Consider the following 288,358-nt stretch of genomic DNA (forward strand, 5'->3'; position numbering starts at 1 on the left):
CAACCTTCAACTAAATACCATCTTCTAAGTTTCTGTCACCTCCTAATAGCCTGTCAAATCTTAACCCTTTAAAGGATTAACACCAGATGAGATAAGAGACATTGCAATCAACCAGTTCCCACAATCCTCCTCATCTTTGACTGCTGCTATGCTGGAGACACATGAACCTTTGGGGAGGATATTTTACTTTCAAAAGATAAGAACCACTAAAAATAAAAACAAAAATTCCTGAGAAGGAGAGAGTAGAAACTTTTCCTTAAAAAATATAGTTATAAAAATTGCATATGTTTTATCTATTAAAACATCGGTAATGGTGTCATTATTTGGAAATAATTAAAAAGTAACAAAGGATTAAACTTTTTGAGACCATTTCCTAAAGAAATTAAATAATAGCATGATACGACACCCTTCAACGCTCAGCTATAAAGATGATTATTTCTGTGAAAATCCTTGAGATTTCAATTTTCCCATAGGCCTCCCTGTACCCTTTGATATTCATATCATCAAATTATCCTCTTTTGAAGCTCATGGTGTCATCATCCTCACTGATTTTTCTCTTCTTCAATTATTCATCAGTCTAACACTGTCAGAGCCTCATTTGTCAATTACTTTGCGTGTGATTAGAAAGGTTCTCCATCACCTCTTTCATCTTGGCGAAATGCTGCATCTTTTGCGAGATGTGCACACTTTTCTCTTGCAATCAAATCACAATGTATTCGAACTGTGCTGTCAGGTGTTTGAGAGTGAGCCAGCAAATAGCCATCGTGGATACAGAGAAGTACATTAAGTGGCATGTCTTGGGATAGGGATAAATTTTAAGAGCATTCAGGGGCTGGGGAGAACGCTTACCTGGTGAAGTTCTTGACACACAAATATGAAGGCCTGAGATCAGATCCCCAGCACCCATGCTTCCCAAAACTGAGCCAGGCATGGTGGCACACTCATAACCCCAGGACTGGTGGGGCAGAGATAGGAGGATGTGTAGGCAGTATAGCCAAAGAGGCAAGCCCTGGGTTCAATGAGAGACCCAGGTTAGCCTTGAACTGATAGCACTCCTGTCTCAGCTTTATAGATACCTTGATTACAGCTATTTATACACTCTTGATCATTATTTCTGTGAATTTGGCCCCACAAAGCTCAGACACCAACCTAGATCTAGATAGAATGTTTTCTGAACCTTCAGGGCAGCAGATAAATGAGGAAAAAAGATTTCCTTTGACCCTGTTCTGTCCTTAAAAGAAATATAACAGCAAGTTGTAGTTCATAACATGTTTTCATAGTTCTTATCTCCATGAAAACTTCTCCCCCAAATACAACTACATACAAATGATCACAACCATTTTTCAGATTTACAAGTTGAGGTGTGGCAAGATAAAGTGACCTGACAAATATACACCCAATGAGTCGATGGTCCCTATAGGACACCATATGCTATGTAACTGAGTTACTCTTACCTGGCACTGCATGTGGCAGGCAATGTACACAGACAAATGTTGCTTTGCTGGACTCCTTCAGGAAGCAGGGAGGTCTTTCAGGTCCATTTGTATCTAGAAGGGTTGTAAGCAAGGAGGTAGCAAAGGCTGGAGTCCAGCCTCCTTCCATTTCCCAGGCCTGCTTCTTTCTTGTTCTCCCCCTACTCCTTAATAATTAGAGCCCAAATGGCAGAGAATCTCTTGTCTTGATATATGATGCAGCCAAACTATATAGACTGGCTTGTCATCTGTAGGTTCTGTGCTCAAAGGTATGCCTTTATTTCTGCTCCTGGCAGATTTCAGAACTGCTTCTTCCATTCTGATGTTGGTGCCCATCTGAGGACAGTCTTCCACAGACTCTCAGGTTCCATGTTCTGCTGTATGGTACCCTATTGCCAGTTCTGCTCTTTTCTATCAATACTTTGCCCTCCCTCTATCAGTATTTTTCTGTAGTATCCTTTTGGGGACATTGATGAAAATGATGATCATCATTAAATCTAGATCTACTCTTTCTCAAACTCAATTTTAAGATAGGTTTTCAGTGTCTTTAAAATCCTAGAACTATCATTGCAACCCATGTCTATAATTTTCCCCACACAAATAATTTTAAACTAACATAAAGTAAAGTGATATCCACTTTATAAGTTTTGATGCATGTATAGAATTGTACAACCACTATTGTAATCAATAAACATTTCAAACATTTCGTTCCTATCTCTGTATAGTCACACCTTTCCCACCTCTAATACCTGAGAGCCAGGGATCTATTCCCCACCACTACAGCTTCATGTTTTGTACAAGGTCTTATCTATGGAATCATCATATTCTATTTCTAACTCTGGCATCTTGTACTCAAGCCAATTCTTTCAAGATGCATCTATTGGTCTTAGTCATTCTTTGTGCTGCTGAGTATATCCCATTGTACCAGTGCTCTAGAGTTTGTTTATCCATCCATCTGCTGAAAGACATTTAGTAGTTTCCATATGTGGTGATGATGAGTAGGGCAACTGGAGGTATTCCCACAAGGATTTGCATATAACCACACACTGTCATCCCCCGTATCTAGAAAGGTTTTAGTAGGACATATGGAGAGTAAAAATTTAATTCCAAAAGAAAATGTCAAACTATTTTCCCTGGAATAGCAGCTAGTTCATTTTCTGGGGCTCCTGTTTTCTACTTGTTCTTTCTGATTTAGACCTTGGGTTTGGGGAAACTGATAGCCTAGGGTCATATCAACAGGCTCCCTGTCCTGGGGATTCTGACTGGGTTTGACTGAGAAGAGCTAGTGTCTAAGATCTAAGAGGGGAAGGGAGTGGAGAAAGGCTATTCCCCTGCTCCCCCAGAACAGAGGGCCAAAACTGCTAATCTCTGAAGCATCCAGTCTGCTGCTTCCAACAGGCAGTCCCTGTATCTGCTTGTGTTATCCTTGTTCTTCATGTCTGTACCTGCTGACCATGAGCAACTACACTCACCTTGATTACTGACACACTGAGTATCTTAGTCACTCTTTCCAAAAGGGCTGAGCCAGGAAGATGAAGGACATCCTGTGGCACCAAATGACTTCCTTAGGGTCAAGTGGCCAGAAGTATTAAAGTCAAGCTAGACGAAAACAACATCCCTTAACTCTTGAATCTGTGGTCTTACCAATAAGCCTGGAGCTGGGCTCGTTTGTATCAATGTTTTCATGACAGAGTTTTACAAATAATTCAATGTATAATCTACAAATATTAGAATAAAAACCGGAAGTTGGACCTTGATTTTCTGGATGGAGGGAAGCTTCTAATTTCCTATTTTCTCTATAAAAAGTTTTAGTGCTTTTAATATATGGGACAATCTAGCAATAGACAAGCAAGAAAAATACAAATCTATAATGTATTGAAAATAGGGAGTCAGACACAAAACATGAGGCCTACCAGTTCACAATTAAAAAGGATTTTGAACTACAGAAAGAAACAGTGTGGACTTGAAGTAGGCAGGTGGTGATGAAGTTGAGACAAGGGGAGGGGAGGAAAGAGCAGTGAATATAGTTGTCTTATCTCACAGACTACATTTCCCAGGTTAAAGCCACGAGGAAACCACCCATGATCCCCTCTGTCTCACCCACGTGTTAAGGTCCTAACCCCTTCGTATTATGTGAATGTCTATTCTGGGCAGATGGGTGAATCTACTTGAAAAGCTTCTGCCTGCATCTCTTGTTTACAGATATAGAATAATGTCTTTTTTTTTTAAACTAAAGAACAGCTTTCAGAGTTGATCCTATGTCTGGAAAGGCCCACAATTTTTCTAAATAATTGACTAAAATGTGCCGAAGAAATAAACTTTGGATGGGATAGTTTACTCTTCCACATGAACAGGTTACATGAATAAACATGGCTTCTTTTCTATCTATTTCATTTTTTCAATTCCTAATATGAGTATTTTTTTGTGTTTTAAATGTAAAACATCTCCTATTAGCTCAGGCTTTGTATACTTGGTCCCCAGTAGATGGCATTGTTTGTAGAGGTGGGACAGCCTTTTTGGATGAAGTATACTGCAGGGGGGACGGGGGGGGGGGGGGGAGGCTTGAAAGTCACCTTTGGTTATAGTGTTTTAATGAAGCAACAGAAAAGTAACTACTCTACAGAGGTTCCCAGGAATCCACAAAGATGACTCCACCATAGACTAATGGCAATGGTCGAGAGGGTGCCTGATCTGACCTACTCTGGTGATCTGATGGCTGAATACCCTGTCATCGTAGAACCCTCATCCAGTGACTGATTGTAGCTAGAGTTTTTCTGGCTTGCCCACAGTCAGGACAAATCTTTGTCACCTGCCAGTCCCACATCTGCTCAGACCCAACCAAGTAAACACAGAGACATATATTGCTTACAAACTGTATGGCCATGGCAGGCTTCTTGCTAACTGTTCTTATAGCTTAAATTAATCCATTTCCATAAATCTATACCCTTGCCACGTGGCTCATGGCTTACTGGCATCTTCTCATGCTGCTTGTCATGGCATCAGCTGGCAGTGATTCCTTCCGCCTTCCTGTTCTTTCTTTTCTCCTCTCTGTTAGTCCCGCCTATACTTCTTGCCTAGCCATTGGCCAATCAGTGTTTTATTTATTGACCAATCAGAGTAATTTGACATACAGCCTATCCCACAGCAGACTGATGGAAGCAGATGCAGAGATCCACAGCTGAGTCCCAGGCGGAGCTCCAGGAGTCCAATCGATGAGGGAGAGGAGGGATTCTATGAACAAGAGATATTGAGACCATGATTGGAAAAAATACAGAGACAACTAGCCAAACTAGTGGAAACACATGAACTGTGGACCAATAGCTGAGGAGCTCCCATGGTACTGGGCTAGGCCCTCTGGATAAGCAAGACAGTTGTTTAGCTTAAACTGTTTAGGGGGCCCCAAGGCAGTGGGAATGGGACCCATCCCTAGCACGTGAGCAGGCTTTTTGGAGCCTAGTGCTTATGGTGGGACACTTTGCAGCATTGGTGCAGGGAGAAGGGCCTTGGACCTGCCTCAACTGAGTGTACCAGGCTCTGCTGACTACCAATGGAAGACCTTGCCTTGGAGGAGGTGGGAATGAGGGAGGGTTGGAGGGGAGGGCTAGAGAATGGGAGGAGGGAGGACAGGGGAATCTGTGGTTGGTATGTAAAATGAATAGAAAATTTCTTAATAAAAAAGGGGGAAAAGAAATACAAAAAAAAAGGAAAAGTAACTACTACAAATGTCTTTAATAGCAAATGTAATTTTAATAAAATACAATCACCATTTCTGAATAAGAAGACATGAGAAGGACAGTGAGACAGCTGAGTGAGTAACAGCAGCTGTCACTAAGTCCCACAACCTGAGTTTCATCCCCAGGAGCTTAATGGGAGAAAGAGAAAACACTCCCACATGCTGTCCTCTGACCTCCATACACACACACACACACACACACACACACACACACACACACACACACACTGAATAAATAAAAATATGGTTTTAAATAAACTTTTAAAATAGTAAAATTAGTTTATTCTTAAATAAAATGAATATTGCATAATGCTCATATGTTCTTGCATTCATTATTTGAGTGAATTCTTAATTTTTTTCAACTGTAAGTATTTTAAATAGACTCCTACTAACATAATTATCAATAGTGGTACCAAAAATAATTTTCCTTAACAAAGCAGCCAAGGACACCCTTGTTCTGTGACACACAGGGAGAAAGAAGCATGAGTGTGGGGGACATTGGCACCCTACACACTTTGTCTGCTCATCCTCCTGCAAATACTCCTGAGCTTATTGAAACCATTACCCAGGGGTAGTGCACATGGGAGCTAGTTCTTTTGACATTCACATCAGGAATTGGTTTCTTGCTTACCTTACATGGAATTAGCAAGTCACTAGGGTCCACACATGCCCTCTCAAAGGCCTGCTAAGTGGCTGGATTATTTACTTTCCTTGGTCTTGTGACAAAATTCCAGATAAAAACAACATTATGGGAGAAGGATTGATTTGGGCTGACAGTTTAAGGGTCCAGTCCCTCATGGCAGGGAAGGAAGCAGGACAGGAGTGTGCGGTGCTGCTTACATCATATCTACAGTCAAGAAGCAGAGAAAGTGAGTGTTGGTGTCCACCTCTGATCTCCTTTTTACTATTCCAGGGTTGCCACTCAGGGAAGTGTGCTGCCTGCATTTAGGTGGGTCTTTCTACTTCAGTTAATCTAGACTCTCCCTTACAAGCATACACAGAGCCTTGTCTAGCCGGTGACCCTAAGGACTGTCATGTTGACAATGTTAACCATCACAGTGGCTATAATGTAGGATGACCAACTGTTTCAACTTCCCCATCACTGAGGGATTTCCAGAAATGTGGTATTTTCATGAACAGTGACCACGGGGTAGGGGAAGGTGCTAGACATGAAAAGGAGCTGTCTCTAACTTCCCCACCTTGTATATAAATCACAATGTGACACCGTGCCCTAGACATTTATACAATTTTAAAATGTTATTTTAAATCAGGAGGAGTCTGGAAGGGATGAAAAATCATTCATGCATTGCTTTTCACAATGTTTCCTACATAAACCTTTTTTTTTTTTTTAACCTCTTTGGGTCTCAACATATCTTTCTGTAAAATACCACCAAAGACGCTGAAGATCACTTAGCACATAGACACAGAGCTTTCCTATTTTACATACTTTAAATTAAAATTGAAAAGTATAAAGGATACATGAATTATTTAAAATAACAGCCCATTACATGTTAACATACACAACAAATTTATATGAAAACAGGAGAAAAGAAAGGAAAAGTCCTTAAGCATTAGGAAGCTGCCACACTGAGGTTGGAAGATTCAAGTTCTTCCAGATTTCTGAGTGTGTCTGAATGGAGGCTCTCATTTGTCATCTACAAAGGCTGTCTATTGTTTCCCTAGGAGTAACAAACTTGCCTCATTCATTTTCCAGAAAACATCTGCCAAATTCCACCGTCTGAACCACTGTGCGGTGTCTGCCTATTGTTCTCTCAGGTGAAAACAGCACTTACTGAACAAAAGGGCTACACTGCTGCCAGCTCAAGCAAGTGTCAGCATGCTGCCCTTTGAGTCAAGTCCCATGTTTGCCGTGTCTCCTTCTGTCTGTATAAGGGATGATATGAGGTCGGATATTATAAATGATCAACTTTATAATTGTAGATTGTACAGCTTGTTAGTATAATATGCGGTATGAGAACGTAATAAGATTCATTCATCTACCATGTCTTCATCAGAGACGTTCCTAAGAGAAAATGATTTTTCTGTTGTGAATTTGGTGCCCTTCCATGAACTGGTACTACAACGCCAACAGCTTTATGTCTTTACTTTTTGTATCATTTAAAAAGTGTCAATAAAATTAAGCATGTCAGGACTTGTGGCCCCATCCTGCAATCCTATCTACTCCAGAGAATGAAGCAGAAAGAATTCAAAGCCGACCTGGGCTATATAGCATGAGTTCAAATCCAGCCTTAGGTAACTTAGTGAGATTCTGCATCAAAATCTCAAAATTAAGAATTGAAAAGGCCTAGGGATATAGCACAGTGGTATATGTCTGACATATCATGTATGAGGCCCTAGGTTCAATCACAAGTACTATGACAGAGAGGGAGGAGAAAGAGGAAGAGCAGAGGGAGGAAAGGAGAGAGAGAGGAGAGAGAGAGAGAGAGAGAGAGAGAGAGAGAGAGAGAGAGAGAGAGAGAGAAAGAGAGAGAGAATTATTTAGAAAATAATAAGTTCTAGCCTCTCAAAATCCCAGTGGAAGGGAATTTTGGACCACCAAGGCAAGGGACTATCAATCAGATTTCAATAACACCTGTCATAAAGTCTTTCCTTTTTAACCTTCTTACTTCTCTTTACCCTTGAACAAAGTGAGGATAAGTTTGGAGTCACACATGAATGGACAGGGGTAGATAAGAGACTGTCTCTCATAGCTAGCCATCCCTAGAGATATGGCCCTCTCTCTTCCCCTCCTGCTGTATGTATTCTCTCTGTCTCTAGCAACTAGAGTCCTAACAGTCACACTGTTGGGTTATATAGTTCAATGCTATGGATTTTTTATTCTATACTTCATCTATCATCTAAATCTATAATAGACTATCGTTGATTACTTAATTGATATTCAGATACTCATTTCTTCTCCTTATTTTCTTATGAATATTCTGCAATATGTTCTGAAAATATTGGGATAGAACCATATGAAATTGCTGTTTGGAGTAAGTAAGAAATGATTAAACATTGGGATGGAAAGACTGGTCAGTGGGTAAAGGGCTTTCAGCACAAGCATGAGAACCTGAGTTTAGGTCCTCAGCAACCATATAAAAGCCAAGCACGGTGGCGTGAGTCTGTCACCCCAGAGCTGGGAGCAGAGGCAGCTGAATCCTGGGTGTTCAATGGCCAGCTGGTCTAGCTGAAATGGTAATACCTAGGTACACTGGGACTCAGATTAAAAGACTAAAAAGCAATTGAGGAAGACAAACCCAGTATCATTATCTGGCCTCCACATGGGTCTGTAGAGGCAAATGTAATTGCATATACAGGGGCACAAATGCATATAGGACATGTGTATGCCTGAACATACACACACACACACACACACACACACACACACACACACACACACACCACACCACATCACATCACATCACAACAATAATAACATTAATAACAAAACAAAGCAAAAATGACTAAATGTCATCAGTTGCACTTGGCTCTACTTGATCACAATCAAAGCATTGTTTTCTGTTGCCAGAAGAAAGAACCATACTGTATCAGTTGAAAGAAAACAAACCATTGTTGTTTACTTAATTGATATTTGTATACTCATTCTCTTTCTTTTTTAATAAACATTCAGCAATGTGTTCTGAAAATATTTATTAGATTAGAGCCATATGAATTTGCTGTTTAGAGTAGACATTTTAAAATGAATAAATAGCAGGCTGGAAAGAGAGCACAATGCTGAAAATTCACTGCTAATTTGATAAGATTGCTATAAATGCTTAATGGTGTCTAATACTTTAAAGTGGACATGAGGGCAATCTAGCTCTGATGTCTGTCATCCCACCCTATTGGTTGTCAAAACTGATTCAGCTGGCTGGCTGGCTAGGCTAGTGATCTTTTCCTCCCTCACTGTCCTGTACATGTCCCTCCTAAAGATTCACTCTATGTCAGAGAGGAAAAACCTTCTATGTAGAGAAAGAAGCTGACCATGCTTTGGTCAAGATGAATAGCCGAGGTCTACTAGAACCTCCTAAAAAAAATCTCAAATAAGTTAAAGCAAGAAAAGAATTTGTTTCTAGCCTTTAATAATCTGATAGGGTGGGAACAGTGATTTATAACTACAAAGTGTTTTAGCCATAACATTTCTCACTGCTTGAATATTTAAGACAGTGTAGGATGCTGTGAAAATCATGGGCTTTGAATCAGAGCAGACCAAGATCTCATCTCTGATCACTCCACTTTGTAACTGAAGATTGAGGATAGTCACACTTAAGAGGAATTACACTTGTCAAAGCTGTTTCATATGATTTGGGATTTTTCCTCATTTTTATTAGTTCTTTGATATTTTTTTACAATATATTTCAATCACATTAACTCCATTCCCCAATTCCTCTCAGGTGGTATTACTGTAATGGGACAACAGTGTTATTATTAGACAATACAGACTAACAAATAAAAAACTCAAAGCTAAGAATATGTCATGCACTTGGAGTTGTTTGACAGTGAGGTCCCATGGACCTCAAAATATTACAGCAACGGGAATACCATTGCTTATGGCTATCTTCTAGAACTCAATGGTAGGACCTTGTTGTTGGATAACATAGAACATGGAGAAATCAAGTGAGTACTCACCTGGAAGCTTCATCCCTATTGGCTAGCTTCAGTAGTGCTGGCAGGTGCTATGCACACTACCAGAGGAGAGAAAGAATCTCCACTTGTATTCAGCTGTGAGCCCTGCAAGCTACAACAATTCCTGGCCCAGTGAGGCAGACCTACTTGCGCAATATTGGCACCAAAGTTATGGGAATAAGCAACAACTTAAGACCCACTCTACAAGTTAAAAGCCATAGCTGATAGCGTTATTAGAGCCAAAACCCTGTGATGATACAAATCCTGGGCCCTAGGAGAAAACCAACTACTATTAATAAAGGACCCACCAAAATAATAATAAAAAAAGTCAAGTAAACTGATATCAAAGTTCTAGGAAGCCAGCTATTTGAGAATTGCAAAAGAAAAGCAGCTGACTCAGACCAGACACCCAGGGCTTACAAAAAGAGACAACAGAACCTGCAGTTTCAAAAAGGTTTATCTAAGGGAACAGCTAAGTTCTCCACTCGGCCCCAAGGAACTCCCTTACCCCTTCTGTATCTTTAGCTACAAAAACCCCAGCATGAAACATTTTTAAATTAATTTTTATTATTAAGAATTTTTCTACTCATTTTACATGCCAACTTCAGATCCCCCTCCCCTCTCTCCTCCCACTCCCCCATTCTCACCTCCTGCAAGGCAAGCCCTTCTATGGGGAGTCAGCCGAGCCTGACACACTCAGTTGAAGCAGGTCCAAGCCCCTCTCCCTGCACCAAGGCTGTGTAAGGTGTCCCACCATAGGCAGAATTAGCATTCTTATTAACTTTGATCATTAAGGGGCCCGCCCTGTGCCCTGCTTATGGCGTGGCCAAAATTCAACATGCTACCCCTCTGGCATTAAATAAAGCCTGCACTGGATGTTTAAGGTCATCTAAATTCTCATCTTTTATTTCTTCCTACAAATTTAATTCTTACTTATCTTCGTAACTACTCAGCTAAAGGGTTTGGTTTCTATTGAGATGAGATGATATATACCACATATCAGAAAACAGAAATTCCTTTGGCAGATATTTTAATCAAGTATGTGCAGCATGCCAAGTATTGTTGTACTGATGAGCCCTGACCTCCTACAGGTTACAGTCCAGTGCTAGAAGTAGATGCTAAAATGAACACAAATAACTGAGCTATAGTCCAGTGATAGTAAGTATTTGCAGGAAGGATATGTAGAGTGTGGTAAAACATGAGATGTTCCTTGTAGTTGGGTTCATGGGTGGCTTCTCTGGAGAAGGGACACAGGGGCTGAGAAGGGATACATCATGAGCAGACCGGGGAAGAAAATTCTAGCTTAAAAAAAAATGAATGAGAAACACAAAGGCAGAATAAGACAGAGTGTGTAAAGATGAGGCAAAGGGACTAGAACCTGGAAGAGAGGGAAAGACAGCATAAGACACTGGGAAAGGAAGCCTGGAATGTTCAGAAAGAAAATCCAAAGTGCTGTCCACAAGGTAGGAGGACATTAGGGTAATTTGGGCCTTGACAACTATAGGAAGGAGGTTAGACTTGTAGGGAAGCGAGTGGGAAACTGGGGAGGCTTTGAAGCTGGAGCATGATCAGATTCCTGTTTGAAAATGCTAATTAAGTCATTGGGGAGTCAAGTGAGAATTTGTTCCTTCTGGAAACTCAGACATGGACAGGTCGGGGCGGAGGGCAGAGAGGATGTCAGACGGGTCTGTTTCCAGATCATTACCTTCACAGTCTCCCGTCTGGAGACCAAACAGGGACATCTGCATCCTGCCTGATCTCTGTGGGGTGAGATCGCTACTTTTGTGACCTATTTCACAGTATCTGCCTTTTTTGTTCTTGGTACAATCAAGCTTCCCTGGGGCCTAGGATGATGATGTCAATATTTTCCCCAGTGGGGAAATAAAATTAACCCTGGAGCTTTATTGATGAGTTTTGAAGATCTGCTTCTCAGAGATAAAAAGCCTTCCCACACATTAGACAACCGGCATTTTCAACTCTTGAAGAGTCATTGGAGTCTACTGACCATGGGTGTCAAATAGGGACATGCTACAAATTCATCTTGGCCTTCTGTGTGTAACTGCTTTGTAAACAGATTGGATGGAAAAAACATCCCAGAAATGGCAAGAGTCTTGTGTACCAACTTCAAGGCTGTTCAGGCACAGAAAGAGGAAGAGGCTGCCTGATTGGTCAGCTCATCAGCAGGGGTAGTCCTCAGCAATTGGATGAGAGATGCTGAGGGAAGATCACCTACACAGAACCGTTGTAAGTGGGGCCAAGGCTGGAAAGCTTGCTAATAGGGCTCATCCTAGCATGCACAATGCCATGGCTTCTATCACTAGTGCTACAATTAGAAGAAAAGAAACATCATAAGCTTAAGCTGAAGTGGGAATTGAAGATAATGGTGACCTTGAGTTTATGAAAATGAGTTTGGCACGGGAGGCAGAGCCAGGCGGATCTCTGTGAGTTCAAGGCCAGCCTGGTCTCCAAAGTGAGTTCCAGGAAAGGCGCAAAGCTACACAGAGAAACCCTGTCTCGAAAATCAAAAACAAAAACAAACAAACAAACAAAAAGAAACAAAGAAAGAAAAGAAAATGAGTTTGGCAATGTCACAACGTCATGAGGCTCTGTGGTCAGGACACATACAATCTGTTAACATTTGACCCTCTAGAATATTCAGTATGCCAGATTTTTATTTCTTCTGGGATTCATGGGACTGAAATTATCTTGGCTGGTGAATATTACACAGGTAAAGATCATCCACCAACTCTCTTCCAATGTCATTCACAGAATAACTGGAGTGCTTTTTACCCTGGCTAGATTCTCCTGAGAGATATTTGCCTAAAACTTTAGGTATATAGCATATTTGCAAGGATGAGCTCAGAATCTAATTCTTCAGAAGCTAAATATTTGCAAACACTCATTCACTCGACAAATATTCACTGAGTAGCTGTAGTGCACAAGGCATTATGCTAGAGATGGGTAAATACATCTGAACAAACCAGACACAGCCTACATTCTCATGAGAATGTACAGACACAGAGACACAGACATGTAGAGTATTTAGTATTAGGTGTCATGAACAGCAGTTTAGTCTCTCATCTTTATGTAGATGAGGAAACTGAAGCCAAGGGGTGGCCTTCCCAACAGTCCACAGGTCACAGACAGAAGACGTGAGTTATGCATAATTTACAAACATATGAAAATCAGTCCAAGGGCTTTGGAGATAGCTTAGTGAGTAAGGCACTTTACCTTGTAAGCAAGAAGAGCAGACTTGGATCCGCATCCCCATTAAAATGCTGGATGAGTTGGCAGCCCACCTGTCATTCCAGGACTCTGATGACATAGGCAGGGCATCCCTTAACAAGCAAGTTAGTTAGATAAGCTTCAGTTTCAACTAAAAAAAATCTGTTACAATAGATAAGGTGGGGGACAATCAAGGAAGACTCATTTTCTATTGTGAGTCACATATGCAAAGCCATAGCCACATGCACACACATGTGCCTACATGTATGTAAATATGCATGCATGCATGCATGCATCCATGAACACCACACACACAGATACATGCCAAGTATAATAAAATAAAAGCCATATGGATATGTACTTGTCAGTTCACTTTACTGGCTTCCTTTAGTCTAAAGACCAGCGGTGTGCTATCAAAGGTGCTGAGTGGTTGGTCAGAGTCTCAGAAGTAATGGTTAAGCCCATGTGCCACCTCAAATACAAAGAAGAAAGAGGAGAAATGACAGATGAATAAAGGGACACCCAGTACCCCATGTATAATTTCCCTCAGTGAAAAACATGTCCTGTGAGACCACATGTTCAAAGAGCTGCCAAGTCAGGAACAGAGAGACAAAAGGACATGCTGGTGATAGCTGCTCATGGCTGTGACCCTTCATTCATGCCCTCATGTTGGGAACAAAATGTGTGTATTCGCAGAGTGGCTTGGTAAGGAGGTTTGGAGATTTGGAAGAACAAGTCACTAGCCCAAACCTAATAAAGTTCAGAAAGCCCTGACCCAACTCCTCTCATGACCAGTGTCTGTCTCTTGTTTGACGTGAGTCACATTCCTTTTGCCACACAGTCTCCTACCCTTCTGAAGACCAAAGTGCTGTAACCTATTGGTAATACAATTTAACTTGATCTGAATACATTGACAGTGCCATATGACCAAAACTGACTTTCATTTTATCACATTCTTATATCTTGGTGTGTAGAGATGGATATTTTGCTGCAAAACAAACAAACAAACAAATAAACAAACAAAAAACGCTTGATCACAGGACACTGCCATGACAGGCTGCAGGGGATTTATATGAGGAGCAGTGCGTTCATCATTTAATCTTTCAACTCTGGAAGTCAGAAACACATCTGGCCCCAGAGTACAATGAGGTACAGTGGATCTGACAATTGGCTTACTGACTCATCTCTTTCTCTTCTTCCCCCTCTTCTTCCTCCTCCTCTTTCCCTTCCTCTTCCTCTACCTCCTTTTCCTTTTCTCCCTCTCTTTTTTCTTGTGATGGTACCAGGGATTGAATCTAGGGCCTCTAGTCACTCCACCTTTAGCTGCTGATACCCATTTTAATGGGTAGTCCAGTCCCATCCTTGCTTCCACCTGTATGCACTGAGAGTTCCTTCAATGCACCAGATATCTTTGAGTTTCCTAGTAACTGAAATGAGTTTGAAGGCCATTAGCACTCTACTAAGCTGCTTCTTAAAGTCAGCAAAAGGCCATCCTCACAGAGTCCCTTCTCAGTGGACTGACATTCAAGCAAGGAAGTTTTACACCCTGTCTCTGATACTCATTTGAGGAAATCATTGTAATAATGTAAATCTTGCGTTCCCCTCCTTAGTCACATGCAGTGTCATCTCTTTGTTCACAGAAAAGAGTGAAGTCTCAGAACAATTATGCAAGCTTCTGCTTGCAGTCCCACATGATTCAAGCATGGTAATATTGCAAGGATTCATAGGAGGCCTTGGGACAGGAAACGAAACCTGCTATTTTCTATTAAGAATAATCCTCATTGTTTGTCATATAAAAATTAAAATTTAGATGCAATGTTTTAGCAAAAGCTGAAGAATTTCAGGATGGTAAAACAGAATCTTAACCCAAGTGCAGAGTCCTGCACAACCGCACCATTCCAGAAGCCCTTCAAGCTGGCACTGTCTGTCAATGCAAACTGAGAAATAGTAATAGCCAGAAAGTTATTTTAAGCAACTAGATCCCCAAAATATCACTGAGGCAGCTTCATGATATTCCCTTATATTTGTAAGATACAGCTTACAGATGGTGTATATGTGTGTTGTATATGTATTTGTGCATGAGTAGATATGAACACATGTACACATGTGTGTATATATGCCTGAATACACACATGCCAGATATCAAATGTCTTTCTTGGTTACTCTCCATGTTGTTTTCTGAGACAGGGTCTCTCCTTGAACCTGGAAATTTGTCTAGACTAGCCAGCAAACAAGCTACAAGGGTGTATCTCTCCCTCCCTCCCCCTCTCTCCTCTCGTCACCAAAGACCCATAACGGTATTATAGACACATAGTACCATCTTCAGGTTCTAGGTGTATAGTAGTGATCCATGTTCAGACTCACATGTTAGTAAAGCAAGAATTCTATCCACTGAGTAATATCTCCAGCTTCAAACTGTTTTATGATGGGTTGAATGTACATTTCCATAACAGATACATCACTAATTCATTATAGCACTGTGAATAGCTTATCTGTGCTCAAAGTCATACATTCATCTCAATTTTCACCTCCTTCTCTATGCACCATTTGGAGACCTCCTCAAGAAGAATATAAACCAGTCCTTTCTCAACACCTTATGTTCATTTCTCATGGATTGGATAGTATGTCTCTTTGTCATGGTATAGTGAAACAATTACCTAAATTTTTCCAGAATAATAAAAACTGAGGAGTCAGAAATTGAGATAAAGACCTGATAAATGTAAGAAACAGCAGAGAGCCTATTGGCTAATCATCTCTCCACATTTTTCCCAATCCACCAGCACTGGAAATTCTCTCCAGAATCCCTTTTCTCTCTTCCTCTCTTTCTCTAGTAGACCTCCACAATCCTCCAAAAACTCTATGGCTGATTCTAGACAACCAATCACTGGCTCCATCCTTTGATTTAAGATGGCTTTATTGGCACAGTGGAATAGCTGTATGAACAATTCTCCCACAACACTGAGGTCTCATTCCTCATCAATCACCATGCAATTCATTCAAGCCCTGCCAACTCATGTCATGACAAGCAAGTTCACCAGCTGCTAAGGCCACTGTCTGTACAATCATGCCTAATTGGTAGGAAACATTGGTCTCATTATAGCCCAGCCATTGATGTTCAATTATCTGTACAAATGAAAGAGAAAGTATATAAAATTCAAAACAATGTATAATTTAAAAACCATATTGGCGACTGCAGAATTTTCTTCATTCATATTACATTCCTATCAACCATGGTATGAGTATGATGTGACAAGTCCCTTTGTGTAAGATACAGATGCAGAAAACTAAGCCAAAAGAACTAGAGACTCCCTAGACAAGAACATGTCCACATTTACAGAGCTTGCAGATAGCAATTCTGTCTTCCTCCTGCTATAAAGCAGGGTGAGGGAGGTACAAAGTTCAAGAGCTGCTGCCTCCTACAGTTCTGTTCAGACAGGGGACAGGAACAGGAGATTTCCTCCTGAAACTAGGGGAGGCTGAGGGCCAGTCTTCACTTTGCAGGTCTAGATTCTGTATTAAAAGCACATCTGAAATGTTAAGGAAATTGTTGAAAGCATAGATTGTATTTCATGAATTTGCTCCAATGCATACATTTTCATTGTATGTTTATGGGTTGATAAGTGTACATACCCATCTCCTCTCTCTCTCTCTCTCTCTCTCTCTCTCTCTCTCTCTCTCTCTCTCTCTCTCTCTCTCTCTCTCTCTCTCTCTCTCTGTGTGTGTGTGTGTGTGTGTGTGTGTGCATGTGTGTGTTTGTACAGGATTATAGAAACCAAAGGTTCATGACAGGTGTCTTCCTCAATGGCTTGCCATTGTATTTTATGAGACAAGTTCCTCACTGAATCTGTAGGTTGCTGATTTAGTTAGGCTTGCTGGACAGCGAACCCCTGGGATCCTCCTGTCTCCCTCAACTTGGTGCTGGGATTAGGCATGCACTATCCTGCCCAGCTTTTCCTTGAGCACTAAGGATTGAAATCAGGTCCTCATGTTTGCATGGCAAGGACTTCACTAACCAAGTTATCTTCCCAGTGTGACTTTTGATGTGCAAGCAAATCAAGTTCATAAGAGTGAACTGCTGTTTGTAAGTTTGAGCTATGCACTGCATCAGTAAGTACAACTTAGCAGCAGCATGGTGCTCTGCCAGTCACTGAGAGAGTTAACAACTCTCTCATACACAAAAAAATAAATAAATAAAAATAAAAATAAAGAATGTAGCAGTCATCTCCCTTTTCAGAAGCGCAAACAGCCAATTTGGGAGATAAAAGTCAGTTCCCCCATGCCCTGAACTCCTCTGGGGCATGTACAGTCTGTTTGCCTTTTATCTCTCTGCAACCAGAGTTATCTTTCTGAAATAAAATATCTTCATGCTTTTTCCATGCTGTTAGAGGAAGTGCCAGATCCTTAAGGTTGCTCATGAAGCATAGAAGGGACTAGATTAAGGATCAGAAAACTTTTGTGCAAAGACCCAGAGAGTAAACATTTCTGCCTTTGCATGCTGTGCAATCTCTGGGACAATTTCCCTGCTCTGTGCCTACAGTGCTAGGGTATCTAGTCAGTGAACAGGCCCAACTGTAACCCAGTGACATTTGACACACAAGCAGCAGGAAGGCAGGGTGGCAGCAAAGCTTCCTCATTCTTGGTACACACATCACAAACTTTGTGCCTCCTCATGACCTAAGATCTTATTACATTTTTAATCACAAAAATATACTGTATGCATAGCTATATAGTTACTTATACAAATTGTGCACAGATAAGCAGTCATTCACATAAAATAAAAATAAATCTTAAAAAAAGTAGAAAGTACAGAGACACATGAAAACAGATCCCTGAATCGGACTTCAGGTAGATTAGGTTGATAAGTACACTTAAAAATCTCTCCCAATTTAAATCTGTTGGCTATGGCCTCCTGGAGAGCTGGTTTGGCTCTACAAGATAGACTTCAATGACTAATAGGTGGTGCTTGCTATTCAAAAAGAAGAGGACAAGTACCATGTACTTTCTGTGTCTGCTCTGATACCTCATTGACCCTGAGGAGGCCCTGTCTCTTTGTCATCATTTCCTATCTCCTTGGATTAGTTTCCTGTCAATCCACAGAGCTTCCGTAACAGAATAATACAGACTGCATAGTTTATAAATACCTGAAATTCGTTTCTCAAATAAGACAAAAGAAAAGAATCTATTTCTTGTGGTTTTGGAGGCTGGAAGGTCCCTGGGTTCTAGAAGATCCCATAACTAGTAAGGACTCATTTGGTAGTTCATAAACATTCTTTATGTGTCCTGTCCTCACACAGAGGCAATAGGGACAAAGGGAAATTCTGAGGACTCATTTATGATGCCACCAATTTCATCAGCCTAATTGCCTCCTGGAGGATTCTGGTCCTAAACATCATCATCATGGGCTTTAGGATTTCAATGCCTGAATTTGAAGGGAGTCACATTCATTCTATAGCATTTTCCACTCACACACTTTACTACTCCCTCTTCAAGGCTTGATAAGACCATAGGAATATTAAGTTGCATTAGATATATATTTTTGTTTGTGCTGCTGTTGTTTTGAGACAGTGCCTCATGTACATCAGATTGGCCTCAAACTTACTATGTAGTGCTAGACAGCCTTAAGCAGTTGAGACTCTTGCCTCTACTTCCTAAGTTCTGAGATTAGAAGCATAGGCCACCATACCCAGTTAGGGAGGATTAGAGTTCAAATCCAGGACTTCCTATGTGCTAGGCAAGCACTCTACCAGCTGAATTTTATTCCCACTCTGATATATGCTAATTAATAAATACAGAATCGGGCTCCATTTTAAATACCAGGCAAGACAGGAAACAAAACTCATGTTCCCTCCCCTTAGTATACCCCACTCCCAGTTCCTTTCTTTCTTCCCTCTGTCCCTTTTCTTCTTCCTTTTCCCCCACAAAACTCTGTAAAAGCAGCTTCCAGGAGCAAGCAAAGATCTGTGAAGAGAATCTAGCCACATAATTTAGGTTTCAAGTGCACCATGGGAATTTATACTTCCACACTGGCAGCAGCTGTGGGGCTGCTCTTCTCTGATGACATATGCACCATAAGGCAGAATTTTTTGTTGTCAGAATCACTGAGCTAAAAGATCAGGGGGGTATTTGCCTAAACTCAGAGAACTTGTCATATCAACTGCCACTGAGCAGGCACTGCAGATGAGATTCTAACCTGCCTCTTGGAGGGTGATCTGTCAGACCTGTTGAAAGAACTGGAATAGTCAATAACTCTAAAATGAAATAAGCTACATTCTCAGAAATGCCTTGCTTTATGCTATGGGCAGTCAGGGAAATATAGACAAGTGATGGACGCCTCCTGCATCCACACAGCCCCAACCGATCATGCCCTCCTTTGTCACAAGCAGCATGTGGCAAGAGTGAAGACAAGGCACAGTCCAAGACTCTTTGTGGAAGGCTCAGATGCATGTGGAACTTGATAGGTAATGACAGCAGAAAACATACACATGGGCCTTAAAAGGCCAAACAAGATACGGTCATCAGGACAAGGAGGTGAATTGGCTTCAACTGACTGGCACTAGGAAGGACTTTTTGAGAAGCTACATTTTTATTTATTTATTTTATAACCGGACTGCAGTTTTCCCTTCCTCCTCTCCTCCCATTCCTTCATGCTCATCTCCCCTCATCCCCTTCCCAATCCAGTCCTCCTCTTTTCTGTTCAGAAAGGGGCAGGCCTTCCATGGGTATCAGCAAAGCATGGCATATCAAGTTTTCATAGGACTAATCACCTCCCCTTGTGTTAAGGTTGGTCAACACAATCCAAAATTAAAAATAGGGCTCCCAAAGCCAGCCAAAGTGCTAGGAACAGCCCCTGCTCCCACTATTAGGAGTTCCACAAGTCGACTAAGCTACAGAACTGTGACATATATGTAGAGAACTAGGTGGGTCCCATGCAGGCTCCCTGGTTGTTGGTTCAGACTATGTGAGCTCCTATGAGTCCAAGATAGTTGTTTCTGTGGGTTTTCTTGTGGTGTCCTTGATCCCTCTGGCTCCTCCAATCCTTCCTCCTTCTCTTCAGCAGGATTCCCTGAGCTCAGCCTAATGTGTAGCTGTGGTTCTCTATATTGTTTCCATCCGTTGTGGATGGAAAGGCTGGATAAAGACTAATGACAACTGGGGTAGTCACAGTCTATGAGTATAGAGAATATCATTAGGCATCAATATGGCCTAACATTTTTTCTCCAATTGTGTTCGTTTCTATCCTAGATGTACCCTACATCTATCCTGGGCTATATTTGATGTAAGTTTTAAAATCTAAGTGGGATCTGGCAATGGGAGATAGGTCAGTGGATAAAGCATTTAGTGGGGAAGCAGAAGGGTCAAGTGTTTGGATTCCCACATAATAGTCAAGCACATCCGGCTGTCTCTTACAATTCTAGGGGGCAGATAGGGAATTGCCAGAGCTATCTAGATTATTAAGAGATCCGCAACCTGGTAAACAAAGTGGAGAGCTATTGAGGAATACACAAGTTAATTTTGGATCTCCACAAGTTTATGCACAAATGTACACACACACACACACACACACCTGTACACACATATTTGTACACAAGTAAGCATTTATATGAACATCCATGAACACCACATATACATGCACACAAAAAAATTGTAAAAAACAAGTATTATCTTAAAAAGACCTTAATTCGAAAGCCACAGACTTAAGATTCAGATTAGATTATTTTAGTCTTTGGTCATGAGAAGAGCAGGCAGCCAACAATATGAAGCAATGCTCTGAAACCGAGGATTATAGCAATATAGGATTCAATGGTAGGAGCAAGTAGTTGAAGGCAGTGGGACCAAGTGAGCAACCATCAGATCATCTGTCCTTGGTGAAGGCAAGAAAAAGGGGGAAATGGGTGGGTTAGACATTTCAGGAAAGAATAGGTATCATAGGACATGGTGTGAAAAAGGCAAGATTCAGGATGGGTGATCAGGCTGAAATTGTAGCAATAAACAAGGCACTGAATGCTGAAAGACAAACAAGCTTACCTTTGGGGGACAGGGAGGGAAGAGATCTAATGAGTTCTACTTTGAACATACTGAACTGAGGTACCTACAAAATGCCCAGACTTCCCTATTGAACTGTAAGGGAGGGGGGCGTCTGGGTGTTATCCTCTAGTCTAAGATGAAATTTCCTAGTTGGTGCAAAGTCCTACTTCTCAGAACATCACCAAGGACATGGAGCCAACAAAGAGCTGAGAAACTGCCAGGAAAATGTCAGGCACAGATAGCATGAGAGGAAATTGCTCTTATAGTGGAGGGAGGAAGCAAAGACAACAGAAGATAAAAGAAAACACGAGAACAGAACCCTCCCCCAAAATATTCTGAATTTCCTTTTCTGGACACACTTCCAAGCAGAGAAGAATGACCTCCTTGACATTATTTTTCTTTAAATTTTTATTTCATTTATTTTCAGTATATATCCACAGCAAGCATGTGCAGGACAAAGAACAACGTTCAAGCATTTGTTTTTTTCTTCTAACATGTGGCTCCTGAGAATTAAACCCAGGTTGTCAGACTTGGTAGCAATCGCCTTTACATGCTGAAGCATCTGGATGGTCCTTCACTGTCTTTGTTAAAGCCCTAATTTGTAAAGGGGTAAAAGGGAAGTGAAACAGCACAATTAGATAGTCTAGCCTGTTTACAGACTATGTATATTAGTTATGAGACGATAGCTACCTAAGGAATCTGACTTCAATTGTCAAATGGGATAATGATAATGCTGGTGATGTGATGGTGATGGTGACAGGGATGATGATGATGGTGATGGTGATAGTGATGTGGAATAATGAGAATAATAGTGGTGATGGTGATAATAGGGATGGTGGTGATGGTAATGATGGAGATGATAGTGGTGATGGTGATAATGCTGGCATGATGATGGGAAAGAGAATGATGATGATGTTGGTTGGAGGGAATGATAGTAATGATAATGATGATAGATATGATGATGGGAATTATGATGGTGGTGATAATGATTAATGTATATTCAGTGTTGGGGAGGCTTGCTAAATAAAAGTTTATATAGCCTTGAATCACTCAAATATTTACATTCAAATGCCACAATACTGTGTGAACCCCATCCAAAGAACTTAAATTTTACAAAGAGCTACAGCTACAGATGGGGAGGGTCAGAAAACAAGAGTGGTAGATGATAAACTAATCAAGCAGATGAATCACTTTAAATGCCTAGGAAGCCTCATTAGCCCGAGAGGGAAAGAAACCTGAAGCTAAGAGATTAAAATTTATTACAATGAAGAAGGACATTAAAGAAGATTTATAACAGTGTCCCAAAGCCGATTATTAAATTTGGCAAAGCAACTTGGCTATAGAAATTGGAAGATAAAGAAACAACATGGCAGTCACTGTTATGGAGAAGTTGCCCTTTGCTCTCAAGACTTAGAGAAGAATATTTCAATTCTGAAAATGAACACACATACATTACCCTTAGTGATCAATGAACAGAATTTACTTTTGAAAGAAAAAGCTATTAAAATAGGGTCTAATAGGATGTTCAGTGGCTAGAATGGCTGTTTTGCAAGCATGGGAAACAGTTCAAATCCTTATACTCACATGTAAGCCAGGAATATCAGGGCATGCCTGAAACCACTAGTGCTAGCTGCGGAGCAGGTGGAAAGGAGGGAATTTGAAGTGTATTAGCTACCCAGCCTGGCTGTGTTGATGATCTCTCCATGCACTGAGAGGTCCCACCTCAAAAAGTAAGGTGGGGAGTAATTGATAGCTGCAAGTTGACCTCTGACCTCCATGCACTCATGCACACACAAAAATAAGTATGTATACTATACACACATGAGTTCTCATGTGCACATGCGCACGCGTGCGCGCGCACACACACACACACACACACACACACACACACACACACACACACACACACACTAAAAGAGAAAAACATATCAAAAGAATTAAGAAAGCCCCAAACTCCAATTAAATATTTAGTAAGATAGAAATCAGTAGAAATTGTTACCTGAAAAGGAACCTTGGGAAGTAGAGGAGTAGAGCACTTACCAAAATGTTCTGTGAATAAAAACTTCTAAAGGGGCCTGTGCCTTCCATTGGCCCTTCTGCAAGTCTAATCAACAGATTTCAACTCTGATGATTATGGAAAGATTGGTATGCTGGAAGTCCAGAGCTGAATTTTGTTGTGGCATGTTTAGCTGCTGTAGTAGCCTTTTATTGTTCTTATTGGTATCTGACCTGACAACTAAGGGACTGCTTGGTAAATCATCTGGAATGTACAAGCAGAACACTAGTTTCCCACCAAAGAGCTAAGAATGCTGTCAGCTAGCATCAGATGCCTCTAACATGTGCCACAGCTCTGCTTTAACCCTCCTACCTAATGTTTCTACCAACATATTTGAAAAGTGCCTTAATTTAGGCTTTTATTTTTCTATTCCTATAAAAACTTCTTGAAACTGCCTCCACATTGGAACACAGAATTTAAGGTGAACTAAATCTGTGTTCTCTAGCCATAGTCACTTATATTTGGCTCCAGAATAAATTCACTTATCCCCTTTGACATGAGAAATGTGTTTTTTGTATCCATTGTTACAAGATATTGAGTTCAGTACTCAACACTGAAGCAAAGCAAACAATAAGAGCCAAAGAGAAGAAAAGGGGACCTTGGAATGCAAGTTCATCCAAATCAAAAGAGTCATGCCAATGGAATTTTCCCCTCCAAATGTGGGTCCCACTGACACTTATTCTTTGCATGCTTGGATCAATTAAAAGTCTTGATTTGCCAGCAATGGAAAACAGAATAGTTCATGAGGAATTCATAAATGTCTTACAGTCTAAACTAGGAAGCTCTAGGGTAACAGTATATTTAAATTCCACATCAAACAGTGGCACAGTGACCTCCAAACAAAATTCTCTATTCCCTTTGTCTCCAAACTCAGATCTGCTTTCTTCTTTATATTTCTTTTTTACATACTCTCCTCCTGCTCATCTTAAAGTAGTTGCCACAGGTTTAGACCTTACCACCCAGCCTCCCACAGTGGTCAAAGGTAAGCCTTGGATTTGATGCTCAGAGGGTTGATTTGGGTCATCTGTTTATTGAAAGATCATTATTATGATTCAGGGAACAGGGCATGATAGTTGGCATTAGTCAATATGAGCCCAGTGGGCATTAAATTGTATGAGTTAAGAGTGGTGAGAAGTGGTTCCCCACTAAAATATGGAGGATGATGTTCACCCTCCAAAGCAGAAAATAGTGTTTTTATTTGTTTTTATTTTCATTTTTCAGGGGGTTGGGCATTGTTTTGAGAGAGAGAGAGAGAGAGAGAGAGAGAGAGAGAGAGAGAGAGAGAGAGAGAGAGAGAGAGAGAGAGAGAAATTGAGTGTGTAGGGAGATAAGGGGAATCTGGGAGGTGATGGGGTAGAAATATATTAATAAATGTAATGCATTAAAAAAATTAAAAGAAGACAGGCCTTCCCTAAAGTAACAACCTTAATTCTGAAAACTCTACCTTTTATTTTACTCAAGTCTCTTGTTACTAACATTTTCATTAATTGCACTTGGCTTTGATCAGTGAAAATTTTAAATACATATTATCCAGTCCTCCCCATCCTGAAAGTCTCAGTTACAGTGGAGAAAAGTCATTGGATAATTTCTAATCATTCTCTGTCCAGTTGGCAGTAATTTCATTTTTTTTGTAGACAAACTGTTCTTAAGAAGACAGTAACGTAACCCATATTTAGGACTGTAAATGTTCTGTCCATGCAGCCTTGTAAAGGGAGTCTTCTCTGTCCCGTCCCATCCTGTAGCCACTACTAAGTAATCGCTCAGAGGCTTAATATTAAATAAAAAATATTTGGCCTATTAGGTCAAGCTTATTACTAACTTGCTCTTACATTTAAATTAACCCATTTATATTAATCTGTGTACTGCTCTGAGGCTCATAGCCTTTACTTCTATCCCATTTTGTATGTCTCACTTGTTCTCCGTCTGGCTCACAACTCTCTGAACTCCACTCTTCTTTTCCCTGTATCTCCATTTGGCTTTATTCTGCCTTGTCATAGGCAAAATCAGCTTTTATTATCAACCAATGAGAGCAACACACATTCACAGCATACAGAAGGATCCTCCCACAACATGGCCTATGAGCTTCTGTGAGGACTAGTACATAAGGAGCTGTCTGTGAGTTGCTCTGGTCACTGCCTAAGCCTCTATACTGCCTGCATTTACAACACTTGGAATTCAGGAGGCAAGGTCTGCATGCCCATCACAACCTACTAAATCTATGTGCAATTGATACTGTTCAGAACATTAAGTCACTCAACACAACCCAGGAGAAATGGCTATGAGCACTGTGACAGTTCTTCCGGGCACTTGGTAAAGCAAAGTACATTCTGTCATGAAAGATGATAGAGTGTGAGTTCCAGAAAGAAGAAAGGTGTGTGCAGTTCACCTGCCAAGGCGTCTCTACACACTGACACATGCTGCCTTTCTTTGCAATCTATGAAGAAAAGTTGCATGTTGTTTCTGTACTGTATTTTCACAGTGTCTAACTGCAAGTGGGAATCCAGATGGAAGGGAAGGCTAACTTTCAGTGCAGATGGGTGAAGCCACTCATCTTAACAGGGGTCTAGGAGGAAATGCATTGTGTCATCCTTCAAGCTGGGTCACCTTTCTTCAGAGAGAGTGCAGAGAGATTCTACACATGAGGCTTGGTCCCTAACCAGGAAGGTAAACACCAGGAAGGGACATGTGTTCTTTGTTTGATACCATGTTTCCACCTTCCTTCTTCCTGTACTGCTCTTTGCCCTGTGGAAGAAAACCTCTACACAAAATAACTAAGAAAGAAGATATTGGTAGAAACTCCCATTCCTTCAAAGAATCCTGGGTCTGATTTATTAGAAGCTGGTTTAAAATATGAAAATGTTAACAGAAATGTAAATCAAAACAAAGACCAACCAAAGCCAGACATGGTGGAACATGTCAGTAATCCTAGCTTGGCTATTCTGTAATTTGCTCTGTAGACCAGGCTGGCCTCAAATTCAAAGCATTCCAGCCTCTGCCTTCTCAGTGCTGGCATTAATGGTGTGCACCACCACACTTGGCTCTAAGTGTTTCTTTAATTCATTTCCACAAGTTGGAAACTTAGCTGGGTATGATCTTGTCCCAAGGGCACCACTCTCTTTATTCAATTTCTTAATCTGTTTGTCTCCTTACTCAGCTTGCTCCTTTTCATTATAAATCTTCATTAGAGTTACCACTAATAACCACATGACAGAGTCTATACTAGGCTGTTTTGATATTTCCTCTGCCAATGGAATTAATCCAAAACTCTTTACTTTAGCCTCAGGCAGACTCTTCAGACGAGGGCAAAAAGCAGCCACATTCTTCACCAAATTATTACAAGAATGATCTCTAGGCCACATACTAATATTCTTTTCCTCTGTAACCTCTTGAGCAAAGCCCTCACAGTTCATCAAATCACACACAACACCTCAACACCACTGTCTTCCATGCTCCTACTAATATGGCCAATTAAGCAGCACTTAAAGCGTTCAACTGCTTTTCTAATCCACAGTCCTAAGGTCCATATACCTTCAAACAAAAGTATGGTCCAGCCTATCACAGCAATACCCCAGTCCCTGGTACCAACTTCTGTCTTAGTTAGGGTTTCTATTGCTGTGAAGAAACACCATGGCCACAGCAATTCTTATAAAAGAAAACATTTAAAGGAGGTGATGGCTTACAGTTTCAGAGGTTCAGTCCATTGTCATGGTGGGGAGCATAGTGACATGCCGGCAGACCTGGTGCTGGAGAAGGAGCTACTATATGTCAACATGCACTGGACTTGGATTGATCATATAGGAGACCTCAAATCTTGCCTCCACAGAGACACATTTCCTCCAACAAGAATACTCCTACTCCAACAAAGCCACACCTCTTAGTAGTGCCACTCCCTTGGAAACCACCAGAGAGCCCCCAGCCATATGCCTGCCTCTTCCATAGGAATCACAAGGAGTGCCCAACCACAGCCACTCACTTATTAGCTAAAGTTCCATTGATGCCTGCCACTTGTCAGACACTCACTGTCTATCAGTCTTCAAATACTGCTTTTTTTTTTCAATCTCTGCTTTATTCTAGTTGACTGACAGTGAACTGGAGCTCAAAGAGATTAAATAACTTGTTTTTGTTCAACAACATTGGCAGAGGTGGCCTTGTGCAATTTTCCCCTTTTTTGCATCTTGTTTGTGTCAAACCTGTGTTGTTTGCTTCATCTCAATATCTCAACGATAGGAAAGAAGCACCCCAAAGTCACAGGGAAGCGCAAGGACCTGTTCTCACCACAGCCTGGTCACAAAGATGACACTCACCTCTGCTGTTTGTTCAAGAGTCATATGATACTTTACAAGATGCTTTATCTTTCTTACTTTTTGACTCACAGAATCTGGAGGTCACTGGTTCAGCTGGCTGGCCAGTGAACCCAAGGAGGCATCTGCTTTTGCCTCTCAATACTGGGGTTACCAGAGCCCCTGTGCCAGTTTTTGATGTGGGTTTGGGAATCGAAACTCAGGTCCTCACACTTGTGCAGCAAGCAGTTTCTTGACTAATGATTCTTCCCAGCCCTTGGGACTAACTTTTAACAAAGAAAACATCTAAGGTCACTGTGTGACTTCAGAAACCAAGTGCTCAAAAGCCATGCTTTCTGTTCCATGACTCTCACTCTTGAGTTAGTTGTTCTGGGTTAGTTCCAGACATGCTCTAAAGATCCCATGGTTCCTGACAGCAGACACACTACAAACAAGACAGGATGGGGGTCTGCCCTTCCCAGACAGGCTCTACTCTTGACTGTGGTCTCAGAGGGCCATGGGTAGGACCAAATGAAGAAACTTCTCCACATGGCACAACCCAAACATCACTCAAGCTGGGAAATGCCTGCTTACCTAAAGGGATAGATCTGAGTATGACCTAAGATACCTTCATGTTCAGATATGAGAAAAGAACAGCTTTGGGGAGCAAAGAGAAGTCATATGCTTCTAGGGGCTTTGTTGATTCTTTCAGTACCAACTCCAGAACTAATGTAGATGGAAAAGAACACAGTAGGATCCTCACTAGGAAACGGGTAAGTAAAGCCTTGGAAAGGTGATTCAAGGAAACCATTTTTTTTCATGGTGTAGTTATTACATGTTAACTGGGTTAAAGGCCTTCCAAATGCACAATGAAGAATGGCAGGAGAGTACTCATACAAGTTCTAAAGAAAAATGTATATGAGGGAGGATCACCATGGATGACCAGCTATTGGAAAATTACATTAAATAACCATAAAATCACTATACAAAGATGGACTGTGGTCTGTCTCTTGAAGATGGTAAGCAGAGAAAATAAGAGGTAGTTCTTTCTATGAAGGATATGGGAGACTGGTTGTAGGGTTGAGAACCACAGATAGACCATATCCATTTGGAGACTCACATGAAATCAAATACAGATCAAAATGATAAGATATTAGGGGCTAGAGAGATTGCCCAGTGACTAAGAACACTTGCTGCTCATCCAGAGGACCCAAGTTCAGTTCTTAGCACCCGCACAGTGGCTAACAACTATCCATAACAGCAGTCCTAGGGGATACAATGTTGGGACCAGGGATGCACATGGTACAAATGCATACCTGCAAGCATAGCACTTGTGCACATAAGATAGATAGATGATAGATGATAGATAGATAGATAGATAGATAGATAGATAGATAGATAGATAGATAGGAGATAGATGATAGATAGATAGATAGATAGATAGATAGATAGATAGATAGATAGATAGGAGATAGATAATGTTAGATAAATAAAACAAAATAGCATGAGACCACCTGTAATAGGAGATGAGCAAGATATATGTATAGAAGTCCATGGATATTCAGTCAAGTCCGTGTGCCTGAGATAGCTGATGGTACCTGGATAAAAAAGAGGAGGCGAAGATACAACTCCACAAAGGCATGGGGCCTCTGTTCAGAGATCATAGGTAACCATGTGAATGACATAGCCCCTCCCCATCCTTTCTACAATTGACTCGGCTTATGCAATCCCATGAACCTTGGTTGATAAGTCACTGAGACTATATTCTTATTGATGCTTGATGCTGGCTTGTGTTAATTGAGGTACAGCAGAAGTTCTGACACCCACTGCTTGTTTAAAGATAAGAGCAAGCTAGAGAGATGGCTCCATGGTTTAAAAGCGCTTGTTGCTCTTTCAGAAGACATGATTTGGGTTCCCAGGCCCCACATTGTGTGACTCACAACTACCTATAACTCTGGTTTCAGAGCATCTGATGCCTTCTGTGGACACCTTAACACATGTTGTGCACATGTGAACACACACACTCATATAAATGAAAATAAATCTTAAAGATAAGAGCTAATTTTGAAGATTGAGAAGAACCACTCTGTATATAACATAAGATCAGTGGCAGTGTATTTAGTGTAAGGATGAGATAAGTAAACAGCAATGTGTAGAGAAATCAGGAATGCCTGATGAACATCTAAAAGAAAGAGGAGCTCTTAGTATGTAAAGTGAGGGTCATTCTCAGGAAGAAATAGGTGAGATTCCGAAATATAAAAGCTCAGAGAAAAAGAGACGCTATCTACAGAAGGTGGATACAGGTAGGTGAGAGATGAACAAAGTGTGAGGAAATGATATGGATGCTACCACATGGAGGAAACGATTCTATAGACAAGACACGGGAAACCATCTTCTCTGCATGATTATCTTTGATATGGCCTCATCCACATCAGAATGACTTCAGAGTTTTAAAAACTTAGTGTTTCTGTTGCTTGAGGAAGTTACTCTGCAGAGCAGGAACATGCAACAATATGAATGCTTGGATGTTTAAGAACTCCAAGAGAAGTACAGCAGCTGGGATGTGTGCAGAAGAATAATCTGTTATGTGTGGAAATGAGCACCATACGTTTGCAGTGATGGGGGGACTCTCAGGAAGCTTCATTGCAGCACCATGAAAAATTGGAGCAGAGACACTTTTCCAGCCAAAAGGGAGAAACGTGATGGATTCTTTTAATTTTCTTGAAGCTCAAATGTTCCCTCGCATATGCCAGTGTCACAGGAGGGAAACAAAAGCGGATGGGTATTGGCCTCATGCTCTTTGGAAAACCTAAATGAAGCCACTTATTGTGTCAGAAAAGTAATCTAATCATTTATTAATGGCTGTATTATATATGGGTGTGTGATTTCAGGCCTGATATATATAATAGAGTCTTCACTGAGGCATGAGAATGTGTACCCATGGGAGAACACTTATCTGTTGAGGAAGACACGCTAAGTTTGACAAGGGTGTTCTGTATGCGCCATGGACACCACCCTCACATGGTCTCTACAGTACTGACTTATGCAATGGACAGCTGAGAAACTAAAGTGTAAAGACAGAGTAAATGACTTGCCCCAAGGCATCCATCTGACTAGATTTCCTTTTATTATAAATCCATGTCCAAGGTTATTTCTAATACATCAAGATAACTTCTGAGGCAGTTCATCTTCATTGTCAACTTGATAGGATTTAGAATAGCAGGGCTTGTCTGTAAGGGAGGGTTCAGAGATATTGAACTGAGCTGGGAAGATCCACCTCAAATGTAGGCAGCAGCATCCCATGGACCAGGGTTCTAGACCAAAAAAAAAAAAAAAGAAAAGAAAAGAAAAGAAAAGAAAAGAAAAGAAAGAAAGTGAGTCAAATACCAGAAGGCATCTCTTTCTGCCTCTTGGCTGTAGGTAGAGTGGGACCATCTGCCTCATGCTCCAGCAACAACCCTTCCCCAGACATAATAGACTGCACCTTAAACCACAAGGCAAAATCAAAACCAACCCTCTCTTTCTTAACTCTCTTTGATCAATTACTTAGTCACAGCAAGAAGAGTAACTAATAAAATTAGTTACCCAAAAAAGCCACCCTCTGTCCAAGCAAGATGGCTCAGTGAGTAAAGAGCTTGTGTCTAAGTCAGATGACCTGAGTTCAATCCTCAGAACCCATGTGATGAAACAATCAAACTTACAAGTTGTTCTCTAACCTCCATATGTACAACATGGTATGCACATGCACCAGCCCACATTCATATTCTCCCACAATCATAAATGAATAAATGAATACCTAATTAAAAGTCCATTCCACTCCTGGCCTTGGTTAATGGCCTCCAATGGATGAGGCCATGAGATAACGTCCATGAGATAAAGACGCAGCATTCTTCACAGAGCACACACATATACATAGGCCCCCGTGCACCATTCTCACCTCGGTCTCTACCTTCAACGTCTTCATCACATCCTTATCCCCACCATGTTTGCAGGGCCCTATCCTCAAAGGATACTTGTTCAGGAATGCGAGAAACAGGAAGAACACCTCCAACCCCAAATTTAGAACTACAAAGTGCTCCTAATTCTGGAGCATTGTGAAAGTCATTCTGACGTCATAAATGGAAAGCCCTACCCTTGACCTTGAGTTGTGGCTGCTGAGAAAATGCAGGTGCACTAACAACTTTCTGCTAAGCTGTCTTTGGACTATATGCATAAGGTGTATGTAAAACAAACATAGAGATAACCTACAGCTCAAATTTATCTGCCAAGCAGTGTTCTCCCCTCTTACATTATAGCCTATAAGTGCTCAAGATGGTAGCCATATCTTCCCTGTCTCTACAGTCTGAATCCCAGCTCAACTGAACCATAGACTATATGTTTAGTTAATCTAGATTTAAATACATTATATTATTAATATGTTTATATGGACCCTCACAGCTATCTATCTCAACTGAACTGTGAGATTTTTAAAAGCACTGGTTCACATCCCTATGTCCTTATTCTGACTCAGGTAACTTACTGTTTCCTATCCTCCACACTGTTGGCTCTATCATTGCTCACTGTGTGTACAATGTTCTGGTTACAGCTCCATCGATGGCCTCTACTCATCATGCCATAGCAATCGTCCTCCTCATTTGTGACCATTGAAAATATGTTTAGACTTTGCTAAATTTCCCTGGAGAACAAAATGAGTTTCCCTGTCTGACACCTATACTCAACCATTCTTATCCAAGTCATTTATCATTTTCCAAATGATACAAATATACTGTCTTATTGATGCTTCTGATAGTTTTCAACGTGTTTTCATGTTCACTTTATATTTGAGATTCAAACCGAGGTACTCAAAATCTAGGGCCAGAACTCTTGATCTAAGTATATAATTTGGAAAAGTTACTAAATTTCTCTAGTGTTGTTTTCCTCAGTTATAAAGTGGATATGGGATAGGATTAAATGAGATAATTATAGTATAAAAATGGCTCAGGAAAATGGATGCACTTCCATGTTCTAATCAAGTACATTTGGAGGGACAGGTTGAATATTTCATTAAGTCTTGAAAGTTAAATATTACAGGAAATCATTTGTTTAACCCTTTTTTTCTGAAATGATTATTGGGTAAACATATCCCCATTTAAATGATGAATTACATGACTCCTTAATTTAATCAGAACTTGTTAAAGAAAAGACTAATTTTTCTAGGTCTTTTGATGGTATTCCGGAAAGGCGATGTCATCTTTAATGTTACAAGCATCTTTCTGGGTGCTAGGCAGTCAGACATTATCTTGAGACATCAACATAGGGGCAGATTGGAGGTTAAAGGGGAGATTCAATGGGTAAATAATATCATTTATGTTGTTCAGAATACAAATTTTAACATGCCCACATATGCACACATGCATGTACACACACACACACACACACACACACACACATACACACACACACACACACCAAGATTGCAATACCTCCCATTCAAGAAAAAGACCAAAATAGAAATGTAACAATATTGCCATAAACATTATGACCCAATGAACCTGCCAACTCAAGCTATGAGAGTATTTTTTTGTCCCATCCATGGAATCTCAAGCACAGTTTAGTTTTATGGTCATGGCTCAGATGTATTGGTTGCAAGCTACAGAGTTCAGCAAGAGCACAGCTGGGCTGAAGATTACAATCAGAGTTAGTCAAAAGTGACAGAGAAAAAAATTCATCTTCACACCACCAAATCTATTCAGCCAGCAGGTAAATTGCAGACTAGGAAGTCTTCTGAAAACATGTTTCTCTTTCAGAGTCTAATTCTTTTTTCCCCAGTGGTGTTGTGGAATATTTGTTTATACTGTGTGAAGATGTGTCACTGTGATTGGTTTAATAAAGAACTGAATGGCCAATAGCTAGGCAGGAGAGAATAGGCAGGAATTCTGGGCAAAAAGAGGAACTTGGGGTGAATCTAGGCTGGTATACAGGAGCTTCCAGCAAGATGCAGAGTAAGTCAGACATAAAGAATGGAAGAGAGATAAAAAAGCCACGTGGCAGAATATAGATTAATAGAAACAAGTTAATTTGAGTTATAAGAGCTAGTTGGGAAAAAAACCTAAGCTAAAGACCAAGCTTTCATAAATAATATAAGTCTCTGTGTCATTATTGGCAGGGTGACAGTCCAAGAAAGTCCATTGAGAAAGCTTACTACACAATGAATTATCTATGGTATCCATAATGATTCTTGATTCCACTGCCCTAAATTCCAAGTCCTCTCTTTCTAAAAGTTACTTTTGATTTTTTAGCTTGCAAGAAAAGTAAATCTTGTCAGGCAGATATTATGGATGTGGTTTAGAATATTAAGATAATGTAGTATGAAACCACCTTAAGGAAAACATACTAGAACATGGAGAGTAAGATTATTCTTTAAATGTAATAAGTCTGTATCTCTGGTCACCTCCCCCACAGAAAAATTTGTAGCTAGAGTTTTCCTGTGTCCCAGCCTGCCAGTGGCCAGGACAAATCTCTCTCACCCACCAGTCCCACAGCTGCTTGGACCCAGGTAAACACACAGAGGCTTATATTATTTATGAACTGTATGGCCATTAGCTCAAACTAACTATTGACTAGCTCTTCCACTTAAATTAACCCATAATTCTTATTTATGTTTAGCCATGTGGCTTGGTATGTTTTCCCAGTTCTGCCTTCATATCTTACTTCTCATGGAAGAGGTGGCTGTCAGTGTCTCCTGACTTAGCCCTCCTGTTCCCAGAATTCTCCTCTCTCTTTGTCCAGCTATACTATCCCTCCTGCCTGCCAACTGTCCAATCAGTGTTTTATTTATCAATCAATCAGAGCAACACATTCACTGCATACAGAAAGACATCCCCAGCAGAGAAGAATGTGGCACTACAGTCAAGAATGTGCATTTTCCACAACTTGTTTTGTATCTGTAGTTGGATTTAATTTGATAGAACTAGAATGTGAATGTGTTTACCTTTATTGGGGAATGGGTTAAAATTATGGTAATGGGAAAGTTGAGGAATGTGTTCCAAATCGTGACCTTCAGGAGTAGAGCAGGGACTCAGATCTAAGACATTTAATCTAAATCCCATGCACCCTCCACCACATCTTTTAGGTTCAGAGCAGTAATTCAGAGTTGGGAGCTGAGAGGATTTCAAAGATCTATGAGAAATGAGAGGCAGGTAATACAAGCACAGAGATGTAAACTTCAAGGGTCAAAGAAATATACAAGAATGAAAAAAAAAGAAAAGCTCTCCATACCTTTGTTGTCTTCATCTACAGGCTGGACATACCCCACAATTTTCAACTGGTCAACAGAAATGTGTAGAGAAAATATAATTAAAAAAGAAAACATGGCCAAATATCCAGGAATACTGGGAACATTTTGAATAGTGTCATAGAACTATAATTAAAAGGCAAAGAAGAAATTCCTGAGACAGTCATGGTCAAGAATTGTCCCAAGTTAGCAACTGACCAGAAAAACACGATCAACAAACACCTAGCAACATCAACACCAGAAAATGTCCACCAAGACTTAGTCAATAGAAACTCTTGTATTATATATATCAAAGCCAGCAGTTCCACCTCATCTCCCTTTGAAATGTCTTTGAAATGTCTAGAAATCAAATCTGTAGTTCATGCAATTGCTGCCCACTCACTGGACATTTATTCTAATCATTGTCTGCCTGACTTTGCTCTTTGTCTTATTCACACTGATTTTATTCAATTAATAATTAATAAGATGAAGACACAAAGTGCCACAACACACATGGGAGCCAGTAGGTACACAAGAATATCTCAGAAGCATAACTGCAATAAGCACCATCAAAAATCAGATGAAGAAATAGATTCCTGTATAAGTGGGTTAACAATATGGGTGAACAGAGACAGGAAGAAGTCAGGGAACCAAGTGGATGGTAACTCAGGAAGAGCTAAAAGTAGGTTTCTAAAAAGCTTTAAGAGGATTTTTTGAGTGGACAGAACATAATTGGTGGTCTAAACATCACCTTGACCAAACTCTACAAGTTTTCAGACATCAGAGGGATGAACTATGATAATCAAACACAAGAAATTAAAGTCCATAGTCTCCAACCAGTTGACTAATGCCCAGTGTTCTAACACCACAATGACTAGTCCCTATCTAGGATCCCTTCCTTCTCAGTGAATAAGTCTAAGATACCAAAGAGTTACCATGCTTCGGTCTGAAAGCTACATCTCAAAGTGGAGAGCCTGGTGAACCAGGTGGTGGCAATTTTACATGCCAGAAATGGCAACTCGATATGGCCCAGAAATCATGAAAATTATCCTGGTTCTAGTGCAAGGGAATGCTGGAGAGATGGTTCGATGAAAACAAGAAATCACAGATGTTTCTTCTTAACACAGATTTTCTTTTCTTTCACCCATCCTAAAACATTAGAGAGACTTGTTCTCAGAAGATCTGGATTTTTCTGCTGCCCTAAACTCATTAGTATCTGGTTTTATCACCATTTACTTTTATTCATGAAATTGGAGAGGATGTGCATGGACTTCTGAATAGGTAAGCATCTAATGGTTATTGGGAATGTCACTTTTAGCAACAATAACTCTGGACCAAAGAATCTGCTGGCCTCATCAGGGCCAGAATGACAAATCATATGTCACCCCCTCCTCTGAGAACTAGGAACCCCCACTTCTTCAGCGATTCTGAAGACTGTACAAGGAACCAGCTGATAGATATGTACGACCCTCAAACAAAATCAACATAGGCTAGTCTCTTACTTGTGAAGCTATAGAAAGTTGGGCTCTATTCCTACTGATTGGTAGTTAAATAAGGGACCTTGGGGTCAATAACAAACCTTTTCTTAGGTGGTTGGATAGCCATCTTTGCTGTTGACAATGCCAGTAAAAAAAGAGACTCCATATATACTAGAAAAGAGGTAATTGGCCCAGATCTCTCAGTAGTAAAGGTATGGATGGAACTACTGGGACAATTTATATCAGAGCAAAAGGGAAGGAATCTGTGTGAAGATATTCATTAAAACCATCACAAAAACTTATAGATACTTCAAAAGTATTATCCATACACTGCATATCCATCATTTGGTCTTATATCCCACTTTTAGAATAATCATTCCCTCCCTCTTTCCATCTTTTAAAACTGATACACAGTTAATTGTGGTTCATTCTATTTTTTATTTAATTTTTTTCCTCTCCTTTTACATACCATCTGAGTGACTGGTGGAAGCAGATGAAGAGACCTACAGTTAAGCATTTGGCCAAGATCCTGGAGTTCAGTTGAAGAGAGGGAGAAAGGATTATAAAAGCAAGGGGGGATCAGAATCGTGATGGGAAAAACCACAGAGAGAGCTGACCCAAGCTAGTGGGAGTTCAGAGACTCTGGACTGATTGGGGAGGCTGCATGGGACCGAACCGGGCCCTCTGAATGTACATGAAAGTTGCATGTCTTGATGTGTTTGTGGGTCTCCTGGCAATGGAACCAGGGCTTATCCTGGATATACAAACTGGCTTTTTAGAACCCATTCCCTATGGTTGATGCCTTATTCAGCCTTGATGCAAGAAGGAGGGGCTAGGTCTAGCCCCAACTTGAAACAGGGGTTCATTTTATTTTATACAATTTGTTTTAGTTAGTTTCTCTGTTTCTATGATAAAACATTGACCAAAACCAGCTTGTGGAGTTAAGGGTTTATTCTAGCTGACAACTCTCGGGTCACACTCCATCACTGAGGCAAGTCAGGGCAGGAGCTCAAGGTACGAATCTAGAGCCAGGAACTGAAGCAGAAGCCATGGAGGAAGAATGTTTACTGGCTGGCTTTCTTTCCATGGCTTGCTCATCCCACTTTTTCATACAACCCAGACCCAGCTACCCAGGGGTAGGACCATCCACAGTGGACTGGTTCTCACACATCAACCCACCATTGACCAAGGAAATGCCCCACTGGCTTGCCTACAAGTCAGTCTATTGAAGGCATTTTCTCAACTGAGGTTCCCCCTTCCTGTTGATCCTAGCTTGTATCAGGTTGACAAAAAATTAACCAGCACACGGTTGTTCCATTTGTGCCCTGAGAAACACAGATGACCACAACGAGCTTTTCCTAGCCTTCCTGGTCTCCTGTAAACCAAGTCTGAGTCAGCCTCCTCTGATGGATAATCTCACCCAGCATGCATACATCTTATGAACCTGATAAAGAGCAGACTTGAGTTTCTCAGTCCTGGCCTCAGGAATGGCCGCATGTGGCAATCACAACTCACCATAAGTATTGAAGACAAGTACAAATCACCCTATCTGCCTCCCTTTTGTTTCTTCATGAGAACAAGAGAAGTCATTGTTCTCCAAAAACTTTTCTAGCCCATTCATTCTGTAATGATGCATCGTTTCTGCTTCATCCACCTTAGGCAAGAAACAGCAGAGCATGGGGCAGGTCAATGTGGTATGCTGACCATGAACTACTAAAAGATGAGACTCCTATATTTTTATGACAATTAAGACAAATATAAAAACTCCCATAACAGAACAAAACTCAATTCCCTCCACAACTTATAACATTGCTTACTTCCCCAAATCCAATTGAATACAAGGTGTGATAACAAAGGTAGATATTCAGCGTGAAGCCCTTAAATACTACTGTTAAAACTTTATAATCTTGAATACCATTATTATTTGTTGTTGTTCTAAGAGCCACTGTTATCTTGAGGAAACATAACCCTGAAATCATCCCAATTGGAAAAGAAGCTTCACTATATAGAAATCACATTTTCAAACTGAGCTGCCCAGCTTTGTTCCATTTGCACATAGGTGTCACCGGGTAGCTCAGTTGAGCTGCTATGAGTTTCAGAAGAGCCACACTACCAGCTCTCTAGCAGCTCCCTATGAGCTGTCCACATCTCACATCCTTTGAACAAATCACTGGCTGTGTTAGCAACCATTACTTACCATCTCACCTTGCATCTACAAGTAATCGGGTATCATCTGCCTCTTAGGACACAAAGAATGCCTAGAAACACGAGCACTTCACTGTAGCAGGGAGGGCAGCAGTCTTAGAACCAGTGGAAGGCCATGTAAACTTGGGCTGGCCTTCAAAGAGCCAGACAACCAGAGGTCCTCCAACATATCTTTCTGAGCTCCCTGCTCTCAACATACACCAGAAGCCCGGACCTTCTTGGTTTTGTCTTCTATTGTGAATAGATGCAAAACAGTAAAATGGTAATTGCAAGAACCATCCACTCTCATTGAGCTCATTTAGTTTGAATGCAGAGAGCTATGATTCTTGTCATTCATTATCCAGAGATAAAACTCTTTCATGTATTTTTGAAAGAAGGAAATGAAACAGCAGAATTAGGAGGCATCGGTCCATTTAATTATTGTTTACAAGTCTCAGTGGAACAGCATGCCAAGTCTGCTTTGCTACCCAAACTATGCGCTAGACAGAGCCACAGCCTCATTCTTGCCAAGGAGTCTGAGGAGTCTTGCCAGAGTTGAAGCAAGTCAATCCATCAAGTAAGAACTAACTGAGTAGGAGAAAAAACAATCAAGGATAGAAATGCAAAAGGACAGTCAGTGCTTGGGCTATTCAAACTAATTATCTGAATTCTAGAGAGATGCTGAGTGAGGGCTCAAATCTTCACTTGAGAAAATACATTCCCAGAATGGTTCTCATAACCGTTAGAATCTATGGATAGTGATTTCAAATGGAAACACAAATGCCATGGGATGCAGCAGTGGTGGAGACTAAGAGAAGGTGTTGGGACCAACAAGAAATCCTTCTAAGTGTCCTCCAAATTCCCTCCATTTTGGTTTTACCTATGGATCCCCAAACTAACTTGATCACATGCTTTTTCAAACCAGCAAGCTCCAAAAAGTCTCTTCCTAGTACGCATTCCAATTAATCTCAGCCCTCTTGAAGGTGTCTAAGAGACTTGTGGACTTAGCAACAGTAAAATCACACGAGGATCACAACAACATGCAAAGTAATGGAGTTGGAAATGCTGGTGAGATTGAAAGATATTAATACACACCTCTCCAAAGATGGTTTATGAGTGGCAAGTGGACCTATTAAAATGTGCTGAATAACATTTATTTTAGGATATAATGAGCTGAACAAAGATGGATATACCAATGCATACTTGTTTTAATTGCCAAATTAAATTTAATGTGTGCATATGTGGGCAGGCACACACATGTGGAAGTCAGAGGACAATTTGCAAGAGTCAGCTCTATCCTTTTGAGATGTCTGTCCTGGGGGTCAAAATCAGGTCATTTTTAACATATGTACATTTAAAAATGCCATTGTTCACATTTGAGTTTTTCAACGTAATACTATGAGATACATATAGACAGTAAAATGGTTGTTAGAGTGAAGTACATTAACATCTGTCTCATCTCTTCTACTTATTTTTTGACAAGGGAAGCTAAAATAAAATTAATTTTAAAAGTCCCTAATCTAATACAATTTTATTCATCATAGTCCTCATACTGTATGTGGAAAATTACAAGGTTGGAGATTCCAAGATGAAATAAAAAAGAATGTAGAAGCTGACTGTCTCATTTTATTACATACAAATGAAAAAAAATTCACTGAAGTGGGTAGTGAGAGAGACAGGAGAACTTTGGAAATAAGTGGAGTAAGGAGATTACAGGCAAAATAAACTGCCCCAAAGTCCCATGTTTTCCAGTTGATAAAATCATTTCCCATGAGTACTAGTTAGCAATCCCGATGTATCTAGTTTTATATAGCTATGCTGAAATTAAACAATGAAGAAAATGAACACTAGATAAGGATTGTATTTCTCATTAATAGAGTAGAAAGTTTCAGATAAATAAGAGAAGCTAGAATTATCCATATAGAAATGGATTATTGTTTGATCAGTATTAATTCTTCTTTAGCTTTAGATATGCATATGTGTGTGTTTACATACAAAGTACTTCTAGATACACACACACACACACACACACACACACACACATATATATATATTAGCATGTACATTCTTTCTTGAACTATCACCTCTAAAGGGGCACACTCCACACCCAGTCCCTTGCTTCTTTGTGCATTGTCCAATAAAAGCAAAACAGAACTCACTAGAAAATTTAATACTTCCAGAACAGGGGCATAATATAAATCAGGCCTGGGGAAGCATGTTGTAGTGCAAACATATTTTAAAACTTGCACTGATGGTAAAATAAATAAATAAATAAATAAATAAATAAATAAATAAATAAATAAATAAATAAATAAATCAAAGGGACACAGGAATAAACAGGAGGCACAAATACAGGAACAAAATAAAGTAGCAATAGATTAGAAAACAAAGGAGAAAAGAAACAAGGAAAGCGTATTCTGAGAGGTTCATGCACAAGAATTACTACATATAGTCCTCTCTACTCAATATTTAGAAAGGTATGACTGTCTTGATCTCACACGAAAAGGTGAGAGGTCAAAGACTAGTCTAGCTGTTCTATTCTGACAACCTTGAATATAGATTCACTTCATTTTATTTCTCGGTAACCCTTGATAAATGACACATACTTCATAGCCCAAGACAGTTTCTCCACCTCCAGTCAGCATGGAGAAAAAATATGAAGAACAACACGTTCTATATGGATTGTTCTAGAGCTCAATATATTCACTACATTCATTGACTAAAATCCAGTTACATGGTAACTTCTGGCTGAGTGTGTGAGAAACAGAGTTTCATTATAGATGACCATGTACTCAACTAAAAATACAGGGTTGAGAAACACTTTTAATGAAAAATTATTTAATTCCAGGTTCTATTAGTAAAATAGCTATGCAGGCTAATTTTTGTCAACTTGACAAAGGCCAAAATCACTTGGGAACCTCAATTGAGAAATAGCCTCTATTAGACTGGCCTCTGGGAATGTCTATGGGGCATCCTCTAGATTAATGGATGTGGGAGTGCCCAGTCCACTGTAGATGGTACCACCTCAGGGTTGATGATCTGGGTTGTATAAGGAAACAGGCCGAGCAAGCCCTGGGGAGCAAGCCAATAAGTTACATTCCACCATGACCTCTGCTTCAGTTTTGTCCTCCATGTTCCTGCCTTGAGCTCCTTCCAGGGTTTTCTTAGACAGTGACCTTTCACCTGTAAGTCAAATAAACCTTTTCCTCCCTAAGTCCGTTTGTGTTAGTGTTTTGTGAAAGGCAGAGAAAGGCAAACTAGGACAGGAAGGGAAAGTTACATTGTAGGGGCTGGAGAGATGGCTCAGTGGCCAAGAGAACTTTCTGCCGTTGCAGAGAACCTGACTTTGGTTCTCAGTATTCGTGCTGGGTGACTCATAACTACCTATAATCCCACACCAGGAGACTTGGTGCTCTCTTTCTGTACTCTTTTGGTATCGGCACATACATTTTACATAGGAAACAAGTAGCAACATCTATTTCTGAAGAGCTCCAGAGAGGGTCTGTGAAGACACCCAGTTCTGCCAGGAGACACTGGCAAAAGCATTCTAAATATTGCTCCCTCTACTCCATTCTCCTTTCCATGAATTATTTTGACTCCAACATACATATTAATTCTACTCTCTATATTTTCAGACACCGTGCCTCATTATGTATCCCAGGCTGGCCTTGCATTCCAAACTCTCATGTCCCAACTCACTGACAGATAGGATTACAGGTGTACAACACCATATCCAAACTGGATCCCTCTTAGAAGCTGTCTTAGTCCTAATATGCTTGTATAACAACAATGCTATATGCTGAGTGTCTTATAAATACCACTAATTGATTTCTTCAGATTCTGTGGACTAGATGAAAGAGCTCCACAGAATTCCTTTTAGAAAGGGAGTGTTCCCATTCATGAAGACTCTACCTGACTTCTCTCCTAAAGGACAACCTCATAATGAGGTTAGGTGTTACCATGTATTTATTTAGAGGTAGATAATATATACTAAAAGGCTTCATTGAATTTAGAGCAGGTCAGAGGCACCTACCTTATACTGTCACCATAAGATAGCATCGGTAACATATAACCCATTAGTGGCAATCACCCAGGTAGTTGTCTACCTCCCCCATTTAATTGTGCTCCATAGGGGTGAAAGCCATGCCTAACTAATTTACCATTATAGCCATAAAACCTGGTATTGGGCAACAAGCAGGTGCTACTTGAATAAATACATAAACAAGCAATTAGTTAGCCTCTCTGCTGAACCATGTCCTCTAGTTACCCTTGTGGTGTGTAAACTTACATGGACATAGATTATCAGTCAAAAAATTGGAGAAAACCAATGAGATTTTAAGGACAAGTTAGAAAACCCCTTCAAAGTGAATATGCTTAGTCTCTACAACCCTTCTAGAGACATAACCCATAAGAGTAGGTACCAGGTTTATTCTTTTGAGGCACCAGCCAGCTCCCAAATCATGATACAGAGACTCATTATTAGTTATGAATGCTTGGCCTTAGCTTGGGCTCATTTCTTGCCAGGTCTTATTTCTTAACCTATTTCTGTTCATCTATGTTTTGCCTTGGGGTTTTTCACCCTTTTTTCCCTTTTGTATGTCTTACTATTTCCCATGTCTATCTAGCTGGTAACAGCCTGGTTTCTGGCGCTAGGCATGTCCCTCTCTTTCTCTCTCGTTACCCTCCTTCTCTCACTTCCTGAGCCTAGATTTCTCTTACTACTTGTTTTCACTACCAACCAGCCCCTCCTATCCCTCTCCTGCCTAGCTATTGGCTGTCCAGCTTTTTATTAGACCAATCAGGCGCCTTAGACAGGCAAGGTAAAACAGCAACACATCTTTTCATAATTAAACAAATGTGGCACAAAACAAATGTAACACATCTTTATGCAGTTAAAAGTAATATTCCACAGCAAAAACAAATGTAACAGATCTTTAAATAGCTAAATATTCCACATCACAAACAAATGTAACTCATCTTTTCCCAGTTAAAATAATATTCCACAGCATGAATCGGCTCAGAGTGTCATGAAGTTAAAGAAATGCTGAATAACCAGAGTGTCAGATTTCTCAATGAGACACTTTTTAGGACTGCTTCCTGCTTTCTATCTCTCACTGGCCACTCCAGTCCCGAGCTCTTCAAATACCTGAAAAATCCTTATTCCCAGTTGGAAAGACTAACATTTGTTTTCCATTTATTTTTCTCCATTTTTGGTCATGGTAGTGACAGAGTCAAGCTATTATGTTCTTAGTTCAAAGGGATATCCTTTCCCCATTCCCACATTTTAATCCTATAATATTGGAGAAGTCAAGACTGGGGATGTAGTTCAGTAGGTAGAGTGTATGTCTAGTATTCATGAAGCCCTGAATTTGATCCCTAGCACTACACAATCTGGTCATGGTAGCACATTCCTGTCACCCCTAGTGTGGGAGGTAAAAGCACAAGGACCAGATGTTCAAGGTCATCCTAGGTTTCATATCAAGCTGGAGGCAAGCTTGCACTATATGAGACCCTTTCTCAAAAAGACAGGGGTAGAATTATAGTCAATTGGACCACTTATTTTTTCTGCTTCATTGTCTTTTGGAGTAAAAAACATTAACATTGAAATGTCCTCGGTTGCTTTGTCCCTTATTTTAACTATTAAGAGTGTTGTAATATGAATGTTTGCACCACCCCAAAATTTATATGCCAAAATTTCATTTCATCCCAAGAGATAGTATTGATATATAAAGCCTTTGGAGAGTGATTTGGTTAAGACAGTATAACTGGGAAAGAGTCTTGTCATCCCTTCCTCCATGTGAAGATACAAGAAGTCATCAGATATGAGCAGGAAGTGAGCCCTCACCAGATCCCAGATCTCTCAGCACCTTCATTGTGATCCAGTCCCTGGAACCCTTAAGAATAATTTTTTCATGTTTATAAACTACATAGGTCATTTGTTACAGTATCCCCAAAAGATTAAGACATAGAGATAAAACCCTGCTGATTGATTTGATATTCTCTTTGACCCTTCAAATTATTTTGGAATGTCTGCAGAGCCCTGGGAAATTCATATGAAGCCCAGCCTTAGAGCTGAGTCACCAGAGCTTTCAATGATGCCATAAATATCAAATTCCCCAAATGCATGCCCATTCAAGGCAAAATGATTCATATTTCCTAAAACCAACCCTATATTATTCAATGCTGGTCAAAAATTCTTTGTGTGCACTAACTGCTTGAGTCATAAAGCTAGATATAAAGAAAGGAGAAAAGAAAACTGAATATACTGTCTGCCCTTAAGACAGACATACTTCATCCAGTCTCCATTAGTAACTATATAGGAAAGGCATGTAAGATGTCTGTGTCATTGGTAGGCTTGCTTCTGTGTTGGTCACTCATAACTTGTACATTATCAGAGACTTGTCTGTCTCCATAGGTGCTGAATATGCTATGGTACTGACAACTAACTGAGCATCAGATGGGGGGAGGATTAAATAAGTGAGAAGCAGAAGAAAATGTTGCCCTTGTGTTCTTTCAGGATATCTCATGTAATATTTTACTGTGTATTTGAAGTATTTAATTATTCTTTATCAGTTAAAACTCAGGGTGGGCAGTGGTGGTGCATGCCTTTAATCCCAGCACTCAAGATGCAGAGGCAGGCGGATCTCTGTGAGTTCGAAGCCAGCCTGGCCTGCAGAGTGAGTTTCAGGAAAGGCTCCAAAGCTACACAGGGAAACCCTGTCTCAAAAACAAACAAACAAAAACAAACAAACAAACAAAAAACCTCAGGAGTCAGATATTGGGGTAAGAACCTGAATGGTCAGAGTAGCAGTGGAGAAGTGACCAGTAAACGCCCCCCTTCCTCTATCCAAAAGGGCTGAGACTCTCTCTAAACCCCACCCTACTACTTCCAGTCTCTCATCTGACCTCAGTCCTCCAAAATCTCTATGGTTAATTTTGGTAAGCTAGTAGCTAGCTCCACCCTCTGATTCAAAATGAACTTTATTGTCAGTCTCAGGAGCATCAATATGCAATCATCACACAACATATATTCAACATCCAATGAAATAAACTATTCATAAAAAAATCCTTAACTCTCAAAAGAATAAATTTTAACTTAATTATTTAAAAAGACTATCACATTCCTCACTTCATTCCATGCACACAAAAGCCTTTAAAATAAAAATATTGAGTATTTTTCTTATGAAGTAATAGATGATAGATAGATAGATAGATAGATAGATAGATAGATAGGTAGGTAGTAAATAGATAGATAGATAGATAGATAGATAGATAGATAGATAGATAGATGATAGATAGATAGATAGATAGATAGATAGATAGATAGATAGATAGATAGATGATAGATAAATGTATGAATGAATAGATATATTTACCATGGATGGATGGATGGCTATATAGATGTATGTATCTACCTATGTATGTACATATGTATGAGCAGAAATACACACTCATACACACATATTTGTTCTGAATTCTTTTGAAATCTTCTACATACAGTTAGCACATTTTCAGTTTTCAATTTTTGCTTTTAAAAATATGCAATTATAAACTTTTGGAAGAAAACTAGCCATGAGAGCTTACCAAAGAAAATGCACACTATTTTTTTAAAGGACAAACATTTATGTGTAAAATATTAATTTATTCTTTCCTACAAGTAAGAAGCCTCCATTGATTTTCTTTGCTCAAAGCCATCAGGTTAATTAAAGGTTTAACGGTGGAATCTGGTTACACTTAGATGAACTCTCTTCTTTCTTTGAACCTGCTGTTTTTCACATTATAAATGTAAAACCTGCTCTAGCAAGTCTGGAAGCAACTTGGTTATTGATCTCCTAAAACCCAAGACTTGAGATTTGCCCTTTAACTCCATGGTAGAATAGCTAATGTCTCCCCAGGAGTTCCTGTGAGCCTATCCATCATTTGATATGAGAATCCAGTCATTACCCAAGTGTAAAGGAGAGAGAGAGAGAGAGAGAGAGAGAGAGAGAGAGAGAGAGAGAGAGAGAGAGAGAGAAATGTGTAAAAAGAAATAAGAGGACCTTTGAGCATCTTTCCAATCCAACTGAGGTAAGGCGTTCCTTATTTCTTATCTATACTCCCATTTTGGACAGGGCTCAGGTTTCCTCATCTAGGGAAAGAATGGCAAGGGTAGAATAACTGCTGCCCGTGGTTTCTGCTTTGCTTATTTCCTAACTGGACTTACCATTCCTACAGCAATGTGGCACTCATGTCCCTAACACCCTCAGCTACTTGTCCACCGGCTTGCATCCATAACACTCTCAGCTACCTATGCATCCCTTTCTGTAACTAGACCATGAGTTCTTTCATTAGAGGGTCTCTCCATAGCCAATGGTGCCATAGCCAGTTCTCCCAGATTCAGGCCCTGAGATGAAGCTTGACCTGTGAGAAGAATACTAAGTTCTTTGCAAACACTATCTAAGACATGGAAAATGAGAAAAACAGAACTGGATGTGGGAAAGAGTCATGCTGCTGTAGTGTCAGCAAAGGTCTCACACAATGCTACCAGGACTGTGCACTGGGGTGGTTCTGCAGGGTTGAAGCTTCAGACCAATAAGTATGAAAGGTATGCTGTGGGACACAAATGTGATGGTGCATGTGCCAGCTCTAAACAGAGTCAGGTACTGGAGAGAGCTAAATTTCAAAGGTTGTTGATCAGCAGGGCTCTTGATAGCTAGAAGTTGTCTTTAAGTCTTGATAGGCAGCACATCCACTATGCCACTTTGTGTAGCACTACTATATCTACTTTTCTATTATTTAGGTTTCTGTAACCCCAACAGCTGTCTTGGGAATTGTAATACAATTCTTATGAATGAGATATAGTGATGCAGTCATAAGAATACCAAGTAGAGTACTTGGAAACTGTCAGATAACATGAATAGATAGATAAATTACATTCAGGCCATTCTCCACCAAGCAAACCTTTTAAAGTATGTTTCAGAGAGAGGAGGCTCAGTCTATATCTAGACTTTCTCAGAAAACTGTAGCTGGGGTTATCTATAGTCCCGCCTGGGCCTGCAGCCACTCAGACCCAAATAAACACAGAGAGACTTATATTACTTACAAACTGTATGGCCGTGGCAGGCTTCTTGCTATCTAGTTCTTATATCTTAAATTAACCCATTTCTATTAATCTATAAGTTGCCACATGGCTTGTGGCTTACCAGTACTTTACATCTTACTTCTTATGGCAGTGGCAGCTGGCAGTATCCTACTTCCCTGAATTCTCTTCTCTTTGTCCTGCCTATACTTCCTGCCTGGCTACTGGCCAATCAGCACTTTATTTATTAACCAATCAGAGCTGCACATTCACAGCATATAGATATCCATAGCAGAAAACCAATTGAGTATGGAAATGAAGTTAGAGTAGATGATAGAGTGTATAGGGAGTATTAGAATAGAATTAGACACTTCTGGATAATTAATAAGTCTTGCTATATAGAGAAACAGAAAACAATGTGACATAATAGGATGAGAGGCCTGAGATTAAGAAAGGGGGGTTAGCCGGGCGGTGGTGGCGCACACCTTTAGTCCCAGCACTCGGGAGGCAGAGCCAGGCAGATCTCTGTGAGTTCGAGGCCAGCTTGGGCTACCAAGTGAGTTCCAGGAAAAGGCGCAAAGCTACACAAGAGAAACCCTGTCTCGAAAAACCAAAAAAAAAAAAAAAAGAAAGAAAGAAAGGGGGGTTAAATGGAGACAGAGATACAGATTAGAGAGAAGATATATAGAGAGCTAGAGATGATGAAGATAATACAGAGATAATGAAGACAGACATGGGGAGAGATGGGGAGAAGAGACATGTGACAGATGAAGAGGACAGACATGTTACAGATGGGGAGAAGAGACATGTGAGAGGTGGGGAGCATACATGTTAGAGATGAAGAGGACAGAGATAACAGATGGAAATGATACAGATGGAGATGGCATAGTGGAGATTATAAACATGATAGAATATAGATGACAGAGACATCATAGATTATTAAAATGGAGATAAATAGTGATGAGAGAGATGGGGGTGACAGAGAAGATGATACAATTGACAGAAGTGGCAATGATACAAATGAAGATTATAAATATGACAGAGATGGAGATAATGGAGGGAACAGAGATAGGTGAGGGTGATCTAAAAATGGGAACACTGGGGGACGTGAAATTCTGAGCATGTTGGAATACTGATGGAAGCAAGCTGTCAATTCCACTCTAACACAAACAGTTAAAATGCTTCTTTCGGGAGAGCAGACCAATCCAATCCAAAAGTTCTTGTTTTTTTACATACAAACTTTTTTCGCCTATATGGGGAGTACAAAAGTTGTTCTTCCAGAAGAGAGAAGAGGAATAATGTGTCCTCTTTATTACCATGTATTTAGCCCCATAAGCTCATAGGGAGTGGCAATATTAGGAGGTGTGGATTTGTTGGAGTAGGTATGGCCTTGTTGGAGGAAGTGTGTCACTGGGGGGGGAGGGGCTTTGAGGGTTCCTATGCTCAGGATGCCACCCAGTGTCTGAGTGGACTTCTTATTGCCTCTGAGTCCAAATATAGGACTCTCAGCTCTATTACAATGTCTGCCTGTCATGATGATAATGGACTAAGCCTCTGAAAGTGTAAGCAAGCCCCCTTAATTAAATGTTTTCATTTATAAGAGATACCATGGTCATGGTCATGGTATCTCTTCACAGCAATAAAAAAACTAGTTAAAACACAAAATCATCAGTGTATATTGAACAGATTAAACAATTATTTTTAGAAGTTCAGACACCTCTGCAAAAACCCTTGAGACAGAAAATATCTTCAGGCTTAGAATCAGAAAATGTTAGTTTGGTCCTGCTTATTCTGGCTTAGCATAAAAATGGGATCTCAGACAAGTCATTCAACCTGCATCAATATAACAATAAAGATCAAATATTATTTTAACTAAAAATCTCCAACAGCCAACTGTGGTGGTATTGTATTCCCCCAAATATTGTGCATGCTAATAAACTTATCTGGGGTCAGAGACAGAGCAGCCACAATATTAAACATAAAGGATAGGCAGTGGTAGCACACGCCTTTAATCCTAGCATTCCAGAGGCAGAAATGCATGTGTTCAAGGATACAGACAGGCATGGTGACTCATCACACCTTTAATCCCAGAAAGCGAGCCTTTAATCCCAGGGAGTGGTGGTAGAAAGCAGAAAGGTATATAAGGCGTGAGGACCAGAAACTAGAGCTTTGGCCTAGTTAAGCATTCAGGCTTTTGAGCAGCAATTCAGCTGCGAGCCATTCTGGATGAGGACTCAGAGGCCTCCAGTCTGAGGAAGCAAGACCAGCTGAGGTTCCGGCGAGGTGAGGTAGCTGTGGCTTGTTCTGGCTCTCTGATCTTCCCGTGTTCACCCCAATAACTGACCTCAGGTTTGATTTTATTAATAAGAACTTTTAAGATTCATGCTACAGCCAACCTAGGTATCTTAGTCACTGGATCTAGTGCTGTGAAGAGACACCATGACCAAGGCAACTCTCATGAAAGAAAACATTTAATTGGAGCTTGCTTTCAGTTTCATAGGTTTAGTCCATTGTCATCATGTCAGGAAGCATGGTACCATGCTGACAGATGTTGGAGAAGTAGTTGAGAGCTACATCCTGATCCATAGGCAGAGAAAGAAATTGAGTCTGACATCCTTTGAAACCTCAAAGTCCACCCCAGCGACATACTTCCTCCAATAAGGCCACACCTCCTAGTCCTTATAATGTATTCAAGTAGTGCCACTCCCTGGTGACTAAGCATTCAAATATATGAGACTATGGGGACCATTTTAAACAAACCACCATACTAGGTACCCATCCATAGCTGAATGGATAAGAAAACTTTCTCTCTTAATCTATCTATCCACCTATCTATATCTACATCTGTGTGTGTACTATAATAAAAATTTTGTTAAGTAATAAAGTAAACTGAAATTTACAGGAAAATGTATTGAGTTGGTGAATGTATTAAGCAAGGTGACCTAGATTTAGACACATATACCATGTTCTCTCTCATATTTAGGTACAGGTTTATAATGTTTATATGGATGTATAGATACAAGAGTAAGTGTGTATACAAGATATGAAACTAGAAAGGGGGAAACAGAAGAAATGAGGAAGGAGGAAGGGCAAGATGGCAGGTGTGACATAGAAGAGGAGACTGAGTGGGGGATGGATAGGGTACAAAAAGGAGGGGTCTCAGGTGGGGAAATAAAAGGAGGAAAAATCTTAACAAAACCTTTATTTGAATACACTGAGATGAAAAATTAGTATAATGTGCATACTAACTTCTAAATTTTTTAGTAAATAGAAAAATCACAGATCTCCCAGGGCCAAATGAAACTTAATAAAATGGAAGTACAGGGAAAGATTTGCAAACAGTAGGCTGCTCTAAAGATTTATTAACCATTAACTCAGGAGATACCCATGGTGTGAGGTTTTCTATTGTGCCCACAGAAATTTTCTAGGCCCTGGAGAGGTGACAGTCCTGGAGAAAGACAAGGAACCCATGAAGTGAACAGTGTAATAGAACAGAGACAAACAAGTCAAACAAGTAAATAACTGTAGGTATCGACCAGCCCCATGTTGTAAACCAACACAATGCTCACAAGATGTGTGTCTCCTTCTTCTTCCTGAGAATGGACTCCTCTGCTCTGAGGATTATCTCACAGTGAGACTTCTGCATGGTCCCCACACACATGTTGTCTGACTGGCTTCTCTGCCCTCTGTGTTTTCTGTAAACCGACAGCCCCATCTGGTTTAACTGAATTCATATCAATCTTCTAACCAAAATTCTCCCACAGGTGACCTGGTGTCCATTAGGTATCATGCTGTGTGCTACCTCTTTTCCCAGAAATAACCAACCACCAGTAATTGCCACTTAAATCTAGCTTATTAACATTTCCCAATCAGGGAAGCTGTTAGCCAATTGTTCTCCGTTCCCCAAACCAGCCATGTCAGTGTTACCCAGGACTTACTTTAAAATGCATGTTCTCTAGCCGCTACCTATAGCTGCTGGGGTGTGGAGGAGTTAGTGAATGCGGAAAGGAGGGGGATTCTGAAGAACTTACTTAAAATGTTTCAGTACTAACATTTCATCAAGCAATCCTCAAACTGTTTGTCGTTGTTTAATGACAAATGAGCCAGAAGAGCAGCTTTGGGGGCCTGAAGCAGGCCACAAGTTAAAAGTAAACCAGCCACAGTAAAAACAAAGCAAATGAAACAGCTATTCCTTCCTGGTCTGAAGCTCATAAAGCTACAAGGTAATGTGGTAAAAATGAACTTGGTTAGCCCTCTCCCCTTTCCAACACCTATCCTGAATTTGAGGATAACATAAAACACCCCTTAACTGATCCAAGCCCCTACACCTAGCTAAGGATCTATTAAAGACTGATGGGTTCTGGGGGATAGTCAGTTTTCTTTAAGGGTATAGGCCCTGGTAGGTTGACCACCATGATCCAGGGAATGGCCCCATACCCATGAGTTTATGTACAGCATAACATTGGACTCAGTAGGTAGTTAAAAGCAGAAGGGAAGAAAAGAGGACATGAAATTGGGAGGAGAGGTAAGAATGGATTTGTGTCTGGAATAAAGTAAGGGGAGATTGGTATGATCAAGTTACATTGTATGCTATGTATGAAATTATTACTCAATGAAGAATAATTGTGTTTTAAAACAATATTAGGGCTGCAGAGATGGTTCAGCAGTTAAAGAGTACTTGTTACTCTCATAAAGGACCTGGGTACAGTTCCCAGCACCCACATATGGTTCACAACCATCCATAACTCTAGTTCTAGGAGATACAATGCTATCTTCCAGCCTCCATGAGCACTAAACACACACACTGTACACACACATATATTTGGGCAAAACAGTCATACAAATAGAATAAAATAGAGGTTTTTAAAACTTTAAAAACATTTTTTAAAACAGCAGTAATTAGATGTGGTTAATTACTTTTTCCTTGGCTGGCCCAAGAAGGTAGAAAAAGCAGTGTTCACCCCAAGACAGGATATACTATCTATACCTACCTCAATACAAGTCTCAATGGGTGTGGGTTACCTCACTCAGAATGATTTTTTCTAGTTCCATACATTTGCCTGCAAATTTCATGAGGCCACTGTTTTTTTACAGCAGAGTAATATTCCAATGTGTAAATGTATCACATTTTCCTTATCCATTCTTCAGTTGAGGGGCATCTATGTTGTTTCCACATTCTGGCTATTATGAATAATGCTGCTATGAACATAGTTGAGCAAGTATCCTTATGGTATGATGGAGCATTTGAGGGGTATATGCCCAAGATTGGTATAACTATGTCTTGAGGTAGATTGATTCCCAATTTTTTGAGAAACTGCCATACTGATTTCCAAAGTGTCTGTACAAGTTTTCACTCCCACCAACAGTGGAAAAGTATTCCCCTTGCTCCACATCCTCTCCAAAATAAGCTGTCATCACTTTTTGTTGTTGTTGTTGTTGTTATTGTTGTTGTTTTTTGGGTTTTTTTGTTTTTTTGTTTGTTTTTTTGTTTGTTTGTTTGTTTGTTTTTTATCTTAGCCATTCTGACAGGTGTAATTTGGTATCTCAGAGTCATTTTGATTTGCATTTCCCTGATGACTAAGGATGTTGACCAATTCCTAAGTGTCTTTCAGCCATTTGAGATTCTTCTGTTGAGAATTCTCTGTTTTGCTCTGTAGCCCATTTTTTAATTGGATTGTTTGGTATTTTGGTGTCTAGTTTCTTGAGTTCTTTATGTATTTTGGAGATCAGCCTCTGTCAGATGTGGGGCTGGTGAAGATATTTTCCCATTCCATAGGCTGTTGTTTTGTCTTATTGACCATGTCCTTTGCCTTACAGAAGAAGCTTCTCAGTTTTAGGAGGTCCCATTTATTGATTGTGCTCTCAGTGTCTATGCTACTGGTATTATATTATTTAAGAAGTGGTCCCTTGTGCCAATGCATTCAAGGCTACTTCCTACTTTCTCAGTGTTCAGGTTCAGTGTAACTGGATTTATGTTGAGGTTTTTGATCCACTTGGACTTGAGTTTGCACAGGGTGATAGATATGGATTGATTTTCATTCTTCTACATGTTGACACCCAGTTATGCAAGCACCATTTGTTGGAGATGCTTTCTTTTTTCCATTGTATAATTTTAGCTTCTTTGTCAAAAATCTGATGTTCATAGGCATGTGGATTTATGTCACGGTCTTTGATTCAATTTCATTCATCCACGTATCTGTTTTTATGCCAATACCAAGCTTTTTATTTTTTATTACTATAGCTTTATAGTAGAGCTTGAAGTCAGGGATTGTGATATATCTGTAAGTTTCTTTATTGTACAGAATTGTTTGGCTATCATGGATTTTTTGTTTTTCCATATAAAGTTGAGTATTGTTCTTCCAAGGTCTGTAAAGTAATATGTTGGGATTTCAATGGGGATTTGCATTAAATTTGTGGATTGCTTTTGGTAAGATTGCCATTTTTACTATTTAATCTTACCTATACATGAGCATAGATCTTTCCATTTTCTGATACCTTCTTTTATTTCTTTCTTAAAAGACTTACAGTTCTTTCACTTGTTTGGTTAGAGTTACCCCAAGATATTTTACATTATTTGTGGCTATTATAAAGGGTGTTGTTTCTCTGATTTCTTTCTCTGCCCATTCATCATTTGTATATAGGATGGCTACTGATTTTTTGAGGTATTTATCAGCTGTAGTAGTTCACTGGTAGAATTTTTGGGGTCACATATGTATACAATTATATCACCTGCACATAAAGAAAGTTTGACTTCTTCCTTTACGATTTGTATCCCCTTTATCTCCTTTTGTTGTCCTATTGCTCTAGCTAGAACTTCAAGTATTATACTAGTCACTCATAAGTGGATATTAGGAGTAAATATAGGATAACCAACCTACAATCCACAGCCCCGGAGAAGCTAAATATCAAGGGCCCAAAAAGAGATGCACAGATTTCCTTGGGAAGGGAAATAGAAGAGATCTCCTGGGTAAGCTGGGGGCAGGGGTGGGGGAAATGGAGGGATGGGAACTTGAGGGAGTGGGTTGGGCAGGGTGGGTGTGGGAAGTGGGTTGGAAGTGGGATAGAGGGGGAGAGTAACAAAAGAGACATCTTGATGGGCAGACCATTTCTGAGTTAGGGAGAAGCCTGGTGCCAGGGAACCCCTGCAAAGAGCCAATCTAGGCCTTCTGCATGTGTGTGACAGTTGTGTAGCTTGGTCTCTTTGTAAGGCTCCTAGCAGTAAGGTCAGAACCTGTCCCTGGTCCTTAGCTGGCTTTTGGAAACCTGTTCCTCATGCTGGATTGCCTTGCCCAGCCTTGATACAAGGGGAGGAACTCAGTCCTGCCTCAACTTGATGCGCTATGCTAATTCAAGCCCATGGGAGGCCTGCCCCTTTCTGAATGGAAAGGGAGGAGGAGTGGATGGGGATGGGGGGAGGAAATGGGAAGAGAAAAAGGAGAGGAAATTGTGGTTGAAACTAAAAAAAAATCTTATTGTTATGTAAATAAGATAAAATTTTTTAAAAAGTCTCAATGGATCAACACCACAGATGATGGTTCATTGTCCTCTCCTGCTGTGCCCACTGTGACCCTCCACACTGCTTCTACTTTGTTATATAGCTTTCCCTTTCCTCCTGCCCTGGCTTTATTTGTTGTGAAGGTGCAATGGAGAAAGTATCCTCAACCAAGGATGGAAGTGATTCTGCAGTTCTCTGGTAATGGAGTTACTAAATCAGAACCTCCACGATGGGGTCCCACATGTGTTGCCAAGAAGACTCCCACCCCATTCAATGACTTTGTTACACAACTGTGTCTGAGAACAACTTTCTTTCTCACTAATTAGTTGGACTTCTACACAGCAACTCTTCCCTGCACTATCACTTTAGTTATTATTACACAGTCCATGCAGCAAAGGCCCAGTTCAATGTTTGACTCTTCTCTTTTCCTTAGCATTGTCTAGAATCACAAGTCAGATCCCAAGTAGACCACTAATTTGAGAGCATCTACAGAAAGATAGGTGGGAGAGAAATACTAGTGGGCCCTGTATCCCTGGGATTTTATTCGTTCAAAAAAGGAAAGAGTCAAGATTTGCTCCAGAAAAGGAAATACCCAAGAGATTCAGCAGCCTGAAAAACCAGGAAGCAAATGTGCATCATTTTTTAAAATCACTTTTCATGCACTTTCCCTACAGGCATATGTTACATTGCCCACATCAGACCTTGTTAATCCAATTTCCTCATCCATATCCAAGAAAAAGGGAGGCACTCATCATGATCAATACTCCTCGTCTGATAATAAACAAAGACAGATGAGCCTGTGAGGCCTGTCTGGTATGTGTAATTACTGTCTCTGTAGGCATTCAATTACAGCTAATGAAAAGGTGACGGCCCCCTCCTTGCCCCCTTCCGGCTGGCAAAAGAACATAGACACAGGCTCCCTGGTCTGGCACACAGCTGACAGCAGTTCTCCTTTCTTTCCATAACCCAACTTCAGCTCACCCCACCAGAGAAGTTTCTCAATACACAAAATCTCTAATGCTGTGACATTAGAATGGAATTTTCTAAGAGTAAGGCCATTCCCTCATCCTATTTTTCTCTGGATGATCCACTGCTGGGCTTGTGCATGCATCGGCAGCATGATGTGACAGTGTTCTGTGACTCAGACAGGTTGCTTGAAAGCAAAGGGGTGAGCTCAGGTTAACAATGCTGCCCTTCCATTGTATTAAAAGCTTTCACTCCCAAGTGAAGCAGGAGGAAGACTACATAGGGTACTGCTTCTGCTTGCTGGTCAGTATTCAGTTTAAGAACACATGACTCTGTGTGTGTGTGTGTGTGTGTGTGTGTGTGTGTGTGTGTGTGTGTGTGTGTGTGTGTTGGCTTTTCAATTTAGATATATTTAATTAATGGGCAAACAATTCTCTTTTCTCTCTGTTAAGAAGTACAGAAGAGGCTGGAGAGATGGCTCAGAGGTTAAGAGCACTGGCTGCTTTTCCAGAGGTCCTGAGTTCAATTCCCAGCAACCACGTGGTGGCTCACAACCATCTATAATGAAATCTGGTGCCCTCTTCTGGCCTGCAGGGACACATGCAGGCAGAATACTGTATATGTAATAAATAAATCTTTTTTAAAAAAAAAAAAAGAGAAGAAGAAGTACAGAAGAGACATGTTAAATGCCTGAAGAACATTGTTTCTGACCATCATGCTTTGGAGAGCAAGCTCTTAGATTAAGCTAGCCATAGCCCTTGCTGGCCCATACAGTCATCCAGGACTGCTGTATTTGTTTACAGTAACTCACACATGGCCCATTCTCTGCAAATGTCCTCATCCAAGCAGATCTTTGTAGATGAATTTCTAAACAGTTCTATTAAATAAGAAACACAGAGCCAAATACAAGGGTGCAAGCTGTAGAGATCAGAGCAATAGACGCCAAATAACCTTAGCTTAGAGAGCCTCATCCTGTCTAATCTGCACCTTTATTGCCTTCCTGTTCTGCCTTCTCATTGGCTCTAAGCCCAACCACATTACTTCCTCGTCACTGCCTGTCTATACAGACCTCCAGGTCTCTATGGTTGGTACTGGGATTAAAGGCATGTGTCACCGCACTTGGCTGTGTCCTTGAATACACAGACTCTGTCTTCCATTTGATCATATTAAGGGCATGTGCTACCACTGCCTTACTTCTGTTTATGGCTGACTATGACCTCTGATCTTCAGGCAAACTTTATTAACTTACAAATAAAATATCACATTTCAGCACAAATGAAATATCACCACAGATTTTCCCCTCCATTACCAACAGAGCTCAAACAATATCGTCCAGCACAAGGAGTACAGAAGTGGATTGGATCCCTTATCTCACTGAAGTTGAACCACACTGAAGCTAGTCTTTATATGAAGCCACATTCTTGCCTAGAATTTCTTCACCATTTCATCACCTTCATCTGAGCATAAACCTCTATCCCCACTCAATCATGTGGAAGAGAATCCCCATTTCCTATTCTGTTCTCAGGAAGCCACAATCCTTTCCCACATTACTCTCAAGGGGGTGATCCCACCCTCAGTTTCAGAAACCACTCAGAGCATTTAATTTCTTCAAGGCTCTTATGAATGGTTCAAAGATGGGCATAGATGCCCTTCAGGCCAATCATAGCCTTACCTGGTGCAGGAGGCCCCTATGAAACTGGCAAAAGTTGTCCTCCAGGCCTGATCCTAGGGTGAGGGAAGATAACTCCTCAGGACCAAAATCTAAAGTTTATGCAAAAACTCAGGAACCAATATAATCATTCAGCCATTAGCCTTAAAAATAAAAACTAAAGCTAAGTGGATAAGAAACAAAATATCAAATGTTTGTATAACACTGGCACAAATTATCACTATTGGGTTGATCCCTGCCCCCGACCCCCAGTAACTCAATATGATACTGCCACTCTTCCAACACTCTATAGAGGGCACTGGCAACTCACCCAAACCAGGAAAATAGAGCCAAGAGGAGAGAGCGGGGGAGAGGGACAGGGAGAAAGAGAGAGAGACAGAGAGAGAGAGAGAGAGAGAGAGAGAGAGAGAGAGAGAGAGAGAGAGAGAGAGCGAGCTCAGTTCCCTTGGCACAAAAACTATTACCTGGGACAGTGACCAAGATTGAATTAGCAAATCACACAAAACTCCTTGACCTGGCTCACTGTCACCTTGTTATAAGTGGTAGCCATGGTGATTCTTCTCAAATCAGTCTCAACCTTTGCTGAGTAAACATGGTGATCTCTCTCCAACTCTCATACTCTGTTCTAAAGTTCTACTCAGAAATATGTTGGTGGGCAGTGATTAGACTGATGTTTAGATAGATAGATGATAGATAGATAGGTAGATAGATAGATAGATAGATATGATATGATATGATATGATAAATAATAGAAAAGGAGAGATGGACATACAAAGATGACCTAGCAGTTAAGAGCACTTACTACTTACTGCTCTTGAAAAGAAACTGAGTTTGGTTCCCAGCACTCACATCACGCAGCTCACAACTGCTTGTGAACTCCAGCTCCAGAGGATCTCATACCCTCTGACCTCCATGAATACCCTGGCCTCATGTTCACATACCTACACAAAGACACACAGACACATATACTCAATTAAAATTTTAATAAAATAAATTATGACCTCCCTAGTCCCCCCTACTATGAGGGAATATCAGCGATCTACAATACTGGCTGTGATGAGCTTTCCCAAGTGAACACAGTTGAACTCATGCAGGTGGTAGCAGTTTGGCTCAGAGGATAGTTCACACAACAGCTGAACCTCAAACCGCTTTATAGGCAATTTTCTTATTAATCTTTATGCACTTTTCTTAAGGAAAAAAATGTGAAGAGAATAAAAGCCTTCCCTAAAGATCATCTGCTATTCAGAGTGAAGCCCGAAGAAAGAACAAACAAAAGCTTTCTGACATTATCTGTTAAGGACCCAAGGTACTGGCAGCCTATATGAGTTTGACATGACTGAACCTTGTTCCCTAGACAATCTGTAGAAAGTTATTCTGAGGGCAATACATCAAACTATGCTGAGATTCCATTCAATTTATCATTGAAATCAAATGTGTGAAGGTGACACAGTGGAGCTAAGAATCCAATTCTCTAATCAAAATGCCTGGGCTCCGATTCTAAATTTAACTACATGAAAACAGCCAACCTAGAAGTTCTCTTCTGTTGAAGAATGAAGAAAAAATATTTGACTTTGTTTATTTGAGATTTAAGTTTTAAAAAAAAAATGAAGAAGATTCAATCATTTGACCTGTGGGATAGCAAGGATTGAGTCTATTAGTATTTGTAATAATGTAATTATTTCTTGTAGCATTTTTTTCCTCTACCTCTTTCATAATGAGTAAGGTTTCATAGCATACTAGCCGAGACCTCAGCCTGAGAAGGTGGAAAGAACCTGGTAGAGGTTACTCTAGACCAAAAATTGCATCAGTGTCTTGATTCACACAAAGTAACCATTGTGTCTTATTCTGTGCTAGATGTAAGTGATATCAAAAGGGACAGAGTTTCAAACCTTATTGTCACAATCTTGACTAAGTCTGTACTTGATATCCTGTTTTGTTTATCAGCGATGCCTACTGAGGAGAAACCACAAGAGGGACATGTTTTAGTTGTTGACAGTTCCTAGTAGTAGCTTCTCCTGAGGAACAAACATCCCACTAGGTTAGTAATTTCCAAGCAAAAACATTCATCAATCCCTCATATTAAACAAAAACTCAATCATCTACACAAATCTTTTCATACTACTGTTACATCCTGTAATTATTTTTTTTGTTTTTGTTTTTGTTTTTGTTTTGTTCTGTTTTTGTTTGTTTGTTTGTTTTACTCTTTGGGGGCCATCACTCAGCTCCTAAATAAATACACAGAGACTTATTCTTACTTATGAATGCCCAGCCTTAGCTTGGATTGTTTCTAGCCAGCTTTTCTGACTTAAATTATCCCATTTCTCTTTAATTACATTTTTCCTCTGGGCTTTTTAACCTTCCTTTATTCTATATATCCTTCTTTCCTTCTACTCTGGTTGTATGTCTGGGTGGCTGGCCCCAGGCATCCTCCTCTCCTCCTTTTCTCACTCCTCACTCCTCTCTCGAGCCTAGATTTCTCCTACTATTTATTCTCTCTGCCTGGCAGCCCCACCTATCCTTCTTTCCTGCCTAGCCTGGTCATTCAGCTCTTTATTAGACCAATCAAGTGTTTTGGACAGGCATAGTAACACAGTTTTACAGAGTTAAACAAATGCAACATAAAAGAATGCAACACCTTTGCAACATTAAACAAATATTCCACAGCATAAACAAATGTAACACATCTTAAACTAATATTCCACAATACCCAGTCCATTATGCACCACGAGGAAGGAGAGAGAGAACATTTATGGGTTCCAAACATTTTTTAATAAATCGTCACATAAATGGAGTCACTGATCAATCAGGGCTATAGAACAAGGACTTGGGAGCTTTGTTTCTCTCCTGGCAGCTCAGAACAGGGGCAGAAGTGGGGCTTATAAGCACAAAAATCACAAACATTTGTTACCAAGTTACAGTTACAATTTTTAACAATCATAATTCAAAGATTAGCGTCTTTCTTTGTGTGTTCCATCATTGTCAACCAACACAGAATGTAAGCCTTTCAGTTCAACCAATCAGATTCATTTGTTCTTTCTGTGGTTAGGAACAGCCAGAGTGTTTTAGAGAACTAAGGAGCATAACAGACAGTTTCTATTGTTTAAAGAGGAAGTTGTTCAGCCATTGAAAAGGTCTCAGCTCCCCTAGGGCTGAGGAACCTGAACTTTACTTCATCCTAAAGGTAAAAGGGAGTCTGAAGTCAAAATGGTAGTACTCAGGCCCACATGCTTTTGCCTGCTTCCTTCACTAGGTTGATAAAAAAGCCACATTCCAGAACATTCTGACCTCCTGATGAAAAGAGAACATAGTTTAAAAAAGGCAAACTACCTAAACACACACAAAGAAAAAGGAATATCCTTAAAAGACATTCTTTGTACTGCTTAACTTTTATTTGTGTTTCAAAGGAGGGATCAAATGTTATGCCTCAAGCACAACAATTATACCTTAGTATTCACACTATGAATTAATATCGACCACAAACTGCAACCTAAGTTTCCAAGAAATCTAGCTAGCTAAGCAATCATTGGCCTAACTCTGATACTCATTTCCCCCAAACAAGCTCCACATCTGAGTCTAGCTGTTTCCTAACTTTGAGCATTAGTCTACACGGAGTGCATAATGATAAATCTAAAGTTTGCATCTTCAGCTGAGATCCATCTAAGCTTTTGAGCAAAAGCAATCATTAGACAGCATGTGAAAGAGTCAGCTTTTCCTGTTTTGTGCAAAAGTCAATAAACCTTTGATCATTTAGAGTTCGTGTGCCTCAAATAACTAATTCCAGTCTGCCTTCCAATTCAATAATGCACATTCTAAAAACGCCACTCTTGCTTTGACAGATTCAGCTTTACATTGAATTATTTGGTATTTTCTAATACTAGTCAAAATGTATCTTCTGGCTTTATATCAGACTTTTTTTTTAGGAAATGGAATTAGCATTCCTTCAACTTGCTGGGGAATTATGCAAGCTAATTTCTCAACTTCAAAATAACAAATATAGATTGGGCCATTGACAAATTTTTATGCCCAGAAAACTAGTAAAAATTATTACCTTTTAGAGCAACAAGAAATTCATGAATACCTAAAGACAAGCTCTCTGAGCTCAGGCTCCCTTTTGCTTCAAAGACAAGTATTCTGGTGCAATGATCCCAGTTTAGGCTAAAGCAAGATCCATGGCATAGGGGACAATCTGCGCAGAACATGATGACTCTTAAGATCAACCCTAAAAATATATGGGCTCCTACGGGAACAGTAAAGATGCCCTGGGGCATTATCTCATCCCAATATTTAAAACCAAACAGCCTAAGTGAGAGATGGAAATGTGTGAAATTACAATAGTAAAGATGAGTCTGAGATCAGCTATGGTGGCTCCTGTTGACTTCAGAGCTGGGAAACATCACCTCTGCTCCTTACCTCAGGAGTCCTTCTAACACTGACAGTATCTCACAAAATCATACCTCAGGAGCAATTCCATTTTCATTAACTCTTAAGCCTCTTCATACATGAGGGATTCATATATTCAGACAGACTCTTGATGGAGGGATAAACAAATGATTAATGAATATAAAGATGATGGACAGAGAGATAGATTATAATCTTGGATCTAGTTAGCTAACTGGCAGATAGCTCTCACACTGCGCTTTCAATCACTATTATCTTGCTGGTATTAAGTCACTGGGAACAGTCATAACTGCCATCTTGGTTGTCTTGGAGTCAGTTGTCATTTATTATATGTTCATTTCCTTTCTGAATTTATTTATTACCTTTATTCAAGACTTAGTACTGAACCCATCTAGTTTTCTTTTTTCATTTTAGATATTATTTTATATCACAATGTTACTATCCATATCTTTGATCAGTGTGACCACATTAATAATAAACTAAAAGTCACAAATAATGCTTAGTGTCTCCTTAAGGAAAGAATTCGAAGTACCTCCACTTGTAATCATTTAACCAAGAAAGAGTCCAAATTTAAACTCTTTACTTCTTTCTCCCTATATCTTTCATCCTCCTATTTATTGTAGGAGTCTGAATCTGTGTCTGCTTGAAGACTTTCTTGTGTGACCCTGTGTTTATGCCTGTCTCTAAGACTATCTGTGTCTGTCCCAAACAAGGTACTTTGCTCTGTAATATTGAACAGCCCAGAAAGGATCACGTGGGGAAGGAATGGGGGATTCATTATAGCTCTATTTAAAATGGCTTAACAAGGACCAAGTCACTGATTCCAACTGACCCAACTGTAGGTAACAGGAAGTGAACTGAGACACTGGGCATGGCTTGAGCATATATAAGATCTCAAAACCTGCATCCACAGTGACTCACTTCCTTCAATAAGGCCGCATCCACTCCAACAAAGCCACACCTTCTAATAGTGCCACTTCTTTTGGAGGGCATTTTCTTTTAAACCACCACAGACTCCAATTAACCCAGCAAGCAAACAGTACTACAAAAATCATTCTTTATCAAGCAATATTCATGTTGCATTTAACATTTATGGTATATATTCATTTTATAAGACTGCTTTCCACCTATTTATTGTCTTGTCTTTCCAGCAAATGATGTACATGTATTTTATCTGAGTCAGGCGCATGGAAAAGTACATAATTCAAAACTGAAGCTATGCATTATCTTAGACTGTATAAGTTCCAATGCATGTATGGTTGGTTGTTACATTGTTCTTTTAAAAGTGGGTTAAACAAACAGGCTGAGTACACAGTAGGACAGCAGTCTTCAGTCTTAAGTGATTTAAAGTGTATTATTAACTCTGACTGTGAAGTCCATCAAAAGTTCCAGGATCAGACTATAAGAGATAGTTTCAGAATATTGCATCACTACAGTCTCTTTGCAATTTTTCTGAAATGAGCCTTTTTCTTTGCTGTCTTAGTTGTTTTTCCATGGTCTTCTTTAGCCTTCTGAGAATACTGGAGAGAGATAATCTAAAGTCTTTGCTCAGTGTAGTCCATGGTTTGTGCTTCCTCAGGGATAGTCTCTTGTTAATTTTCTATTTGCCATGGATAAGTCATATTTTCTTGTTTATTTAAATGGTTTGTATTTATTAAAAATGGACACTCTGGGTATTTCCTGTACAAACAAAAATGAAAGAGAAATAAGAAACTAATGAAATGCAAAAAATAAACAGTAAAGGAAGCAAAACAAGGGAGATATACATTGCGGCCTGGCAAGCTGGCCTTGTGCCGAACACCTTCAGTGTTTAGCTGTGTCATTCAGAACTCTGCCTTAGCGTTGTTCATTTCCTCTTCGCTCTGAAGCCAAAGCCTAGTCAGAGATGAAAACGTAATCTTCTCAGATCTTCTGTAAGCACATACCCCCATCGTGAGCATGTGTGTCTTTCTAGGCTCCTTGTACACATGGTAACTTTACAAGCTTCATGGCCTCTACAATAAGTCACTCTCTGGCTCTCCAGCACCTGGGGTCCCAGAATGCTCATTGTTTTCCTCAATGCTTTTCTGTCCTAGTGGAAAGGACTTCATATTTAGTTTTTTTACCATCCATGTACAATTCCAAAATAGTTGAAAGAAAAGGAAGTCTCTTGTAACAGTTCACTAAATCAAAATACATAGACATAATTCCTTGGAGACAAAAGTCATTTTTCTTTTTCTAGAACTAGGTATGCACACTAAGAATGCAGATTGCTGTTTTTTAGACTTCTACTATCCCAGAAAGAGGGATATGGCATGGAGATGTTAAAAGAAAGAAAGGAAGGGAGAGAGAGAGAGGAAAGGGGAGGGAGGGGGTGGGAGGGAGAGAGGAAGAGGAGAGAGGGAGGTTGTGGAGGGAAGCAGGAACAGGGGATGGTGTGGTACACCATGTTACAGTGCTTTCTCTTCACTGACCTCCTCCCTGCTGCAATTGCCTTTTTGGTTTTGGTTTTTGTTGTTTGTTTTACCACCTTTCATTGTCCTTATAAGGCTGGTTCTTGGGTTTTGCAAATTCTCTTTGGTGTTTCTGAACAGGTATGGTTCTCAGAGGTCCCTTCTCTGCCATTTGACAGATGTCATTTCTAATTGTCATTTTGTACCTTTAAAAAAGATTTCCCTTCTTCTTAGAATAATTTTAAGTTTACAAAAAAAATTGCAAAGAAATTACAGGAAATTTCTGCATCCTCCCTGGTTCCTGTCCCAGCATCCTCAGCTCATTACCAATTTGCATTGGTGTGGTGCATCTGTTACGATTATCAATATGTTAATTATCACTCACTATGTTCTAAGGAATTCAACAAATGTAAGCCTCTAAGTCCTGGTAAGCACCTCACAGTATCCATAGATTTTAATTCTTCAAAATGGCACATTTGGAATCATGCATACATATTGGCTTTTCCTATGTGGCTATATACATTTGAATCTCCTTGCTATTTTGTAGCTTAAGAGTTTATGCAGCATTAAATAATATTCAGTTGTGTGAATGCACTTTTTTTTGTACATTTGGCTTCCAAGAACATCTTGATAGCTTCCAGTATTTGGCAACTACAAACAATGCTGCCGTCACCATCCATGCTCAGGTTTTTGGACAGAGTTGTTATCCAAATGAGTTGAAACCTAAGTAGTTTCTAGATCTCACAGTAAGACTTTTTAGTTTGTAACCAACTATCAAATTGTTTCTTGAACTCTCCATACAAGTTTGAATTGGCACCAGCAAAACCAAGTGCTTCCTTTGCTCCATGTCTCTGTCAGCATCTGGTATTGTTGGCATTCTGGACTTCAGCCATTCTAATAAGTAAATAATAGCATCATACTGCTGCTTACATTTTAAGCTACTAGCCAAAGGTGATGCGATGCATCATTCCATGGGCTTATCCACCATCCATAATGCCTCTTCGGTGCAGTAGTGAAGTTTTTTTTTTTTTATTTGTTTGTTTTGTTTTGTTTTTTACCTATTTTCTAATTGGGTTGTTTTATAATTTGAGTTACACAAATTTTTTCTATTTTTGATACCAGTCCCTTATCTGTTTACAAGTCTGTTCTTTCAATCTGTCTTACATTTTTATTTACCTAACAATGTCCTTTTAGAATAGAATGTTTTTATTTTAGTGAAGTCTATTTTCTCCATTTTTTCATGTATACTGTGTTTCAGGCATTGGGATCTAAAGTCACTACCAAAGCCAAAGTCGCCTAGTTTCTTTTTCTTTATGCTATCTTCTAGGGCTTAGAGTTCCACATACACTAATATTTGGAACCCATTTGAATTTGCTTGTGTGAAAGGCATCAGGTCAACATCTAGGTCCTGGGATCTTTACCTTTGTTTGGGGGCTGTTTGGCTTTGTTGGGGTTTGCTGTGGTCTGTTCCCTGTGTGTGAATTCCTACTTGTTCCAATGCTTACAGTTCATTCAATTTAGCAAAACAACAAAAAACACCCAGATGGACTTTGTTCTCAGACAAATTTGTTCTGAAGAATTGTAGGTGCATTATATGAAGCCTGTACTTCCCCCAGGTCCCATTTACTAAGAGAAGTAAAAATTTAAATAATAGTAGAGTGAATGATCAAAGCAACAAATTAGGGATATAAAGGAGCCATTGTGATAGCTCAGAATCAACATAGAGATATCTTTGTGGCCTTCTATCTCCACACACTTCTTCACAGACCAGGAAACAACAATTAAGTTCAGCAGGTGACATGCTCAGAAATTTCCCTCCAGGCTGCCAATAACTGGTCAGTAGAATTACCACATACCCTTGGGACTTCATATTTGTTTTTTTTTCTCTATTGTAATAAAGACCAAGACCAAAACTAACCTGGGGAGATAAGGATTTACTTAGTTTACAATTATGAATCACAGTCCATCATTGAAGAATCCAGGACAGGAAGTGGAGGCAGGAGCCTGGAGGCAGGAGCTAAAGCAGAAGCCGTGGAGAAACATTGCTTAATGGCTTTCTCTTCCTAGCTTGTTCAGCTAGCATTTTTTAATATCCTTGGCCTACTTGACTAGGTATGGCACCATCTACAGTGGCCTGGACCTTCCTATATCAATTACCAATCAATATAATGTCTCACAGACACTACCACAAGTTAAACTGATGGAAGCAATGCTTCCACTGAGGTGACTAAGTTTATGTTGATAGTTGACCATAATATCCTAATATTTAATTGTGGTAACTCTAACTATCCTGTAGGGTTCTCTTGTCTCCACCCAAAAAGGGGTGTGCAGGAAGAATAAAACACCCTATCAGTGAAGCCATGAACTTGGCCTAACCAATCTTGGCCACAAACAAAGTCTACATAAACACACTTTTACAAGAAGCCTTACTTTATATCACACTCATACTGGTATTATGGGGCCATTCAAAGAGACAACTCTTCGAGGCAGGAGAGCTGGATTTAGAGATATAGCTCAGCAATTAAGAGCATGCACTGTTCTTGCAGAGAACCCAAGTTTAGTTCCCAGTCCCCATGTCAGCTAGTTCATAACCACCTGTCACTCCAGCTCAGGGGGTTTAACGCCTTCTCTGGCCTCTATAGACACCTGTACTCCTATACATACCTACACAAAAATATACTTTCACACACACACACACACACACACACACACACACAGAAAGAGAGAGAGAGAGAGAGAGAGAGAGAGAGAGAGAGAGAGAGAAGAGACAGATAGATAGAGATAGAAACAGAGACAGACAGACAGACAGACACAGAGACAGAGAGAGTGAGAGAGAATCACCAAATATTTTCTTTAAAATCTGGGAAGTTAACCCATAAGACAAGCTGCAGTTTTCCCAGCACTCCAGTTAAAGGGTCCTTCTTTTATTTCAGACTGTTGAGAGCCTGATCTAAATACATTCACAACCAGATGTGTCCTGATACAATACAGATCTATGGTAGCATTCCTGGCTGAAAACAGTAGAGCAAAATGATCAATAAGCCAACATCTCCAACTCATATCAAACTCATATCACTAGCAGTTTCACATTTAGGCATCTGCCTCTGCAATACTATTTGTTAATGATCTCTTCTGCCTTTAACACTTTACAACAATATTCTCTGGATATGTATTTTCCAAAGGCTCTGCACACAGCTGTATATCGCCTCAGCCCATGACAAGTGAGTGTGCCAGTGTTCCCCCATGCACTCTCAGATAATGAGTACTAGCATGCTGCCTGGAGCTAAGCAGACCTGCATGGTGTACCCTCCACTGTAGCCTCACCTACCTGTTCTGTGTCTAACAAAAGGCTGTGGACCACAATGGCTGACAAGAGAGATGCAATCATAGCACTGGACTTACTAATGCTCCATATCTGTCATGAAAATGATAGAGGGCAGCTCAAAGAGCCATTTAGGAAATAGTTGAGAAACAGAGGTTGAAGATCAGCAGATAAGTAGGCTGTAAGGGGCTAGGGGCAGGCCACTGACACTGAGAAGATTGATGTGAACCTAACTCCAGCAAACAGAATGGATTTACCACTGCATCCATAGCAAGTACGTATACCCAGAGCCCAAGGCATGTCAGAACCTGACAAGACGAAAGCTAAGCAGAAGAATTGCTGCAAATATATAGTGTTGGGAGGCCTTTCTATAGATTTGTGCTACAAACTGTCAAGAACAATCAATGACTAGTGGTTACTGCACTTGTGTATGAGCTCACAGAGTCCCAGCAAACACTATTTTGTACTGTCAAATTCCATGGGAAGAACTATATGCTGATGACTATATTAGAGTAATTAATGTTACCTGCTGTGACAAACAACTTCATAAGCTTAGCGGATGAATTTAATAAGAGTGTATGTATTCTGGCTTACAGTGGATGCTCCCAACAAGCATCTCTATTTCAGGATTTTCTTCCCTGAAAAAAAGGAAATTGAAGGGTTCCCAATGTTTTCGTTTCTGTACTATGCTCTTCAAGAGACTGGAGCCTGTTGCTTCTTGTCAGGCATACAAGAAAAGTGAGGAGGATGGAGATGCATACACTGTTCACAGCTAGGCCTGGAAAGAAACATGATAGTCTACATGCTTCTGTTGAGAATTGGTAGTGGGACCCAGTCAAGATCTAAGCCAGGATGGGGGTGGAAAGACAACTCAGCAGTTAAGAACACTGACTGTTCTCCCAGAGGATGCAGGTTCAATTCTCAGCACCCACATGACATATAGCTGGGAGTTTTCCTGTGTCCAACCTGGCCGATGATCAAGACAAATCTCTCCCACTTGTATTCCCCATGTAAACACACAGAGGCTTATATTAATTATAACTGCTTGTGCATTAGCTCAGACTTATTACTGACTAGCTCTTACACTTAAATTATACCATAAATTTTATCTATGTTTAACCATGTGGATTGGTACACTTTTCTCAGTTCTGGTTGTCATCTTGCTTCCTTTGTGTCTGGCTGGTGGCTCCTGACTCAGCCTTCCTCTTTCCAGAATTCTCCTCATCTGCTTACCCCACCTATACTTCCTGCCTGGATACTGGTCAATCAGCATTTTATTTATTAACCAATCAGAGCAACACGTAGTCACAGCATACAGAATAACATCCCACCACACTTCCCCTTTTCTGTCTAATCAAAAAGGAAGGTTTTAAATTTAACATGGTAAAATTACATATAGCAAAACAATTTTCAAGCAAAAATTACAGTTAAAATACCTAGTCATTTGTGTTTTGCAAAATTAAAGAAAATATTCTCTCTATTCTATAATTATGAGTCTAAAGTTTCATATTTAATTTATCTTTTATCATAACCAAGGAAAATTATAAATATCTAGTCTTCGGCTACATCAAAGACTCCAGAAGGTTATAATATTACCTAAGTAAACAGAAAATGCATTGTAAGCAAGTTCCAAAATTCTGGAAATGACAGAGACAGCTGCCTTTCTGGACAGTCATTCAAAGTTCTTCTGTAGTGTTGGGGCATCCATCTTCAGCCTTCAGGCCTAGAGTCTCTTAGTCACTTCTTCCTGTGTCCTGTAGAATGTCTGGAAGTTTCTTCTGTGAAGCAGGAACCTAAAGGATCATTTTGACTTGCAAAGTTCAGTGGTCACCTTCCTATGGATCCTGCTTGTCTGTTTTATACAACATACTGTCAAGCAATTGATGCAAGTGCACTTTTTTGCCCAGTGGCTAACTTTTGCCACAAAGAAAGCAAACTCCATAATGAGTTCCTTCAGTGCCCATTATCTTTTCTGAAGTAGAATGGTGCTGCCAGGAACAGACATATCTCAATGTCCAGAAAGTCAAAGTTCTTAAAATATTTTAAAGGCTATATTCTGTAGGTCTTTGAAGTGTTTGAAGATTACCTACCCAATTGAAATATATCTATGAATACCTAAAAAATTCAACTAACATGACTATATGTTTGATTATCATAGATGACTAATTATTTATCTCTATTTCTTAATAATACATTACAATTTAGAATGAATGGCACAAACATAATACCTCAAACAAGAGTAGAAATGTACATACAGTATAACAAAATTAACTTTAAATTTATAATAAACTAAAATCTATAGCAATTTAAAGCATTTTACACAAGTTGTTGTTCTTTAAAAATAGATTCAATAATTTACCCTTTTATCCTATCTTATCTATATCCTCTATTTCTATATCATATCCCCCTTTCTTCTTTCAGAAAGAGATTGACTATGACCAATAACAATTTGTAACCAACAATCTAAACAAAAACAAACATCCACAATCCATTTTTTTTGAGGAATGTGGGCATAGTGTTCTAAGCTACTTCCTGCTAATAAGGGGCACTGGTAGTCTTATGGGGATCCTGAGAAAATTTGAGATAATGGTCAGGTAAGTCCTAGGAAGACTGGCTATAACCTTTGATGATAGGTACCATTTGTTAAGGTTGAGGAGGTCTGGTTTGATCAAATCTGAACCATCTTAACCTGGAACAAATCCACAGCCTCTTGCTTCCTGTGGAAACAAAAGCAGAGCCTTCTTTCCAAAGCAACGTATCCTTAGATCCAAATTTTGAAGTCAAAATACCTTTAAAATATACATATTGGTTTAACTTGGTAGCCTTTACAGTCAAATGTCTTTCTGCAGTTAAGAATTCCAAAGACAATATAATCTAGACTCTCTGCGTGATATTCATCTTTATGTGGCTTATTTTTATATTACTTTTACTTTCTCTGTAAAGACTTTATTTTTTAAAGCTTTCTATTTCTTTATATAACTGTCTATATTTCTTTTCTTCTCTTCCAAGCCTATGTGTATTTTACACATACTGTAAACCATTTAGAGGTTTATTTCACCTGAATCTGTTTTATTGTGAATTTATTGCTTTAAACTGCAGCATTACTAGGAATGAAATGGCAGCTTGTGGGATGTTGTTCTGTATGCTGTGAATATGTGCTGCTTTGATTAGTTAATAAATGAAATGCTGAATGGCCAGTAGTTGGGCAGGAAGTGTAGGCAGGGCAAGCAAACAAGGAGAAATTTTGGGAAGAGGAAGGCTGAGTCAGGAGCCACCAGCCAGACACAGAGGAAGCAAGATGACAAGGCAGAACTGAGAAAAGTGTACCAATCCACATGACTAAACATAGATAAGAATTATGGTTTAATTTAAGTGTGAGAGCTAGTCAGTAATAAGTCTGAGCTAATGGCCAAGCAGTTATAATTAATATAAGCTTCTGAGTGATTATTTTATATGCAGGCTGCAGGACCACGGGAACTGGTAGGACTAGAGAAACCTTCAGACTACAATGGGAGCTCACAACTGTCTTTAACTCCAGGGTCCAGCACCTTCACACAGACCTATATGCAGGCAAAACACCAATGCACATAAAAATAAATAAATTATACTTTTATAAAGATCCAAACCAGGCAAGAAATACCCAATTCCTATTTTCCAAGTAGGAAATGAAACATTGTGGGGGACATCCCGGTGATGCTCCTGCCACAAATCCACCTGTAATTTTTCTCCTTCCTACTACCAAACACCCAGTGAGTTTGGCACCCTGTAAGTGCCAAACACTGTCTGGAACCAAGACCATAGAAACAAAGAGGAGACATTTTAACAGCAGGTAAATTCCATATTCTATCTCAATTGTTCAACGATAACATCCATGTTGCAGGGAGAAAAAACATGAATAGGAAAAGATTTAATTGAAAAGGAAAGTTGTGGACTAGGGAGATGTCTATATAGATAGAGTATTTGCTGTGCAAGCATGAGAACCTGAACTGGGATCCTCATCACCTGCATAAAAACCCAAATGTGCCTGTAATCCCACAGCTGGAGAGAGAGTAACAGGAAGATACCAGTCTAACCTAATCAACCAGCTCCAGGATTAGTGAGAGGTCCTGCCTTAAAAAAAATGAGTAGAGAGCAATATAAAAACATTCTTGTTGTCAGTCTCTGGCCTGCACTTCTATGTGTACAAACACATCTACACACATGTATGCAACACACACACACACACACACACACACACACACACACACACACACACTAAAAATAAATAAGTAACTTTAAGAAGCATTTTGATTTCAGTTTTAAACATATCCAGTATGGTGTCAAATAGACATGACCATGTAGAATTGAAAGCTGGGGGAAAAGGTATTAGTGGACATCAAAATTCAGGACAAATCAAAAAATAAATTTTGAAAGAGGAAATTGAATGAAGTCATCCAGGGAGAATAAAGAAGGAGAATATGAGTTTTTCCAGGCTTGAACCTCACAGGTGAGAAGGGCATCCCAGTGGAGCCATGGAGATCCACATCTGAGATAGTGTATCCTTGCAAGTCACTGGTGAGGCAAGAGAGCAGTTTCAGCAACACAAGAGCTGAGGCAGGGAGCCTGGATAGAAGGAAAAACCCAAGACCTTGAAAGTCCAAGACTCTTTCAAGATCTTGGATACAAAGACAAGAGAAAGGCCGACCTGGATCCCAGGGAACTTGAGGACAAAGGGAATTCAGCTTTGCTTTGCTTTTAAGAAGGGCAAGACTCCTAAGTGTTTACAAGTAGTTGGGAAAGGCCTCATGGACTGAGAGAGGTTGAGGATCCCTGGCAGAATCAAGAAGCTCTTTAACTTCTTAACAGCAAATTAAAGGAATACATGCCCTTCTGAACAACCAGAGTTAGTACAAAATGAAGCCTGCCTGTCTTCCTCCAGGACCCATACAAGTCTCAGAGGACATAGCTGTCTGCTCTACTATTTATCCTTAGTGCTAATTACCTTCCATTGCTTATTATGTTTCTTTTTTTTTTTGGAGCTGAGGATCGAACCCAGGGCCTTGCGCTTGCTAGGCAAGCGCTCTACCACTGAGTTAAATCCCCAACCCACTTATTATGTTTCTTGTACATTCTCCTTTGTGTTAAAATTTAATTCCCACAAAGGGCAAATGTTTGTTTTTTAATCTTTTGCTCACTACATGCAGGAAATACATGCTCAATAAATATATGTTGAATAAACGAATAGTGGACATACTTTTCTATACATAATAATGGGGTCTTACAATATACAGCATTCTGGAATAGTTCTCCTTGGCATAACATAGCTAAATCACTGCATAGAAGTCTAACTTACTCATTTTAACAGTTATGCAAAACGACTGTAGCAAGATTTATTTAAGTAATTCTTTACTGATAAATCTTGCAACTGCTTCTAAACTTTAAGTCTTTATATGCATTATATGTTATACTTCCTTAAGGGAACATTTCAATAGGATAAAGTTCTGAATGTCGAATTATTAAGTCCAGGATGACACATATTAAAATATTGGCAATACGTTTTAAGATTGGTTTTAATCAGCCTGTATTTTCCACACCTGGTATATGAGGATAGAGAGGAGCCATAACAGACAAGAACTGAGCAAAAGTGGAGAACTTCAGAATAGGAAATTTGGACAAGGCGGTAAGAACATCCAGGGCTGAGGATCTGGGTGTGGTCTCCAAAACCTACATAAAAAATGCCAAGTCTCTTGTACAAGTATGCAATCTTGGAACTAGGGCGGTAAAGCCAGGAAATCCTTGGGGCTTGCTGGCCAGCCACCATTGTCTAATGGTGAGCTCCAGGCTTGTGAGAAACGTTGTCTCAACATCAACAAACAATACTTTGGGCAGCAGCTGAGGAAAGATGCTCAAGATTGACCTCTGCCCTCTGCATACATGCACATGCACCCAAGCTCACCACCACCCCCTTAGGTGAGGAAGGCACCTACAGAGTCATCAGAAGAAGAAGAACAGGGAGGAAATGGTCCTCTGAAATGAACAGACACTGCTACCTTTTAGGAATGCAGTCTCTCTGTCTCTCTCTCTGTCTCTCTCTGTGTCTCTCTCTGTCTCTCTGTCACTCTCTCTCTGTCTCTCTGTCTCTCTCTCTGTCTCTCTCTGTCTGTCTCTCTCTGTCTGTCTCTCTCTGTCTGTCTCTCTCTCTCTCTCTCTCTCTCTCTCTCTCTCTCTCTCTCTCTCTCTCTCTCTCCCTTCCTCCCTCCCTCTCTCCCTCTCCCTCTCCCTCTCCCTCTCCAGGGCTGCAGAGAACTGGCAACACAAACTGGAGAGACTATTTAGTATTCTGTCCCTGGACCGCCCCTTTCCCACTGCTGTGTGCCAAAAGCCACCAGGGCTCCCTGTCTCCCTTTAAACACATAATTAACATTCTCAGTGGGGTGAGCTGTGCATAGTCCTTGCAGATGGCTGTTTCCTGTCTAGTTAGCCCCCATGCCAGCTCTGGCATGATATGCCGAACAACAACCAGCTTCCTTTTGCTTTAATTAAGGGAGTCTTTCAGCTCTGCTACTTTCAATCTGTGCTGAGCACCTACTATGTGCCAGACACCACACACATAGAAATAAGTCAGACAAGATTCTGAAACGCCAACCTGTGTGTAACTAGAGAGCAATGTTTTAAACATGAGGCATGGCACATGCAAAGTGCTCTGAGGAGCTTTAGGGGCTGAGGAAAAGAGGCAGTCATTCTGCCTGGTAGAATCAGGATGCGTTTGCTTGAGGCTGAGACACCACAGTCCAATAGGTAGCACTGGATGAGTGTGGATAACTCTGGATCCCAACAGCAAAGGAGATGGCCCAGTGTGTGTAAAGTGCTTGCTGCACAAGTGTGAAGACTTTGAATCCCCACAACTTGGGTAAAAGTTGCATGCAGCAGCTCCAGAAGCTACAATCTCAGTGCTCCAAAAGAGAGATGAAGAGCCAGGAGATGCCCTGCAAGTTCACAGGCCAGCAAGCCTGGAATACAAAGTGAATGAATAACAAAGAAATGCTGCCTCAAAGAAGGTGGAAGGGGAGGGTCAACCTCTGACCTTTATATACCCACTGTGATGTGCAACCTACATTCACACACATGCAGGCAAACATGAGTATGCTCACACAAAACAAATCATCATCATCATCATCATCATCATCATCATCTGCTTCCCAGATCCAAGTGTAGTGACTGTCATTTGTAATGGCCAAATTAATGTTATTAGCCTCATAGTATAGCTGAGACAGCAGAGACAAGGGTATTGAGTCAATTTTAATTGGCAGAGTTGGTGTGAACATACTGTTAAAACACATTCTCTTTGTAGTGTGCACATTGTCTTCTACTTTTACAACTAGGTCCCACAGTGACTAAAACATCATTGGCTAACAATGCATCCTGACCATGAAAGGTGTTCTGGAAGATGGTTGTGACAAGTCCAAGGCTATCCTCATCAGCTCCTTCTTTCCATGCTAATCTACTTTCTTCTTCAGCCTCCCACATGAATTTGTTATACATGTTATGCTCAGAGCCTTGAGAAGGCAGAGCACCCACTGCACTGTAGAAGGTGGTCTACATAATTTGATTTGACACACCCTGGGTCTGAGACCTGCATCCAAATCTTTCTGGGATGCAGGTGGAAGTGTGAGTCTGAATCCTTGGAACTTTGGGATTATCTGCAATCATCGAGCATTGATCCTGTTATGAACACTGCTGTGACTTCCCAAATCCTTAACAGCCTTGGGGAAGCTCAGAGGAAGAGAAAACTTCTTATTTTCAGTTACCAGGTAGAAAAACAAAATCCTACCCAGTAGTTTTCATTGCTTTTCTCTCTGTCTCCATGAAGAATGAATATTTCACCAAGAGTCTCAAAGAAAAGATCCACCCTGAGGTTGTAATTGGAAGAAAGTATGTCTCTTTAAAATTATAAGTAAGTAAATATAACAATGTAGAGCTAAAAGATGAAGCGTGCAACCTACATGGCCATGAAACCTGCATTATTAAGAACCTTGTGGCATGTATTTAGCCCTACACAGCCTCTTGCAGCATATAAATCAACAACCAAGTATTCATTCACCATCCAAAGGCGGTTGGTCAAATCCCACAAGGCATTTCCATAATAACGGTTTTCTATATGCCTGCTCTCTACCAGAAATTATGGGTTTCATAAAAAGTAATAGCAGTATGATTTTAGTTAAAAACCAATTTACATTCTGCATTTCTGTTCAATAGTCTAGCTGATTGAGGCCTTTAGGGGCAACTCTCGTCCTATGGCGCTGAAGCTCGTTAAGTAAAACCATGAATTGTGAAAAAAAATGGCTACGCACTTGCTTTATAAGTTCCTTAAATATTATTTACCTTTTACACTGGCTTAAACTACCAAGGAGATATATTGCGACTGAATTTTATACACATCAGGGAGCAGCTGCCTCAGTTAACATACAACAGCAAGCAGTCTAGCCTCTGTTTGCGACCATCAGATGACACCACTGTCCCCAGATGTGCAAAGTGCCTATTTCCAAGAATGTCCACATAGATCTGGGAGAGTATAGGAAAAAATCAGTGGAGTACTACTTATCCAGGCAAAAGGAAAGAAACAAGTTCATCAATTACCTCTCTTCCTACTGCTCATGGTCATTATTCATTACTTCAAATTCTTGTCAACTCTGTAACTTTCTCCAGCTAGAACTACTTCATTCACTGTGAATTTGTCACTATCCCCGCCCTCTTTGATCTTCCTCTACTTTTCAAAAGAGCAGCCGAGAGCCTCCTTTTACATAATTCCCCTCCCATTAGGTTGAATGTTAGACTTTTTAATGAGAAGCAAGGTGAAAGCATGTGCTAGCAGATACAAGCTGAGATGTGTGCCTTGAATGAGCCTCTGGAGAGACCCTTGTCCTGAATACACAGCCTCAGTCCCATGTCCATGGTGAATCAGAACACCAGTGAAGGCTTGCTGAAATATAGATTGCTAAGCCCCATGCCTGAAGCTGTTCCATTGTGGAGGCTTGAGATGGGGCTATGGGTGGGGAGGCTTGAGATGGGGCTATGGGCACACTGAATGCCACATCTACAGACCTAATGCCAAAAATGGCTTACCAATGAATCAAGAAGTATCAAGAGCTTCTAAGTAAACTGAGAAGAGCCACCTATATGAGTGCTACAAGCTGAGCTTGTGGGGGTGTCCAGCCTGACTCCACCCACTACTTACTGTGGTTCCATGAGCCTAGGTTCCCAACATATAGCAACTTTCACATACCCACAGTGGAGACTAGCTTCCATTTTCTCACTGGATATAAATCCCCCTGACCCATACCCACCACTCTCGCTTATTCCTTTCCTTAACTCAGATATCTTAGTAAGTTTTCTATTGCTTCGATAAAACACCATGACAAAAGCAACTTGGGGAGCAAAGGATTTATTTAATCTTACATCTTGTTAAGTCCTTCATCCGGGGATGTCAGACAGACCAGAAACTGGAGGCAGGAACTGATGCAGAGACCACAGAAGAGTGCTGCTTACTGGTTTATCCTCCTGGTTTGCTCAACCTGCTTCCTTAAACAACTGAACACCACCAGCTGAAGGGTGTCACCACCAACAGTGAGCTGGACAGTCCTAGAAGATTTCCTTCCCCCAGCACACACAGAAAGCATCATCTTTAATAAAGTCAAATGCATCTCAAGGCCTCCGGGAAGACCTGTTCTGCATTCTGATGGGTGGCTCTGTGAGAAGGTGACTTTGCACAGAGGGCCTAGGATAGAAGGAGTTGTTGGGACAAGATCACGTGAGAAAAATTCAACAGTGCTAGACATACATCTCAAAGCCTGTGCCTGGAAAAACCTTCCTGTGTTCTCCCCATTCTTCCTCAGCCTGCTCATTCACCTCATCAGTATTCCTGTCAACCACGACACCCTATGACTCAACAGCAACGTGCCTCCCATTTTCAGGCATAAAATTTTATGTAGAGAATGACACACATTTTGACATTTGTGATTTTTCTTCCTGAGATTTGAAATACAAAGGCATACAATTGCTTTCAGCTACTGAAGTACACACATTTACCTCCAGTTTGATAATAAGATCTCATCAAGAAATATGGATAGCCAGTGTCCTAATGGAAAATCCTGTCTGCATTTTTAATATTTCTGCCAAAAAGTTTGATGGCTGAAGGAGGTGCTTTTTCACAAATGATTTTTTATTCATCTGAAGTTCTGCCATGGTGGGTAATTGAAGAATGATTAAGTGAATGAACACTTCTGATTTGGGAAATCTTGCCTAAGGGATGTGCAGATTGGGTTCTGCTCAAAGATACCCTGTAGAGGGGGGCAGTAGAAGGACAGACAGGGAAGAGTTTCCTAGCGTAAGGGTAGGGTGGAGAAGCTATAAATCTGACATGCATCCTGTAGAAGAGCATAACATCTTTCTGTTCTCCAGGTAGGCCTCTGAATACTCCTCTCCTATTTTCACTGCTGTTGGGGCTCCAGTATCCTTTGCTCTAAGGCAGTCTTTGATCCTCAGCTCATTCTCACACAGCCCAGAGTTTATAGCAGGCTTGTGTGTGATAAGAATGTAGAGGAAGAAAAATTCTCAAAATTTTCGCTGGGTCTGAGACTCAGCAGTCTACTATAGTCCATCAACACACCAGGACTCTGTCTTAAGTGGTTCTCTGTGATTAAAACAGTAATGAGAGCTATGGAGAAGGCTCCGTGGGTAAGAACATTTGCTACAAAAGTAAGAGGACCCAAGTTCAAATCTACAGCCCTGACATAAAAGCTGGGCATGCCATGTGTGTCTGTAACCACAGCGTTGGAAGTGGAGGCAGGATGATCCTGGAGCTCACTAGACAGACAGCCTAGCCAAAAAAAAAAAATCAAGCTTCAGATTCAGTGAGAGACTGTGTCACAAACAAATAAGGTAGTGAGCGAATGAGTAAAGGAAGTCACATTCCCCGTGGCCTCTGCCTGTGCACACACAGGCATATACAGCAAGAAGTCTGCAAGAGGCTAACGTGGGGTACTGGGGTTGGAGGGTGAAGAGTGGTATTCTGTGTCTTAACTTTAGTGGTGTTTCATAGCTCAACTGCTTGTAAAATTCAAAAAAATGTATTTCATGTAACTCATAAATCTGGGCATGGAGAAGTAAATTGTACCACGTGTAAATTTTAAAACAGAGTTGTACATGTATTAGAAAACCATTTAAGCAACACTTTAATGTAACACAAATCTTAAAAGGTCTTATAATAAAAAATCCAGACCCAGATATTAGGGTGGAAGTTGAAAGATCAGAGAGCAGAGCAAGCAAGCCACTAGTTCTTACCTCCATGAAACCCTCAGTCTCAAGACAGTGATTTTCTGTTTCCTCATACCTTATATACCTTTTTCTGCCCTGTCATTTTATCCCCTGGGATTAAAGGTGTGTTTCCTAAGCATAGGCATGAGATCGCAAGTGTTGGGATTAAAGGTGTGTGCCACCATGCATGGCTCTTTTCCCAGTGTGGCCTTGAACTCACAGAAATCCAGATGGATCTTGGTCTCCTGAGCGATAGAATTAAGGGTGTGTACCATCACTATCTGGCCTCTATGTCTAATCTAGTAGCTGGCTCTGTCCTCTGATACCCAGATAAATTTTATGAAGGTACACAATATATCACCACATTTTCCCTTTTTTTGTCTAAAATAATAAAAGGTTATAACTAATATAAAAAATTATACACAGTAAGTACAATAAGGATATACAATATATACAGTCAAGAATTACATTAACAATGTCTAGTTCATTAACATTGGACAGATTTAGACAAAAAAAAAACCTTCATTATTTAGCCTATTTTGGTGAGTCCAAAATGTACCTAATTCACTTTCTATCCTAACTTAATTACCAACCAAAAACTATCCTTTGATGTCTTTCAAATTTATACACTTTACACCTCTTTAGTGAGTTTCTGTTCTGAAATTGTTAACAAAGAAAACCATAACTAACTAATCTTCAACTCCCTCAGAGATCCGAGAAGGAAATAATACTAACTGAATAAGCAGGAAGTGCAAACAAGCAATCCCCTCCCCCCCAAAAAATGTGAGAAATGACAGAAATGACAGAAACAGCTGACTGCCTGGACAGGCACCCAGGATTTCTCTGCAATGTTAGCCTACAAGCCCAGCATATCTGACAGGCTAATCTGTGAAGCAGGATTTTCTAAAGAGCCTCCCTACCTTATCTTCGCAAGGTTTGGCAGTCCTTTCCTCCTTTGTGTCCTGCTTGTCCATTTTGGACAGCATACTGTCAGCAGTAGATGTAAGGGCATTTTCTTGCCCAGTGGCTAATTAGACACAAACAAAGTAAACTCCATAAGGAGGTTCTTCAATGCCCATCATTTTTTCTGAAGTAGATTGGTGCTGCCAGGAGCAGACATGTCTCATAGTCATAAAAAAAAAAAGAATCTGTTATTAAAATATCTTAAATGCCATATTCTGTAGATCTCTGAAGTGTTTGAAGATGATCCTTACATCTAAGATGTATCTCTGTCTGACCATGAAAACATACCTAATATGACTATGAGTTTGATTGTAATGACTATTAACTTGCATTTCCTATATCCTAATTAGTTTATAATAATAACTTTCAAGGACTAGCAATTTGCATTACATTGTTAAATGAGCTGTATAGGTACATACCTTGAGCAAGATTAGAATATATATGTACAATATTTTCTAACTCTTGAATCCAAATCTAGAGTTCTTGGAGGAACAGGGGACAGGAAGACATTTCATGATTTCAGGAGAGATGAATCCTCACAGAAGGGGAGAAGATGACAAACAGTGACAGGCACCACATGGTACTGAGGATACACCCAGTGCCACCAATGGCCTGACAAGGCCACCTATAACTCCTGCATCTAGAAGTGCCCAGACCTTCTTTTCACTGATTCCTTACATTGGTTCCCTTGCAAATTCTCCCTTAGGTAGTAAGAGCCACCGCTGGAGACCAAAGCCCAAGCAAACACTGGCCCGAGAGCAGTACAGCACAGTAACAAGGTTCCTGAAACACAGCATAGATGATCTCCTTGTACACAGAAGCGACACCTGTGCTTTAAAGAATAACAGGAACCACAAACAACAGAGGAGGAAGCCTGACTCTGCAGTCACTGCAGGACAAACAACAGCGGATCTCCTCACAACCCCCATGAAGAAGGCCTGTTTCTTTTGATTGTCAGATGAATAGACTGAGGCTTAGAGAGACTATGGGCCCAAAGCTAACAAGTTACAAAGCTGGAATCAAACCTGAAACATAATGAAAATTATATGAATGGATAGAATGGAATCTTACACTCTTACTCCAATAGGCTCACCTGTTGGGTGGGCATCTATGGGCTACTCAGAGCAGTTAATCCATGTCCAATGGTACCAATGTGGGCAAGGGATTTGTTAGCCACCAAGTAACCATTGTACAAGCAACAGAACTCTCTTAAGAGTTGGTGATAATCAAATCAAAGTCAGCACACAAACTTACGTAAGTTTTTCAGTGCTCAGAGTCTGCCAGTACATTCTATTTGAAAACAGCTATATAAAGTTAATTTCTCCATTGAGAATTCACTTCAGAAATTTTTTGTCCCTTGAGACAACCATTATGAAGTGTACCCTGGCCCATTCAGCAAACTCTAAGGCACCTCTGTGCAGAAACGTGTAATGGGCTGTGGACGTTTAGCATCCCCCTTTACAGCACAAGAAACAGAGCCTGGTGCAGTTGAGTAACTGCTTATGGCACCACAGACAGCTCAGAGCAGGCCAAAAATTCAAATCCAATTCTCTCTGACATTTGATTCTTTTCCTTTCCCAAAATATCTGGCTGCTTTTCAAAGGCTGGATTGAAATAACGAAGATCCCTGTACCAAAACCCAAGAAAACCACATGAGCTGTATTAAATGTATATACTTACATATACATTACATACATATAGAGTCATATACACATATAGTCATACACAAGCATATATCTGTTAGTGTGTATATATGCATTTAATAACCACATTCCATCAGTATGATGATAAAAGGGAGAAAATAGGCTAATTTCATCTTGCAGCCATTAGACTAAAATTTTTAAACTCATTGTCTTGGTGTGTGTCTTAATTAGGGCAACTCTTGTAAGGAAAACACTTAATTGGGTAATCTTGCTTGGAGTTTCAGAGGTTCAGTCCATTATCATCGTGTCGGGGAGCATGGCAGCATGCAGGCAAACATGGTGCTGGCTACATCTTGATCAGACGGAAATAGGAAGTGGACTATTACACTGAGTGAAGCTTAAACAAAAGGGACCTCAAAGCCCGCCCCCACAGTGACACATTTCCTTCAACAAGACCATATCTACTTCAATAAGGCCACACCTCCCAATGGTGCCACTCCCTATGAGCTTATGGGAGTCAAGTACATTCAAACTTCCACAGAGTGTTCTTTCGCTTGGTCCCTCATCATCAAAGCAGCCTCTTCCCTGGGGCTTCCTACACCTGGAAACTGCAGCTATTTTGATATAAAAATTAATACTGTCTTCTCCACTTGCTGATGTACAACCTTGGAGACCAAAGGGTACCTTCTGAAGAATGGTTGTGAATGGCCAGTAAGTGCTTAAGAAGGAGGTAAGTTTTCAACATTGCAGCAACTGCTATGTCCCCTAAGTTCTGTCCCAGCCTCTGTGATGGGTAACATCCATAGTTCATGGCATTCTAATGGTAGCCATATGAGAGAGGCCATTTCATTGTCTTCACTTAATGGATGAGGAAACTGAATCACAGAGGAACTGACTAATACGTCATAGTAAACACAGCTTGAAAATGGGGGTAAATTTAGCTGGTAAATAGATTAGTCCTGAGACGAGGTACTTGAAAGATGGCTGTAATGGTTTGGTTTAAATGCCAACTTGTCACAAATTGGAATAACCTGAGTAGGGATCATCCACTGAAGATTGTCCTGATTGCTTTCATTGATGTGGGGAGACCCACCCCAAGTGTGAGTGGCTCCTTGTAGCAGCCCAGATTAAGAAGGACGTGGCAGACCAAAGTCTAGTCACTTTTGCTCCAGTGGCCTTCCTTGCTGCTGGATTGGCCTTCCCTCTTATCACCAAGTTAATTTGCCCTGTTGCTGCTCCTGATTCTTTCACTGATGTCAGAACCAGTGTTTCCAGGCTCCCAGTGCAGGCTAAGGGCTAATGGCTCTCCAGCAACCTTCCAGGTTTTCAGCACCAGATTGGAACTGCTGCACCTAGTCCAAGGACCGAGCAATACTCAGGTTCTCAGCCTCTCAATTATGAAATAATTGTTATTACTATTTTAACATAAGGTAAGTTAGTAATTATATATATATATAATGTGAGTATATACATATATATAGGGTGAGTATGTATATATATTTATATACACATAAATTATTTATATATGAATATATATATATTTATATACTCATCTCCTTGATTCTGGTACTCTAGAGAACCTTGAATAATACACAATGGCTAAAGGGGACATTAACATTTGCCATTACTCCAATTCCTCTCTTTTTGTTGTTCTGACACACAAGTATAGATGGTTTACAAACTGATAGTTTGATTCACAACTTCTGCAAAACTCTCTGATGGTGTGGAAGCCATATATACCTACAAGAAACCATACTTCCGATTTTGAATTGTGAACTTCCCTTTGTTAGCAATACGCAGTGTGAGCCCCTCTCTGGTGAAAGTGGACAGGACAGTGAGTCACTGGACTCACACAGTCACATAGTCACCCAGGGAAATAACCAATATAACAGTGTTCTGTGTGATAGCCTTAGGTGACACAGTTATTCAACCAATCACATGAACTAGTCACACTTTATTTTGCAATAGACATTGTGCCGGATGACCGTGCCAAACTATAGGCTAAAGAGAATGTTCTGAGAACATTTGAGGTGCATGGGACTAAACTACAGGTTGTTCCTTTAGGGGCAGTAAATTAATTTGACTTCAGATGTCCTCCTACTTATAATGAGTTTAACAGGAGGTAATCCCACCATGAAATAAAGAGCATCTGGACAAATTTATATACTTATTAGCATACCATACATTGCATATACATATATATATTAAAAATCAACCAAACAACATCACTATATATATATAGTTATGTATATATTCTAATACTCAATGAGTAACACAGTATTCTATAAAAAGTTCCAGAGGAGCTTTTTTTGTGGAGACCTGGAGCTCCAAGAAAACAAAGACACTAATTTCCTATCCAGATTCCACAGTAGACAGTACTGACAACCTCCACACTACCTCACAGAACACCAAAAGCAGCCCAGAATCCTTTCTAAAGCATCATTCCATCAGCCACAGTCCACCAAGAAGAGGCACCATGGCAAGCTCAAATCCACATGCTAGATTTGATCTAGTCCTAGGTGGCTGAGTCAGTGCAATCAAAGGGTATTCTCTACAGTTAAAAATCCCCAAAGATGGCATTGATGTTTATGTCCCCTTCTTCACCATATCTGGGGAGGTATGGAAGTCACTCCATATACAAGGAGGTCTTTTTGATTTTTTTCCACCCAGAGAAGCCCCATCCCCCACAATCCCCATTCAAAGAAACACTTTTTTTTTTCTTCTTGGTGAAACTTACATTCCCAACTATGAGGCATTTCCTTCCATTTGAGCAGCATGTGAAAATAGGTGCAAGTTTCAATGCAAGTTAATTTAATTAACTCAAGAGGCACTTTATAAGGATGTGCTAATCAGGACATTCAATAAACAGAAACGCAAAATAACACTCAGCATCTTGCCTTGAGGGATTTCTGCTTCCTCCACTTAAAATAAATAAACACAATATTGCAGGCAATACTGCACTCCTTTGCAGGACTCCCTGCCTGATGTGTGCTCATGAGGGACGCTGAAGTCATGGTAAAGGCAGGATGCGGGTATACAAAGGGGTTCACTTCCAGCTCCAGAGGATATAACCCATCCCCCTTCAGGCAGAATGCTGAGCCATCGGGAAGGCCTGTTTTGCCACACACCATGTGTTGCTCTGCTAAGAATGGCTTTCTCTTTTTTAAAATGGGCATAAAGTTGCTATACATAGTCCTGGGCTTCATAAATACATTTTAATTCAACTATATCATACACTTTGGCCATTTTCTCCCCCACACTCCCATCCTTTATCCCCTTCCCAATATTCCCTTTCTTTTGCTAGATAATTTCCTATCTTCATGTCACATATAAATAAATACAATTATAAATATAAAATCTAGGGTCTACATATAAGGGAAACCATGGTATTGTCTTTCTGGTTCTAATATTTCATTTTCTATGACTGATTTCTGGTCCCATCCATTCTCCTACAAATAACATAACTTCAGTTTTCTTTTTTTTTCTTTCTTTTTTTTTGAGACAGGGTTTCTCTGTGTAGCTTTGTTCCTTTCCTGGAACTCACTCTGTAGCCCAGGCTGGCCTCGAACTCACAGAGATCCACCTGCCTCTGCCTCCCAAGTGCTGGGATTAAAGGCATGCACCATCACCTCCCGGCCAGTTATCTTTATGGCTGAATAAATCTCCATTGTAGATATAAACCACACTTTCTTCACCCATTCATTCACTGATGGACACCTATGCTGATTCTCTAACTTGGCTACTGTGAATAATTTGGCAATAAGCATGTGTGTGTAAGAATCGTTGTGCTGTGCTGACTGAGGTTCATGGATAGAAATAGATCATATAGTCATGCTCTAGTTCTGTAGGGAATCTGCATACTGATTTCCATAGGGGCTGCAATAATTGATATTTCCACAAACAGTCTATAAGAGTTCCTCTTTTCCACATGCTCTCCAGCATTTGGTATTGTTTGCTGTCTTAATGATAATCATTTTGAGAATCACATGTAGTTTTGACTTGCAAGAAATAACAATCTTTATTCAGGAATGTGTTGATGTCTGGAAAGGATCACTTCTGGAACCTCCTACAGACATCTAAACTCCACAGTCCTTCACCCCTCCCATATAAAATGGTATAATGCTTGCATAGAACATACATCTATCCCCACATATACTTTAAATCGTCTCCAGATTAGTTAGAACATCTAATACAAGTTTAATATTACATGGTCATTGCACTGTTTACTGAAACAGGAAAACAAGAACACCCATGTATCTTACTTACAGAAGTATTTTTTTGTCCTAATATTTTCAACCTGCAGATCCCACTGATAGCAGATTATATTAGTGCTAGGCACTTGCTCACAGTTTTCACTCTACAAATAATTGTTATCTTTATGATCAATATACAGATAAAGAAACTGAGACACAGAGGTGTTAAACAACATGCCCAGTGGGCTCACAGTTGGTTGTCTTTATTTCTTTGAGACTACCCTTAGAATTCAGTGGTAAGTAGTTTATTCTTAATTGTCTCTGGGAAAATCTAGTCGCTCTGGAGTGGGGAGTGGGACCCAAACATCGAGAATCCAATAAGTATGGGATGCTAAGCAAATATCTTTCCCGCAGAGGCCAGTGGAATATAACTCCACAGGGAAATTCTGAAGACAGCATAGACCATGCTTCAGAAGGACCCTATGGGATAAAGGAGGCTGGGGTATTTGTTAGTCACTGGTTTAGGGCAGTCCCCAAGGGATATAAGTCCCCACAGAATGTCCAGGGTATGTGACAGAACTGACCATAGGGTTCTAACATCCCACCTAGCAGAAAAGTGATGGGCACTATGATGCTCAGACCACTCACAATTGGCACCCTCTCCCTAGCTGCAATCTTGTCTAGGAACCTCCTTTGCCAGGCAAGGTCACTTCTTTTGAGAAACATAGGTACATCTTCTGCTGGGCACCATGTTTTCTACAGTTCAACACCTGGGTCCCTGGCCGCCTCTGTGCAGCTCGGAGGAGCTTTGCCTATACCAGAGTGCCCACCTGCAGTCACACTGCGAGTGAGTTTGTCCTATAGCCAACACTGTCTCGTCATTCTTTTCTAGCTGTGGATCCCAATGAACTTCTCAGTGGCAAATTCCCATCTCAGAGTCTGTATCTGGGGAGTAAACTTGGGTCAGGAGGGAAAAGCACTCTAGAATCCCTGGGATCAAAACTACTGAAGGTATCTTATGAAAGCTGGAGGCATTATGCTGATGTCAGCCTCCAACTTGGTGCATGGTAATAACAGCATGTATAGCCATGAGCTGCTAAAAATCCAAATATGTGCTATTTCATGACTTTGTTAAATCAAACTTAACTAAGCCTTACACTGGCCCAACTGACTGGATATATGTTCAGACTTAGTCATGTCTTAATAATTCTCTTCTTTGGATCACAAAGCATGAATGAATCCAGGCCTTTCCTGCATAAATGCTCTGAGAACCGGGAAATGGAGGAAGGCATTTCCAATGGAGGTATTGCTGGGGGGCGGGAGGGTGAGAGAGCAATACTCATAAATAAGGTTAGATATCAACCTCCCCCACCTCAGGACTCACAGGACATCAAGGAAGAGAAGGAGAATAGGGCAGAGGCTCCATCATGTAGGACTTCCGATTTCAGCAGTGGAATTAGATCGTATAATCACTTATATTTCAAGGCAAATCATCGGAAATACTCTGAGTTATGTACAATAAGAATGAGGTAGGATTATCTCCAACTGAAGAATTTGAGGTGTTCCTGAGTAAAGAGGACAGGAATGGGTCTCAAGGCAGAGATAATTGAGATGACAAATGGAAATCCACACACAGGGAGAATCCCAGACAGTGGTCAGCACCCTAAAATATGCCAGATTGAATTTCCATATTTCCTCTGTCTTGCATATAAAATCACAAGAAAAGGACATGGTGTGTGTTGGGGTGAAGCACAGACTGGGTCCAAGGAGCGAAGTGCAGGGGGACTTGAGGCTACAAGTGTCACTGGGATGAGATTGGAGGGACCTCAAATATCAGAGTAAGGGATCCAGGTTTTACTTCATTAGTCATAAAACGTAATAGTAAGTTGTCTGGATAAAAATGGTAGTAACACAGCTGGTAGCTGCTTAATAAAGCATGATTTGTAGACCCTTACACATAAACTATGAGTATATTTAGATTCCTCACAGACGAATGGAACCAGTAACCAAATACCATCTGGAGTCACAGGGAGTAATGCCTCCTCACCCCCTGTCATAATCCTGTACCAATATCTAAAACTATTTACCAACTTCCTACTATATAAACTTTCGGGTCAGTTTTATTTACCATGATATCCTAGAGACCATTGTGGCTTTCTGCATGTCTTGCACACAGCAGACACTCTGATTATCTTTTCAAAAATGATACAAATAGACCAAAAATTTCGAAATATGCTAGCTGAGTAAACATAAATATTTAATCTCCCTGGAGGTCCAGTTTTCCCAAATAAATTCATGCATTTCCAAAACTTCATATGCTTGATATCTCAGTGGTTAATCCCCCACACACACACATGCCATAAATCAACAGCATAACTGGACTTGTGGATCCTCAAAGCTGAAAGACAGAGGCTGGAATTCAGGACAGTCCCTGCAATGAGTCTTAGTGATATGCTGGAGGGTGGAGGGGAGAGATAGATTGGCCTCCAGCACCAAGATGTTCTGTTTTAGCCCCAGGAAACATCTTTGAAACACCGGTGGTCTCTGTGTCCCAAACCCAGACCTAGTCTCCATCTTTGAGTACTCCAAAGGGGAAACATCAAGAGGACTTTTTGTAACAGATAATGACATGGTGACATTTTTCTACTTTGTCCTCAAAATGTGACACTGGGGATCTTAGCTAGTGACCTTCATCTGACCACACTCAGGACACATGTACTGTCCTTTCAGGCCTTGGCCACACTCAACAACTACCCTGTCCTTTCTCTGCTGAGGTCCTGCCAGGTCCTTTGGCTGAGGTAGATATGGGGTGATCACATTGCAAGTCTCACATCTGTTCATTATCACCACATGATGAAAGATCATCACAGCCCTATTTTTTGCCTCTTTGTCTGAAATAGCCTTTCCTATTTTTACTGTCATTTGATGAAAAAACACCCAAAGTTATTTCAGGACTCGAGACAAAGACTCACCACCCAGTGTCCTGGGTGGACTGGATTGGTTTGGGCCACTCTACCCCCAACCTGTCTTTGGCCAGCAACATTTTCACATTGATCTGCTGCACAGCTTATTCTTGTTTTTTGAGTTAATAAACCAAGTATCACAGTGTTCTTTGGATTGTATTTCCATTTTTATAATATGGCATATTGTTTTTGTTTGAATGGTGAAATACGACCAGAAGTCCCAGGAGGACATGGGGATATCTCAGATCAGAGTGTGGGATGCTTTGAGGCCATTTTAAGGAAGCCTATTTGACTGAAACAAACAAAGATTTAAGTCACAAAGATGAGAATGTTCCTCAGTTTTGTGAACATACAGGACAGCATTTCTTGGGAAGGCAGTTAATATTAAGTATAAATTATATTCACTTTACAAGAAACACAAAGACTTTCAGAAGAATTGAAAAATACTTCTCAAGAAGCAATGGTGGGTTGAGGTCATTAGTGGTACAATTTTTCTCTACAGAGTCATATGACACCTGACTGGTCACACAAGTACCTTACTGATGATCAGGAAAAGTCTTTATAGGAAAGACCGAGTGAAGGCAATATTTCTAAATATAAAGGATACTATATATGAGTAGTACATAAGCAAGGAAACCCCTCCCCAGTCTTTTCCTCCTTCCCTTTCTCTGTTGGAATTTATTTTATTGCGTAGAATCTGTTAGAATATTTCACTTCAACCATAATGACAATGGTACAATCCTTTAAAACTGATAGCCAGTACCACAGAGGATAAATTTGTGCTTCACAGAGAACCTAAAATGTTTGGGGATAATAATTGCTCCATATCTTAACAAGATATGGCAGAGAAAATACTAATTATGTGAGGAAGAAAATATGACAAACTTGGAATGTAAGAGTCTGGAGTCTAACATAAGGAAAACCCTTATGGGGGTCATTGACCAGGAACACCATGTTGAACTGGGGTTTGAATAAGTTCCAAAAATTCTACCATATTAAAAAATGGTTGATAAGTCTTTGGTTAGGGGTGGAGCAAAATAATAGCTGATATTAAATTTTAGTTATCTTTTCTATACTGTGCTGGGTTTTTCTGCCCTCAGATATTTCATTCTTTCACGGTCTACACTACACAATAGCTCCTATACCTGAACTTGGAGGAAGTGAAAGAACAGATTCAGAGCTGTATGGAGCAAAGGTGCCAAATACAAGTGCTTCAGGATGCAAGATAAAACAAAAATCAATAATTAAGCACTTAGAAGAAACCCCAATAGAGGCGAAACTATAGAAATAAAAGCCACTGAAAGCACTCTTGGATGCTAGTCTGGCTCCAACTTTGTGGCTATCCTCAGTTACCCTCTCATTCCTGTTGGGAGATCCTCCTCCCCTCGCTTCTGGGCCACAAAACCAAGGCCTTTTTGTTTCTTGCTACAGGCAGAGGAAGAGCCTGCAGTAAAAATGATAAGTACAGAGCTTTCTACTCTCTTGAGCACATGAACTGGTCTAAGGTTGATCACCAAGCTAAAGCTCAATCCTGTTGAGTGAGAATGAGTACTGGAATAAATTCTGGAAGAAAGAGGAACCTTACTTCAGCAATTACAAAAGCTAAGGATCTTCCAGAAGTCCATACATCTTGGGAAACATGTTTTCTACCACTTATAGAACTATGCCTGAGAACTGAACCAACATAGCAAAAAGCAAAAGCATGTGGCAGAAAATAAGAGGACTCTTGGGATAACCTTTGATCCTTGGCCCCAGATGTAGCTGAGGTCCCATCTAGACCAGTACTGTCCAAATCATAACTACATGATGAATCCTATCACTTAAATGCAAAGGTTGTCTGCCTGCTCCCATGACTTCATGTGTGTGCTTGATCCACTTAGATATTCTAGAGCAGAAGTCAGGAAATGTTTTCTGCAAAGGGCCAGAGAATGAACCCTTTAGGCTTTGCAGACAAAACAGCTCCTGTCTCTACTATGCATTTCTGCTGTATGGTGCAGAAATGGCTATAGACAGTATGAAAATGAGAGAGCTGGATTGCACTCCAATAAGACTTTATTTATAAAAGCAAGTTGGATAGATTTAGCCATCATGTTACAGTTTGTACTATGGATGTCTGAGATGATAGATATGGGAACTGACCAATGAATTTGTGCTTAAAAAATCTCATAAGGAGAAACAATTCATAATCTGAGGAAGGCTGTAAAAGAACCAAGGTTATTTTTATTTTTACCATGGTGAACAGATCACAGAATGATAATACAGCATGTATTCTTGCTCATCTGTGTGACGAATCAAACATGAAACCTCAAGATTCAATAAAACTTAGCTGTTTTCAGTGTGCTCTAGGTACTTTCTTCCTGTGATTGAGATATTCCTGTGATCTCTTAGCTTCCTGTTCTTGCTATGAGCTCCTGTGCCTACCCCACCATTGTGGATTCTTCTTCTGAAACCATGAGTCCAAACAAACCTTTCTTCCTTATGCCACACCTGGGTGTCAGATTTCTGATGACTATTGCCATCTTGGATGCCACCCATCTTTACTCATCTCTTTGCCAAAAGAATAATGACAACTTCCTTCCCAGCTCATTCATTACATCACTCTCCAGTCCCTTGATTCTCTGAGAAAGCTGTCTTCCTCAGAGTAGGACATAACGCTTTGCTCCTCACTCATACGAGTGGAAGATGAATTTGCCCAATTGGATTTATTCCTTCTTTATGAAATGTATCAGCAGCCACCAGAAACATGTATGTGAATTCGTTTGAAGAGATCTTTCAATATCAATCATGACCCAACAAAAATCTGAGTTAGGACTTCTAGGGATTGTACAGTGAGTAAGAGCACATACTGCTTTGCAGAGGACTTAGGTTCAGTTCTTAGCACCCAAGTTGGGTGGCTCGTAATTGCCTATAACTCCAGCTGCTTGAGATCTAACACCCTCTTCTGGCCTCTACAGGCAGTCATGTTCAAAAACTTACATACATACATGTAATTAAAAATAAATCTTTAAAAAAAAATGGTTACCTAGGTCCATCAAATACAGAGTGCAGACGACACAGACAGGAGCGCTTTCTTTCTTTCCATGTGGTTGTCCTGTATATTATTCCCATGAGTTCTTGAAGTACTTGGTTGAGTTATTTATTCCACTGGCTTGAATCAACCAAATCCTAGAGTTCTCTAGAGTAACAGTCTCCTCTCTGTGGGTCTCAGAACCCTGAAGCTGGTGTGTTGGCTCTAACAAGGTACCAGTTTATCAGGCACAGAAAGTCTCCTTAATATATGTGTGTTGAGTCTTCTCTAACCTCAAATCTTCATATACACATATTTCCTGTACACCAGAAAGTCTTGCCTGAGTTATGTGAATGGTACACTGTGTTCCCCATCCCTAGGACGAAGTATTACAAAACCTTCAGTCTGCTGTCTTTCAGAGACACACAATCCAGTTAGCCTCTTTCCAGCACATCAGGTCAGGTCAGAGTTTGGTCTCTCACCAGGATCCCAAGACTGACATCTCCTAAATTCCTCAGTTTGTGAGTTATTATAGCCCCAGTGTTCAGCACAGTGCCTGACACATTGTAGAAGCTCTGTTTTCTAGTTGAACATACAGGCAAGAGAATTGGGACACTGCATATACCCCTCAACCGGAAGATATGTGGTAAAATAGAATACTATTGTGCAACTATCTATCCTGTCTGTCATGAGACATAGACTTAAAAATGATCAGCATTATTTTAATAGAAAAGTCATAATTATATGTATTTGGGGGTGCAATGTAATATTTGGCTAGATGCATACACCAAAGCATGACTAGATAAAGCTAATATCATATCTATCACCTTCCTTACCTGTTAGGTTTTTATAGTGAGACATTTAAAATGGACATTGGGCTTTACCATCTGCCATTGTTGTTGTTATTATTATTATTGTTGGTTTCATAATGGGCAGGCTATATTTTTTCATCTGGGCTTGTCCATGTAATATGTTTCATCTAAGAGTATGCAAAGAGATTTGACAACATAAAGACTTACAAAGTCTAGTATCCCCACTGAGGTGCTTAATTTTGGATATCTACTTGGCTTGATTGAGGGACCCCAAACAGCTCTGTATGAGAGTGTTTGAGAAAAGACTGAGTGGGGAAGACTTGCCCTGAGCATGGGTGCATGAGCCTTCAGCTCTGAGACTTGCAGCCTTCAGGTAAAGATACAGGGTTGCCAGTCTTGGGCACCACCATCAATCTCTCATTCTGAGGCTCCCAGCTTTTTGGGATGAGCTGTATCTGGCTTCAAAGACTTTCCACCCTACACATGGGCAGTGTGGGACTTACCAGTCTCAGTTACCAAATAAGCCAATCTAATTAATCTTTTCTTGTAAGAATGTATATTCTAATAGTTCTGTACTTTAGAGAGTCCTGACTGACACATCTTCTTCTACATCTATAATCAAGAGAACTCCTCAGAAAGCTATTGCTTCTTTTGTCCAGACTCCAAGATGAACACAGGAGCCTAGCCAACAGTGACGAGAGGAGCCCAGTTAGATTGGCACCATGAAGTACAACTACCCAGCACATTACAGAACACATAGAACACCAAACCCCAGGCAACCCACCAGCAGGGAAGCAAGGATGATTGACTGTTGTTTTAAGTTGGTACATTTGAAGTGATTTGTCTTACACTATTGTCTCACTAATGAATACACTGGCCACAACAACATCATAGTCATGTTCACTATCACTGTAGTCTTCTTAGGACAGACCTGAGCACATGGCTTTGTCTGTCTTCACCAGCTATACCTGCAATAGAACGACAGAGGACCTATGGCAGTAATAGCACATACATGAAGGGCACCTAGAAAAGAAGGAGAGATGCTGGAGAAGGCAAGCCAAATACATGGCTTGTTTAGCCACAGTATTGCTTAACAGCCTCTGTACCATGAAAACTCTCTGTAAGAGAAAGGAAAAAATAACACTCCTGATACTTTCTTCCCATCTACAGTGGAGGTAAAGACATCAATTCAATTTTCAATTCTGTCTCTAAAATTCCTGTCTCAAAAGGTCCTGGCTGACATGAGTGGGCACACTGGTTCAGCAGTAGCTTCCAATAGTACTAAGATGCAGATGAAGGCATTTATCAGGGGCTTTGACTCAAAGCAGAGATGACTATTGAGTGTAAGTCCAAACAGGTATCCCAATCAGCAATGGTTTCTGAAGACAATACAAACCTTGTCTATTCATAGATATTTTATATATATACTTTGTGTATATATATAAATAGTATGTATATTATACACACACACACACACACACATATATATATATATAATTTGCTTGCTACATTTTCCTTAGGGATTTTAGTGTGTGTGTGTGTGTGTGTGTGTGTGTGTGTGTGTCTGTGTCTGTGTCTGTGTGTCTGTGAATGCATTGTCTCTGGTAGTCTATGCACAGGTGGCCTGCTCTACCACCTTCCAGCTCATTCCTTTGAGACCATATCTCTCACTGAACCTTAAGCTAAGCCAATGACCAGTGAGCACCAATGATCCTGCTGCCTCTGCCTCACCCAGTGCTGGAGTTACGTGTCCGCGCACAAGCTATGTCCAGTTTATTATGTGGGTGCTGGAGATCTGAATTCAGGCCCTCATGCTCATGCAGCCATGCCCTTACTTGCTGAGCCACCCCCAAATCCAAAGGAACTTCTTACCAACAAAAATAAAAAATAAAAACACAGTAAGAACAGGAGAGAAAGGAAAATGGCTCTTTGAATTGCCTTGAAGAGTCATTTGCTTAAAGAAGCATCATCATCTCACATAAACATGCAAACTTCATTTAACTGATCTCTGACTGTTTTGAGAAATTGGAATCAGAAGTCTTGCAGCAAACTGTCTCAGAGGGCTCATGGAATGTGCAGTACAAACGATGTATGCAAGATTGTTTATTGCAACCCAGTGAAGAAAACAATTGCCAGTGCACTTTAATGCTCTAGATCAGTGCTTCTTAAACTTTTTCCACTCACGACCCCTGGGCACCCAGGAGATTTCCAAGCAGCTCTGCAGTGACTGCTGTATAAAATAGGTAACCAATGGAGCTACAGAGATAGCTCCCAATAGGCCCAGCAGCCTCCAATCTCTGTAACTCCAGCTCCAAGGATATGGCACCCTCTCTGCTGGCCTCCGGGCAGCTGTACACACATGCCTATACTAACATACAAATGATGCACACACATAGTTGAAATTAAAATAAGTCTTCTTAAAAAATAAGTGGACAAAACACTTACCGATGATAACACAAAAACTAAATTTGTTTTAAAGTAATCCTTCTGTATATGTAATTCACCATTTTTTAAAGACAAAAGCAAATCTACGTAGTAATAGGTGGATGTGCTTGTTTGTCTAAAAATTACAAGCCAAAGATAAACTAATTTGATATTTACATGTTGAGGAATGATAGTAGGAATATATTAAATTGTTTTGTTTTCATAATTAAACGTATGTTTCTATAAGAGCAGAAAACCTTGAATGTACAGTAAAAACACAGACATTCATAATATACAACAGTCTCAACTCTGAGTAGAGGAGTTTGAAGTGGTGTTCCTTGGTGTTGCGTGGAATTACAACATGCACACTGCAAAGTTCACACATTGTGTGTTTGGAACTAAGATTTCAACAGTTTCTAATGTAATATGGGAAGGTGATCTCCGACAGAAACACCTTGGATTCTTAGCATGTTTGATTATGACTTAATTTTTTACCTTTGCACATTCAGAATTCTTTTAACATTGCCACATTTTTCATGATCTCCATATTCAATCATGGCACTACATATACATCACAACCCACAGTTTAAGAAGCTTGTCTGAGACCAGGGACCTACTATATGTCATCTATTTTGTTTTAAGATTTTATTTTTAATGATGTGTGTGCGTCTATATGGGAGTATATGTACATGTGAGTGCAGGTACCTGGGGAGGCCAGAAAGGGGCATCAAATACCTGGAAACTACAGTCACAGGCCATTGTGGGACACCCAACATTGGTGCTGGAAATCAAACTCAGGGCATCTGCAAGAGAAAAAAAAAACATTATTAACCACTGAGCCATCTCTCCAAGCCACCTTTTGTCACTGAGATACAGAAATCTTCCTAACGATTGGAAAAGATGCTGAAAGGAAGATTCAAGAAGCTGTGAATGGATAGGAATAAATGGAGAGCACTGGATGAAAGAAGCAGTCCAAGAATGACACCAACATGTGACAAAATATTTTCTGATCATCTCACTCTATTCTCCTTACACATTTCCCTCTTCATCCAACAGCCATAATACGTGTCTGTCTTAGTTATGGTTTCTATTGCTGTGAAGAGACACCATGACCACATGACCATGGCAACTCTTACAAAGGAAAACATGTAAATGGGGTGGTTCGCTTATAGTTCCTAGGATTAGTCCATTATTGTCATGGCAGGAAGCAAAGCAGCATTCAGGCAGACATGATGCTAGAGAAGGAGCTGAAAGTTCTTAATCTTGACTCACAGGCAACAGGAAGTAGTCTATCCCACAGGGCATGGCTTCATCACACATGAGAACTCAAAGCTCACCTCCACAGTGACACATTTCCTTCAACAAGACCACACCTACTACAATAAGGCCACATCTCCTAATAGTGCCACTCCCTTTGGAAATCATCTTCTTTCAAACCACCACAATGTCCAAGTGTGCCAAGGTGACCAAACTCCAAACAGGATAATTGTGGGCACATGGTGACTTTCTCTAGGTATGTCTGTGAAAGTGGTGATCCTTCACCATCATTATGTATCTTTCTCTCCATTTACATTGCTACCTCATTGGGAAGTCTCATCCCTCATACAGTTAATGACTCCCTGTCTTTTTATTTCAACCCAGCTTCTTTATTAAGTAAAGCCCAAATGTTAAACACCTGATCTTTGATGTTGCAGAAAAACTGAGACTTGGAACGACCCAATGAAACTCATTAATTCTCCTCAGAGTCATTTCTTCTTCATCCTTCTCATGTCAGGTAAGGCAACAGCCCGGGCCAGGGCACAGGTTTATTCCTCACTCTTCTTTTCTCCACCCATTAAATGAGGTGTATAGAAGTAAAACTACCTACATCTGTCATTATTTCCAGCAAGCTGTCTATGATGGTCAATATTGCTTGGCATCTTAACAGTGTCTAGAATCACCTAGGAAAAAAACCTCTTATCATGTCTGTGAGGGAGTTTCTAGCTTAAGTTAATTGAAAGGAGAAGACTCATCCTAAATGTGGGCAGCTCCGTTCTATCAGATTGGGTCCCAAACAGAATTAAAAAATTTAACTGAATACCAGTATTCATTGTTCTCTGCTTCCTGACTGTGGATGCAATATGACCAACTGCTTCATGCTCCAATCACCATGCCTTCCCTGTCATGGTGGACTATATTCTCAAACTGTGAGCAAAAGGGATCTCTCCTTCCTTACATTGTTTTTGTCAGGTATTGGACCCAGCAATGAGGAAAGTACCTGCTAAACTGCCCATTTATTTGTCTATTGATCTTATGCATTGAGTCAGGTCAGGCACTATCCAAGGTGATCTGGGATATAGTAAGGAGTCAGCAAAGAACCCCATTCTTACAGATTTGCATTTGAGTATACAAAGACAAAGAACAATGATAAAATACACATGAATATTATATACAGTGTGAAAACTACATGTAGCATGGTACAGGGAAAATAGAGTCAGGTGAATGAAAGTTTTCTGTGGAAAAGCAGACCTCAGGGTGAGACTCAGGGAGCAAGCTCAGCATCCATCACAAGATGGGGGTGAATAAGACTGCGGCTGGTTGAACAACTGATCCATGGGGTGGGGACAGCAGGATCAGATCTAACTAGAGCAGAAGCTTAAAGGAAGGTTTCCCTCTGCACAATGTCTGCAGAACACTGGAGAAGCTAATAGGCAAACAGAGGAGCAAATGAGAGAGGAGTTTTATGATTAGAGAAATCAGGGGAGGCAGGCTATGAAAGAGGAAACTCAAAAGCAAGTCTGAGGGTTTGTTCCAAACAACTACGAGGCGTGAGCTGCTGTCTAGTGAGATAAAGGCGAGTGGGGTTGGAGCAGGTGGTTGGAAGGGAAGTTGGGGACTTCCATCTAGGACATGCTGTGTTGGAGAGCTCTAATAGACACTTGAAAAGAGATATCAAGCAGACAAGTGAGTAAAAGAGGCTGGAATTCAAGAGAGGCATTCAGACTCAAGTCGTGGCCCTAGACATCTCCATATCACCGGTCAAGTCAGCTTGAAGGAAACCACACCAGTGAGTTCCTGACCTCCAATCTTCTGTTTCTGTAACTGTCCTTCACAGTCGCTACCAAAAAGCTATTTCTAAAGCCAGAATCAATTCCATATTTCAACTGCTTAAAAATCCCCTGGCTTCCTTTTAAGTATAAAACCATATAGCAGTTCAGAGCCCAGCCCTAGGGACTGTATTTTCAGCCCTCTCTATGTAGCATCAGTTATGATGGAGGTGACAGAGCAGCTTCTGCACTAACCCACATGCTGCAGCAGCACCACAGGACTTCTGAGCACTGGTGTGTATTTTCTCTGCCTGCATTACCACTTGCCTCTGGTCCCTCGGGCAATTCCACTCGACTTTATCACCTCCTTGATGCTGCCTTACCATTGGACTTTGCACATTCCTCTTTGGGTATACAGCTTTTCGTCCTGACGTAACACACAGACTAGAGACATCCCTTTATTCACTCCTCCAAGTCTGTGGCTAGCAGTGTGTAACAAATGTCTGTTGAATTGCAGTGTACTAACATAAACTCCATTAGCATTCCCATCACATCACATCGGCATGGTGTAGGATCCTAGAGGTGCAAGAGTGGAGGAGATGGTCCCCATCCCGTGCAAGAAGCAGAAGCTGAGTCATGGCAGGGATCCCTACAGGTGGGTGGTAGTCCTGAGCCTCCTGTAGCTAGGAGCTCCTCCTTCACTGGAATCCTAGCCCAGAGTAGCAAAGGAGGTAAATATGCTTGAGTTCTAACAGCAGGGTTTTATTTAGGCATAAAGAATGTCCTCATTAAAGCAAGAAATGAGATGGAACTTTCCAGAGAAACATTAAGGGAAAAAGAAAACTGCTCACTAAGTTCATCAGGCTCCAGAGTCATCAACAGGCCCCTCAGTTCATATAATAACAAAGCATCCAAGGGGCCTTGAGACACAGTGTGTGAAGATACACACATCTCACTCCTGGGTTCCCATCCTCTCCTAGCCTTTGGCAAATTCTTTAATCCTCTAACATTCAGAACAATCAGCCTCTGGGACCCAGGTCAGCCCATACTCAAAGGGCCTTTGAAAACTAAACGCTTTTTAAACAAAAACATTATTCAAGCAAAAACAAAATGCCTTTCTAATTGAGTAGAGGAAGAAATGAAAGACAATCCTCAGCCTAACAGGAGAAGAAATGCTACCTCTTATGACAGAAATAAGTGACCACAAGTTCAACTGTGTTCTTTGTGGGGACTCTGAGCCAATTCCACATAGTTATGAGCATCAAAGGCTACAGAGGGACTCTGGGTCTTGAATATGATAAATGTTCTTGAGGAACCATGCAATGGAAAAATGACTTGGGTTGAGACTTCTTCTTCAATAGGGTTAGCTCTTAATGGCTTCTAAGGAAAATGGAGTGGTGGGTGGAAATGATTGTTTTCTTCTTGTGCCAAAAAAAAGTCAAAAACTGGAGATTCCAAGAGAAAGGCTGCCCTGTGAGTATAGGAATGATGTTTGCCTTGTTCTTCGTTATCTCTTCAGCCTCCAGACAATCCCTAGCACAAGGGAAGGACTTTCAGACTTCTTTGCTTAATGAGGAATGAATTAGGGGGCTTAAAAGTTAAAGGCAAATGTGAAGAGGAAAAACCAAACCCCAGATTACATGACAAGGAGGAGAAACCAGGAAGTCATTCTATCATTTAACCCCATGCTACAGATTGTCATCAGTACAGTTTGAATGAGGAAAATGATACATTTGTTCCTTGGGCATCTAGCAGCTTCACGTCTAATGTGTTTGCATGCAAAGTGGTAATGTTGATGGGCTAAGACACAGATGTTCAACAAAGGTAGGAATCTTGAAAACATTCCAGACTTTCCTCTCCCTTCCCTCCTTCCTCTCTGCTCTCTGTGCCTTCTCCCTCTTTCCTTTCCTCCATCTCATATGCACACTGTTAGTAAACAATGAGATCACATGATTCCAGACTCTGCTCAACCTTCTTACTGTCTGCTCTCTCTTCTACAGTAGCCTCTGGATGATCTTGGGCCTCTGGTTTCTTGCAGACTCCTCCTTTCTCTACATCATCTCTGAGGCCATGGTTCTTTCTGTTTTGCAAACCACAATGGTCCCCTCTTGGTGCACAATGATTCAGCATGATAGAGTAGCATCCAAGCCTGCATTGTCATCATTTCCAGCAGACTCTTAACATGCCACTCCTATTATGTGAACTGTCACATGCCTGCACCCACTGTCTGCAGGACAAACCCCTTTCCATTCCTCAGGACCCAACCATCTAAGGACATAATGAAAAAATTTAAAGCCCAAATCTGCTTCCTCACACCATCTAGCACTCTTTCAGAATCCTACAGGAATCACTGATTTAAAATATATAAGAACAGAGCTGGGGAAATGACTCAATTGGTAAAGGGCTTGCTGTACAAGCATTAGGCCCCATATGTAATAAAAGCCAGGCATGGTGGCATATGCTTCTAATTTCAGGGCTAAGGAGGCGGGAACAGGGGAATCCCTCTGGCACCCTAGCCAGCCACTCTAGCCTAATCATTGAGTTTTAGGTCCCTAAGAGTCTCTGCCTCAGAAAACAAGGTGGATAGTTCCTGAGTAGGATACCTGAGATTGACCTCTGGCCTCCACACACACATGAATACACACATATTTGGGTCAATAAATAAAATGTAGCAGAATAAATACTGCTGGAGAAATGGCTCAGTGGTTAACTGAACTTACTGCTCTTGCAGAGGACTCCAGTTTGATTCCCAGCACCCACACTGGGCAACTCACAACTGCCTGCACCCTCAACTCCAGGGAATTTGTCTCTCTTCTTTCCTCCAGAGGTACCTGCATACACATGCATATACTGACATGCAGACATACACCCATACGTATCATTTTTAATTATAAAAATAAATCTCTAACCTGAGTAGATACACTTGGAAACTCAAGACCCATGCAGAGATGTGTCCCATATAGCTATCTGTCATACGTGTGGCCAGGGTACCACAGTGACCAGGTCCTCATGCTGGCACCCTGTGTGCCACTGCTGCTATCCACTTAACCACTTTATTCGGCTTTGTTTTTGCACCATCTTAATTGTTTCATTGCTTGCAAGGATTGAGCCTCCAAATTATGGCTATCATAATAAATTATAATAATGTATTCTTTCTCCAGCAGGGAGGATTAGAATAATTTAGGATCATCTAACATTATGAGCAGTTTAGAAACCATTTCACTCAATTTGCTTATTCTCTCAGAAATAAAGACAAGAATTTTCAGAAAAACAATACACAAACTATTTAGCAATGTGTCTCTTTCTGTGCCAGAGTCCCATATCAGGTATGGTGGGCAGATTTGGAGAGTATGCACTGGTTGGTTTTACATTACTGAAACAAAACATATGAGACAGTTAACTTATAAAGAGAAAGAGTATATTGTAGCTCATGGTTTTAGAAGTTCTCATCCAAGGTCAGGCAGACTCCCTCACTGCCTTGGACCTTTTGGGAGTGCTGGATGACAATGGTAGAGGGTGGATGGTGAACTAAACTGCTTAAGAGTCAGGAAGCCAAAGAATAAGAGGCCAATTCACAGTCTTCTCAATGGGGTTTCCAATGACATAAAACCCTCCCACTGGGTCTTTCTACAGGTTCCAACACCAACCAGTGGCACCACCCTGAGGACTTCTAACATATTACATCCCAGTTACAAGTTCTCTCTTTGGTAGTTGAAAAGATTGTTTTCGTTCATCTCAGTCATTAGCAATTAAAAGAAAAAAAGTAAGTTCATAGGGACATGAAAAGTCATTATAGAACTCAGTAAAAATAAGTTGAAGATATAACTTCCTGAAAATGCCTTCTGCTTAAACACGGTCAACAAAATTTCAACAATGCAAAAAACTATACCTTTGAAGTGGTCCACTGGTAATACTCAACATATGCTGGGAAATCTCTTAATTGCTTCAGAGTTTCAAACAAAGTTTAAAACATTTGAAGTAGATACTAGATGAGGGGATATTAGGGAGAAATGAGGGAAATAGGAAGATGCTGCCATAGGGAAGATAAAGGTTGGGGATGCTCAATAGCAACGTGCTTGGCTAGCATCTGAGAGGCCTTCAGTTCAACTCCCAGTTAGGCCAAGGGAGCAATAACTGAACAAAAGATTAATAACTTTTCTTTGATAAATTTTGCTTATAGAAGGGAACCATGTAAAGATTAATTTTCTCTCTTACAGGATCAAAATCAAGTGTGACTAGGAATCATCCCAGAGATGAGTGTGTGGAAACCCAGATAAGGTTTTTGCCCTGAGTTAGTTCATTGAAAAACCGTTGTTATGTTTTGACCTAAAATGCCCTTTGAAGATACATAAGTTAAAGGCATGTTCCTCGGTTAATGGCACTAACTGGAATGGTAATGTCTTAGGTGGAGTAAGTGAGTCTTTAAGGGAGGAACTTTAAAGGGGTTTTCTGGTCCCCTGTGCCTTCCCCATTGTTGTGTGAGTCTTATCTACCATGTGTTGCACAGCTTTGACTGATCAGCCATTCTCCCCTCCATGGTGTTCAGCTTCTGATACACCAAGCAAATCATGTACCAAACCTCTGGCAGGGAGCCAAAATAGATGCTTCACCCTTGTAAATTGTTTCTCTCAGACACCTGTCACCCTAACGAAAGTCCAAATAGCACACCTTCTGGCCCTACTGGAAGACCTGGGGAAACCTTTTCTTTAGACACAAAGCAAGTGTACAGCTAATCCCACTGTGCTGCACAAACCTGGCCAGATTCTGCAGCAACTGCAGGCACAGGAACCACAGGAGGAGAAGTTGCTGTTCACTCATCTTTTCTTCCCTTGAGATGCTGTTCAATGCAGAATCACAGTAGAGCACATCTGGTATTTTACAACCATTGAGATAAAGCCCCTGAAAGGACACAAGCTGCACCCACAGCGGCTTCCTTACAGGTTGCCTCTGAGAGATTTTATGAGTGCATTATGTTCTCAGAGGGGACAGCACTGAACCTCAGAGGGTTAAGGCAAGAACATTTTCAAATTAAGAGCCCGGATTCATGCTGGAGTTCTCTGTGTTCTCTGCCTTTTTTTAACAGATGCTTCCTGAGAGCCTGGAGTAGGCACAGGAGCCAAAAAATACAAGTGAGACCCAGAGACTCTCTTCACTGGCCTTAGGGTCCAGTTAGCATGCTGTTGGCTGTGCAAGGCAGCAGAGGACAAGCTCTCTGAAGGAGTCTTTGGTGGAAAGTCTCTTCTATATTATCAGATAGGTTCATATTTTCAAGACATGAAAATCGATTTTGCTTCTGTAGCATTCACTATAGGAAACTGTTTGGAAGTTATGATCATCTTTCTGGTTGGGGTTGTTGGGAAAAATACTTTAGAAGGAATAGTCAGGGAGGGCTTTCTTGAGAAGGTGACATTTAAGTAAAGCAAGAAGGGTGAAAAAGGACCAGCCAAGTGATTCTCAGGAGATACAGCTATAAAGTTACTGTGGAATTCCATGATGCTGACATAGTTTATATTGGCAAACCCTCAGGAAGACTTCAGGTTGGTCTTTGATACTTCTCAGCAACATTTTCAGTCTTTTCTACTACCTTGTTACCTCTTAAGGTTGAGAGGGCTGTAGCATCAGAAGAGTGACTACTCCTAACAACACCAGCAAGATACAAGACACTAAGGATAGTATGTATATATGTATACAAAAATAGGTAGAAGGGCCTGAGGAGATGGTTCAGGGGCAAAGTGATTGCTACATGAGCATGAGGACCTCAGTTCAGATCCCTGGTGCCCATTTAAAAATCCAGATCGATTTTACTTATAGAGGAGGAACCATGCAAAGAATCATTTTCTCAGCTGGGTGTGGTGGCGCACGCCTTTAATCTAAGCACTTGGGAGGCAGAGGCAGGCAGATCTTTGTTGAGTTCAAAGCCAGCCTGGTCTACATAGTAAGTCCCGGGGTAGCCAGAGCTACATAATGAGACCCTGTCTCAAATAATAATAATAATAATAAATAATAATAATAATAAAAGAAGGAGGAGAATTCTTTTTTTAAAAGAATAATTTTCTGTCCTACAAGACTAAATTGTAAGTGTGACTGGGAATATTCCCAGAGATGATATGTGGAAACCCGAGTAAAGCTCTCACCATGGATCAGTTCATTGGGGAACCATTGTTAAGTCTGAATTTCTAATGTCCTTCAGAGGCTTAGATGCTGGAGGCATGGTCTACAGTGGTGCCACCATCTTGAACAGTAATATCTTAGGTGGAGTAAATAGGTCACTAAGAAAGGGACTTTAAAGGTGATCCCTGGCCCCTGTGACTTCCTGTCTCTCTCTCTCCCTCTCTGTTTCCTGTCTACCATGTGCTGGCCAGCTCTGTTTCTTCACTTTCTCCCTTTCATTACATTCAACCTCAGCACAGCTCAGACACATCTGAGCCATGGCAGTATACATCTATAATCCCAGAGCTGAGGAGGTGGAAATAGGAGGATCCCTGGAGTGTGCTGACCTGCCAGATTAGCCAGATTGGTGACTGGTTCATCAAGAGACATTGTGTCAAGTAATGATGATGATGATGATGACAATGATGATGAGGATTCCCATGATGATGATGATGATGATGATGATGATGATGATGATGATGGCAATGATGATGATGATTGCTGGGGATGGCTTTCCATATGCTGTGAATATATGTTGTTACCATTGGTTAATAAATAAGCTGCAATGGCCTATAGCAGAGCATGATGCAGGCAGGCAGGAAAATCCAAGGGAAATATTGGGAGGAGGAAGGAAGGGAAGATATGCCACCCACTGCCAGGAGAAACAAGATGTGAAAGTACCAATCAGCCACAGCCATGTAGCAACTTATAGATTAATAGAAATGGGTTAAATTATAAGAGACAGCTACAAGAAGCTTGTCATAGGCCATACAGTTGATAATTAGTATTAAGTCTCTGATTATTTTATAAGTGGAACTGGAAAAACCTTCTGACTACAGATGATAGTGATAATGATAATGAGGTGGAGAAGATATTGAGGGAGTGCCAAAGCGTTGACCTCTGGTCTCCACACACAAGCATATACCTGCAGGGACACATGCACACAGCCATATTAACATGTACATGTGCCTCCACACATGCATACACAAACACCACATCCATATAAAAGACAGATAGCTCTCATATAGTTGTATTAGTCAATCTTCTATTGCTGCAACAAAGTAACTGAGACCACAGTTTCTAAAGAGAAAAGATCGAGTCCCACAGTATTAAAGGTTCCACTTCACAATTGCTTAGCATCATTGCTTTGGGTCTTTGTTAAGAAGAGGCAGTGCCAGGGGGTGGAGAAGAAAAGAAGGCCTGGTTCTCACTCTCTCTTGAGACATACCTTCAGTGAATTAAGACTACACACACACACACACACACACACACACACTAGGTTTCACCTCCAGAAAGTCCCACCACTTACCAGTAGCTCCATGTTGAAGACTAAACCTACAACATCTGAACTTCAGGGAGATTTTTGAGATTCAAAGTCTAGAGACATGCATACAAACGACAGTTGAAAAGTCACTTCCAGACTTTGATGTCCTGGTTGATTTACTAAAGAAATAACCCAGATTTTTACAGACAGTAGTAGGGCAGGCATTCTCTATTAGCTATGGTGATTCATGCCTATAATCCCAGCACTTAGAAGGAAGGGGCAAGAGAGATACAGCAAGCTCAATGTCAACTTGTTCCACACAGTAAGCTGCAGGCCAGACCGGAAAAAAAAAACAAAAAAGACCTTTTGCTCAGAACAACATCTATAACAAAATACATAAGGCACAGGATTCTGTCTATATTGCACACATGCGTGTGTGTGTGTGTGTGTGTGTGTGTGTGTGTGTGTGTGTGTGTGTGTGTTCAGTCATGTCATGTAAAGCCCGGACACAGACCTAATCACATCATAGAGATTTTAGTCACTGTGCATCAAATGTGAGGACTGGCTCTTTAAAAAAACAAATGTGGTTTTGCTTATTTGCCTTTTATCAAAAAATGGGTTGAGCTAATGGGCTGAGCACAGATCCTGGCATGGGAAAGTGCTTCTGCCCTCCTGTACTCAAGAAAACATGACTAAAGCAAAGCAGGTCCATTAAGAAAGCAGCAGAAGGGTAATGAGGAAAGCTTACTGCCTCCTGTTCTCATCTCCTGTGTAACAGGGAACTGGAAGTTACCCTGCGAAACCAAGTAAAACGCCATCTGTGCTGTGGCTTCTGGGAAAGGCTTAATTGAAAGGACTCCAGGAAACCAGTAGAGCTGCCTTCTAATTTGCACAGCTCCATCCCACCCCAGGGTCGCAGAGACATGAGCAGTGGATACTGTACCTCATCTGGAAGTTTAAGGCCTTCTTCCTGCATCAGACTTGACGGCCTACCTTCGGCAGTATCTCACGGCTGTTAGGAGCCCATCAAGGGAACCTTAGTCACAATCTGGCTTGAAAATCGTCTGTGCTTTGAATCCTTTTAAATTCTTCTATTAGTGTGCATATGTCTGTGTATGTGTATGTGTCAGTACACATGTGTGCAAATGTGTAAAGCCCAGAGGACAACTTCATCTACCTATTTTCGAATATGACCCATCACTGGCTAGCAAGCTCTAGGAAGCCTGTCTACCTCCCCCCATCCCCCAGTACTGGGACAAAAAGAAACACACTACTGCACTCACATGTGGGTTCTGAAGATCTAAGCTATGTCTTCTGTTTATAAGGCAAGCATTTCAACAACTGAACTATCTTTCCAGCACTATGGGTTTGGAGTCTTCTCTTTTTAATGATGGTCATAGAACATTGGTAGTTACAGATGGATCACCTCTGCTATTTTCTTTTACCATATCTTTCTCTGATTCCATCAAGATCCATTTTAAAAGAAAGACAGCACATTTCTTCTGGGACTGGAGGGCTAAGTTTCATACAAAGAGAAGTTAACAAGGTGGCAGCTACCCAGCAAACTAAATACAGGCTTGTTTTATTATGACTCACTTCTAAATTCCATTGTTACCAACAGACCTGAGATCAATATTCCATCAGCAGAGGCCATCTCAAGACTGAGAGCCTGTTGGCAAGGTGCCACCCCTCTATACAAACTACAGCTACTGACCTACCACAGACTAGTGGGGCAACCTGGGCCTTCCTGATAACCCACAAGGGCACTGGTCAGAAAAGATCTCTTATCATCTCATTATCTACCAGGTGGAGAATTCAATGACATCAAAATTGATGCTACAAGACAGGTACCAAGTCATTCAAGCTGAGTTTGGACGTGTAGAATTGCAAAGTTCTTCAATTGATTCTATTCTGCAAAGTAGTTACTTGGATTTGTGGATGCATTGTTGAGAAATTGAATATTTGGATTCTTGATTGGGATAGTTCATCTCAAGGGTTCTGAACCTTGAGCTTTGAGAGAAAATATTTCTTCTTCCCTGTGCATCTGTTTCTACTTGATGTATTGCCTGGTCTTCAAGGAGCATGCCATGGTATAAATTATTCAAAAAATATAAAATGTGAAGAAAAACAAGCAGAGTTTGCTATGATAAAATAATTCAAGATTTCAGGACAATCATAAATAATGCAAGGTAAAGGAACAGATTTGAAGAGTTCTTCCTATTAAAAAAATGCATATATTGATTAACTTGTTTTAGCCATTCTTCAACATAAATATGTACCAAAATAAGATTCTGTGAATTATAAATAAGGATAATTTCGGCTAGGGTGATAGCTAAGTGGATTAAAAGCTTACAAACATGAGGTGCTGAGTTCAAATCAACAACATCCTCATATAGAGTTAAGCATGGCCACAGGCCTGTGACTCAAGAGCTATGGAAGGCAGAGTCAGAAGGATTCCTGAGGCTCACTGGCTGCCAGCCTAGCTCCAGATCCTGACAGAGAAAAAGATGGAGAGTGATAGGGCAAGACACCTGACCTCATCCTCTGGCTCTGACATGCACAATGAGGTGTACATCCACACACAGGTGCACACACATCACTCACATTTATAACAACAGACACAGACAGAATGGCAGGCAGATAGACAGGCAGACAGATAAATAAGAATGTAGATAGATAGATAGATAGATAGATAGATAGATAGATAGATAGATAGATAGATAGATAGATATAGACAAATAGACAGATAGACAGACAGATGGAATTTATACTTGTGATTAAAAGATAGCTACTGAGTCCAGTGTAGTGCTACATGCCTGCAATCCCAACATTGGATAGGCTAAAGCAGGAAGATTGTGGGTTTGAGGCTAGCCCAGCTTACATAGTGAAATATATCTCAAAAAAATGGAAAAGTTAACACTTACATTGCACTTATTTGTTTGTGTGTGCTCACGTGTGCACATGTGTACAGATGCCCATGAACTTATTTAAGCACCGCTTTAAGCAATTTCTATAATTCTACTTATTTTGTTCCACAGCATCCATACCCCCTGGAGAACAACCATTTTTACACATTAGGAAACTGAGGCACAGAAAAATGAAGTATTTATCCAAAGTAAACAGAGCCAATGAGCATATGGGAAAAAAGACTCTGAGAAGCTTCAACCCTATCACTGATCTCTGTTAACTGCTGTAAAAATTAGGGGTGATAATACAAACAAACCAATATTAAGTAAGAAATCAACTGAATATGACATCCCTAGAGTTTTCAGCACTCTCCTGGATGCATAATAGAGACAATGCCTTCCACTCCTGCTTCAGCAAGCCAGTGACCAGATCAACTTTGGCAAAGCAGATATCAGTATTCCAGGTGGGCAGGAAGAAGGAAAGAGAAGGGACCAACACTGCCTCTGTATTCATACAGGCTATGTAAAGACTTTCACAGGGCCTTACCCTTGAGAACCAAATGGAAAATGGGTCCTCGTACCACAAGGCTTCCCTAACCCACCCTCAGCAAGTTGACACTCCATCCATTCCTCACTTCTACTCTGTGATCTGATCTTTTGCAATGCCCACTGATTTGCCTTCTTTTCTCTTCTGTAGACATTACTTTTACCTTCTCCAGGGTCCAGACAGTCAGAACCATGCATACATAGTTTCGTTATATCGCTCAGACTAGCTGCAAATAACATGCATAAGCACACCTTCAGGCTAAGCTGACTATACACAATCAGTGCCCATATTACTGCCACCTTTTCTTAGGAATTGCCCTCTTGGTGTTTCTATTACCTCCAGCAAGCCAGAAGCTTGAACAGAATACAGTGAGGACTCAAGAACAGAAGTGGATAACATTATGGGAATAAGCACTTTAGCTGAGTCATGACATTTAACTACCAGGCTGTTCCTTGACACCAATTTTCTGTATAACTTTGGGGACAGCATAGTTCTTCCCTTCAGTGGAAAGAAAGGCCCCTAGACTACTTGGAGATGACAAAACCTTGGTCAGTGTGCCACTGTGTTCATTACCAGGCCCACAGTAGACATTCCTAATCAGTCACTTTCAACTAAACCAAAACAAAACATCTCAATTGTTCTTAATGGACAAACACCCAAGAAAACAGAATTTTTAGGCCACATTAACCTCATCACCGCCCCCCCCCATCACCTCCTCCCAAATCTGATAATCCCTAAGACTATTTCCATTGTTCAATTTGGTCATGAACTTGGCATCTCATGCAGCATTCCTTTCATTTCCCATACATCTTCAGAGGGTGTTATATGAATGCATGTATGGTTTGTCAAGATCAGGAAACTTGGAAGATGTTAAGCATTTCATAGCTTCATTCCTTCAAATTCAGCACTAATTTGTATATTGAGGAATAGCCAGGCACCAGGGCCAGCCTGAGCGAGCTTTCTTCCTTCCTGTCTGTCTTTCTCCTTTTTCTTTGTATTCATCTTTCCTTGCTTTTTCCTTTCATTCTTTTCCCTCTATCTTTCTTTTTGCTGTTTTTTTTGTTCTTATTCTTTGAGATTTTCACACAGGTATATAATAACATTTGACCTTATACACCCTGTATTTTCCATCTGCAATATCCCCCCACCACCTCCTTCTCCTGCCTCTGTCTTGAGTTTTTTTTAACCATTTAAGTCCAGGTAGTGCTTTCCATCATAAGTGCGTGGATGAGGGACCATTCACTGGAGTATGGGAAACCTATCAATGGCAACATCCTCAAAGAATATTCTCCCATCTCTAAGAGCTATCGGCTACTAATAGCTCCTCAGTAAGGGGTGGACTCCTTCTGTACAAGAATTTGGGCTGACATGGTCTTGTGCAGGTCTCCTGCTTGTAGCCAAAGCTGCTATGAGTTTATGAGTGGAAAAGCCAACTCATGTCCAAAAGACAGCATTCCACATCACTCCCTGCATCCTCTGGCTCCAACATTCTGTCTACCTCCTCAATGTTTCTGAACCCTTAGCAGAGGTAGGGAGTTGATAAGAATGTCTGATTTAGGAACAAGCACTCAGTACCTTCTCCTGCACATTTTGACCAGTGATTCATTAGCTGCATTCTTCAGACCCAGACCGGGGCAGGCCAAACCAGCCTGTACTGAACACCTACTGTGTGTCAAACTGCTTGGCACTCAGAATACAGTGGTGCGAAAGTCAATATAGATCAGTGTGAAGAAAGAAAACTGCAGAATCACATATGTGGATACAGTAGGGGCTTAGCCCAGGAAAGCTGTGAAAAGAATTGGTTTCTGAACTGGTGTTGGGGTCCAGCTGGAAAGATAAACAGTTCACTGGACACATGTCAGTCGCTTCGTATTCAAAATGTTGAGTAATTGATCCACAGGGTCAGTTATTCCCGTTTCTGTTTCTGTTGTCACATGCTTGTTCCTGATAGTTTATGGATGCTTTAATGGCAGGAGCCACAGCTCTTTCCAGGCGGCCCTTTATATCAGTCACTTTTCTCTTTGCTGTGATGAAATGCCTGCCAACAGCAACTTAAGGAGTTCTGTCCATCAAGGTGTATCGGTGCCAGCGTGAAGCAGCTTCTCACATCGCCCCTGCAGGCAGGCACTGGTGGGAAAGGAATGGTGGCACTCAGCTTGCTTTTATCATTTTATTCCAGGACCCCAGGCCATAAGTTAGTGTTGTCCACATTCAAGGTGGGCTTTCCCTCCTTGGTTAAAACTTTCTAGAAACACCTCCATAGAAATACCCAGGGCCATGTTTCCATTGTGATTTTTAAGTGCAGTCAAGTTGACACTCAAGATCAATTTTCGTACCCTTAAACTGAGGTATTTAAACAGAACACGGAGGCTACTTCAGGTCCCTAGATTGAATTAAGAAATGATGCTATCTACGAACCTATATTGGCTGTGTTTCAGCAACATTGCTGACTTACAAGCAAGTAGAATATTAGTAACTTTAAATTTTAATTTACAAATATATCCCACAGGTATCATATTCAAAATTACTTTGAAAATTTTATTATACTCTATGTGTATGAGTGTTCTGACTGCATGTATATCTGTGCACTTATGTGCCTGATGCCTACAAAGGCCAGGAGATGATGTTAGATCCCCTGAGACAGGAGTTACAAAGAGTGGTCATGTGAGTGCTTGAACTCAAACCTAGGTCCTCTTCAAGAGCAGCAACTACTGAGCCATCTCTCAAGCACCTAACAAAACTAGTTTGATAATGTGGATCTTCCTTCCCCATTCTGAGAGGCTAAAAGGAGGCCAGAATAGTGGCTTCTAAGACATGGACAAAATCTGCTCATGATAAGGAGTACTTTGGTTTAAACGAGAAATGTCCCATATAGGCTCATGTGATTGAACATTGTCCTCAGTTGGTGGTGCTGTTTGGGAAGGTTGTAGAGTCTTGCTAAAGGATATGTGACATGAGAGTAAGCCATGAGATGTCATAGTACATACCTAGTCTATGCTCACTCAGTTCTCTGACTTTGGATGCAGTGTGACCAGCCAGCTTCCTGCTCCTGTCACTAGTCCAGTCTCACCATCATCAACTGTATTTTCTCAAACTTTAAGCCAGAGTAAATCCTTCCTTCCTTCCTTCCTTCCTTAAACTGCTACCTGAGAGGTATTTTGTCACAGCAATGAGAAGGGAAAGTAATACAAGGAGGGAGGGAAATGAACACTCACTGAACACAAGCTGTAATCAGACATAGATCCACACTACTGCAGTGTGTCCTTGATCACAATGTGTACTGTCATCTTCAAATGTATAGTAAATTGATATATTTGGGAGTCTAGGTCACAGTGGCTGCATAACAATAATTACATCTTAAACAGTCATCTCTAGATTGTGATAATATAATAGATATTGAGCTATCACCATATGCTAAGATCTGTGCCCATCATGTCTTTTATGTGCACCATGTCACTTAATCCTGAGTCCTAAATAACATTTCTATCTCAGTTGCTGGAATACCAAGGGGTCCCATTCCTAACGAAAAAACACAGAGCTGCTTAGTGAAGGATACAGGATTCATCACTCTCATCTATCCAAATCAAAGCCTGGGCTCCTGGATATATATATATATTATAAAGCATCTGTGAGTACCCAGGCAGGCAGGTCTTCAGAATTCAGAAAGTGTGAATCACACAGGAAATTATTTACAAAGAAACCTCTATTTGGGCTATCATAGTTTTATACCATGCCAAATGGTCATTAGAAATCAAAATAGCCATCCCTTTGCTTAGGTGACAAGCAAAAATTGAGTTACATTTTCTAGACTTTAAAAATTCTAATAAGAGAATTAAACCTATCTGTGGCAAGAGGCTGGTTATAATTTAATATTTAAACCTGTGACCATTGCAGTGTGTCTCAAGCAAGGAAGAGAGTTTAAAACACAAGACCAAGAGTGGGCTTCAAAGCATAGCAGTTTTCCTCTCTTCTCGCCAACCCAAGCACAGTAGAGGTGTGACAAGCCACCCAGATAAAGTCCACCCAAGCCAACTGTATTTGATACTTCTCTGTTGCTCTGATAAAATACCACAACCAAGGCAACTTAAAGAAAGAAGAGGTGATTTGGCCTTAGGACTACAGAAGGATGCAAGTCAATCATGGCAGGGTGGCATGAGAGCAGGCAGGCATGGTAGTGGGAGCATGAAGCTGGGAACTTACATCTTAAACAATAAACAGTAAAGGAAGAGTTACACTGGAAGCAGGGTGGACTAGTATGTAAGATGAATTGTTAAATGGTCTATTAATAAAAAAAAAAACAGAGCCATATATTGGGGTAAAAACTGAGAGATCAGAAGAATAGGACAAGCCACAGCCAACCTCACCTCACCATCTCCTCAGCTTCCAAAGAGACCTTCTTCCTATATACCAATGCCTATATGCCTTTCTGTCCCTGCCATCTCATTTCCTCTCTCTGCCCAACTACATCACTTCCTCTTTCAGTACAGCTGTCACTAGTAGGCATTTTACTCTCTCATATCACCCTAGTAATACATTTCCTCCAGCAAGGCTGCACCTTCCAAACCTCTCCAAACAGCACCACCCTGTGGGGACCAAGAATTTGAATACTGAAACCTATCTGGGTACATTTCTCAGCCAAACCACCATAACTATGTCCTGCCTAGCTTTATTTGCTGTATCCTCTAGAACCTGAACTTTGGCTCACATCCCTGGGTACAAAGTATATTGATCAGGCTCCTGGATCACCACAGCTTAGGTGTTCCTCTCATCTCCAGGGACCCAGCCATGTCTTACCCCAGGCTTTCTCATACTAATTAGCTGATATAACTGCTAAATTACATGGCCTGGGATGCCATAATAAAATACAACAGGCCAGGTATGTAAAAACCACTGACTGTTCTAAAGGCAAGGGGTCCAAGATCAAGGTGCCGACAGGGTTAGTTGATTCCTAGTGAGGACTATCTTCCTGGTTTATAGAAAGTCACTTTCTCACTATGTCCTTGTAAGACTTGTAGGCAATGGTTAGAGATGATGTAACCAAGGAAATCAGCAGCTATGTCTTAGTGACTATGTCTCCTGATGGTTGGAATGAGCCTTGTGGTTTAAAATCCTTGAAGCTGAAATCTTGTTCTTCCTGCTATATCAGAAACTAAGGTACCAGGAACTTTTCTGATGGCTACACATATACACTAATGAAAGATCTATATCCTTCAAAAACAATGGCTTCATTGTATCATGGTTTTCATTGTGGTTTTAGTGCCTTATTTATGAATTTTTTTTAAGAGCTTCAGACAAAAAATCTTAAAATGCAGATCTGTTACAACTTGGATTAAGAGGTTGAGGGAAAGGTTGCTTTACCCAAAGAATATACCACCCATCTTATAAATATTCATAGAAATTTCAAAATCCATAACACAAGGCCTGGAGAGAGGGCTTAGTGGGTAAAGTTCTTGTTGAGAAAGCATGGGAACCTGAATTCAGATCTCCATCACATTCATAAAATGAGATGCAATGGAGCATATCTACAACCCCAATGCTGGAGAGTAGAGGGAGATGGGCAGAGACTTGCTGGTCAGATGCTCTAGACTAAATGGTACAGTAAGAGATCCTGTTTCAGAATAATAGGTGGAGAGAAATAGAGGATGATACCTTGTGATGACCTCTAGCCTCTCCATGTGCATATACACACATACACACTGCATACTACATTCACATTTATGCAAAGATGCATCATGCACATGCATACAACATAGAACCCAAGGAGATACTAAGCACACTTCCACTTCAGTTATTCCATGAGCTACATCCCCAGCTCTTGTCTTTAATATCTCTATATTTCTCTAGGCATCAGGGCCCCACCATTGAGTAGAAACTCCACAGTGAATATTTACTAAATGATTCTCATTCCACTGTATCCTCATGCTGGCAGTCAGCATGGCCAGCTGCATACCACACAGGAACAGAAACATGGCCCAGAGCTGTGCATGCAAGTTTTCTGAGTCTAGAAGGTGGTAATCATCTGCTCATTCAAGTTGAAGATATTTATGGACAATACAAAAAATTAAAATGAGATCTGTCAAATGAGGGTTGAAAAAAGATCCAGAAAGCAAATGAATAGGTCCATCAGTCTACCAAGTTACACTCTGAGACCCTGAGGCAGAGACAGAGGCTGAGGCAGGGGCTGTGGCAGGGGCTGAGGCAGGGGCTGCTGATGCTTCTGCTGGCCCTCAACCACACAGGCTGAGACACCTGGTAGTTTTGCCCATTACCTAGATTACCAGTCCTTGTACTGTTAGAATCATATGGCCTTTCATGTTGATGAGGGTGTTTGCAAAATAATCAGAACAATAGATGATCACTGTAATCAGACTGTGATGTGTATATTATATACATCATCAAACATAAATATCACTTTTTCACACACATTTTTTAACTCATATAGTCACTGCCCATAGGAAGACACATTTGTGAGCTGAGATGCTTACTGTGGTAATATGTTTACTGTGTAAGCATGGGGACCTAAGTTCAAATCCTCAGCATCTACATAAGCTAGGCACAGAAGCACACATCTGTAACTTGTTGAGGGATCTACATGCAGGCAGATCCTTGAGGCTCAATACTCACCTGGTCTCTCTAAAATTATAAGATCCAGATTCACTGAAAGAACATATCTAGGAATATATATATGGGGGAAGATACTAGAAGTCAACCTTTGTACCTTCATGTGTGACCATACCTACATTTACCACAAACACACAAATTAAAGTGAGAGAAAGAAAGAGATGGACTGGAGGCCATGTGTGCTCTTAAGGTTAGCTGAAGTCATTAATTCTTCTCTTAGTTCATAACTTAATATCTTATGAGACAGAACAGTGTGACCTGGCAAAAGACCATTTCCAGGCAAATCTTGTAGGAGAAGACTACCTATATTCAAATCCTGAAGTTCCTCTCAAGACAGAGTTATCCTTGGGGAAGATGTTTATCATCCCATTCCTTAGCTGCTCCTCTAAAAAACAGAGGGATAGCAACTCTACTGATAAACATAATAGCATGTTTGAGATGGTCATGGTTTTGTTTTTGCAAGCTGCAATAGCCTTGTGTAAACAGAGGAACAGCTCTCTGTCCCATCTATCTGATTATAACCAGCAGTCACTTCCCAAATTACCACACAGAAACTTATATTAATTATAAATGCTTGGATGGTAGCTCTTATATTTAAATTAACCCATTGCTATTAATCTATGTATCACCACATGGCCTGTGGCTTACCAATTCTTTCACATCTTGCTTCTTGGGTGGCTCTCAGCATTTGCCTTGACTCTGCCCTTCTCCCTCAGTTTGACTGAACCTACTAACCTTATCTTGCCTTGTCATAGGCCAAAACTGCTTTATTATCAACCAACGAGAGCAACACACATTCACAGCATACAGAAGGACATCCCACAGCACTTCTGTCATTTACAAATCTTTTACTCTGTTTCCCCAAGAGTTGCCAGACATGACTGACAGATGCCATAGACACCACATTTTTTCACAGAAAAGTCTTCAGAAAGTTCTCTTCAGTCAAATTACCATCAGCCTACACTGACAGCTAAGTTTTAAATGTGGACTTAGATTGTGGCAATATGTCAGTAAGGGTGACATGAAATACTGGCTAAAAGCATCAGAGTTCACCTGAAAGGACCAATACTTGGTTCTACCCTCACTTAGAACAGAGCATATGAAACTTAAGTGATTGACAGCTGAGATAGGAATACCACTGGTGGAACTGTGAGGAAACCAGTACTCAGGGGAGGTTGGGTGAATGATCCAATATTCAAGTATTTAGTGGTAGAGCAATTGTTTGAACTAGCTGCACAAGACTGCAGAGCCTAAGATTTTCCTATTAGGACATATGGTTTTTCCCATCAAATAAATACCATCCTTCCCATGGCTTTTTTCCAATATATATTATGTGTTTGAGTGTTTGCCTACATGTGAATGTGCACCACGTGTGTGTCTGGTACCCATGAAGGCCAGAAGAAGGTATCAGAGCACATGGGCTTAGAGATGATTGTGAGTCACCATGGGGGTACTGGGAAAATACAAATCGATGCTGGTCCTGTAGGAGAGCAGTCAGTACTATTAACCATTGATCCATCTCTCCAGTTCCCCAAGATAAATTCTTAAAACAAGAAATGAATAAACACAGACAGGACAATATGTTAGTGTGTATGGTTTATGTAGACCTGAAACTATACACATTAAGTAACCAATCTTCAAATCATTCTACCAACCCCAATCTATAAGTTGCTTGTTTCCATGAAGTCAAACAGCATACCTGGGCTGAAATTTTCACTGGGAGATCTTTTGGCTTTGAATGGTATCTACACCACCTTGGGGACACCTGCTCTGTCTATATTATGGCCAACAACTTGAGTCAAAGGAAACAAATTAGTCACTCATCCAGATGTCTTGAAGCTAGTTGACCCACCAGAGTCTTATGAAGGATGTGTTATATCATACACTGTATACATTGGATATTTGATAAGGAACTGACTATGTTTTTATCTTCAGAAGCGTTATGTGATAGAAATGGCCCCACATTGTCTTATTCCTCAAGGAAATGAAATGAGTGAAATAAGATGACAAGGATTATAAAACAAATGCCTGTGACTAATTTGCATTGAATTAGCAGGATTTATTATTAATAACATAATAAGAGCTTATATTCATGGAAGATTAACAGCATGTCAAATGATAGGCTGGATGTTTATGAATATTACTGTCACATCTGGTTTCAACATCACTTAAGATTTGAGATACTAGTAACTGTGGACTAGAAGCTGGCAACATACAGTAAAGGCAGTGAGATTGGATCTGAATCCTTTTGACCACTTACTTGATTCTAGGACCCTAACACAACAGTAACATTTAGTTCTATGTCCTTAACATCTAGTATAAAATCAGAGGTCTGTGTCTTATAACTTCTGGCAGCATATAAGAAATACAGGATCTCAGCTTCCTTCTCTAGAACTACCTCAGGAAAATGGGTGCTTTACTGGGTATTATTTACTGGGTATATACAGCTCATTGTATATACCTGAGATGGTGGCTAATGAAATAGAGCAGTTTATGTGGACTCATAGTTACAGAGGTTCAAAGGTGCAGGCCTGCATCAGCTTAGTTCTTTGTGAAGGAAGAGAACGGGGGTGTTGGGTACTCATGTCAGAGCTAGTGGTCACATCTTGAACCAGGCAATAAAGACAGCACGAGATCAGAGTCTCACACCCCCTTTCAAGGTCTATCATCAATAACCTAAGAACTTCCCACAGGTTACCTCCACCTCTACTAACACAACCGCAAGGAGTAAAATTTTAACACACAAACCTCTGGAATATACTCATATAAACCATAGGATCAGCTGGACTTGCAATGATTCAGGTGTGTCTCATGGTTTGTTTCCTGTCACTGAATCCTGGGCGGGGGTGGGGGGGAGGCATTCTTCTGGACTCTGGGCCAAGTTTTCTGAGTCTGTGGGGATGGGACTCAGGAATCTACATTGTTTGCAGTTCTCACATTATCTTGTTTGTGTTCTGAGGCCCAGAAAAGCGATGCTCTATTGTGCTTCTATTGTCCTGGGTTTATACAGGGAAAGCCATGCCTTCTTTTAAAATTAGAAAGTGTAACCAAAAATGGGACAAATGCAAAAAGGAAACCCTTGTCAAGTCAAGTGACCCTAGAAAGGTATTCAGATGCTGCTCATTGTAGAGCCTAGGACAGCTCCTGTGCTTCCTTTTAAAATTCTCCTTCAAGCCTGCCCAATCAGCTGACATTGACTGAGTCCCTCGACACAGAACTAGCAGCAGCTGGAGTCTGACCAACATGACTGACAAAGCCAGGAGCAAATACAGCCCAAGACATAGAGTCTGGGCTGCACAGCTGAGATACACAGTACCCACATCAGCTTTCCTGAACATGACTCCAGTGCTCCTCAGCCAGCTGGCCCCATCCTGCACTACAGCCATCACACTGCTATACTGTGGTCTTCCCCACCAGGGACAGCATGATCATCCCATCACCATTTTGGAATACCATTACTTGGCCAGTAGCCACAGCCATCAATTGAACATAGGGAACTAATGAGGTGACGGGGATAGAGTCACTGACACTCTCTAGTAGGAGTGAGAAGAGGGGAACAGGATCCTCCCCTGAGATTTCAGCCGTCAAGCTGTCCTGTGCCACCCCCAGCTGCAAGTGATGTTGGGAGATGTATATAAGAGGTGGAAGGTCAGCCGAAAAAATTCCATGAAGTAGCCTCCATGAGGTCCTCATTCAGAATGAGGTAGGACTTTGTGGTGATGCTGCTATTTGAGTGGTCACACATGCTCCTTTAAGTAACACTTCATTCATGCTCTGTGGGCCAGCTCAATTAACTTGCTGGCTCAGCAAATTGGGCTTTGAGGGAACCATTACTTTAATCTATCCTCAGTGCCCCATCTGGGATGATTAGACCTATATTCTAGGAAAGGTAGCTATATCCTTCATTCATGTCTCCCCCCAAAAAAGCTAACACAACACTAACCAAGGAAATAGGCCTCTTCCTGCCTATTTGTGTTACCTGAAGTTAAGCTGGAGAACAAAAACTTCCAGGTCTGGGATGAGTCGCCAGCATGCCCTGCCTAGCAACGGTGATGACTTAATATAGTCAACTGGATTCCAGTTTTGGTTTCCCTGTTTGGGTGTCAATAAGTTACTAAGATTAAAAAATAAATTTCTGAGATTATATCTTTGGTGATATAAACTCTTCACTGACATCTAAATCTGCCAGCTCCCTGAAGTGGGCCACAGGCCTAATGTTGAATTTTGCTCACTTCATTAGCATATGCCCATGATGGAGAGAGAAAACTCAGGCTGTGTCAGTGCTAGCCAATCTTCCTTGGAGTCAGAGTCAGCACAGTGAAAGTAAGGTGCTGAGCCCAGTGAGAATTAACACTGTGTGGCTAAGTTCAATACAGGGATACAAGAAAAACTTTCCTTGGGGCCCGGTGCCTTGCTGCAAACCCGTGTCCCCTCAGAAGGGACTGGTCACCCTGACCCCTGATATACGGTGTATAAAAAGACTTGTACCCAAACTTCCACTATTCTATAATGTTAATTATTTCATGAACTCAGTTGTAGATCAAATGTTTGTGTCTTCCCACAAAGATAATGTAGTAAGGTCTTAATCCGTCATGTGACTTTATTTGTAGATGGGGCCTCTAAGGAAATAATCAAGGCCTAGTAGCATAAGAATGTTAATGACAAAGATTCCAGAGGCTGCTGCTCTAAACAAATCTGACCACCCTCCCTGCAGCCTGGCCCTTCTCCTTTTCTCCCCAGATATGACTGCAAAGAGCTGAAAGAGTGAGTTCCTGTTTCCTCATGCCTTACATACCTTTCTGTGCCCTGCCATATTACTTCTTGGGATTAAAGACATGTGTCCTTCCCAAGCAAAGACACTAGATCTCAAGTGCCAGATCTCACACCTGGCTCTGTTCCCAGTGTGGCCTTGAACTCACCGAGATTCAGACAGATCTCTGCCTCCCAAGTGATAGGATTAAGGGTGTGTGCCACCACTGTCTAACCTCTATGTCTAATATAGTGGCTGGCTCTGTCCTCTGATCCCCAAGTGTATTAGGGTACACAATATATCACCACATACTGGTTACTCCTGTGAGCAAATACCAGATAAGAAGCAGCCTAAAGAAGAAAACATTTATTTTGGCTCATGATTTGAGGAGATACTCGGCACCATGGAGGGATAGCATGGCAGCAGGAATGTGAGGCCACTGGTCTTGTTGGTTTCTGCAGTCAGGAAGCAGAGAGGGGTAAATGCTGGCACTCAACTTACTTCCTCCATTTCTTCTTTTTATTCAGTTCAGACTGCAGCCTATGAGATAGTGCTGCCCACATTCATGATATCTTCTCTTTCTGAATTAAATACTTTCATAGACCAGGGATGTCACTTCTAGATGATTCCAAATAAGGACAAACCACCACTCTTCCTATTCTTGTGCTCCTCTTTAGACTATCCCAATCTCCTCTTACACGCTCCACAGTTCTGGAAATTTCCATCTGTGGTGGTTAATTTTCAGGGTCAACATGGCTAGGCTGCGATGCCTAGTTTTAGTCCAAACATGAGTCTATACATTGCTATGAAGATATAATTATAAGATTAATATTTAAATCAGTAGACTTTGAATGAAGCAGATTACACTCAATAATGTGGATGGCCCTTATCCAATCAGTTGAAGGCCTTAAGGAGATGGATATATTCCTAAGGAAGGAAAAATTCTGAAGGCTGAATTCGGGCCTGAGCTGCGACAGCTTCCTATAGAGCCAGCCTGTGGTCCACCCTTCAGATTCCAGACTTATTCAATTCTCTTCTCTCTCCTTTTCTGCCTCTATGTCCAGAGCATCTGTTCTTCTGGTGATTCCTAGCAGATAGGCCCCCTCCTCCTTCTGTTGATCACAGATGCCCAGATTTAGACCTGCCTCTGTCTTCCTGGAATAGACAGTCATGTGATTATTACTGCCTATAGTTTCAGTAGAGTGAGAATTTACCCCTCTCAGAGGACACATGCTAGAGATGAAGCCTACAACTGCCTTCATGGACTAAAGGAAACTTAACTTCCTCTAAGGAAAGCAGGGAGAGCAAGTATCAGTGTATATGTTCTCAAGATGGGGAAAGAGAAGCTAGGTGGGTTAAAATAAAGTCCCCAGATGCATGTATCCATGGGTGTCAGGGTCAGCACAGACCCATGTGAATTTGCCCTCAGTTCCAGGCTCCCGAATGTATGTTCTATTATTCTACCTCAAGCCACAAATTTGATGTTCGAGTCTTATGCTGGGAACCTGATAAGTTTAAGAGGGCAGGCTACAAGGGGAGGAAAGAGCTTGGACTTAACTGGGTGAGGTTTGAACTGAATGTTTCAACTGTACTAGCAACACCCTATAAGAAACCAAAAAGATGAGAGAGTTGAGAAAGAAGCAATCTTAGTTATTCATTTCATCTCTCTGGGCCTTGCCCATCCTTAAACAAATAAGTATAGACTCTGAAATTCTGTATTGGAGAGAAATGTCTCAGGGCAAGAAATAAATCAAGCCAAGGAAGGAATAAAAGTTGCTTTGGCGTGTGTGTGTGTGTGTGTGTGTGTGTGTGTGTGTGTGTGTGTGTGTCTATGTGTGTGTACGTGTGTGTGTGTCTGTGTGTCTGTGTCTGTGTCTGTGTGTTGTCATGTGTATGTATGTGTGTTACAATGTTTATGCATGTGTGTTTATTTATGTGTGTATATGTGTGTGTTGTGTTGTATGTGTATGTATGTGTGCATGTGCATTCATATGTACAATTGCATGCGTTTTTTTTTTTTAATCACTTCTTGCTGTCAGGATATGCTTTGAGTTTTTCCACCTTTGACACTGTGTCTGACACATCTCTTCAGCTCATAATGATCTTTCATTCAAGCTACTGATCAATAGCAGGAACCAGCAGGTCTGTCTGGCCTGCTTGTTTTCTCTATCTTCAATCTGCCAAGACAGATTAGGCTATTTCCAAGGTCACTCAATATTCGGGGAGAGAATGGAAAGCTATCTGGTGGGCTGTCCATAGAACAAACAGCACAAGCAGACAAGAGGAGCCCTCACCAGTGTGTTCCGTGACAGATTCGATTTACATCAAGGTCAGAGAGGGTATGTTTTCTTTCTGAACCTTCCCCACCTCAGAGTTGCTAGCTTGTCCATCAGCTACCTCATGGGGGGCGGGGTGGGGAGTCCTCTGAGTGGAACACTGACTTATAAACATGGGACCATCTCTGCCAGCTGAAAGGTGTCGTGTCATCCCGTGACCTATGCAGTCAGTTTTATCAGTGTGATAGCACACTCATCACTCAGGTAAAGAGCAAGGCAGGACACAGAGCCCCTTTCTCTGCCAGTGGAATGCTGAAGTTTTTATTGTAATAGCTGATCTATCTCCTGACAGGGCCTAATGTCCACCCAGTCAGTTCCACAGGATGCTTTCAGAAAATAAATAAATAAATAAATAAATAAACGAATAAATGAATGAATGAATGAATCTGTCCAGCCTACATCTCTGAACACCCACAGAGAAGTTTTCCGGTTCAGGGAAACAATCCTCTCCCAGTTATCTGGGAGGAAATGCAAAGAGTAAAACATGGAAGACTGCCAGAGCAAAAAGCCTTCCATTTGAAATATGTAAGCACTGGTAAAGTCAATACAAAAATGAAATCTGGGCTAGAGAAATGGACAAGTCCACAAAGTGCCTGCTACATAAGCATGAAGACCTGAGTTTGGATCCCCAGTACCCATCAAAAAAGCCAAGCATCATGGCATGTACCTCTAACCCCAGTGCTGGGGAGGTTGAGCTAGACTAAGTCATGGGACTCATTGGCTAGCCTCACTGAGGATAGGAAAGCCTCAGGCCAGCGACAGAACAGGTCTCTAAAACAAAGTAGATAGGGGTTTCTGAAACAAGGTAGATAGGTCCTGGGGAAGGATACCTGAGCCTGGCCTCTGGCTTCAACACACACACACACACACACACACACACACACACGCACGCACGCACGCACGCACGCACGCACGCACGCACGCACGTACACGCATAGGAAACCTAGATTGTAGCATGTAACACTTAGGAAATAGTTCTACTTTGAACCTTCCCTGTTCAATATGCTAATGTCCCAAATACCAGTACCTCAGAATTTGACTACATTTGGCAGTAACATATATACAGAGGCAACAAAGTTAAAAAAGGAGGCCACTGGGAAGATGAATCCCAACCTAAGATTACTTGTGTCCTTACAATAACAAATAGCTTGCATAGCCTCTGAAGAGCCACATCCTGAAGAAAATGGACTCTCTATCCCCAGAAGCCATCGATTGCCCACAGTTCTTCTTCTAGGAGCCCCTCTCCCATCTATGTTGGCAATTTAACTGGGTTGATCTTCTGAAGGTCTTGTGCCTGCAGCCATAGCCACCATGAGTTCATGTGGGCAAGGCTCTGTCATGTCTGGCAAGTACTGTTTTATTGCAGACATTCACTACCTCTTATAATCTTTCTGCCACCTCTTCCACAATGATCCCCTAGCCATGTGGGGAAGAGTGTGTGATATAAATGGCCTATTTAGAGCCTAGATTGCCCTGTTCCCATGAGCAAACAGGTAGCACTAAGAGAACTCAGTGAGTTTTAAAAATAAAATAAAAACTATCCCACAAAGTTGGGAGGGAATCATGGTGGGGGAGATAGGGGAGAAATTGAAAGAGAAGAAATGGGAAGTGGGTTTGATCAAAATACGTTACAGACACATATAAAGTTGTCAACCAATAAAAAATAGAATAGATAAAAATAAAGAAGAAGAAGTGGTGGAACCAGGATGCCCACACTTCCATCATCTACATGAAAACATGGGCACAGGATTGTCATCTATGTGCCAATAAGAGAACCGTAATAAGAAACCAGTTCTGCTAAGACCATAAGCTGATTTTTAGCCTCCTGAACTGAAGGAAACTAACTTCTATTTTATAACATACCTTGTCTATGGCATCTGTTAGCATCATCCCTAGAAAGCTCAGGCATCTCTCTCTCTAAAGACACCATAGTATTTGTCTATGACATGTAGATTGGATGTAGGGTTCCTTCTATACACAGAGGTATACGCTCATGTGTGTCCACAATAACACAAACTCTGTCCTCTGAGAGAGCTTTTAGGGGAAAAACCCCATGTACCATCTTAGGCCTACATATAATTGGGTATATATTTGATTAAAATCAGATTCATCATGGGAAGGAAAATGCTCAGTAGGCAAAACCTTATATAACCTAAGCCTGTCAATCAAAACAGAACCACCTGCACTACAAGCCTTAGCAACCAAACTCCTTTCTCTTGAACCCCATAAAGGGAAGCCTAAAACAATAGCCAGTGCCCTTGCATTCTACCACTCATGGGGCCAGCTGTCACTCTTGACAGAGTACTTCTGATTATGTTGTCACTTGGTTTTGAATGAAGTTTCTTTGTTACTTTGAAGTCTGGCACGCCTTCTTTCAGTTCCTTGAAGAAGATGCCAAGAATATGGAAATGCCTGGTCCAGATACCATCTCCTAGTATCAGTTCAAGGCAGTAATGAACAAAATGGGAATGGAAGCAAGTCTTGCAGTTTCTGATGATGCTCCAAGCAACTGCAGCTACTTATACATCTCCTCCAGTAGTGATGCCAATGTGTCTCTGGCTCTGTTGATGTCAGAGGCCCCTCTCTTAGTGTCTTAATTATGTTTTCTTTTGCTGTGGCAAAACACCATGACCAAAAAGCAAGATGGGTATGAAAGGGTTTATTCAGCTTAGACTTCCACATTGCTATTAATCACCAAAGGAAGTCAGGACAGGAACTCAAGCATGGCAGAAACCTGGAGGCAGGAGATGATGCAGAGGCCATGGAGGATGCTGTTTACTGGCTGGCTCCTCATGACTTGCTCAGCCTGCTTTCTTATAGAACCCAGAACCACCAGCCCAGGAATGGCTCCACCCACCATGGGCTGGGCCCTCACCCATTGATCACTAATTAGAAAAATGCCTTACAGACTTGCCTACAGCTTGATCTTATGGAGACATTTTTATCAATTGAGGCTCCTTCCTCTATAATGACTCTAGCTTGTGTCAAGTTGACATAAAGCCAGCCAGTACATGTAGCTCCCAGTGGAATTGAGATCTGTCAGCATCCATCTCTATGACTCAGAGAGCATGGAGTCTGGGATGTATCATTTTCTCTTTCTCCTTCAGCCAGCCCATTATGACTGTCCTCTGTGTAACCTCACTTACAACCTTTCATTCTTTTAGCCAGTCCTCTCTATTAAAATAGCTGCTTCAAATGCCTCCTCTTGTGTTTTGGGTTGGACATTGATTAAAAGGTCTCACTGAGGGATTGGAGAGGTGGCTCAGCAAGAACGACCATTTGCTACACAAGCAAAAGGATCAAATTTCAAACTCCCAGCCTCCCCCCCCCCCCGTGTGAAAGGCTGGACATGAACACAAACGCATGCCCCAAGCCCCAGCACTGCTGAAGGCAGACACAGGAGGGCTGCTTCAGCTTGCTGGCTGCCAGCCTAGCTCCAGGTTCAGAGAGAAGTGGAGAATGACAGACAGAGCAGGTGGTCTCACTGAGAATGTGGTTTCAGAACAGAGAGCTGGAGAATATAAAGTCTACCATGCCCTTTCTCTGTCTCTCTCAGAAAAGACAGGGTCAAGGTGCTAAAGAAAATTTCTGTCTGGTATGTTTAGGAACTAGGAGGCTGGGGTAACTAAGCATAGGCATGAGGAGAGAAATAGCTTATAACACATAGAGCATGATGGCCTCATGGAACATGGAGCTATCATCACTCTCCAGAACTCTACACATCCTCCACTGACTACATGAAAAAGGAGAGAAATGGCCCAATAAATAGGGAGCCATCATAATGCTGAGGGAATATTAGAACCTATGGAATATTCTATGTCCGTTCACATACTGTGAAAATAAAGGCATCATCGAAACTAAGATTTATTTACAACAGGCATTGGCAAATGATGTCCCACAACACAAATCGATGAAGTTTCATTGGCACATAGTCCTAGCCATTCTTCTGTTCACTACATGTGGTATTTTCATAATGCTGATGAGAGTCAAGTCACTGAGAGATAGATTACATGAACCACACAGCCTACAATATACAAAATATCTATTTAAACAGCTCTCTTTGTGAAAGCCTCGTGGATCCTGCTTTACAGGTACCTCTGTGATGGAGTTGTCACCATCCTGACAGGAGTGAGGCTCTAAAGAGAGATATGTATTCTCTTTGGCTATCAGACTATTCAAACAGTGGTCCCCAGGAAACTGAATTTTCCCAGGAATCTCATGCTGAGATAAGGAAAAATGCTGGTGCCAGCAAGAGAAAAAATTTGCCCCATGGGAAGATATTTCACACAGTTGTGATAAATTATTACACCACTTTGCTGTAGAGACTGGAGCCAGGATAATGATAAGTCAGTGATGAGCAGGACTGCTTGGTCACATGCACCTTTTGCTTTTTATTTCAGCTAAAACCTCCTGTTAGGTTCCTGAAGGTTGGAGTCACTGGACCTCTTTATCTGTCCCTTTTCCAACCTGGGCCCATTGAATTAATCTCCTTTCTTTTTTGCACTGATATTCAGTGTTTTAATTATCCTGTTGAATATAAGTGGTCCAGCCAAGATTGTTAGGGTTGCAGAGCCCAGGTTATGACCTGATTCTAACATCTCCAGTCACAAATGGAGTAGATTGTGTATTACAAAAATGTAGCTTTTATTTATAAAATATAGTATTTATAAAGTATTTGATTATATTTGTCTATGCATGATGTGTGTGTGTTTGTGAGAGAGAGGGGGGAGAGAGGGAGGGAGGGAGGGAGGGAGGGAGGGAGGGAGGGAGGGAGGGAGGAAAACTTGAGGGTTCTCTTTTCACCATGTGTATTCAGGAGATCAAATTCAGCCAGTCTAGCTTCATAGCAAGTATCTTTATCCACTGAGGTATCTCATAAACATCAAGATATGGTTTCAGTATAAATAAACACAGGACAATGAAACTAAAACAGAATTTCCCACCTCAGGATTTTGGATACTGTCAGAAAGGTACCATGAAGTACCAAACAGATTTTCAGGCAGTGTGATGGTAGGGTTCATTCAAACCAGCCAGAGGTCTACATTTGCACAGAAGTGATCTAAACAACAAAATTTGGTGGCCAGGATATAGTGGACATTTAGAAAGCCATACAAGAGTTGGTTCCACAACCTTTGGAAAGCTGGTCCTATTCTAAACCCTCTGGAAAAGAAAGGGAAGGAAGGGTTACATCCTTGGATCTCACATCCTCATCTTTCTCCAAACACGTGTCCTCCTCCTCTCTCCATTCCCCTGTCAACTTCATACCCCACAAAGGTAAGATACTGAAACTTACCCTTGAATATGGATATTCAGCTCCTGGCTGTGTTCAAATGTACAATATCAGAGACTAACATTTGCATTTCTGATTCTCCAGATTCCCACAGAGCTTGATGAGCCCAGCAGCAGATAACAGGAGCCTCCCTGAGTGGACTGGATTTTCTATTGACCAATAAATCTTCTTATATTAAGGTGAAACTATAATAATCATTTTAAACCATCATGTGGAGTGTGATTACAAAAGAGCTCACTTGGAAGGAACATTACAGCTTGTGAAGTCCTAAGAGATGCTAAAACAGAATGTGTTGAAAATAAAGCCAACTATTGCAGGGCTTGGCTCTTTCTGGGACACATGGAAGCAAATGGCACATCAGAAATGTAGTGAGAAAGCAATGCAAGCCTGAGTAAGTGCAAAGTGAGAGTATTGAGACAGCCTAACCTACCTTGGTGCATACTCTTCCAGGCAGTGATGCTGAATCTGAAGAGCTGTGTCTATCTGTAAACTCACAATTGAGCACACTCCCTTCCTCCCTTTCACTGCTGGATAACAGGAAGGGCTGCCAGAAAATGTCAACAATTCCACTTTGCAATGCTGCACTCGCTTGCCATTTACCCAAGGCTTCCAGGAAGCACGACTCCATCTGGCCAGTCTAAATCGTGCTGAGCTTGGCATGTGGCACATTTTCTAAGTACTACAAACCCTTCTTGCTTGGGCCTGTGGGAAGAGTGTCAAGCCTGAGTTACAATCACCAGGGTGAGGGACATTGAGCATATTTTGGTGTGAATGCATTACTTCTGAGCTCTACAGTGACTGAGAACATGGAAGGAGCAGCTAGCATTCGTTCACTAAGCAAATGGTAACAGACCCCCTTTCAGTACCAGATGGTGGTCCAGGTGCTGAAGACACAACCGTGAAGATAGCAATCAGGAGTCTTTCTTCCTGAAACTTTGTGTGCAAAAGATATGGGAAAGACAGCCAACATCAGATCAGTGGTGTCTTGTAAATACACATCTGAACCTGTTTTCCTGGGGCTTGGGAGATGGCTCAACCGTTAAGAGCACTTGCTGCTCTTACAGAGGACCCGACTTTGGTTCCAAGGACCCACATCTGACAGCTCACTACTTCTGGTAACTCCAGCTCTATTGGATATGGTGCACACATCTGGATTACTTAGGTACCCACACTCTTGTGTACACACCCCCATACAGACACACACACATGTACACATGATTTTAAAAGTAATAAATAAATCTTAAACCTGTTTTCTCCTGAATATGACAACCACATCCTTGGATTTTATTATTATAAGAGCAAATATTATTTACTCTATGGTACTGTTTGGATGTGTTCAGAGGTACTGTGGGACCCTATAATAAGTGGACCCTGTTGAAGGCCCTAACATGGCTTAGGGGGCAGATAGTTCTTGTATGACTCTTGGTATTTCTCAAGATTATTATTTTAAAAAGAGCAAGCCTGGCAGCCCACTTCCTTTTTTCTGATTTTGCAATATTATCTGATTGCTACTACACCTGCTTCTGCCATTGTTATCTGTTATAAGACACTATACCCAAGAGGCAGACTCACGGAGCCCTGATCTTCTCTTTAGACTTTCTTCTTTAGCTGTATAGAAAACTTTATTTTTGTAGTTGGACTTTCTTTGGACCACTAGCTCCCAAACAATGACATGGAGACTTATTAATTATGAACACTTGGCCTTAGCCTGGGCTTGCTCCAACTAGCTCTTATAACTTAAATTAACCCATTTATATTTATCTACATTCTGCCATGTAGCTCATTACCTCTCCTCCATACTGTACATCTGACTTCTCTGGGTCTCGTTGGCAAATCTCAGCCTCTTTGATTCTTCCCCTAAGTTCCTTTCTCTCCCTGGAAGTCCTGCCTATCCTCTGGCTATTCAGCTCTTTATTAAACCAATCAGAAGGTGCTTTAGACAGATGGGGTGAAACAGACACATCTTCACATTATACAAAAAGATTACCCCACAACAATTTCATTTTATTTTATCTTTTTTATTGATTCTTTGGAAATTTCTCATCATGGACCCCAATCATACTCATTTCCTAGTCCTTCCATGTTCACCCCCTACCTTTTGGAGGGAGGTCCCAAAAAATATTAAATAATTACAATTAAAGTAAAAACAAAAAGTAAGTCCAATTTGTATTTTCTATCTACTCAATGGAGCATGGTCAAACTCTCAGTAGTCTGTGCCTTAAATAGACCTGAGTCCTTTCCATTCTGCACCCATACCAGAAGCCAACAAATGTGAAGAGCTAACTTTAGCATCCTTAGCAATTGTAAGAGTTCTCTTCCATAGCTTCCTGTCTAGGCTGTTACCTTTGGGGAGGAGGGGCAGGGATGGGGTTGTCACAGATGCTTTCCACATCCTTCTTTCTCAACTGTGAGTCTGCAGTCATCAATATCACTGCAAAAGTGGCTTCCTTGTTCTTTACAGTCATCAGGAACATGGATTATGGGCTTCTACATGTTTTCTGGTGACAGCACAGACCATGAACATTGTCCCCAACTTCAACGGGGCCACTGACCCAGACAAGGCCCTCAGCAGCAGCCTGGACCACAAATATTCACATGGCCTTCATCAGTATCAACACAGACCCTGGCTGCAGTAGACCACTGACTCTGACATGACCCTCAGCAGGAGCACAGGCCCAGATATCACCATAGCCTCAGGTAGTAGCACAAGCCACTCAGAGAAGTGTGTTGTCTTCCTGTCCTGCCCCTGCCCTGGCCCCTGGCAGCATGGACCATAAACATCTGCATGGCCTTTGGTGGTAACTCAGGCCATAGACATCAACACAGACCCCAGCTGCAGTAGGATCATGGCCCCAGATGTAGCCCTAGATGGCAGAACAGTCCTAGAAATCATCATGGCCTCAGGCTGCAGCCCAAACCAAGGACCTCCACATGGCCCTCTGTGGTAACATAGACATCAACACAGACCCAGCCGCAGCAGGACCTTGGCCTCAGACATGGTCCTTGGCAGCAGCACAGATTTCTGTATCACCATGGGTTCAGATGGTAGTGTAGGCCACTCACATCGGCCTGGTCTTTACAGCCATGACATGTCCAGTTCTGCCTCTCTCCACAGCACACACATCACTCCACTTCTCTCTCTCTCCCTTATCACCACAACATGCTTGCCCAAGCCTCAAGGTGGGAATTTTTATTTCTTAATTAAAATGTTTTTATGCAATATAGTATGATCATGTTTCTTCTCCCCCAACCTCTCCCAGATATCACTATCTCCCTACCCATTTAACTTCATGTTCTTTCTCTCTTTCAAAAAAAAATGAAAAGAAAATCAAAACAATCGAGAAATCAATAAGACAAAAAAATGCCAAAACCAAAATGAAGCCAAAAGTTCACAAAAATATCACTGTCTGGTTTTGTGTTGGCCAACTATTCCTAGGTGTAGGGCCTACACTGTAGTGGGTTGATATACCCATGGACACACCATTGGAGAAAACTGATTTTTCCCTTTGCCAGCAGCTATCAATTGCAAACAGCCTCTTGGTTGGGGATGGGACTCCGTGTCTACTTCCCCTTCTCAGTGCTGGGATTCCATCTGGCTTGAACCTGTGCAGGTTCTATGTGTGCTGTTTAGACTTTAACTGTGTATTTCTCTGGGGAGAGGTAAGCAAATATCTATTCATCCCAAGCAGCATGCCAATAACAGAGGAAAGAAACAGTTGCCCCCCAAGTCCAGCTTGGTGAAGCAATAAGTCTTTTGGGATTGCTTACATGAGCATGTTTGATAGACTCTTATAGACCCGTGGTGACTCAAGCAGCTATGTCACTGAAAAGTCTACTCCAGTGATGAGGACTTAATCACTGCATCCCTGGAGCTAGCGAGCCCGAGCCTGAGCCCTCGACCCAACTCCTCACAGGCAGTTCAATCAAAGAGTCAGATGAGTGTGCCAGGCTCTGCTGACTCCCCATGGGAGACCTTGACTTGGGAAATGTGGGGATGGGGGATGGGTTGAGGGGAAAGGCTGGGGGTGGGAAGAGGGAGGGATCTGTGGTTGGTATGTAAAGTGAATAGAAACATTTCTTAATAATAATAAAAAAGAGTCACCAGTCCCCACCAAACATTCACTGTTTATGAAACCTGAGCATGGGGGTTCATGAGTCTTGTAAATACCTGAGATTTCTGAGTCTTATGTGTTTTGTGACCTCCTTGAGTCTCATCACTTCCCTTGGTTTTCTGAGTCTTCAGGGCCTCATTCCACTCTCAGAGGACTGTAAACTGTTGATCCTTCTCTTCCTAAACAGATTGCATCAGCTATTTTATGAAGGTAGTGAAAAGCTGACAAACATACACTTCTTTCCTAACAAAATGAAAGGTAGTTTTAAGCAAAACCGTTATTCAAATCATAAATACTTAAAATGCAAACTGTTACTTTATTCATTTCTGTAACAAAATACCCTGAGAAAACAACTTTATAAGTAAGGGTTTATTTTGGCCCTTGGTTCTAAGGAAAGTCCACTATGGTAGAAAAGGCATACTGGCAAGAGTACTAGGCAAATAGTTAATCATACTCACAGTTTGGCTGGCTCCTTTTTATTCACTCTAGGACCCCAGTCCAAGGAATTGTTGTACCTGCAACAAAAGATCATCACACCTCAGCTAACCTAATTTAGAAAATCTCTCCAAGATGTACTTGGAGGCTCACCTCATCTAGATGATTCCTCTCAGAAATATCTATAGGCTTGTCTCCTGGATTATTTAGATGCCATCAAGTTGGCAATCAAGATTAACTATCACAGAAGCCAATGAAACTAAATTCCTAATAAACACATATCTGCCTTCTAAATTAAACATACATATTGTTTTCATGCCATATTGGTTTTGTTATTTTCCCTACTGCCACACATAAGCTTGCTTCTCTCCCCAAAACAAACTGTGGATGCTTACAGTAAGGATGCCCATTCTAACTAGCCATTCACATCTTCCATGTTCCGTTCCCACCTCACCCCTCTCCAAGCTGCTTTTTGCCTCCACATTGCCAGGTGGAGTTTCTCAGTTTCATTAAAGACTTTCCTGTTGTTGGCTCTTACCCCATAATCTTAGCTATGTTCCTTAGCTGGAACCATGGTATTAGCTGGATCCGTGACACTTCATTCTTGTGATTTTCTTTTCATTTTTCTTTTCTTTTCTTACTTTTGTGTGTAGAAAGCATTCTTACCCACTAATACTTTAAACATTGATAGTCTCCCAAGAATGGCTTACACACTGTCCTCACAGCAGCACATTCTTTCTCCTAGCTTGTATTGCCTATTCAAATAATGCACAAACAACCGATATGCCCAATTCAGGACTCCCCTCTGAGTTAAAGAGCAATATGATCTATTCTTTATTGGCCATTGTCCCTGAGATAGACCACAAATACTTAAAACTCAACACATATGTAACTAAACACATATTTAATAGTGATGTCTCTATGATGCTCAAGCTGTCTTTGATCTCCTGGGTTCAAGAAATCTACCTGCTTCTGCTTTCTGAGTAGCTGGGTTACTGGAGTGTACTACCATGCTTCATTAAACTCTTAATCTAATTCCCAAGCTCATTTCCAGCCAAGCCCTTCCCCCGTTCCTATTAAGAGCACCAACTGCTGAGTCCCAACCAGGAATTTCAGAGACAATCTTTCTCTTTTCTTATCCATCATCCTTCAATCTTAAAACGCCTAAATAAATAATCTCAGTGTCACATTGATTCTACTTCCCATGTCTAGGATCGATCTCAACTCTCAAATCTGCTTCTCCTTCTGGAGTCCACAGGAGCATTTTATTCTACCAGACCACTGCAAAAACATCTTACACTTTTACCCTTTGCTGGTGCACTCTCAGCATTGCACCAGGGTAATTTTTAAGAACAAGAGCCTGATAATGTTACTCTCCTACTTGAAATCTTTATAACTCTTAGGTTCAAATTCAAACTCTTATGGGGGCCAACCTAACAAGGCCTTTGCCTCTTGCCTTCACTGTTCAGCAAACTGACATCAAAGTACATATCTTCCCGGAGGGCCTCAGATCTGCAATTTCCCCATTGCTTGTATTTCTCTTCTCATGCCACTCAGATACCCACTTTGATACAACTTCTTTTTCAGAGAAATACTGACTGAACCCCAAAATATAAGCACCCCTTATTTCATAGAAATACATACTGCTTTCCTGTTTCTATCCTTTATAATAATTGGAATCAAATGGTCCACATATGAGTCTCATGCAGAAATATGAGCTCCATGAGATGCACAATGGCTGGACGAGTACCTTGGAATAATGAGTGAGTGAGTGAGTGAGTGAGTGAGTGAGTGAGTGAGTGAGTGAATTGGCAATTACAAGAGCCTCAAGAAATGTGTGGTACACATGGAGCACAGTATGTGACCCACAGTCTAAATACAGCACACCTCCTTATTCACTGAGTTCTCTTATGCACTTTCAATCAAATACATGGCAAACATGGTTTTATCCTCACAAGCAGTTAACCTGCCTGGTAAGCCACACGCATTACATGAATTCGTTCTCAACTCTAACTAATTAATCAGTTACATGCTTGCCTCAGATATCACTTCCTGCCTTTGCTCCATAACATAAGCAGCCAAGAATGTGATGAGAAAAAACACACTTATAGTGTGTCAGGCCTGGTTATAGCTGTCTCTCTACCCCATATCAGGTCACATTTGTGTCACCCATCCATTCTGTTTAGCCTTTTTTGACTTCCAGGATCTCTTTGTTACCATTTTCTAATCTCCAACTCCTGATCTCCCTGACTCCCAGCAGCTACCTATCCAGTTCTACCTGAGTCTTACTGTATTGGAGGTCTGTAGTGGGTAGCCATTCCAGCTTGCATCTGGAAGTTCCAACCCCCATTGAGACTCTGGCAACTGTCACGCCTATGAGGCGGGGCCAGGGGAGGCGCCTGGAGACCCAAGAGCTGGATGGGCCAGCGCTCTCTGCGTGCGCTCTCTCTGTGCCAGGATGCTGAACGGTGAAGGTGGACTGTGCAGAGCTCCAGAGAACACAGCTGGACTGCAATAGACCTTTCCCAGACCCTGCGACCTACCTTTCACTTAATTTGTGAGTTACGCCATTAAATAAATACCCTTTTAACTACATGGAGTGGCCAAAATAATTTCTTCAATAGAGGTCCTACTCAGTTGAGTCAGGTTGTTTCTGATACATGACAAGCCATTTCAAATTGGAATGGCTAAAAACAAAACATGCATGTGAAGGGTTGAAAATCAATGATCAATGGCACAAATCATGAAAATTATTGCTGTTGTGGTTGTCTTCAAATCATGGAAATACCATGAAACCACTTTGCCAATAACAATGGCTAAAACACTACATGGCCAGCCCCTGCTCTTCAGGGGCATAGAAAGAAACAACAAACATTTCTGTTGTCATTAGATTATTCAATTCAAGCTTTGATTTTTCAAAATTTCCCATGGGAAGGAGGGACAACACATTCCTCAGCAAACAGGCTATTTCCTTTGAAATCACAAAATTCCAAATAAATTACAAGAAAGGTCAGGCTGAAATTAAAGCTATAATTTCATTGGATGACTTGTTTCCAACAGACAAAGCTGTTTTTCTTCACTTCATCACTCTTATTGAATTTCTGGGTCATTTAAAAGGATAAAGAAAAACAAAAGATGTACCCTGAGGGAATGAACACATACAAGGCGATTGTATAAAATAAAAAGTATTAAGGGTCCCATTAATTGTGAAATACTAGTTTATAAGAGATGACAAGAGCAAGCATGGGTAGCCATACAGAAAGAGTTTCATATGGGGTGACACCATAGACAAGGGGCTGATGAAATGGCTCCGCAGGTAAAATGTGCTTGCTGTCGGCCTGACAGAAATAGCACTACCCTATAGCTCAGCTACGTATCACTCCTAAGCATATATCCAAAAGACTTTACATCCTACCGCAGAGACATTTGCATGTCCATATTCTCTGCAGCTCAATTCACAATAGCTAGGAAACAGAACCAACCTAGGTATATTGTACTGACTATGTTATTATGAAACAACAACAACAAAAAAAAAAATACCATAGCAAAGGGTTTAGATCACCTTGGTGTCTCCAATATGGCAGAAACTATGTACCAAAGAATAACTCTAAACTATGCTCCACGACCACACCAGTGGAGGTCATACTGTTTCTGGTAACAAACACAGAAGTTTATTTACCAGTCAAGTTCTGAACACCAGGAGTACCCTTCCCAAATGTCCCCAAAAGTCCAATGCCTCTACCACCACTCCTGAAATTCTATACCCTCCATGACATGTCAGCTTCCTCCTATCCCTTCTCATTAAAATCTCTTTTGTGCTTATATCTTATTGGTATATCCCAAGTCACATAACTTTACTCAACAATAATGGATATTAGAAAAAACAATCTGGCTTTTATCTTGGATTAAGGACTATGCAATAGTTCTTTAAATGGTTCCTCAAACAATGAAAAACATTTTAGAAAATTCTTTATGGTCATAGCACATAAAAAATACCCATACTATGTCTACAAATGTGGGTCAGCTGGAAAAGTGCTGGCCTGGCATATATCAAGTCCTGGGTACAATCCCCACCACCACAGAAACTGGGTGTGGTGCCATGCCCTGCAACCCCAGACCTCTGGAGATGGAGACAGAGTATGGAAAGTCCAAGGTCATCCTCAGCTACATAGTGACCTTAAGACCAGCCTATTCTACATGAGAACTTGTCTCAAAACATACAAAATAAATACCCATGTTAATCTTGGCCAGCCCTGTCCAACACGGAATCCAGATGTTTGGGGTAGAGAAGGATTAGAACAAGGGTGGTATAGACAAGACACACAGGCTTCTTCCACTCCAGCTAGGACAAAGGTCCTCATGATGTTATTTCTTTTCTCCTACCTCTTAACAAAGGTTTAAGTCAAGCTTTAGCTTCAGCCAGTGTCATGAAATGATGGGGGAAATGAAGCTGAGAATTGCTGTTGCCGCAGAAAAGCCGACATTCATTTTATAGAGGTTTTGTCTGCTTCACACACAGTAATGATTAGCTAACAATCACTATTGTATTTTGGCAAGTACATTGAGCCTTGTTAAAAAAATAAAATAAAATACGTCTATACCTCTAAGAGAGCAAAGCTAAATGTCCGAACAATGATGAATTCACTGGAAGCCACAGAGAGTGGAAAAGTTTCAAAGAATAACAAAGGCTATTTCTCACATAATCACAGGCTGAAAAGAAGGCCATGTTGGCAAGACAAAGAGATTCGTTTAAAAGAGAGAATCAAAGCAAGCCATTGGGGCGAATCTATGCTGGTAATATCACAAAGATACCAGCAATTGTCTGGCTTGATTTTGTGAAACAAAGATTAGTGACCACAAACCAGGAGAAAAGAGTTGAATTGTTTGTGCTAAATGTATCTCTGCAAAGCAGAGTAAATTCTGATAATATAGTAGAGGCAGTTCAAAATGATCATGTCACTTTGACCGCTAGCAGAAATATATGCACTCACATACCCCACATCTATATAAAAGCAGCAAATTTGATGAACATCTGACCAGCCACTTAAAAATTTGAGGAAGCTGATTGTCTCAGACAAAAATTGTTGCGATTTTTTTCAAATAATTTTTTCTAGAAAAAAAAATCTTAAAAGAGTTTTCATCTTAAAAGCACCTTATGCTTTAATTTTTTATTTATTATTATTGTGTATTCAGAGTGCACATATGGCTTGCCACAAGTGTCACAGTACAAATCTCAGGTGTTGGTTCTACAGGAGTTCTTGTGATCTAACTCAAGTCACCAGCAAAACTACTACTTCATTGGTCCAAGAATCCTCCATAACTTTGAATGCTTCAGTGTCATTGAACTGTCTTGATCAGTCTGGAATACAGGCAAATAAGGGTCCAATGCTCACCTTGAGTTTGATTCTAGGTAGACGCACTGTTATACAGACTCAAATTCATACTTAAGTACTGTGAATATAAAATGTAGATCTAACTGTAGACCTAACTATAGTTGAATTTTGTCTTTCATTTTTTCTAAAGCAGCAGCAATGAATATATAAGAAGATCCAGGCACTTGACCCAGGAAGAAGTGACCCCAAATTTGTTTTAATTGAGTTCTCATGCCCTTAAGCAAAGTCAGGCATAAAAACTCAAACTAGCCATCATTTTCCCTTAAATAAATTTTACATTGACTAAAAATACTTTGATCAAAATAAATATCTTAAGCATGACAGCTCTAAAAGCATGCCCAGGGTGACTTTCCAAACTGTGGAAAAACTTGAAAATCTTATTATTCAGTTCACGTAGCTGATTTCTTAAAGCTCTGCTTTATTAAAAGATAGCCACATCCCAACAAGAGTGCAGCTGTCAGGCTGGATGAAATGCCTGACTGTGTTCAGCAACCAGCCTGCCTCCCAAATCCAGCTGTTTCTCGCTGTGTGCTAAGTAGCAGCCAAACTTCACACACCCGGAATCCACCGCTTTCCACCAAGTCTCCTGGAAAGTAATCAAAGTTCACATTCCCCACACTTCTGAAAGAATCTTCCAAATCTACTTCATAGGTCATTCTGCAGAAAGTACAGCAACTAACTCCCCTACCTCCACTGACCAACTGGTGCCTCTGGTGCCTTGGGGGCTGCATGCATGGGAATGTTCTCTGGCCTCTCCTGCCGCCATTCTCCTCATCAACTACGGGGACAGAGATGAATGGGAAAAGTGGATGTATGACAAGCAGGTGATTTCCCAGACACTGGTGCTAATCAGGCTGCTGACATTAAGCCCAGACAGAGAAGAATTGCACTCATAGTGAGATGGAGAGCATGCCCTTTATCTGAAAGTTCCTGGGCATGAAAAGTTGGTCCTCTGTAAAACAGTAAAGAGTGAGGAAAGTTCATTCCAACTTGATACATCTCTCTTACCCCCAAGTTCCCTAAGTTCTTACACCATTGCCTTCAGCTGATCTGAGCCATGACAAGTCTCACATCTGAAAAAAAAAAAGGTAATAAAGCCATTAAGTGTGTTTGTACAAGGAGCTACTCAGAGCAGCTAGGGCAACAGCTGGACTAGTGTCACTTTTCATGAGTGACATCACTTAGTTCAGAACTGTTAAGCATATCTTCTAGTTGCTATGCTAGTTCAGTCTAATAAACCTATCATGACTTGTGTGAGGCATCATCTCCTCCCACTGACTCTGAATTTTGGTATAAACAAGTCAAAATCCTCTATCTTTCTCCCTTCCCTCTCCTTCTTCCTCTTTTTCTTCTTCTCCTTGTCCTCATTATTATTATTTCATAAGCCAAGGTAACAATACAAAATTGATTATCCATTTTAATGCAAATATGTGAGCATTAAATGAATATGTGAAACTGGAGCAGAATTTAAGAGGAAATGCCCGTGGCATGTGGGAGTCACTTGCCCCACATCACAAACAGCCCCCAGGGGATATTACCTCTGTGCCAAGGATCTGGCAGGACTAGTCCTTCCCCATCCTTCCCTCTTCTTTCTGCTCTGCAAACTGGTACAGACACAGTCCCCATTGCTATAGAAAGAGGTGGACAGCAAGCCATCCCTCTTCTCAAATTTGTCATTGGAATGGGATGAAAAGTCATCCTAATGTGCACTTACATGAAGAGTAGCTCCTATAAATGGTGAGCTGAATGGCAGAGTTAATAAACCACTGGGTAAGAGGTGTTTTCTCACCTGAGAACTTAATTGCTACCAGTGAATTTAACAAGAAGCTCTTGACATTCTGTTTCATAAAAAGTATTTTATTCTCAGATTGTACCCTTGATTTATAAACCATAGAGTGAGGACTCATCAATGGCCATGGGGAACATTTCTCTTCCTAAATATCAAGGTTTAATTTACACACGTCAAGACAGAAACTAATTTATTTGGCTTACAATATAACTCAAAGTGTTTCTAATTTATGTCATTATAATTTTGAAAAATTATCTTTGAAAATAAATTAAACCATTTTCTTTCTTCATAAATAGGCATTAGGCTTTGAGAAGTTTTGCAAACCAAGAGTTTTAGTTATCACCATAAACTCTGAATGGAGAAGATCCTGCCCTCCCATCCATAAAGATTTAAAGTACAAATAAGAGAATATGTCTCTGAAATGTTCAAAAATATTTGGGACTTATTTTTGTTACAAATCCTAAGGACAGGTTTAAGTTATTCATCTTAAAAGAATTTACCAGAAGATGTAACATGACAGTCATTTTAGGAATGCTTTGTTTTCAAAGAAACACAAGTTTTGGAAGAGTACTGATTTCAATAGTATATATGGGTTAGACATTGAGTCTATAAGTCAGTATCTCGATAGAAAATGCACAGCACAATCAATATACACACTCCTTGGAAATTTTGTACAGCTTACAAAGGTGAGATAGGGATGATGATAGACAGTATAAGAACCCAAAGACAACTAAGATACAGGGACAAAGACAGGGAGTTCTTTCCAGATCCAGGAAGGAGAGACTCCAATAGTGAAAGTTATTCCAGGGTGAGTGGCCTGTGGAAGGTTGATTCATCTGCATGGAAGAGCAAGGGAATGAAAACCTTGATCTGGCTCTTTTGCCTCCTTATTCTTTTTTTTCATTTATCTTATTTTAATTTTTGTTCAGAAACTTCTGTTATCCAATACAAATCAGGAACTAGAGAAGGTGACAGCTCATTAATGTGATATATAGTGCTTAGCCTTTGGAAACAGGCAGTACAGTGGAGAGAGATGACTAATGAATTAGAAGGAGCAGAAGGATGATGTCATCTCACCCATCAAATTCAAGGCACTATACTTGGTATTGGATAAGAACACAAAAATGGGTAATGTTCCAGTCCACCCTTAGGCAGCCTACATTCTACTTGAAAAAGACTCCTAGAATTTAAATAAATTAAATATAAGGGATATGGAGAGAGCTCAGTCAGGTAAGTGCTCACCCCAAGCATGATTTTAGGTCCCCAATACCTATATAAAAACAGACATAGTAGCATGGGCCTAAAATTCAAGCTCTAGGAAGGCAGAGAGAAGTGGATCCCTGGGGTGTCACAGCCAGCTAGTCTTACAGAATGGTAGGCCCTAGGTCCTGTGAGAGTCCCTATCTCAAAGTATAAGATAGACAGCAATTAAGAAGGATACCTGCCATTAACCTATGGCATTTACATTCAAGTGCCTTTATGTGTTTATACACAGACATATGTACAAAAATAAACAAAATATGCATGATTTTCTATTTCTACCAAAGAATTATAAATAAAGATAATTGTTACATTAGCATTCTTCTTTCAGGCCTGTGTGGGAGCTCTTCTCTTAGGAACAGCATCATTACTGTCCATAGGACAGTGGTTCTCAGACTTGAGCATGCAGGTAATTCACCAAAAATCGTTCACAAAACACACACTTGTGGGATAGCCATCATTCCCCCTTTTTAATTATTGTTTTTCATTTATTGAAAATAAATTCTTTTCTCATGCAATATATCTTCATTATAGTATCACCTCCCTCTGCTCTTCCAAATCCCTCTCCACCTGCCCCCCCCCTCCAGATCCATTCCTTTTCTGTCTCACATTAGGAAAGAACAGGCTTCTAGGCGATAATAACCAAACATGACTAAATAAAATACAATAATGTAAAAACCAAAACCATCACATCAAAGCTAGACAATGCAACCCAACAGAAGGAAAAGAGCCCCAAGAGTAGGCACAAGAATTATAGACCCACTTGTTCATACACTCAGGAGTCCCACAAAAGTACTAAGCTGAAAGTACAACATACACAGAGAGGACCTGGCACAGACCCATGTAGGTTTTGTTCTTGCTGCTTCAGTCTCATTTAAGTCTTGGTGTCCTCCATTGCCTCTGGCTCTGACTCTTTCTACCTAATCTTCTACGGGGTTCCCTGAGTTCTGAGGGAAGGGATTTGATGGAGACATCCCATTTAGAGCTATGTGTTCCAAGCTCTCTCTCTCTCTCTCTCTCTCTCTCTCTCTCTCTCTCTCTCTCTCCCCATAATATCTGGCTGTGGGTCTCTGTGTTTGTTCTCATCTGCTGCAGGAGGAAGTCTTTCTAATGATAACCATCATTTCTAATAGTGTCCCAGGTGATGTTGATGCTGTAGGTGCCCAGGGAGCTCAGTCTAAGAAGTTCTACTTTTTCTAACTTTCAAAACTGTGACTATTGCCAAGTTGTCAACTCCTGCTCATCAATGTTGGGTCCAGAGAGCAGGTCTGGCCAATCAGCATCATCCTCTCTCCTGAGTCCTCCAGGGCTACTCTGTACCAGTGCCAACTGAGGTAACCCTAACTTCAGACTTTCTATCTCATTGCTCATTTCCTCTGGAAATCAGTCCAGTTCTCATATGCACACAACTTTGTTAATTCTGGAAATTTACCTCCAGGGAAGAATTTAAGTACCATGCCAAGACTTAGTAACAAAAACAAAAATACATCACAGCACTACTAACTATGCAAATGTTCAATTATTAGGGCTTGATGAAATAAAGTATGACAGAATCACAGAACGTTATTCCACAAACCTGTTAAAACTTTAATGCAAAAAAAAAATGTATTAGAAACTGGAGAGATACCTCAACAGTTAAAAGTACTCCTTGCTCCTACAGAGTACCTGAGTTCAGTTCCCAGTACCTATATGATGGCTTACAACCATCTGTAACTCCAGTTCTAAGGGACCCAACGCCCTCTTCTGGTACTTAAAGGTACTTCACATTGTTGTGTAGCAATATCTTCAACTTGGAGGGAAGTTCATCAAGACACAGGATGTCCTAAAGGAGGTTACACATTGCATTATGCAGGAAAGCTTCTTAAGCTCAGGAAGTAAGAAACTCAAAGACCAGCCTGGTCTACAAAGCGAGTTCCAGGAAAGGTGCAAAGCTACACAGAGAAACCCTGTCTCAAAAAAAAAAAAAAACCAAAAAAATAAAAAATAAAAAAAAAGAAGAAGAAAGAAAGAAACTCAAAGATATCAGGAAGTCCTTGAAACTGACCAGATCCACTAGGCTCCTCCCTCCCCAATTATATATAAGCTGTATCTGACTGCTGAAAGCTCAGACTAGCTGAGCTGCCTAAAAGAGGTTTGGACCAGCTACACTGGTCCCAGGTGATGTTGATGCAATAGATGGCCAGGGACACCTACAGCAAAGATATGTTCAGCTGCCTGGAAGAGGCTCAGACTAACTGATCCCCCTGGAAAGGATACTCTCTGAAGTACTGATCTGCCTGCAGGCTGTGCAGTGTACTCCAGGGTTCCAGTTTTCATGAGTTGTAACCCATGCTGGAGTGGACTTTGGTGATGCTGAGTTTCTTTAAGTAACCCCTTGTCCACATTCCTGTAACTACTCCCAAGAACAATTATTGTTTCACTACTGTGCACTTTGGTAGTATTGTTACTTTTGTTTGTTATTGGTTTCCTATCCACTGTGAGTAGATGTTTGTTCATGTATTCCCAGGAATACCATCACACGACATATATGTGTGATGCACAGACACACACACACACACACACACACACACACACACACACACACACAAACACACACAAGCATATACACATACACCTAAAATAAAGAAATTCTTTCCCCAAAAACATGTATTACTTAATAAACTCTAGGAAATCATCATGAGCTCTTTGTAAGATATTCTGCGCTTTGAAATAGCTCTATATTATGAAAGTTGACATGGCTTTTTATTAACAGATCATTCCCAGATGGTAGAACAATGGTCATTGTCTCAGTTAGGGTTTCTATTGCTGTGAAGAGACACTATGACCACAGCAACTCTTATAAATGAAAAACCTTTAATTGGGGTGGCTTACATTTTCAGAGGTTCAGTCCATTATCATCATGGTAAGGAGCATGGCAACATGTTGGCAGACATTGTGCTGGCTGCTGGCTCCATCTTGATACACAGGCAACAGGAAGTGGACTGTGACAATGGGAGTACCTTGAGCATAGGAGATCTCAAAGCACACCATACAGTGACACACTTCCTCCAGCAAGTCCATACCTATTCCAACAAAGCCACACCTCCTCATAGTGCCATTCTCTTTGGGATTATGGGGGCCAGCTACATTCAAACTACCACAGTCATAATTTTATTTTCTATCCTCCCCATGTGTTCTTTCCAAACTCAGCAGGCACTACTTTGTAATAAAAACAAGCAATAAAATAAAATTCATTTTGAAGCACATGCACAGCTCTTCTTCTAACTGTATTTAGTTTTTGAGCTCAAAAAATAAAATAAACACCTGTGTTTGCTTTTGCTTTTCCCAGACCTCTGTAGCTCCATTAAATTCAACTGTGTTAGCTATAATTAGGTTTTGCTGTAGGTGACCTCACACTCAAATTAAGAAAAGCTTAGGACTGAGAAAGGTTTTGTTTTTTCCCACAGCATTTCTGGAGGCAAGCAGTACAAAGCTAATATGATGCTCTATGAATCTGTGATAGTTTGAATGTAATTAGCTCCTATAATCTCATAAGGAATGGTACTATTAGGAGGTGTGGCCTTGTTGGATTAGGTGTGGTCTTGTTGGAGAAAGTGTGTCACTGTGGAGGTGGGCTTTGAAGTCTTATATATGGTCAAGATACTACCCAGTGACTCAGACCACTTCCTGTTGCCTTTGCAAGATATAGGACTCTCGGCTCCAGCACCATGTCCACCTGCATGCTGCCTTGCTTCCCGCCATGATAATGGACTAAACCTCTGAACTGTAAGTGAAGCACCACATTTAATTGTTTTCCTTTATAAGAGTTGCAGTGGTCATAGTGTCTCTTCACAGCATTAGAAACCCTAACTAAGACAGAATCTAAGGAACTTTGATGCTGACCAGTCTTCCAAGTTTTGCTCATGTATGGCCAACTACTCTTTAACATTTCTGAAACCTCACTCATTATATCCCTAATCTAGTCAGTAAGTGGGGGAAAAGGCAAAGGAAAAGACATTGTATGTACCACTCTTATTTGTATTTTTGCCCATAGGATAGCTCTTAACAACACGACCCCACAAGGGAGGCTGGAAGATAGCTACATTTACCGGGGGGCAGCTATATATTGAACTAAAAGTGTGAGTTCCACTAAGTAGGAAATGAGTATATGTGAACATTGGGACACATGCCATGCCTTAGAAAAGGCATGAGCTACTTCATCTCCACCTGGTAACTCTTCTAGAGAAACCATTCCAGATAAGGAAACATCTAGAAATATTTTCTAATAACACAGGAGCTTGATATTTTCACTAAACTTACACCACTGAACTGCCTTTGTTGTTGTTGCTGCTGCTGTTAAGAGGTTTGGGTAGAGCAGTAGTTAGGGCCAGAAAGGAATATTCAAGTGGAAAGGGGACTGGGAAAATCTTTACTCCCTCTTCATTGTCATGATTTAAAGAATCATGCTTTAGAGAAACTGAACACCAGATCCTGTAGAAGCTAAACTGCCCAGAGAACCTGCTGCATGCACAATGTTTAGGTCTTACTGAAGACCTAACCTTGGAAATGTAGCTGGCTTCCACAACAGAGAGGGTCTTTTATCACCCCCAATGAAGCCACTGTGGCCTCTTGTGCGTTCTATAGGTGACAGGCAGCTCAATGCTTGGAGATTGTTTGTCCCCTGTTGAAATACTGAGACGTTTGCTTAGCTTACAGATTCATTCCTCCGACTCCTTCAGCTCTCCTCTTAAATATTTCTTCATCATCAAGGCCTTTGTAGTCCAGTTTATTGAATATTGTGTTTTCCTGTATCCTCCACAGTTACCTCTGCTTCCTAGCTTCTAATTTATTCTTGCCATTTACATTAATTTATGTCTAATGTCATACATGTTTCAAGTGCCTACTACATGTGTCTTCTCTACCCTCAACTAGAAGATGACTGAAGGCTATGATCTTGCTTTGCTTCATGCAATCTTTCCACCCCTTGACTTAGAGTACAACCTGATATGTAATAAGCATTCAATAAACAGTGCTGCAATGAATCAACAAAGCAAACAAGCATAAACATCAGTGCCTCTCACAGAAAGCATAGGTGCAGATGAAAAGATTTGTGAAAAAGTAAAACAAACAGCTCTAGAGGTGCCTTAGCTACTTTTCTGCTGCTGTTAAAGGACACAATGGTGAAGGCAACTTATAAAAGGAAGAGTTCATTGGGGCTTACAGTTTCAGACCATCACCAGAGGGGAGCATGGATGGCCATAGGCAGGCAGGCATAGCAGTAGCTGATAGCTTATCCACAAATAGAAGACAGAGAGAGTCAGAGACCGAACTGGGGATGGTGTGGGTATTCCAAATCTCAAAACCCACTCGCAGTGACTCCTTCAATGAGGCCACACCTCCTAATCCCTCTGAAACAGCGCTACCAGTTGGAGACCAAGCATTCAAATGTATGTGCCTATAAGGATCATTCTCACTCAAACTACCATACTGGATGATTCATTAAACCTGAATCTCAGTTATGTGAGTATCCACCCAGGCTCTTTCCTTGTTAAGGTAAGAAGAATTGGACTGGTGTTGTTTTGTCACAGACGGTTCAGTCTCAGAAAATCAAGCATATGGATCACCACAAACAAGTGTAAAGCTGAACTAGAACAATCATTGCAGAGAAGAGGGAGCCTTTCTTCAGACACAGTATTTTTACAATGTTCTTTGGGGTCCATAATAATGACAATCTGTGTGCTTTCTCCCTTATTACTTGTACCTAGACTAGTGCCTGGCATTTTGAAGGCATAGGATAAATTGAATTCCGTGGGTGAATATTGAACAATGCCATCCATGACTATCCAGGTGTTCAGAAAAGTAAAGGGGTAAAAGCTTAATATGCAAAGTGAAGACTAAGGAAGAGCTAAACAGGCAGATGAGTGGTGAGAGAACTCTTCAATCAAAGCGGCAAATGATGAGCTCTAAACTCTGTGATCAGAGGGAACTCGCCTATCAACCCTCTAAGCTGGAATCTGTAAGGAAGAGGAGTAGAGTATTTTGTACTTTGACAAACTCTTTAGATAATTCTAATGCATATTATTCACCATAGTAGAGGGTAAGAGAAAGAAAACAAGTATGACCAGCAATGAGATTGGAGAAGTTATCAGCAGAAGGCCACCTTCAAAACACACGCTTAACTTTAAGGATAAACAGAAGCTATCAAATGGTTCTATTTTGTTTTGTTGTATTTTTTATTATTATTTTTTTAATCAACTGGGCTTGGTGGTGCACAACTGTAATATTGGAAGGCCTTGCTGGCTCGTCAGAGGTTGTAGTCTATCATGGCCCTGCAGCTTTTTCCAAAAGCTCAGTATCAGAGCTTCCCTCCCTCCCCAGTAAAACTTCCTGTTCTCTATCTGCCCTTATCTGGAAAATGTCCCTGGGCCCAGGGCATTGTCCTTATCTGAAATCTGTCACTAAGCCAGATGCTTGATTTATCTTTAGCTTGACGCTTGGCACAGATTCCTGCTAGAACACTTGTGCTAGGGGCTCTGCTGTAGGACCCTCTTGCCACATACAAAGCCCTGTGATAGGAGCATGCCACTTAATGCGAATTAGGGTTTGTCCCCAGGCTCCCCAATCCCCTATATTCCTTATACTCTGGAATAAAGTTGAGCTGATTGACTGAAGTCAGTCTCCCAGAGGGCTGTCTCCATTGTACCCACAGCTGTCCCAACCCTCTTCCCCACTTCTGCTCCCTCCACCCTCCTGGAACAATGTAGCCAACCATCCCGAGGAAGAAGCAGAGCCACACTGTAATCCCAGAACACTGAACACAGAGGCAACTCATCCTCAGCTACCTAACAAGGTCAAAGCTACATTGGGATTCGAGCAACACTGTCTAAAAATAGTATTTTAGTTATTTATAGTTTTGGAGTGCAGGAAAAGTGATGAGATGATTGGGGGGACTACTTGGAATTTTATTAAGACAGGTTCTCACTCTGTGGTCCAAACTAGCTTGTAATCATTATGTAGCATAAAGTGGCCTGGAATTTATGCCAATCCTCCTCTTTTAGCCTTCTAAATTCTGGGATTGTAGCTAGCAAGATAATCCAAGACATGCATATAATGTGTAATGATCATTAAAGTAGTTAATATTTCCACCTCCCAAGGTGTTTTAATAACTTCCATTAAATCAAATCATTATAATATTTGTAGAGTAGACTGCTATATTTTAATAACTGAATACAATGTATACAGATCAAAACAGGGAAATTAGCATTCCCATCTCTTTATTGTTATTTTATGTTAGCATTCTTTGGATTCCTCTCTTCCTGTAATTCATAAAATATATAGTAAACTATTGTGAGCTACTGTGAAGTTTCTTAGGTAGGCAACTTGTGTACATGAATTTAAATTTACTGTCCCTTTTATCTTGGTGTAAAGAATAAGCTGAAGGAAGTGCTAGAACAAGACAGCAAGATCAACCAGAAAGCTGTAGCTTCCTGGAGGGGAATTGTATTGCTGTCACCAAAGAACTAATGAGAAGCAACTTGAGGAAAGGAGGTTTATTTCACTTTATATCTGAGGGAATACAGTCCATTGTGAAAAGGTATGCATGACAGCTCTCTGGCAGTGGGAGTGGATCTGAGCCATAAACTTAAAGGCATATCACACAGAAAGCCATTTCTCTAGCTTGGCCCTACCTTTGAAAGTTTCTCCAACTGCCCCAAACAACAATGCCAGCTGAGGATCACGTATTCAAACACATTTTACTTCTGTGGTGGCTTGGATGAGAATGACCACCAAAAGCTCATGTTTCATTACTTAGCCCCCAGTTAGTGGAACTGTTTGGGAAGAATTGGAAGGTGTGGCTTCATTGGAGGAAGTGTGCCACTAAGGGCAGGTTTTGAGGTTCCAAAAGACTCATGACATTCCCACTGTGTTCTCTCTGCCTCCTGCTTGTGGATCAAGGTGTAAGCTTTCAACTGCTGCTCCAGCCTCCTACTTCCATGTCTTTGTTCTGCCTTCAGTGACTCCAACTGTAAGCCCAATTAAATACTCTTTTTTATGAGTTGCCTTGGTCATGGAGTTTTAATCACAGCAATAGAAAAGTAACTAATACAACATCCAGTCCATGAAAGGAATGATAAAAGTTTGAAAACTACAGATGATGAAATAGTTATCCATAAAGATGAACTCAGGAAACCAACCAAAATATATATCCACCAGGTTCTTGTGTTTCTCCTCTAAGCTTTTTGAACATTGGTTTTCTTATCAGTAAAATGAGGATAATATCCCCCCACATTCATAATTCAAAGATTGAAAACTAAAATATAGAATTAAGGAGGTAGCTCAATTGACAAAATTCTTGCCATGCAAGCCTAAGGACCTGAATTCAATTGATCCCCAGAACCCATATAAAAAAGCTGGGCAATAATGATCAGCCGGGCAATAAACACCTATGGCCGCAGCAGTAGCATAAACATTGTAAGAGTAATGAACCACTGACTTATTGGATTTAACATCAGCTTCACAGGAAAAAAAAATGCATGCATAGTGTTGGTAAACCTGGCTAATCATGTGGTCCAGGAGTGAACCTACTACTATTATTTTGCTAGACAGACAAAGTGCCAAGCTGTCCTCTCAGTCCATATCACTATACCAAAGAATAGTGCAGCTCTCAGACCTTATCTGAGAAGTTTCTTTGTGCAGGAGACAGTTGTTAACAGAAACTCACAACTGATCAAAGTGCAGAAAGTAAGTGTGTGTGAAATGTCCAACAATAAATGGAACATCTCTCCTACCTCCCCTCCCCTCAAGGCTCAGGGACTATCATGGAAGAGGGGGCAACAGGTAACAATGACTCCTAGAAATAGATTGCATAGTGCTCTATTAACCTTGACTTTTCTTAATGCTGATGAAAAAGAAACAACAGCTGCAGAGAGACATTGGACAAAAAAAAAGAAAAAGAAAAAGAAAAAAACTTCTGAGTTAAACCAACTGGTTTACTTCAAAGATATGCCGTCAACCTCAGAATGGAAACCAGGATACATTCTACTTTGGGGAAGGGGTTTTGCTTTTGTTTCTGCAGAAGAAAAGCTATGGGTACCAATAAAATTAATAAAAACAATTCAAACAGGAGAAACCGTTGATGAGTAGAAGTAAAACCTCATCTACTGATGTGACATCTCTACAAGTTGTAAGAAAATTTTAACAAACAAGGGTTGGGGCAGGGTTTTGTTTTTGACTTTAGAGGATAATAGAAATACCCGTCTTCTAGAAATCATAAGGCTCTGGATATCCCAAGGTCTACAGCAGAAAGAAAGAATCTTTTGGTACCAATCTACACAGGGTAATATCTCACCACCTAACAACTATATCTTTTTAACTCTAGAAAAGTTGTGGTTCCAATTCAATTATATATCAAGCTGGCATTGGAGTTGGAATTTGGCTCCCTTTTTCTCTAAACACAAGCCGTATTGCTAAAAAGAAAAAAAAAGAGATTCTGTCTCATATCAGAAGAGCTGCCTAATGTGGGACAGAAGAAAACCAATAAAAAGGTACCATTGTTGTCAAGATTCTATTTCTCTCCATGCTTATTCTTGATTTCTCAGAATCATTTCTTACATGTCATGTTGTCTTTAAATCCAAACTTTCTATTTTGATATTAATAATGTTTAAGTTTTCCACAGTGAAAATAAGTCTTCCCAATAGCAATCTCTGAAGTCTCCAGAAGGAAGATGGGGCCCCACAACAATGACTCTACTTGGTCTACATTGTACCTAAGAACATTACTCAATGATCAGCTTTGGACTGAAAACTCTTCAGGACAGTTCTAAGATGAAATGGTCCATCATACTACACAGCTAGCCAAAATCTCAGACAATCTTATCCGTTTCTGAGACTGGCTACAGACTCAATGGCTAGCCCTATTGAGACCTAACAATCTAAGCTTTCTTACAGGACCCCACAGAGATACCATTGCCCCATAAACAGTAGGAAGTAATTATAAAAAAAAATGACGCCTCTCCCAAATGTTTCATTTTTCTCAGGGTAAAAGATGGATGTTTGTAGGGTTGGGGGGTGGAACAATAAAATTTGGACTCAGTATTCTATTTTAGAAAAGAAAGAGGGGAATGGGTAAATATAGAATATTAAAGTAGATTATTATATTTACTAGTAAACTAATTCAGTAAAATATCAGCCTTAGATAATTTGCAATGATATGGATTCTTATATATTGATACAAATGTAAACTATTCTTATATTCCTATTTAAGATAATTCGTATATTGATACAAATACAAAACTATATTTGTTCTATTGTACACATATTCCTACTCCTGCTTGAAATATTTTGTATATTAATACAAATGTAAAATTATATTTGTCATACTATATGTATGTTCTACCTCTGTTTAGCATATTTTATATAATGATACATATTTAGGATTATTATCATATTGCATATTGCATATATATATATGCATATACATTCCTATCTCTGTTTAAGCTATTTTGTGTATTGTCACAATTTTGAGGTTACTGTCCTTATATGGTACATCTGTTTACAGACTGTTTGTCTTGTTAATGTAAAGCCATAGTCCTTAAGTTATTTTAGTAAAGAAGACTTACTGAGCTATAGTCACCCATGCTTGTCATTTCTATAGTTATGTTAGTTAGGTTCTCCAGACTTACAGAAACATATGTCAAATGGATAGGCAATCTTCAAACACTTCATAGACCTAGAGAATATGGCAATTAAATGTTTTGATAACTTAGAAGTCTATTGACCTGAGACACGATTGCTCCTGGCAGTGCCAAACTGATCCCAAGATTATGTTGGGCTTCTGAGACATTTCCATTTGGAAGTTTGTCTTCTTCTTGGTACAAAATGGCCTACTGGGCAAAGAATTGCCCTTGCCTCGACTGCTGACAGTTCAAATGCTGTCCTTTCTGGATGAGTGGGACACAAGGAAAAGCAACTTCTGAGCTCTGCCAAGACAGAATAAGATAGTCTTCCAAAATACTTGCTTCTGAGAATGGTCTATCAGATACTATAGGCCTGTATACCAATGATGCTGAGAAACTTTAGGTGACTGTCCAGGCTGCTAGCTGTCTCTGTCTACTCTCACAAGATTCCCAAAAGTTGCCTGCATCCATCTCCTGTTTTCTCAGATATTATTATGTTCCTTCTCAGGTCTTTGATGGAGTTGAAGACTAGATAGTTACAGTTACAATCTTCTATTTTCTTTGCTAGAACAGATTAGTACTACAGTCAGAGTCTTCAAGATAGGACAGCTATTGAAATAATCTCGGTAATTTGCCATTTACCTACGTTCTGGACATTTAGCATGTTTTTCTTGTTTGATATTATTCTTGTTGGTTGTGGTTCCATTTTGTTTATGTTATTACCCTTTGTTTTTCCTGAACAATACTTGATAATCATTCTATTTTTTGGATTTTTATTATTTTTTTAATTTTATAATTTAATTTAATTTTACATATCAGTCATGGATTCCCCTGTCTTCCCTCCTCCCGCGCCCTCTCCCCCCAATCCACCTCCCATTCCCATCTCCTCCAGGGCAAGCACTCCCCTGGGAATTCAGCTCAACCTGGTAGATTCAGTCAAGACAGGTCCAGTTCCCTCCTCCCTTCACTAAGGCTGAGCAAAGTGTCCCTGCATAGGCCCCAGGCTCCAATAAGCCAGCTAATACACTAAGGACAGGTCACAGTCCCACTGCCTGGGGGCCTCCCAAACAGTTCAAGATAATTGACTGTCTCACTTATCCAGAGGGCCTGATTTAGTTGGGGGCTCCTCGGCTATTGGTTCATAGTTCATGTGTTTCCACTAGTTTGGCTATTTGTCCCTGTGCTTTTTTCAATCGTGGTCTAAACATCTCTCATTCATACAACCTGGCCATGGATCTTTGCATCTGCTTCCATCAGTCATTGGATGAGAGTTCTACTACGACAGTTAGGGTGTTTGGCCATCCAATGACCAGAATAGGTCAGTTCAGGCTTTCTCTCAACCATTTCCAGTAGTCTATTGTAGAAGTATCTTTGTGTATTTCTGGGGACCTCTCTAGCACTTTGCTTCTTCGTATAGAGAAACAATTAATCAATGGGACCCCTTGAAACTGAGAAGCTATTGTAGAGCAAAGGACACAGTCAACAAGACAAAGTGACAGCCTACAGAATGAGAAAAGATCTTCACCAACCCCACATCTGATAGAGGGCTGATATCCAGAATATATAAAGAACTCAAGAAATTAGACATCAAAATACCCAACAGTCCAATTAAGAAATGGGCTATAGAACTAAACAGAGAATTCTCAACAGAGGAAGCTCAAATGGCTGAAAGACATTTAAGGAATTGCTCAACAGCCCTAATCATCAGGAAAATGCAAATCAAAATGACTCTGAGATACTACCTTATACCCGTCAGAATGGCTAAGATCAAAAACACTGAAGACAGCTTATGTTAAAGAGGATGTGGAGCAAGGGGAACTCTCCTCCACTGTTGGTAGGAATGCAAGCTTGAACAGCCACTTTGGAAATCATTATGGTGCTTTCTTAGAAAATTGAGAATCAATCTCCCCCAAGACGCAGCTATACCACTCTTGGGCATATTCCCAAGGAATACTCAATCATACCACAAGGGCATATGCTCAACTATGTTCATATCAGCATTGTATGTAATAACCATAACCTGGAAACAACCTGGATGCCCTTCAACTGAAGAATGAATAAATAAAATGTGGTACATATACACAATGGAGTATTACTCAGCAGAGAAAAACAATGACATCATGAGGTTTGCAGGCAAATGGACAGATCTAGAAAAAAATCATCCTGAGTGAGATAACCCAGACTCAGAAAGACAAACATGGTATGTACTCACTCACAGGTGGATACTAGATGTAAAATAAAGGATGACTAGACTCCTACTCACAACTCCAGCGAGGCTACCTAGTAAAAAGGACACTAAGAAAGTGTGATATTTCACACAGAGAAATAGATGAGATCTACATGAGCAAACTAGATGTGAGGAGGGGTAATGCAGGGTCGGGGAAAGAGAGCTTAGAGGAACAAGAGATCCCAGCTGGATCAAGAACAGAGAGGGAGAACAAGGAAAGAGAGACCATGATAAATGAAGACCCCATGGGAATAGGAAGATAATCATTCTTATTGTATATAGTTTGCATTGAGATTAGAACCTTCTTATTTAGACAAAAAGGGGAAATATAGTGGTATTTGCTCTACCCATGACCTATACAGCCCAAAGGAGGTGGTGCTTCCTGCCATTGTATGTGACCTCTTATAAGGAAGGGGAAAAGGGTCACAGGCCCCTTCTCCCTGCTCCTGCCTGTGAGTTAGATTCACCCCCAGTCAGATCAGAGGATGACTTCTGCTGTCTATTCTGTAATCGTGAGTGTATTTCCTCAATTTATATCGTAATAAATTCTGTTATCCATTTGATAGATTCATGTGGATTGATCATAATAGACTGGGGCAAAACAGTGTTCTGAACACAAAAGAACATCTACACTCACAAATTCATATCAGCTGTAGTTGGCTGCAGAAGACCTACTTAAATCAATCTAGTAAACATTTCTTATAAGCCCCTACCCCTTGATAAAGATCTATTGATAGTTAATGGCTCCTGGAGGATAGAGAATCAGCATGTGGCCCGTGGTAGATCCATTATGTTCAAATAGGTGTCCCCATATCCATGAGTATATATATGGCAGCACAAAAAAAAAAGAGGATATGAAGTTGGAAGTGATGTAGGGGTGAATCTGAGAGGAATTGGAGACATAAGTTAAGAGGGAATGTGATAAAAATACATTGCATGCATATGTGAAATTTTCAAATTTTTCCTCAATAGCAAGGCATTGTGGAACCTATTTCGAATCCCAGCACTGGGCAGGAGGAGACAGGCAGATCTCCAGGGCTTACTAACCAGCCAGGCTAACTAATTGCTAAGGTTTAGGGCAATACTAGACCCTATCTCAAAAACAAGGTAGACAGTGCACTGAAGAACAACAGCCAAAGTTGTCCTCTCACATCTACGTGAATGCACACACATGCACATGCTCTTACATATATAACCACACACACATTTGCCCCCACATCTATATATGCACATACCCATATATACTTACACATAAATAAGAATTCTTAACAATGAAAAGATAAAACAAACAAAACATCATCTCTTGACACAAAAGGGACTTAGCCCCGAGGAATCCTCTTTGTGAGATCATACTTCCCTCTTGCCCCACTCTCATGCATTCACCTTGAAATGCTGATTCTCACAATCTACTTTGGCTGCCCTACAGAGCACCGAGCTGGAAGTAGTTAGATATCATTTCCTTCTACCTCTAGCAAGACTAAGGTTCCCATTTGTAGTGAGCTTTAAAGTACTATCAAAGGCAGTGATAAATTCAGTCCTCCACATCTTGAAGCTAATTAAGGGAGCCCAGGATCATTATAGTCATTTGTAGGGAGGTTTGCTGTAAAGAGACACATTTGTCTTCACTGATGGTCCACCCTGTTCTGAAAGGGATGGAAGATGGCTTCCAAAAGTGCACATGTCGTAGAAAAATAAATTAAAAGAAAGAGAAGACTAGACAAGGGGTACGAAACAAGAAAAGAAAGTGATTTGGAACTGTGAGTAGTCTGTGAGTACCCTAGGACAGTACTACTAACTTTGCCCTCGGTCTTCTAGGAGTCAGTATGTTAAGAAAGCCACAGAGACTTCTGCAATGCATGGGGCCCATCAGGGTAACATACACCAGTGCTCCAGAGAAGCCCTTAACACACAGGCCAGAGAAAGATGCCTCCCTTGGGCTGCAGAGTGAGGATTCACAAACAACATCCTTGTCAGCTTCCAAATCAGCCTTGAAGAACTGCTTCCTAATTGCCATGTTTTGGAAAGTCAGGATTTGAGTTGGCATCATCTATAATTTAAGTGGTCTCCTTGGGGCTTGAGGACTTGATGCTGATATTTCAAAGTACTCTCTTACTCACATGCAAGGAAAACATAGAAGATAAAAAGACAGAGTGGTATCCTAGCCCCAAGGTCCTCTGGGTGTGTCTTGGGTCCCTCCAGTTTGATGGAGATGCCTCAAAGGTGGTGGGAACTTGGAGGAGTCCATGAGGTAGTCCATGGTCTCTTTGTTATAGAGAAATAGGCTTTCTTTAAAATAACTTAAAAATTAAGGCTGAGGAGAAGGTTCAGTTAGCAAAGTACTTGCTGTACAAGCATGAGGCCCTGAGTTCCAGCCTTTGAAACCCACATTTAAAATGCCAAGCAGTGTGGTACACACTTGTAATCTTAGCATTGAAAAGGCAGAAATAGACAAATCTCTGCAGCTTTCTGCCAGTCAGGCTAACTGAATTATCCATTCCAGTAAGAGGTCCTGTTTCAATAAATGCAATAGATGGTGCCCGAGGAATAGTTGATATCTGGTCTCCACAAGTACATGGACACACATGAATACACATTCATATATATATATATATACATATATATATATATATATATATATACCTGAACAAACATGCAAACACACACACACACACACACACACACACACACACACACGCACGCACGCACGCACGCACGCAAGCACGCACGCACGCACGCACATGCACACACATGCAAACACGCAGCTAAAAGCCACTATTGTGGCTCTATATAGTGAAGCAATTTGATAAATGGATGTTGGAATCATCTATGTAGAGCACAGCATCTAGGTTCAAGTTCAAAAGCAGCTACTGACTAGCTATGGAAATCATTTCTGTGTGCCTTAGTTTTCTACAAAGTTGAATATGTGGAGATACAGATAGACAGACAGACAGACAGACAGACAGAGATATGGAGGGAGACTCAAGATAAATGCTTTCTCTGTAGCCCAGGCTAGACTGGCCTCACTACTTTTTTCTAGACTGGCCTCAAACTCATGGTGAATCTCCTGTCAGCCTTCTGAACACTGGAATGATTATAGTCTTGTACCATACCTGGCCAGATGAAGATATGAACAGATCCTAACACACTGGCGATTGGAAAATTAGCTTGCCTGATGCCCCAGCAGCACATCAGCAAGCCACAGAATAAGTGTTCAATATAGGATGAGTAACAGATGTTTGAATAGAGTATGACCTTTGACATAGAAGAGTGCTGTAAAAATTTCTTTACACAAAAGACTCTCCAAAAGGAAAATACTCTAAATTAAGTGACCTGACACAAGTTATATTATCACTAGCAAAACACTTGACCCCAGGTCTCCTCACTTCTTCTCTAATCTCCTATCTCCAAGAAAGGCAACTGGCTTCCACATCTCACAGCTGGGCTCCACTTTGCTCAAGTTGACTCCTCGTATCCATTATATACAATCCTGAAGATGGACTAGGAAATAGCTCTCAGTTTATGTGAGAAGTACAATTGTTCATAGAATACTAGAGAACATTTTTAGTTCACATCCAGAAATCACAGGGCATTGTACCCCCAATTAGTGTTGTCAGCCAACGGGAAGGAGAAGGGAATATCTACAGATATGACACTATAAAAGATGCCATGCTATGAAATAGCCCACTTAGGGTGGCAATTAAGTCTAGGTACTGCCAATTCCCCACAGCACATCTCTCCACTCTGAATATGTGCTGGGTCACATGTTTACAGAATGACTGACTGATTGATGATGATATACATAATGAGCATGAAAGGCAATTGTGATTGGATCTGATGACCTCTTTCAAGCCATACAGAAAGCACTAGGGCTTGAGGCTAAAGATTATGAGCACTTAATTATTTACTTTCCCAGGGTCCTCTTAATGTACAGCAATGCATAATAATATCAGAAGGTCCATTGCCTAAACAATGGGCAGGAACACTGCACTGGTTTCTATTAGGCGTGCATTCATCAGAGAAAGTCCTGAATCACTTCAGGATGCTTGTACACTGCCTGGCTTCAATACAAATTGCTTCTGAAGCTGAAATTGCTTATTTTCAAATAATTTCCACCCTGCAAACAGTAATTGGGCTCTTACTTTATCCAGACAGTACTGCTAACTGTAAGTCATCACAAAAAGAATCTGAGTTTCTAACTTCCAACACAGAGATAAAAGCCAATGAATCTTGCTAAATGTAGAAATGTAGATTGCTACTAATATTAGAGCAATAAAAAGTGTTGAGAGAGGCGGGAGGAGAGAATGTGTGTCTCCTCTCCACTTCTGAGAACACTTCCTTGCCTGACAAACAGGAACCAACATACTCGTTCTCTGATGAAGTTCTGCCTTCTTTTCTGGATTCCTTGTCGCTTTTCTAAGTTCAAAATGGTGACATACCACAAAGCTCAGTCACTGGGTATCTTTTCCTTCACATTAGCATTCATGCCTGGTGATCTAAAACACCCTGGTGGCATTAAATCTCTTCTATAGGCTGACAGCTACCAGATCAGCATTTCCAGTTTTGGCCTGGCTTCTAAACTCAGACTTGTATATTCAGCTGTCCACTGAAGTCTCCACTTGGCTATCCAGAGACACTGCAGATATAGATGCCCAAGCCAATTTCCAATGCCCACTTCCAAACCTAGTCATCCTGGGGTCCTCTCAGCACATTATCTCATAGTTCACTATGAAGCAGAGCAACTGTTAGGCTAAAGCCCATGACTCCTTTCCTTTGTTCATGACTCCTAATCAGTCCACAGTCAAAGGTCTAAGTATTTCTTCACTTGATTCAGAATGGAACCTTACTCTCCACCTTAACTGCATTACTATCATTTCACATCTGATTTACAGCTTTGTACCCCCAATTTATCCCCAGAGTCTGACCCTCAACCACATGCATCTTCTAGAACAGGCAGCCAGAGTGAGCCTGCTTAAATGAAAGTCTGCCACAGCCAAATATTAGGCAGAGAGAGAGCCCAAATTGGAGATCAAAACCAGGTCCCTCCCCTTGGAGCTCAGGGAACTGTGTGGAAGGGGGGAGGAAGAATTGTAGGAGCCAGAGGGGTCATGGACACCAGGAGAATCTGGCCCACAGAATCAACTAAGCAGGCCTCATAAGGGATCACAGAGACTAAAGCAGCAATCAGAGCCTGCATGAATGTGCTGGGTCCTCAGTATATATGTTATGGTTGTTAGATTGATGTTTTTGTGGGACACCTAACAGTGGAAATGGGGTTGCCTCTGTTTACTCTTTCACCTGCTTTTGGGAAACTTTTCCTCCTACTGGGTTGTATCGCCCAGCCCTCATATGAGGGCTTGTACTTAGACTTATTGTATCTTGTTGTGCCATGTTCGGCTGATATCCTTGGGAGGCCTGATCTTTTCTAAAGGGAAATGGAGGATGAGTGGATCTGGGAGAGATGGGAGGAGGGGACTTAGAGGAGTAGGAGGAGGGGAAAGTGTGGTTAGAATGGATTAAAAACAAAAGAAAAAAGAAAAAACATAAGACAGATGATTCAGCCAATGTCCAAAGGGACGACCAGCCTACTGTTCTACTTAAGAGTAAGCCTACAATGGCCTGGAAGGTTCCATATGATTTATTCCATCCCCACTATGTCATGACCTCCTCTCCAACTGCTCCCCCTCTTCTTCACAGTACTTTATCCACAATGCCTCATAGCAGTGTCTCCCAGTACAGTCTGAAACACCCCAGGCATGCTACATCCGTGTCTCAGGACTTTTGCATCTTCTACTTCTTAATCTAGGATTCCCTTTTCCCCAAAAAAGCCATCTACTCAAAAGTTGTGTATTCAAAGTTCTGTTGTGACTATCTTAAATGGAAATTTCTGTCCCCAAATGTTTCCTGTAGTTTGTTTTCCCTTGCTTTATGTTATTTCTCCTCAGAATAAATCATGAGCTGCATCAGTCAACTTTTCATATAGTGACAGAATGCTCAAGTTGTCTAAGAAAGTAAAAATATTCATTCTGATTGGAATTCAGAGGTTATAGCCTGAATTCACATACCTCCCTTGCTTTTGGACCTGTGGCAAAGGAGACTATCCTGGTGGAAGAAGAACTGATGGGGAAAACCATTCACCTCATAATTTCCAAGAAAAAAAATCATGAAGGAACGGCTAAGTATCTGATATCCATTAGAAAGGCACTCTCCCACCCCAACTCCTTCCCACTAGGGTATTTGTCCTAAAGGTTCTCACACATTCCAGAATCACCATCAGCTGGTGTTTCTTTTATGTTGCTGTGATAATAAACCTGACATAAAGCAACTTATGGAGGAAAGAATTTATTTCAGCTTACAATTCTAGATTTCAATTCATCATTGAGAGGAATTGAAGGCAGAAACTTCAAATAGCTAGTCATAGTACATCCATAGTCAAGAACAGAAATAAATGAATACATACATATGCTCAGCTCAATTTCTCCACTCTTACATAGTTCAGAACCTTTTGGCTAGGGAATGGTGCTACCCACAGTGAGCTGAGTCTTCCCACATGAATTAAGTTAACTCAGATCGTTCCCCACAGACAGACCCACAAACCAACCTAATATAGACAATACCTCTTTAAGACATTTTCTAGGTGATTCTGGATTGTGTCAAGATAACAGTTAAAATTAACCATCACAGCTGAAGACCAAGCTTTTAACACATTAGCATTATATGTTTTACTGTCTTCCCAGTAGAACACAAATTCCTCAGCTTAAAAAAAAAAAAAAAAAACTCTGGCTTCTTGTTTCTTGCTGTGCTTCCAGCAAGAGGAATAGTTATTGCCACACAGTAGGCACTTAGTAAATGGCTATTCAGTGAAAGAAGGGATGGGAAATTTAGTTCCAGATAGGGGAGGGGCAAAAGAAATGGCATAATGAAAAGAAATTGTCCATATTCTTTTGATTTAGAAAATTACCATATTTTCAATGTATTTTCTAAACTTAGAAGACAAGATCCGGGAAGAGAAACATTTGCAAAGATAGAGCTATTTAATGAACATGATACACTTTGTCTGCAATTTGTAATCACTTTTATTTAAATGTTTCATAAATGCATTTTAAAGCTTGATACTTTCTCAAGTGCTTCAAAATAGTTGGAATATTTTTTGAAACACTTCACCCCATTATAAAATCTTTGCTCAAAATTTTTGTAACCCATCAGCAAGTTTAGAAAATAAACTAGTTTAATACCCAAAATGTTTTCAAATTGTGCTGTAAGATGTTTGCTTTAGAAACAGTTGTGAAAGCCAAGTGTCTCCAAATGGATTGTTTTAAAATTTAAAGTTTTTTTTCATATTGTTAAAAAGAGGTAATAAACAAAGTGATTCTAATTAGCATATAAAACAGTACTTCTAATAGATTTTAAAGTCTCCACAATACTTTCTTACAGTCTTGTACTTAATAGTAAAAACTTGAAAATGTACCCTTCAATGGGGAAATATGTGTTGGAACACACTGACAATTTGAAAAAAAAATCTATAGTCATCTAGAAGGCAAACCTTTGGGCAATCTGTAAGAAACATTCTAGATTGGACTGACTGAGAAGGGAAGACCTACCCTACTTGTAGCTGGTGCCATTCCACAAGCTGAGGGCCCAAACTGAAGAAGGAGGAGGGGGAGGAGGAGGAAGAAGAGAGAGAGAGAGAAGAAAGAAGAAGGAAGGGAGGGAGGGAGGAAGGAGGAGGAAGGCAGGAGGGAAGGGAGGGAGGGAGGAAGGAGGAGGAAGGCAGGAGGGAAGGGAGGGAGGGAGGAAAGGGGAAAAGGAGGGAAGGAGGGAGGGAGGGAGGGAGGGAGGGAGGGAGGAAGGGAGGGAGGGAGGGAGGGAGGGAGGGAGGGAGGGAGGGAGGGAGGAAGGGAGGGAGGGAGGGAGGGAAGGAGGGAGGGAAGGAAAGAACTGAGTGGCACCAGCACTCACCTGTCTGCTTCCTGACTGTGTATACTATATGATACTACATGAGGCCTCACCTTGCCTTCCCTAATAGGATGGACTGTATCTTCAAACCATGGTACAAAAATAAACTCTTCCTTCCTTAAGTTGTTCTGCCAGAGGAGATATTGGAGGAGGAGAAGGAGGAGGAGGAGAAGGAGGAGGAGGAGAAGGAGGAGGAGGAGGAGGAGGAGGAGGAGGAGGAGGAGGAGGAGGAGGAGGAGGAGGAGGAGACAAAATGTAAGGTATTTAAAATGGCAAAGAAAGCAGGTTGTGGAATAGCAAGCAGATCTAAGTCCTACTTCCTCCTTTCTTAGGATGCGAATCATGTGCATCTTGAAGCACCCTCCTGAACAAACAGGCTGGAGCAATGCAGCCCTCAAGAATTCACTGTGGTCAGTGAAAGAGTAAGCAAAGAACGTGTTTGAGAAGCTGGAAGAATTTCATTTTTTTTTATTTGTGTGGGTTTGGGGTGGGGGGTTGCACATGTACCTGTGGAGGCCAGAAGACAGCATCAGATCCTCTCAGGAGCTACAGTTACAGGCAGTTATGAGCCCCCAGAGATAGGTGCTGGGACCCGAAGTCCTCTGCAAAGGCAGCAGACTTTCTTAACTACTGAGCTGTCTCTCCAGTCCCAAATTTATTTTAATTATCCCGTTTTGCACTGTTTAAAGATTTCTTGAAATAAGATGAGTTACCTATCAGGGTTTTAAGAAATAAAACTATAAAAAAATTTCAAATAGTCTCCACATCAGATGTTTTGAGATGTTAAGATAAATTCAGTTTCTTCCTAACCTTCTGAGAGGCTTGAAGTAAAGAACTTAGAGGTTTTAAGGAATAACTGACCTACAATTTGATAAGCTGTTTATCAACAGTGCAAAATCCAGACTTCACGGAGATAAAGAAACATCTGAAAACCAAGGAGTTTTTCCCAGAAAACAACTGTGTATCACCAGAGGGTCTCAGAAAGCTGGGTCAAACTATTTCTTAAAGGAATAGGGTGGTTGCTCAGGTTAACTCCGCAGCAAAGATTCCCTTGTGGTTGGTGCTAAGAAGGCTAGGATTAAAGATGATCTTTTGGATAAAAGATAATTATTTGGATAAAAGTATCTATGTCTTATAGAACTTATTTTGGTGCAACTCCCAAGCCCCTGGTCTTTCCATGATACTCTCAGACTTTCTACTGTTAAGATCACTCTGATTATTTTTACTGGGGAGAGGCACAGTAGACAAAGGCACTTTCTGATCAAGCAAGAGGACCTGAATTCAGGACCCCAGAATCAGCATAAAAGCTGATACAGTAGAGTAAGGAGATGGAGATGGAAGAATCCCCAGAAGCTTGTGGCCAGATGTCCTGGCATGTACAGCAGAAAAACAAGGAACAGGTCTTGTAGGAATCCAGGTGAAATGTAAGGTTGTCTTCTGACATCCACATTCACACTGTAGTACACATATTCTCATTCACATTCATGAGAAGAGAGGGGGTGGAGGGAGGGAAGGAGAAAGAGAGACAGAGAGAGGGAGGAAAGAGGAAGAGAGGCAGTGAGGGAGAAAGAAACAAAGACACAGAGAGAGGGGGGAGGGAGGGAGGAAGAGAGCCAGAGAGAAAGGGAGGAGGGAGGAAGGGAGGGACAGAGGGAGGCGGTGAAGGAGAGCAAAAGAAAAGAGACAAAGACAGAGAGAGGAAGGGAGGGAGACTAAGCAGAGAGAGTATCTGCCACCCTCAACTAAAGCTGTCTTTATGAAGGTAAAATGACATTCGTAACTCAGTGATCCAAGGAAGAGACTCTTCAATAATTTACTCTTCTATTTGGCTTGCTTTGTCTACTAACCCCATCTCTATGATTTTGACTGATTTTCCTAGTAACCCAGAAGAATAGATGAGTCAGAGTATTTTATCTTCACATTGTGGCCAACACTGTGAAGGTCTACAGACAGGCACTCTCTAGCGATGGTTGACTTGGAACTGGAAGGTTCATGCTCCTGTTTAGGATTCCAAGCAGCTCCTTGAATCCTTCTCTGGGATGACAACAGGTTGCATGGCAACATTACACAAACAAGACTGGATAGAGGTTTTTTATTTCCCCATGATATATCTTACAGGATGGAAGTCTATCTTACTTTCCCATTGTTGAACTGTCTGCAGAGTAATCTCCAAAGATGTTAAAATTGATGTATTCCTACTTTAATTGAAAATACATGATTTCAAAAATAATAACAAAGAAGCTGGTGTTCTAGGAAGATGTGGAAGGTGGGTGTTGTTTTGCTTTGATCAAGGTTTACCATCTTCACAAAGAAAAGACAAGTGGCTGGCAGGCCACCAGCAACTGGCTTTGTGGTTGTCCCTCCTTTATAAGCTCACTTCCCCAATTGTGTTGACCTCTGTGGGGGGAAAAAACGTTCAGTGTAAGAAAGTACCCCAATCTCATCCTTGATAAATGGGAATAGCAATCACAGTGCTGAATGATGAATAAAACTTATTGAAAAGTAGGGACTCCAATTTTGTTTCCAGCTGGGTTGAAGAGGCAAGAACTAGATGTAACCTTAGACCTGAAATAGCCAGGGAGCACAAAGGGCAGAGCAGGAGAGCAGGAGACAGGAGACGACGACAGTCAGCTTTCCTAAAAGAGTGAAGGCAATGAAGAGAAGGGGATCTGAAAGACTGGAAATGAACATGGTGAGCCCCAGGACTGTTCCAGAGAGTTCTTCTGAGAGAGTTTAGAGACTAATAAATCTTACGAGAAACATGCAAAAGCCCAAACCCAAATCAGTCTCCTAATAACTTAACCCGAAAAGGCTATATAATGTAAGAGTACAAAAATATCGAGCACCCAACAAGATGAAGGTCACAATAGCTGACATTGACCAAACAATATTAAGAATGCCAAAAGAAAAATATTCAGCTATTGTGAAGAAAAAATAAGTCACTCAAACCTCTCCTAGTGCTGATGTAGTTATGAGAATTGTCCAATAGAAGATTTGATATCATCACCATAACCTCTTCCCACATGTTCAGTAAAGCCGTATCTGAGACGAAGTATGCACTGATAGACTCTGACAGCCAGTTAGCCTTTGCTTAGGTAAACACTAGCACCCTAAAGACATGGCAGCGAAAATTATCAAGAACAACACACACAGAGAGTGGACACCAAGAACTGAGAGACCATGAGTTGTGAGGCAATTTTCAGAAAGTCTCTGAAATGGGGGGACTATAGAGAAACTGGAAGAAAAAAAAAGATGAAAAGAGTTTGTTCAAATTTGATGACAAATATATACCCACAGTTTCAAGAAAATAAGTAAAACAGCACATGAAAGATAGAAGAAAAATAGCAAATCACATCAGTGTCAGTTCGCCCAAAATTAGTTGTGGTGATATTGTGTTCCCCAATATATCATGCACTCTAATAAATTTATCTGGGGCCAGAGAGGAGAACAGCCACAAGACAGACATAGAGGCCAGAAAATGGTGTCACTAACACCTTTAATCCTACCCTTCTGGAGGCAGAGATCCTTTTGGATCTCTGCGAGTTCAAAGCCACACTGGAAACAGCCAGGCATGGTGACTCATGCCTTTAAGCCCAGGAAGTAATGGCAAAAAGCAGAAAGGTATATAAGGCGTGAAAACCAGGAACTGGAGCTGGTTAAGCTTTTAGGCTTTTGAGCAGCAGTTCAGCTGAGATTCATTCTATATGAAGACTCCAGTCTGAGGAAACAGGATCAGCTGAGAAGTTGGTGAGGTGAGGTTGCTGTGGCCTGTTTTGTTTCTCTGATCTTCCAGTGTTCACTCCAATACCCAGCTCCAGGTTTGTTTTATTAATAAGACCTTTTAAGATTCATGCTACAATTAGTAAAAAGAAGACCACTAAAAGCAGGGACTTGTTACACAGGGCAATAAAGATGAGGATGATAGGAAATTCCTTCTTGGAAAGACCACAGTGAAGAACGTGGAGGGACATCTTCAAAGTCCTAAAAGAATTGTCAGCTGAAAATTTCGTGTTTATTGTAAATATGCATTGAAGAAGTACAAGAAATATAAACACGTTTAGGTTCTTTTTTAAGAAATGAAAGAATTTATCACTGGCAGGTCAGCATTGCAGTAAATTTCAAAGAAAGTTGTTCGGGCAGAACAAAGAACACCAGTGGGTGAAAATGTAACAACAAATAAAACATAAAGAGCACCAGGAATGGTGATCATATGGGCAAATGTGTTACATTTTCTTTGATTTAAATAGCCTCATTTGAAGTATTGTTTAAATAAGAGTAATGCATGGAGAACTGTAAAAAGATGTATGGTAGAAGTAGTACAGAGGTCAGGGCAGGAGAAGTGAAGGGTGGTATCACAAAGGCTGTGTGGCAGTATGTGTACATGTGAAGGTGGGTGTCCACAGAGGCCAAAAGAAGGATCCTCTAGAGCTGGAGTTATAGATGATTGTGGGGTGTTCAATGAGGGCCCTGGGAACCAAGCAGGGATCCACTGCAGGAGCAGTATGCCCTCTCTTCTACCACTTCTTCAGCCCCCAAATCAGTCATCCGAGTGTAGACTGTATTGAGTGAATGGAGTGTGATGCAAACTCAGAAGCAAATGATAATTATGATTAAATATAGCAGCAGATGGGAATCCAGGAAAGGATATGAAACACAACCATAAAGCATATGCAGTTAATTCATAAGAATGTAGGAAGTGAGGTAAGGACAATATGAGATAAATAGAAAGCAAATAGCAAGACAATAAATGTAAGTGGCCTAACCTGTGAATTTACATGTAGGCATTATCAAATTAAACAAAAAGTGAAGACAAAGCCATTTATTACCTATAGTAAAGATATACTCTTGCCAAATTTATGTACTGATACAAATATATTAAAATCAAAAAGACAAAAACTATATACAGTGTTATTCCCAATTGAAAGAAATATAGCACATCTCTATTAATATCAGAATGTTAAATTACAGTGGAAAAAATAACATGGGAAACAAAACTCATCCTATCATGATGGAAGATGACAAAAGCCATTTCTTAAAGAAGATAGCAATTCTATGTGTTTATGCACCTAGTAAGAGAAATGAATACATATATCAAACTGATAGAATCGCAAGGAGAAACACAGCAATCCGAAAACAAACTCAGATGTTTTAGTATTTCTCAATAATTGATAGAATAAGTAGTCAGAAAGTCAGTATGGAATACAGAAAGGTTGAAGAATAATGTCAACCAACTCTATCTAAATGGTATTTCTATGTATGGAGTATTCCACTCAACATCCATAGAATTACAGAAAAAAGTCCTCTCATTTTCTCTCTGATGTAGGAATATTCAATTTTTCTAGTACCATTTGCTGAAAACACCATCATTTATACACTGAATTGCATTTTCACTATGTGTCTATCACAGACCTAAATGTAAATTTTAAAGGCATCAAAATTCTAGAACAAAATAGAGGAAATTCTTTAGAAACAAAACTGCTTGTTTTTGACATTTTTAAAAAATGACAATATAAAGATAATCCAAGGAGTTGGAGAGATGACTCAGCAGGTAAAGGCACCGGTTGCTCTTGCAGAGAACCCAGATTCATTTGCAACCACCCACATGGTGGCTCACTGTCTCAACTCCCATTTCAAGGGAGTCTGACACCCTGTTCTTGCCTCCACAGACAGCAGGCACACAGGAGGTACCCAGACAAACATGTGAGCCAAACATTGTCAAACATAAAATAATTTTTTAAGAACTGAATAACATTTAAATTTAAAATTAAGTAGATAAATTGGGTTTTATCAAAATTTAAAATTCTGGATTTTAAAGAAAAACAGGCCATAGACTGGGAGGAAATATTTGTAAATTACACAAATGATAAAAATGTGATTCTAGAATATATTTGAAAAAAATCTCAAAATTCAGTTATATATATATATATATATATATAATATATATTATATATTATATATAATATTATATATTATATTATATATTATATATATTATATATATATTATATATTATATATATATATTATATATATATATATATATATATATATATATATATATACTGTGAAGTTCAAGGTCGTCCTCTGGTACCTAGCAAGTTTGAAGCCAACCTGAGCTACATGAATCCCTGTCTCAAAAAGAAGGAGGAGCTAAACATACACCTCAATTTCTTGTCAAGTACTATGTTCAATCCCCAGGAACACATGCATTAGCATGGTGTCACATGCCTGGAATCCCAACACAAAGAAAGTGGACACACAAGAAGATAGAAGTTCAAGCTCATCCCTCAACATAGTGAGTTTGACACCCACCTGAACTACGTGTGACTCTTTCTCAATAAAGAAGTGTGTAAATAAATAACTTTACATGACATTTCAGGAAAATATGTGGATGTTAAATATGTACATGAAAAGATATTAGGTATCATTGAGCATTAAAGGTATGAAGGCTAAAATCACAGTAATGTACCTTGGCACAGCCAGTGGAAAAGGTTAAATTAAAAGACTGTCTCAGCTAGGGTGTCTGCTGCTGTGAAAAGACACCATGACCACAGCAACTCTTATGAAAGAAAATATTTAATTGGGTTGACTTACAGGTTCAGAGGTTTAGTCCATTACTATCATGGCTGGACATGGGGCATGCAGGCAGATATGGTGCTGGAGAAGGAGCTGAGAGTTCTACATCTTGATCCACAGGCAACAGGAAGTGAACTGTCTACCACACCTACTCCACATCTGCTCCAACAAAGCCACACCTCCTAACAGTACCACTCCCTTTGGGGACCATTTTCTTTCAAAACAAATACTGACTATAAGTATTTACAAGAACATGGAGGAACTGGAACTCTCATATAGCTAGTTGGACTGAAAATGGTACAATCATTCTGGAAGTCAGTTGGATAGTTTGTTTTTTGTTTATTTTATTTGTTTTAATTTAGCATTTGCTTGTAACAGAATCCAGATAATCACCTATATATTGTTCTAAAAGAAAGAAATGTTTTTAGGCATATAACGACTCACTAATGGATAATTATATAGTGGCTTTATTTGTAGAAATTAAATCAAGTCAAATGTTCATCAACACATGAAAAGATGAACCCATTGTGGTATGTGTGGTGGTATTGTGTTTCCCAAAATATTGTGCACCCTAATAAACTTTTCTGGGGTTAGAGACAGAACAGCTACAATATTAAACATAAAGGATAGGTAGTGGTAGCACATGCCTTTAATCCTAGCATTCCAGAGGCAGAAATCCATGTGTTCAAGGATACAGCCAAGCATGGTGACTCATGCCTTTAATCCCAGAAAGTGAACCTTTAATCCCAGAGAGTGATGGTAGAAAGCAGAAAGTTATATAAGGCGTGAGGACCAGAGCTAGAAGAATTTGGCTGGTTAAGCTTACAGGCTTTCAAGCAGCAGTTCAGCTGAGATTCATTCTGGATGAGGACTCAGAGGCATCCAGTCTGAGAAAACAGGATCAGCTGAGAATCTGGAGAGGTGAGGTAGCTGTGGCTTGTTCTGGTTCTCCGATCTTCCAGCATTCACCCCAATACCTTGCTCCAGTTTTTATTAATAAGAACTTTTAAGATTCATGCTATAGGTATGCCTACAGAATGGGGTACTGCATAGTAATAAAGAATAATGAGTTCTAAATGTTTACAATATGAACACCGCCCCCCGGCAAAAAAAAGCACATAATATACTATTTCATTTATATAAATTCTATAAAATACACAGGAGAGTAACAGAAGCAAAACAGTGATTTCTGGGAGCAGGATCTTGGAAGAGAGGGGAGTAAACATATATGGCATACAGGCATATATGGGAGCTCTTCTGTGTAATGTATGTGCTCATTGTCTTAATTATGGTTATAATTCTGTAGTTGTACAAAGCTGTTCTCTTTAAATGCATGCATATTTATGATATGTCAATTATACTTCCAATATATTTGCTAAAACAAAGCAAAACAAAAACAAGCAAAGATAATTGCCAATGGCTGGGAGGTGTGAAAGGAAACCAACACACTCCTAGGGTATAAATAAGAAGCCAGGACAACACATGTTTAAGGGACAGCACAATATCATCCAGATAAATACTTCCTATTTGGAATGAATAGTTTCTGGGGATGATTTTAAAACAATTTCAAACACTGAAAAATAGCACCAAACAAGTTTGTGTCCCAGTGGTAATATTTACTAGCTGCCACTGGAGCACACCAGCATTTCAGTTTGCTACAAGAAAACCCCAGGAAACACAGTGGAATGAATGAGATGTTTGGGATCAATATGAGAAGCAGCCAGTTCTGGTTTCAGACACAGCTAGGTTCAGTTCTCATTCTATAGTCAGATGTCCAGTTTCTCTCACCCTTGGTCTGCTCCCCCTATTTTTTGCACTCCTATACTTCTGGTCATCCAGTCATGATAAGATGGCTGCCACCATAGTAGCCTTCCTTGCCTAAGTTCAATAGGAAGATGGAACCTGTTGTTCAGCTGATTCTAGGAAAGGCCTCATCTTCTCCAAATGGACTACCTTAGGTCACATGCTCATACATTAACCTATCCTTATGGGTCAAGAAATGTGATTCTCTGAAGTTTAGTTAGACTATATTCCATGCATACTCTGTGCATGGAGTTGAAATGGAATTCCACCCAGTGTGCAGAAGGAACCGATCTACATTGGTGTTTGTCTCTAGACGTGTTGGATAGCAATTTCCTGAGATAAAACTGTCCATCTTGGAAGGAGGCTCATTAAAACATAGGATATTTATAAGGAGGGAAAAAAAACATGCTGCTCTAAAAAGAAGTGGAACATTCCACCATGCAGAGAAGTTACTTAAGCCCAAGAAGTAAACAATTCAAAATAGTCACAAGAAGTCCTTGAAATCAACCAGATTCACTAGCCCCCCACCTCCAAGAATATAGAAAAAAAAAGACTGCAGAGAGTCACTCTCAGATAAATCAAGCTACCCAGAAGACTCAAACCAGTCAAGTTGCCTAGAAGAGCCTCAGACCATCCAAGCAGCTTGGAAGAAACAGAGGAAAGCCAAGCTGCCTAGAGGAAGAGATCAATTGAACTTCCCAAAAGAGGTTCAGGCTAACTGAAATATCTGTAAAGGATACTCTCCAACACTGAGAGTTGAACTGCCTGCAGGCTGTGCAATTTCCATTAGCTGTCACCCATGCTGGAGTAGGTGTCAGTGATACAGCCACCTTTGAGTCATTTCTACTCCTCTAAGTAGCCTCTCACCCATCTTCCTATATGAAACTCCAATAAAACTTACTAATTAGCTAAGTTGGAGTTTAATGGTGTCTGTACTTTGATCTTTCATTGGTTCCCTATCTGGACTGAATAGACATTTGTTCATATCTCCTCAGAAATCATGCCATACAACAAGAAGAAAGAAATTTGGATTCTGGATTCTGGAAAGATGCCATGGTCTGAACATTTATTTCCCCTCAACTTCATGTAGTATTGAAGGCAGGGCCTTGGAAAGATAATGAGGTCACAAGGACAGACATCTTCTAGAATGAGTGTCCTCATAAATCCAGTTTGCTAGTCTCCTCCACCATATGAAGACACAGTGAAAAGATGCTGCCTGTGAGTTCTAAAGCAAGGCCCGTGCCAGACAGTAAAACTCTACCTACAGTATGTGATAGAAACATGTTCAGGAAAACCACATCCTCAGCATTTCTGCTGGATTTGGAAGTAGCTTGTGATATCCCATTATGTAACAGTAGACATAAAAGTCAGTACAGCAGAAAGAGTTCATCTGCTTCTCTCCAGTTTTTCTTCAGAGCAGAGTAGACTAAACAAGAAACACTCTAACCTCTGAATTCATTGAAGGCAGAAGAATGGAGAGCTGAAATGAGCCCTGAAGAGTGTCCCGTGAATCTCAGGAAACAGACACAACATAGTAAAAACCCCCTTCCAGGGACCTTATTCTCACAGTATATAATTTATACAAATTCAAGGAAGACAGAAAAAAAGATAGGGAAGAAGAGAGGAAGAGAGGAGGGAGGGAAGAAAGAAGGAAGGGAGGGAAGGAGGGAGGGAGGAAGGGAGGGAGGGAGGGAGGGAGGGAGGGGAGGGAGGGAGGTAGGGAGGGGAGGGAGGGAGGGAAGGGAGGGAGGGAGGGAGGGAGGGAGGGAGGGAGGGAGGGAGGGAGGGGAGGGAGGGAGGGAGGGAGGGAGGGAAGGAAGGAAGGAAGGAAGGAAGGAAGGAAGGAAGGAAGGAAGGAAGGAAGGAAGGAAGGAAGGAAGGAAGGAGTCTTGGCAGGCAATGGCTTCACTCTGGCTTTTTCCTTGCTTAACACCCTACAGGCTGGATGAACAGGGTGTTGGGTTTTGATTAGCAGCATCTTGTCTTTCTCGACTGTTTATAAAAATGTGGCTCATCTCACAACAGGTAGTTTCTATGTGATGATACACAGTTTAAAGAGTCTGACATCATGGGCTGGCGAGATGTCTCAGTGGTTAAGAGCACTGACTGCTTTTCCATAGGTCCTGAGTTCAATTCCCAGCAACCACATGGTGGCTCACAACCACCTGTGATGAGATCTGGTGCCCTCTTCTGGCCTGCTGGGACACATGCAGGAAGAATACTGCATACATAATAAATTAATAAATCTTTAAAGAAAAAAAGTACCATTTAAAAAAAATAAAATAAAGAGTCTGACATCTCACCCTGACACCATGTGGGGGGAAAAAAAAAAACCTCAGGTTACAAATCCCTGGGTAGAGGTGATCCCAATGACCACAACTTGATCAGTGGATGGTACAATGGTGTGAAGAAGATTTCTCCCTTTTGGAAGTCACAGGGTACAAGGTTTAAAGTCAGAACACAGCCAAGGTGCCAGCCAGCTCAGGTGGGTTATCATAACAGACAACTTCACAACCGTGAGTCCAAGATAGCTCTTTTCCCATGATTCTCTTTCACCCACCCCACCCCCACAAACTAATACTTAAAATACCATCAAATATCACTAATATCCCACAGTTTCTAAGCCAAAAGCATAAAGAGGATGCTATAATTTTTTAAAATCCATTTCATTTTCTCACCTTCAACAAAACAGATATTCTTTTTTTAAAGACTAGGAATGTCAGCCAACAGCCTGGATCTCAAAGGCAAATGAATACAGAGTAAAGTGAAGGTAGAGGGTGTCCCTTCAGTAGGAGATGTATGGTGGTATTGTGTTCCCCAAAATATTGTGTACCTTAATAAACTTACCTGGGGTCAGAGAACAGACAAGCCACTAGTTAGGCAGTGATAGCACACGCCTTTAATCCTAGCATTCCAGAGACAGAAATCCCTCTGGATCTCTGTGAGTTCAAGGCCACATTGGAAATAGCCAAGCATGGTGACTCACGCCTTTAATCCCAGGAAGCCAGCCTTTAATCCCAGGGAGTGGTGGTAGAAAGCAGAAAGATATATAAGGCGTGAGCACCAGAAACTAGAGGCATTTGGCTGGTTAAGCATGTGGCTGGTTAAACTTCAGGCTTTCGAGCAGCACAGTTCAGCTGAGATTCATTCTGGATGAGGACACAGAAGCTTCCAGTCTGAGGAAACAGGACCAGCTGAGGAACTGGTGAGGTGAGATAGCTGTGACTTGTTCTGTCTTTCTGACCTTCCAGTATTCACCCCAATAACCGGCCTCGGGTTTGATTTTATTAATAAGAACTTTTAAGATTCCTGCTACAGAGATGAATGAAGGAAAACATCTATTAATGTTGCTCTTGGAAGAACAATGCATTAGACAAAAGCTGGGATGAACACCTGCTGTAGATCTTTTCCTGCCTTGACGACAGGCAGCCTTCCTTGAAATGGATGTGCTCACTTTGAAGCCAGAGCTTTTCTACTGTTTCCTTCTTCTCTGATAGCTATGGCTGCCTTAATGTGCTTTAAATGTGTCATACAAACATAATGGAAAACATACATTTATTCAATGAGACCCCAACATAGGCTATAAAGCCAAATATTATGAAGTCAAATTTTATGGCATTTCTTAAACCCATTCCTTCCATTTTTAGTTGCCCCACAATATTGGTGAGAATTTAGTGTTTTTCTCTCTCCTGCCTTCATCTCTAAAGCTGTTTCTCCTCGTGCTGTGTCTTCCTTTACTCTCCAAGGCTCAGATTCCTATGTTCTACCTTATTTTGCCTCATTTTCCCACTTCTCTTCTGCATAGTCTGCCAAAGACTCCCATGCCAAGTAAAGAGTGTCAGAAGGTGCGCACAGAAATCACAGAACTATGGACTGGGGAGAGAGCACAAGTGACCTTTTGTGTCCACTTATTAAGCAAGGGTCAGTGACCTAGAGTTCAAGGCCAAATCTAGCCCTCGTGTTTTGTTTTTATAAATAAAGTTTTATTGGAATAAGGGTATGTTTATATGTTTAGGCATTGTCTAAAGTTTCTCTTATGTTACAAAAATGAAGTTCAATTGCTTTAATGCAGACTATATGGCCCATAAATCTAACATATTTATTATATCTGGCACTTCACAGAGAAAAAGATGTTCCTGAGACACAACCATGTGTGAAGAATCTAAGTGCTTTGGTTCCTTCCAAACATTGAGATACCATATTCAGGGTGGTGACTGACAACTATGGTTGCTACATGTTCTCATGCTAGATGGGAAATCAGTCCTTTATCAGTGCTTAAATCACCATTAAACCTACATTGAGATCTCACAGACCATGTTCACAGCAGCCAAGCTCCACTCACAAGGAAGGTGGAGTTTGTGCTCCTGATCCTCACTGTCCAAGCTGCCCTTTATGATTTGAGGCTCTGTGGTAGTCACCACTCTGAGGACTGTGAGTAGCTTTCCCACCCTTCAAAAGCTGCCATAGTTTATTATCCCCAACCAGCAGCAACTGAGAAGAGCTTAAGGGTAAGCAATTTACATGCAAGCTCATCCCATGCAACTGGAAAGCAGGAAAGGGAAGAAAGTCATTGTACTCTATACAATCAAGCCAGTTACCAGAATGGGTACAATAGATGATTCTGATGAGTCTTTGGAATACACATTGAGCATGTATTTCTCAATCTTCCCACCAAAAGGGAGCAAAAGTCTTCTTGAAGTTCTCTCTATCAAAACCAATCTGGTACAAACTGAGGGACTGTCTCTAGGGTTGTAATTATTTTGTTCTCCTAGCCTGCTAGACATATATACATATCATGTAGCCAAGACTGAGCCCTGAGCAGAGAGACGGAATTCAGAAGTCAGGCCAAGGGACCCTGGATAGATGGTTCAATCAAAGGTGAAAACCTGAATTCAGATCCCCAGTAACATTTAAAAAAACCAGGTACAGCAGTGCACATCTGTGATTCCCACAGCTGGGGAGGCAAAGACAAGATCTTTCCTACGGTTTACCAGCCTACCAGTTTAGGGAACTGGTAAGCACCAGACTCAATGAGAGAATTTATCTTACAAAAAAAGGCAGAGGAGCAAAAAGGGAAGACATCCAATGTAGACATGTGGCATCTACACAAACTCACACATACAAACACACAGCAAGGAAGACAGGGAGTGAAGAAGTAGGGGGACAAGCCAGAGCATAATGAGATGGTAAAGAGGCAAGACACAAGACATTGACACCATTAGATACTGGTATTAACTAAAGGATCTCAGTGGAGGAAAGCCTTAGGATCGGGGTTAGGGGAAATTGTGATCTTATATAGAAACCAAGTCATGCTTACTAGGGCTTCCCCTGTGACTGAAAACAATCCCCTTCATTGACTCAAAGTATTTGAATTGGGAACAGAGAGTATTTATTCTTCTGATGACACTGCTCTGGGATATATGAAATAAATATGCCTCTCAACCTTCAAGATGTTAGTACTAGTACGAAGCTGTCAATCAAGCTCCCTTTTCATTGCATTTGTCCTGGAAGAACACACTCTCCTTTGTCTGCACTTCAGGCACATCACTTCTCTTCATTTTGGCTGCATAGCAAAATGTCCTTGTAGGAGCAAATCATGTCTTTAATATTTTCCTTTGCCCTCATGACATGCTAAGCTAGTTTGGTCTGAATTTTAAAATTCATCAAGTGTAAAACCAGATATTTTTAATATTGTTGAACAACTGCAAATTTGCTCATCTTGTTGCCTTTTGTTCATGGACCAATTCAATCAACAACTGGCTCTTGAACATTTAGTGTGTCATTTGTTAAAGGCTGGATGGGAGTGTTCAAAAGTTAATAAGCCAGAATGCCTGCCTTTGGGGAGTTTAAAGTATAATTGTGTTGCCAAGAGCAATCATTAATTTATGTCTGCCCAGCATCCTTTCTAGTCCCCTCAGAAAAGATTATATATTCACTATACAAAGGGTTGGCTTTTATAATGACATTCTTACTCAAGTATGTCATGCACTTTGTGCATATTCACCTTCCTTGCATTCTCATCCTCACCTCATGAGCTTTTGTCTTCCAAATAGTCCCCCTTCTAATTTTTATCGTGTGTGTGTGTGTGTGTGTGTGTGTGTGTGTGTGTGTGTGTGACATATGTGTAGAAAATCTAGGTGAAACATAGAACACATGATATATGTCTGAGTTTGGCATAATTTGCTTAGCATTATGACCTCAAGTTCTACCCATTTTCCTATAAATAATGTATCTTTGTTCTCTGACTTGAATAAAAACTACGTGGCATACATATAGCACTTTTTATTTATCCATTCATCTGTTGAAGGACACCCAGGCTGACTCCATAACTTGGCTACTGTAAAAATTGCATAAGTCCATGATGTGCAGGTGTCTCTGGGTTGTGCAGACTTAGAGTCCTTTGGGCATGTGCCCAGGGTGGTATTGCTGGATCATGTTATAACTATACTTTCAGGTTGTTGTTTTGTTTTGTTTTGTTTTGTTTTGTTTTGTTTTGTTTTGTTTTGTTTTGTTTTGTTTTGTTTTAAGAACAACCTGGTTCACAATAGGCTCAAAAGTTTCCCTAGAAATAAAGTTAACCAAAGAGGCAAAAAGAACCTCTACAATGAAAATTATCAAACACTGAAGGGGGAAACTGAAAAGGATACTAGAAGATAGAGATAGGTCCCATGCTCATGGATTAACAGAACTAATAGTGTGGAAGTGGATGTCCTATCAAAAGCGGTCTATACATCCAATACATTCCCCATTAAAATTCCAATGGCAATACTTAACAGAAAATTTAAAAAAACTAAACATATTACCTGTTTGGTAGTAGATACTAATTGTTCTTTATCTTGTGGGGAAAGGGAATGCTTGTGGATCTGTGGGCATGTGGAAGTCAAAGACTGATGTTTGCTGGACCCACATTTTATGTGGGTCCTAAAGATCTGAACTCAGGGGTTCATACTTGCACCATGAGCACTTTTGCCTACTGACCCATCTCCCCTGCCTGAATTCTTTTAAGGGAACTCTCTCGTTGCCTCCTCAGTATGTTCTGAGGTATCTCCCAGAGAAGACCACTTGGACATGGGTTCAAGCCAACAGGAAGTCTTTGTTAGCTGGCCAGTGACTATATTGGGTGTTTTTTACCTGAGTACAGTCCTGAGCCTTTCTCAGGGTGAGAATTTAAGCACAAAAAACACATCCTGGGTTGACATACCTCAAAGAATCAAGAACTGTAGAACATTGAGGTCTCATCAAACTAGACCAAGATCAAGGATCACAGCCCTGGGATCCTACAATCCATATCTCTGTGATGTCATAAGAATGCATTTAATCTCCTAGTGGCATCATGACATCATTATCTCATGGCATAATGAGATAATAATGTTTTTCAGTTAGAAAGAATAGTTACTAGAAGTAGAACCACAAAAGCCAAAAAGCAAGCTTAGTACATTTAGGAACTTTCCACAGAACTATAGACTTTGATGGATTGGATTTCTGTTCTCATTTTGGCAGGTGTTGCTGCCTATGTTCTGGGTTCCAAGGCCTGAATGGCATTTCCATCCTGGTATCAGTTGTGCTAAGGTCTACAGCCTGTTACAATCAAATAAGGCCACTGTCACATTTCCAACACTGGGACATGTGGCCCACACTAGTCAATCAGCTCCTCCAATCTTCTGCCATAGTAATTGCTGATGAGATAAACAATCAAGTTTATCCACAATCAAGAATAAGCTTCAGGGCTTACAATGGGATCTTTCAGGAAGTTCTGCTTTTAGAGCAGTTCAGACTGGAGAGGCTGTAGCCATCTTCCTTCCAAGAGAGGGAACTCTGAAATGCAGCCAAAACAGAGGACACAGAGTGGGAGGATGAAGAGAAAGAAATGGAGCCAGGAGGACATCATTTCTGCCCTGGACTGAACACAACCCTCTCTAGACATTTTGGCAATAGGTCCTCTCTCTGTTACTTTTCTAGTTGATGTGACCCAACACCTGAGAAAAACAACTTACAGAGGATGTATTTTGGTGCAGGGTTTGAGGAGGGTCATGGCAGGGAATGTGTACCATCAGACAGAGCCATGGCCATGGGAGAGTATAGCATATCTCTCAGGGGACCAGAAAGTAAAGAGGGGTCAGGCCAGAACTTAGCTGGACATCATGCATAAGCAAACCCTATGGGCCTGCTCCTTCTGTACAAGCCCTACTTCCTGAAGGTTCCACAAACTCCCACAAGAGCACAACCAGCTGAGAAACCAAATATTAAAACTCATGTGCCCATAGGAAACAATTAATACCCAAATGATTACATGGCCTCATTAAATCCCCTCATGACTTGTAGTGGCTACATTTTTTGACAAACAGAAAGAGGCTTAGCCAACCCCAGGTAAAAATATTATGGTTTCACTAAAGAAAATTTCAGGGTCCACCAATCCTATGAGATAATGATGTCATGATGCCACTAGGAGATTAAATGCATTCTTATGATATCACAAAAATATGGACTGTAGGATCCCAGGGCTGTGATCCTTGATTTTGGTCTAGCCTGGTGAGACCTCAGTATTCTTCAGTTCTTAATTCCTTACCAAATGGAAAGCATTGAGATGAGCACCAGGATAGGAAAGCTTTTAAAAATCAACTCATAAGAATAATTGAACTACTTGAGATGCTTATGTGGGGAGGAAAAACATGTGGGCTAGGTGTCGTTTCATGCTTGGTTGAACAATCTTTAATTGTCTAAATGTTTGGGACGTTTTGAAGACCACCAAATCAATAAGGTCAGCCTCTGGCATTATTGGGAATGTGTTTTAAGCGAGCCTTTGGATTTTGACTTGGCTAAAGGATTTAACATCTGACAAGTTGCTTTGCTAGCCTGTGAAAGTAAGCCTAAGAGAAGAATTCATCAATGCTGCTTGAAAGCTAATTCTGTTAAAGGCAATAGTGGGGCTTGGGTTGCTATCCATTCATCCAGAGGTGCCTGGTCTCATTTATCACTAAAGGTGACTGGTATAGAAGAAGTTCTCATGCTGGCACAGTCGGATTCCTTAACAAACTGATACTTAAAGTAGATTTGGGGATGTAACACCCGAGGCCCGATCAATGTGATCACAGCCAGGCCCAGAGGTCTTCAATCTTGGATAAACTAAACAACACTGTTAAGCATTCAGGGATTTATTTAACAAACAGTTTTGGAGTGTCTGGTGATTTCAGGACACTGCAGGTAAACTTGAGGTGCTGAGCATAGAATTCAGCAGGATACAACTTCTACCTTTGAGAACTCACCAATTAGTTCAGGTGAAATGCCATGCATCCAACAAAGCATGTCACAGAACATAGCTAAACAACATGAATGGCTCCATCCCATTTCCCCACGCTCTAGGCAGATAAGACCAATAGCCATAGAAATGTTTACCTTTGAGCCAATGCAGCCTCTGTGCTCTCAAGACAACTCTGCAGGTAGCTATTCGTGTGTGTGTGTGTGTGTGTGTGTGTGTGTGTGTGTGTGTGTGTGTGTTTGTGGATATGCATGCTTGTATTTGTATGCGTGCATGGAAGCATGGAAGCTAGAGGACAACCTGGGTTTTGTTCCTCAGATATTGTCTGTCTTTCTAAAACAGGGTCTTTTCCTGGCCTGGAATTCACCAAGTAGCTGAGCTGACTGCCCAGCAAGTTCCAATGATGTGCTTGTCCCAGCTTTTCTCATGCTTGCATTGGAAGCAAGTGTTACCGCATCCAACTCTCTGTTATGAGCATAGTAGGGACCAAATTAAAGCCCGCAAGCATTTTACTGCCTGACCTGTTCCCCCACCCCCGCCAGATCTAGCAGGCAGTTTTTCTTAAACAATCATGTTTCATTCCTGAGATGAAACCTAATTGCCACCCCTGAGTTGGGGTTCAGGAAGAAGAAAATGACCTCCACTTCAGAAATAAGACAAAGTATTTGAATTGCTATATGAAGAGTAGCTAGAAATCTCTGAAGAACATTCTGTACATGAAAACAATGGTGTGTTCCAGAACTGGGACAAGAAGAGAGTCACACAGTGTGCCTGAAGCCTGCAGAGTACAGGTCAGAGTGCAAGGAGATAGTCAGAGCCTTCCAAATGGTAAGACATTAGAGGTTGTGTAGAGGGTGCGTGGGGGAGTCAACATTACTATGTTAGTGTGAGTGTATGCTTTAGAAATGCTATTAGGTAGATTCTTTAGGAAGCAGAAGGAAAGTCAAAAGTAAATGAAAATTCTAAGGTGAGCTAAATCATAAAGACATATAAGCAAGGGGTTGGAAGGTCTGGTAATGATCCAATGACCATTAAGGGACAGCCACCAGGAAAAGTATCAGACAGGGAAAGGGAACAGAAGACATGATAGAACTCTGAGACCAGGAGGCATGGAAGAGAAGCAACAGTAGGCGAGGGGACTCTAATGTCAATGTGAGAAGATAGTGAACAAGGAACAGAGTGGGGATGCAGGCAGCACATCCTGCTGAGGATTCCCTGGAGAGCCTGACAACAAGGGACTGGAATTCCTGAGTACGAAGGTGGAGGCGAGAGTTAGCATCACGATAAAGAAGGAGCTTGGTGGTGTGGGTGAGAAAGGCAGCCAAGGGGTAGCTGAAGAGTAAGTCTGTGTTTAGGAAGTGTCCCCAGAAGAAGAGAGGCCCATGAAGCAGCCAGAAATGAGCGATATCTTCTAAGACAATAAATGATACCTAACAAGGCTGTTGGAACACAGTCAAAAGAATGATATATAGTGAACAATGCCTTGAGAAACTGAGAGAGAGGCTCCAGCAAAAAAGGCAGAGGGCCTTTTACCTCAGATGCATTTTGTTCTCTGGGTTGTTCCTGGGTGTGATTTTGTGCCTCTTGTGACAAACATTTACATTCAATTTATAAGACATGTTTATTCTTGTTGGATGTCAGATCATAGCAATAGAACCCAATCTGGTCAGTGTACCCTGAATCTGAATATGGCTTTCTGCCACACTTTCATGCTTTCCCATATATCATCTATAGTATGTACCAAGCACTGTGCTTAAATTGGTCTGTCCTGAGAAAGTTCTGGGAAAGGGCTGCTCTCTTAATATTTAGCATATGCTTACTGACATTTTTAGCATTTTTTATCATGTTTTCTGAACTCAAACAACCTTCCTTGGGTCATTGCATTCTTTGTTATATTCATGCATAAAAGTACACTAAAATTGAATTATGTTATCTACAGCATTAGACTGTAGTCCACCCCATTCTTTTAGGTTCTCAGATTCCAGGTCCAGCAGACAAGATATCCACAGGTTGGCTGAAAAGTTCACAAAGGACTAGAGGTAATTTTCAATCAAATAGGATTATTTAAGCAAACTTATGTAACTGCCTTGATACTGACAATGGATAAGGTCAACAAGATCACCCACTGTCTAAGCTCAGGAGCCCTCTGCATGGAAGGAACTGTGGGGGGAACACAGCTGGGAAGAGAACCTATAGCTACAACCTCAACTCCAATCCCAGCTGGACTGCCAGGTCCACACAAAGAGCATCATTTAATCACATGCCCCAAATATGTTTGTGGTGTTTCCTGAGTCAGGTATTGGCATGATGGTGGGAATCCAGAGGAGAATGGAAGTTTAAGAAGCCAAAAATCTAGGGGGATAGATGTACTTTAAAATGTTAACAAAAACATGAACAAAACATTTGTACAAGATGTTTGACAAATCAGAAAAGGCTACTGCAGTCTAAGAGACTTGTTTTTCAGTTCTAGGGATTGAACTTGGGACTTTACGTGTGCTAGACAAATGTCCTAATTACTAAGCTACATTTGTAGCCCAAAGAGTCTCCAAAGAGACTTTGACCTTAAAGGTCCCTGACTTGGTCTAGTACAACTAAATATGGGTGAATGGATGGGTGGATTGTTGGATAGATGGATGGATGAATATGAATTAATGATCAATGGAAAGGATTAGGGATAGGTGGAGCATTCATTTATTAATGGTTGTAGTATGGCATATTTTAACAGATTGTAATAGTCCTTTGACTCTCCCTTCTAGCTAAAATAGAAACTGGTCAAGTCCCTCTATTTTCTATACCACATGGAAAGGATATTTTCATAGCCACAAGTCTTTCCAATCTTTGCTAGATTAAAAATAAATTTAAAAACCAAGTACATAATGGTTCTTATAAAAAATGATAATAATGAGCAAAACCATTCCTATACACACCCCTTCCCTATGAGGTGTGGGTGGGAGATGAATATTTAGAATGAGGTATTTTTCCTAGGTACGAGAGCCTCAAAATGTTGCTATACCAAAGCTGTGGATCATGAAAGACTAGGATACCCTCCCAAGTCATGTAAAAGTTCCAGGTTGAAGGAAGAACCATGGCGTGAACTATAAAACATGTGGTACAAACAACAAGAGTCTGCCAAATATTTCATGGGCTTCCTTATATTTCCAAGCTTTCTTTGAGCTTGGATTTTAAATCCATGTGATTACTCACAGGCATGAACTGTAAATGGGCATGGCACATGGCGCTTCTGTATGGATGCATGTAAGAGCTGTTCTGTCTTCTCAGGCTCTCTCTTCCTTCCCAAGTGATTAAAAATCTAATTCTGGGCACAATCACTGACACAAAGGGAAATGTTGCCAGAGTGAGAGACTCACATTTGATGTATTACAGCACTCAAATGTCAAGGTTTGCTACTGTGGCAGAGCCTAGCATTATTCTGAACAATGTCTAACACCGCTTTGCTCCCAGATTGCATGGATCACAGAAATCACTTCAAATATGCTATGTATATGAAATGTAGTTGTGAAAGGCTCCATACTCATTCTTTTACTGTTTTACCTTCTCATTTAATTCTTCCATTTCCTGCTTCTAAAATATATAAGCATGCCTACTGCTTTATTAGTCCCTCTCCATCTTGCTCTCACTTCCACTCCCCCTCCTCTTCTCCCTCTCCTCTCTTCCACTTCCTCTCCCCTCATCCTCTCCCTCTCCTCTCTCCCTCACACATACATACACACATACATACATACACATTTCTGATCAATGTAAAAATAATATATTAACATCTGTAGTTATCCAAACTAGCCACCGGATGTATAGCTTACAGACACAGTATTAAACTACTGAAGTATGATATGTTTTAAGGGTGGTTTTCCAGAGAAACAGAACATTGCAACAGCAAAAACAATACCACATTTGTACATAGATAGGGATTTGGCATAAAGTTTAGTATTCTGTGTTTAAGACAGTCCATTTAATTTCAAAGAACACCTACAGAGGTGACTTGGAAGATGCATCATTTTTATTTCTGTAGCTTTAGGGGTAAATTTTAACTACTTTCTCATTTTTTCTATTAAAGGGGATACAGTTAATTTTTTTCAATACTCGAGCATAAATGTGAAGGAAAGTCATGAAGACAAAATAAAAGAAATAGAGAGCATAAGAAACATTTTTTGGCTGTTATATTATTAACAATTCATCAATACTGTCCCATAAAATTTGTATGTGACAACTCAAGATGTAATTTCTTTTAAAGTTATAAGTTTAAAATAAAACTGCCCCTCCTATGCTCTGCTAATCAGTGTGCACATGGAGTTGTAGCAACTACTATACCTGAACCTTGATGAAAAATAGAAGGTAGGCTCAAGGGAAGATAACAAACCATAAAGGAAACGTGTTTAATTTTAAGCAATACCATTACCCATTGAGCCATTTAAAGGTCTATAGAAAAATGGCAAAGTCTCTATTAGTCTTACACAAAGTATCATTAAAAAATAATTACTTTTCTATTTTTATTGATCTATTCATCTATTCATTCACTATATTCATCAATCCATCCATTCATTTACCCATCCATCAAGCCAACTCTTTCTTACCATCCATTCATCCAGCCAGTCACTAAACCACCTCCCATCCATCTTACCATCCTTCCAACCGTCCATTCAATCTCCTACTCATTCATTCATCATCAGTCTATCCTGTGGTGGTAATCTAATTGTATTGAAATATTATTTTGATTTGTACTGAAATATTAATTTGATTGTATGTTAATAAATAAAGTTGTCTGGGGGTCAGAGCTATTAGAGCCATAGCAAGAGTGTGGCGGTGGTGGCACACGCCTTTAATCCCATAAGATCTCTGTGTGTTCAGGGATACAGCCAGCATTGGAGACATATGCCTTTAAGACCTAGGGGGCTGTACATTCAGACAGTGACGAGGCAGTCATGTGTTTGGGTTTACAACCAATGAGAAGGCAGAACAACATACTTTAAAAATATGAACCGACAGGAAGTAGGCTCTTTTCGCGAAGCTGGGACAGCAGGAGGAAGGGTGAGATTTTAGCTCTGAGCTCTGACCTCTCGGCTTTCTCTTTTACATTGTTTCTGTGTTTCTTATTTAATAAGACGGTTGGTTACATCTACATCTGGCGCCCAACGTGACAAGAATCCATTAAAAACTGCTTGGCTTGGCGGCAGGTCCGCTTTCCCGCAAGGGCGGCAGGCGGCCCGCGGCGGCGGCGGCGGCAGCGGCGGCACACGGCGGCCGGCGGCGATCGGCTTCTTAGTCCGAGCTGCTGGCGTCCTAGTCCGGGTAGCAACTTCTAGCCCGGGCCTAGGTCTGTGAGCAGCTTGCCTAAAGCCGGTGCTACAAACAACTCAGACCTGCCCTGCTGAACAGGGCCCTGCCTGTAAACGCACGTGGTCGGAGCTTAAGGAAGCCAGACCCAAGCCTTGACTCGGCACAAGAGGGAACACGTGGCTGCATTTAAGCTTTAGCCGGCTACGCTTTCTTGTGCGTTCTCTCTTTCCTCTCTCTCTCTCTCTCTCTCTCTCTCTCTCTCTCTCTCTCTCTGGATTTACACCTGGGACACTAGGTGGCTGCTTTGAAAATCCCCTCGGATTTCTACTGTTCTACACAGATTTGGTAAGTCATAATATATCAGATATTTTAAAGGAAACTATCTAAAAGAGAATTTTTTTCCACATTAAAAAACAAATGGGTTTTATGTGTACATTGGAAGAAAATTGGTTTTTGTTCGAAATTTTAGGCAGTCTGGCAATGGAACAACTATATAATATTAGTATTGGTGGAATTATGCACCTCATCACTATAATAATCCACATTTTAATATTTAAAAAGATAGTCAATTTAAGTGCCAGGATAACAGCGTTAGAAGAACTTGTTAAACCTGTAAAAATTCAGACAGAAGAAATTAACAGTGAAGTTGTTTCAAGTCGGGATCATAAGGTTGCAGAAAGAAAGCCTGTTTTCACACAGTCACCCTTAATTTATCCTGTAACAGTACAGCAGATGCCTGATCAAATGGCTACACAAAATACTTGGGCTCCAATTGAAATGTTGGATTTAAAAAGGTTTAAGGAGGCAATAGTATCTTATGGCATGCATTCCCCATATGTAAAGCAAATGTTAAACACTTGGTCAACATATAATAGGATAGTACCACAGGACTGGCGGGACCTCGCACAAGGTGTTCTGGAACCCAGCCAGAGACTTCAATTTCTGACTTGGTTTAAGGAGGAGGCTAAAAACATAGAAAAACAATGGAGGGATAAAGGAGTACAAGTTTGCCAGGATCAGCTTATGGGCGAAGGCCAATATGCTTCAGCACAAGCACAATGTTTATATGATGTCCAAACCCTAATTTTATGTCGAACGGCAGCCTTGAATGCATGGGACAAAGTTGAGGAACCAGGAAAAAAATCTGAGTCATTTACAAAGGTGAAGCAAGGCCCAAAAGAGTCTTTTACAGATTTTTTACAAAGACTGGCTTCAGCAGTAAAGAGAACGGTCTCGGATTCAGAAGCTGGTAAGGCAATAATTGAATCTTTGGCCTTTGAGAATGCGAATGCAGCATGCAAAAGAATAATCAGGCCATTAAGGGCAAGATCTGCACCTATGGAAGATTGGATTAGAGAAACAATTAATGTTGAAGCTGATGAGCATGATGATACATGGGTAGGAGAAGTAATTTCAAAAAGTTTGAGGAGTGTTAGATGTTTTGGATGTGGAAAGCAAGGACATTTGAAAAGGGACTGTAGACAGGTCATTTCCAGAAACAATGTTTCTTCAAGGAACAATGGCAACAGAATGCCCCTTCCTTCTGGAGTATGCAGAAGGTGTGGTAAGGGAAAACACTGGACCAACGAATGTAGATCAACAAAGGACAGACAGGGTAATCCTTTGCCTCAGTCTTCGGGAAACTCCCAGAGGGGCCTCAGGCAGGCCCCCAGTGCAAATCCAGTTCAAACCTTTCCGGCAGCCATAGAGGAAATGCCTGCTCTGGAGAGCGATTAAATAACCAAATGCCTATTGGAATAAATCATGCTGGTCAGAATGATGAAACAGAGAGAATAGAAAATTCAGGAGAAAACATAAAGAAAATTTTTTGGCAAACTTCTATTAATGAACAAAGACCAAAATTAACGATAAAAATAAATGGTGTTTTGTTGTCTGGTCTGGTAGACACAGGTGCGGACGTTACCATAATTGCACCAGAATTTTGGCATCCAACTTGGCCTCTTCAGGAGGTAAACGTTCAACTGTTAGGAATTGGGACATTATCTCAGGTGAAACAGAGTGCAAGATGGCTCGAATGTATAGGTCCAGAAGGACAGAGAGGAAAATTAAAACCATATGTGGCTAACATAACTATGAACCTGTGGGGTCGAGACTTGTTGCAACAATGGAATACTCAGATTAACATCCCTCCAATCTCAGAAACAAATCATAAACTAGCACATGTTACTGAGAGAAATATTAGAAGATATTGTTCTAATGAGTGGTCACCAGCCATCCATATTATACAAGAACAGGGCACAATAACTGATGATCTTCCAAAGACACCAACAGCTCTACCTTTAAAATGGTTAACAGACAAGCCTGTATGGGTCCAGCAATGGCCTTTAACAACAGAGAAACTCCAGGCTTTAGAAGAGCTGGTAGAAGAACAGTTAAATGCTCAGCATATTGAAGAATCAACCAGCCCTTGGAATTCTCCTGTATTTGTTATTAAAAAGAAATCTGGTAAATGGAGAATGGTAACAGACCTTAGGGCAATTAACAAAGTAATTCAGCCAATGGGTTCTCTACAATCTGGGATGCCTTTGCCTACTCTGTTACCAAAAGGATGGCCTCTCATAGTTATTGATTTAAAAGACTGTTTCTTTTCAATACCCTTACAAGAAAAAGACAGAGAAAGATTTGCTTTTACAGTGCCTACTTATAATAATTCTCAACCGGTTAAAAGATTTCAATGGAGGGTCCTCCCACAGGGAATGTTGAATAGCCCAACTCTGTGCCAATATTTTGTACAACAGCCATTGGAAGTGATACGTAAAAAATTTCCTAAATCTATAATTTATCATTATATGGACGATATTTTACTAGCTGACTCAAATGCAGATACTTTAGAAATAATGTTTGAAGAAGTAAAGAAAATTTTGCCTCACTGGGGATTACAAATTGCTCCTGAAAAGATACAAAGAGGAGATTCTATTAATTATTTAGGATATAAAATAGAGCTACAAAAAATTAGACCCCAAAAGGTGCAAATTCGGAGAGATAGACTACAGACTCTTAATGACTTTCAAAGATTATTTGGAGATATTTCTCATCTACGAACTATTGTTGGGGTAAAAAATGATGAACTGACTAATTTGTTCAAAACCTTAGAAGGTGACAAGGACTTAAATAGTCCAAGAGAATTATCACCTGAAGCTGAGAAAGAATTAGCCTTGGTAGAAAAGAAAGTGCATGAAGGACACGTGAATCGTATTGATCCAAAGCTGGATTGCATTTTGGTTATCTTACCTTCTAGGCATTCCCCTACTGGAATATTAATGCAGAGGGAAGATATTATATTGGAATGGATATTTTTACCAAATAAACCAAATAAAAAATTAAAAACTTATGTGGAAAAAATCTCTGACTTGATTTACAAAGGAAAAATGAGACTTCGTCAATTAGCAGGCATAGACCCAGCAGAAATTGTCGTACCATTAACTAAGGAGGACATTGAAAAATTATGGACAGAAAGTGAACCTTGGCAAAGAGCTTGCAGTAATTTTTTGGGAGAAATTAACAGCAAATATCCCAAAAGCAATAGAATTGATCTTATAAAGAGAGCTGATTGGATCTTGCCTCGAATTGTACGGCAAAAACCCATATCTGGAGTTCGTACATTTTATACAGATGCCAACAAAGAAGGAAAGGCAGGTTACAAATCAGAAAATTTAAGTAAAGTGGTTCAAAGTCCGTATAATTCAGTTCAAAAATCAGAATTGTATGCTATTCTGTTGGTATTAATGGATTTTTCAGAACCTCTCAACATAGTAACTGACTCTCAGTATGCTGAAAGAGTGGTGTTACATATTGAGACTGCAGAATTTATCCCTGATGCTTCAGAATTAACTTCACTATTTATTCAATTACAAGATACAATCAGGAAAAGGAATCATCCTTTATATATAACTCACATTCGATCCCATACTGGTCTGCCAGGCCCTCTAGCACAAGGCAATGATGAAATTGATAAATTATTGATAGGAAATGTGCTGGAGGCCTCAGAATTTCATAAAAAACATCACGTTAATAGTAAAGGTTTAAAAAAGGATTTTTCCATAACCTGGCAACAAGCCAAAGAAATAGTAAAGAAATGTCCTACTTGTTCCTTCTACAATCAGACGCCATTACCAGCAGGATGTAACCCAAAGGGTACTCAGAGAAATGAAATCTGGCAGATGGACGTGTTTCACTTTGCAGAATTTGGAAAATTGAAATATGTACACCACACTATCGATACTTATTCAGGATTTCAATGGGCAACTGCTTTGAGTTCTGAAAAAGCTGATTCTGTAATCACTCATTTGCTAGAAGTTATGGCCATCATGGGTATACCTGCACAAATCAAAACTGACAATGCTCCATCATATGTCTCTGTTAAAATGAAACAGTTTTTTGCTTATTACAATATAAAGCATATTACAGGCATACCACATAATCCTACAGGTCAAGCAGTTATAGAAAGATCAAACAGAACTCTAAAGGATATGCTAAATAAACAGAAATGGGTAACAAAAACCCCCAGAAATAGACTGCATAATGCTCTTCTAACTTTGAATTTTCTGAATGCCAATGAGAAAGGAACAACAGCTGCAGAGAGACATTGGATAATAGAAAAAACTACAGAATTAAATCAGCCTATATACTTTAAGGATGTGCTGACCTCAGAATGGAAACCAGGGTATGTATTACATTGGGGACGTGGTTTTGCTTTTGTTTCTACAGGAGAAGATAAGCTGTGGGTACCATCAAAATTGATAAAGGTTCAATTTGAACAAGAGAGACCTCTTAATTAGAGGAGGTGATAGTTCATCAACCAGCATGAACATCCAATTTAAACTAACTTGTATCAATAAAACATGCCTTTTCATTTCATCAGATAATAACTTGCCAAAAAGGAACATCCCCAAAATTAGTCTTGGGGAAAAGTTTTTGTTTTTGTCTTTTAGGAGAATGAAGGTTAAGGAATCTGAAGAACACTGGACAAATGAGACAACTGAAGAAAAGGGACAAATCATCTATCCCAAGAAACAGAGTGAAACGGTGTATGGGTATATATTATCTAAAAAAAAAAAATTTTATGTCTTCCTAAATGTTTGTTTCTGCTTTTCTCTAAAGATTTAACACTATTGGTCTTCTAACAGTCCCAGTTCAATTAAAATTTAAAGCTGACTTTGGAGTTGGAGAATGGCTCTCTCCTTCTTTAAAATCAAGCATGTTGTTAAAAGGAAAATGCAAACTCCCTGTATCATGCCAGAATAAGAGCCATCTTCTGCTATGGTACAGGACAAAAGCAAAATTAATTAAGGGACTATTCTATTACTAATCTCAACTCTTTGATTCTATTCTGATTCTTTAAACTTTTCTCAAAGTATAAATTTTATATCAAAATTTACAAGATTAATATATATATATACATTTTAAACTTTGTTAAGATATGAATGGTCACATAGAGTACTAACTAATTCTAGAAAAAAGGCTAGCTGCATATATATGTTTTTGTGTTCGAGTCTCTTATCAGTTTTCTGCAGGAAATCACGGCCAGGCCTAATATCAACTGAAGTCTCCAGAAAGAAGATGGGGCCCCACAACAACAACAATTCCACGTGGACAATAATAATATCATTAAGCTGACAAACATCATCCACAGATCAGCTTTGAACTACAAGGTGCTCAGAGCAATTTTGAGATGACTAGCTGAGATGATCCAGTCTCAAAGACTACTTGAATAAGGACTTGAGATAAACCCTCAACTTTGGCATTATACACAGACTGGATAATGAAGGATATAGTTACCTCTCCTAGAATTTGACAATTAACCTAAAATTTTTCTTTCAGGATAAAGAAAACTTCGCCCATACCCAGCAGGAAGCAATTTTAAGAATACGACGCCCACATTCCCAAAGAGGTGGTGTGGGGCGGGTGGTTTTTTGGTCTTTTTAATGGGTTTTGGGTCTGGGATAATTTTCAGTATTTAGGGGGGTTGGTTACAAGTTATTGTCAAGGGTTAGGAAAAAGGCTAAGCAAAGGAGATTAGATTTAAGGTTCTTGTTTAAAAAAAAAAAAAAAGAAAGAAAGAAAGAAAGAAGGAAAGAAAGAAAGAAAGAAAAAAAAAAGAAAGAAAAGAGAAAGACAATTACTAGTTTTAAATACTTTACATTGGATTGAATTGTTTTATATTGTACACAAATTTGAAACTGATATTGTTAGAAAATGCTATATGTATATTTCTAATTGTATTTATTCCATCCATTTAACAATGTAATGCAAATTTCTGATCCTTGAATGTTATTATTATCAACTATTAGGATATAAAGAAATGAAAGCTAGTAGTTAGACATTATCATAGAACTTGTAGTCATATTGGATATGTTTTAAAAAATTGAGCAGAGATGTTTTAGACAGGTCATCTTCAAACCCTTCAGAGATCTACAGAATATGGCATTTAAAATGTTTTAATAACTTAGAAAATTTTTCTTTTTTGAGACATGTCGGCTCCTGGCAGTACCAATCTACTTTAGAAAAAATATGGGCATTGAAGAAACTGCATATGGAGTCAACTTTCATTCTGGCAAAAGTTAGCCACTGGACAACAAAGTATCCTCGAATCAACAGGACAAAATGGACAGACAGATCACGAAACAAGGGACTACTGATTCTTGCCAAAACAAGTGTGGTTATGGCTTTATCAAAAGGCATCTTCTGAGGCCAGGACAATATGGCCCCATCCCTGAAGTGGCCTTCGCATCCGGAAAAGGTACGGTGCCCTTTTCTTCAAAGGCAGCTTAACAGGCAGAGGGCCGATGGATTCTGTTGTACAATGGAACAGCAGCTGAAAGCTCATGCCTCTCAAAAGTAGACTGGCATTTAATAGAGGGATGTGGAGAAGAAGGGGATGCTGAGATGAAGCCATATATACACAGCCAAGAAGAATGGACAGCTGAATTAAAAAACTGTCAACAATTTCCAGAATTTAAAATCCTGAATCATGACAGGACACTAGTGGAATTCAGGTGTTTCTGGTACGTGGACTGCTCTCACCCAATGTGAGGTTGAACTGTTGACCTTGTGTACATCCTACTTCACAAATGAGTCTGTCAGATACACTAAGCCTATAGGCTGAAGATGATGCCCCAACACTGCGGAGAAACCTCAGGTGACTGCCCAGGCAGCTGGCTGTTTCTGTCAACTCACAAAATTTTTTTGGAAGTTGCTTGCATGCACTTCCTGTTTTTATTTTTGTTAGCTAATATTATTCCCTTCTTGGGTCTCTGAGGGAGTTGAAGATTAGTTAGTTATGGTTGAAGATTAGTTAGTTATAGTTGAAAATTAATTAGGATAGAAAGTACATTAGATACATCTTGGAATTATCAAAATAGGATAGATAATGGAATTATTTTCTCTGATTCGTCAAATACCTGTTTAGGTATTTATTACTTGTATATATTGTATATAGTTATTGTACTTTTGTATATAGTTTTTCTTTTGTTAGTCATAACCTTTTGCTTTTTTTCTTATTAAAATAGAAAAGGGGAAATGTGGTGGTAATCTAATTGTATTGAAATATTATTTTGATTTGTACTGAAATATTAATTTGATTGTATGTTAATAAATAAAGTTGTCTGGGGGTCAGAGCTATTAGAGCCATAGCAAGAGTGTGGCGGTGGTGGCACACGCCTTTAATCCCATAAGATCTCTGTGTGTTCAGGGATACAGCCAGCATTGGAGACATATGCCTTTAAGACCTAGGGGGCTGTACATTCAGACAGTGACGAGGCAGTCATGTGTTTGGGTTTACAACCAATGAGAATGCAGAACAACATACTTTAAAAATATGAACCGACAGGAAGTAGGCTCTTTTCGCGAAGCTGGGACAGCAGGAGGAAGGGTGAGATTTTAGCTCTGAGCTCTGACCTCTCGGCTTTCTCTTTTACATTGTTTCTGTGTTTCTTATTTAATAAGACGGTTGGTTACATCTACACTATCCATTCATCCATCTATATTGTCATAGATCTATTCATCTACCCATACAAACCAACCATCCATCCCACTATCCATTCACTCACCCACCCATTCATATCTTCATTCATCCATGCATTTACCACCCTTCTCACATCTATCCACTCATCCATTCACCCATCCATGCATATCATACATACATACAAACATATTTTACCATCCTTCTCACTATCTATTCATCCATCTAGCCATTCTTATCCATCTACCATCATATTTCCATACATCTACTAATACATACTCATTGCATTTATTAAATGTTCAATTAGTCTATGAAATAAAAACTGTGACCCTCAAAATGCTTGGTAAAGTATTAAAACCCAAAATGAATGGAGGTATGATACGGAATAGAAAATAAGATGCACACTTAGAAGAGGGAGTCCCTCAACTGAAGAGGGAGGTACCGACTGTGGAAAACACTAGAGGTGCTAAGGAGGCCCAGGAGCACCAGAGAAAAGAGCAAGAGTTCATAAATACCCACCCATCTCCGAGCAGGTTAGCTGATAATAATAGGCAAAAGTGCTGCAGACACTCCTAGAAGCTCAGGCTATGAGCCACAGCAAAAGTCTTGGCATTTTCTTTTTGGGAAGTGCAGATCAAGGTGGCAGATATGTTTGGCACCCTTTTTTATCCCTTAACGTTGTTAAGCACAACCTTCCACAAAGCCTTTTCAAGTGGGGACTGCAATCAAAATGTCATCAGCTTACCTCCTCCCATTCTTCCAATCTCTCAGGAAAATTACAGTTTAAAAAAAAAAAAAAAGAACAGAACATTTTGGTATTATTTATATGGCACTGTCCAAAAAAGCACCAGTTGGCTAATGTCAGTGTTCAGGTGTCATGTCACTGTTTTATTTTGTGGGTTGTTGGTGTGTGTGTGTGTGTGTGTGTGTGTGTGTGTGTGTGTGTGTGTGTTATGCTGTCGATGGTTTTTAATATAAAGTTTTACTTTTCTACTTTTCTTTTTTAAATATGTTTTAAATTTATTCTTAGAGAACTTTGCACATGTATGGAATGTAATATGATCATGATCATATCCCCACATTTCCCCCCTCACTTTCCCTGGACCTCCCCCAGTATGTCCTGCTCCCAACCTCCCAACTTCAAGTTTTATATATATTCCTGAAGCAAATTAGTGCTATCCATATACACATGTGCAGGGTCCTCAGCTGGAGCATAGACAACATACCAGTGGCCACATTCCCAAAAGGAAATGAACCTCCTTCCCCCAGCAGCCAACTACCATTAGCTTCTCAGCTGCGGGTGACCTGAGGAGCCCCTGGAGGCCCCCTGGGCTTGTGACTGGCCTGATCTTATGCAGGTCATGCACAGGTGACCACAGCTACCAAAGCTGACCCAGAACTGTTCATTTTTTCTGCTTTTCTAAAGACATCCGAGGCTTTTTTTCTCACCACTCTACCCCAACCAACACTCAGATCTGCACATCTACTCCTGGGATCTCTGTTTCAGAGGGCCCCGAGTTCCCCACGAGTCACTCAACTCTCTCCCATTTCCCACTGCTCTCTTCTCAACTCCACAGAGACCGAGCCCTGGGAATTCTGTTTCCCTATCATCTGCGGCACTGTTTAATCAAGGCTGCTAATCAACTGTGAAGTTCATAGCGGATGTCAGCACAGTTTCCTGTGTGCTGATTGATGCGTTTAACAGTTTGGTCTTAATGCCTTTGTTCAAAATTAGATGACAACAGAATCGAGATTAATATCGTGTGAGGTTTTTTTTTAAAAGCCAAGCGATGGCTGCTCGAAGGAACAGTCCTCTCCTGGGACTGTATCACCGGGGCAGTGTTCCGGTGATTTAAGACAAAGCCTGTACCGCTTCGATTCTAATAACCACAGGCTTTTGCAGTCACCAGAAAGCCCATACAAGACGAAGGATTCGGTTTTATTTTTCATGAGTGATCATAAGAAAATCCCCCTTTGCAAAAACTAAAACAGAAAAGAAAAAGAAAAATGAGTGTTGTGTGTGTGCTCACATGTGTTGAATAAGGGTCTAAACACAGCTTCTGACAAGAAGCTATGTAATTCTCTATCCCCTTCCAATCCTTCCATTTCTCTCTCCCTCCCTCCGTCTCTCTTTTTCTCCCTTCTTACTTTCTCATTCACTTCTTTCTCCTTTTCTTTCCCTCCCCCTCCCTTCTTCCCTTTCTCCCCTTCCTTATCCCTCTTCTCTCCTTCTTTGTCTCTCTCTCTTTTCCTTCCTCCCTTTCTCTCTCCCCTTCCCTCCTCTCTCTTACTGTCCCACTCCCCCTCCTTCCATCTGTTCCCCCTCCACTGTTCCATCTCCCCCTCCTTCCTCCTCCCTTCCTCTTCCTCCCCCTCTCTCTTCCCCCTTCCTCTGTCTTATTTTCTCTTCTCTTCCCTTTGTAAAAAGTAAGTCCACATGAGGCAGATCCCCCATAGACAACCCCCTGTAACTCTCTCCTTGCTCCCCACCACAAGGTTCTCTTCAAAGGGCACGGCTGGCCCTCACCACTACAGTCCTGCTCTGACATGGTCTGAAAGGCTCTAACCTGACATTTCAACCCTGAGCTTGGCAAACACAGGCTTCGCTTGCCATTCTTTGTTCGTTCCTATTCTTCTTTCTTTTTTGATTAATCAACAATGCTTCTCAGTAATAATCCAAATGAACATCTTGATAGATTGCAGCCATTACAGGCTTTTCCACAGAGAGATGTTCTTGAAATGTTCATCAGGTTTGGGAAAGGGGGGCCGTGGAGGAGTTCTTTCCAGTTTTAATAGGAAAAATCTAATAAGACTAAAAGCATTCATTTCAACTCGATGGGGAAAGAATTTTTTTTTAATTATTAAGTTCTTAAGAAAACAAAAATCACATTATTACACTATGAAATTGAGTCAACTGCAGAAGATTCTGCATAATAATAAGTAACCATATTATCTCAGTTTTTAAAAACAATCTTCATTTAGCTCTTAGACAGCAATTTCCTGAGAATATAGAAATGTGAACATTTATCCTTTCCTATAAATCTCCTTTCCATTTTCACTGTTACAATTTCTTACTGGCGTGCACTTTAACTTATTTAGGAAGGAGCCTCAGTGTGAACGGGTCCTAACCAGGATCCCTGGATAAGCATCTAAATATAACTGGATTTGTCTTTTCCAGAAATCTCCAGCAACTATCCACAGTAAATTACTAGAATGTGGGCTGCTTCCTGGGTGAAAATCCCCTCGCTGTTACAGAAGTCTGTATGAACTGTCAGTCACTTTGGATTATTATCAGGTTGGTCTTTCAGGTTCAGTCATGTTTGAGTGAAAGTATCCATTTCCTATGAAATTCTAGATAGACTTCTTCCTATTCCTTCCCCAGTTGTTTGTCAGTTTTCTGTTGCCATTACAAGATACCTGAGGCCGGTTACTTCATTACTCATACTTCATTACTTATAGTCCTTCAGGGGTACAGCACCAGTGCAATAGGGGTCCCCATAGCTATGTCACAACATAGAAGATGGCATCATAGGCCCATTTCAAAACTTCTTAACAGAACCACACTGGAGACCAATCTGCTAGTGTATGAGCCTCTGTGGAACAAACCACACTTAAACTATAGGGTTGGTGCAGGCTACCACAGTGCTGAAGACCCTGCAGGTATGAAGCAGGGATGAGGCAGGGCAGAGTGCTCTCTCACATCCCTGCTCTCCTCATAACTAATAATAATGTGACAGATTAAGGGAGGTCAATGATTAAAATTGGTTGTTAACTTAATAGAACCTAGAATCACCTAGCAGACCTCTGGGCATGCTGGAGTTTCTAGATTGGTTTAACTGAGATTGGAAGGCCCACACTAACTGTGGCAGAGCCATCCCATGGCTGGGGTCCTGGACTGAAAAGGGGAACATGAGCTTCCTGGCTGTGGCTCCAATGAGACCAGCTACCTTACACTCTTTCCACCATAACGGACCACACCCTGCAACTGTTTAGCCAAACAGATCCTTCCCTCCTCAAGTTCCCTTTGTTAGGGATTTGATTTCAACAATGAGACAAGTCACCAAATTAGGGACAGAACAGACATGCTATTTGGTGACTGCCCCGTGGCTAGGCTGAGCTCACTTCTTGCTTGATTATAATTGATGATTTGTTTCATTGTCTTGGGATCTGAAGACATTGAATTAGGACTCTAGCAGGTACTCTGGGTAGGCATTCTACTGCACTGGCTGTCCCAACAAGCAAAGGCTCAGCTCTGGAGATCAACTTTCAAGTTCCTTCACAATCTGACTAAAGCCTCTTTTTAACCTCAGTGCCTGCCACTCAGTGCCTGCTGCCAACTCCATGCTGCAGCTTCACGGAACCTCTGTCAGTTGGGCAAACATCTATTTCCTGCTCTAGTCTCACTTCTATCACAGTGATAAACTACCCTGGCAAAAGCTGCTAAGAGGGTAAAGAGTTCATTTCAGCTGGTAATCCCAGGTGACAGTTCACTGCAGCAAAGAAGCAGGATGACAGGGACTTAAGACAGCTGGTCACATCACACTTGCAGCCAGGAACACAGAGAAACCAGTGCCTGTCTGCTAGGTCTCTGCTTGATTTCTCTACTCCTGCACAGGCAAGATCCCAAGCTCTGGAATGGAACCACTTACTGTCAGGCTGGGTCTTCCTACACCAATTAAGACAATCAACATAATTCCCAACAGACACACTCATAGACCAACCTGGTCTAGACAATCCCTCACCGAGAACCCCTTCTCAGCTACTTGTACATTCATTGTGTTGAGTTGGCAATTAAAACTAAGTATCCTAGTGCTGAAGAGATGAATCAGCAGTTAAGGGTACTTGGGGCTCTTGCAGGGGACCTGGGGTCAATTCCCAATACCAACATGGTGGTTCACATTCTTTAATAACTCAATTATAGAAGATCCAATGCCCTATTCTTGCCTCCAAGAGTACTAGGCATGCACCTGATGCATATACATACATATAATCAGAACACCATACACATAAAAATAAATAAATCTTTTTAAAAAGAACTAGCCACCATGCTTCCTTATCTCCAGTTAAATTACCTGTCCCCCAAGTTGCCCTGAGATGTCTCAGTCAATTGTGAGGCGGAGAGTGGGAACATTCCTAGTTCACCTGGTTCCCCAGGACTCTGAAATAAAGGACTGTAGCTACAGGACTTGAAATCCAAGAGAAGAGTGAAAACAACCAAACATTGTGTAAGTCGTCAGGACACATAGGTGATATGATTTCTTCTGTTTCCATTTCCTTCTTGAATGCAATCACAGTTCTTCTACATTGCAAACTAACGATGGGTAGGCCATATGCAAAAGCTATCAGGAAAAAATGTACATTTCTTTGACAGGCTCCATCATTACTCCTACAGCAATGACACTGCTTCCTTAAGGCAAATAAAACTTTTAAATGCCTCAGTAGAATCAATCACAGATCAGGGCAATGACTGTTACTTCATTGAAAAAATATACATGCATTACAACCACATACTCACACATATACACAGCATGTGAATGTTTGTCTGTGTGTGTGTGTACATAGATACACACAAATAGAAACATGCATTTACCATATCACATATGTACACATCTAAGCACACACAAGGTAGAATCCCATCTTATCTTTTACATGTTGACTTGACTGCAGTCTTCTATGTAAATAATACAAAGGGAAATTTTCTTTAAAAATCACAATATAATCATTAGATGGTACTAAAATACCACACAGTCTACACCAGAAACAAAGAAGTAGAAAATATTCTATACTTAAATATAAATCAATAGTCTTTTATAGGGAAGTGATTTATAACTGTTCAGAATAGAATTTCCTATTGAGTTGTTTACCTCCATCCTCTCTCCAAACTAACAGGATGTATGAGAATATTCTCAAATTTAGGAAGACTATTTGCTGTAAGTGAGTAAAACATTTCTGCTTCTTTCCTGAAATGACCTTTATTTGAGATCTCATTATGTTACCTTCAGAGGAAAAATACAAATTGAAAATTAGTTTGAGCCTTCGCTTCCCTGGAAGGTTTAGCAAAAATTTCCATAATGGGCACTGTAGTGGTGGCAAACCCAGAGTCCTAAGAGAAGCTGGGTACCTGAACATCTTCCCCGATGAGAGCACCATTGACTTGGGTCACCAGGTCCCTCAGAGAGCAGAACTGGGCACATTCAACTAACACAATCTCTGCTTTCTGTCTCACAGGCTTTCCCTGCTGGGTAACTTAGCAATTTCTTCTACCTAGGCCAGAAGCACCATGGGTTTTTAAGTATAACTTAAAATTCATCACACTTATATTCGAGGCAAACAGAGACTACAGGGAACCATAATGGGTGGTTAGATCTACACGAAGTAATGAAATAAGCACTAGCTATCTACAGCTTCCAAAACATTACACTACAGAATTAGTCTGTTTGTTCCATCAGCCCAGGTTGGATACTATAATACACACCCACATACACATCATACACATGCAACACACACATACACACACACACACACACACACACACACACACACACACACACACACACGGTAATCAAGCATGGTTCAAACTCTGCTGTAAAACACATCTTACAGCTATCTTCCACTCCAGAGAAATAGAAAATCTCCTGAAATCATGGTTTCTATTTACTCATTGTTCATATAGATAAGTGATTGTCATTTTTTTTAAAAAGATCTAAGCTTTTCCTCCCATGAGAATTTTGAATTTCTATGGCATGGAAACCCAGGAAAGCAGTTAGGCAGACAGTCTGAAAGTCCATGGTGTGCAGCAGCCCTGCATTCATATTTAGGGTAAAAAAATCTGCTCCATTGCCTTCATTCCTCCAATGTAAAGCTGGAGGAAAATGGAGGGGCGTGCAATCATCTAAACAAGTTGCAAAGTGTTTTGCTCAAGTGAAATCAAATCTCATGCGAAGGCCCATAATACAAAGAGAGGTGAGTTCCCCTGCTCTGACAGAAAGGAAAAGGAAGGGATCTGACCACCTACCATGGGCAAGGGCCATGGTTTGTAACAGCCTGTGCTGTAGCATCCTAGGACCCCTATCACTCAACAGAGAGCATCTGAGCTAGGAAAACTGTGCCCATGAGCCAATTGCAAGTGCTGTAAAAATAAAGGTTTCCTCGAAGCATAGTGATGCAATTTGATTCTACAGTGGCCATGGCTTTGGCTCTTCTTCTGATACAGAGACAGAGCTGAGCAATGACAAGTTCTAAAATATTTACTTAGTGTTTTGGGTAGTTAATAGACTGTCAGGTTGACAAAATGTAGCATCACCTGGGAGACAAATCTCTGGGGTTGTTAAGGTAGGAAAGCCCACCATTAATGGGGGCAGCTCCATGCCATGGGCTGGGGTCTGAAACTGAATCAAAGGGGGAGGAATAGCTAATCGCCGTTTTCATTGCTCTGCAGACATGCTGTGACCAGCAGCCAGGTCATCAAGGACTGTACCTTGAAACTGTGAGTCAACAAAAAAAAATTTTTTTTAAATTGCATCAGTCCTTCTTTCCTGAAGTTGCCTTTGTTGGGTATTTTTGCATAGCAATGAGAACTAATAGGGTGTCCCTTGACAGAAAATGTGCCACCTCTGTTCTAAATGCCTGAAATGCAGTCCGTGGCCTAGAGGTGATAATCAATCATCCTTCCCCAAACTGAATTTTGTACTTTTCAAGAAAAGAGTGCCAAGTTCCTGTTTGAAACACTTCCCCACTAGAAATACAATCAATTTTAAATTATTATTATTATTATTATTATTATTATTATTATTATTATTAAATATCCTTATTGTTAGTGGTGGTGGTGGTGGTGGTGGTGGTGGTGGTGGTGGTGGTGGTATGTGTGTGTGTGTGTGTGTGTGTGTTTGCCTGAATGTATGTCTATGTAGCATGTATCTGTAGTGTTCAAAGGGGCTAGAAGAAGGCATCAGATCCCTTGGACTGGAGTTATAGATGGTTGTAAGCCATAATGTGGATTCTGGGGACCAAACCTGGTCCTTTGGAAGAGCAGCCAGTGCTCTTAATGACTGAGTCATCCCTCCAGTCTCAATAATCAAAAAACTTTACAGAATTAAAGGGAATAGAGAAAACAATGGGATGGCTTTCAAATGATTAGTCCTTCTAAACATACATCAGTACTTCATATAATGTTTATATTGTCTCCTTTATTATTGTGGTGGCAAAAATAAACCCAACAAAAGCAAATTAAGGAATCAGGGGTCTATTTGTCCTTATGGCTTAGGAAGGGATACAGTGTATCACAGCAGGAAAGCCCAGATGTTGGCTTATGAGACAGCTGTCCAGATTCAGGAAGCAGAGGGGAATACATGATGCTCAGCTTGTTCTCTTGGGCTCATGGGCTTGCCCATATTCAGAACAATTCTTCTTTCCTCAGTTAAACATGTCTTCAAATGCTCTCACAGACACACCCAAGGGTGTGTGCTTCCAGTGACTTTAATCAAGCTGACATTAAACACCATTCATCCCAAGAAGTCACTCGACCCAAAGCCCTTCTGAAAAAGAAATCCTATGATGTTCAGATAAAGCTTGGGTCTCACACTACCCATAGCTGAGTTATGCAAGAGAAGCCTAGATTTTTGAGGTTTTGCTTTTCTTTTTTAAGAAGAAAAGAATGAGAAAAAAAAAGAGTCTGCAGCAGAAATAAGCAGTTCTTCAGAGTCATGGTCATTACAAAGCAAACAACAAAAGGCAGCCTGGTTATTTAAGCAAAACTGTAGAGACTCCAGGACACAGGACAAAAATGAAATATTAGCAATACCAGCAGCCCAGGAGATTGGCATTTCTAATGCAGCAGGTGGCATTTTACATTGTCACTCAGTATTCATTTCAGTACATGGAATGTTCTGCATCACCACAATATATAATGCATAGGCTTCGGCCGACTTGCTATTGGCTAGAGTTTTAGAAAGCATTTCATGCCCATCCACCCTTTTGGAATGACATTATGAGTGTTTTAATTTTGTTAATTGCAGTCTTCTAACAAGTGTCTCTCTCAAACTTGTCATGCTTTACAATGTCCTGAGAGAGGGCAGATGTCTCCTATGCATAGATACTTCAGATATCATACCACCTAGTCTCAAGACAGAGAGCTGTTTTGTATGTATGGTTGTTGGGGGGTGTTTTGTTTGTTTGTTTGTTTGTTTGTTTGTTGTTTTTTGTTTTGGGTTTTTTTGGTTTTTTTTGTTTTTGTTTTTTTGGTTTGGTTTTTTGAGACAGGGTTTCTCTGTGTAGTTTTGGTGCCTGTGCTGGATCTCACTCTGTATACCAGGCTGGCCTCGAACTCACAGAGATCCACCTGGCTCTGCCTCCCAAGTGCTGGGATTAAAGGCGTGTGCCACTGCCACCTGGCCAAGACAGAGGAGTTGTAAAACAGTGGGGGAAGAGATACTGAGCATTCATTGTGGAGTCATAGAAAATTATTAAGAGTCCTAAGGGGAGACGATATATAAATATAAGGTAAATTACATATGTGCATATGTGTGTGCATATATATATATATATACTTCCTTTAAATGTGTGTGCAGAATTAACCACCCTACTCTAGTTGCATTTCAATAGATCCTTGGAGCAGCTCTCTATTTGAACCAATTAGTATTTATTTCTGAGACTCTATAATTATCATGATGACTAATTTAATGAGCAAATTGACCAGTGTTCACAGCCCTCCCAGGTGGGCATGTGACAAGGCTAACTGAGAACAAAGCCAAGGCAGTTCACAGCCTCTTCTAAATATGAAAGTTGGGATTTATTTTGGCCATGTGTGTCTTGGTTATAGTTCATGAGCCAAAAAAAGGTATTTTTCTCACTCTCCTGGGTGCTGGCAAGCTTTCTCTCTGCGTGTTCATGCTCCTGTATCAAGAATCCCTTGGCCCTCGCGAACCTATAGCCTTCTTGATGAGACCCTAGTCCTCACGTAAAGTCTGTGTCTTCATACAGTGTACTCTAGGTTTTATTCAGTTCATGTCTGCTGAATAAGTTACACTCAGTTTTGCTGGCATGACAAAATCCATGCAACGAGGGCAAGGCTGCCAAGCTGAAAAATCCCATAGAGCATGAAGCACACTTCTATCATACAAGGTCTGACATGTGGTAGTTGCTGAATAAATATTTCTACAAAGAAGAAGTGAGTCCCACTAGGAAGTGAAAAGCCCCTTTGGAAATAGGAAAATGCATTCATTTCAAGCAAGTAGGATATGGATCCAAATCAAGAACCAACAAACTTTTACTGCAAAGGGACAATTGGAAAATACTTTAGGCTTCCCAGGTGACATGAGATGACTAAATTTGATGGTTATAACATGGAAACAGGCATAGCTAGTCTGCAGATGAATGGCTGTGGCTATGTTCCAATATAACTTGACTTACAAAATCGAGTTGTCTTTCTTGCTAGCTATAGTTGTCTGACTCACCATAATGCAAATGAGAAAGTAAAGACAATCAAACTTTGAGATAATAATATCGTCATGTTCCTGTTACTGGACATCGAACTGTGTGGATGTAAGATCCACAAACCAGTCACAATTCAGGAGAGTGATTTGCAAGTGGCATACAGCGTTAGAATTAAGAACGATGGGATATTATGCAACTATGAAATGAACAAACTGCCGCTGTCAGTGCAACGGGAATAGATACAATGTCTTACAACCTAGACATCGTGAACCAAAGACACTAAGTGCATACATGTGCATATGATATAACAGCAAGAAAGGAAAGGGCAAGCTGTGAGGTGCTTATGCTTACATAAGGAGCAAAATACATCTAATCTTCATAAACTCTCTCTATATATGTATGTATATGTATAAACATAACCACACCCACATATATATACTTATAAGTAGGGGAAATAAAATAAATAAAGAAAAGAATAAAAAATTGCCAAAATACTATACTCAATGGATAATAAGTAAATGTGAACATGTGACCAAGGTCATTATGATCAAGAAATATTAGCATCATGAACAAAAATCACCACATACCCACTAGGATGATAAAAATTAATGACTATAATGCCAAGTATTGATGAAGATGCTAGCTAACAGAACTCTCCCACACTTCCCTACAAATTGTCCCAGTCCCTCTAGAAAACAGTTTGTCACTTGTTGCCATAAACATGCACTCCTGGGTAACACTTAAGAAAAAAAATGCCTACAAAAATATATAGATTAGAATGTGTATAACAGTGACTACAGAACAGAACTGGCTCAGTGGTTTAAAACACTTGTGCAATCAGGGGGGCTTGAATTTGATCCCAAATTATATTGAGAAGCTTCAGTTAAACCTACACTGGTATACGCTGGAAGAGGATGCCTTTTCTTTGTGCTCTACGAACTGAACATTTGTACCTGATGTCAATGTGTTTAAGCCTAATCTCAATAATGTGAGGCCTTTGAGATCAAGGCAAAAAGACAGGGTCCATACAGTAGGATAAGTGCCCTCCTATGAAGAGATCCAAGCAGGTCTCTTTCTCTCTGGACATGAGAAAGATGTCCTTCTGCAATCAGAAAGCAGGCCTCCCTGATGCAGGCCTGCCACACATTTGAAATTCAAGCCTCCAGAACTGGGGAAAGTAAATATTTTCTGTTTAAGCCACCAGCCTAGAACTGGGGATTGAGAAGTGGGGTACTATTCTAACAGGCACCTGAGGGCTTTAGAACTTGCTGGAAGCGGCAGATGCTCCAGGAGTTTTGCCACAGGGTGGCACACATGCACTCTCATCTCTGATTCATTTGGTGGCTATTTATTAATAAATGAGACTTTGAAGTTGATGCCAGAGTGAGATGATTTTGTGGGATGTTGAAATGGAGTGGGTGGGTCGGTGGTACAGATACTGGGAACAGGGACAGAATGCTACTAACTGAAGGCAGCCTCTCCTAAGCTGGTAGTCTGTTACAGCACCATGAGTTATGACACTCTCAGGTACGGGGCCACCATCTCCATAAAATCCCTTTGAAATATGTGTCACAGAGAAAAGAGAGCTTCCCTGTTGTCACATTTCACACAGAGCCCGACTACTCACACATCCATACACAATCAAGATAAAAGATAAAGCTACCGTCCATATACCTCTAGGACATAGGCAGTTCACCTAACCCCTGTTTCCAACCATCATTCAAGGCTTGGGACATATTACAGTATCATACCTGCTTGCAGTTACCTTGGAAGGGTTTTATGATGAGAAAAAAATGAAAGAATGATGAAAATTAAAAGTAATGATGATATCATCTGACAGGTTGTTTCTCGGCCCATAACACCATCACATAACACTTAGTTTTCAAAAGGTTCCTAAAGCTTACTGGGTGGAAGCACTCAGTAAATTGTAGGACAAAGTGACAGTGTGCGTATTGTTGACTTAAAGGGAAACAGTAAGAGCCAAGCAGTATCCATCTGTCATGGCAATGGACCCAAAAGGAAGAGGAGGGGGGGGGGGATGAAAAAAGGATGGTGCATGTTGTGAGAAGGTGCGTGCTTTCTTTCTTTTTTTTTCCTGGTCTGTGTCCTGAGCATCAGGAACAAGGATAAACACACACACACACACACACACACACACACACACACACACACACACACACACATACATACACAGGAATGTTCCAGAATGTTAACTGATATTCTCTTTCAAACAAAACACAAACTTTCTAAAATATCTCAAGTGGTCAAAACAACTCAGTCTCCTACAACAAATGTTTCCTACAATCCTGCTTTCTTCAGGTAAGAGTTCCACCAGCATGGCCCCTCTTACAATGTCAGCCTCTTTAGGACAAGCTATATGAGCCTGTCCTCTATGGGTTAACCTCCTGTGATAGGACACAAGTCCGTAGTCCACCAAAGCATCAAACCTTCACTCAAGAGCATGAGGAGGACTCCAAAGAGTGCTCTCAATCCAAAGCCACCCAAATTGGAGAGCTGAGAGAGTTTCCAACATCCTAGTGGTTCAAGTCGCATCTCCATTTCCATAGAGTATACTCAGAGGAGCAGAACATGGGGTCGAGAGAAAAGCAAACTAAAGATTCACCTCTGTCTCTGGCAAGAAACAGGAAGATGGAAGATCACATTCTGAAATGGTGGCACACGCTTGTGATCTCAGCCCTGAGGAGGCAGAGACAGGTAGGTCCTTGGACCTTACTGACCAAAAAGTTTAGCCTACTTAGTGAGATCTCTGCAGGTGAGAGACCCTGTCTCAACCAAGAGGACGGCTCCTGAGAAACAACACTCAGGTTTGTCCTCTGGCCTCCACATTCAACACACACATGTGCACAGGTACCCCTGTTCTCATACATATACAGGCACCTATACACAGAGAGAGACTGTTGTGGAATGTTATTTTAAGATGTGTTACATTTGTTTATGCTGTGGAATGTTTGTTTAATGATGCAAAGATGTGTTGCATTCTTTTACATTGCATTTGTTTAACTCTGTGAAGCTGTGTTACTGTGTCTGTCTAAAACACCTGATTGGTCTAATGAAGAGCTGAACGGCCAATAGCAAGGCAGGAGAAAGGCTAGGCAGGGCTGGCAGGCAGAAAGAATAAATAGAAGAAGAAAAAGAGGGATCAAGAAGCAGAAGTGATCAAGGTCAAGAAAAGAAGTGGCCAGCCACACAGCCACACAGCCACACAGCCAGCCACAGAATAAGGGTGAAAATAAGACATACAGAAATAGAGAAAGGTAAAAGCCCAGAGGCAAAAGGTAGATGGGATAATTTCAGAAAAGCTTGCTAGAAATAAACCAAACTAAGACCAGGCATTCATAAGTAATAATAAGAATTCATGTGTGATTTTTTTGGGAGCTGGGTGTCACACACACATACCCCAGCTAAAAAATAAGCTAAAAGAGTGGAAGAAAAACAACCAACTACAAGAGACAGAGATCGAGATAGAAACAGAGGCAGGCAGGCAGAGACAGAATGAGAGGAAGAGAGAGGGAATCTCCTTGATTGTTTTAAGTCTTTGTACAGTTCCTACTTTGTCTCCATACTGCTTTAAATTTCTCATCTGGACTGGTGCCTCTAACACAATTTGGGGATCAAGAGATGGTTGGTTATTCATTCAGATATTTACCATGCTAGATCTTCAGCTCAGGTTGGTAATAAGAGCCAAATTCTGTCCTCCCAGAGCTCCTCAGTGTAGGTAACAGCATAAGTGGTAGTTCTCTGCCATCATCTGCCATCATGACACAGTCACTGGGAAGCAGGTGTCCACATCTGTAACCACCTTAGGTCATGTTTACCACACTTGGCCCCAAAAAGAAAAGAAGAGGTAATAAAGCAGAGTGATAAACATCACTTCCAGACCCGGGACCTAAAACTTCTTATCAATTCACAGTTCTTTCTCTTCTGCTGATGATCAATGTCTGCAGGAGTCACAACATAAAATTGGCCAGCCTGTAAAAAATCTTTCTCTGTTCAGCCAGCCAGCTCCCAAATAATGACATGGAGACTTCTTATTAATTATGAAAGCTCTTCCTATAGCTTAGACTTGTTCCTAACTAGTTCTTATACCTTAAATTAACCTATTTCTATTAATCTACATCCTGACACATGTGGCATTGCCTCTCTTCTCTTTGCACCTTCTGTTTCCTTTCTGTATCTCCTGGTTTCTCCTGTGTACCTAGATTCCTCCTCCTCTTCCTTTCTCTCCCCGGAAATCCCACCTATACCTCATGCCTAGCTATTGGCCATTCAGTTTTTTATTACACCAATCACAGCAACACATCTTCACACAGTGTACAAATATCCAACAACACCAGCCCTCTGGCAGTCTGGAACCATTATTGTCTCTATGGAGGAAAAAGTTTGTCCTCAGTCTCTGCCTGGCCATAGAGCCATCACTGACTGAACTTATTGCTCATGGAAAACTCAACATGGAATCTAGTAAGTCATAGAGTTCACAGAGTTCCTCCATTATCACAGCTATATTCTGGTAAGTTCTCGGGAAGTACTTCCCAGCACTTCCATCTCTTGGTTTATTCATTTGTATGTGTTGGACATACCAAAAGCTATGGATACCAGGGTGAAAGAGGAGGCCTGAAAGGCAACAGATAAATAAACATAATTCAAACTGGAACAGTGATTGGAAGGGAAATCAAACACCACTGTGACAGAGAGCAGCTGTGAAGCCTCTGTGACATGCCAACTTGACCTCTGACCTGAAGGATATAAAAGAGCTGGCCATGCTTGCTCTGGGAGATGTCCAAACATAAAGACTCAGAGTCAAGACATCACTAGGAAGAGTCTAGGGAATAATAAAGGTTCATAATCTGTAGAAGATATGCAAAAAGCAGGCATGAGCAAAAAGATGTCTTCATCTTTCTCATAATCTTCCCAACCACTGTTGCAAGGTCAGCCACCACTGCCCTGAAGTCCCAAAGCCCAAGTCCCTTCCCATCATGCTACACTCTATCTATGGCAACCCCTCACATGGCTGACTGATTGCCAAAAAGAATTTTTTGACATAAAATATGATTCTGATAGATCACTTGACATCATCTGTTTCAATTGTGCTGAAATAATTTTACATTTAATTTTTTTTAATGTTGGGAGAAGTTCTAGTGGCTGGCATATTCCTGAGATTCTTAACCTGCAGGTTTTAGAAGCAATAACACACAATAGTTGAGTATTCCTTTATAAAAAATAAATAAATAAATAAACAGCAAGGCAATAACAATAACTTCACAGTGAAGTGTTTCCTCCAGTAAAAAAAGAGGAAATTGTTGGAGTTTCATTTCGGGACCTGGGGACCACATTTGTTTTGAACTCTTGTGCCCTTACATGAAATATTGAATTAATTTCAGGTATCCATTGGAATATGTCGTTGTCTTATTCACTGTGAGTTAACACAGCTGAGGATATTTTCTAACTTTTTTTTTCCTCCAGATTCTCCTGTATCAATAGCCTGGGGGATAAACTGTCTGATTTAGTTATACAGAAAATTACTGTTTTTATTTGATTCCTATTTTTTTTTCTAAGGGACAAGAAAAACATTCTTGCCATTATCGACTTGGTTCTAAGAAAAGAAGTAGATATTATCTCTGTAAAAATCTATTCCACAGCCCAAGAAAGGAGTTGCTCTGAGATAGGAAGGAGCATGCTCCAGAAGATGAGGAAGGTAGAAGGGGTCAGTGGGGCTGGGATAAAACAGAAGCATTAAATGGTTATACATGGGCCTCAGGCCTGAGAGCAAGAAGATGCTCTAACCACCAAAGGCCTCTACCAGGTGGCAATGAGTATAAAGTGGCCTTTATGAGTCTTGGTTTTCCCATTTCCATGACCATAATAGCTTAACTGAGTTCTGAGACTTCTCACCTACAGAGATTCCTGAGACATCTAACCCTTCCTCCTGTGCTGTACATAATAAACTCACTGAGGTTCTGCATTGTTCTACAATTGCTGCTACTCCATCAGAGTGTGCATAGGCCATCCTATTGCAGCTATTCTGTATGTGTTTCTGTCTTTCCATTCTTCATTCTCATGTAGCCCCAGTCTTACTTCCAGGACCCATTTCTCTAGGACAGGTGAGCATGCACCAATAAACACATACATGCATCTTATACTGCTGGGTCTATTGATATGGAAAACTCTAAAGCAAGCATTTAGTTTGTGCCTGGTATTATCTTAATAATTCAGGATTCATGAAGGAAGAAAGTATGCAAATATTCTGACCTTCTCAGCCTATACAACAGACTCATCAGGCTCATGCTCAAATCCTGCACATTTGAAAGACAGGACTTCCCTGTGGTTGCTTCTGAGAGTAGACCATTACGTTCCTGGATGCTCCTGCCCACTAGTACTTGTATAGCACTGGGGTCTTGGGCCATGCTGCATAGTTCATGTTTACCATGCAATTCATAGTTGTAGCTAGAGTTTTCCTGCCTTGCCCACAGTCAGGACAAATCTTTGTCACCCGCCAGTCCCACAGCCACTCAGACACAACCAAGTAAACACAGAGACTTATATTGCTTACAAACTGTATGGCCATGGCAGGCTTCTTACTAACTGTTCTTATATCTTAAATTAATCCATTTCCATAAATCTATACCTTATCACATGGCTTGTGGCTTACCGGCGTCTTCACATTCTGCTTGTCCTGGTGGCGGCTGGCAATGACTCCTTCTGCCCTCCTGTTCTTTCTTTTCTCCTTTCTGTTAGTCCCCCCTATACTTCCTGCCTAGCCACGGGCCAATCAGTGTTTTATTTATTGACCAATCAGAGCAACACATTTGCCATACAGAACATCCCAGAGCACATAGCAAAATCTTGCTTTTGTTTGTTTGGGGCCCTGAACCATGCTGTACCAGCTTGACCCCTAGGGATGGAAGTGAAAGCTACAGTTCAAGAAATTAAAGTGAGTTGCTTAGGCAACCCATGCTATAATGTTTGACCCCAGTAAAAACTCCAGTCATCAAAGCTTGTGTGAGCTTCCTTGGCTGGCAGTATTCTATGCATATTGTCATATATTATTACTAGGAGAATTAAGTGTGGTCCATGTGATACTATTGAATGAAGACCACTAGCAGCTTGTTCCCAGTCTCTCCAGCATTCTGTTCTATGCACCTTTTCCTTCCACACACTTTATTCCTTGTCTTTTTTCTGTGCAGTAACCATAACCATGAGTATAATAACTTACCTGAGTTCTATGGTTCCTTCTAGCTAGTGATAAACCGTGAGGGTAGTCTTAAAACTCTTCACATAGTCAGCCATATTTACTGAGCATCTCCTCTGTGCTGATTCTATCCATAAATAATTAGTATTTATGAGGAAGCAGAAAAAGACAGTCCCCTGCCCACTTGACCTTCCTGGTCTTAGCTCTGCCAATAAAGAATGACAGTGGGGTAAGATTGCTCATAGAAATTCACTCCCTAGCATGGTCCTCAAGAATCCTTAGACCATGAATAAAGTGGGAATCAAAGATGTTCAGGGAGTCAGAAGTAAGTCAGCCAACCAAAATCCAGCCCCAGTGTGATCAGAGTAGGGGCTGAAAAGATTTACTCTGTTTCCCAGGTCATTAGATCATGCCTACAATATGTCCAACTGCAGTAGAGTCTAAGAACTTTTGTACACCACTAGCAAACCACTAGCAAACTAAAAAGCACTCAAGTCCTCATTTGGCCCAAACCAGGCTCCATGGGGAGCAATGAAAAGGTATGCAGATATTTCAAGTCCTGGTCTTATGTCATAGCAGTGATGATTTCTAAAGGATATTTGCCAATGTTTTTATAAATTTTTGATGGTCACATCTGGGGATGTACCACAGTACCTAGGACAAAATCAATATGGAGCTAGACATTCTATACTGTACAGGACATGCCCTCTCTGTAGAGAAGGACCAACAAATGTGGAAATGCTGCTGTGGCTGAGAAACCCTGAACCAGTTATTCAGAAGATAAAGATCTATTCACTGAATGAATCAGGTGCTTCATAAAGATTAAGTATCATACCACTTGACATTTCCAGGCAAACATTAGTCTGTGGCTGGGAATATTAGAAGTCCCAGACACAGAATGAGTGACTCATCTAAACACATATGAGCAGCCACGTAAATGATTTGTGACTCTTCACTCAGTTTAAGAAGAAATACTATCAAGAGAATTGAAATAAGCAAAATGGCTTGGTAGATGGTGGTGCCTGCTGCCAAGCCTGACAATCTGACTTATCCCCAGGAACCACATGGGAAAAGGAAAGAACCAACTCCAGAAAGTCCTCTCACCTCTACAAGTGCGCTGTAGTGTGCATCCCCCATCCCTACACACACACACACACACACACACACACACACACACACACACACACACACACACATTAAATATGTAATGAAGAATTTCTTTCAAAAGAGGGCTTCTATTGTCTTATTTTTGTTGGAAGAAATTTCTTAAGTCTTTTAAAATTATACCATTTTATCTTACTATTTGAAATAAAATAAAAAGAGAGTTTACATGAAGTGTTAAAATACTATAGGTACAGGGTCAAAATGAATACCCTGCCATAGACTCTTGCATTACAAAGAAAAAAACCCATATTGGCCTCTCCCTTTAGAAGACACAATGACCTGCCTAAAGGAGAGATAATAAAGATAATGTGGTCATTATTATTGTAATATACCATGTTTGAGTACTCTCCTTCTACATGCTTTACCAAACTTAAGCCTCTCAAACAAGAGTGAAGAATACAAGTAAAAATTATCTCATAGCAACTGCCAAGCCAACTGCTGTTACTGCTCCCATTTCGAAGACTCTAGAGTGTCTGACTTATGGCATCTCATCTTAGGAGTGTTTCAGTTTATGATGGTTTGGACCATCCTCTATTTAATTGTCATTATGGTATTTAATACATTACAGAGAGATAGTTGACACCTGTATATGAAAAAAAAAGTTTGTGTTAGCTGATTTTTGCCCACCTGTAGGCTATCTGGGCATCTTGAACATGGTAAAGTGAACTAGGATAAGCTATGATGATTGGTTTATTGGTATATTATATGTATATACTTATAAAGCTGTCAGCTTGGAGTAGATTGATTTCACCATAATCTTATCATAAGTTGGGATGCCTTGTGCATGCTCTTACTTTCTCTCCATCCTTTTCCTTTATCAGAAAGGGATTTATATTTTAGAAATTAACTTACATGATTGTGCTGATGTGCCATATCCAAGCTAAAGATCTAGGAAAACTGCTGGTTTAATTCTAGTGTAACTCCAAAAGCCTAGAAACCAGAAGCGACAGAGATGTGATTGCAAGTCCAACAGAAGAAGTCCAGTGTCCCAGCAAGTGGAAGGAAGCAAAAAGATAGATTCCAGCTTCTTCTGCCTTTCCATTCTATCAGGTCCTTCATGGATGGTGTCTTAGTTAAGGTTTCTATTGCTGTGAAGAGACACCATGACCATGACAACTCTTACAAAGGAAAAACATTTCATTGGGGTGGTTTACATTTTCAGAGGTTTAGTCCTTTATCATCATGGTGTGACATGGTGGTGTGCAGTCAGACATGGAGTTGTAGAAGGAGCCAAGCGGAGAGTCCTACATCTTAACTTGCAGGCAACAGGAAGTGAACTAAAACGCTGGATTGGCTTGAGCATATATGAGACCTCAAAGCCCCCTCCTCCACGGTGACATTCTTCCTCCAACAAGGCCACACCCACTCCAACAAATCCACATCTCCTCATAGCATCATTTCCTTTGGGGGCCATTTTCTTTCACACCACCACAGACAGCATAAAAATCACTCATAGTAGTGAAGAAGATTTAGTTGACTGAGTCCACTGGTGCTCACTTCACTGGAAATTTGCTGCTTGACAACACTCTCAGTGGCGATACCAATACAGGGGCTGTGGAACAGCTCAGTGGTAACAGTAGCTCATGCTCTAACATCCCCCAGCACATGCACACACACACACACACACACACACACACACACGCACGCACGCACGCACGCACGCACGCACGCGTGCGCGCACACACACACAAGAAAAGAAAACCCACAAGTTTAAGATCCATAGAATGGCTCAGTTGATGCATGAAATGAATCTCCCACAATGAGGCATTCTGAGAAGAAATAATCTGCTCAGAATCATAGAGTCAGGAGATAGGGCTGTGACTCACTCCTGCCTGATAATCAAGTCTGCCATTGCCCAATGTTCTAGCCACACAAAACAATGGCAGTATCTGGAAGACTTTGTTACTCATGACCAAGCAAAACAATAGGTGTTGCTTAAATAGAAAGTCAGATTTAAAGCTAACAAAGACCTTTCCAAAAAAAATCCTTAGCAATAAAACCCCCAATTCTTTGTACCTTCTGTCAGTGTTAACCCACAGGAACTGGGAAAGGTCAGAGTAACTCCCTGGGTCTAAACACCATGGCACATAAAACAAGATGAAAACCTATAAAGCCGGTTGCAAGTACTGACATGTTGATGAGTTAGGGTCCCATCCAGAAATGCATGCAATGTTCACAACAACTCAAGGATGGAATTTTACTGAAGGGATCCATTTGAAACCTTAAGGAGCTGTGCAGACACCTGTTCTGGAACAGCACAGCTCTTCTAGTGCCTAGCAACAAAGAAAGGCAAAACAAAGCAAGGGCTGGGTCCCAGAAATAAAAGGAAGGAGAGGTGTGAAAAGTGAGCTACTGTGAAAAGACCAGAAAGTCTGTTCACAGGTGACCACAGGGGTAGGGGTGAGACAGGATCCTTTCTCCCTACCCCTCCACTCTGGCTGGGCTCCCCATTGTCTGAGTTCAGGCAGAAGCAGCAGGCAGGGGAGCTCCTTGATGGCTTTGCTGTAGGGTATCCTTAGAGGCTGGAAGAAGACAGACAACAGGAAAAAGAGGAGAGAAATGGAGAGGATAGTGTTTTCACATCAAATGAGAAGTTTAAGAGGCTATGGAGTGTAAGTGTGGATTTGATGAAGCAGTCATAGCTGTTACACTGAGACATTGTTTCCAGACTGACGTTTGGAGTAGGAAGCAAGGTGAGTCTTCTAATTTCCTTTTGTTGCTGTGACAAATACCATGACTCAAAGCGACTCAGGGGAAGAAAGTGTTTATTTCAGTTTATAAGTCACAGACCAGCACTGGGGAAAGTCAGGGCAAGGACTCAAAGCAAAAACCATGAAGGTATGATGCTTGTTGGCTTGCTTGATGGTTTATGCTGTTACCTTTTCTAAATAGCCCCTAATCATCTGCATAGAAAATAGTACTGCCCCTAGTGGGGTGGGTCCTTTCTCATCACTTATCGAGGCAATCCCCCATAGACACACCCACAGGCCAATCTCTGAACTAGGCAAGTCCTCACTCTAGGCGTTCCACTAGCATGACTCCAGACTGTGTCCAGTTGACAATGAGAGCTAACTAAGATAGCAGGTTAATTTATCTTTATTCTTTATTCATATTTCTGTTGACATATCTATGGAAATTTCTCTCTCAGTATATTCATGGTGGCATTATTTATGTCAGCTAAAGGTTGGAATGTTAAATGTCAACTAATCAGTCCATGGTATGCTCTTACTGATTAAAAATATAAACAAATCAAACCTATGGAAAATTACATTGAATAATATTTAATACTACAACAAAGTATTCAAGATATAATTTAATGCAAAAAAACCCAAGGTCTAGGCCAGTAAGATAGCTCAGGAAGCAAAGGTATTTGCTGTATGAGACTGGCAACCTGTGATTAATGCCCAGAATCACATAAAAGTGGAAGGAGATGAACTTGCCTGACTCCATTTTGAACCAGGAGCCATTATGCTGTATTATTAAAAATAGTTTCCATTTTCTGTAAGTGCTGAGTTGCTGCTGTTTTTAAGTCTGTTTCCTGGAGCCTGACTTCCCCCAACTCATGACCTTGACTCATTTTTGAGAACACCTTGACCCTCCCCAACCCTTCCAGACACCGTAATCACATGGTGACCACATGGTGCTTTTTGAGATTTGTGTGTGTGTGTGTGTGTGTGTGTGTGTGTGTGTGTGTGTGTGTGCTTCCTTATTGCTCCATTGTCCCTCTTCTGTAAAATTGCTTGCAATTACTTGTGATTTTACTCCTTAAAAGGGTCCCAAGAAATAGACTGGGGCTACTCTCTTTAACTCAACTTAGGAGGCAATCGTTGGCCCACTCTTAGGTGCACCCCAATAAAATCAAGCTTGTTTCAATTTTGGCTCAATTGTGGTAGTGGTCTTATTCTCACCCAGTGGGATTAACAAGAACTGAGGCTGCACAGTTGTCTTGTGACCTCCACACATGCAGGCTGCGGCACACATGCCCACATATACATGCACTGTATGTACACTATACTAAAAAGTATTATTTTAAATCAAGTTTTAAAATATGCACTGTGAAACCCAATACTATAGATTCTGTTTCTGTTCCCAGAACTCTAAATTAATTCAGGAACGAAAGACACCAAAATATTAGTTGTGGCTAACTCTGGCTGATTATGGAAGATTCTCATCTCTGTTAACTGAGCAAACAGGAAAAGGAAGAAACAGAAACATTAGTACCAGGATGCTTCGCATCAGTGAAGGAAGCAAGCTTTTCTCTTCAGGTGGCTATTCTGTGCAATTCTCTAAGGCCTCTGAGTCATCTTAGAGAACCCTTGATAGAAAAAGGAATAGGAAATGGTTCTGAACCCTTCTTCAGATGGGAAAAACGAAATAATAAAACCTAATAAACATCACAAGTCTCGTATTTGTGATGTCTTAATGTAGTGATTTAAAGTCAAGCTTTAATTGCTTTAAACAAGAAGCCCTAAAGTAAATGGCTGTTTCCAAACACGTCTTCCCATTTTCATTAAGGGATACCATGTACTATGCGCTGGTCACCAAAGCTGCAGTGACTCTTTCTTGAGCCAAAGAAACCCCTGAGAGTTATGTCAGGAAAGGCTCTTGTGTTTTTACAGCCTTTGCAGAAGACCAGACTTTTTATTTTATACACAAAGTACGATGATATATTGAATTTTTAATAATATGTGTCTTATATTTACATCATTCCCCTTCCCTCTCTTCCCTCCAACTCCTCTCATATGCACCTACAGAATCTCAAATTTATACCCTCTTTTCCTTAGTCATTTTCCTTTTATTACATATACAAAAATTAATATAGAAATATAACCTACTGAGTCCATTTCATCTTGCTCATTTGTGTATGTTTTTCAGGCTGACCATTCTGTTTTACATATATGGCTTCCTGTGATTCATCTCACAACTGTTTCATGTGTAAATGAAAAGGGCCATGTGCAAGCCCCTAGCTGAACTGCTGACCTTTAAGAGTTCATTAATGAGCTCAACAACCTGGAAGACCACTGTCATAGTTTTAGCTTGTAGATGACTGAGGAAGCCTATCTAAGTGATAGTGGACAATGATTTGAACCTGTGAATATGTTTGTACCTGAAAAATTCCCTAAAGGCTTTTGTTTGTTCTCCAACTAGTGGCACAATTGAAAGAAGTGGTTAAACCTTTTCACCTGGGGACAACAGGTTCCTATCTTGGTGAAGGGTTCAAAGCCAAAAATTAACACAGCTAAAATATAACAGAGACAGATGTGTTACCTGGAGCAGGCAAGAAGAGCATGGATGCCAATTCCAAAACAAAGCCCTCCTGGAATAAAATTATCATGGAGATTTTATTCAGGAAGCCTATAAATATTCATAGAGGGATCTTTCCATTCCTAAGCATGCTCACTTAAAGTCATGGAGATTAAAGTGATAGAGAAGAATGCTTCTGAGCATGCTCAGCTTGCACCATAAAGTTTTAGCTAAACATAAAAGAACGAATACTTCTTTGTGCATTAACATAAGACTCTGGCCCCTGCAGGAGCCTGCCTTGATAAATGGCTAACCCTCTATGAAATGGCCTAAGGAAGTCGGATACTAAGGAAAGACTCTGAAGGTGATAACCTTGCCATGGCTCCTGTCTGGTTCTTTATTTCTGGTCATTATATTGTATGCCTGCACCACAGTCCATCCTCATCATGAGCTTGACAATGTCTTCCCCCACCATGATGGGTTGAAACTGTGAGCCAAAATAAGTGTGTCCTCCCTAAATTGTTTCTATCAGCTGTGATCACTATAACACACAAGTAACTAATTCTGTAGGAGACATAAGACATTTGGCTCCTATCAGTCCCCTCCAAATAGCTCAGTAGTTTTCTGAGATTTTTAACATCAAGGCTAAGAATACCATATGAAAAAGGCAATCCTTACACATAGCGTCACACAGGAACTTCATATGTAGAAGTCTCTACTTGGGTGTTTTCCCTGGATCTCTGCCTCATCAACCCAAACTGACACAGTGAGACTTGAGACTAGTCAGAGAAGCACAACCACTTACATAGCCAAAAACAATTATGAATGACCCAGGGTTGCTTAGGCCATGTGACAAGACGGAACATAATGGAACATGTTTCAAATAAAACCACAATAAGTGTCACTCATCTCCCCCAACTTCTACCTCTCAGAAAGCTACTCAACATTCCCAGCCCCTTCCTATTTCTTCTCCCGAGTCCCAAGCACTCTAGACTCTACAATGTCCATGCATATTTATAAACCACAGAACTAAAGCACTTCCCAACTCTACAAGCAAATCTTACCTGCATCCTCTCTTATTTGTTATTCAGAAGTGAGCTACACTTCTAAACACACAAACACACTCTAGTAAGCCATCAAAACTGTTGACCAGCCTTCCCTTCCCTAGATATTCTTCTATACTCAATGAATGAGTGCATAAATTATTTGTTTCAATGAATGAATGAATGCGGTAGAAACGCTTCCAGACCTGAACTGGGAAGTAGGGAGCCTATGCTGCACAGCTGCTCTCTGGCTAGAAATAAAAACAGTGGGACTAGCCAGGTGGTGGTGGTGGGTGCATACCTTTAATCCCAGCACTCAGGAGGCAGAGGCAGGCGGATCTCTGTGAGTTTGAGGCCAGCCTGAGCTACAGAGTGAGTTCCAGGAAAGGTGCAAAGCTACATAGAGAAACCCTGTCTCAGGAAAAAAAAAATTAAAAATTTTAAAAAAAAAAAGTGAGGCAACACCAGGCACAGAGTCTGGAAGGATGTTTCTGTTCATCATAGGAATATCTGAACTACTTGTAACTCATGGTTCGATAAGCACAGGTCACTCTTTATGAAGCTTTGTTTTTCTTTGGTCTGCTGGGTTTTAAATGTTTGGCTTCTATATGTTCTATAAGAAAAAAAATGTGTGAACAAGGTTTAATTGGCTTCCACTGGTTGGAGGCACTCTGACTTTGGAACTGTCCTCATCTTTGGATTTTCTGACCTGGCCAGGGCTTTCTTATTATATCCCAGGGCCCCCTGGAGGCAAGGACCAATATGTCTACAGACTGGCTTATCAGCCCAATGCCCATTTCAACTCCACTGGCTGGTCTTTGTCCCTCATAATGATCAAAATATTAAAGACAGGTTGTTTTGTGTCATTCTGTTCATGTCCTTACCAGTGATAAATGATGAGGACAACATGAAGACATGATGTCCCTTCTGTGAGCTCAGTATAGCCATTTAAATTATAGCTGGGTGGTGGTAGTGTACACCTTTAATCCCAGCACTTGGGAGGCAGAGGCAGGTGGATCTCTGTGAGTTCAAGGCCAGCCTGGGCTATGGAGTGAGTTCCAGGAAAGGTGCAAAGCTACACAGAGAAACCCTGTCTCAAAAAACAAAAAGAAAGAAAGAAAGGAAGGAAGGAAGGAAGGAAGGAAGGAAGGAAGGAAGGAAGGAAGGAAGGAAGGAAGGAAGGAAAAGAGAAAAAGAAAGAAAGAAAATAAATTATGATGAACAGCAATGCAGGATATGTCAATAGGCAAAGCTGGTTCATAATTGCACTTCTTGCACATCATTTATCTGTGTCTGATGTCACCAACCTTTGAGGTAGACTGCTCTAGTTTGCCTAGAGTTCTCAGTCACTTTTCTCTGTGTCTTGTAGAATGTCTGACAGTTTCCTCTGCGTAGCAGGAACCTGAAGGACCATTTTGCCAAGCAAAGTTCAGTGGTCACCATCTTATCGGTCCTACATGTCCAGTAGATACATTTTTTTTTCAAGCAGTCTAGGCAAGAACAGTTTCTTGCCAAATGGTTAATTTTTGCCAAGAACAAGATAAACTCCATATGGAGTGTCTTCAATGCCCATCCTCCTTTCTGAAGTAAATCAGTTCTGCCAGGAGCAGACATGTCTCACTGTCCAGAAAGTCTAAATTTTTAAAACATTTTAAATGCCATATTCTGTAGGTCTTTGAAGTGTTTGAAGATTACCTATCTATCTGAAATATATCTACGTATGCCTAGAAAACTTAACTAACATGGCTACAAGTTTGACTATCATAGAAGACTAATTATTAATCTGTATTTTTTAATTATCCATTACAATCTAAATGAGTTACATAAACATAATACCTCAAATGAGAGTAGAAATATATATATATATATATATATATATATATATATATATATATATATATACAGTATAACAAAATTAAGTTTAAACTTGTATCAATAAACTGAAATCCATAGCAATGTAAAACATTTTAAACAGGTTGCTCTTTAAATGTAGATTCAACAATCTACCCTTTCATCCTATCATATATATATATATCATATCTCCCCCTTTTTTAAGAAAGATATTGCAATTATAATCAACCTGATTTAAATAAAAATAAACATTCATAAACAGTATTTTGGGAATTTGGGCATAGCTTCTCATACTACTTCCTGCTGGATGAGGGCACTGTATTCTTATGGAGACATAAAGAAAATTTTAGGATTATGGAGCAGTCTGTGAGGCTGTATTGTCTGAGCCAGTTGCCTTGAAACTGTTCTGGATGTTGGGTCATCTGGGACATGGTGTCATCAGAGACCTTTCAGGGGGTCTTGGCTGGTCAAACCTGATGTATCTTAATCTGGAACAAATCCATAGCCTCTTGTTTTCTGTGGAAACAAAAGCAGAGCCTCCTTTCCAAAGCAACATATCCTTAGATCCAAATTTTGAAGTCAAGGTACCTTTAAAATATACATATTGGTTTAACTCATCTGCTTTTACAATCAAGTGTCTCTCTGCAGTTAAAAATATCACAGACAACACAATCCAGATTCTCTGTGTAATATCCATCTTTACATGGCTTATTTTTTATATTACCTTTACTATCTCTTTAAAGACTTTACTTTTTAAAACTATCTGTTTCTTTATATAACTGCATATAACTATATATATTTGTTGTTTTTTCTCTTTCAAGCCTATGTACATTTTTACATACATTGTAAACTATTCCATATGATCTGTCTTATTGTGAATCTATTGCTTTAAACTTCAGCAGCTAGTACTGAAGCACAAATCTTGGCTGTTAGCTCTGCCCAATTTAGCTTTTCAACATGGTGGAGATAATTCACCACAGTGCTGGGAGCCATGCTTTCCGCTGACTCTGGGAGGCAGTGGGTCTGTTTCTATCCAAGCAGTGTGTAGCCCAGAAACCTCTTTTTTTTTTTTACTAGCAAAGGCTAAATCCACCACACAGCATAGTACGCAGTTTGAAGACACCTCTGTGTAACATGTTGTAGCTCAAGCCCACATGTTGAAGCATCTCACTGCCAGCCTGAGATACAACTAGGAAGCTGTTTTTGGCTCCGTTTAGAGTTGCTTATGAAATATTCTCAGGTTTTAGGTGGAAACTCAAGCCGTTGGGTGCCATTTGAAGCTGGAGTTTCCTCCAGTCCTGCTCGGGCCCCCACCGTTCTGCAGCCACTTATAAAATAATCATTCAGAAGCTCATATTAATTAAAATTGCTCAGCCACTAGCTTAGGCTAACTATTGACTAGCTCTTACATCTTAAATTAATGCATTTCTTTTTTTTTTTTTTTTGGTTTTTTTTTTTTTCGAGACAGATGGCTCAGCCGTTAAAGGCTAGGCTCACAACCAAAAATATAAATTAATGAATTTCTATTAATCTATAAGTTGCCACATGGTTTGTGGCTTACCTGTACTTTACATCTCGCTTCCTCTGTGTCTGGCTAGCGACTCCTGACTGAGCCTTCCTGTTCCCAGAATTCTCTTCTCTGCTTGTCCCGCCTATACTTCCTGCCTGGCTACTGGCCAATCAGCATTTTATTTATCAATCAATCAGAGCAACACATTCATAGCATCCCCAGCAGAAAAAAGGTCACTTCCTCACATGGCAGCCAGCAGAAGGACAAGAAGATGAAGAGCTGCCATCCCATCCCATTCATAGAAACTCTACCCTCATGACTTACTCTGCTCCTGAGGACTCTGTCTCCAGCACAGTTACATTGATGGTTAAACTTCAACATGAATTTTGGAGGAGATAAAATCATTCTAACCATTATAGATGGGAGAACAGGCAGAAGCCAGGTCAGTGGACCCTGGTAATGTGCTTGGACTTTAAATATGAAAAGAAACATACAAAGAGTTTGTGAGCCTCAGAATAATGAAATCTGATATATTATTTTAACAGGTGACTCTGGGGACTTGTCCTATATTGGAGTTAGAAGCTCTGGGAACACAGAGGCATGGATCACCACTCTCCTGGCCCCAACACATGAATCTAGATGTTCATCAATTGTTTAAGATTTACTCAAAAGAGAAAGAGGGAAAACGTCTAGCATCTAATAAGCACTCATTTGCCCTAGTGACCTTCAATGTGAGCACAATAGGCATCATGTAGCTTGGACAGAAAAAGAGAAGAAAAGGAACCATGAAAGTGATCCAAATCCACAAAGATTAATAATTTGAATATAGGTGTCCTGGCTTCACAATGATCCCTTCCTTGAACAAATATTAACATGTTGCAATTACATATACTACAATATATAATTAAAATATTACATTTAATATATTTGTGTCATGGGATCATACATCTATCTTAAGGTCAGTGATAATCAAAGCGTGTAAATGACAGACTGCTAGTACTATTTCACATAATTTTTCTTCCTGTCAAGCAGATGACTTTGATACACAAAACCTACTAGTCTTGGAGGAAAACAGAAGCAGCTGATATAGCTGAAAGTATGCAAGATCTATTTTATTTCCCAAAGTGCATGGCAGCTCCCCTGCCATTATACCCCTGGACTAGTTCAGGAGGAAGTCTTTTTTGGCAGGTTATTGGCTATGGGAGAAAGCCCACGCAGTACAGGAGCCCTATTCTCAAGCCAGGCTCCTTCTTTAAATGCATCCTGCGATTCCACCCATTGAGATTCCGTGTGAGCCTTTGAACTTTCAGCAGTGTCTCTCTTTGCTTTTTACCCTGATAAGGAAGAAGATGGGGGAGTAAATGCCTGTGAGTGAAGGGCTTTTATAGCATGATAATGTGAAGGTCAGGAGAAAGGAGCTTACTCCCTCTCTCCTCCTGAGCCTCCCACAGTGAAGCTTTCTAACACAAAGACCACAAAAGGGCAAAATCAAGATGAAGACCCCCCTCTTCTCCAACACTTCGGGGGTTGGGGGCGGAAGCTAAGCTCATAGCTGCTTTATGGGATTTCAAGAATTGAGATTCCTGCCAACTGAGAAAGGGCAAAGGAAAATCTGTGCCCCCCCACCTGTCACCCCACAGCTGAATGGTGGGTGCTCTTCACTCTTCGATAGTATTTACTCTCCCTGCTTTGGTTCTGGTGTCCTCTGAACTGAACTACACCTAAAGGAACTGGACAGGACACCCCAAAGTAGGGAAGAGCTGCTGAAAGGCTTCAAATTTTGTCAGTCACTATTCAGGGTGCAAACAGAAAGGCTAAGGCTACGGGGAAGGAGGGAGCAGGGCAGGACACACCCACACATCCTCAAGGCACATGAAATGGCAAGACCCACATTCAGTCGGCTGAGATTTTCTGAATGTGGTTTCTCATCAGGATGATGGTTAATGCTGATCTTGAATCATCTAGAAAATACACTTCTGGGCGTGTCCATGGAGGTTTTTTAGACTGGGTTAACTGAGGTGGAAGAACCCCCTAAACATGGGCAGCAACATCTCATGGGCTGGTAGTCTGTACTAAAGAAAAAGAAAAGGCAAGCTGAGAGACACAATGTGACCAGTGGCCCCCTGCTCCGCCACCTCTGCTCCTGCCCTCCCACCCCACCCCCTCTACCCCCCATTCCTGACACCCCCTGCTCCAGCACCCCTCTCCCCACCCCGTTCCTGCCACACACATACCTTGTTTCTGCACCGCCCCCTCCAACCCTCCCTGTTCCTGCCACCCCCTGCTCCTATGGCCCCCTGCTCCCACCAAGATGCTCTATAAACCTGAACATTTAAACCAAAATCAACCATTTCTCCCTTAAGTTGTTTCTTTTGGGGTATTTTGTCACAGCATTGAGAAAGGTAAGGTAACTAATACTGTAAGTTAAGTGATCAGTACCTCAGTTCTTGACACGGTAGGTCTCTGATCCACACAACCCTACCCTCTTGGGCTGTGCTGCTCTGATTGAATAGATTTTAAAATGTTTACCAATGTTATCTGTAGCAGGAACCTTAAAGGCTCTATTTAATAAAAACAAACCCAGAGCCAGGTATTGGGGTGAATGCTGGAAGATCAGAGAAGAAGAACAAGCCACAGCCACCTCACCTTGCCAATTTCTCAGCTGATCCTGTTTCCTCAGACTGGAAGCCTCTGAGTCCTCATCCAAATGAATCTCAGCTGAACTGCTGCTCAAAAGCCTAAAAGCTTAACCAGCTAAAAGCTTTTAGTTTCTGGTCATCACACCTTATATACCTTTCTGCTTTCTGCCATCACTCCCTGGGATTAAAGGCTCACTTTCTGGGGTTAAAGGCATGAGTCACCATGCCTGGCTGTTTCCAATGTGGCCTTGAACTCACAGAGATCCAGAGGGATTTCTGCCTCTGGAATGCTAGGATTAAAGGCGTGTGCTACCACTGCCTAACCTCTATGTTTAATATTGTGGCTGTTCTCTTCTCTGACCCCAGATAAGTTTATTAGCCTGTACAATATTTTGGGGAACACAATACCACCACAGTTATTTCTTAGAAGCCTATTCTTTTCTAATGAGAGACAGAAAGGGAGTGGATCCAGAGGGGAGGGAAGATGGGGAGGAACTGGGAGGAGCAGAGGGAAGGGAAATTATAATCAGGATATAGTGTATGAGAAAAGAATCTACTTTCAATAAAAGGGGGAAAAGAGTCAGCACTGAGCAGAAAAGGCTGACTCTGATGTCTGCCTAGCAAGCAAAATATAAAATAAATAAAATAAAATGTTTGCCAATTTAATTATATAGTAGCCTCATGAAGTTTTACAAAGTGAACATTCTCATGTGTCCGCAACTAGATCAAGAAATGAATACATCCCAGGGCCAAGAATCCTCTTTCTCTCTACACTTCCACAAGGTAGGCGAGCATAGGGAATAGTTTAGTAATCTGGGACTCTACTTGGTTTGGGTCCTCCTCCCCTAATAATGCACTTGTCAGTCTAGTTCCTTTACCTGCATGCATTCACACATACTACATATACATGTACACACATTCATACATGTACACACATGCATCCTCATGCACTACACGCATGCACATATATGCACACTCACATGCTACATACAATACACAAAAAAAAATCACACACTATACACACTCTCTCACATACACACACACCACACACAGGACTGATCTTCTCCAAACAATGCTTCTCACAGCCTTGGACCTCCACTTGCATATATATATATATATATATATATATATATATATATATATATATGTAGCTGATGTATTCCTTCCTATGTCCACCCAGCTCCTGCAGTTGCTCAGACCCAAGTAAACACACAGAGACTTATATTACTTACAAAGTGTATGGCTGTGGCAGGCTTCTTGCTATCTAGTTCTTATATCTTAAATTAGCCCATTTCTATAAATCTATAGATTGCCATAAGCCTTACCAGTATCTTTACATCTTATTCCTCATGGCAGTGGCAGCTGGCAGCATCTCCTGACCCATATGTGTGTGTGTGTGTGTGTGTGTGTGTGTGTGTGTGTGTGTTTGTGTATGTGTGTGTGTGTATGTATGTATGTATGTATGTATATATTGGAGTAAGTTCTCCCAAAAAAATTTTGAAAGTTTTTTATAATAAAGTTTATCAAATAATGTTTTTAAAAAATTCAAACTTTAGGCAATTTACATTCAAACAAATTCCCAGTATATCCAAGTACAAAGAAACAGTAAGGCCAGTCTGGCCTGAACTTGTTTAGGGCACAGCAAGGCAAAACTCTGTCCTCAATTGAACTTTTAGGGAGAATCCCCTACTTGCCATCTTATGCTCATGCATAACTGGGCATGCACATTATCAAATGCAGATGCATAATGGGAAGGGCATGCAAAGCAGGAAAAGGAGTGTATGACCTATTCTACCAATCAGAGCAAAGAACCACCTTCACTGAATACCTTAATAACCAAACTCCTCTTTCTCTTGAACCGCGGAGAAGGAAGCCGCGAACACTGATTGGGATCCTGGAGCACCTTCACTCTTGTGGCCTGCGGTAGCTCTGCGTGGCGCCGCCCTCTCCCACCTGTGCTACCACTTCCCTTTGAACACTTTCCTTGCTGCTGTTGCCCATCTTTACCCTCATTCCAAACCTGGAAACACCTTGTCTAGACCCCAACCACCAGTAATAAGCCCCACGCCCTCTAGAAAGACCCTAACTTTGTCTGTTCTGTGTTCTTTCTGGTTCTGAACTTCACGGAAACGGAATCCACAACATGTGTCCTCCTCCCTGTTGGCCTTTTTTTTGCTCAGCACCATGTTTGTGACACTTGCAACGCTCCCCACTGGGCCCCACTTAGCAGTACTGAGGAACAGAGGACTAGATTTCCAAGGCCTACATGGATATCAGAGAGAACAAAGGCATTCGGGTGCAGTGGGGCCTCACAGACAGAGGACAGGGGCATGCAGACTGCAGTGGTGCCTCAGTCAGAGGACAAGGGGATACAGGCTGCAGTGGGGCCTCACAGTGAGAAGACAGGGGCATGCAGGCTGCAGTGGAGCCTCACAGTCAGAGGACAGGGGCATGCAGACTGCAGTGGGGCCTCACAGTCAGAGGACAAGGGCATGCAGACTGCAGTGGGGCCTCACAGTGAGAGCACAGGGGCATGCAGACTGCAGTGGGGCTTCGTAGTTATTGGACAAATGCATATAGACTGCAGTGGTTTGGTTTTGTTCGCAGTTTTCCAGAACCATGGTACTAATCCACATCCCCACTTCTGAGTTCTCAGAGCCTGGAGTGCTGTCTGTAAAAATCCACAGTGGCCAGCAGGTACTGGAAGCATGAAGAGACATTGGTAAAGGAGACACCCTGTCTCTGAGCTTCTGGAGAAAGTGCAACCCTAGACTGTGGTGGAGAATTTATGTCTGAACTGTCTTCCAGAACTGTATGTGAAGAAATTCATCTTCTTCCAAGTCATTTGTTACAGCAACATTTGGGAACTCACGTACATGAAAAGGGCTTGGGAATTGGATAGTGAGCAGAGACTGGAAGAAGTGTGAGACCCTGACTGCAAAAACCTAGTTTGACATAAGATTGTTGGTAGAATGTTGTGCACATTAAGGGTATTGTGGGTAAGTCTTTGAAGAAAGAAGCAGAGTATTGGAAACTGAAGAAGGGGAGCCTTTGTTATGCCATGACAGAATGCTAAGCTACTCGGAAAGCATAGCTCCTCGATATTGACCTTCAATGTTCAGCCAGAGAGACTTCTCAGCAAAATTTCAAAACTGCAGCATTGCTTTTTCTTATTGTTTATAGTAAAACATGAAAGGAAAGACATCAAATGATTCCTTTAAGCAAACAGAGGACTTGATGATCTGGGAATTTCTCAGCCTATACAGACTGTTCAAGACTCTAAAAGCGACTGTTGTGAACCCATGACCTACACCGAGGTCAAAAGGATGATGGGAATCCTTTGGCTAACACTGAAGAAATCAGGCATGATCATAAGTTCCCTCAACAATCCCAAAGAAACACCCAAACCTTAACTAGCTTAGCTTGAAAGAAAGACGGTACAGTGAGAGGACTACAAGGCTTCCAGAATTCTACAGTGGGAAACAGGTTCACAAAACTACTCAAATGTGTTGATTTTTGTTTTTGAAAAGCTGCAGTGATGGCTCATGCTTGTGGTCAACTTGGCGGGATTTAGAATCACTAGGGAGACACAGTTCTAGGTGTGTCTGTGAGGCTGTTTCAAGAGAAGCTTAATTTATTGCTATCTTACTTAGGGTTTCTATTGCTGCAATGAAACATCATGACCAAAAAGCAAGTTAGGGAGGAAAGGGATTATTTGACTTACACTTCCATATCACTGTTCATCACTGAAAGAAGTCAGGACAGGAACTCAAACAGGAAAAGAACCTGAAGGCAGAAGGTGACACAGAGGCTGTGAAGGGGTGCTGCTTACTGGCTCACTTTCCATGGCTTGCTCAACCTGCTTTCTTATAGCACCCAGGATCACCAGGCCATGGATGGCACCACCCACAATGGGCTGGCCTTCCCACATCAATCACTAATTAAGAAAATGCCCTACAGGTTTTCCTACAGCCCGATCTTAAGGGGGTATTTTCTCAATTAAGGTTTCTTCTTCTCTAGTAACTATAGCTTATGTCAAGTTGACGTAAAACTAGCCAGCACAGCCAGAAAGGGCCACTCTGAACATGGGCAGCACCATCTCATGTGCTGGGATCCCACAATGAAAAAAAGGAGAGAAAATAAGCTGGGCAAGGCATTCTTCTCTCTGCTTCCTACTGAGCATGTCTTGTGACCAGCCTCCTCATGCTCCTGTGGCCACAGCAATAGCAGTTCTCAATTGCCCTAACTCCTTCACCAGGATGAATTGTAACCCATCGGATAGTGGTCAAAAATAATCCCTTCCATCCTTAATCTGCTTTCCTCAGATATTTTGTCATAGTAACAATGAGAACATTAACCAATGTAGAGTTGGAATTGGGGAGTGAATGGGAAGAGTCACAGGTTATTATAGAGAAATATCTCTGAGCCTTGGGACCTCAGAGAACTTGCCATTCTAGATTTCCAAACTTTTGAGAGTTATTGAGTCATTTCTCCCTTCTCTACCTTCCTTCTTGGAACAGAGATGTTTACATGCATGTTTGGATGCTCACTTGTTTGTTTTTGAGACAGGGTTTCATAGAGCCCAGGCTGACCTCATAATAATTATGTAGCCAGGATGGATTTGAACTGATCATTTGGCCTCTACCTCCCCAGCACTGAGACTGAAAGTGAGCACCACTGAGACAGGCAAGACTTGGGACTCTGAGGTGATAAGATTTAGCTGAAATTTTCCAACCACCATGAAGGTTGCAGTGAATAAGACTTTGGGAGTGTTTGAGCACATTGTAGATGTTGGATGGATTTAGATCTTTGAAGATTAAAAAGTAGTAAACTGAAAACATCTCTTCCAAAGTATCTCCCCATTCTAATCCAGAGTCTAAAATTATTTTCTGTATTGTGTTTTTGAGATGGATGGAGTCTATGTAGCCACCACTGACTTGAAACTCATTGTGTAGGCCAGGCTGGCCTTGAACCTGCAGCAACCTCCTCGCCTCTGCCTCCTGAGAGCTGGAATTAAAGGAGACACAAATATGCCCACCTATATGTTTTCTAGTTGTTGTTTAAAAGAGGGAAAGTGATAAATTAAGTACCTTGAGGTAGAGATTGCCTGGTTTTTCCATCTGGGCTCTAAGTGCAATTATATATTGTAGATGAAATTCTAAACAGTCTTAGAAAATAAGAAACACAGAACCAAATACAGAGCCAAAAAGATCGGAGAACCACGACTACCTTATCTTACCACCTTGCCACTGTCGCTTCCCCAGAGAGAGCTTCTTCCTGTCTGATTTGTGTTTTTATTGCCTTTCTGTTCTGCTTTCTCATTGGCTCTAAGCCCAGCCACATGACTTCCTCATCACTGCCTGTCTATACAGACCTCCAGGTCTCTATGGTTGGTACTGGGACTAAAGGCTTGTGTCACCACACTTGGCTGTGTTCTTCCTTGACCACACAGAGACTCTGCTTGCCATGTGATCGTATTAGGGGAGTGTGCTACCACCATGGGACTTCTGCTTATGGTTTGCTATGTGACTTCTGATCTCCAGGCAAACTTTATTTATTAACATACAAATAAAATCACATTTCAGCACAATTAAAATATTATATATATTTTATATATATATAAATTATATATTATATATATTTATTTTATATATATTATAAAATATATATATATATATATATATATATATATATATAATTTTAAAATACAGTAATCAGCCAGGAGCAATTGCCACCAAAGCCTGACAACTTGAGTTTGGGCTAGATCCCCATGACCCACATGGTGGAAGGAAAGGACTAAGTTAACTCCTGACATTTGTGCCCTGACCTGCACAGGCACACAATGACATGAGAGTATTCCCATGTATGTGTGTACACTCATAGACACACATGCATGCTGTTCTACTTATCTGTATTTCTCTCAACACTCTTATAGTCCCCCACAGAACAACTCACCAAACTTTGAACACTCAATGGCTTTTCTCACCCAAAGTTCCAAAGTCCTTCCACAATCCTTCCCAAAACAACGTGGTCAAGTCTGCACCAGCAATACCCCACCATCCTTGTACCGATATCTACCCAAATCAGGGCTACTATGCTATGATGAAACACCATGAGCAAAGCAAGTTGGAGAGGAAAGGGTTTATTCGGCTTAAACTTCTACATCACAGTCTACCGCTGAAGAAAGTCATGATAAGAACTCAAGCAAGGCTGGAACGTGGAGACAGGAGTGGATGCAGAGGCCTCAGAGGGATGCTGCTTACTGGCTTGATCCACATGGCTTGCTCAGCCTGCTTTGTTACAAAACCCAGGACCACCCGCCCAGGAGTGTCCCTACCCACAATGGTCTGTGCCCTCTCCCTCTCCCTGTCCCTTCAATCATTAATTAAGAAAGTGCCCTACAGCTGGATCTTATGGAGGCATTTTTTTTTTTTCAGTTGAGGTTCTGTCCTTTCAGATGACTCTAGCTTGTGTCAAGTTAACATAACAATAGCCACCATACAAACATGCAAATAAATAAATGAATAAACCAATAAATTTTAAAAATAAAAATAGGATGCAATCAGAGAAAAAACTTAACTACAATGGAGAAGAAAATGTGATTATAGAACTGAGGAAAAACAGAGTTTAAAATGCTACAGGAAACTGAGGCACCCAGAGGCCTAAGTACCTGCCTATGCTTATCTATTGGCTAAGCCCAGGGTTCAAATGCAGGCAGGTTGGTGCCTGATGTTCCTCCAAGACTACCATACTACAGGGCTGCCTGGGGATGGGAGAGGGGGCCAGGAACCAATGAACCTTTGCCTCACTGTAAAACAGAGTGGTGACTGGTTTACTTTGTTCCACGTGTTATTTCAAATTTCTGTAAAGAAAACAGAGTCAGCATTGCTTTGTGTATTAAATGCACGATGGCTATTCCAATAAATACATTCAAAAGAGTTTTCATGATTTCAAAGGTAAGTACAAAGAAGCACAAAAACAGAGCCCCTTGGGGTCACCCAGCAGGAAGGAAGCCCGAACCCTGAGCTCGCATAACCTGAGCTCCCAGGAAGGGCTGATTCATGTTCTTCATCCAAAGCCAGCCGTGTCTACTAGCCAGGAAAGACACCCCCTCATTCCAAGCTAAATGTGCTGAGCAACAAAAGTCTAGACATAGTATGTCATCTCTACCAAGCGGAAAAATGAGACACAAAGACAAATAACTTTGAGAAATCAGATCCATTCAAATGACACTGTTACCTTTAGAACATTTATGGGATGGCTCTCTGGAAATGTTTTTTATCATCAAGTTCCACTGCCCAGAAAGGGAAGAAATCATTCAAACTCAAGCCTTGACCTCACTCGTAGAAAGTGTGCCCAGCTTATCTTCCCAGCTAACCCACAGGAGCTGGCTCCAAAACCCTGCAGGCTATTTCCAAAACTGAAATCTCCCTTCAAAGGACCAGCATCTCATAGCATCATTTCTTTAATGTTTACAGAATTGTCTAAGTGCCATTCAGAAAGGAGTTTTGAGAGTGATCAAAGACACAGTAAACCACTCCGAGGAGTTTGGTTCCCTGGGGTCTATCTGTGAACGGGAAGCATTTGAAGCCGAAAACTCTAGAAGAAGTGACTTGGGTATTCACAGGCTGACTTGGGTTAGTACTCAGCTCCCTACCCCACCGCCTAGGTGGATCATTTACCTCTCTGTACCTCAGTTTCCTCCTCCACCACCCCACTCAGGGTGCTTTGGGAAGTGAAGAGGCATCTTTAATTAATTCTCACAAGAAGTTAATAAGTAGAGACTAGAACTGTCACAGGCAAATCACACTGTCTGGTCATTCTATTTCCTGAGTCCTTTCAAGGACTTTTGTGAGGATTCTAGAATACAGTGAATTCACAGAATCATTTCCAAGACATTTACACGGTAGCCCCATATTCCGTCACTTGCTGTTATCAACTTCTTCTACTGGGTCTTGCTAACACACTGGCCTTCTTGGTCTTTTTCAGACACACCAGCCTGCACTTGCCCCAGGGCCTTTGCACATGTTGTTTCTCTACTTGAAATGCTTCTACCCCAGATACCTCCTGTCTTCCTCTTGGAAATAGCCACGATCTTGAGTCCCTCCTCATGCTAGCACATGCTAATCTCCCTTGTCCTCTTTTCCTTACTGGCGCCTGGGAAATATTCTCACTTGTTTGTTTTTAATAGAATCTTCCAGATAAATAAAGATTTGGGGCCACCTTCCATATTCCTTGTGACCAGAACTTTGTATGTTCAAGTCACTTACATATTTGTTGAAGAAATAAAAGAAAGAGGGTGAAAGAGAGATAATATAACAAGGGGGATCTCGTCCATGAACTGTTGAGAAGTGTATCAGGAAAGAGGAGCAGAACACCCCAGCTTGAATCCAAACTCTGCCCACTCCAAGGGACAGCCATGTCCCAGCAAGGACAGTATAGTCATAATAGTAAAGTCTGTCCCCTTGGAGCAAGTGGCCTGCCGCTCTGCCTCACCTGGGCTCACTCTGGGCACTCTTAACTGATGCCAAGAGAGGCAGACCATAAGCATGGTTATAATAGCTAGCACATCCTGGTCACCACTGGGGCAGGAGCAACATGGCAGTGGGTCTCCAGGGTGCCAAGTTTAATGTGAGCAGATGAGAGCAGTTTGCTCCTCCCTCAGCAAAGATAGGAACCAAGAAAGTGTCCATGCTGGGCTGCGGAGGAAGAGCAATCCAGCTTCAGACAGAACAGCTGTACTTGGCATCAGGAGACAGTGCTACAAAGACCCACCAGGAGCCATAGCAGAACACAAGAGGGAGGGAGCTTCCACAAAACCCTCCATCATGCTGGTCACCAAAGTTGCTCATGAGCCCACACAGATTTCCTGCCAAGACTCTTGGAAGTTGTTGTTGTTGTTTTGTTTGTTTGTTTGTTTGTTTGTTGTCTAGGAGCTCTGAGAGTAAAAATGGAGGGAAGGGAAAAATTACAGATGCTTCAGTGGGAACCTGCAGGGTGATAATGCTGGGCTAGGACAGAGTTCAAAGCTAGTTCCATTCCAGAAGAAGAAGATGCTCCCTTGTTTGAATAAAACGGGAGGAAACAGTGCTTTCCCCCATCAAGTCAAGCCCTCCCAACAACCCATGCACCTAGCTTGGCTACAGAGATAGCCTCTGAGGGTGGCATTTAAAGGGCCACTTTCTATCTCAGTGACAACATGACCATAAGTTCCAATTAATTGCTATAGAATCAGTAAAATTCTTCATCCAGGTGAACTCATCGGTCTGAAGCCTTCATCCCATAATATTAAATAACAAACGTAAGATGCAACAAGAGGACAATGAGGGGTTTGTGAGGGCCCTTCATTATGGCTAAAGGTGAGAGGCAGGATGGAAACCTTGTGTGGTGAACTGACTTGTCCATTTGGGTGTCAACAGCGACATATTTAACGGCATCATCTAGAGCACTGATTCTCAACCTGTGGGTCACAACCCCTTTTAAGTCACATATCAGATGTCTTTCATATCATATATTTTCATTACTACCTCTTAACAGTAGGGTTGGGAGGCACCACTGCCTGAGGAATGGTATTAAAGGGTTGCAGCATTAGGAAGGTTGATAACCACTGATCTAGAGACTCAGCCCATCAAGAAAGCATCCAAAGAAATAAAGAAGCCTCCTGGGAACAATGTAAGCACTGTAAATGTACACCCAATTTGTGTATTTTCAAGTCCAATTGTACTGTGACTTAGCAACCACAATCATTAAGCAGCATTTTTAAGTTGAATTGTCTCCTGAGAAAGCCAGCTGCCATCATTAGGCAAGCATTGTATTGGGGGCGTGTGTCAATCAAAAATGATGTGCTGTATTGATTTTCTTTTTTTTTTTTTTTTTTTTTTTTTTTTTTTTTTGGTTTTTCGAGACAGGGTTTCTCTGTGTAGCTTTGCGCCTTTCCTGGAGCTCACTTGGTAGCCCAGGCTGGCCTCGAACTCACAGAGATCCGCCTGGCTCTGCCTCCCGAGTGCTGGGATTAAAGGCGTGCGCCACCACCGCCCGGCTGTATTGATTTTCAATGGGCAAGGAACAAACTTATCCAGCTTGAGTGTATCAGACAGTCTACTTACTTCATTCTGTATCACCCCACCTCCAAAATCCTGCAGATCAGAGCGATTTGGGGTCCCCACAGCTCTCTCTCCCATGCCCAATAACCAGGATGGCAGAAATGGGGAGGTCATCTCCCTTCCCTGCTACAATAGACAGTAATCTGAAATCATGAGCCAAAGGAGACCCTTCCTCCCTTCATTTAACACAACAGCCCCTCTTCCAGCCAGATTACATGCTGACTAGAGGAAGGTTACAGTTTTTATTGGATCTCTGTATTTTCTCATCACACACCCATTTTCTCTCATTCCCATTTTTCTAAAAATGTCCCAGCACTGTTATGCAGCAGAAAATTCAACACACACACACACACACACACACACACACACAGAGAGAGAGAGAGAGAGAGAGAGAGAGAGAGAGAGAGAGAGACAGAGAGAGAGAGAGACAGAGAGAGAGAGACAGAGAGAGAGACAGAGAGAGAGACAGAGAGAGAGACAGACAGAGAGAGAGAGACAGAGAGACAGAGAGGGGGGGAGAGGGAGAGAGAGAGAGAGGCACACAGCATGCACACACACAAGCTGACATCTGCTGTGTGTATTCCACTCTAGTTTCCAGAGTCAGGTTCACAGATAAGAGATTAGAAGTCCCCAATATGCTGCCTTTAGGGTGTGCACCATGCCTATGGCAAGGACTAATGGAGTGGATGATGCTTATGGCAAATGTGTCTAGTTGTGAATATAAATCCCAAGAAAAAGTCCACCCAGCTGGTGGCTGATATTGATGCTACAGAGAAACTGGATACATTGGACAGTAGAAGTCAGGTCCCCAACAAATCACAGAGAATTCTCCAAAGGTGTTAAAGATCTGTTGTAAATTGAAGAAGGCTACAAATTCTTCAATGCCCCTTCCATTAGAGGATGGCATCTAATTATTTTTGAGTTTTTTGTTATTGTTGTTGTTGCTAGCATGTGTTATTTATACATAATAACAAGTTTCATTATGATATTTTCATACATGTATAAAATGTATTTTACTAGGTAAAGCATGCCTTTAATACCAATGCTTGTGAAGTATAGTTCAAGGCCAGCCTGGTCTGCACGTATAGTTCCAGGTCAGGCAGGGATATATTTTGAGACCTTGTCTCAAAACCAAATAAATAAATAAAATGGAATTTGAGCATATTCAGCCCCCATTACTCTCTACCTATTCCTCCTTTGAAGAAGAAACAGAACTGTTCTTGGCTAGTCAATAGGGTGTGAGTGACAATATATCATTTCTGGGTCTATAAATTAGACACACAGCTTCTACCCTGATCTTTTGGAAGTCAGCAGCTTCAAAAGCAGGACACTACAGTACTCAGTGACCTCCATGGCATCAGGGGCCTGAACACTAGGCAAGACTGAGAACAAGTCCCTATGTGGAGAAGAGAGACAACCACCATGAGTGTGAAGGACCACCTTGCACACGGACCCTCCAGCCTCAGTTGTCCTCCCCAGTGCCAAGAAGATCAAAAGAAACCACTTGAGTTCAGACAATGACAAAATGGTCAGTGTGGCCTTTTAAAATGGTTTAGTTTGGCAATGGCCCCCACTGCAGCAGTGGAGGGCAAGCGCAGAACTACCCGACACCCGACTCCTGACGACCTCGCTTCTAAGGAAGGACACTGAGACGGTGAGAAGACCCTTCAACAATCTTCAAGTCCTTCGGTTTGTTGGTCAAACCTGTTCAGCTTGGAAAGTCTTATGCTGGGGACCCTTCATGAAAGCAGCTCCCAACAAAAGGCACCTGAGTCGTTCTACTTCCCAATCAACTGGGCAATGTGTCTCCTGGCCCCTTGAGTATAAACAGGCCTGTCTGCTCAGTCAGAAGAGTGTGTGGCCCAACTAAGAAATACTGGCTGGTAGAACTCGGAGCTTGATAAATAACGTCCTTATCAGAAATCTCTCTCCAAACAGAAACCAAAAGTCAGAAGCAGAACTTTCCAGAACACTTGGTGAAACAGAAATCGATCTTCAAGGAAAAAAAGTTATAAATTCTTCTAAGACCGCTGTAATAGAGTCGGGAAAAGCTTTTTGTCTCTCATTTATCCGGCTCTTAGGGGTCTCATTTCTGCGTAAGAGTATAAATGAATGTTTTTAAATTTCCCTTTCCGATTCTCCTGAGTAAGACCCTGGACATTAAAATATCATTTACAACAGACATTATACCATGATACAGCAAGGCTCTCCGCACAAACGCAACCCACTTTCCCCACCTCAAGCCTAGTTGAAAGGTGCACAAAGGTGCTGATTAGGTCAGATTCCTGAATCAAAGCTGTTACCGCACTGCCCCCTTGTGGATGATGATGATTCTGCAGCTCAAGTTCCAAGTGTAGGACTTACATAATAACCCTATTTGAGAGTCCACAACTCTGAAGCAGGTAATGTTTTCCTCCTCGGTGTCATGGGGGCCTGGAGATGAGGAAGGACCGACGAAGACGTATGGAAGACCAATGCTTGTTGTATGATGTAAACTCTTGTGAATTTTTTTCCATTTGAGACTTGAAATCTAAAGCCAGAGATACACACTGGAAAAAAAGACAGCATCTTCAACAAATGGTGCTGGTCAAAGTGGATATCTGCATGTAGAGAAACGCAAATACATTCATGTTTATCACCCTGAACAAAACTCAAGTCCAAGTGGATTGAAGACGTCAACATAAAACCAGATACACTGAACCTGATAGAAGAGAAAATGAGGAACATCCTTGAATGCACTAGCACATGAGAAGACTTTCTGAACAGAACACCAATAACTCAGGTACTAAGATCAACAATTAATAAATGGGACCTCATGAAACTGAAAAGCTTCTGTAAGGCAAAGGACACCATCAATTGGACAAAATGGTAGCCTACAGAATGGGAAACGATCTTCACCAAACCCACATTCGATAGAGGACTAATATCCAAAATACATAAAGAGACAATAAACTAGAAATAAAAAACCAAATAATCCAATTTAAAAGTGGGGTACAGTTCTAAAGAGAGAATTTTCAGTGGAGGAATCTCGAATGTCTGGGAATCACTTAACGAAGTGTTCAACATCCTTAACCATCAGCGAAACTGAAATCCCTCTCAGACCTAGAATCCCTATCCCATCTTCATGTCCACTGTGTCTTATTGTCTTTCCGAAATTACTTCCCAAAGTCCAGGGGACATCACAGAAGAGAGAGAGCAGAGAGGAACTAATACTCAGAAGACAATGAGAAGTGTCATTAAACTCTACCGTCCAGATATGGCATGACCGTTAAAACCACAAGCACTCAGTAGGAAAAGGTGTCATTTCTCTGCTGATATACCACTAGGAACCTGGGCTGGGTGAAGAAGTTCAGGAGGAAAGGAAGAAGGATGCCATAGTGATAGGGGAGGTGAATAAAGTCATAACACATTGTACTTATGTATGAGACTCATAAACAAAGAAAAAAAGACTTGAAATGGTTGTAGGATCCTGTTCTTTCTTGCATTTTCATGTATAGGCAGATGTGCACATAGTGGCATAAAATGCCTTGTCATCCACCCAGTAGATGGAGGTGTAGCCTCTGCACAGCTGTCCCCAAATCCAGAGCATGTGCTCGCCCTGTTGTGCAGCTCTGCATTCCCAGCTGGTTCAGGCAGCACCATGCTTGCTGAGCTCGTACATGTTAGAGACCAGACTTCCAGCCCTGCCGCTCTTCCCTGAGCTCTAACTGCATCGAGAGACTGTGCTAGATGTGAAGACTGGGTGGGAGTGTTCTGCTGCACTTGCCAGTGAAGCATGGTCACCATTCTGTCCTTTCTGTGGGACAGGGCAGCGACACACAGCTCTCAGGGGGTCCCGTATTACCTCAGCAAGCCCCACTATTTCTTTTCACATATAGTGAACACATCAAAACCCACCAGGCTCTAGTCAACTCAAGATGCCTAATCAGCACGTGCCATTCACTCACTCATCCAAAAGGCAGACAGAAAATATCTGCTGGAAATGCCACTTCAGGCTCCCAACATCTTAGAATTCTTAGCCTGCCTGGTCAGGGACACAAACATTGACTAAATAATCAAAAGTAGATGCAAAATCCCTAGAGTGGTCAGTGCTGTTTGGGACAGGTGTGGTTCCCATGAGACGGTAACAAGGAGAGTCTGAAAGTTCAGAAGGTTGGAAGCTATTCTTATCAGGAAGTGAAGACCAGTCCAAGTGGGAATTGTACAGACAAAGAGAAGAAGGGATCCCATGTACAAAGGTATGATGGGAAGGCAAGAATGCCAGGATGCTGACGGGGGAATTCCATGTGTGTGATCCTAAAACCAGCTATCCACTCTCCTGGGTTCTGCCTTAACTAAGAAAATGGACACGGAGTCAGTCAATCACCTCCATACTCGAAGGCTCCATATTCGTAGTAGATTCTATCAACTCTGTATTGAAAATGGTTGAGGAAAACTTGCATCTGAATGGAACATTTCACAGCTGTTTATGTTTGTCTGCCTTTATTCCCTAAATTATACAATGTGACAAATATTTACATAGCATTGTCTACGCAAAGCACAGCCCTCATCTCAAAGGGAACAAGAGAGGGTTTATTCTGAGCCACATATGAGTGAGCATGGCCTGGGAATGTGGGTTCAGGTTACCCTAAATAACATGGTTCTCTGTTAAAGCAGTTACATGAACTTTTCTAGTCACAGGACAAAAGAAAGTCTGCAGAGTGGTGGTGGCACATGCCTTTAATCCCAGCACTCGGGAGGCAGAGGCAGGCGGATCTCTGTGAGTTCAAGGCCAGCCTGGTCCAAAGCGAGTTCCAGGAAAGGTGTAAAGCTACACAGAGAAACCCTATCTCAAAAAAACAAACAAACAAAAAAAGAAAGTCATAAATTAAGATGTCTCCCAAATATGTTGGTGGGAACATCAGGTAGGTTATTAAAGGGCTAAAGATAATTCAAGATAATCTGCAACATTCCAACTCTCCATAATCATAATTTTCCAATCAGGACTTGTAAATCCTTAGCATAGGCTTCCTTTTTCTCTCTGGGGACATCAGTTTGGTTCACAGCATGCATACTCAGTTAGGTGTGTAAATAGTCTACAGATGTTTGAAGTACACAGGAGAATGTATGAACGAAGGCTGTATGTAAGTGCTGTGCCATGTTAAGTAATAGTTCCCAACAGTCTCAGACTGTGGTGCCCGCATGGCCGCGGGTATCGAGAGATGGTTGTGGGTCCTCATCACTTTCACCCATTGCTTGGTGGACTCATGATCATCTAGGAAGATTCAGACTCACAAAGAAAAGAACGTAGTTTTTCTCCGTATGTAGACCCTAGCCAGTGTGTGTGTGTGTGTGTGTGTGTGTGTGAAGCATACCATTTTAGGAAGGAGATCAAGAAAAAAGTAGTTTGTGGTGATAAGGAAGATTGGCAGTGGTAAGAGGACACAGGAGAGGAATGAAGATGGATCTTGGGGAGGGACTCTAAGGAGAGATAGGGGTTAAGGAATGTGGGGAGAAGGAGAACCACAAAAATACACTTCGTTTGAAAATATCTGTGTCTAACACATTATAAAATTTTTTTATTTTAAAAAACAAAAATGAATGAATATTTTAAAATAGAGCCAAAGGGGCTGAAATTTGAAATTCCTTCTCCAGTTTCTTCCCACTTCTCATCACCTACCCAAACACATCCTAAACCTCCTCATGATATTGATGATGCTAAGCACAGGATCTTGTTGTATTTTCTACAGTCCTTTCTCCATTGTAAGTATTTTATAACTTGCTTCATTTATTCAATATTATAAAGTAAATCTTTTATCATACAAAAACGCCACTTACCTTTTGAAACAACTTCTGATGCAAAAGAACTATTTAAAAGAGTCTCAAGACCCTAAGTGAGTCCCGAGCAACCACATCCGGGGGCTCAGAACTGCGTTTAATTTCAGACCCGGGGAGACTGACAGCTTTGGTCTCCATGGGCCTCTGCACTCACATATGTGTCTCTTCCTTTGCCTTCTGCTTCTTTTCTCCTCACCACCAGAGCTGAGCATGACAGGTGGTGTTCTTGTAGACCACAGCGGAGGGGGGCAGGCAGTGACTTCCGCAGGCCACTGGGTAAAGTACCTAAAGCCAGTTCAATAACCTGTCCTCAGCACTGTCGGGCCTTAACTCCTAACACCACTGATTACCATGCTGTGATCAGCAATTGAACACCTGATATCAAACTCAAAAGCACTTCTTCCTACGACATTCACATCCTTCTCGTCACTGTAGCGGTGCTGAGCACTGGCTTGTGAGCCAGGAGTCCTCTGGTTAATGCTTCAGGCTTCCACCCGATATCAATCTTGTCTTTTCCTGGCTATCAGATCAAAGCTTAGCTGGGGTATTTAATCAACACCTGATCAATTCAAACTGCTTTAATTAATTTTTTCCACCAAATTGCTCTACTCTTTAGTGGATTTTTATCAAATTGATCAGTTGTACAACGTTGAGAAGATATAATGGGATAATTCCATTAGGTTTAATTTTAGTGCAAAGATGGGATTCGGGGAGGAAGAAATATCGCTGGGGATTGTATAGATAATTTTAAACCTGAGGAAATTGAGTTCTCTAATACGGCTACCGGGAAAAAAAAAAATCCATTCATTCAAGCATCCCGTTAACATCAATGTTGTATTCAGTGAGTGCCAGAACTGTGAGAAGTGGGATACTACAGAAATGGTTCCGAGTACAGTACAAAGCGTGCCCCCGAGCAGTCTATGCCTCTTCGGCTAGCTGCAAATCCACCCTGTTTTACCTGACCTGTGAAGTTTTGGTCTGAAGAGGGGATGGGGGGGGGGGACGGAAGTGGGGGTGGGGGGAGGCCTGGGGTACTACTGTGCCAGGAGAGGGCGCTGGAGAGACACTATGCGCCCAAGCTCCTAACAGCTTCTCAGCAGCAGCAGGGGAGCCAGGAGGATGCATCAATCAATCCTCTACTCCCACAGTGGCTCAGGAAACGCTGAAAGCTTGGTGGGCAAATGAATGCACACCAGAAGCTCCTCCAAGCAAACGTTTTTGCCGCCTTTAGCCAAGAAGCCGAAAGCAATGGGGTTCTGTAAACGTCAGCCTATCAGCTTATCAAATCCCGCCGGCTTTAGGATGCAAACTCCACTTTGTGGGAAAACTTGAGTATTGCCTTCCCAAAATTGTATTTTTATTGTAAAGCTTTTTTTTTTTTTTTTTTCCTGTTTGTGATTAAAAGGATTTTCTTAAAAGGGCACCAGTCAGTTTATGGTCAGTCTTTTTTTTTTTCCCTAAAAATGTATTAAAAACCTCTATGGCACCACCTGATGTCCCCCCAGTGGTGTGGAATAAATTAACCCAATGTAAACAGAATGACTCCCATCCTCAGAATGCCTCTGAGACAGGTCACATGGGAGCCGTTTGCATCATACTCACTCCCAAAGGCAGAAAGAGCCACAGCAGGATCCATCAAAGAATCGCTGAGACCAGGCACCAGCCCTGGTGGAAAGTGAGAGAGCCCAGCTATCATGGAGATATCCAGAAACGGGGCAACAGCAGCATGCATCTGTGATTCACACCTATTCAGAGGCCTCTCAGAGGATGCTCACTCAGCTCTGGCCCGGCTCTGGGATAAAGGGATGGAGTCTAAAGCTAAGTGTACCAGGGAGATGGATGAAGCATAGCAAAGTACCTCGAAGTGTGAAGGCTGGAAACAGGGTCTGTACATTGCCAGGGCTGGGAGAAGAATCTGCTCCTACCTGTCATTATCAGCTTAGCATGCACACACGTGAGCATTTGTCCTGATGTCACCTTGTCTGAATCTGGAACTAAAAGGCTGGCCTGCTGGACACTGTAGTGAGGAATTTTCTTGATTAAATAATTTGAAGTAGGAAGGGCCACCAGAAATGTGGGTGCACCAGAGATGTGGGTGCTGCCTTCCAGTGGCAGTCTAGATGATGATGACGGGAGAAAGGGTTTTGTCTGATGCCTGCTTGCTTCCACGATTGCTGGTGAGTTCAGCTATCCTGGTGCTGCTGCTGCTACATTCCTTCACTGATATTCAGACCCAGCTTCAGGCTTCCAACACAGACTGAAGACCAGTGGTTCTCCAGGACCTCAGTGCCAGATTGGAACTTCTGAGACACTTGCCTCCTCGTGAACTGAGCAAGCACTGGTAGGTCCCCAGCCTGTCCAGTGTGAGGTGATCATGGTTAGACTACCCAAACCAGTCTAATAAATGTCCTTTAACTATGTGTCCCACCTGTTGGTCCTGTTTTTCTGGGGAACCCTAACACAGCACTGCTCATGGCTAGCTTTTTCTGAGGTGACTTTCAACCCAGGTGGTGTGAGCAGCACAGTGTTGACAGTGACTAGACTGTATTCCAAGTGCCTCATCCCAGACACCCAGAGAATGAGGGAAGACTTCAGGGGATGACAGCGAGGCAGCTACATCAGCGGCTGATCATCTGACCAGAGGGGCAGCTCTGTGTTCCCGAACAGACTGCCTGCCTTTGTTCCCTCTGTCTCTGTAACGCCTGCAGGCTGGAGATGAGAGAGAACAGTGTGAGTGTGCTCATCCATTACCTTCTCTGACCAGGGCTGTCCGGATAAAGTACGACTTGAAGATTCCCCTCTCTGCTCATGGATGGTTGTGACAGGCAACATGAGCCCTTGGTCCCGAGGACTGAAAGAGACTTGGGCCAGAAGGTTCTTCAGGATTCACTGCCACTGGTTGGCGGGGGTGGGAGGGGGGTGTCTACTTCTGAGAGCAGACTGGAGCTCTGACTAAGGCGACGTGGGGAGGGGGCAGGAACAACACAGGGAATAGCAGAGTCAGCCCTGTATCTGCGCTGGGACCCTCAAGGGTGACAGAACCATCTAAAAAGTAGCAAATGGGTAGGTGGGCTCAGACCAAGGTCCACCAGCCTCCAAATCTCAGAAGAGGCCCCAGGAGAAATCAGCTTTCCCATGCCAGAGGGCTGTGGGGGCCATGATGGAGCCAGAAAGACTGAGACAGACCTTCCCACATTTTCTGAGTCTTCTTTTACAACTCCAGAGGCGGCTGGGGCTCCCCTAGAATTCTACACCAGGTAGAATTTCTATATGTGTACATGTATTCTGTGTGTGTCTGTGAGTGTGGACACACACATACCACCACCTGTGTGTGGAGATAAGGAGAGAAGTTTCTGGATTTGGCTTTCTCTTTCCACCTGTTAATACTCTGATCTGATCCCTTAAAATCCCACCCCTTGGAGCGGTCCTGCATCCTGACATAGAAGCCTCTTCTTAAGGAAAAACTCCGCCCCTTCTCCCTGCTTCTTTCTACTCCCACGAGGTGTGCACCCCTGGACCCCCTTCTCCTCCCCCTCTCTCTCTCTTCTCTCCCTCTTTCCTGTCTTCTCTTCGTCTCTCTATTATAATAAACCATTTCCTCGCAGATGTAGTGTCTGGGTTGCAAATGTCCACCAGCTGCCCCACCGCCATGGCCATGCACGCTTGGAGTGGGTCACCCGCCAGCCCACCGCTGCATCTGCCCAGCATGCTAGCATGCTTCCCTGCACGTGAGGGACACAATTGGGGGTCCCCGCATAATATATCATAACACCCCCAGTTGAAGCAGGGTTTGTCTCCATGTTTCTGAAGCATGAACTCCAAGCTAGCTGTCCCGCCAGCTCCCAAGTGCTCATCTCTCAGTGGGAGTGCTGGATTACAGAGGCAGGGCACCATGCCTGGCTTTCCGTGTGGGGTATTAGGAACAGAACTTGGGACCTCAGGCCCCAGTGGCTAATATCTTTGCCTGCTGAGCCATCTTTCTGACCCTCTTGGGACCTGCTGTCCGTTATGCTTCCCTCCACCCGCACCCCCATCCTCCACCCCTGCACCTCTTCAGTTTCTGCGTATTGTCTTTACCCGACTGTTATCAGCAGTCACCTTGTGACTTTGTGACTTCACATTCAACATGTACAGCTGGATCTTAAGTGCAGAAAGGCCAAGTCACAGAGCCCTTCAGCCTCAGTTTCTTTGCCTGCATAATGGGGGCAATAGGTTTCTAGGAAGAACAGTAATAAGCACCCGGGACAGCACTTCAAACACCGTCCACTTCAGCATCTTTTTAGTCCTTCCTGATAATTTGGCCTGGTCCGCCAAACAACATTCTTCCCCTAGTCTTCATGGGGAGACAAGATTTTCTCAATGTGCAATGGATCTGCAGGTCTCTAATCTACTTCTGTTTGCTTTGCCGTTATAAAAAGCAAGCCATTGTGGTCATGGAAGAGAATCCAAATATCACATTCAAATGACTGCAAGCCTGGGAGTACCTAAGCCAGCCACAGCTCGGGGGGGGGGGGGGGGGGGGCAGGAAATGAGGTGCTGGAGTCTCGCAAGGACATCTCGCAAGGACATCTCACAAGGACAGCTGGCCAGGAAATACCCCAGAAATTACTTAGAAGCATCCTGAGCCAGGCTGGGAGCCACCTGGAAAGGGGTATTGCCCAGGGGTGGGGAGACAGATACACAGGCTTGGACAGGAGGTTTCTGTGGATGAAGTTCAGGCAGAACTGATGTCTTAATTGTGCAGCAGACATCTTTCTGGCCTGGGGCAGTTTCCAAAGAATCTAAAAGCAAGCCTAAGCCTCCTTTGCCTACTGGCACCTAAAGGGACTACATGCAGTTGTCTCAAGATTGCCATGTTTGGGCCTGCTGTGGGAGCTAGTGCACCCCGCCAGCCATGTGCCAACCAGCTTCTGCCCACCTCACCCCAGGAATGGGGGTCCACCCACCAAGAGGAAGCCTAGCCTGTCCCTGTGCATCATGTAAATCCAGCAAGGGAGGGACAGGGACAGCTGTAGACAGAAGGCAAGTTAACATGTATTCATTACTCTTCATTGTTGTGATAAAATGCCCTGACCAATGCAATTCACAGAAGAAGAAGAAAAGATTCTGTTTGGGATTACAGCTCTAGGGGAAAGAGTCGGTAATGGCAGGGGAGGTGTGGCGGCTGGAAGCTGGGAGACCACATCTTCACCCACAAGTGTGAAGCAGAGATGGTGAACTGGAAGTGAGACCAAGTTGGTAACTCCCAAGCCAGCCACCACTGATGTACTTCCTCCAGCAAGGCCCCATCCACCCCAACTGCAGCACTTACTGGGCAGAGAGTATTCAAATACCAGAGCCCATGGGTACCATTTCTCATTCAAACCAAAATGTACTGGTTGGTGTATTTTTTTTTCTAAAATGAAAGCATTTATACATACATACATACATACATACATATATATATATATATATATATATATATATATAGAGAGAGAGAGAGAGAGAGAGAGAGAAAGAGAGAGAAAGCATGCCTTATGTTTTTAACGATTCACTGTTTACTATGAAAAATGTATTTATTAGTGAAAAATTTTCACTATTTATTATGAATTTGTTCTCATTGTTAAGAAAGCAAGACATGGTGAATCATAGGATATGGACCCCTGATGTTCCATTGGTGATAAAAGGTATTTTTGAAGTATTTCAGACTTCCAATTTCTTGAATGGAGAGACTCACCTTGTGTTGTCTTTCATTGCTACATCTTAAAGATAAGGAAATAAAGCACAGAATCATCAAGTTACTTGTCAAAGGTAACCCAGCTCATCAATGGTATACCAGGACTTGACACAGGGTGGCTGACTGCGTATCTGTTTACATAGTCACTAACTCAGGCTGCAAATAGTGTTTAAAAATTCCTACTTCACCTGGAAAAGTGCTCCCACCTGGAAGACCCACGGTAGAACCCATCATCTCAAAGCATCTGAGCAGCCCCATTGGCCATTCCGAGCACAACCTCCATGCCAGGCTTAGCCTTGGGCCTTCTCAGCCCCTGGCAGCTCCTGATCTTGACCTTGGCTGGTTCCCAATGCATCTGAAGCTCCACACACATCTGCCACCATTACTATTACCGTTCTGCAGACAAAACATTGAGAAGAAGGAGCACAAAAGGTTCCTTAGTGTCCAAACAAGGACTTAGGAGCAGGCATGTCCCATGCTCAACAATGTGACATAACCCTGCCATCTACCAAGCTTGCAGTAGAGAACTCTAGCAAGCTTTCTTATCAGACTATCTTTGCATTGCCATTCCCCAAATAATGATGTGGAGGCTTGTTATTAATTATGAAAGCTTGGCCTTAGCTTAGGCTTGTCCCCAACTAGCTCTTATAACTCAAATTAACCTGCTTCTATTAATCTACTTCTAGCACGTGGCTTAGTTACCTCTCCTCTGTACTGTATGTCCAACTTATTCCATGTCTTCCTGGCAACTCCTTCTTTCTTTTTCCCAGTGTTCTTTCTCTCCCCGGAAATCCTACCTATTCGCTCCTGTCTAGCTATTGGCCATTCAGCTCTTTATTAAACTGATCACAGGGACACATCTTCACACAGTGTACACAAATATTCCAAACAGAGAACAGCACATTTAGTTACAAAAAAAAAGAAAGAAAGAAAGAGAGAGAGAGAGAGAGAAGAAAAAAGGGAGGGAGGGAGGGAGGGAGGGAGGGAGGGAGGGAGGGAGGGAGGGAGGGAGGGAGGGAGACAGCTTGATCTCCAGAACCTCTGTGAAAATACCCAGATGCAGTGGCGTGGACTTGATGTCCCAGAACTAGGGAGGCAGAGGCAGGGGGACCCCTGGGGCTTACTAGCCAGCCAGTTTAGCCTACTTGGTGCACTTCAGACCAAAAAGAGTCCCTGTCTCAAAGGAGGTAGATGGCCTTCCTGATGATGACACTTGAGGCTGTCCTCTGACCTCCATATACATGTGGAAACGTATACACACACACCTACCTACATATACATAAACGCACTCTGAACAACTGCAAAACAAATATCAACATTTTAAGTAACTTTCCAGTTTTGCACTGGACTGTGCTCATGGTCATGTGTGAATAAGAGCCAGAAGTTGGACATGCTTCTGAAAGCATGCATCTCACCTACCCTAAGCAGGTTTAGTCAGAACAGGTTTGGGTTCATTTTGCCACATGTGAGTAGCTTAGCTAACTGCTCACACTCAAAGCACATTGCAGCCCCTGGACCCATAGGAACCCCCAAACCCTCCAGAAGGAAAGAACTTGGAGTTACAGACTCCACTTGCAAGCCCATCCTCAGCCCACTCCCTGCAGAAGCAGACATGCTTCTCTTCTCACACAGCATTGCTGGTATGTTGAACTGCAGTCTGTTTCCAGACAGAGCCCAGGTTGCTGTGAGGGCAGGAAAAGCAAATAGAAGCCAATTAGAGAGAGGTGGGCACAAAGGCAAACAAACAGCCAGCAATCGATATAATGAACGTGTCAGAAGGCAGGCTAGGAACTCAAGTGCAGTTGCTGCCTGTTTGAAGCGTTTGTCTTCCAAGTTGAGACGCCTATAGTCCGCAGAGAGAACAAGTCTGCATTTCAAAGAGGCTTCAAGGAGAAGTGGTCCCCCAGCCTGCCAACAGGAGCTTTGGATGTCCACAATTCCTCAGCACCTAACTAAACAATCATTCCAGGGGTGTGGTGCTTAACTCTGTAGGAGACTGAGCTGTGTGAGGACTTGAGGCACCTTTTCCAGTCCCACAAGCAGCAGAATAACAGAAAGATCCTGGGGTGTGTGGGCCACGAGAAGAGGTGAGCACAGTATGCCCAAGAACTGTCTTTGGGGCACTGTAGCCTTACTGAGCATAAGAAGGGTGTGGGGGGGGGAGGGGCGGGAAAGGAAGAGAAAGAGAAGGAGGAAAAGAAGAGAAGGCCTCCTCCACATGCGTGTCCACACATATGCACCCGCCCACACATGCTCACCCGCACACAGGAAAAAGAGGGTGAAGCAGATGCAGAGCCTGGGACTGGATGAGAAGGGCCAAGGAGAGAGAGAGGAAAAAGAAGGCCACTGAGGATGCAGAGAGAGCTGAGGCCACAGGGGTCCAAAGGCCAGTGTGGCTACAGGGTGACCTGCATGCCTGGCCAGTCAGTGAATAGATACCATGTCTGCTGAGCAGCTAGGCAGCCCACATGGTCACTGTTTTCCACACAGTACTGGCTACCGCAGGAAAACCTAGGACTTCGAACTAAACAGACACAGTGATGCTAGGAGTAGCCACCAAGAGCAAGAGGGCGGGGCTGGGGAGCTCAGTCAGAAAAGTGCTAGCTCTCCGAGAGCGAAGACCTGAGTTCACACCCAGGAAGCCATGCTTTTTTTTTTTTTTTTTTTAAAGCTCAAAGTGGTAGTATGCTTCTGTGATCCCAGCACTAGGCAGGCAGAGATGGGCAGGTCCCCAAGGCTCACTGGCCAGCAAGCCTAGCCTATTTGGCAAGTTCTAGACCAGTGAGTGAGAAACCCTGTCTCCAAAAGAAAGTAGGCAGTGCCTAGAGAAGGACAGTTGAGGTTATCACCTGACCAACATACAGGAAGACATGTGCACCTACACACACACACACACACACACACAAGCACACACTGGGAGCACAGCTCAGCAAGGCTAGAGAGATCCCTGTCCCCACCAGTGACACAGATCAGCACCAATAGCACCAGGTCCTGACTCTAAGGCTTCAGGCACAGCATCCTCAGTGTCTCAGGAGCACATTAAAGCATGTGTTAGACCAATAATGGCCCCTTCTCCCTAGGCTGATCACCTCAAGGTTCTCAGGCCCCAGCAGCTGGATCCTCTCATCCCAGTGTGTGTTAGTCTATCCAGTTGATGTATGACAAATTGCTGTAGGCTTTGTGCTTCTAACAGCAAAAACACACTGCTCTCAATGTAGACAAGTTAAAATCTAGAAAGCATAGTTTTCAGTGTCTAGAGAATTCCACAAATGTCCCCTTCCTCTTCCCTCCATGTCTCCACATGACAGAAGGGGCAGGGGTTCTTTATTTGTGTCTTTTGTGAGGACACCAGTCACATGATTTTATCCCCCATACACATCTCCTCTGTGGTGGTTAATCCACATGGTAAAATTGATTGGATTTAGAATTCCCAAGGACACACACCTGGGTGTGCCTGTAATGTATTTACAGAAACATGATGCATCCTGGATGTGGGCAACTCCATCCCACGGACTAGGGTCCCACACTGTGTGAAAAGGAGAATGTGTGGCTATATATACTAACTATGGTGGCTCCAGAAGACCACAATAGAGCTGCGAAAGCCCCATTGCCTACTGATATGGTACTTACCACTGTGCTACCATTTCCTCCCATTTCAGATCAGTAACATTTTTTGTGGGTTTGTAGCCTGGGCAAAGCCTAGGCACACAGTAAGACTTTTCATCCAGTTTTGTTTAAGTACACACTATGTCTGCTCAGCGACAAAGAAGCCTGGCAATGCATCTCTCAGAACATATCCCTGCCATGGGGTGACACAAGGCTGTAATATTGTGATTCAGCTCACTCTCGTTCACATGTTCATTTCAGTACTTAACAGTGCTATGAATGTATCAGCCATCAAGGTCTTCTGTAAGACTCTGAGAAAGACACTGGGAAGGACAGGAAGGTCTCAGTGTGGTAGCTTGGACAAGAAGTGTTGTTGCCCACAGGCTCAGGTATTTGACCACTTGACCCCCAGTTCGGTGGCTCTGTTTGGGGAGGTTACGGGCCCATCAGGAGGTACAGCCTTGCAGGAGAAAGCACAGAATTAGAAATAGGCTACGAGGGTTTATAGCCTCACCCCACTTCCTGCTTTCTCCCTGCTCCTTGTGTGCACATAAGATGTGACCTCTCAGTTTCCTGCTCCGGGTGTCTGTTGTCATACCTCCCTCGACACTGTGGACTTCCCCTCTGGGATCATAAGCTAAAATAAGTTCTTTTGCTGTAAGTTGCTGTGGGCCATGGTATTTGATCACAGTAACAGAAGAGAGACTGATAGAATCAGCTAACAATTTGCTAAATACACAGCAAGGGCTAAACTCACGTGCCCATACCATGCTTCACTCTCAGTTTCACAAACAAGCCCCGTAGGTTTCCTGTCCCAGTTTTACAGATAACAAACCAGCATACATAGAATCTGGAATAACCATGACATCAATGTATGTACCATGAAGCTGGCACTGTGCCAACTCCTTCATAGTTGCCAGTCACTGGTGTAAAATAGGAGCCCTCGTTTGTAGGACACAGTGCCTGGACTGGCGAAGCTTTCCCATAGCCTCTGGGTCAGAAATTTTAGCATGAATCCATTCCCTTAGATCTAAATACAAAGTCTTCTAGTAAATGGTACAGCTTCTAGAAGACAAACCACCTACACCTGTGAAGCTATCCTCTCCAGAGATGAAGGCCACGCCTCTTTAACGTGACAAAGGGGTGGGGAAAAGAAGAGTCAAGGGTGGAAGGGGGCACAGCACCTGAGAGAGAGCCAGGAGAGAGATGCCAGTGTTTACTGCACGTCCTTCACCAGCATGTATGAGGACTACTATCCACAGCTTCCCGGAACTTCTTAGCATCCTCGGATGCAGGGTTTTCCAGGCTAAAATCGTGAACAGGGTATCCTGAGCAGAGCTCTCTCTGCTATTGGTCTCATTTATGCCATTTCCTGTGATCTCACAACAGTCCTACATGGTAGACGTTAGGAAGAGACACAGGCCCATGGACATTTGCCATTTTGACAAGATCGAAACCAGGGCATATCTGGATCCAAGGTCCAGGCTTCATCCAATCAAACCGTGACAAGCCACCCCATTGACTTCCTACTTTACCCAACTACCATTCCTCCTTCGAGCATATCAAGGACAATCCTGCAGGTTGGCAACCTGTGAGAACATGGGAGGAGGGCGCGGGAGGGGAGGGGACGGCATGTTTGGTGCCTGGCACAGTGTAAGTCTTCAATATCAGCTGCAAGAATGAACAGTCCGGTGGAAAGCCGCCATCTTGTGCCTTTCTCTAGCATCCATTTCACACAGGAACCTCTTCACTTGATCCAACCTGGCTTCCCTCATTTATGGCTCTTCTATATTTAATACTAAAAAGAGGGTGTCAAAAAGAAGCACTTAGGAGATTGGTGGGTTCCAGTCATGTGTTGGTTGTTCAAATTCAAAAGATGGAACCTAGGACAGGGTAAAGGAGAGACCCGGCAAAATAGAGGCTTTAACATCAGCTCTAGCAACTACCTCATCTCACCACTAGATGGCGACAAACACAAACCTGCTGAATACCAAGAGGAAAATCTGGATGCTGAAGAATTTCTGGACTCAGCCCTGGAAAAGGCTTTAAACTAAGCTGTGTACAGACGACTGTAGCCCAAGCAGAGCAGATTTTCTTTGGCTGCCACTAAAATAAAATTATTTTGTATTTAATACAAAAGAGGACATTGAAAAGAAGCCCTTAGAAGATGGTGAGTTTCAGCCATGTGTTGACTATTCAAATGCAACTCTGGTGTCCAAACACCCCAATCTTCAACATCTCCCCAGGACAGCCTGGTTGCCAACCCCACTTTACAGCTGAGAACATTAAGATCTGAAAGACCGTTTCCTGCTCAAGGTCATCCAGGTAGGAAATGGCTAATCTTGGATTGAGGTCACATAGTTCTCATCTACATCATGACATATACCCCAGGAATGTGGCTGAAGGCCGCTGTGCCCACAAGCCACCATGACAGAGCTCTAACAGATACAAACATATCAAGTCCTATTATTCTAACCATCAATTTTACAATGGCAAATTCTAACAGCTAGTGGAAGTCATCCTAGCATGTACTTCCTCGTGAAGCAAAGGAATATTCACAGTAAAGGGGACCTGATGCCCTGGGACTGTGGTAACAGATAGTTGTGAAATGCCCTGTGGGTGCTGGGAATTGAACCCAGGTCCTCTGCAAGAGCAGCCAATGCTCTTAACCACTGAACCATCTCTTCAGCCCCAAGATTTTGACTTTTTGACTGCAACATCCCGTCATCTTTTTTTTTAAAGATTTATTTATTTATTATGTATACAGAAGAGGGCACCAGATCTCATTACAGATGGTTGTGAGCCACCATATGGGTGCTGGGAATTGAACTCAGGACCTCTGGAAAGGCAGTCAGTGCTCTTAACCTCTGAGCCATCTCTCCAGCCCCAACATCCCTTCATCTTAAGCCTCCCTCCCCAGCTTCTGCAGCCATTGTTCTACTCTCTGTTCTGAGTTCTATTGCTTCAGATCCCAGACAGATGTGAGGACACACTGTGTCTGTCTACTGTGCCTGTATCACTCAGTACGATACTGTCCAGTTGCTCCAATGTTATCATAAAAGACCGGGCTGAGAAGCAAGCCATCTCACCCGTGTGGCACACTTGCTCTGTCCATCTGTGTGCTGACATACACTTCTGCTTCTTGCCTTCACAAGAATGGTGCACCAATGAATGTGAGAGCGAGTGCAAACACCTCGCCCACACACTAACTTCAGATTCTGTGGGCAAACACTGGGTCGTGTTTGGTTGATTCCTTTAACTTACATTTTATAGGCTACACTCTATTTGAAAGGGTTGTACATGTGGTTTTTGTCAATTTTTCTTCACTTCCCAATGTCATTTCTCATCGGACACCATGACTCTCCATTGTGTAGTTATTTCTTACAAACTGAAACATCCCCCACCTAGAGGGAGATGGGAGTCTTGTAAGAGTCAATAAGCTAATAAAGCTTGCAAGGCTCAAGAAGCTGGTGAATGAGGTTGGGGAGATGGCTTGTCCATTCAGAGTACTAGCTGCTCTTGCAAAGGACCTGAGTTCAGGTCCCAGCACCCACATAACTGCTCACACTGCCTGTAACTCCTGTTCCAGGGGTTCTGGTGCCCTCTTCTGGCCACTGGCAGGCACTGCACACATGTGGTGCACAAAAAGACAAGCAGGAGAAACATAGAAGTATAAAAATGAATACGTTTTAAAAGAGTAGAAACTCGTTAACCTCAGGACTCAAGGAACTCTGAGATTTACAAGGCTCTGCCACACCCCATGTCCCAAGAGTATACAGGCTGTAGGCAGTTTGGGGGGCAGAGGAGCCTCTCCTCTCTTCCATGGAGCAGCCTACAGATTGGGCAGGGAGCTTCAAGGATGTGGCTTTTTTGAGTTTTCACCCAAGCAGGGTGGGCTTTTTGTGATACAGCTGGTTATGTCACTCATGCTCATGTAAGTAACCCCTCACCCATGTTCCTGAAGTTACCTCCAATAAATGCACCATTTCACCACACCAGACTTGGGTGGAATCCTTGCCTTGGTCAGCCGTCTATCTATCTGGAGTAAACAGGAGCTTGTTCACATCTCCCCAGAAGTCACACGAGACTCTCCACGTGTATTTTGTCTAATTCAGGAAGTAAGAAAAAATGAGGGTACAAAGAAAACATGAAGAGACATAGGATGCCTACCTAGGGCCACGCTCGGTCACTGAGGTGCCGTAAGGGGAAGGACAGTGGTAGTATTGGGTAACCAAGCAGAATCCTGACCCCAGGAGGAAAACTACAACATCCCGGCACCAAATCAGCTCTCACCTCACTCATGCAGGCAAACACTCTCAGGGAGACCCAGAAAAGGCCAAGACGTAAGGCATGCGCTTGCTTTTATACCCATTCCTGTAACAGTAAAGACCTTGCAAATGAGTCATGACAAGCAGGCTTAGGGCTGTATCTGAGAGGCAAAAAGCTAGCAAGGTAATGAAGAGGAGAGTCCAGGGGAAGTGACTTGAAAATTTATGTCCCAGCATTTAACGGATGAATTAAAAGGCCATTTGGAGAAATGCATGCCAAGCAACAGAAATGGTAAGTACCGAGGCACGGGCACCAAAGATGCAGAAATCCTCCAGGATTTGGGGTGCCCAGTACCCTGGGAAACTGGGACACTGGACCAGGAGGAAGCTGGAAAGGTACTGCCGGGTGGACTCGGCCTGGTGCCAGGAGCCATTTGGTGATGTGGCTAGTCCAGACCAAGATGTGTGCCAAGTGTAAGATACCTTCCAGATTTCGGAGACTCAGTGGGAAGAGGGAAAGTTAAATGTTTTTATATTGTTTGTCTGTGGAGATGATAATATTTGGGATATATTTAGCTCAATAAAATATACTGTTAAAATTAATGTCAGCTGTTTGTTTTGACTATGTGAAAGTGGCTACCAGATGACGGAGGGCCACATAGGTGGCTGGTATTTGATCTCCACCGGCCACCGATGGGCCTATTGGTGTATGGGACACCCAGTGAGAACACAGGGGGCTCAAGGCTTAGCTTGGGATAAGAGAGACACCAGAATGTCTGCCAAGATAGGCTCTATTTTGCTCCCTGAGGGTTTAGGAACAGCCTGGAAGGGGAGAGCTGTGGGTGAGGAAGGGGTATTCTGGGCCAGCGGAACTTTCTACATCACAAACAGGGCGGGAAGGTGAGAGAGCTTTCCGAAGAGAAAAACACCTGGCTGGTCAAACATGCATTGCTGCCCTGTAAACCAAACCAAACAAAAACCACAGGATCCCATGACGTCCCTTTGAGGGTCATTCCACTTCTCTGTCCCCTCCCCCTTCCCCACCACCAGTAAATCACAGAATCTAATCTTCCTGCAGGATGTAAAACACAAAGCCAAACAGATCGCTTTCAGGGCACAGGAAAGTAAAGAGGAAAAGCTCAAGAGAAGGCCTTAGGGTAAAGAGCCAAGAGGAAAACTCAAGCCCATCCCCACAGGCAGCAGTCCCCAACAGTGTGGTCCTTTGTGCCTTCCTTCTAGCCTGCTGACAGGAAGGGCCGTTACCATGGAAATGGACCCAGCCAGAGAGCAACCGCGGAGCAAACACAGACAGTCTCACTGCTGTTCTGTCCAGAGTCGACCAGTTGGTAAATATTACACCAGGCACATACCAGAGACACAGAGCAAACAGTATGTCATAGGGGAGCTGCGCTGGCTTGGCTGAGGGCGGGGGTGGGATAAGGATGGGGGATGTTACACTGGGAAACTGTGAAGCTTGGATCCCATGTTACCAGGGCATTGCCCACTAGGATGTAGGGCCAACTTAAGATGTAGTGGGACTACATTACACTGTGGATCTTGTAGTATGTAGCCTTGTAGGCACTGGTGGCTAAATAGATATTAAGTCATTCTGACCAATATAATCTGGTATACAGTAGGTGCCCAGTGAAGGTTACCTTCACTTTCTACTACAGTATACCCATATATATGGACTCTAAACAGTGCTTTCCTTCTGCACACCACAAGTATACACCAACATCTTGCTTATTATTTATTATTTTAAATTATTTTTACAGTGCTTGGAATTGAATCTAGGTCTTCAAGCACTCTACCACTGAGCTACATCTCCCAAACATCCATTCTCATTTTAGATAATGCTATATCTTATGAAGAAGAGCAAGGCCACCCTGACTTGCCCACTACAGATAACTAGGTTAATAACCAGCTGATAACCCCTTTTTCTAAACCACCTCTGCTGATGGAATTGACAGCCTAGATGTAAACCCTGCACATGTAGGTCATTGGAGTTCATCTAAGCTGAAGCCATTGCTTTAGTCTAGCAAAGTCATGGGCAAGCTGTCCTTTGGTCTTGGAGAGCTTGTTGTCCAGTGCAATAGGAATCAAAACATGTCCTCCTCACCCTTGACCTGAGGTGACTATTCCAAAGGCAGGTTTCTTGGCCTAGCCCTAGACCTGCCAATCAGGGAACAGAGCCCAGAAGCCTACATCATCAGCATCATTCCCAAAAGATATCCATTCTCAGATAACTCTCAAAACCTCAATCCTCCTCTATCATTTCTGCATTGTTTTGCATTTCAGGTTCTTTTTCCACTTATTTTTTGTTTGGTAGGTTTGGTTTTGAGACAAGATCTCACTAAGTTGCACAGGTAGACCTTGAGCTTGCAACCTTCCTGTCTCCACCTTCCTTCCAGGCAGCTGAGATCAGAACTGCCCTCTGCATTTTTTAAACTATGTCAGAATCACCTGGATGGAGGCTAGGCATGCAAGATTCAGGGCATTATCTCACCTAAAGTGTTGTACCTCTGGACTCAGAAATGAAGAGGAGAACAAGCCATGCAGCTGATTTCTAGTCACACTTGGAGAAGAGAGTTGTTGGCCTGAAGAGGTGTCCTTCCTCATGTGGTGTGCATAGTAACAGCCTGGGGAGTTTATTAAAGCTTACATCTGGGGCAGGAGAGATCTCTCAGTGGTTATCAGCACTTGTTGGTTTTGCAAAAGAGTAGAGTCCAGTTCCCAGCACCTACATGGCAGCTCACAACCATCTGTAACTCCAGTTCCAGGTGTTCTGATGCCCTCTTCTGGCCTCTAATGGTAATTGCACTTGTATACACACACACACACACACACACACACACACACACACACACACACACACACTCACCAGACACACATGCATACACATAATTTAAAACAAAAATAAATTAAAATAAATTTGATTCTTTTCAAAAGTCAAGATGCTGTATATTTACAGAGTTCAAGGCACTCAGTGTTAAATTGGAATCTGACTTTGGATTATTTAATTGGATAATTTCCTATTAAAATTCTTCTATCCCTTGCCAAGTGGTGGTGGTACATTCCTTTAATCCCAGCATTTGGGGGGCAGAGGCAGGCAAATCTCTGTGAGTTCAAAACCAACCTGGTCAACAGAGCAAGTTCCAGGACAGCCAGAGCTGTTACACAGAAAAACCCTGTCTCAAAAAATAAAAACAAAGAAACAACAAAAATTCTCCCATCCCAGCATGCAAAGAATAAATAAAATAAGTACTTCCCTTTAAAGATCTGGAATGACTCTGGTATTTGGCATTTCCAATAATTGGGAAATGTGTTTTATTTTTAAGCATACATTATCTACTGATGGAATGGGCAAATAACCAAATAGCCAAGTATCTCTAACACAAAAACCAAAGAAGGGGGTGGGGGGTGTTGAGCCTCAAAGAGAGAACAATGACAAGGCTAAGCTGATGGATTTGTAACCAAGTATAACCCCTGACTTGCTATATCACCTTTTAAAACATTAGGTCAGCCAAACAAAATAGTGACAGCCCTTGCCTATGCTACCAATTTAGGATTCCTGTTTCAATTGCTGCTTCCCTTATTCTAAAATGAATCAAGCATCTTGCTTCATGACCATTTCTAATCCAAAGGACCAAGTATGAATAAACTTAGCAACCATAATCAAGTGGTGAGTGAGTGTCTGCCATGTGCCCGGGGCCGGTCCAACTGCCAAGTTCAAGGATATGGAAGTCGGAAAGTACAATCAGCTAAAAGGGTATCTGGGATAGCATTGTCTTGGTAGGAGCAACAACATGCTAAATAATATTTGTAATCTATGCCCTATTCCTACTCCCAAAGAGCTCTGAAATAGCTTATATTTTTTAAAAGAGCATAATGCTGTTAATAAATAAGTGCTATGCTAATGAATTCACACAAGGAAAAGGAATTAAGAAATATGAAATATAGTAGAATAGATAACTGAGGATCTATGAGTAGCAACAAATCTACCAAAGATCTTTCCTAGCAATCAGGTAGAAAAAAAAACTATAAAAGTCTTAGTTTCAAAAATAGACATTCTTACATTTTTTAAAAGAAAGAGCTTTTCTAAATGAAAGGTTTTCAAAGACCATTTTCAGTGAACTGAATTGTCTCCTAGCAATTCTGACATAAGGATTTGATGTCTTTCTGAAGACTGACAAGCTGCTTCTTCTGCTTTGGTGGAAGACAAGCCCCATGAGAAGCTAGAAAGCTACATATCATAGTTAGAATAAAGGGGGCACATCAGGAGTGTGCTGGAAAGATGTGGGGACTCAGCCTGTAGGCTTCAAACACTCTGATAGAGCCATCACCAGCGTCAATGATGGTCTCTGCTACACATCCCTGAGAGTGGAACAATTCCAGGGTTGTAGATAGCTTTCCAGGAAAAACAGAATGGAAGCTCTCCAAGACCCAGAAAAAAAAAAAAGAACAATTCCTTTTTTGGAGAGGAAGAGCTACACACATGTGAAACATGGAGAAATGCAGATCTGTGTCTCCTTATGAGTTGATAACTCCTAAGGCAATAGGTAGTCCCACTACCAACACTCAGAGGAGTCACAAAAAAGCAAGAATCTTTCCTCAGGAGGATTGCTGAGGGGCTGGAAGAGGCCCCAGTGTTTGCTACATAAACAGGAGGGCCTGAGTTCAAGTCCCAGCACTCACATAAAAGCCAGGCACTGTGGTGTGCCCCTGTGGTCCTAGCCCTGGTAGACAGAGGTAGATGGAACCTTGGGGCTTGCTGGCTAGCCTATTTAGCCAAATAAATGAGTTCTGGTTTCAGTGAACGACTTTGACTCAAAAATGGAAGTTAAAGAGCAATCATGGAAGACAGCCCATGTTGATCTCTGACTCATACACATGGGCGCATGGGTATACATGCACACATACAGGCACATGCATGTTCATGCAACACACACACACACACACACACACACACACACACACACAAACTTGCATGCACACACATACATCGTACACACATATGCAAACAAGAGGTGTCTGAGTATTTTATTTAACTAACTCAGTACCCCACTGGAGTGACAGGAAATTGCCTGAAGAATATATACAAATGTGAGAAATAGGAAAACTAGAAACTTAAGAAACAAAGAGAAGCAATCACGGTCAAGAGTTCTCCCCTCTATTCTGTTTCTGGAAGCTTTTCCAGTCTTGGATGATTGTTACTAAGCCATAAAACTGAACAGATTAATCATTGTGTCTGTGAAAGTTCTTTCATGGGAGACAAAAGAAACAGATTTGGGTTAACTGAAGCAGAAAAAGGATTTATTAAAGGGCATAGGGTGACTGAGTCTGAGGGTCAGAAGAAAACTAGAAGATATTAAAAGGACTCAAGAGGGAGAGACCAGGGCATCTATGGTTTGAAAGCAAGCTCACAGCCAGTATCCTCAAGATTCAGCCTCCACAGCCAATCAACAACCATGGATCTCTCAACTCAAATAAAACTCTACAGCACAAAGATATCTATCTATGCTTGATATTCCAGCGTGGCTCTGAAGTTCATCTTAGGTGAGGAAGGCTGGTCACCTTGACTGAGGTTCTCAGTGGGGTGATTTGCCTGCCAGGAAGCACCAGGTACCACCTGAAGACATTTTTGCTCATCACACTTGAGGGACATGAGTGGGCTGTCACCACCAGGGATACTGCTAAATAGCCAACAGTACACAGGATATGCACTCCTTCCCTCTGGTAGCAACAGTGTGAAGATTGAAACCTCAATGCTGATCCCAACCAAGCACACAAGAAGTATCTACTTATTGGTAAGCCAAGGTTTGCAGTAGACATGCCTACACTCTCCCCCTCCAGACTCCCTGGAATCCCTGTGACCCTGGAGTCACCTTTTCCCTCCTCCACTTAGCTTTCAATCACTCTCCCTCTTTCACTTAGCTTTGGGTCACATTGCTTCCACCATCTGGCATCCACAGGATTCTTCAGAAGACAGTCCTAAACCACTAGAGCCACAGGAGAACCTGCAGAGCTAAGTTTGCCAGGAGTTCACATCTACATGGTGAGCCAATGCAAGAGCAGGAAGCCCACTTTGTCTTTCCTCAATCCCAAATGCCAAAGCCCCTCCAGCTGAGGCTGGGACTTGACCAAAATGATACCCATGTTTGCTATTTTACTTGTTGGTTCCTCCTACTAACTCTCCTTCCTTCCTTCCTTCCTTCCTTCCTTCCTTCCTTCCTTCCTTCCTTCCTTCCTCCCTTCCTACCTTCCTTTCACACTTTAAGACAGTGTCATGTAGTCCAGGATGGCCTTCAACTAGCTACACATCCAAGGATGACCTTGAACTTCTGATTATCCTGCCTCTGCCTCCCATATGCTGGAATTATAGACATCAACCACTTTTAGAGTTTCTATTGCTGTGAAAAGACACCATGACCATGACAACTCTTATAAAGGAAAACATTTAACTAGGACTAGCTTACAGTTTTAGAGGCTTAGTCCACTATCATCAGGGTGGAAAATGGCAGAATGCAGGCAGACATGGTGCTAGAGAAGGAGCTGGGAATTCTACATCTTGATCTGCAGGCAGCAGCAGGAGTCTGTATGTTACATTGAGCATAGCTTGAGCAAAGCCCCCTCTCACAGTGACACATTTCCTCTGACAAGACCACACCTACTCCAACAAAACCACAACTCTTTTTAAAAGTTTATTCTTTCTGTGTCTTTTGCATCATGTATCTTGATCCCATGCATGTCCCCATCCCTTTGCATCTGCCCTTGACCCCTGCACACCCCCAAAATAAAACAAAATTTAAGAAAAAAGGAAGAGAAAAGAAGGGGAAAGTTTAAAAATCTCATCATGGAGGCTGCAGTGTGACACGGTGAGTCATGCCTCGAACTCCTTCGTCTGTTTATCTTCACTTGCAAGTGTTGATTGCAAAGAGTCATTGGTCTGGTCTGAGGCCTCTGGTTTCTACTACCCTATCTCACTAATGCTCCTCCTGGATATCTTGTTGTGGAGATTCTGCAGGTTTGGGTCTGCAAGTCAGGTCCCTTCATGTGCTCTAGCAGATCATAGATGGGGTAGATGATAGAGCAGGCCACATCATATCCTTGGGTCTGGGCCTGGGCAGCTGTAAGGTTGGTCCCCCAGATGTGAAATGAGGACAACTCTCCCATGCTTACAACTTCAGGACTGGCTTAGCCACACCTGTGCCAACAGGATTGGCTCTATTGTGCTACTCTAGCAAGGTGCAGGGCCTGTTCTCCAAGTGTTGCAGCTGGTGGGGATCAGAGACAGCTCTCCCACCTGCCTCAGCCATTGATGGGTGGGCCAGAGGGCATCATTCCCCTGCCCATGCTACCACAAGACAGATGAAATGTGGGAGAGTTCTCCCATGCTCACAACTTCAGGACTGGCTCACCCACACCTGTGCTAACAGGGTTGGTTCCGTTGTGCTGCCATGGCGAGGTATAGGGCTTGCTCTCCTGAGTGTTGCAGCTGGTGGGGGTCAGGGAGCACTCTCCACTCTTATGATCATAGGGCCAGCTTTTCCACCTGCCACAGAAATTGCTGGGCAAGCGGTGAGACTGGAGGGGGTGGGGTGCAAGCAGAGAAGCTCTCCCTCACCCGTGCCACCACCAGACAGATGGGTAATGGGGACAGCCCTCCCATGCAAAACCACAACTCTTTTTGTTATTGTTTTGTTTTTTGAGACAGGGTTTCTCTGTGCCCTTCCTGGAACTCACTCTGTAGCCCAGGCTGGCCTTGAACTCACAGAGATCTGCCTGGGTCTGCCTCCCAGAGTGCTGGGATGAAAGGTGTGTGCCACCACCACCCAGCTTAAAAGCCACAACTCTTAATAGTGCCACTCCCTATGGGAACCATTTTTCTTTCAAACCACTCCCAGGGCCCCATAGGCTTGTAGTCATAACATAATTCAAAAATGCATTCAGCCCAACTTTAAAAGTCCCCATAGTCTATAGCTGTTTCAAACTTAGTTAAAAGTTTAAAGTTCCAAGTTTCTTCTGAGATTCATGCAGTCTCTTAACTGTAACACCCTATAAAATCAAAACCAAAGAGCAGATCACATTTCCTCCAAAAATGGAGGAAATGCTGGATAGCAAGGAAATATTGGACCAAAGTAAGACCAAAAACCAGTTGGGCAAACTCCAGCCTCTGCACCTCCATGTCTGATGTCAAAACATTCTTCAGATCTCCAACTCCTTTCAGCTTTGTTGACTGCAACACACTTCTTTTCCTTGGGCTGGTTCTACTTTCTGTTAGCAGCTCTCTTCAACAGGTATCCCATGGCTCTGTCCTCTCCAGTATCTTGGGGTCTTCAAGGTAACTGAGGCTTCACCTTCACATCTTTACACAGGGCTTCTCTAGGCCTACATTTAGGGACACCCTTGACATGCCTGGCCTCAGTGGCTTTCCTTCATCACGGAGAAAGATTCCATAACCCATTTCTTCTATCCCTGACTCTAAAACCAGAACCGCATGGCCAAAGTTGTCAAGTTCTGCTACTTTCTGGGGCTGAAACATGGCCCCCTTGTTCAATTACATCTTCACCAACTTTCTGTTTTTGATGGTATCCTTCACTGCCTAAGCTTGAATGCCCTGAAACTCACTCAGTAGACCAGGCTGACCTCAAACTCAGAGATTCACCTGCCTCTGCCTCCAGAGTGCTGGGATTAAAGGTGTGCACTCTAAGCTTTTCTTTAATTCCTTTTCACAGGTTGGAAACTTAGATGGGTGGGATCGTGCCCTGAGGTCACCACTCCGTTTATTCCCTTTCTTAATCTGTTTATCTCCTTGAATACAAGATTCAGCTCCATTCCACTTCCTGGTGCTTCTCTTCTCCTCAAATTGTACTATTTTCTCAGCTTGTTCTTTTTCATTATAAATCTTCATTAGAGTCATGGCTAATAACCACACAACAGAGTCTATCCTAGGCTGTTTGGGGATTTCTTCTGCCAATGGAATTAGTCCAAAACTCTTCACTTTAACCTCAGGCAGACTTTTCAGACATGGGCAAAAAGCAGTCACATTCTTCACTAAAATATCACAAGAATGATCTCTAGGCAACATACTAAAATTCTTCTCCTCTGAAACTTCTTCAGCTAGGCCACCACAGTTCAAATCCCTTTAGCACCACTGTCTTCCTTGCTCCTACTAGTATGGCCCCCTCTTAAAGCATTCCAGTGCCTTTCTAATCCATAGTCCTAAAGTCCATACTCCTCCAAACAAAAGCATGGTCCAGCCTATCACAGCAATAGCCCAGTCCCTTGAACCAACTTCTGTCTTAGTTAGGGTTTCTATTGCTGTGAAGAGATACTATGACCATGGCAACTCTTATAAGGAAAGCATTTAATTAGAGCTGGCTTACAGTTTCAGAAATTTAGTTCATTCTCTTCATTGAGAGAAACATGGCAGAGTGCAGATAGACATGGTCCTGGAGAAGGAGCTGAAAGTTCTTCATCTTGATCTTCAGGCACCTGAAGGAGAACTGTGTACTACACTGGGTGTAGTTTTAGCATATGAGACCTCAGTGTCTCAAAGTCTGGCCCCTCAGTGACACATTACCTCCAACAAGACCATACAGACCCCAACATAGCCACACCTCCTAATAGTGCTACTCTCTATGGGAGCCAATTTCTTTCAAACCACCATGACCACTTTATGTAGTGTTGGGGAGTGAGGACAGGGTGTAGTATACCCTAGACAAGCACTCTACCAACTGAGCCACATCCCCATCCTCCCAACACTTTCTAAATGATTCATTTATACCTAAGTCCCTTCTCAGCATGTACTTTTAGGGAATTTTGACTGGGACAAGAAGTTATTACCAAAAACAGGGTGTGGGATGATTGATAGGTAAAATATGAGACACCCACCATATGAACTTTTCTGCCTTGATTTTCAATTCTCTCCTGGTTCCATGATCAATTGCCTTGAACAGCTGCTATACAGAACCAGACCTTCACTAGAACCAGATTCAGGGCTCCGCAGCAGAAGCCAGCAAGAAATGTTTTTTAATCATTCAAAACAGGTTAATGGTTTCTGATCACCAGTCTCACTATAAAAGCCATGCTGCCCATTTCAGCCATTCAAGTGGCTGGAGCCAACTCACCCAGGGAGAAGCTAAGATGACATAGAGAAGGAATTATGCTTCAAGTCTCAAAAGAGACAAAAAAAAAAAAAAAAAAAAAAAAGGAAGGGAGAGACCTGGTGAGCCAGACTGGAGTTCTCCAATAACCATGAAGCAGCATCAGAAGGTTTTGATGACTGCCTCAGGAATGAAATTGAGGGGAGACTGGTCTGTGGATAAGGAGTTAGATGTGGGCAAGCAGCAGAGACTTGCAAAGGAGACTAAGACATCTTTATGGGTCAGTGAACAAATGCCTCCACATGGAGTGAAATCAAAGATACTTAGAGACCAAGAGTGGGGGTCTCAGAAAGCTGGTCTGCCTGTAAGAAGGGAAGGGAAGGTTTTAAAAACTATATTCACACCTTCTTGTTTCTCAGCCTTCTCTCATGCCTGCCTGGTAATGAGATAAGGGCTGTTCAGATGATGAAGGGTGTATTCTTCTAAGACTAAGAAATTATTTAACTCATGGGTTAGGTATGATTTTTTACATGGTTTAATGTACGTGTGTGTGTGTGTGTGTGTGTGTGTGTGTGTGTGTGTGTGTGTGTGTGTGTGTGTGTGTGCCTGCGTGCTTGTGGAGGCCAGAGGACAACACTGGCTGCTGTTCTCTCCCACCACCAACCTTATTTTTTGAGACAAGGTTTCTCACCAGCCGGGAAGCCACCAGGAATGCTAGGTTGGTCAAAGCATCTCAGAGAGCCACATGTCCCCACCTTCTAAATGCTTCAAACATGCTTCTCATGCTTGCAAGATGAACACTTTGTGGACTTATCTATCTTCCCAGCCTGGATATTTACAGTTCAGTTACTTAAAATGTAAGACAACTTAAAACTCAGTGGGTTCTACTTGAAGCTCAGTGATTTAGGTAGGGAAGCCCATTTAATCCACACCTCTGGATCTCTGTTGATAAATATGTGGGTTCTGCCAGCTCTGGGAGTCTTTGTTCTATGGAGTAGAAAGAACAACTTCCAGGGAAACTTTCAATGGGGTCTTCAGGCCCAACAGCTGCATAGGCATCTGTCTCAGTGAGTCTGTGCTAACTCATATCCTCCATCAGAGGAGAAGAGTATTCTCCCTCCAGGTCTTGGGGTTTGCTTGAGCTGCAGAGCTCTCCCAGCTATGGTCACGGACCTTGGAGATCAATCTATAGCAAAACAGGCCTGGTTACTTCTGTACTGTGGACAGCACAGCTGTCTCTTGGTAGTCCAAGAATACCTGAATCCCAGCATACTTAAATCCCTCGTATGAAATGGGAGATATTTGCATGAAAAAATCTGCATGTCTTCCCAAACACATCAAATCATCTCTAGCTGACTTAGAATACTTAATACAATGTAAATGTTATGCAAATAACTGTTTGACTATGTTGCTTAGAGAATCAGGATAAGGAAACATGTCTTTATACATTCCAGATGGTTGCAGTAATTCTCTTATTTCTGACCTGAACTTGGTTGCATCAGCATGCATATTCTGCAGACATTGAGCCCCTCCACTGCTTCAGACTCTCCCACCCAAATGATGGGTCTTTGTTGGTCACACAAAACAGCTCAGCCCCTATTCCTTCCTACTTTTTCAGTGGAGTTGATGCCTAACAAAGGAACAAAGCAAAAATACACATCTAGGGATCTGCTTCTAGAAAGCCCACGCTGTGACAGCCTGGTGCCCCAGGAGCTTGGTAAAGCATGGTAGGCAGAACATAAGGATGCTATGAGGATTTGATTGCAAAATTATGCCAATTAATACTGATACTTGGCTGGAGATCAGAGCATACTAACCACATGCAAGATGTGGCAACATGGTCCTCACATATTAACTCATGGAATGCCCACAGTACTCTGTTTCAGGGGCCATGAATATAGGTAAAGAAACAGACACACATACCTTGAGCAACTGGTCTGAAGTCCCATATATACACAGTATAAACAAGATCCAGATATTTGGAGTCCGACTTCAGAGTCTATAGTCTTTCTTAAGCACCCATTCACACCATCACTACCCCACCAGTCTGACTTGATTATCCCTTTAGGCTTAAGTTTCTTCTTTTATGTGATGTTTGGGTAGGACAACCCCTGGAGCTCGCCAAAGCCACTGTTGGGCATTCTTACTCAGTATATCCATAGTAACAGAATGAGTAAAAAGATTAAGCCATGAACTCAGAGGCCACTGCTGTCACTATGCCTGGAAATCTTTGTGTCATTCTGGTCTGGATTTACAGGAAGAAAGATGGAGGACTCTAAAGAAGATTCTAACCCTGCTTCACGCACTTTCGGAGCAGAAGGAAGATACTCCAAGCACTACCCCAGTGCCTCCTTCAGCATGCAGAGTGACTCTCCCTAACTTTGCATTTATGATCAGTCAGGCACTGGATGCTTATGCAATCATTGAGTCCAAGGGCAGAGGCTCAGAGAGGTAGAGTCACTTCCCCAAGGCCACAAAGATGGTCACCAAGTCACATGGGCTCATAACCAAGCAGGCTCCAATATGAGCCATCTCTGCCATCTTTTTTTTTTTTTGCATATGGTTTGAGTTTGTCACTGAGGATTTATACACGGAAAGTTTGGTCCTAGAGGTAGTGTGTTTAGAAGTGGGACCCAAGTAAGAGGTTCTTAGATCATTAGTGGTGTTTGCCTGGAGGACATTAAAGTAGAGCTCAAGAAGTTCCTAGGGTAATAATGTCAAGAAGGGTTTTAGAGATGGACCAAGTCTCTGCCCACCACCCCCTTGCTCTGGCTTCTGGAATTGCCATGTAGTCCTTCCCTCTTGCAGGTGTTTCCACCACGACGGCATCACCATTAGGCAAGTCCTTTTCTCATTTATAGAATGAGCTGATGATATTAACTTAGGCACAACTAGTAGGATTAGAACAGCCATGAAGGTAGATGATGCTGGAAGTTCTGTGCCAGAGAAGTATATAGCAGTCATAATACAGAATTATAGAGCAGGAGCAAGATTAGGGGCAATGGTAAAAACAGTCACAGAAGGGAGGAGGAGAAAGCAGGGAGGAGGAAGGAGGAAAGGGGAAGAGGAAGGAGAAAAGGGAGAGAAGAGAGGAGAAAGATGAAAAGCCCCAACACACAGGGAAGACCTCCTGTGAATCAGTCACTGCACCCAGTGTGTCTTGTAGACTCAGTCCTCACATCTATCTTGTTAGGGAGCTCTGAATCATTATGTCCATTTTACAGAAAAGCAAACTGAGATCTGAACTCAGAAATATCACGCTGTGCCAAGAGGTGACAGAGTGTAAACCATAGCATGTCACACTCCCAAATGCCTCACTATAGCCAACCATAGAGCACTCCCATGGGAATGGCCATGTCCTTCCAACTTTGGCAATGCCCATTCCAAAAGGCTTGCTGTGGCTAATGAGTTGACCCTCCTGTCCTCTGAACTAGAAGAAAACCTAGAATTAACTTCCCTCAGATAAGAGCCTTTATAAATAGTTTCCAAGGAATGGCCTCTGCTTTATTGGAAAGGTTGGCGTGAGACTGGTTGTCACCCAACTCTCTGTTGACATTTCCTTTTTAAAGAACATAGCATACATTCTTGGGCAAGACTCAAACATTCTTACATTTTGCTTTCTTTTTAAACTATTTATGGCAAAAAAAAAAAAAAAGCCTTGACTATTAGAAACGCTAGGTGGAAGCCCAGAGTTCCTTCTCTCTTCGATGAAGGCATCAAATGTCAGCCATCTGTAACCCTTGAAGTAGCGTCTCTCTCCTCCTGGCCCTAAAGTCCTCACAAATGTTCATAATGATATATGAAAGCATGCAGTAGATGGTTAGAGCACGATAAGGGGCGGAGGGCACTATGCAAAGCATTCCACATGCACCTTGCATTGAAATTTTGCTGTTACCTTATGACTCAAGTAATACATTAATCATGTTTTATGGAAGTAAGTAGGTCAGGAGGGCTTTGCCCTTATGAATGGATTTATCCATTCATGAATGCAAGGATGAATGGGTTCTTGACAGAATAGTTGTGTTATAAAAACAAATGCTCTCTTGTTCTCTATCATCACATGAAGCCACCACTGTTAAGATGTTAAGGCAGGAAGACCCTCCCCAGATGCTGAGGACATGCTGGCTCTAGACCCTTGAACTTTTCAGCTTCCAGAACTGAAAACCACATGAACTTTTATTCTTCATATACAGCTGGATCCCAGGTATCTTATTATATATAGCACCAGAAAATGAACTTTGTCACCCAGTAAGTGAATGTAAAGGACTCTTAAATACAGCTCTGTGTGAATCCAAACAAGGATTCCCAGACTGACTGGCAGTAGCTGGAAGTCACTTGCTAAAGGAACCACATGCATACAGAGCCTGAGGAGGCCAGAAGAGGGCATCAACTCTCCCCACCCCCCAAAACTGGAGTTATAGGCAGTTTTAGGCTATCATGTGCATACAAGGAACTAAATTCTGGTCCTCTGCAAAGCAATAGGAACTCTTAACTGTTGAGCCATCTTTCCAGCCCCTCATCTGAGAAATGTTTACACAACCCTAAATATACAAGCATATAAAATAAGTATGCAGATCAATTACCAATTATAAATTTTAGAGAATTTTATTTTAAAATTATATTTTGACATACATATAGGTTTAGTATCTATTAAAGATAGGTTATGGACAGTTGGGTGGTAGAGGTGAAGGTGTGAGGTAGAAGACCTAAGAGGTTTGTTGATCCAATGAAGACGATAAGGCAAATCAGTATTAGATCATGTTCATCTCTTAGGGGGATAGATAGGTACTAATTGTTTTTATAATAAGTTAGATTAGTCATCGTCAGAATGAGTGAAATTGGTTAGTGATGAGACATTTGGAAGGAGATGAGATTGAGAAAAACCTAATGAGAACAATAGCAATTGAAAGCCCTACTATTGTAGGGTAATGAAAGAGGTAAGTAACTTTTATTCATTTTGATCCTCATGGGTTGTTGTTTTTTAGTGATCCTGGAAGTTTAGGAAGTAGAGAGCTTGGGTAAATTTGGGAGAAATTTTTAATTGAAATAAAATTAAAAGCGTAATAGTTGAAGACAGGACAATAAAAAACTCATGAAGATGTGTCTAGTTGTGGCATGTTGTGGAAAATTTGGTTCTCTAACTTTGCATGCTAGTGAGAAGGATGTGATTGTTTATTTTTACATAAAGAATTAAATCTTGGCTGAATATTTGAAACTGCAGGACAGGGAGAATCATCAATGTTTTTCATACTTGATCAACATCTTTCTTTTATAACTGTCAATTCCTTTTTGCATAAAAATATATTATGCAATAGCCAAAGTATGTGTGGGGCCATTTCAGACATGGTTGGAAATTTCATCTTAATCCCAAGCCAAAATTCATTTAGTGATTTGTGCGTGTATGTGTGTGTGTGTGTGTGTGTGTGTGTGTGTGTGTGTGTGTGGTGGGGGGAGGGGGGCAACTCAACTTGGTGACTTAAACAATAACTTTTAAAATCAAACATTTTAGCACAATACAGTCCAAAGATACACTAACTTGATCCTTACATGGTAAAGAATGATGGTAGAAAATATTTTAAAATCTTTTATTTTCTATATTAAACCATTAAGTTTCTGTAAGCTCCAAAACCTTTTTAGGTACACTATAAAATCCTGCAATTTATAACATCTGAGAGTCTTGAGTCTAAGCAGAACACACCTCTCAGGCAGCATTCATTGTCATGTGATATGATGGACACAGAAGGTCCAAAGTGGCCTCATTCCATGTTCAGAATCAAGGCTGTAGTGCATGTGAGCTGTTCGATTTTTAATTAAATTGTGAAAATTTAGAAACCTTTTATTGTTGCCAAATTTGTTGTGACCACACACACACATTCAGTTATGCAACCCCAATTTTGGGTTGCAACACACAATTTAGGAAGCTGGGGTGCAGAGGACCTGTAGTGAATGACTATAGTAAAACTCTGTCATTCAGTGATGCCAAAGCTGCCTGACTTTCCCTCCACTACTTTTTCTTCTTTTTTGAGATAGTGGTAGCCTCAGTCACACTAGGCAAGCATTCTACAGTGGGGCCATATCCTGAGTTGTCTCTTTCTCTTTCTCTCTTTCTCTCTTTCTCTCTTTCTCTCTTTCTCTCTTTCTTTCTTTCTTTCTTTCTTTCTTTCTTTCTTTCTTTCTTTCTTTCTTTCTTTTTCTTTACAACAGGTCTTACAATGTTATCCATGCTGACTCTGGATCACTCTGTAGTCCAGGGAGTCTCCAAAATTTGTGGTCTTCCTGCCTCTGTTTCCCAAGTAGGTATAACTACAGGCTTGTACCACCAAGCCTGGCTTTCCACTTCATTTATGCTGCTGATGCCTTGAGGTGGTTCTGGGGTTCTGGGGCATTACACAACGCTGAGAGTCACTGTTTTTTCCTGTCTTGTTTTTGTTTCTGATAACACTGCTCTCTCACTCCAATATCTTTCGCCTCACACTCCATTGGGGAAAAAGTAGAAAGACACCTCTTTCAATTAGCCAAACCTTGTTTTTTTTTTTTAAAAAAAAGACATAAAACAAAAGGAAAGAAAGAAAGAAGAGAAAGATGGGGTTACTTGGATACAGTCTACTGCGGGGAATAAAGTTTGGCAAGGTCTGATAACGGCCCCACAGAGAGGCCGGCACTGAGCGTCAGAGGCTCTGGGGACCAGGAAGGGGATAGAAGGAGGAGAAAAGGATTTGGTCACTGTGCTTTTGGGACTGTGTGCCTGGCATTCAGCAGGTTTTCTGAGTCAAGAGGAAGATACCAGCAAGGCCAGGGGGAAGCTGCCAAAAACGAGCAAACCAGCACCCAAACCGGCTTCAAAGAAGAGTCAGTTATAGTAATTGGTTCACGTAGTAGAGAAACCCAGGTTTGTCTGGTTTCAAGCTTTCATTAGATGACATTTTGGTCAACAACAAACAATATATGTAGCACTGGTTTCATAAGATGACATCATCTAGTGACATTATTGCTGCCCTAAGTTTTATAAGCCCACTCTTATGACATTGACACAAAGATTGAGTCACTGCAAAAGGCATGTCTCAGGACACATCCCCACTGTTAAGATCTCTAAAACTGTACTTAAAGAAAGAAACCTTTCAGCAATGATTCATTTCATCCCTTGATCCTACTTTAAAGAAGAGAGTCTCCAAACAACTGCAGGCCTCCATCCTTCCTAGCTCATCAACCTCAACAGAAAAGGGGTTTTCTCCTTCATATTCCAGCACAAGACCTCACCCCAGGCTCTACAGCCTCGCCTGGATTACCTGCCCGTCCTTCCTACACAGGCTAAAGCTAGTAAGGTAGTATTGGTCAGCCATAGGTCACATATTCATCAGGTCTGGCTCATATGATCTCCGATGACAGAAAAGAGAAGAGGAGGGTTAAGGAGTGGCAAAGTAGAAGTGGTCCTGCCACAAGGCCAGGGACATGGAGGAGCTGGGAGGGAGCTGTGACTTGGCTCTGACACTTCCTCTTGTTTCCTGGTGATTTTTCTTTGGCAGGTAGGAGTCAACTGAGACGTCTATGCAATTGTGTCATCTCCTCTCTCTGCTAAACAAGAATCCATTCCAAGAATGGTAGACCAGGAGCAGGGTGGGCAGATGCAAAAAGACGTCATGTTTTGTTAATGAGAGCTGACAGTCCTGAGATGATCTCAGTGGAGAAAACTTCCCCCAACCTAAGGAGACTGCTAATGAAGTTTTACTTTTCATGGCCCCAGTAAAAAAAAACAAAACAACAGCATGAAATGGCATCCTTTGGTTAGGTCACAAGTTCAGACAGGGCAGGTTGGCATGGGGCCACAGCACAGTGAATGCAGCAGGCACATTGCAACAAAGACTGGCATAACCAAGCATGCCAAGTTGACTGAGCTTGGAAAAGAGTGGGGATGAGTGTCTGAATGGTTTTGTGCAAGTGAGAACCCATAGGAGAACCCAGTTATGAGTCTCCTGCGCAAGTCTACAGGAGACATAACATATCACTGCTCTGCTAAGTGATATAACACTTAGACATAACACCTTCTGCTAAGATCATGTGATGAACATAGGAATACATGCTTTGAACATTTGATTTGTGAATAGTCTATGGCCCCATGCTCCCTCTGTCTGTTCTTTGCCCTTACTGTTCAAAACACCTGATTCTTGCACAGCTGCCTCAGTCTCCATCTTCATATCCCATCTTGAATGTTACTTTGTCATAGAAGTCAGGCCCATCATGGATGTCATAAGGTCTTCTGTATTAGTTGCTTTTCTATTGCTGTGATAAAATGTCATGACCAAAGAAACATATAGAAGAAATAGGGTTTGACTGGGCTTGTGGTCTCAGATGATTAGAATCCACAATGGCAAAGCAAAGGCGTGGGGACAGGAGGCTGGAACGGTCCTGAGACCTAACAACTCTGGCCACAGACAGGAGCAGAGAGAAAATTGGGAATAGTCCTTGAACTCTGAAATCCTGCCCCCAATGACATACTTCCTCCAACAAGGCCACACCTTCTAAGCCTCCCCAAACAGCACCAGCCGGGTACCAAGTATGCAAGTACCAGACTATAAAGAACATTTATCAGTCTGATTTCTCATAAGACTGATATTTGATATTTGCTTAACGGTGTGTGCACAACCTGATTCAAAGGAACTCCATCAGGGCAGAGCCCTGGTTAACCTTAGTTATCAGTAGATGGCCAGCAATAGATGGTCCCCAAGAGATGGTCTTTAGCAGCAACTGGCCCTCAAATATTTATTGTAAACTTAATCATCATCCCTGGCCTCTACCCACAGATGTTTGCTACAACAGACTCTTTTTTAAAAAATACTTACTTTTCTTTTTTATTTACACTAGAGAAAGAGTTACAAGCACTTGTGAGCCACCCAGCATGAGTGCTAGGGACCAAACTAGAGTTCTCTAGAAGAGCAGCAAGTTCTCTTAAGCACTGAGTCATCTCTCCAGCTCCCTACAACAGACTCTTTGAATAGGCTCCAAATCCTTGCAGAGGCTGTTCCTCTATCAAAGGCAGACATGCTCTCCACTGCCACATGTCTGGACTTCCTGGTAAGTCGCATTCCTTCTCCAAGGCCACTGTGGCCTTGTTTCTATAGCCTACCTGGACCCTCAGCTCTTCTACAAGAGTAAATAATAGAAAACATACCTTGGAGACAGACAGCCCATGTTTAGCTTTTGCTCCAACACCTACTAATATGGGAAACTTAAGAGAGTCTTTAAGCTTTTAGGACCTATTTCTTCATGTGGAAAATGGGGACAATAACATCAGATGGTATCAGTTCTATGAGAACTAATTGGAACAAAGTATTTAGCCCCAGGACCTATGACATGGGAGGATTCTGACATTAATGGCAGTCTGTATCTACAGCATCATGGTTGGGGGGGGGGGGCAGTTTAAACTGCTTCTCTTCACATTCTCCAGACTTTCACTTGGCCTAACACGTAGTAGGTGCTCAACAAGTGAGCGCTGAATCACAGTGGATACCATTCCAGCACTATGCAGGCATCCAGTGTCCTACATATCTCCTTGTCTACAGCTATCCCGAGAAAGCATCCCCATGTGGCTCATGTCTTCCACAAAAATCTAAGAAGTCGTAGCACCAGCCATGAGAATATAATCACACCCCACGTTCCCACCGTGCAATGAATTGTTTTCTGTTGACTTCTAGCCTGTGCCCTCTGCCCTTCAGACCCATGTTTGGTAGTGTGAGCCATCAAGAACAACTACAAAAGACGGGCAGGAAGTAACCCTGGGGTGGTATCCATCTCGCTCTCGGATAAGGCACTTCACAGGCAGGAAGTAACCCTGGGATGGTATCTATTACTTGCTCAGATAGGCTCTTCACAGACTGAACTTCTTAAGTTGTTCAGAAAATACAAGACCTAATGCCTCAGCCTTTTGCTGCCTGGAGCTGTCAATGCCTCCCTTCCTCGGCCTCAAGGATTATCATGACCATGGGCCACAGAGGAGCCAGACATCCTAACAAACTATTATTTGCTTCCCGGGTTTCTGGTGCATTCAGCAGGAGCCTTCAGTTCCCAGAGGCCAAAGGTTCTAATTGGTTCTTGTTCCAGCCCATAACATCACTAGCACCCCGGAACTAATCATATTATCAGACACCTAGGTTGGGTCCAGCATTGCTGTCCGAGTTCTGACTCTGCTTTCCTTATTCCAACATTATGAATATGTTTCTTTTTAAAACGGTGTTTTGGTTGGAAAGCTCTGTATGTCCTCGCTGGAGTCTTCCAGAATTTACTGGCACCTAAGGGGGCCCCTTAAAAAGTCAGTGGCAACAAATGAAATATACCTGCAATGGATACACTTGACAGGCAGGAAATGAGATGAACAAGATCAAGCAAAATGGTAATGGAATGGAAGGGGAAGGTGGTGACAATCCTCGGGTGGCGGATGTGCCACCCAAGGACCACTCCTCATCCAGCAAGTGGTTGTTTACTTGGCCAGTGTTCTCCATTCCACAGATTTTAGGCATGTTTGCACACTCAATGGGAAAATGGAAGAAATAGGTCATTGAGACCTCTCATTTTTCTCATTCCTCTCATATAAACATGAAGAAATTAAAATGCTACTAAGTTAGGGCAGCCCAAAGATAGTTCAAGCCCACATTTTGGCCATTTATTTCTGTTTGATGTAGCTTTCTGCTCTTGCAACAGATGAAAATAGTGCTTTCCATGGCAACACCATGTAGAGATATGGCAGGTTTTCTTTAAAAACAAAAGAAAGAAAGAGGCCATGCTGTTTATCTTGAATCTAAACCAGACTTTCCCCTTTTCTCTCACACACAGCCACACCAGGTTCTCTCAAGGGCATGTGAGGATGCTTAGTTACCTTCACCCAAAGATTTTCATACTCCTTTTCCAGCCCCCCATATTATGCTGGTCTTGAACACTTGAAAATGCTTTCAACGTTGGGTACTCAAGGCCGAGTTCTCAGTTTACTGTTCCTGGCTCTCCACCATTGCCATGCCTCCCTCTTTATCTTCATATCCTGCAATGGCTCTCATCTTACCCTCCAGGCTAACACTATTGTCCTGTTTATTATATGTACCTAAATGTATTTGGCTTTCATGGCAACCTGCTGTTTTATTACAGTCGATTTCAACCTGACTTCATCCATAAGCTGCATCCATAAGCTGACACAGGCATATGCAGAAATACATAGACACATATACATCTTCCCTATCACAAGCCACTGGACAATAAAGTCAAATTGTACTGAGGGCCTAATGGGAGAATACTGACAAGGGAATATCACCTGTCAAATGTACTTTACAAATTCCTCTCAAAATAATTCATCAGTTCCTCAGACTTCACAGGATGCCTGATGTATCTCTTTCCTCCATTTACAAAACTGCTGTCTAGTTGACATCAGCTCTTCCTCCTTATCCCTTCCCTAGTTGAATAGCCCACTGAACAGAATGAACTTTGCATGACATCACATCATCAGGCAAATTCTGACAGTTTGTCAGTCCAGGATCAGAGAAAGGTGGATACTGATCTCGGTTCGTCAGAACTGGTACTTTACAAATATACTGGGAACCAACAGCTGCATGAGGGAGCATGCTGGTTCCCTCTTCCTGGAATACGCTTCCACACTGCCTCAGTGATGTAACTTTTAAGGTTTCAAGAACCAAGCTGAAAAGTAAAACACTACTGAGAAAACTTGGGCATTTCAGATTCTTTGTGGTTGTTCGAAGAGGAAATGGAAGTAGAGTGTTGATCCCTCTGTGGTGCGCTATTTGAGATTTACATAATATACATAGACACACACACACACACATTAGCACACTAGCACACCAGCACACATACAAATACATCTTAATAGAATCACTACTTATCAAACTTCTCTTTGTGACAGATAGACATCACCACAAAGGCCGAGCAGTGGTGGCACACACCTTTAATCCCAGCACTTGGGAGGCAGAGCCAGGCGGATCTCTGTGAGTTCAAGGTCAGCCTGGTCTACAGAGCGAGATCCAGGACAGGTACCAAAACCACACAACGAGAAAAAAAAAAAAAGAAATCACCACAAAATTCACAACCAATAAGAAATGTAGAGTTGTAGATCCCAGTCCCAGAGAATACACCTACATTGCAATGCCTGTACCCAAGGCTCAGGCATCATTGTCGAAGCATGGGCAGAAAGATTGTTAAAGCCAGAAGAACAGTAAGTTCGATGTGAGATTGTGTCTCCTAGGAATGTCAGAAGCTACACCCATAAAGTATCACCAACATAACTGCCTAAACATGAGCTGAATACAAATAATAATAATAGACATGCTAATATGGACAGGGGCTGGGGGAGCCCAGGAAGCCTTGAACCTACACAAAGAACTACAGGCAACTAAAGAATGCTGAGAATGAGAGAAACAGTCTTTTCAGGAAAGAGCTCACCAATTGGTTATCCAACACCAAACAGTCAGCCCTGAAATAATACATACAAGCAACAGCGTAAAGATTAAGTGGGTTGTATTTATGCATTTGTGTGTGTGGTGTAATTAATGAAATAGGCAATTAATGTGAAAAAGAGAAGGAAGGGTATATGGTAGGGTTTTGAGTGAGGAATGGGAAGGAGAAATGATGTAATTATACCATAATCTCAAAATAGTAATAATTAATAATAATAATAATAATAAGCTCATGAAGGCCCTGTCTTCTTTCCTCTGGGTCTAAGAGGTGCTGCTCCTCCATCATCCTGCAGCCCAGAGTAGAGATGGTGAGGGGCAAAAATAAATCTGCCATTGAACCGTATAGCACTTTATTCTGTAAGCCACTGAGATTTCAAGGTTACATAATACCTGCCTCAGTTAACTTAACTGACAATTTGACACAACCTAGAATCATCTAGGGAAAGAATCACAGTGGAAGAATTGCCTGGATCAGGTTGGTCGGTGGACATGTCTGAGGGGCATTGCTTTGATTATTAATTGATGTAAAAGAACCCAGCCCACTGTGGGTAGCACCATTCCCTAGGTGAATGGTTCTGAACTGTGATAAAAAAGCTATCTTTGCATGAGCCTTCCTTCCAGCCTCCATGCAACACCCTCCATAATTTCCTGATTTCTCTTTGTGTCTTTGGCAGTGAAGTGATGTCCTTGGTCAGAAGTAATGATGTGTGGAATAGCAAGAAGGCCTGCCTTCCAGTTCTTATCTTGGCTTCCCTCAATAATGGACTGTGACCTGGAATTGTAAATGAAATAAAATTTTTCTCCTCCGAAGCCTCTTTGCCCCAATAATAAAAATGAGGCTAGAACATTTCATTGGCAGAATGTAGTCTAAGCAGACTAACAAACTCTAATACATATCTGGTCTTTCTGTAGTGTCCAAATGTCAAACAAAAAGATTAACATCTATCTCTTCACACAAGCATTAACACATTAGCACATCAATCACATTATTATGGTGTTTAAAAGTCATTAATGTCCCCCAATTGCTCTAGTTTGGTCTCCCAGGACCTGACTATGGCTTCATCACCAGTCACTTCCTGTCCCACCTTCTCATTTGCATTCAACAGTCCACCTTCCTAATCTTCTCACTCTCAAACAAGCCATATTATTTCTAACCTTCAGGTTTGCCTAGGCTCCTACCTGGGATTCTCTGGCCTATTCACCTTCATCCTCCATTGCATTATTCAAATGATACCTCTTTGTTGAAGCCTTTTGGCACCCCCTAGTGAGAATTATAGTCAGCCCCACTTATTAGGTGTGTTCTTTGAAGCATGTGTTTTATTCATAATAATTTGCAATATTAGATGTGTTTATAGGGTTGTTTAATGAAACAATTTCCCTTGCTAGAATGTGTTTCTGGCAATGGGAATCCCATCTAATTTATCCTACCACCTAGACAGCCAATAGCTTAAACAATGTAGATATTCATGGCACTTTATGGATGAAGGAACAAGTGGACTGTGAATGGAGACCTTTTTCTAGTCTTTGGCTCCTTACAAGACTTGAGAAATAAAGTTGCTCTTTCCATTAAGCAAGAATCCAGAAAACTCTTCTCGTTCAATCTGTTGGGTCAGTAAACTCACTATTTATCCAGGTGCCCCAGAATGTCAACTCATCCACTTAGGCCTTCTGGTCATAGAGATAAAGAAATAAAATTCATGACTTCTTTGAACACAGGCTCTGAACCAAAAGCTTGTAAGAGGAATGTGAATACTCCACAAGTAGGGCTGGGTTTCCACAGCTCACAGTTAACACACTCATGAGCTAAAATGGACTGTTTGTGTTTTGGAATGTGTCCGGATGGTGACCAGAAATGGAGTACTGGATGCTATTTTCTCTCCACAGCCGACTATGGCTTTAGGCATTCCAGGGGCATGGTCTGAGCAGTTTCATATAAACAACCCCAGAGGCCCAGAGCAGGACCCCTCTGTTTTTCTAGGCCACTGGTCAGGACATTGGCTGTGCCACTGTTCTTATGGACAGGGGTTAGAGGGCAAGGGCTGGGCCAGCTGCCACAAGATGCACTGTGAGCAGAAAGATGCACTGTGAGCAGCAAGCCTTGACTTGCTGAGTCCAAAAAAGCAGCCTCATCAAAAGTCACAAGAAAGAGGAGCCCAGGTGAGATAAGATGGTACCACCAAGGGGCCACATTCTCTTTGTTCTTTGGGTTCAATTCAAGCATAGTCAATGATTAGTGATGCAAATTTGAGCAATGCACCACACTTCTCTTGGTCATCTTATCTACAAACAGGAGGTGAAGGGACTGGGGAGATGGCTCAGTCAGTGAAGAGCTAGGACTGCAACATGAGGACCTGACTTCCGTTCTCAGCACTCATGTATAAACAACCAGGAATGGTAGTCTATATTTGTAATAACAATACTGGGGAGGTGGAGACTGGTAGATCCCTGGGTTCACTAGCCAATTAGTGAGCTTCTGGCCAATGAGAAACCCTATTTCAAAACTCAAGGTGTCTGGCTTCTGAGGAAATTACACTAGAGGAAATATCACACACACACACACACACACACACACACACACACACACACACACACACGTTCATGCACACATGCACATAAAGATAAGCAAAAATCCTTTCTACTTGCAAGTATAGTAAGTGATGTAATGTTTATGAAGCATCTACCATGTAGCAGGCTCTTCCTAATAGTCCACATCCCTTCACTTGTGTTTGTGACTTTTCTCATGGCCAACAGCAGCAATTTAAAGTAGATAAGATTTTGGCCCTTGGTTTCAGAAGGAATGGTCCATCTTTGTAAGGAAGGCATGGTAGCATAGTGGATCTGTCCATTGTGACAATGGAAGCAGAGAGTTCAGTGGGGATTAATATAACCTTCAAGGTTATATTAGTTCTTCTTCTGATCAGGCAGTTGACTCAAATTCTCAGCCAATGTCTCAATAATTAAGATGGTGTTCTAGTTTCATTCTGTTGCTATGAAAAAATAAACTGATCAAAACCAATTTGGGGAGTATGGGGCTTATTTCAGCTTTCACTTCCAGGTCACAGTCCATAATCAAGGCAAGCCAGGGCAGAAACTCAAGAAGGAACTGGAGCAGAAACAATAGAGGAATGCTGTTTACTGCCTTCTCGCTCACTCATGCTCAGTAGCTTTCTTATATAGCCTAGACCTACCTACCTAGGGATGCTGCTGCCCACAGTTGACTGGGCCCTCCTACCACATTTGGAAATCAAGACAGGCATGCCTACAGGTCAATATGATTGAATCAATTCTCCAATTAAGTTTTCTTCTTCCCAGGTGACCCAAGTTGTGCCAAAGCAACAATAAAAACTAATCATGACAGAGTATGAATCGAGCTTTCATTCATGCTTTAGCAGAAGGGAACACGTTTTTAGCTTCTTTGTAAGTATGGCAGTTAGGTTGAACTCCATGATAATCAATATAACGTAGTAGAAATGGCCAAATATTAGTCAGTGGCCACCTCTGCAAGAGCATCCCCCAAGGACCAGGCACTGGAGTGCATAATTTACACTCCTGTTGGCAGTATTTCCTTAGTAAGTTGTTTATCTTTACAACTATTCTAATAGGCGTAGTGATACCTTCATCACTTTGGTGTGTGTGTGTGTGTGTGTGTGTGTGTGTGTGTGTGTGTGTATTGTGTATCATTCCTCAGGAGCTATTCACCTTGTCTTTTGAGACAAGGTATGGTGGTTTGCATGAGACATCCTCTATAATCTCAGACATTTGATTACAGGAAAGGACAAGGGAGCAACTTGTATGGTGAATGTGTATTATGGTCTAGATATGAAATGCTTCCCCAGACTCACGTGTTGGTTGAGCATTCAGTCTCCACTTAGTAGAGTTGTTTTGGGAGGTTCTGGAAATGTTAGGATATGGGACGTAGGTGGAAGAAGTAAGTCCATCTGTGGTCCTTAGATCCTTTCTCGCTCTCTGACTCTTGTTTTCTCTTAGATAATCAGCTTCCTCCTCCACAGCTTCCTACTACCATGACGCTCTGCCTCCCCAAAAGCCTAGAATGAAGAAAGATGAGAACTATAGACCAAAATCTCCAAAACTGTGAGCCAAGATGTAGCTCTCCCCCTTTCTTTTATTTGTGTTAGCTACTTTGCCAGCTTTTGTATCGGTTTACTCAAAGATTAAAACCTTTCATCTTGGAAAGAAACTTAGTGAGATGCAAAATGTTTACAGAGAGGTAAAGTAACAGGATGTACTAAAGAAGATGAAGCATCCCACCTTTCAAGGAATCACCTAAAGCCCAGGAAATAAATAACTCAAATACCTCAGGAAGTACCTGAAACTGACAAGATTCACTATGCTCCTACCCTTCAAGCATATATTAGTAGTAAGGACTGCTGAGAGATAACCCCTGACACACTGAGCTACCTACAAGAGCTGACTTGCCTATAAGGAACTCAGAACACCTAAGCTATGTGGAAATAATAATCTCCAACCTGTTGAGCTGTACAGGCTGTGCAATATGTTTCAGGGCTCCAGCTTTCATAAGCTATAACCTGTGTTGAGGTAGGATTTGGTGATGTGGCTGTCTGAGTCATTTTGGCTCATTTAAGTAACTCCTCATCCAAATTCATGTAAGTAACCCCAAGAAAAGTCATTGGTTTACCAAGTTGGACTTTGGTGATATCCATGCTTTGGTCTGTCATTGATTCCCTACCTGGAGTGAGTAGATATTTATCTATGTCTCCCCAGGAACAGTGTCCCACAACAGAAAAGAAAAACCTAACAGTTTTCTTACATCTTCTAAGGATCTCATAAAGAATCAACATGTCTGACCTTTGTCCTGATATTGCCAGATACCTTTATAATAACATTTTTCTTTCAATCTCTCATGGTGCTTTGCCAGTGTTAACTGGTTTAATCCTAATGACTTCCTAGGAGGTGCTTTCCTGGTTTCCCACTTTAAAGATGTGGCAACTGAGGCTGATGGAAGTTATGTGATCACACAGCACAGAAAAGTCATGTCTAGATGATTTCTAACTCCAGCCACTACATTCTCAGTCATAATCAGAGACCATGTCTCCATGATAGCCAGTATTTGTTCCAACTCTCAACACAAGATCTGACCCCTCCTTGGCCCTGGGAATTTAGTGGCACTTTTTCCAAATATTTATAGACAGCCTAAAACTTCACCATGGGAGCAGAAGCCTGCTTGCACATGGGTCTAGCATGTGGAGTTATTCAGTCACTGAAATTCTGACCTCCTGAGACTCTCCTTCAGAGGAACTGGGTGTTGATAGATGAATTCTCGAAGCAGAGAGGCCCAGACTGGTGTGTGTGGGAAAGAGCTACAGAGTGGCTTTGACTTTGAGAATCTTCAGGCATTTGCACATGGAATAAACTGAAAATTATTAATTTAAGAACCAGTTTCTTATTTTTTTTTCCTTTTTTATTTTCCTTATTTTTTTTTTTCATTTTCTAAGAAACTAATTCTTAAACATTATATAGCCGATGCTGGCCTTGAACTCATGGTCCTTCTGCCTCAGCCTCTCAAAGGTTTGGATTACAGACATGTCCCACCACACACAACTGAAGACTGAAACCTAGAGTGTTTCCAGTCCACAAAGTTAGGAGGAAATGAGATAAGACCACATATGATCTGATTCCAAACACTTCTCCAGCCCTGAGCCCAAGCCCATAGCATCATCAGAGATCTGGATAGTCTTTGGGGGTCTTCAGGCTTTTGTTTATGTGCCCTAAATTTTGTTCCCCACAAAGCAGCTACAGACTGCTTAACCAAATGTAAACAGTACCCAGCTAAAAACCCTGTGTGGCTTTTCAATGGCGAAAAACCATATCTATGCTCTTTAATGCCACCCTTAAAGCTTATGAGATCTGCTCTTGCCTGTGTTCTCAACATCCTCTTCCATCATCTCTCCTTAGTTTCACATACTCAGCCCACTGAACAGCCGAGTTCTGGCTCCTCAAACAGAACAAGTTGTTTTCCTGCCTCAGGGCCTTTGCACTTCCTGCTTCCTTACTTTCAGGGAGACTTCCTGGATCACCCCATTTAAGGACCTCCTCTTCCTGTTCCATCCATAATTTAGAACTTCACAGCACTAGCCACTTGCTTGGCACATTTCTCTGTTTAGTTGTTTATTGTCTCTTTCACCTTCCAGAACATAAATTCCAGTAGAGTAGTGACTTTGTGGTGCTCACAAGTGTCTTCTCGGCATGCAAAGTGGTAACAAGTGTTCAGTTAATGTATGCTAAATGAACCAATGAGTGATGGAAATCCAACACACACCCCAGGTGTGATGGTACACACATGTAATTCTAGGACTTGGAAGGCTAAAACAAGAGGCAACAACAAGATTATAGCTCTAAGGCCAGCCTGGGATGCATAGAGAGTTTCAGGCCAACCTGAACTGCACAGGGAGACTTTATCTCAAAAAATCTAGAAAGCAAGAAAGTAAAATGGAGGAAGAGACGAGATCAGGGAAGTTTCAACACTGGGACCTGTGGGAAAAGGAAACAATAAACCCTAATTTTCACAGTGTGTGCCTCCAGAGAAAAAGGGGTGATTGGCAAAAAGAAGCCATTGGTAGTTCTCAGGGTCTTCTTCCTGTGCCTTTCTTGGAATGAGCTATAAGTACCCTTACAGAACCAGCTGTTTGGGGCAGAAACTTAGGGCATGAACAGGGTACTCACTGGTGTCCCAGCCCAGTGAGTTGAGCTGAGCTCCCTGAAAATCCTACTGTGGTCCTAGATCGTACTAATCCTGGGTCAAACTCTAAGAGCAAACTGTGTTTGAAGTTGCCATTCATCAAACTCTTGGTTAAATTTAATGACACACGTGCAATGATCCTGAGGGAACATTTTCATTTTCTTGAAATGAAATGAGTGTAAGTCATTCAAAATAGTGTCTTGTGGTGGCTGCCTCCAGGTACTACACATACTTTTTAAATCAAAGTTCAAAGATGTAGGGCAGATCCAAGAGAAGATAAACCATCGGGAATAGTCAGGAGAGCCACATCCTTCCTAGATGTCATATTTACATGGCCATTCATCTCTACCCTGAGCATGGAATGCTTGACATGGACATCTTTTAGGTGCACCCCAGCCACATTCTGGGTTCTAGAACCTTCTGAGAGCAAGGAGAAGGAAACCCAAGGCAGGAAGAGAGGGGTTATTGGGACAGAGTAGAGTAATGGGGATAGTTACAGAAGCAAGAAAAACATGTGAGAAGGGAGGGGCATGTGCTGCAACAGGGTAGAGATGAAGTGAAAGGGAGAGGGGGTACTGCACTCAGGCACTTGGGCAAGACCCATAGTCTCTCTCCAGTAGCGATCATCTTTCCTGCAATGTGCACCACCATGCATGGTTTCTGCATGAGTAACATCAGTCCTACCTGTATAAATCTGTTGAAAGCACAAATTCTCAAGCACCACTGCTCAATACACCAAGTGGTGTATTGGTTACTTTTCTATTGCACCTGATGAAACACCATGACCATGGCAACTTATAGAAGAAAGAGTTCACTGGTGCTTATTGCTCCAGAGATAAGATCCATGATCACAGAGTGGAAACATGGAGCTTAGAACAGGAAGCTGATCCACAAGTAGGAAACAGACGGCAAATTAGAAATTTTGCAAGTCTTTAAACTCTCAATGTCCCTCCCCCACCTATGGCATAATTATTCCTGCAAAGCTATATCTTCTAACCCCACACAAATGCATCACCGACTGGGGACCAAATATTAAAATACATGAGAATATGGGGGACATCTCATTCAAAGCACCACAGTGGAGTTCATTATTCCATGCAAAAAAAGGCCTCCAGGGGATCCTGGTGCACAGTCAAGTTTGAAGGATATAGTTCCTGTCTCTAGTACCCCCTCATAATCTCCAAGTGTCTAGCTTACAGCCCTGTCTAGAGAATCATTTGACTTTGCCTGTATTGTTGTTCATGAACCTTTTTTTGCATATTTTTTAATTTAATTTTATTTTATAATTTAATTTAATTTTATATATCAGCCATGGACTCCCTTGTTATTCCCCCTCCCACCCCCCCACCCCCGCCTTCCTCCCAGCCTACCCCCCATTCCCATCTCCTCCATGGCAAAGACTCCCCTGAGGATTGAGTTCAACTTGGTAGATTCAGTCCAGGCAGGTCCTCCCAGGCTGAGCCAAGTGTCCCTGTATAAGCCCCAGGTTCCAAACAGCCAGCACATGCATTGAGGACAGGTCCCGGTCCCAGTGTCTGGATGCCTCCCAAACAGATCAAGCTAATCAGAGGGGCTGATCCATTTGAGGGCTCCTCAGTTATTGGTTAATAGTTCATGTGTTTCCATTCATTTGGCTATTTGTCCCTGTGCTTTCTCCAACCTTGGTCTCAACAATTCTCACACATACAAACCCTCCTCTTTCTCGCCAGTTGGACTTCTGGATCTTATGAGTCCTGTTTACTGGGCCCCTTCATCCCTGCTATGCCTGGACTGAGCCGTCTAATTGATGCTTACATGTTAACGGGAGTCATCAAGTGAATTACTGACCTTAGTTCCTTAGCCCTCCCCCATCAATCATTAATTACGAAAATTCTCTATAGATATACCAACAGGCCAATCTGATGGAGGAAATTCCTCAGTTGGGTTCCACCATGGTCTATCATTTAGCATTGTTGTAGTCTTGGGGCACCTAATAACACACTTCTGGGCAACTTGACACAGGCTAGAGTTATCAGGGGAGAGGGAACCTCAGTTGAGGAATTGCTTCCATTGGTGATGCAGAGCACCAGAATGACCCTCTGTGAAACAAACCACAGTCGGATAGAGTGGTGTAGACCTGCCACCCCAGCATCAGGAGGCCTAGGCAAGAGGATTACAAGTTCAAAGCCAGCTTGAGACAGACAGAGATCCTGTCTGGGTAAAGCAAGGGCTGGGAGTATAGCACAATGGTTGAGTGCTTGTCTGCCACATGAAAGTGCTGGGTTCTATTACAGAAAAAAATAAACAAAAGAAGCAAGTCACTCCTTAGCTGAGAAGCAGTTTTAAAAATCTATGTCAAAGGTCCCTGAAAGAGTTATGTTCACAGGCATGACCCAGGATGGTGATCGACAGGGACTAGAGGGGAGAGGGCTGGAGAGCTAGTATGTAATGCATATTGAGGTTCAGGTTAGAAAGATAAGGAATATTCTAGATATAAATAGTGCTACATAACACTAAGTGTACTTAATATCGCTGAATAGTAAATAAAAGGACTGAAGAGAAGGTTCAGTGGTTAAGAGCACTAGCTGCTCTTTCAAAGGACCTGGGTCTGGATCCCAGCACACATATGGTGGCTCACAACCAATTGCATCTCCAGCCCCAAGGGATCTGACACCCTCTTCTGATGTCCACAGGCACTGGGTATGCACAAGGTATGCATACATATATACATACAGACAGACAGACACGCAAGCAATAAAACACTCACAAAATACAGTACACAAGTAGTTAAAAATTTAAAAAGCAGGAAATCTCGCCACAGCTCCCCTTCTTCCTGTGGCTCCCCTGAGCTTGTGAATGAATGCACTTTCTCCATTCTTGTGTAGTATGTGCTTCTAAACAGCATTCGGCTCTTGTCTGGTGGATAACAAGACCCAGTTGCTTTGGGAGCAGGCTGTTTGAATAGGGAGCCCATGAAGCTGCCGAGATGTGCAGGACCTCCTCTTTCCTTCCTCCCACATGCCCAGCCTGCTCTCTGCCCTGGTCTTCTGTGGGATTTGACCCGGCCCGGCCTCTGGCTTCCACCCAGCTGTTGGTAAAAGTTTTCTTGCTCCTCCCACGTGACCCCAGGAACAGAGAAGCCATTTAAGCCTTATAAATACTGGCAGGCTCAAAAAGTAAGTCTCCAGCCTCAAAAACATGTCTCTGTTTCCTTTGGCAGATTGGCAGATCCAGTAATATTTTCAGATAAGAAGGTAAACAGTGGGTGGAGGGGATTAAGGCGTCCTCACAAGGCCAGTGTCTTTACAGAGAGAGAAAGAGAAGAAATACTTCTCAAGTCTTTACAGAAAGGGAAAGGGAAGAAATACTACTCAAGTCATTTCCTTTGGGGGAAAAGGAAAGAGCTGAGCCCATCAGAGGCCCCAGAGCTGGGAGAAGTGGGGGAGGGTTATGAGGGCATGCCTCTCTGTACTTTCAAGGGAAAAAAATGGGGACACCCAAGGACAGGCTGCAATACACAGTTGTAGCACATCTCACTCTCAGAGCTTAGAGACAAGGAAGAGGGTGAGAAAAAAAGTTTATTCAAAGCTGGGCAGTGGTGGCCCATGCCTTTAATCCCAGCAAGGCAAGCAAATCTCAAGAGACTAGCCTGGTCTACACAGAGAGTTACAAGGCAGTCAGGTCTACAGGGGAGAGAGAGAGAGAGAGAGAGAGAGAGAGAGAGAGAGAGAGAGAGAGAGAGAGAGAGAGAGAGAGAGAGAGAGAGAGAGAGAGAGAGGAGAGATTTAGTTGAAACCCCAGTCTGAGTTCTGGAGTGTGGTGGTCTCTGAGAGTGCTAGCAAGTCCCACTCCTTATGAAGAAAGAGGAAGCCTTGCTTTGTGCTCCGCCCTGGGAAGCTGGGGAGGCAGGGAAGATAGACTCCAAGACAGAGGAGTAGAGTCTACACAGTTCAGGTGTGCAGTGCTTCTGTGATAGTCCGGAAGAAAGATAAGAAGCTGTAGAAGAGAGAGTATCTTCAGGGCTTGGGTCCCCCAACCCTCGCCCCCAAGCTCTCCTGTGTGTCACTGAATTCAGGCTCAGGGAAGCAAATATTTTTATAAAACTTATAGATACACTCTACCCAGAAGGGAGGCCCAGGGTCTGCGTGTTCTATTTACTGTCTGTATGTCTTAACACATATTAGGTACTCAGAAAAGTATTTATGACATAGATGAACATCTCTAGCCAAAGCCTCATCTTTTATCTGCTTTTTTGATGTGGCTTGGTGTAACCCACAGATGCACTCTGAGGGATCTTAGGAAATACACATCTTCAGATCCTATCTGTACTGAGCTGGTTGTTAACCCCCACCTCACATTCTAATAATCATGTCAGGAATCCAGTGTCTTCACACCGCCACAGCAAGGCTACCTTTAGAAAGGAAGGTGGTAGCCGTGGCTCTGAAAGCCAGCTTTATAAAAGGCTTGTTCTGTCCTGGGCTTGCAACCTTTCTGTTATTGACATTGAAACCTAGTTGTGTTGACCTTGGTCTCCAAGGTAAACAAGCTGTGTAGAGGAAATGTTTGGACCTGAAGATTCCTGTTTGTTTCCAATTTGGCCTAATGGCTGGAATCCTCAATGGTTCCACTCTCTTTTAAAGTGCTTCTGATATGTAGCAAAAGGGACAGTCCCAGACTATTGGTCCTTTTCAAAATCAGGCTCAGGCATACCATTAGGACTCCCCAGTCTCATGGAACTGCACTTACAAAGAAATACTGGACCTATGCTTTTCCAGGGGCCCCAAGATGCTGGGGAAGAACTAAGGGGACAAGAAGGAAAGAGTGTGGTGGTCAGTAGTTGCTGATCCATTGTGGAGTTTTTGTTTGTATTTTTTATTTAATTGGTGTGTGCCATATGTGTGTGTACATGTGTGTACAAACAGGGGCAAGAAGTCAAAGCCAGGGATCTTTCTCAGTTGCTCTCCACCTTATTTTTTTGAGACAGGGTCTCTCACCAAGCCTGACTCTCACTGATTGGCTAGACTGGCTAGCCAGTGAGCTTCAGGGATCCACCCTCACCCCTGCAGGTGGGATTACAGATATCCACTGCTGTGCCTGGCTTTTTATGTGGATGATGGGTATTCAAACCTGGTCCCTCCTGTAAGACAAGCAGCTCATCAGCTGAGCCTTCCCAAAGCTCTGTGTGTGTGTGTGTGTGTGTGTGTGTGTGTGTGTGTGTGTGTTTTTCTGGCAATCGAGGCTCGAACCTGGGACCTTGTGTAAGACCTTGCAGATCTGAACATTGATTAAATAAATACCCAAAGCAAAGTTAAGACTTTCAAATGAGTGGTCTCACTGAATCCTTTCAACAGGCCCAAAACAAATTTATTTTCTCCACTTTACTCATGAGAAAACTGAGGTCCAGAGATGGTCCATGGACACACAGCTGAGATGGGAACCGCATGTGCCTTGGTACCAAAGCCCTAATCACTAGGCAATGCTGCCTCTCCAGGCTTGTTCCCCTCCCTCGTACCATAGCATTCCTTCCCCTGAGTATGAGGGTTGTTTCTTAATTAAACAGTCAGATCTTGGGCCTGGAGAGAAGAGACAGTGATGGTTGGATGAATAACCTCCTTCTTAGAGCATCCATCCAGGAGGCAGAAGATGGCAGAGGCTGGAGCTGGAAGTGGAGTTTGGAGATGGGCAAATGAGCTTGAACTTCTCCACAGGACTGCAGGAACCAGAGCAGGGTTTGGATGGGGGCAGGGCATGGCCAGACCTGTGTGTTGGAAACAACATGCCAAAAGTGGCATGCCAGGCCTCCTGGTGTCCCAAGCAAGACACACACTGCTGAGCTGAGGAAGTTGTCTCGCCCGCAATTGGCATTGTCGGAAGGGGCCTGCCTGGCAAACCATGGCCTCCTCATAACCCAGTCTGGAAAGC

General features: G+C 41.5%; 2 long non-coding RNA genes across 2 annotated transcripts; one reads left to right on the plus strand and one right to left on the minus strand.

Annotated features, from left to right (window-relative positions):
• Positions 1-30,521: 30,521 nt before the first annotated feature.
• Positions 30,522-31,490, minus strand: LOC121828354 (uncharacterized). Its single transcript, XR_006070842.2, has 2 exons — positions 31,355-31,490; positions 30,522-30,731 (listed from the first exon to the last, which is right to left on the minus strand). It is a non-coding gene; the product is annotated as an uncharacterized LOC121828354 (long non-coding RNA).
• A 76-nt stretch (positions 31,491-31,566) lies between these two features.
• On the plus strand, positions 31,567-32,199 carry LOC143272181 (uncharacterized). The gene is made up of 2 exons (XR_013049622.1): positions 31,567-31,635; positions 32,003-32,199. It is a non-coding gene; the product is annotated as an uncharacterized LOC143272181 (long non-coding RNA).
• The last annotated feature ends 256,159 nt before the right edge of the window (positions 32,200-288,358 follow it).

This window comes from Peromyscus maniculatus, chromosome 3, assembly GCF_049852395.1.
Source record: "Peromyscus maniculatus bairdii isolate BWxNUB_F1_BW_parent chromosome 3, HU_Pman_BW_mat_3.1, whole genome shotgun sequence".
Lineage (NCBI taxonomy): Eukaryota > Metazoa > Chordata > Mammalia > Rodentia > Cricetidae > Peromyscus > Peromyscus maniculatus.